General features: G+C 45.7%; 1 protein-coding gene and 1 pseudogene across 2 annotated transcripts in view; both read left to right on the top strand.

Moving 5' to 3' along the window:
- The first annotated feature begins 29,673 nt into the window (after positions 1-29,673).
- Positions 29,674-129,754, top strand: LOC147700392 (uncharacterized). Its single transcript, XM_086936313.1, has 4 exons — positions 29,674-29,836; positions 30,057-30,690; positions 52,520-53,355; positions 128,181-129,754. The coding sequence occupies exons 1-4, from the start codon at positions 29,674-29,676 to the stop codon at positions 129,734-129,736; spliced, it is 3,189 nt and encodes a 1,062-aa protein (XP_086792439.1). The 3' UTR covers positions 129,737-129,754.
- A 114,004-nt stretch (positions 129,755-243,758) lies between these two features.
- The window catches only part of LOC147700391 (uncharacterized), a 78,791-nt pseudogene continuing 63,813 nt past the window's right edge, over positions 243,759-258,736 (top strand). Inside the window, exon 1 of the transcript XR_015299421.1 lies at positions 243,759-243,936. The product of XR_015299421.1 is annotated as an uncharacterized LOC147700391 (transcript). The remainder of the gene's footprint in view (positions 243,937-258,736) is intronic.

Below are 258,736 nucleotides of genomic sequence, written 5' to 3'. Positions count from 1 at the left end.
GATTCAGTGCAGTGTTGGATAAGATCGTTAGTAGATAGGAAAGTGGCCAGTGAGTTCGCAGAGGAGTCTTGCGGTACTCCCCAGTGGAGATTGAAGTCACCCACGAAGGTCTGATTGTCACTTCGCGAGTATTGGTCGCTGATGAAGTCGGTGAGTTCATCCATAAACGAAGGCCCACTACGAGGCGGGCGGTAAATGACATGGAATCTGAGGGGTGAACGGTGTTGCAATTGAAGCTCAAGAGAAAGGCATTCAAAGGTTTTGGAGGAGCTGTTAGGAGAGGCCTTGAGTTGGAGGGTGTTTCTAAAGATGACTGCAACACCTCCCCCGTGTTGTCAGTTCTGTCATTCCTAAGTAAAGAGTAGCCTGTGGGTAATAGGAGATCAAATATAGAGTGAGATGTATCTTTGAACCAGGTCTCTGTGAGGAAGAGCATGTCAATATTATGAAGGGTGATGGTATCGGAGATTTCAAGTTTGTGTTTTACTGCAGATCTGCAGTTGTGAAGCATGCAGCGCAGCTCTGTCAAGACTGTTTTGGTGACGGGGGCACTAGGGCTCTGAAGGGTGATCGGGATATTGTACTTATGAGGGGGTGCTCGGGGGGGTTTAGGCGGATGCTTTGTTCTGACAGAGGTGATGATCGGAATGGCGTAGATAGTGGGGTTGCTAGGGTATGCCGGTTGAGGAGGGGTGGCGCTCAAGGGCTTGAGTGAGTTAACAGAGTTTCCCGACGATAGGTTAAGCTTGGCTGTACTGGGGTGAGGGGGCGAGGTGCATCTCGTGGGAAGTTGGGAAGGAGTAGCGGTGCAAGAAGGGGTGACAATCTTAGAGCATAAAAGTGAAATGGCAGCTGTAAGCTGGGAGATGGAGGTGATAAGAGAGCCTAGTGTGTTTTCCAGTGAGAATGGGGCAGAGCACGGAAGGTTGGGCTGGGGAAGGTTGGGTGGCTCTATTGAAACAAAGGGGGGTGGAGTGGGTGGTGGCAGGAAGGGAGAGGTGGCAGGAAAGGAGGCAGGAAAGGAGGTAATTTTGGGTGTGGGGTTCATAAGTGGGGAAGGGTGGTGGGTGAGAGCGGGAGTTAGTGAAATGGAGGTTAAGGGAGAGTTGTCTATGTTGGTGTTGCAAGAGGGAGAGGAATTAAGGACAAATTTAGGGGGAGAGGTGTGCGGAACTCGGCGGTTGGGTAGAATGAGAGGGGAGGCCTGTGTGGTGTCATGAGAATGTAGGAGGTTTGGGAGGAAAAGAGGTGAGGTGGTTGTGGAGGATCTGTCAGCTAGGAGAGGTGGCTGCGAGGGAACGGGCATCAGGCAGAGTGAGGGGTGTTGGGAGAAAGGGGAGTTGAAGAGAGGAAGTGGTTCTGCTGGGCCCGAGGGAGGGAAGTGGAAGGGGTTACCGGGCGGGGAAGGGGAGTAGTGCAGCATTCCTGGCGGAGTAGGAGGGAGGAGAGAGATGCGGTGGGATTGAGGAGAGGACGGGGTGAATAACGAGGGGAGGAGGGGGTAAGGGGGAGGGATGGAAGGGGTGAGGGGAGCATAAGGAAAGTACACTTGGGGAGAGGGACGGAGGAGAGGTGGGCTAAAAAAGGGGGTGATGGGAAGGAAGATGGGGGAGGAGAAGAGATTGGAGAAACGGGATGGTGCAGATGGGACGAGGAGCGTATTGGCTTGTGGTAAGGTTGAAGTGACGTGTGAAGGGATATACTGTGAGGGGGGAGGAATAGGAGGGGAGGTCACAAGGGAGGGGGGGGGAAGGGGCCGACCTGTGCTCCTCGAGGGAGCCGCCAATTGGAGTGAGGTGGGGTCTGCGGAGGAGAAAGGGAGTAATGGGTGGAGCTGGAAGGAGAGTGATGGGGGAATCCGGTTGCAGAGGAGGGGAGTAAGGAGGGGAAGAGGCAGTCAAAGAGCGAGAGGCAGTTGTCTGTGCCTTGGATCAGGACAGTACCGTTGTTATAGAGTGAGATAGTGAGGCTACCTTTGAAGCAAGCAGAGGGGGACATTTTTAGTTTTCTCCCATGGGGGATAGAGGAGGAGGAGGTGACGTTGAGGGAATAGTAAAAACTGTTGGACCAGGAGGGGATGTCATGAGTGAAGAAAATGAAATCATTTTTTAGCCTCCCAAAACGACTATTGTAAAATTGATCCAGAAAAAGGGAATCTGGGAAACGTTCAATAGTGTTATGTTTCCATCGTTTAGTTGCGGCTTTAGACAGGCTAGGAGGATAAATGATTTTGTAGCAATTAGTTCCAGCCTTAACTCGGGGGGTGGCCATGATGGTGAAAAGTGGCGAAGGAGTGTGGGGGGGATAAGAGGAAGGTGTTACTGGGAAAGCGGTGGAGAAGAGAAATAGAAGGGCATAAAGGGGGCACATAGTCCGGGCGTTAAGGTGAGGATATCAGAGCTAATGTGCCGTTTGGGACTAGCAAAGCCTAGGTGTGCAAACCAGCCTCAACATCTTAAGATTATCAGTAGAGGTGCTCAGGGCAGGGTGCGGAGAACATACTATATGCAAAGCGATTTCCAACACCAACAAATATCTACTGGCCTGGCGCCCTACAAGTCTTGCAGACTCCTAGTCCAGCTGGCCATTTCGGATGGGGACTCACATGCCCTAAAACCATAGTGTCAATAGGTGCAAGTGCACTTGATACACAATAGAAGCATACGGTATATACAGTGAATTACAAAGTACAAGGTGTAAGTGTAGGTATAGTACTGATAGTATATAAGGGCAGGATACAAAAAAAATATGAGGTAGCACACGATACAGTTTACACAATGTACAAAAATATACGTAAATATATGCTGCGGCCCCTTCACCTCTGACCTCCCATCTCTCCTGTGCAGCCTCTCCCCTCCCACGTCTCCTGTGCAGCCTCTCCCCCTCCCTCCTCTCCTGTGCAGCCCCTCCCCTCCCACCTCTCCTGTGCAGCCTCTCCCCCTCCCTCCTCTCCTGTGCAGCCTCTCCCCCTCCCTCCTCTCCTGTGCAGCCTCTCCCCTCCCACCTCTCCTGTGCAGCCTCTCCCCTCCCCTCTCCTGTGCAGCCCTTACCCTCCACACCTCTCCTGTGCAGCCCCTCCCCTTCCCACCTCTCCAGTGCAACCTCTCCCATCTCTCCTGTGCAGCCTCTCCCCCTCCCACCTCTCCTGTGCAGCCTCTCCCCCTCTCCTGTGCAGCCTCTCCCCTCCCCACCTCTCCTGTGCAGCCTCTCCCCTCCCCACCTCTCCTGTGCAGCCTCTCCCCTCCACCCCTCTCCTGTGCAGCCCCTCCCCTTCCCACCTATCCAGTGCAGCCCCTCCCCTTCCCACCTCTCCTGTGCAGCCCCTCCCCTTCCCACCTCTCCTGTGCAGCCCCTCCCCTTCCCACCTCTCCTGTGCAGCCTCTCCCCTTCCCCCCCTCTCCTGTGCAGCCTCTCCCCTTCCCACCTCTCCTGTGCAGCCTCTCCCCTTCCCCCCTCTCCTGTGCAGCCTCTCCCCTTCCCCCCCTCTCATGTGCAGCCTCTCCCACCTCTCCTGTGCAGCCTCTCCCTTTCCCACATCTCCTGTGCAGCCTCTCCCACCTCTCCTGTGCAGGCTGTCCTCCTCTCACCGTCCCACATCTCCTCCATAGCTGGCACGTTTTCAGATTTCTTATGTGTGACATTTTCATGGTTTTACTGCACTTACGAGTGACATTGCCTGCCAGATGTATGGAGCTTGGAGTGATGCTTTTGCTGTTTTGCAACCAAGCAGTACAATGCATGGAAACATAAATATCACAAATTGCATCCTGCTGAGGAATGAGTAGCTTTACATTCAGTTTCTCTCTGGCTAGATACAAAATCTATACAGTAATTGCTTAAACCAGTCGATGTTTCTTAATGTTAACATAAAAGACTGCATTTCCCCCCAATTTCTTTGAGTTATATACTTTATCATCTTTCATTTAGGAGTCTGCTTATTTTTAATTTAGTTACCTAAAGATGAAAGACCGACAAAAAAGTTTTAGAATATTATTTTCTGGTTTCTGTTTTTGTTGCGAGACCTAAGCTGCAATGGCTGCTTAACCCCATTTATTAGGTCTCGGCTGACGTTGGAGCGTGCATGCGTTCCTCGCCTCAAGACTTCTAGTGAACAAGTCACTTCGGAGAAGGGGACTTGAGCCCCGCCCCTCATTTCCATTGGGTTTTTCGTTGCCTCCTTTTTGCTTTTTGCTGGACTGGCTCACCTGATTAACGGCTGTCGTGAAGACTTTTCTTATCTGCTTGTTTATTTAACAATCAGATAAGAAAAGTCTTCACAACAGCTGTGAAGCAGGCACGGAGCTCAGAGGCTCACAGGGTCACGGGGAGGACAAGGCAATGGCGAGTGCTTGTTTTACTTTATGGTAACCAGCTTCAACTAGAGATCTCAGTCGTGCCCAGTTATGAACATCCATCTGCAGATGAGCACACCCAGACCCCGAGAAGGCACTCCTTGCACAGAGAGGCCAAGGATTGGATGATCATATCATGTGACTTACTGACATGCACCGTGAGACAGTTGAGCACACCCAGACCCCGAGAAGGCATTCCGTGCACAGAGAGGCCAAGGATTGGATGATCATGTCATGTGACCTACTGAAATGTACTGTGAGACACTCGTATTGTATTCAGCTTCAACTAAAGATCTAAGTTGTGCCCGGTTATGAAGATCCCTCCGCAGTTGAGCATACCCAGACCCGAGAAGGCACTCAGTGCACAAAGAGGCTAAGGATTGGATGATCATGTGACCTACTGACGTGCACAGTGAGATACTCTCGTTGTACAGAGAGGCCAAGGATTGGAGGATCATGTCATGTGACCTACTGACATGCACCGTGAGATACTCGCATTGTATTCAGCTTCAAGTAGAGATCTCACTTGTGCCTGGTTATGAACATCCATCCGCAGTTGAGCACACACCGTGAGACAGTTAAGCACACCCAGCCCCACGTCCTGGATCGGGGAGGGAGGAAGATGGCGGCAGGCTAACGCCGGCTGCGAGAGCACGTCCTGGACCTAGACTGCCGAGTGAGACAGTCGTGTCAGTGCCGGCAGCAGGGGCGAAACACAGGGAACTAAGCGGTGAGATAATGCGGGGACTTCTTGCATGAGAATACTAGCTTCGGTTTGACGGAGATATTTGTTTTTTTTTTCTTCGAGTGCCGCCGTGTGGAAACCCAGCGGCGCTAGGACCTGCGCACGCATGGGACGTCCCCGGGAGAGCTACTCGGAAGACGCGGTGTTACGGGCAGCTGCAGAGCAGCGCAGCGCCTGGTGTCTGGTGAATGTTTGGCATAGGACACGAGCAGCGGCGGCGAGGATCCACTGGAAGGGCAGCTGTAGAGGAAGGCTGAACACGGTGAGCGTAATCAGTTCTGAAAGGCAGAGAGGGGGGTCATTGAATTCCATTCCATTGAATGACGTTTTGGTATTTAAGGAAAGTGTGGAGTACTGGGAGCAGATCAGTGCAGTGATCAGTGCAGCGTCAGTGGTGGGGACCAAGGGTCAGGCTCCAGCAGAGTATAGGAGCCCCGAAGGAATGGACATTGGCACAGCATCAACTAAATTTACAGCGAGTGTCGAGGAGAGGGTGTGTATATTGCTGGGAAGTCAGGAACAGAAGGACCAGGAGAGCAGAAAAAAAAACGGAGGGGCAGGCTTAATATCGAAGCAGACTCCAGGGGTTGCTGCCCCCCCAGCTGCTAGGAATAGATACCTCCTGCGCTCCTTACACGATAAAGAGCTGCTACTCACTGGAAGCAAGGGACCAGGCTGCCCAGCCACATTAACCCCTTTAACCCCAAAACAGAAGAAAAGAGAAAAAAGTAAACTAGGGGATTGCAGAAAGCTGAAGAAAGGCAGTATTATTGCCAAGTCAACTAAACCCCCTCCTTCTTTGGTATCTTACTTCAAGATAATGGAGAAGACAGTCTCCAGCCCTACACTAAACACTGGATCCAGTTCAAAAGGAAGTGGTGGGGAAACAAAGCAAGCAGTACAAGCAGTACAAGCAAGCTCTGATGCAGGTACAGGACAGACCCCTTTGGCCTCCCCAGCCAATACATTGGGGGCCCCTTCACAATCAAATGTCGCGCTTCAGAACAAATATGCCCCTCTGATGTTAGACCCTGAGACTGACTTGGGAGACCTAGGGGAGACTCTGGATGAAGAACCCGAGCATGAGACAACACCCATAGCTATATCTCCTTCTATATCTGTACCTATATCGACATCTGTGCCCATGTCAGCATCAGCTTCAACATCAAACGAACCGCAGAAGGAAAATCAAAGCCTAGAGAGCCTCTTGTCTACTTTGAGGGAAGATCTCCTGGCAAGCTTGCTCCCTAAATTTGCAACATCAGAAGCTAACCAGAGTGAGATCGCTCGAAAATGCACAAGTTTGGAGAATAAAATGGACGAGATAGGCACTAGAACGGAAGCTCTAGAGGGAGAGGTCGCTACTCTCACAAAAGGCTATGAGGCGCACTCTAAGGCTATAACGGAATTGAAAGAGCAGAACAGGTCTCTGCAACTAGATTTGGAGCGACTAGAAATCCATTCCAGGAGAAACAATCTGAAGTTTCTAAAGGTTCCGGAGGGAATAGAGAATGGGGACGTGAAGACCCTAGTATGCAAACTACTGCGAGAAGGTGTATTGAAGGATAGACCAGACATCGAATTGGAAAAGGAAATCCAAAGAGCGCATAGAGATCCATTTCGGCAACATTCTGGTCGGAATGCACCAAGGAAAATCTTAGTAAACTTCCTAACATTCTCGGTGAAGGAGCTGATTCTGAGCAGGGCACTCGCAGATACATCATTGCAGATCGACTCAGTAAAATATTTAATCCGTTCAGATGTAGGCAAGGTAACAGCTCAGCGACAGTGGGAGTTAGGATCACGTATGCAGGAAATAAGAAGTTTCGGTGCTCAAGTCATGATGAAATTCCCAGCATCATTACGAGTTGTTTGGAACAACAAGACATATAACTTCATCTCCCCACAGGAAGTAGACCGCTTTCTAGAAGCAATGAAGGACCATCAAGAAGTTCAGCAAGCGCAAAGAGAGGCCCGTAGTTAAATATATGTAATATATGTGTAATTTATGTAAAAAACACATTGTGAAATAATAACATAAAGAAAAAGAAAACTTGTAGAAGGGTCAGCGAGTGAAAACTAAATAAAAAAAAAAAAAAATACATAGAACAAAAGAAGAAAACTCAAAAAAAAAAAAAAAAAAACTCTATTTCATCACTATTTTCTTTTTCTTTTGCACTGGAAAAAAAAAAAAAAAAACACAGTTATGAAGTGGAGACAGAGGCACTGACACAGATTATATAAACGCACTAAGATGAGGCAGGGACTAGGCCAGGGACATGGCTCTCAACGGCGATAAGATCGCCAAGGTTCAAGAGGGGGGGTTCCTCAAGGGAAGGGAGGGGGGGGAAGGGTCAAAAAGTATAAAAGAAAATTTTCCTCGTATATCAATGGTATCTAAAATAGCTTTAGAAATTATAGTTAAATCAAATAATGATGATAGTGACGAACATATGATTAATGGCGGGGGATAACTTAAAGTTCATAAGCTGGAATGTGAATGGGCTTAGAGAGGACAAAAAGCTGAAAAGAATCTGTGAGTTTCTGAGAAAATCAGATGCTCATATTATTATGCTAGAAGAAACACATCTAGACCAGAAAGAATGTAAAATTGCCTTCAAAAACCAAAGATGGATACAAGATCTCCTCTGCTCTAACCAAAGCAGCAAAATAAGGGGTGTAGCAATTATTGTTAGAGTGAATAGTGGGGTAAGGGTGCAAAAGTACGATACGGATGACACAGGAAGATGGTTGACTGCCTTCATAACTATAAACAACATAAGGCTGACTTGTGGGGTCTACTATGGTCCAAACCAGGACTGTCCAGATGCATTAATCAGCTTAAAAACCAGTTTGTTGGAGCAAGATACACCTATTATTTTAGGAGGAGATTTCAATTTAGTTTTTGATTCAAAACTTGACCGTACCTCTAAGGCCATTTCTTCTTCTCTACCTAAATCGAAGAGAGAGCTTAAAACCATCATGAAAGACTTTAGTCTCTTAGATGTATGGAGAATCAAAAACCAGAAAAGCAGAGATTACTCATTTTATAGCCACAGACATAAACATCATTCACGTATAGATTTTTTCTTAATTGATCAAGAACTCTTATCCAAAGTCACAACCACTTCTTATGTTCCAGCAATATTATCGGACCACTCACTAGTAACCCTATCTATAAAGATTCCACAGGGAGGGCAGGTCAGAAGGTGGACATTAGACAGATCATTATTACAACAGGAGGAAATAAGGGGAGACCTGAGGAGACAAATGGAGGAATACTTTGTGTTTAACAAGGCAACTGCTTCAGAACAAATAGTGTGGGAAGCCTTCAAGACCTACTTAAGGGGTTTTTTCACAACCACAATGATCAAGAGAAGTAAGAATAGGAAGGAAACAGAGAGGAACTCATTACAGGAGATTAAGCAAAAGGAGCAACAATTACAGAAGGCCTCACTCGAACAACATGCTAATATACACATCCTACAACAAGAATTAGAAAATCTGAAATCGAAATATCAGGCGAATCTCGATAAGATCATTAAAGAGAAATGGGATTCAAGTAAACTTAGCAACTTCTCATATGGGGAAAAATGTGGCCGCCTTCTTGCATGGAAGGCTAGGTCTGATAGAGCAAGAAATCAAATCAATGGCCTTAAAATGCAAAGTTCCGGTGATGTCTCCTTTGCTAATGAAGAAATATCGGAAGAGGCAAGAAGATACATGCAGACCTTATATTCTGAAACCAAGGATAAATTCAATCTGGTTGCTGATGGATGGTTGGAGGGGGTCAGACTTCCGCAGTGTCACGAGAATGACTTTGACTTTGTAAAATCTGAGATAAAAGAGGGGGAAGTTCTTAATCAGATGAAGAAGATGGCAAAAGGGAAAGCTGCGGGCCCGGATGGACTCCCTGTGGAGGTATATCAAACTGGTGCGGAGATAATCGTCCCTGTTCTCACCTCCTTGTTTAATAAAATATATTTGGCTGGTGAACCAATCCCAAAGACCTGGTTGGAGGCCTCAGTTGCTTTAATCTTGAAGCCAAATAAGGACCCCCTGACTATTGAATCATATAGGCCGATCTCCCTGCTGAACAGTGATTACAAAATTTTTGCAGGAGTATTGGCGGCAAGGCTGGCCAAAGTGATTAAAACTATTATACATGAGGATCAGAGGGGTTTCATGCCGGGTAGGCAGATTAACGAGCTGACTTTTCAGGTTATCACAGCAATAGACTATGCTATTGATAAGAAACTTCCGCTGACTATCGTTGCGATAGATGCCGCAAAGGCATTCGATCAGGTAAACTGGGATTATCTCTGGGATGTTCTGTCCGCATTCGGCTTACCTACTAACTTCATCGCCTCTATAAAAGCATTGTACCAGAACCCAAAGGCAAGGATTTTTGTAAATGGGACGCTTTCAGATTGGGTCCAAATATCAAGGGGCACTAGGCAGGGATGCCCCCTTTCCCCCCTATTGTTTAATTTATATATCGAGCCATTAGTGAATAAACTAAGGGCAGATCATTTAATAAAACCCTTTTCAATAAACGATCTGGATCTGAAATTTGCCCTATATGCAGATGACCTCTTAATGTTCACTTCTAATCCTGAGGTAGCAATACCTAGACTTTTTGAACATGCAGAAGCCTTTGGAAAGACCTCTGGTTATAGAATCAATAAGGATAAAACGGAAATCATGCAATGGAACCAGGAGGCAGCGCTGCCTGAAACAAAAATAAGGATGAGGTACCTTGGGATTCAGTTAGTCCAGGACATTACTCAGATATCGATAGTTAATCTTGACAAGGTATATAAGGAAGTCTGTGGTCAATTACAGCGTTGGTCCGGGCTCCCATTAAACATCTTCGGGAGGGTTAATCTTATAAAGATGATTATACTACCAAAGGTAACTTTCTTGTTTAATTCAATACCCTTATCCTTCGACACAAAGGCGGTGGGAAAACTACAAGGAAAAATAGGTTCATTCATTTGGAATTCCAAAATGCCCAGAATCTCGGCTAAAAAGTTAAGAAGACAATTAAAAATGGGAGGTCTGGCGCTACCTGACATCTTGCATTATGCCCATTCCTTCCACTTTAAAAATTTTAGAGTTATGGCAGGTAAGGCAGATACGTCTTTTTTGGGTCGTTTGTTTCAAGCAATACTGCATAGTATCCCCCAAGGCCACGAATACTTTTTATTTAAGTTTGGAGACCCCAGATTTTACAAAAAGGTTAGGCTAAAGGTTCTACTTACGGCTCTGAAGAATTGGGTTTTCTTTAGGAGAAAATTACAAATTCCATACTACGCCTCTCAGGCCCCAATATGGGACTCTCCAGGGACCCCAGAATGCCTTAGAGACCAATTGTCAACCCCTCTTAAATTAGCAGGGTTAATGCAGTGGAAAGATCTACAAAACGATCAGCAGCTATTGGGGTGGGACTCCTTCTCTAGATTGACGGGAGGAACCCTTACAAGATTTAAATATTACCAGCTGTCAAGCTGGTGGTCTACGGAAATATGGGATTGTGCATCTAACCCGAAATTTGATTTTGTAAATAGAAAGGGGCGTTGGGATAAAGAACTCGCTTTTTGGTATGAGACTTTGATGGAAAAAGAGGGAGTTACGGATCTGGAACTTCAAAATCTCTGGGGAAATGGTCTGGGGCTGGATAGCAACAAACTGGTAGACCTGTGGGGGGACTCTTTCAGTCTGGTGAACGGAATAGTAAAATCCGCTCCACTTAAACGAAACCATCTGTTTACACTGTACAGGGTGTATTTCTCCCCAAAAAGACTGACAAGGATCACAAACTTACAATATAGCTGCCCAAGGTGTAATTTGTTAGAGGCAGATGACATGCATATGTTCGTAGAATGTCCTAGCCTTAACTTGTTTTGGAAACAAATTGAGGGTTTTTTGATGGATGTACTAGGAACACAGATTGTGGTCTCTCCGGCAATGATTCTGTTTGGTCTGGGGACGGGTTATCAGCTTGCAAATCAGCAGACTAAATTTATTTTCTACGTGATGTTATTGGCTAGGCGAGAAATATGTAAAGCATGGAAATCTGAAGATGCTCCCACTTTCTCTGGTTGCTTAAGGTATATCATCTATATTAGTGAGTCTGATATAGCATGCGATGTTTCCTCTGAGTCTAAGATCTGGGAGCCCCTGGTGGCATGGCGGAACAGATGAGAGTATTCCGATGATTTCACCTGGGTACTGTTGGTGCTTAGTCCTCAACCAACCCGAGGGTCGCCAAGCTACAGAGGCTGAGGTGGATAAAGCAAACAGTAAATACTAGAAGGGAGTACCTTTTTCCGGCTCTCTCTGGCGTCAAATTTTGTGGTCGTAACATCGTAATGCCAGGGGGAGGGGAGAGGATCTCCGTCTAGAGCACCCAAATTGGTATATGAGGAATAAAAAAAAAAAAAAAAAAAAAAAAAAAAAGCACACCCAGCCCCGAGAAGGCACTGGGAGCACAGTATGCCCTGTGCAAAAGCTGCATGTAGCATTAAAAATGTACAGAAACACATTTGGAATAACAAGTGCTCTTAGAGAGTACAAGACGAAGTAAAACATGAAATGTGAAATGCAAACTGGCAAGTCTCGCTGCCAAGGCAGGAATGTAAATGTATTTGAGCTTATATAGCGCACAGCTACCCACAAAGGGTTTCCCGGCGCTTGCTTAGGGAACCCGTCCTGGTATTCCCCTGTGAGATAACCCCGGCAGGGTATCCACAAGGTGAAAGCCAGGCATCCCGCCGCGAGGGGCCGTTGTGGAGATTAAGCAAGCTATTGCCCAGAGTCGCAGAGTGTGAACCCGTGAGTCGAGAAGGCACCGGAGCGAGAATTATCGAGTCCGTGGAATTTTTGAGCCCAAGACCCGCCGAGGCGGGGAATTGAACCCTGGTCCAGGGCCGATGTCAGCTTCCGGGTCTGCCGCCTCTAACCCCTGAGCCACACTTCTCCGGGAACAGAGCCTGTTACGTAATAGGAACCACCCACTCTTACAGTGCTATTTGTATAATTTGTTTGGAGGGACAGGCATGAGACGGTGGGTTTAATATTTACTTTTGGCACTTTTTTCTTTACTATTGCATGCGTCTTGCGTGTCTTCAGGCGCGGTGTCTTGCATGTGTGATGCATTTTGTTTATTACTTTGATCGTGTTAGTATCCGCTTGATGCGCGGTATCTTATGTGTGGGCTGCATTTTGCTTGTGTCCCGATTCTCCCCCACCCCCTCTTGCTTTGAATAAAAACAAAAACGTTTGCACACCCAGACCCCGAGAAGGCACTCCATTTACAGAGAGGCCAAGAATTGGGTGATCAAGTCATGTGACCTACTGACATGCACCGAGAGACAGTTGAGCACACCTAGACCCCGAGAAGGCACTCCGTGCACAGTATGCCCTGTACAGGGATTAAAAATGCAATAGGTCTCGCCTTTGATTAAGTTAAAGCCATTTGCTTTGCTAATGGTATTGTATAGCAAAGCAAATAGCTTTAACTTAACAAAGGTGAGACCTATTGCATTTTAATGCTTGTACTTTATAGCTGCTGCAGATTTAAATTTCACCAGATAGTTGAGACTGACTTTAGTGGAGGGCATCTGATCAAAAAATGAACCTGCTTTTGAGTTGTTAAGTGGGAGAAAAAGGTAAGGCAGTATCAATAGAAAGTGTTTGCTTCTCTGTAGAATGTGCTCCTAGGCAGCTTTCTCTGCAGATGCCAGAATGAGGCTTCATATACCCAACTCCAACACACATAACTTGTACTCCTCAGCAGCTTCATCTCTCTTTGTGTTTCTTTCAGAATCTGTCATCCCGGGACAGATAAATCTGAAGCTGTTTTAGCAATGTTGAAAAGTTTGGTGAGCTGAGTATTTTTTTTAATGTGCAGCACTTGGCTATGCTGAGAACAGGAAACGTTTTTATTTCTTCCCTCCTATCACTTCGTGACCATGCAGGAGCAGCATTATATGTGTCACCTCCTGTTCACCTTCTCATAGGAACCCTCAGCCACTACCCACGGTTTAACATGTCACTGCCTGACTCTAAGGCCTCTGGTAGTGAAAGGACACCTAGTACAGAAGTGGGAGCCACTGACACAAACTGCCCATTCTCGAAGTACAAAGACATGAAGCAATCCGGTATCCTCCATTCCAGGGACCTGGACCGGAAGCTAAAAACAGAAGATGGCAAAACAAAATCTTGACAGAGAGAGCTGGTGCAAGCCCGATGGCGCAACTTGAGAAGGGCTTTAAGGTTAGCTGGGTTTTCTTCTACACCATACATACATTTAGTGAGTAAGAAGTCCTCCTCCGATAGTCGGGCGGCAGTGAGGAAAAATAAAACTGCTGCCTGCCATCTCGCTCAGTGCACTGGGGCCGGACCAATAAGGCATTGTGGACACAGTGCGGATGGCGTTTTGCTGGAAAACAACAAGAGGCAAGGTGCTGCCCCCAGATCCTCGTTTGAGGACACTGCTAGATCCTCGTGTCATGACGCTGTCGCCACCTGGATGAAGAACAGCTGCCTCAAGCTCAACTCAGAAAAGACCAAAGTCCTCATCATGGGCTCCACCTCCTCTGCCTGTGACGACTACTGGTGGCCTGCAGCACATGGAACCCCAGCACCCACTGAAACTCACAAAACTTCAGCATTATCCTGGACTCTTCGATCGACATGAACAACCAGATCAACACCATCTCATCAGCCTGATTCCACATGGTACACCTGCTCTGGTAGATCTTCAAGTGGATCCCCACCGAGTCCAGAAAGACGATCAACCACGCACTCATCAGCAGCAGAATCCACTACAGTACCAACATCACCCAGAAACTCCTCAGGAAACTGCAAAACATTCAGACGCCTCCGCTAGACTCATCATCAACATCCCACACCGCAGCCACATTATTGGCCACCTGAGAGGCCTACTCTGGATCCCTGTCAACAAAAATATCACCTTCAAGCTCCTCACACACGTCTACAAAACCCTACACTATATGGGACCTGCGTATCTCAACCACCGCCTCGCATTCCATGCACCCACGAGAGATCTGCACAACTGGACCTGGCTACCGTCCCACGTATCCGCAAGACCACCGCTGGAGGAAGAATCTTTTCTTACCTTGCAGCCTAGAACTGGCAAACCATCCCTCTCCACCTCAGGCAATCCCCGTCACTACCCGTGGTGGAGAAGTGTGGCTCAATGATTAGAGCAGAAGACCCTGATGCAGAGGTCTAGCCCGGGACCAGGGTTCAATTCCCCGCCTCGGCGGGTCTTGGGCTCAAAAATTCCACGGACCTAATAATTCTCGCCTCGGTGCCTATTTCAATCATGGTGTCCCACTCTGCAACTCTGGGCAATAGCTTGCTTAATCTCCACAACGGCCCCCACAACGCTAAGGATGCCTGGCCTCCACCTTGGGGGTGCCCAGGAGTGGACGCCTCACAGGGAAAGCCAGGATGGGTTCCACAGCGGTATTCGTACAAGCACCTTGAGACCCTTGCGGGTGAGTAGTGTGCTATACAAGTATCAATTAAAAAAACTACCTCAATTCAGGAGGGACCACAAGACCTGGCTCTTGGACTTAACCACAGGGCCGTCAACGGACCAGCAGCCCCCCACTCCTCCCCCAACATCTTGAAACCCTTGCGGTGAGTATTTGCGCTTTGCATGATTGATTGATTGATTGATTGATCCTGTATTAGTTATGTTTCCCACGCCTTGGCTCTGAGTCTACGGGATTCAGTGAAAGCAAGAGCAGAGGCAGGGCTCGGCTGAACCACATTGGCACAAAAGTGAAATAGTGTTGTTACTGCCTAATTGAGATACCAGCCACATTATTTTAAACAGCAGGCACATGAAGCGTGCATGCTCACTACTTAAATTCACAGTTCCTTATTGTGAAGCACCTGGCACAGGTGGTCAACAGCTCTAGTATTAAAATGCATGACTAAATCTTTTAGTGCGGTTATTCGGACACGTCACTAAAATGCATTAGTCTAACCCATCTTGTGTTGTACTTGGCAGGGCTGCTCCTCTTACCACCCCATCTCTCCTCGTATCACCATTTCTCCCCCTTGGTTCACATCTCAGCTCGGAGAGACCTTTCCTTTCAGCTTGATCCTACTGAGGAGGTGCCTAGAGAGCAGACAGTGAGGCCATCGGCTCTCTTCGGTGAGGAGAGGAGGTGTTGCTCTAGTCTGAGCAGCTGCTTGGGCCTCCCTTTTGCTCCGGTTTTCGCTGCCTCTTCCATCTTTACCCTAACTGTGCACAGAAACTCTCCTGCACAGAGAGCATAAGGTGCAGGCTCGGCCATATCTGTCTCTCAGTGGTATTTTAGTTCCACATATGTAATGCTTCATAACCCTGACAAGATGCCAAAGCTCATTTACAAAGGACATAACACATACATGCCAATAGGCCCGATTCAAACCAGAGACTCATGATTTTCGAAGTTAAAAATGGCTTTATTTTGGTGCTCTCCTGCCTGAAATTTCCTATGCTTCTATAGAAGTCAATGCAAGAAATACATTCTTCCAATTATTCTTTTGAAATCTCCCACTTTCCACTTCTAAAATGTTGGCATATATGATAATTCACTTTTCCGTGGATGTGATATGAATGGAAGAGCATCGAACCTATGTGAGTAGCTCTTTGATGCACGCGAGAACCAGCAGCACCTTCCTATAATGTTTGTAACTGCAGTGGATATGATGCAAAAATGTATACAGCAAAGTCTTTAAGCATGGGATTAGGAAAATGCTATCCATGCCGAGTTGTAAAAGGACAAAAGCCTTTTACCACTCCAGGCACTGAATTACAGCTTTGGCTGACTCATGTCATTTTACAGCTCAGCATGAATAGCACTCTGCTAATCCTATGCTTAAAGACTTTGCTGTATAAATGACAAAATGCTTTGTCCCATTCTAGGTCAGCATGTATGGCACTGTGCTAATCCTATGCTTAAAAACGTTGCTAGAAAAACGGACATTTGAGGTGAGCAGATTCAGAGTGTCACTGGTATTACAGCGTGCTCTAAATAAGAGCTGCTCCCCACCTACATTTAGGAAGTACCCATAGTTCTCTGCATCCTATTTTGTATAATTTATTTGTCACTCTAAGCCTGAAGGGGTATTGTTTTGACTTATGCTGGGTGCTCCGTAGTGTGGACAAAGCTATACCTCTCTGAAGAGCTCGAATGAGAGTGAAACACAGGTTGGGTTGCTTTTGTGCATTCCAGGTTGGCTTGTATATTATTTTACCTGTCCAAAGCTGTAATACTTTGTAAGGAGTGGTAAAAGGCTTTTGTCATTTTACAGCTCAGCATGAATAGCACTATGCTAATCCTATGCTTAAAGACTTAGATATAAATATATATGTATAAATGGCAAAAGGCTTTGTCCTTGTGTAGCTCAATGTGGATGGCACAGTGCTAATCCCATGCTTAACAATGTTGCTAGAAAAACAGACATTTGAGGTGAGCAGATTCAGAGTGTCGCTGGTTTTGCGGGGTGCTCTATATAGGAGCTGCTCTCCACCTAAATTTGGGAAGCGTCCAGAGTTCTCTGGTTCTTATTTACATAATTTATTTGGCACTCTAAGCCTGAAAGGGCACTGTTTTGAAGTATATTAAGCTTAAAACAAAATACTACATGCTAAAAATTGCAGGTACTGCTTTACTGGTGCAGCGACACTGTATCCTGGATGTACGGTCTACCTACCCCCTCTACTTCCCCTTATTGTAATGTAGGGCCTAATGTGGTAGGTCTCAGACTCAGGTGCTGCCACCCTCTGGTGTATTGTGCACTTGCAGCTTATAGTCCCAAGTGCGTTCTCACCACAAGCAAGTCCTTTTGGTCCTCTGCTGGACGTGGTCAGACTTCCAGCCCACATCCAGAATGCTTCCCTCAGAGAAGAAGACATGGTGGCTTTGAGTGCAGCAGCACTCTAGCTCTGGTCCAGTCCGTAGCTGCCATAGGGCCCCCCAAATGGGTCTGGCTGTCAGTAGGGTCCAGAGTCTTGGAAGTCTCCGATAGTCATTGGCCCTTTTCTCTTTTATGGTGGTGATTTGGGTGGGAGTTAGTCATGGGCGCCACTGTCAGTCCTCTTTAAGGCAGCAAGCCACTCTGACTCCACATTCTATGATGCCCATCTGCTTTATGCACAATGTTTACCTTACATTTGCAAAGTGCGCTTTGGTCACCTTTCAGGGTAGTGCCATTACTTTTACCATTGCGGAAGAGAAAGATGGTGCTCCGATCCGGGAGCAGCTGCGGCTCCTCCATTAGAGCGGAGGAGCATTGCCCCCTGCTGAAAGCACAACAGAGGTGACAAATAAAATGGTAATATGTGTATTACCAATGTATTTTTCACTGCTTCCAGCCCAAGCCGAGTGTCAGGTCAGGGTGGGGCATTTGCTACTGATTGGCAGCAGGGGAGGAGTGGTACCTTCTCCTGTTTAAAGTGAGCATGTCACTTGGGCCTGCTGTCTTGTAAGGACTAGCCTGAGATGCACATTTTAAACTTCTCCAACCCAAGCTCTCTTAGACAGCAGGGTGGAGAGCAGGCACGTGCCCCCAGTGCCGGAGGTAGCATGGAGCCAACCCACTCAATCAAATCCTGGCTTTTCTCTCGTGCTGCTTGCGATTATCATCAGCATGATTGCAGTGTCTGGATTGGTAGAGGAGAGTTAGTTCTGAAACCATGTGCTGCAGGAGGCACACAGAGGAATGGAGGAAGTGAGCTAGAGGGTAAGTAAGCATTTTCATTTTACGACCCACTGACAAGCACTGTGAGAAAATCGCACTTCGTTCAGCCTCCACTCCAGACCTGTCAGTGGTGGTTCATTATAAACACTGTTTATAATGAGTCATGATGGAGAGCTTTGGCATTGATTCTAAAGGCATTGCTGCTGATTTTCCAAATGCCTGTCACTGGGTTAAAATGATTCATTGTCTGCCCCTCCATTTTTGGATGTCTTCAGCCACCAATGTCCGGAAGTATGCCAACCACTCCCCTTCAAGTCTCTCTGGGAAGATGGGCTCATGCTCTGGGTTTAGTTGTCCCTGCTCGCCGTGTAGGCTTGGCACTGTCATTCCCCTTCTCTTCTGGCAAGGCAGATTTTAGTTGCTTCAAGGCAGGGAGACCGCTCTTCCTTCCACTTCGCACGACAAGTGATGTGCCTTTACCTCTGGGAAGCAACATGTCGGATTCAGCAGACATAGAATGCGTATTCGATCTTCAGAACCATTTTCAGTCAGTTCTCTTTTGAAGTGTACTTTCTAGGCCATCTCCCAGACTAAGCCTTTGTGCAGTATGATGCTCCTCACAGCGGGGTTGTCTTTAGGTTGGAACACCCACAACAGAAGGACAACGAGGTGTGAGTATCTGCATCTGGCTATCAACAGCCAAAAGTAACATTGATCAGGAAGAGAGAAAGAAAGATGGCCTCCTCAACGGGACCTTTAACAATGGACAACAGAGACTCTAGTGCCAGCCTTCACTCCCAAATGGCTGAGCTCAGGGAAGTTAATCAGCAGTTCCTTGCAAGCAGAAGAACTGAACTGAATTAAAAAAATAAGCTGTGGAGCCACTTTTCACACTCTGACATCTAGTTCTCCTCTCTCCAGCTTCAGGAATGTCAGCAATTTACATCCATATTTTGGAAAACAACCTTTCCATCTATACCTGCAGGTGACGAACCTGTGTGCTCTTGGCATTTGACATTTAAACATATTCCTCTTTTCCTGTTTTATTCAGAGATAGCAATTACTTAGCATCCGAAAAAACATTATTAGTGAGTGAAATAAAAAACGGAATTGAAGTCCAACACATTCCATTTTCCTCATGGGAAGATTGTCCTGAGTCTCTAGTCCTAAAATGTGATAAAGTGGGAAAGTCATGGACCTTAAAAAAATCAGTCCTCTGCTGCAGAAGTGGTACTCCTATTTAAAGACCAAAAGGGAAGGTGCACTAAACAAATGAAGAGGATGTCGAGTCTTGGAAAATTCTTCTTTATTTTTCAATTTCTTTTAGTAACAACGCGGCACACAGCCAACGCGTTTCGTTCCCCTGTGCCTGGGAACTTCGTCAAGAAAATCCAACGCTAGGCCACTTCCCAGCGAGATTTCTCAACGCAGGCGATCGTGGATAGTCTCTACCGCTCGCATTAAGAAACCTTCAGTTTGTGTTGTGGAGCTGCCGCTCAAGTAGAACTTCTACTCGAGTGGCAGAAAGAAGTAGCGCCTTCTTGCACTGTATGCAGTGCCGTTCGCACCATTTTACAGCGGGGGCAGACACCTGGCACTAAAAATCGGTGCGAGGTAACTCACTCTAACACTCGCAGAACTCCGTAGAGCTTGGAGGAGTTTTTTGTCACTACGCAGATTTCTGCTCCGTGAACTCCGCCGAGGCTTTTCTAAAATGAGTTCACAATAATATCTAGTAAAATGTCCACTCTTTTGCTTCAGGCTCAATAATCACTGTGCAATCGCTTTAAAAACAAACTGTTTAATTATTTACAAACATTCTTTGGTGTTTAGTTTTAGAGTAAATAACTGTTAGAAAACAATTTACAGAAGTTTCATTATTTGTATATTTTAATTCTATGTGTTAAAATTGAATCACAACATACACCTGTTATTGTTCAATGCATACATAAGTGCCTCCTCATGAACAAATGTATGTACAGAAACATTTCTGAAAAAAGTGAAAAGAAATTTGCCTCAAGTGAAAAATTGGATACTTGATATTTCATTTAAAAAAACAAAAACCTTAACATGTATATTGTTATCATGCAGGCTCCTTGATTAGCAGAGGGTTATGCTTAAATGATACCCTTAGATCTGATTGTGTTAGTGGATTCTTACATTTATTTACAAACTTTGTGAGCATTTTGTGTGTTCCGAAACTTACTAGTGCATAAATAGTAGTAATCAAAAGTTATTTATGAGGGATTGATTAAAAAGTCAATTCACAACTGCAAATAAGTCATTCCAATTCTAAAGTTACATTTGTAGGATTGTGGGATATTGTTCTGCATGATTATAACTTCCGAAATCTTGAAATGTGATGTTACGCTTATATTAGAATGTTAAATACATCCTGTCACAGTTGTTTGTGATTCATTCACCTTTTGGTCTTGCATGTTAATGACGCCTATAGTGCCTCATTTTAGCTTATCACATTTATAACCAAATTAATTTAATTACCCACCCATTGCCACTTAAAATGCAAGTGTATAAGCATTTTCATATGCTTGGGGAAAGACTAACATACCTGATAACGTCTGTCACATCACTGTACTTTCCTCTCCTTACCTGCCTGTCCTATTCATTGTTATTCATAATGCAGCATTTTAATGTCCCATTAAACCCCTCTCAAAGTACTTTCTCTATACCTAATACCTAATCTTTTACATTGTTCAACTATAGTATTGAAAAAAGACAACATAGTAATTGTCACACTCTTAAAATGGGGTATTGTTTGAGATCTCAAATGCTGCATACCAGTGCAGTGCTTTACCGTTCCATAGAATTTATCAGAATGTCCTTTATGATTTTCAGTATGTGCTAATGTTTCTAATGCCCATAGCCTTTTGATGGTGACAGATCACCTCTAGGAGTGCTTTACACCACTTAAGCAATTACTGTCTCACTTGGCAGAACAGGTATCCTGCAAGGTTTACAGTGTTAGCTGGCAACTGATTAACAGGGTTAAGAAAGGGCTGGAGCAGAGTGGCTCTAAGTCAGAGCAAAACTCTCAGCAGACTGGCTGCGACCCAGAAGTAAAGGCCAAGGAAATTCCAGTAGCACACAGGCAAAAATGTAATCAGTTTGAAATTCAGAAAGGAAAAGGGAGGATTGGAAGTTTCTTTGAAGACCAAGGTGATTACTTGTTATAGGTGTCGCAAGGAGAGGCAGTAGAGAAGAAATTGTCACTTGGAATACCCTGTGCTGGCTGCACCCCTTATAGCTAGTGTGTTGACTTGCTCCAGGCCTTGAAAACATTTTGGAGTTTATCCCTCTAGAAATTCGGAAAACCATTGTGCATGCTACCATTAATTCCAGACTGGACTATGCCAATATCCTCTGTCATGGTCGGCCATCCCACCTGCTTAAAACTGACTACAAACTGTACAAACTGCAACTGCCTGACTAATTATGGCTCTTCTCAAAACTGAAACCGCAAGTCCCCTACTGAAAAAGCTGCATTGGCTTACCATATCAAATGCATTATTTTTAAAGCCTTAGTTATCTCTGTTTGTGCCTTTCATTGCATAGTCCCCAAATACATCTGCAGTCCGCTACATCTCTACCAGCCTGGATGTGCCTTAAGAGCGGAACAAGCGCCATTGTTAAAATGCCTGCGTTTCCGCCTGAGTACGAGGGTTGACCACTCTTTTTCAGTTCTGGTCGCCAAGGCATGGAACTTGCTTTCTTTTGCTTTGCGGTGCCTTGAAAAGGAGAATTTGTTTAAATCTCAGTTGGAGACCTGACGCTTTGACCTGAACTAATCTCTTACTTTGGCTGTGGTTCCTGTCCTGTGTCTGAGTGCCTGGAAACCATGGGCAGATATGCACTGTATAAATGTTTTGAATGGTTGTGAATTTGGGAATCCAAGAGGGCTCTGTGGCACTCAACCTAGTAAAGAGAAAATGACTCTGAGGCTCTTAAGCATAACCACCCCATTGCCCTTGGGTTCAGTCATTAAGAGCTTCTGTTTGGCACTCTTTGCTTTGCCCACTGCTTAATCTGAGCCAGTGGTTTCCGGTGCTCTGCATTTAATTCTTGACACCTCCGCGTGTGACAGTCTGCCACATGGTGGTGCTATCTTCCTAATTCAGAGATGAACACAACAGTTGTTTATTTATTCAGAATGGATTGAAAATTACTAATACCTGCAGCGTAAGCCATCCTTATAGCTTGGGGCCTGGAATTGTCTGAATTGTCACACTTACAGGAGTTGCCTGCCTGCGATGCCATACCATGGACGCAGATCTGTTACACATGGTATGGAGCTGCCCACGTTTGAGGGAGTGTTGGGAATCTGTGGTAACCTCACTAAAAGGCATATCTTACTCTAGCGAAGATCAATAAATACAACAGCTCAGATGTTGCCTGCCCGCAATGCCATACCACGGATGCAGATCTGTTACACATGGTAGGGAGCTGCCCACGTTTGAGGGAGTATTGGGAATCTGTGGTAACCTCACTAAACTGCTACACAGAACGCACTGTACCCTTCTGCTGGGAAGCCTCTATCCTGCATCTTTATTGTAGAACTAACAACCAAAAAGAGACCTCCGATTTTATTGCTCTGGGGTTAATTGTGGCCAAACGGTTGATTACCAAAAGGTGGCGTTCCTCTGAGCCGTGTCACACTTGCTTGGAGGCGCTCATTACAGGTATGGGCAAAGGCAGAAAATGTTGCTCTGCATAGAGAAGAGGAGTGAAAAAGGGGTTAACCCTACAAACTCCAGGACCTGGGTCCGAATGTCAATATAGAAAACAGTGGTCCTGGTTAAGTTACAATTTATATGCAATGTTCAATATCTAACGCATCTAAATAACACCCACCATAGATTCATTTATCATACAGTAGAAATAGTATGTATACATTTAGACCAAGTGTATATTTTGTATGCATTTATTTATGCATAGTTCATATTGACGCAATATTACTTTTGCGAGCTTTGAGCTTATATCCAAGAACATGAATAACACATAAAAACTAAAATGCAATTATATAGTCATTACATTTCAATGTGCTCTCAGAAGAAAAGGAAGGGGAAATGTGCAAGTTGTGAGGGACCGGGTAAAGGTGGTGTGACTGGTTCAAGAACATCACGTAGAAATCAAGATGCCTTTACAATCATTATGTACATGGTTCCAAAAATGCATCTGACATAGGTTAAAATTCATTAATTTCTTTATATCCTATGTCGTGCTAGAGTAGCGCGGTCTACGTTTCGACCCCCAAAGAACGCTGTACGGGTGACTGTTGCCTCATGATGGGGTCTTCATCAGGACTGAGAGTTGTGAGAGCCTACAAAAATAATAAGGGAATCCATTACCTATTTAAAGTGGATTGGTGGGTGGGCTAAGTTCAGTTAGTATTTAGTAACGAATTACTTGGTATTTACATACATCATATGGACGGTAGGAATCTTTGCCGTCTGGGAGTGGGCCAGGTGGCGCTCCTGGGAAATCTGTAAGGAAATTAATGAAGACTGAAAATCAGTCACTAGCTAGCTAAGGCTGCTAGATAAAGAAAGGCTCATGGCTGAAAGGGGAACTTACTTGCGGAACTGCTCCTGAAAAATATAGGCAGGTTGCTCCAGGCTTACGTCCTGTTATTCTTTGTTATTAGGCGCGCTGTGTGGAAAGACATTCAAAGAATGAATACCCACACTGATGGTTGACTATTGTTCATTCACAAGAAAAGACAAATGGCAATTAACTGCCCTGGGAATACGATCAAGGGCGTTGGATTAATGAGAAACCTTGTTTAAAAACCAAATGATTACAGAGCGCCTGGACGCGCTGAGTACATATGAATTAAAAACGGGCCTCAGTCTAAGGAAATGACACGAAAGTGTCGTCTAGTATTTGAAAAAAGGAGTAAGCGATTTATTATCAGTCGTGCACGCTGGTATTTCAATAATCAGAGGCGGATGGCAGCATGACTTACTTGGAACGTGCCGTCCATGGTCCGACCTCTGGGGTTCTGAGCTGGAAATGAGCAACTCGCGGTGCAGCCGCTGGATGACAATCAAGTTGGAGGCTCGACTTCAAAGGGCCAATCATTACAGAGACAGGGCATGAAATGCCGGGCTTTTCTAACGCGTCCTGCGTGAGGGAGGGACTCTCTACAAAGAGCATTATGTAGAGCGAAGGGCGAAGGGGGAAAGTCTGCAAAGTGTCTTTTTTTATTAAAAGCGGTAGAAGTGCTACCGTGGTGATCACCCCTATTGACAAATGGGTGTATGCAAACCCGGGCTGATTTCAATGTGACTGCATTTGTAAATCAACTACAAATAATGCATTGGTTAATAACAGGAAGCAGGATTAACACAAATCGAAATTATACATGTGAAAACTATTGTTCATTGTTAAATGGCATTCAAAACACAGTTAAAATACCTCTCTTCCCATTATATGGTGTAAGCTAATGTTAATATTCTAAGTTGCCACTAAATGCTGGCCCAGTGTTAGCGGCCACTTTGAATTGTATCAATTTATCATATGCAGAGACAGAGTTTATGGCCATGGGGTCCCATAACGGAACATGGTTGGTTGCTCGGGATATTTTGACATTTGGCAGGAGGTCAGTCTGGGTTTAGTCCGGCCATTTGTGCATAGTTGGCATCCATTTCATTGAGTCCATGGCTCACCGTTTTAAATAGGTACATCCATTTACATTCTCTAATGTTCATTATAGAGTTCACATTCCCCCCACGTGGTCCCAGGGAGATTTTTTCCAGGACTAACCATCTCATTGATTCTGGGGTGTGGTTATGTTCCTTGAAGTGTTCCACAAGAGGTGCTCCAACTGTAGAGCATCGGATTCTGCTGGAGTGCTGAAAGATTCTATTCTTTACTTTCTGTTTGGTCTGGCCGACGTACATCAAATTGCAGGGGCACAGAATGGCGTAAATTACTCCACTTGTGTTACAATTCGTGAAAGATTTGAGATCTATGGTCAGATCGTTGTACATCAGTTGTTTGGTTTCCCAGCATGTGGGACATGCCTTGCATGTTGTACATTTGAAATGGCCCACCACATCGGGAAGGTTCCACATCCTTTGTATGGTAGGAGCTGCAGGGCTATCCAACATTGAACGTACTACATGGTCCTTGATGCTTTTAGCTTTTTTAAAGGCATGCATCGGAGGGTCCGGGCTGTCTAGAGTGTCTGCAATAAGGTTCCAATGTTGGTTCACTATTTTACGTATTGCATTGCTCTTAGTGCAAAATGTAGTCACACAGATCATCCGTGATTTTGAGAGGTTACGTATCTTAGGTGTCAAGAGGGATGATCGGTCTTGGTACCAAGCTCTTTTACGTGATCTTTTTACTAGACGTTGTGGATATCCCCTATCCACAAGACGGTTGATTAGATCGTCTGATTCCTTAAAAAAGTCTTCTTTGTAGGAACAATTCCTCCGGAGGCGGAGGAATTGACCAAATGGTAAATTGTCTCTCAGGGCCCTTGTATGGTGACTGGTATACCTCAAGAGTGAATTCCGCTCAGATGGTTTCCTGAAGAGGGTGGTATAAAGATGATCCTTGTCCACTTTGATGGTGATATCGAGGAAGTCGATAGACTCTGTACTTGACGTCATGGTGAACTTTATGTCTTCTGACTGGGTATTCAGCCATGCTAGAAATGCATGTAGGGAGCCTTCATCGCCTGTCCAAATCATCAGGACATCATCAATATATCGATGCCAGGTGGAGATCATATCACGGTAAGGGTTGGTTGCTGCCAATATACAGTCTTGTTCATACTCAGACATATACAGAATTGCCAGGTCCGGTGCAAATGCAGCACCCATAGCAACTCCCTTGCTCTGGATGAAGAATTTGCTTTGAAAGATGAAGAAGTTTTTGGTCATTGCAATTTCCAGTAGGTCCACTATAAATTCTGTAGGGACTGTGACCGGTTGTTCGCGTCTTTCAAGAACTCTCTTGATACAGTTTAATGCAGGTCTCTGAGGTATGCTGGTGTAGAGTGAAATAATATCCATCGTCACCAGAATTTGATTGGTCTTGTTGAAAGGTATTTGATCTATGAAATTAATCACTTGCATCGTATCTCTGAGGTAAGTTGGGGTGGACTCAGCAAGTGGCTTTAGAAAAACATCAACATATTTACATAGTGGTTCTAGAAGCGATCCGCATCCAGAAATGATAGGGCGTCCAGGTGGTTTGAGTGGGTCCTTGTGGACTTTAGGTAGTACATAAATTGTGGGTGTCCTTGGTTGTTCCACGTTGAGGTATAATAGTTCTTTGTGCGTAATAAACCCTAAGTCAAGGGCTTGTTTGGTAAGTGTTTGAATCTCCTTTCTGATTCCCGGGGTCGGGTCACCCATCACTGGTCTGTAGCTGATGCCATCCATCAGTTGGGAGTGGATTTCTGATTTGTAATCCTCTGTGTTGAGCATGACAATGGATCCCCCCTTGTCTGCTGGTTTGATTACTATGGACTTGTTATCCTTGAGGGAGTCCAACGCTGTCTTTTCACCTGCTGTGATGTTGTATTTCACATATGACTTTTCATGTAATACCTTAAGCACATCCCTCAAAACCACGCTTTCATAGGTCAGTATTTTGTGTGATACCGAAGCCATGCTTGGCATGAAGGTTGAGGGTGGTCGTAGATTAGTGAAGGCAGTAGCGGGTGCTATGGGTTTGTTAGCAAAGAAGTTTTTTAGTCTAAGTTTTCTGAAAAATCCAGTCAGTTCTGCTTGAATATTAAACCGATTTGGTTGTGATGTAGGTACAAATGATAGTCCCTTGCAGAGTATGTTTGATTCATTCTGTGTGAGTATATGACTGGAAAGGTTGATGATGGGGCTGGTGTTTGGATTAATCCTCGGCACTACCACCTGTAGGTCTTCCTCCTGGTGGTTCTCTCTCCGTGGTCCTCGGGTTGGAATCTCACCTGCTTGTTGGTTTGGTCTTGTTGCCTTCCACCATCCCAATTCTGCTGGTTCTGGCCTCTGTTCGAGCGTCCGCTCCATGCCCCACCTCTGCCTCTTCCTCTCGGTGGTCGCCATTGGGTATCTCCTAAAAAAGGCGATTGGGGTCAACTCATGTGTTGCTGGGGGGGTTGGTACCAAGCGGACGCTCGAACAGAGGCCACAAAATACTGACCTATGAAAGCGTGGTTTTGAGGGATGTGCTAGATAAAGAAAGGCTCATGACTAGCAGCCTTAGCTAGCTAGTGACTGATTTTCAGTCTTCATTAATTTCCTTACAGATTTCCCAGGAGCGCCACCTGGCCCACTCCCAGACGGCAAAGATTCCTACCGTCCATATGATGTATGTAAATACCAAGTAATTCGTTACTAAATACTAACTGAACTTAGCCCACCCACCAATCCACTTTAAATAGGTAATGGATTCCCTTATTATTTTTGTAGGCTCTCACAACTCTCAGTCCTGATGAAGACCCCATCATGAGGCAACAGTCACCCGTACAGCGTTCTTTGGGGGTCAAAACGTAGACCGCGCTACTCTAGCACGACATAGGATATAAAGAAATTAATGAATTTTAACCTATGTCAGATGCATTTTTGGAACCATGTACATAATGATTGTAAAGGCATCTTGATTTCTACGTGATGTTCTTGAACCAGTCACACCACCTTTACCCGGTCCCTCACAACTTGCACATTTCCCCTTCCTTTTCTTCTGAGAGCACATTGAAATGTAATGACTATATAATTGCATTTTAGTTTTTATGTGTTATTCATGTTCTTGGATATAAGCTCAAAGCTCGCAAAAGTAATATTGCGTCAATATGAACTATGCATAAATAAATGCATACAAAATATACACTTGGTCTAAATGTATACATACTATTTCTACTGTATGATAAATGAATCTATGGTGGGTGTTATTTAGATGCGTTAGATATTGAACATTGCATATAAATTGTAACTTAACCAGGACCACTGTTTTCTATACTGCATAGAGAAGATGCGCTGGGGTGGCGTGAAATACCAATCGTAGCACACTGGCACACAATACTGCAGGAACTTCACCCGCAACTGTGCCCGATATGCCTTAAAAACAGGAACTGTGCGTGCAATAATGTGACCTCTCACAAATATAACAAAAAAAGACACTTCTGAATGGTTTGCACTGTATATATACTAAGCACAACCTGCATGTCATGATACAGATACATTCTTATGCCTGTAACTGCCGGGATCAGGGAAGTGTTGTTCAATCTCACAAGAAGCGCAATGTTAAGTAAATTCACAACCCTTGTTACATTTTAGTTGTTCCCAACCTTAATATCCACCTCTCAAGTTAGCAACTCAAACAACGGTTCATTCACAGCCATGTAACAGACAAAATGTACAGTTGGCGACAGCTAGCATGCAACATGAAGCCATGTAATACGAATCATATCGTCTAAAGCTGTCAAAGAGTCTTACTTGAAGTTTTCCCAGATACTTCACTGGCGCAGAATGAAGACTGTTCCCAATGCCCTCCTAAGTCTTCCTGCACACTTCCGAAGAATATTTTAGGGAGTGTGAAAGAATTCCCCGGGGGAAAGGGGTTGGGGAAAGAGAAGAGACCGCCTCGTCTTCTTATACCTGGTGTCTTCTAACCGCTACTTCTAGCTTGCTTGATGTGCAGTTTTCGGCATATACACTGTAACACAAAATAACAACTACTTGGGATTAAACAGTGTTTTACAACTAGCTTTACATTTTACACAACCTCTTATAAATGCACCCTTAAGAGACTGAGATATTATCACTCTTCTCTTGCCTTTTGATGTGTTAAGAATATTTTCCTCTATTATTCAATTAGGAGCTTTATATTTCTCAAAAAAGCAATAACAGTTTTAGTACTTTCTAGGTTACTATTATCTGCCTATTTGTTTAGCTAGTGCTAATACTCTAAACAATTATATGCCCAGCAGAATACGGAAAGCAGGAGAACAAAATTAAACATAGATACAAAGTAACTATTTGATTGTCCTTAATGTTTTTTCCCTAAACGGTTACTAGCGTGACTGTAGATTTTCCTGTCAGGAAACAAGTACTCCAGGAATGCTTCAGGAAAGCTTTGCCAAATCCAGTAGACAACCCGGAGTTCTTTATCAAGCGGTGTTCAGACTCCCGGCGTCAAGCAATATGCCCCCGCCTAGACTACTTAAAGGACGCTGATTACAAGCACCATTCAAAGACTGAATCTCTTGAGGCAGAAGCCGGGAGCACGACCACTTATCATTTTTAAAACTTTGAGAGTCACTATTTGTGTTGTGTATTTTAAAAACTTCACTTACCTTCCCTCCACTCCGGACACTGAATCGAGGCTCAGGTACGCTCCTGACAAGCCCGCGCAGCGGATATTAGCGCTGCCGCGGAAGCAAAAACAAAAATCACTGCCGCCATTATCGGCGCACCCTCAGGCCACGCCCCTTTCCTGAGGCCACACCCCCCTCACTGCCCTTCATCTCCCATAAATCATGTGCATCTTTCGGACGCGCAGCAGACGAGCGCAGCGGGCGCGCCGTCTGCGCGCCCAAGGCAAGCCCATCTGCGCCCGTCCGCGCCAGTCCCGGGCCAAGGGCCAGCCATGATGCCGGCACCCACCTCGCACAGAGGCAGGTATGGACTAGGTCACAGCTAACAGAGCTAGGAAAAACAGCATGTACTCCCTGCTACTCCCTGCAACTCCCTGCAACCTCTCTCTGAGGAGCCTGCTCCCGTTTAAATGTCACTGCTGCCCTTTTTCCTTCTCCCCCCTACAAAGGGCCCCCATGACTCATCAGTCAGTCACCCCACACCCATAACAACATACTCCATGGGTTTACTGAACTGTCGCTCCTTACCATGCCACGCCAGTGACATTTGGCTACTGTTGTCCTCTATGTCCTGGAACCTACTATTCCTGACTGAAACCTGGATTAAAGATTCCTCCAACCCCAGTATCTCCCTAGCCTTGCCTCCGGGATACCGCCTTACAGGTATGAGCCGCGAAGGTCCCAAGACGGGAGGCGGAATAGCCGTAATCCTAGAGACTCACCTGACAATCACGTCGAGAAAAATCACGAATATAGGGCTCATAGAGGCACTTTATTTCTCCGTCCATCCGTTCTGACCTGATCTTCTCCAACTGCACAAATCTAAAAATCCTTCCTTCCACACCCTTGACATGGACTGACCATTTCCTCATTCCATTCGAAGTGTCGTCATTTCAACCTCCTAAAAAAGAAACAGCCATTAGAACACAAGGCAGAAAGTGGCACAAAATCTCATGTACGGCCTTAGAGCAACCGTATATCAACAGATGGGACTCACTCCCTGATGACCTTGAGGAAGCGACCCTCACCTTCAACCAAGACCTCTTGTCCACTATTGAGAAAGTTGCACCTCTGCAGAACATTACCTCCCGCAGATCTAAACCATCTGCCCCCTGGTTTACCCCGGAACTGAGGGAAAATAGAAGCAAATGCAAAAAACTGGAGCGTCTCTGGCGTCTGAACTATGATACAGCAACCAAAACTACCTATAGACAGGCCCTTAAAGAGTTCCACACACTCAAACGTAACACCATGAGCGTATACTTTGCAGAAAGCATTGCTAACAACAAAGATTCCACCAAAGCCCTCTTTAACATTGTTAAAGAGTTCACTAATCTCACTGCCCTGACCGCGCTCGTCACCCCCTCCCAAACACTTTGTGAAGACCTATCAAACTTTTTCGCGGAAAAAATCGCCAACATCACGGCAACAATCGCACAGAATCGAACAGCTACCATCTCAGAACCAGACACCACCTGCACTACAGCATTCACAGCATTTAAACCTTTCACCAAAGAGTACGCCCTAAACCTGTTTTTAAAATGCAAACAGGTTCACCACTGGACCCAGCCCCGGCACTGATCCTGAATGAGATCGCCCCACTAATCATCAACCCTCTGCTTGAAATATGGAACTCCTCCCTTCATTCAGGTACCGTCCCTTCCATCTGGAAACACGCACTGCTAATCCCCATTCAGAAAATAGCAGGTGTCGACCCAACATGTTTAAGCAACTACCGACCTATCTCACTCCTACCCAAGCCAGCCAAAGTCCTGGAGAAAGCGGTACAAGAACAGCTATCCAACTAACAAATTTGCTGTTCCACGACTCCCAGTCTGGATTCAGACCGGACTTCAGTACTGAGTCAGCCCTACTGGAAGTTTCGGAGTCGACCCGCGAGTGCACGGATAGAGGAGAGGAGGCCATGCTGGTCCTCCTCGACCTATCCGCAGCATTCAACACCATCTCCCATGAAACACTACTTATCGGCCTGCAAGAAGTGGGAGTTGGCGGTACTCCTCTTGCATGGGTCAAATCATTCCTCACGAACAGATTCCAACAAGTGATGCTGGGCTCCTTCCTTTCGACCAAGAAACCATTGACTTGGGGGGTGCCACAAGGTTCTACCCTTAGCCTGCTCCTTTTCAATGTATATCTGAAGCCATTGGCAAAAGTGGTAGAATCATGGGGTGTCAAAGTAACATGTTACGCTGACAACACTCAAAGACCACTCTGAGAGCTCCCTACACAACTTTCGCCACTGCATGATAAACATCGCCTCCTGGATGTCCTCTATTTTTTAAAGCTTAACACAGATAAGACGGAAGTCCTATTTTTTAACTAAAAATCCCCCATCTCTTCCAACCTCTGGTGGCCGTCGGAGTTAGACCCTCCCCCAGTACCGGTCCAAGCTGCACGCAATCTGGGCTTCCAATTTGATACTGCCCTCTCCTGCAAGACCCAAATTAACAAAGTCACAGCATCTTGTTTTGGAAAGCTCCGCATGATTAGAAAAATCATTCCTTTCCTAACACCAGACTCACGCAAGACAGTAGTCCGCGCTCTCATAACAGCCCATCTGGACTAGGCCAACAGTCTGTACGTCGGAGCCCCGGCGTATCTCATTCATCAGCTAAAGACAGTTCAGAACTCAGCGGCCAGGCTGATCTGCAACATCCCCTACCGACACTCCATCTCACCCCATCTGATTAAACTCCACTGACTCCCTGTGAGACTACGGATCCAGTTTAAGGCCCTGACTCTTGTCTTTAGAGCTCTTAATGGTTGAGGCCCTGCTTACCTGAGACACAGACTGAAGATCTCACAAGCAACCCGTAACCTCAGATCAAATCATCTCCGCCTTATGATTTGTCCCCGCTTTCGCCTTGCGCGAACAGGAGGAACGGCCTTTGCAGTAGCCACCTCCAGACTCTGGAATCACCTCCCAACAGAACTAAGATTCCTAACTTCCGAACCCCTGTTTCGAAAGAAACTAAAGACCTGGCTCTTCTCCCTGATCTAACCCTACCTCTCCCTCCTGAACACTTCTGAACCTCACGTGATACTGTCTTTAGCGCCGGGAGACCTCCGTTGGAGGTAGCTGTGCGCTCTACAAACTCCGAAATAAATAAAAATAAATAATACTGCAGCTGAGAACACAAAATGATAAACTCTCTCTAACTACTCTAAAACTAGCCACGTGCAAACGAAAGCACTGTTGTTCGCCTAACGGTCCCGAGTGTGGGCCTTATGCTGTGCTAGATTCCTCACGCTCACTGTATGGTCCAGACCAGGATAAGTGGTCTTGCACATGTAAGGTAATACTGAAGGATTCTAAATTGAAGTAGTCAGTTGATACAGGTGCCACACTGGAGCTAAATAGTGTGTTCCATGTAAACTGGCTTAAGGCATACCTTTTTGCAATGAGAAGAGGTCGAGAAAGTCGATGACCCACTTCCTGCCATATTTCATGTGATGAGAAGAATGGATCTGTTTAAGGAGTACAGCATACCCCAGAATCAATGCCTGAACAGCATACAGAATGTAGAGAGAGTCAGAGATGTTTCTTCCCTTATTTTTTGCTGCTTTATGGTGGCTACCTATATGTGTACATAATATAGATACAGAGGTTAAATTGCCTGGGAATGGATAGATTTACATGTGGTATCGGGTTCCCAAGGCCTACATGCTCCACGGAAATACCCACTTACACCAAAGAACTGTTGGCACGGAAACTGAAAAGTACAAAAGACAAGTTTATTAAGACCCCATGGGGTGGTGGTACATTCCTACAGCACCCTTCGGCAATGCAAGAAGTATCACACCGAACGTTGGCGTGATTCCGTCTTTTATACAATTTTACAGGTAATAAAAGGTAGGCGGTACAGGGTTACAGAGCTTTATGTACATATATGGTCATTTTTGGAGCACAGCCAAATCATGGGACGGGTTACAACTCCACTGGTCAGTTTGGCGGAACATTCCTGAGGGGTGACTGGTCAGTTGGAACTGCGCATGCACAGGCTTGACCGTTGCTAAAAATAGCCTGTTGCTGGACAAAGTCGAGTGGTCAGTGGTACGGACAACGGAATAAAGGGCATGCTGACCACGAGGCCGCTCATTCCCTAAAATGGCCGCCGTAACATACAAAATGGCGTTTTCTAATATGGCCAAGTTAAGGGGAATAACGTGTAGCAAAGCTAAGCGCTAACCCGGCCATTGTCAAATTACGACAGACGACCCTTTTAGCGTGTAGCTGAAGCTACCTCATAGTGGACGTAGTCGGGATACTCATCCTCGATATCAATTAACATTATTTGAGCTACTTCTTTATGAAGCATCATTTCATTTTGAGCAAGAGCTCGTCTGGATGGGATACAAGCTGATAAACACATGGAACATAAGGCAGGGCCACATTGTATACATAAACATACAAAGAACAGTATCCCGACAATGATACATAAAATCGTCAGCAGTTTCCAACCCCAAGCGGTAAGCATTGACCAGAACCACCCTGAAAGAGTCCAAGTGCCATTGTCCGGGTGTATTTCAGCAGCTATTTTGTGGAGCTTTGAGATGGCATCATAAACAGAAGGCGAATTATCAGGCACGTAAACACAACAGCTACTTCCGATGATTCTACATGCCCCCCCACGGTCAGCTAGAACCACATCTAGAACCATACGATTTTGGAGCGTAACAATTCTAGAAATCTGGAGTTCTTCTGTTATGTTCCCCAATGCAATAGCAGTATCATTGGCTACAGCCTCAACAACACGAGTCAGCCGTCGTATTTTCCGACTATTCAAGGCAGCCCCCACAAAGGAAAACAGTCCCAAATTAAAGTCTACATACTGTTGTAAAGCAGTATCGGTCTGGTCAATATCGTCCAAGACCACAGCACGTTTAACACGATTTAGTACAAAATCATGGTAGAGTACATAATCATTATGGTACATTGGCGAGGCAATGAATACAGGGGGCAATACAAAAGATACATAACATGTGCCTAACCATCCTAAAGGGAGCTGATGATAGCCTTTATTGCCACAGATAAAGTAAGTATTTCGAGATGCCACAAATGATATGCCATTCGGACTGTCAAATGTAAGTGTAGTGTTACATTCACTTTTCCCCACCGGGATTGTACCTTTATTACGAATGCAGAGATCTGCCTTGGTAGTGATAACATTAATAACATGTGAACTGGACATATTAATGTTCCTTTGATTACTGTAAACACGGGGTGCAGACACATTATCGGGGCGGTACTCTTCCCATTCAAATCGAGTACCCTCAGCTCGTGGATACCCATCCCGGTCATGGTAACAAACTTTGTTCAAACGGAAGAGCACCCCCCCTTTTGTTGGCCATCGTAAAGTGAATAGAAGAGTGTACCAGGCATTGCAGGAACCATTATGCGAAAATGGGAGTGGGATGAGTGGAGTGCCCCCTTTCTTCTGATGACCAGGCAACATCCCACACACCCAACAATTTGAAGTGTTCGTCATATTGTGAGTATGATGCAAAATCTGAATGAAGCTATTGTTCAAGTAAGTCTGTCGGTGCCGTTCTTCATGGTAGGGCAAAGTGAAGTGAAAATGTTCAGATGGAGCCGGGGTAGTCGTCAGCAAATGTTCATGTACAGGCACCACGAGTTCTACTACCCAGGCTATTACTGCTATCACTACAGTTGTCAATACGAACAAGATGGCACCAAGTATTCTTTTGTCTCGTGATGCAGAAGACGCCATAGTTCAAAGAGTTCACAATGTCTCAAATGTGAATACCTAAAAAAGAAAAATACGGTGCTGAACTCCGAGGTAGCCGTTGTTTTCTTCTCCGGGGTCAAGACGGGTGTCGCTACTCTTGGCAGAACTGATCCCCTCCCCTTGAGATTCCCGGCTTCCGTTTCACAAACCCCAGAGCGGTAACCAACCAGTCTCGAAAAACAAAAATCGTCTTCCTATCGTGGCCGCAGATCGTAACGCTGTCGTCCAGAAACAGTGTGGTCTGGGAAGGCTCCCTCGACTTCGGCCGATGTCACAGCTGGGCTCTTTTCTTTATCCAGAATCTCCTTGTAGTCGGTCAGCACAGTAGGATTCACCAGACCGGAGAGACACGGCGGCAGTGAGTTGAGTGCACCCACCGCTTTCTGTTTGTCACTCGCACAGCTGTTCGAGTTGCCAGGAGGACTTGCTCGGGGCCACGCCACCTCGGTTCCAAGCTATTCTCCCTCTCAAACGACTTCACCATCACAAAATCGCCAGGACGAAGATTGTGAGCCTCTCCAGTAGAATTGTCAGGGAGCGCTTCTCGAACCTGTTGATGAATAGAAAGCAAATCATTTGTTAATCGTGCCAAATAATCGTTCATCATTATGCAAGGCACATCATGTATCAATCGCGGCTTAGGCACTCCCCATATGTTCATAGGCCTTCCAAACACCACTTCATACGGTGTGAGGCCTGTTCGAGAGTGGGGCACTGATCTAAGAGAGAGCAATGCTAGCGGCAAGGCATCCGGCCACTTCAATGACGTGGACGCCACAATCTTAGCCAGTTTCAACTTCATCGTAGCATTGTACCGCTCGACAAGACCTGCTGACTGAGGGTGGAACACAGCATGAAACTTCTGCTGGATACGCAACCCCTTCAGTACATACTCCACAATTTTCCCAACGAAATGAGGCCCATTATCGCTCCACAAAAATTTGCAAACTCCAAATCGAGGGAAGTACTCCTTGAGCAACACCTTAGCTGTTGTCAAAGCTGTATTATCTTTCGTGGGGAAGGCCTCAACCCATTTGCTAAAGGCACACACCACCACTAAGACATACTTAAGGTTATTGCAGCGCTCAAGCTGGATGTAATCCATTTGGAGTACCTCGAATGGTGCAGAAGGTGGAACGAACCCTCCTTTCGGAGTATGAGTCCCTTTCGCAGGATTGTGCTGTAAACATATCAGACAGGTCTGCACTACTCTCTTGGCAGTATTGGCAATCTCAGGATGCTCCCAAACTCGTGTTAACAATCGAGTGATTGCAAGAGCTCCCACATGCGCTAATCCGTGTGTCATCTGAACCATCGCCTGCAAGTAAGCTGCAGGCAATTTCCATCTCTCCATGTCCTTGCTTCTCCAACAACCCTCATCATCTAGTACCCCTTCTGCTGCCCATGCCGCAAGTTCTGATTCAGTCGCTGATTTTTGGATATCTAGTATCTCCGCTCTAGCATCATACCATCGCTCAGCCTGTGATTTTGTTACATACATGGGGGAGTCAGTTCGGGACATAGCTGTTCGTCTTGCTATGCTGTCTGCAAAAGCATTTCCTTGACCCACTTTATCAGTGATCTTTTTATGGGCACTGCATTTAATTATCGCTACTTTCTTTGGACAAAGCAACGCGTTTAGGAGATCACGCACCAGTTCTCCGTGCATAATGTGTACTACATGAGAAGTCAAAAACCCACGTTCTCTCCAGAGTAGCCCGAAATCATGTGCTACTCCGAAGGCGTACCGGCTGTCTGTGCATATGTTCACACATAGGCCAGCACTCAGTTCGCAGGCTCTTGTCAAGGCTATCAGCTCTGCTGCTTGAGCCGATTTCTGTGGTATTCTAGCTGTTTCTACCACTGTCTTAAGTGTCGTGATCGCATATGCTGCGGAAGTCGTACTATCTGGCAGCCTCAAACACGATCCATCAACCCACAGTTCCCCATCCACATCTGGAAGTGGCATATCCTGTAAGTCGACACGACCCTTTGTCTGTTCCTCGGTCAGGAAAACACAATTGTGATGTTTTTCTTCCTGACCCTCCTCAACCGGATAGGGCAATAAAGTGGCAGGGTTCAGGGTAGCGCATCTTTTCAATGTAATGTGTGGCGCCAAAAGTGTGAGCTCATATCCTGTCAAACGTGCACTCGTGAGATACTGTGTTTTTGTTTGATTCAACAGGGCATCTACTGCGTGAGGAACTAACACCAACAATTTGTGCGATAAAACTATTCCCTCACTTTGTCGTATAGCTACCGCTGTTGCTGCAACTGCTCGAAAACACCCAGGTAACCCTCGTGCTACAGGGTCAAGAACCGCTGAAAAGTATGCACATGGCCTCTGCTTGTCCCCGTGTGCCTGCACTAACACTGATAACGCGCACCCATCTTTCTCGTGCACGTACAACGTGAAGATCTTTGTATAATCTGGTGTACCTAACACCGGTGCAGAGCAAAGGGCTTGTCTCAATTGATCAAAAGCATTTTGACATTCATCTGTCCATTCGAGGGGCATTGGTGTAGTTTTGGACAGTAATGCTAACAAAGGTTTTATAATGTGCGAAAACCCCATGATCCACTGTCTACAAAAGGACGTTAATCCTATAAAGGCACGCACATCTCTCTGAGTGCGGGGGACTGGTGTATCTAAAATCGCCTGAATTCGATCTGATGTTAATGCACGCCCCTCCTTAGACAAAAGATGACCAAGGTAGGTCACCTTGGGTCTACAGTATTGAAGCTTTTTCTTTGAAACCTTATGCTTGTTCTGAGCCAAAAAGGAAAGTAAGGCAAGCGTACTCTCCTCACATTGTGCATAAGTGTCTGCAGCCAACAAGAGGCCGTCAACATATTGAATAAGGGCTACTCCAGATTGCAATTGAAAAGAATCAAGCTGTCTTTTTAAAGCCTGGCTGTAGATACTAGGACTCTCAGTGTAACCTTGAGGAACACGACAAAATCTATACGATTTATTATTTAACGTAAAGCCAAATAAATATCTGCTATCAGGATGGATGGGGATGGAAAAGAACGCATTTTTCAGGTCGATGACACTAAATGTCGTCGCCGTCGGTGGAACCAATGTGAGCAATGTCGTGATGTCGGACACCACCGGATAGTGGGGAACGACAATTTTATTTATTTCTCTCAAATCAATAATAAATCGATAGATCTTGTCGTCAGTGTTTTTCTTAAGAATCGGAAGAATAGGGCTGTTGCAAACATTATAGGGAACTTCCTCCACTACTCCTGCAATGATCAAATCTTGAACAATGTGTGTCAGGGCAATTTCACCTTCCCTGGAAATCTTATACTGTGGTACACGTGGCAAAAGTACTCCCTCCTTTACAGTAATTCGAATAGGTGGAATAAGCATCTGTCCCACATCCGTATCTGAGATAGCCCATAACGTGTGAGGGAGAGAGGCTAACGCTTCACTTTCTTGTATAGTGCAGAATCTGTCTGAATCTGGATAATTGTCATTCAAAATAACTCGCACTCCCTCCGGAGCGCAACGTATCGTTGCTTGAAAATATTTAAGCAAATCAATGCCCAGAATGTTATCTGGGGTATGGGGTGACAACAAAAATTGACCAAAACTGAAAAATTTATCAAGACAAAGTGCAAGAGGCTTTGATAATGGGCTAGGAGAGGGTGTGCCATCAAACCCTATACATGTTATCACGTCGCCGGACAGGGGAGCCCTCGGAACCAAGTTTTTAGACAAAGCGCTACGAGTAGCTCCTGTGTCGACTAAAAACTGATCAGTAGAACCCAAAATGCCCGCTGATACATATGGACCTCTCTGATCTACTGGCACTTCAACTGATTCCGTACCCCATCCTACGCAGTCCTATGCATGCACATAATCCTGATGCTCCACATTCTCACCCTCCGATATCTGATACTGGTTTCGTCTATCAAATGTATTACGTTCATCCTGGCCACGGCCCCTCTCTTCAAACCTACCACGATCACTTCCGCCACCCCTCGCCCCCGAATAACTGTTCCTTGACCTTCCACCTCCTCGACCACGCTGACTACGTTGCTCACGAAGTACCGGACAATCGTCAGCCCAATGCCCAAACTCCTTACAATAGGCACATTGGTCCTCTGCTATATCCGTACGCCCGTACGATGCATTACCCCCTCCTCGCCTGCCTCTATCATTCCCTCTAGATTGCGTTCCACGAACCTGAGCCAACATTACCTTCGTTTTCAATTCCTTCGCTTTCTTATCAAGCCTTTCTTTAGCCTCCAATTCCTGCCGCTCATAATACTGAGCCATAGTTAACAAAGACGCAGGGGTCGCAGTGGTCCAAGAACTTTTGCTCGTTTTCAATCGCTTCGCAATCTCCGGTAGGAGATTAGCCACATACTTATCAACAAACAGATGCCTACCCGTATCGTCTGTTAATGATTGCCCACTATAATCATGAAATGCTTCTTCGAAGCGTGTAAAGAAATCAGATACCGATTCATCTGGCTTCTGTTTACATGAAGCCAACATAGTCCAATCGATCTTATTAGGAGGCACCAGAGTTTTTAATTTAGTCAAAATAGCCGTCGGGAGATCTAGAATCAAAGCACACGGTTTACATGCAGGTTCCCTTTGTGAGTCAGCCTGTTCTAAGTCCTTCCAAGTAGCCCCAAAAGTCGTTTGATCATTAGTTTTACGAATCAACCTCCACATATCAGGGGGAAGAATTAACCCAAAGAAGAGATCTATATCAACAAGAGTCATAACACAAGAGGAAATGGCCCCCTCCACCCCTTCATAGAACGCAGCCGGATTTTTACGAAGATTGGGCAGGGAGTTCTTTAATGCCATAACATCTGCTCTATTCCAAGGCGTATATACCCAATTATATATAAAGTACCCCTTTGCATCCTTCGATGCTTTATCGTCATCTGTACCCTCTCCCTTTGGGGGAACATACAAAGGTGCGGCTTCACGCATAGGCATAACATGCACTTTAGAATTCTTATCTGAACCCCGGAGAGGACACTCTTTGGACTCCTCCGTCGACCCCGGCACGGACTCTTTAGCATTTCCCCTTTCATCCCGCAGTCTGGTCGCCTCATCCCGCAGATGGAGTAGTCGTTTGAAAAGGTCATCAACATCTGAAAGAGCAAATAAACCTTTATCCAAATTCTCACAATAGACCGACACAGCTTTGGGTTCTAAGGTCTCCGAATATTTACGAAAGCGAGTAACAACTTCCTGTGCTAAAGTATTTAGGAAACACAGTAATTCTCGTTCTGACCACATTTTCCTTTCAGCTAAAACCGTTGCTACAGTTATATGATCCATGTTTAATTTCCTAGCAAGGCTACGCAAATCCGCGGCTTTTTCCGCAGATAACCTGACACTCGAGTTGTCCTTTCCATCCGACTTATCCCGACCTTCATCACCGGAATCCTCGGACGGAGCCGTAGGGTGGACATACGGAGGCGGAGAGCGATCTGGTAATGAAAAATCATCAATTTCGTTATTAAGGACAGGATAAAGCGGACGACGGATAGGAAATGGACCGGTCGTTTGCAAATTACGTTCCCGTGCCTCCCTCTCTTTCTTCTCCTGCGCCTCCTTTTCCTCAAGCTGTAAAGCCTTATCTCGAGCAGCCTTGCGCTGCTCTTTATCCGCCAAGGCAACCTCACGCTTCATACGCTCACGCACCGCTTTCTCCCACATTCGTACACAATCAAACATATTCTGTCTAGACCTGCGCTGAAACAAACATTGCTCCACAAACTGAACCTTTCGTAAATCAAACAACCCATGTAGTGGCCATTGCAGCTCTGGATCGGTTCTGGTATATTTATGCCATAATTTACTGTACAGTATAGGGGGAAGGCCGAATTTCACATACATCTCACGATTTGGAGTTCCTTCTGGGGGAGCCGGCTGTGATTCCGCTAACCTAATTGTGGTACCATTTCCAAGACAGCACATCCCTCGGAGTGTGCTTAAAACAGGCATGTTCAAAAAGTATCACGAAAGCGTGATACCATATAAATGGCACTTACAGTACTTCACACAAATGTGCCGCTCAGAGTACAAAACAAAATTAGAGAAACATCTCTACATGCCTGCCTATGTGAAGTGCACTACACATATAATTCAAAGTTCACAAAGTCAAAAATGTTAGCTAACTCAAATCATAGACACAATCATAGAACTTCAGTAAGCGTCCGGAGACTACCTTACCGATCACAAATCATAGAACTTCAGTAAGCGTCCGTAGACTACCTTACTGATCACAAGTCTTACCCAATTTCAAATATCCAGGTTCCAATTGCCAAGGTCTTTAATCGAATCAGCCAAACAGGCACTGCACAGCAACGCAGACGATCAGGATCTCAGTCGGAGACCGGCGCCACCTGGAAGGTCAGATCAGAAGGAAAGGAAGAAAACACCGTGGGTGCCAAGACTCGGGTCACTCAGTGGCAGCGTACGCGTCCATGGCGAGTTTCCAATCCTTCGTCACGACCTCTCCTTCGGGCATCCGAGTCACCGATGAGTCCCTTCGTGGTCTCCAATTTGTGGTATCGGGTTCCCAAGGCCTACATGCTCCACGGAAATACCCACTTACACCAAAGAACTGTTGGCACGGAAACTGAAAAGTACAAAAGACAAGTTTATTAAGACCCCATGGGGTGGTGGTACATTCCTACAGCACCCTTCGGCAATGCAAGAAGTATCACACCGAACGTTGGTGTGAGTCCGTCTTTTATACAATTTTATAGGTAATAAAAGGTAGGCGGTACAGGGTTACAGAGCTTTATGTACATATATGGTCATTTTTGGAGCACAGCCAACTCATGGGAGGGGTTACAACTCCACTGGTCAGTTTGGCGGAACATTCCTGAGGGGTGACTGGTCAGTTGGAACTGCGCATGCACAGGCTTGACCGTTGCTAAAAATAGCCCGTTGCTGGGCAAAGTCGAGTGGTCAGTGGTACGGACAACGGACTAAAGGGCATGCTGACCACGAGGCCGCTCATTCCCTAAAATGGCCGCCGTAACATACAAAATGGCGTTTTCTAATATGGCCAAGTTAAGGGGAATAACGTGTAGCAAAGCTAAGTGCTAACCCGGCCATTGTCAAATTACGACATACAGGATGTTGGAAATCAGAAATATATAAAAGTAGAGGTTTGTAAGATGTTGGTCTTGGGTGTGTCTCTCATAGCCTTTGAGCCTGTCCACTAATATTGGTGTTAAAGCAAAGATTTATAGACCAGTGCCTGTGTGGGGATTATAGGCTCACACAGAGGCTACCAAGACTGATGCACACCACCTGATTCACAGAGCTAGACAACTGCCTGGTTGCTACCTGCTTTTACAGTATCTTTGATGTGTCATGTAGCTATTGGGGGATTGCATTAGCATCTAGTTTCAAGGAGAAGACTGTAATCTCCTTTTCAGAGATATTGTACTAGTTTAGTTAGGGTCATGTGTTTTGGACTCAAGAATGCTTCTTCCATGTTTTGGTGCCGGTGAACTATGTTCTCTCATGACTGGAGAGTTCTTGGTGGCTTACCTGGTAAACTATGTCATTTTTGTCAAGTTGTGGGAGACTACCTGAAGCTCTTAGAACAGATGTTGGTCAAAATACAGGAAGCAAAACTAACAATAAAGGCAACCAAGTGCCACTTAAGGGATCCCTGTGCTGTCTACCTTGAGCGCCAGGGGCAACAGAAATAGCCACCCTTTGGATGCCAAGTTCCTCTCATTGTTGTAGAGGGAGGTCCCCACCACCTAGACTCTGGGACTGAGGGCATTTTTTAAAATTCACTGTTATTACAGGAACTTTGTAGCCAACTATGAAAAATTAGTTGCACCCGTGACAGCTCTGACATCCAAAAAGCTACCTAAGAAAGTGATTTGGAGTGCAGAATGACTGAAGGCTTTTGAGGACCTGAATCCAGCACTACCTATATACCTCTTGGCTGTGGTCAGACCTTTATTGTACAGACTGATGCCTTTGATAAGGGAGTTGAAGTGATACTGGCTGAACTTGGCATCTAGGATAGAGAGTGTCCAGTGGCCTTTATCAGCTGCAGTCTGCTTCTTAGGGATCAGAACTGTGTGGCCTTTGAAATTGAATGCTTTGTTGATGTCCTGGAGTCACAAAAATTGTGTTGGATAGTTCCTGGTAATATAGTGAATGTGGATGCACATTCAAGGTGCAAATGTTCTTAAAATGGATGACTCCTATATGAAAACAAATCCCTAATAAATACTAGACTTTAGTGGGTTGAAACGGCATACTTTAACAGTCGAGTATTCTAATCTCTCTCTCCCCAACTGGGATGAGGTAAGCATTGGAATCTGTGGGCCCACTAGGTCCCCACATGGACAGTGATTTCTGCTTGTCCTCACGGTTTGCAAAACTGGAAATTCTCCCTACAAAGTATATACATCCACACATTCATAAAGAATTTCCGCACCTTGAATTTGTTTCCAGATTCAGGTTATTACTAGGACCTACCCAAACCCCATTCTTGTGACTCCTGGTGAGTTGAGATTAATTCATGATGTTTGATTCAATTAAACATTTGTATATCAAAACAAACACATATTCTTATATCTTATCCTCTATCATACAGGCTGCACATTACTAGTCCTGATGAAAACCCATTTAGATGTTTTTAAGAAATACTTCTAACTGGGGTCAAAACGACAATGATCAATATGATATGCCCCATACTAGCAAGCAAACAAACCCCAAACCCCGTACTAGACCTGAGACCCGGCATAAAGCATCGAAAAACTAACTCAAGTAGCCAGACATTTGGAGATACCTTTAAGACGGGCAGTGTACTGATTAAATTGAGTTTTGTCATATTTAGCTTTGAGCAAGCACTTTGTTTTTATTGTTTGTCACGAAGCAGCCCTTTTGTATTGGTTTCATGTAACTTAGATATATTAAAAAACAATAAACCAATGAATTCAGACAAGTGTGTTGTGATCATTTATTGATATAAATTAATGAAATGAGTGATTGGAAATTGGTTAAAGAAATGATCATATAGCATTTATCTCAATAGAACCCATTGTTACATATTGTCGCAAACTCAGGTTCTGAGGGACACAGGGTCACCTTTTAGTGAATTAATGAACTCAGAGCTCAGTAGTCAACCAGCAACTCAGTCTGTAAATGTTTAGTAAGTTTTGAGCCCAGTGTTTACCTTTTCAAGAAAGGAAGTATTTGTAGCAGAAAACCACTCAGTGTGTCTGGCCGCTATCTAGGCCGGTGTTGAGCCTTTCCCCACTCCCTCACTGTTCTCTACTCCTGTCCAGACTCTTTCTTTCTGCTTCCTGGTGGCCCCTCGCTTTTTAGGGGAACATGCAGTAGTAGCATGAATAGATTTGTCACCACCAGATGACATGCACAAAGTCTCAGTTTAGTCTCTTACCACTCTTCAGTTGAATCAGTCCTCACAGGTCGGCCTTGCCTGCCATGGCCATTTGAGCATGCTTCCACACTCTGATGGAGTGGCAGCTCGATGGCTTAGTAGCTGAGCTCCGGCTGTGTCCTTCGGTGACTGGAGCTAGAAACTGCAGTCCTGATATGTTTTCTGTACCTTTGCAGAACATGGCCTGCAAAGGTGGTACTTTAAACCCTCAGCAGCAAAGACCAACTCAAAGTACCAACATGAGCTAAAGGACCCAGTGTTAGCTATACAATATGAATTGTTGTTACTATGAAGATAAACAAGAATGCCAAACGAGGCGCAAATTCTACCAATTGGGGTACCAATACTAGACCTTCGAACCTTGGATCCCTTGAGTGCAACAAAAGAAATGACTATCTTTAATCTGTCCAAGCACATGCTTTCATCTGCAGAAATGTCACTACTTAGCAAGGGCTCTCTTTTGTCATTACTGAAAAACCTGATTGGTGCACACTACACACTGCAATACTTCTATTCTTCAGAAAAATAAGACTCCACTTCTATTTTTCTACCAGAGTAGTCACTCGTAAAGTAAATGTAACAGGCCTATGCTCAAAATCCACCTACCAATCTGATGCCCCCAGAAATCTTAATTCTTGAACCCCTGGTACTACAAGATCTTGAAAAACTAAGACAATCTGTCACCACGGTTTCTGAGGTAACAGAGCAGCCATGTTTAGTGGTTGCCACAACTGTTCGCTCCCTGTTCAGGTTTTGGGGGCTAATAGTGGCACTAAGAGCTAGCTCAGTCATGATGTAATGAATCCTGCGGAGGTGCATAGAATCAGTCTGGCACCATCCTAAGTTTGTAATCCACAAACTTGCAGGACCTACTGATTAGTGGAAACTACACAACATAACCAACGCATTGCCTCTGTTGTGAGGATTCTTCCAGTGCCTGGTCTCGGCATCTACTACGCTGCCCATATCGAAACCGTCGCTTGTGCGAAGCTTCCCGACACAAAGCCCTCGTCGAATATAGCTCAGACGACTAATCGCATCGCAGCCTCACAGCTACATAGAATCAGAGCATCTCCTCGACTAAGTGATGCATCCTCTACACCAGAATTCACATTACAAGCCCTCACTGACGGGATCCTCAGCGATGATGCAGAACATCACATCGCAGCTTTACCCTCTTTGGAACCAACGCATTGCCTTGACTGTACGCTGCACCTTCAGCGGTGGACTGCATGACACTCTAAAAACCAGGATTTAATGTACTCTTTTTCAGTGAGTGGAACTGGGTCACTATATTCTGTCCGCGCTCCATCGCAGTCGGCCTGAATTTGTGAGAATGCCTTGGTCCAGGACCCCCAGATATCCACAGTTGGCGCTTTGTTCTTTTTGGCACTCTCTGGTTTCACTAATTGGATTTTTGTTGTTCTGAACTTGTTTTATTTATTGAAATTTACTCTATTTTTCTAAACTTTAGTGGGATTTTTGTGTGCAGTGTTTTCAATTTATTACTGTTTGAAGTGCTGCATAAATACTTTACACATTGCCTCTAAGTTAAGCCTGCCTGACAATCTACCAGAGGGGTTGAGCACATGTTATTTGGGGTTTGCTTGTGCCTCACCCTGACAAGGATTGTGGTTGCTGCTTGAGTAGGGTTACACCCCCACCCCCTTCAACCAGTAACAAAGTCCCGCCCCCTTTGCCGCGCTGTTCTTTTTACCATTATGAAGACAAATGTGGAACTGCCCATAGTATAGGTGACAATGATCCCGAATTACCTTACCCTCTCCAGTATAATTGTTTTGTGCTGTCACATCTGTAAAGGTGGGCTGTAGTATAGTACCAGCTTCACATTATTTTCTATACAAATTATTTCCCTAGTGCAATGCCTATAACATTATTCTCCCTCTATAATATATACTCTCCAATTGAGCCTCATCCATTGTTCCACTTCATAGGTGTGAGAAGCTGAATGCCTCCTTCTATAACAATGAGCTGCAGCACCTAGTAGTGCACCTGAAAGTAATGAAAACTCCTCTCTTCCCCAATGCCAAATTCATCCTTAACTAGTTGGAATGACTTAATCGCCCTTTTCTAAAAGAGCTCACTCGCAAACACACATCCTCCCTGTCTCCTTGCCAAGCAGGCGCAACCATCAAGGTCTCGGGGAGAAATTAATATTTCCCAACAATGGTGTGAAGGGCAGGGGACTGCAGATGAGTCCCTGTTCAGCAGTTATCGTATCTAATACCTTCAGAATGAATGCCGTCCCTGCAAAAATATATATGGAGCATCTCTCTCTGAGGTACGGGCAACCAAGCAACTTACCACAGGGACCTACCTCAGAATGTAGGATCTGTGTAGCACAATTCTTTTTGTTTCTCTGTATGGGACCATTCCGCCAAGAAACATATGTGGGATGCATGGTAGTATCTGAGCACTGGAATGACAAAGTCATGTTATGCTTCTTTCCTTGCCTGGTGTAGAGAGAGCATATATCCTGTAATGTCTGGGTATTGCTTCAGGAACAGTGAATGGTATTCTATGTACAAAGTACAATATTCTATGCAATGTATTCCTCCTGACTGCTGCTATTCCACTGCCTTGGATATATTATTGTTGCTCCAGTTTGACAGGTCCATTCTGGTTGCATGTATTTATCATTTGTTTTTGTTAAGGGTTTCTGGTATGGTTTTTGCACTCACTATCCCCTTATATTCTATGTCCTCACCAGCTCATATGAAAGGTCCCAGTCTTTGAATTACCTGCATTGTCTGGTCTAAAGCTGTAATGACCAGACCCACTGGCCAGGACAAGTTAACTTTGAATCTCAAGACAACCGGAAATTGCTTGAGATCCAATTTCAGAGTTGGTAAGGGTGCCTGCTGGCTAGTGAATGTAAAAAGCATTTCATCTGCAAAGGCGGTTATTGTAAATGCACCTTAACCTAATTTCACCACCCACATTTTGGGATTATCTCTTTTTCTTTGTAAAACGGATCTAAAGCTAGCTTGTATAATTGGCGTAGGGGGGCATTGGACAGCTTTATGTCGAGCTTTTCTCTATGCATGAGCCTACCATGGACTCATTCTCATTTTTAAGTTTCAGTATTTTGAATGCACCTCATTAGTAAATTTGTCTCTGTAACCTGTGGTTCTTAGCAACCTCTGTCAGGAAAGAACATTCAGCCCTGTAAAGTCCTTTCTCACCATCTATGACAGGTGGATCAACTCATTCCTGCTTCTCTGGGCAATATCAACAACACAAAAGAACTGTTTGATGTTATCACCTACATAAATCCAGATTGAATATTCACATGTCTGATCTAGTAATCCTGAGTCAGTGCCCCAGAATTCTACAGAAGAGCTTCCCATCTAGATTGAGCAGGAATATGTTTGGGAACCTTCCTCAGCTTATGTACATGGCTCAATCATGGATGACAGCAAAAATAATAATCATAAGCAGAGATGCCCTTCTAAAGATTTTACTCGTAAGTGGTGTGAGGATTCTCATTAGCGGTGCACCAAAGAGTCTATAGAATCTCGCTGAGAACCCATACAGTCCGGTGGAGTTTGGAGACTTGAGGTCCTGTAGAGCCGGCTGTGCCTTCTCTCTCATTAAGGGTGCTTTAACTTTCTCTTTGTCCACCTCTGAGGTCTTTGATAGGTGCATTTCAGCTGGTCACTGTGAAGTGTACCTCTTCCATTTTAAATAAGTCGGTAAAAAATCTATCAAAGCCACACTTCTAATCTAATATAATCTAAACATAGTAGTTCCACGCCTCACCTTTGCTATATACCAATGAGCTTGTTTGGCATCCAGCAATCTACTATTTTTATTTCCCTCACTATATTACTTAAAACATAGATGTCCTTCAAATAGTATGTCTTTTTCCATCGCTAAGGATTAAAGTTGCCCTAATACTTTCAAACCTTTTAATATACCTTTAATAGGAGTGTCTTATTATGATTGTCCTACACAACCTGCAATTCCTTCTTCATGGAATAATCCATTCCTCCCACATCCCAGCTAAGCTGCTTCTGCTGTAAAATGCCCTTGTGTCTAAGCTTCTTAGGCATCCTACACCTCTCCTGTGCTCGCTTCAGTATCATAATTATATTTAAGGTAATCAGTAACTCAAGTTGTAATGTTTGTGTACACCACTAGATCCTTTAGTAGTGTCTAATTTAGCCTCCATATCCCCTTTGACCTCAAAAGATATCCTTGCCTCCAGTCAAAGGTACTTGTAAGTGGACCATGTTCAAGTAATCTGAAGGGTCTCTACTGCTTCTTTTTATATAGGAGACATTTGTCTACTAGTAGTTGGTCTAATCTAACAAATCCAGATCCTTTAGCCATTTCTTTCTCTCTCCAAAAAAGAGTTCCCTAAATGCACTCCAGGGTATATTTAAATCACCCCACTTTATAATAAGACCGGTTGATTTTTGAAATATTTAATCTAAAGCCCCTTTTGAAATATCTCTCTGCTGACCTGTATTACGGACCTAAATAGTTGTGATAGCTAGCATCATTCCTCCGCGTGTACCATTTAGAAGGAATGAGCTCCGTACCGTATCCATGTACAAGGAGTGCACTGTGAACCCCAGATGTCTGAACAAAAGTATATCCACTGCTGTCTTCTATGGTACAGAGGAGAACTATTATTCTGGGAAGGCCAAGGACATCATTTAGTAAATATAAGAGTGTATTAGGTGAATCTTCTATAGGAGACCTGTATCTGCTGAGATTTGTGTCACCTCTCCCAAAATGCCAATCCTTTTAGCTAGGCTAGTAACTCCTCTTGCATAGGCGGTTATATTTAACATTGATAGAATGCCAAGGGCTATCCTCGGTTTGCCTTGTGGACATTGCTTCATATCCTTTACTCAGTATTTGTGGTTTGCAGAATCAATAAGCACCTGGACTGTTTAGAAACGTCTTCCCCACTGACTTCCCTGAGCTTGAATTGGAATTCCCCAAGAAACAGAATAAACCTTACTCCATTGCCACAGGACAAGAGTAGGCTCTGAGAAGTTTCTCTCCTGTACCTCCAACAACCTTTCTGCCCTCTTAAAAAGTATTCTTCCTGTTACGCTGTGTCATTTGTAGGTGATCCAACCACCGTTCTACTCAGCTTCAAACATTCTGATAGACAGTAATTTAGACCAGTATTTAATTGGCCACGCTATGGTCCTTCCTTCATAATCTTACCTCTACAATATCATGGAGCCCGGCATGCCCCATACCAACAAACTCTACTGGTTCAAGCCAAACCCTACCCCACTATCCCTCAATGTCAGTGCACAGTCTGTTACCACCATAGTCAACATTCAGAAGATCTCTTGTCACTTGAGTTTGTTTGGCCCACCTTGGAGACAGTGCTTACTCTTTCTGATTGTTAAATCGCCACTCTTCATTCAGCTAGTTTGGTTGGCCTCTTCTCATTTCCCTCATCTCGACTTCTGGCACAAAGGTTGACGTTATGACCGGATGCTCTGCTCTCATTCTCGTACCAGGTGTTTGGTTGCCTTCCTGCTCCACCACCAGGATCTCTTTCACTGATTTTGTGTACTACTACCGCTCCTTCCACATAAAATTTAGTTGACCCCCAATCTGTTCCCCTCCCCCCAACCACTTTTGTTGGTAGAAAGAATACAACTGGGTATGAGTCTTGCTGCTTCTGCAATGTCAAGTCTTCAAATAACTGTTATGAAGCTTCATTGAGTTACACTTCTCTCCCCCCTTGGACCTTCATCATGTCATCAAAATAATAAACATGCAATATAATTCCTGCAGGAAAAAGTTCTTATGATGCATCCTGTAAATCTATGTGCTCTCTCAATTTGAATTGCAAATCTCTCTTCCTTTTACAGAATGAATTGAAATCCTCTGGATATATGTTCTGATGTATCCATCCTCCTCTCCTTTAGGGACTCGTTTCATCCAGATATTATTGCTCCAGGCTGTGTTCTACAGTTCCTCTTGCTTCACCTCCTCGATCACATTTTGCTGTTCCAATAATATTAGTTGGTCTCGAAATTCCTCTTGGTCCATAGTGCATTAGTCCATTGTTTCTAGGAATGGACCCTTGCTCCCAATTCCAACATTTAATGTAATATTTTAGAGGTTCTGCTCCATCTCCTCTCTGCAGTCCCTGGTCTAATTTGTAACGTCTGTGTTGTATGTAGCTTTTGGTCACTGCTGTGTTGACATCATTCTCTTGGACATTATCCTGTTTTCCTTGGGCCTCCCCCAGCTATATATTGTTTTGAGGTCCCTTGTTTTTTCTTGACTCTCAAAGTTGCCATTATCATACTAGATGCTCCCAGATGCTGCATGAGCCACTTCTTCTCAGATGTCATACTTGTACAACGTATCAGGTGGAAGATTGGTTCTATACTTTATCCTCAGTATCTGCCACGACTATCAGTGTTCTTACCCCAGAACTGTCTCATGAGGAAAATGCTGATATGATGCAATATCCTTTTCCAGTATAGCACCCCTGTCCTGGGTCCTGTGGCATCCTCGGTCCTTCCTCAGGTGTGGGGCAGGTATTGTGATCTTTAGTAGTGCCCCTTCACCATTTCCCTTCTATCAGCACCTCAGTTGGGACCTAGCTTGGTCCCCTACACCTAGGCAACAGCCTCTGGTTCCTGTCAGTCACCTACACAGAAAACAGATAATCCTACAAAAACTATCAAGCTACCTTATCATAATACCATCTGCTATTAACACAGTGAAATGTGTCTGTCCTTCTACAGGTGCCTTGGGATGAAAAGCACCTCCTGGTCTTTGTCTAAGATAATGAAGGTACAGATACCATTAACTTTGAAATGATGTTCCCAATTTTATTTCAGTTTCTGGGGTTTGGTGTTGGACAAAACATTATTCTATTGTTGGTTTCTCTGACTGCCTTGTTGTATTTTGCTTTATTTTATTAATTACCTTTAGTGCTTTTCATACAAGTATTAATTAGCCTTTGCTAATATATAAATATGTTGAATTGGATATTTCTTTATTAATTGGCTCGCTGTGCCATAGAAATCAAGCTGTACCTCACTGATAGTGCCCAAAAAGGTCAAAACATTTTTGATGTTGCTTTTGTTCCTATTTACAGGTAACTTGGCCTGGCTAGATTTTTCGTATTTGAGGAGATCAATGCTGATTTACATAAGGGATAGTTCCATTCTTAAATGGCACAGTGAGCAAAACAGTGGTGTGAATTGCTGCCTAGTCCACGTGAAAGGGGCTTAAATAATACAGTCAATTAAAAGGCATGTCGTTATTACGTCTTTCGCATTTGTGTCCTTGTTGCACCTATACGTTTAGTAATTTCAGATCTTTTATATCCACAGAGAGCAGATTCATGAAAACAAAATAAGGTGAAGGGTAATGAAGGAAATACGCTAATACTGGAAATCTACTTGATAATCAAGAAGAGTCAGAAGTGACGCCAGACAGCAATTAAAAAAAGAACAACTCAGCAAGAGACACAGAATCCCGTATCTGAATAGACAAATCTTGCTTCAAACATCAAACTGTATCCAATGGCTTCAAGAAGCTGAGGACAATCATGACCCATAACAAACACACAAAATAAAATCACAGCAACAACACTGGTACGATGTATCCAATGTTATAAGACTCCAGATAGCACAATTCATCTGATAACCACCAAGCCCATGGTAAACCCTGTTTTGGCTGTGCTATTCACACCGCAGAAAGACAAACTGTTTATAAAACATGAATCAAGAAACATACAGCTTAAGCATCAAACAAAGAAGGGGCTGGCTACTTGTAAAGTTTACTACTATCCTATAGTGTATAGATATGGCAATGAAGATCATTGTTTGCGTGTGTCAATAATATTGATCCACATTGAAGATAAAAAACACCACAGTCATCAGCCAGTACACAGTAAAAAACTATTAAGGATCAATGTTTGTAAAATGTATTTTATTCAGTCCTCGCCTTTAAGGGATAATTATTAGACGCATAAGGTAAAGAAAGCACATGGAGTGAATTTGGAATCGCTTTATCCACTCATTACCCCTAAGGAGCCATCAGAAAACACACACAGGAAAAATCATGCTGGAGTAATGAATCTGAAAAAAGCTTTACTTATCAAAAGTGAATATCCATTGGTAATAACACACAATGGAAAAACCGTACCCCTGCAGTGAATGTGCAAAGAGCTTCAGTAAATCCTCTCATTTAAAGGTCCATGAGCGAACACATACAGGGGAAAAACCATACAGTTGTACTGAATGCGGAAAGAGCTTTGCTAATTCAGCCAACCTAAAGAGCCATCAACGAAGCCACACAGGGGAAAAGCCGTACACTTGTAGTGAATGTGGAAAGAGGTTTACTCACTCATCAAGCTTGAAATCCCACCAACGGACACACACAGGGGAAAAACCGTACATTTGTTCTGAATGTGGAAAGAGGTTTGCTTGGTTAGCCAACCTAAAGATCCATCAACAAGGACACACAGGGGAAGAACCATACAAATGTGAATGTGGAAAAAGCTTTAATCAGCCTGCACATCTAAATTCACATCGGCGATCACATACAGGCGAAAGACCTTACACATGTAGTGAATGTGGAAGGAGCTTTACTCACTTATCAAGCTTGAAATACCACCAACGAACGCACACAGGGGAAAACCCTCACAGTTGTACTGAATGTGGTCAGAGCTTTACTCACCCAGCCTACCTAAAGTCCCATTTACAAAGACACAAAGGGGGAAAACCATACACATGTAGTGAATGTGGAAAGAGTTTTGCTTCCTTAGGAAAACTAAAGATCCATCAGCGAACTCACACAGGAGAAAAACCATACACATGTAGTGAATGTGGAAAGAGCTTTACTCAGTTTGCAAACCTAACTGTACATCACCGAACACATACAGGGGAAAAACCTTATATTTGTAGTGAATGTGGAAAGAGCTTTAATCAGTCCGCGGTCTTTAAATGCCACCAACAGAATGCACACAGCTGAAAAGCTGTATAGTTGTACTGAATATGGAAAAAAGTGCCATCAGAGAATGCACATAGGGGAACTCTTTTAGTGATGTAGACATAACTTTATTAAATCAGTGCATTTAAGGAGCCACAAGCAAACATACATAGGGAAAACACCATATCCCCGCGGTGACTGTGGGAAGAACTTTGTCTCAGTGAAGCTAAAGATCTCAGCAAATTATTACTCTTTTGTAGTGAATCTATATTGAGTCATCAAAGTGAAATATACAACAAAAAACATACACAGGAATGAAATGATGTTCCTACAGTTAATGTGAATAGAACTTTATTAAATCAATGCAGATAAAGGTCCATCAGGGAAAACACACAGGAGAAAATGCATAAACCCTTAGTGAACATCAATTAGCAAACACAAACAGGGAAAATAAGTAAAACATGGAAATGTGTGTTTAATTAATTCCTGAACTCTAAGACACCACCTGCAAACCAACATGTAGTAATTCTAGGAAGAATGTCCGTAATATATTGTGCTTACCCATACTTTAGCAAACGCATACAGGGAAAGATCCTCTTGTAGTATATGTTGAAAGAGCTTCCTTGATTTTTCTGATACCAAAGTGTGCATTCGAGAGTACACACATGGAAAAGCCCATTGAAATGTAACGAATATGGACCAAGTTTCAGTCTTTCATCAGTCTTAAGTTCCCATCAACAAACCAAAGCACATTCAATAAAATCATTTAAGCTAGAGTAAATGTGAAATGGGTTTTATTTGCATCTATGCATGAAAAGGCAAAGAGCATGAACAAACTGCAAGTGTTATGATTTGTAATGTACCCCAATATAGATTTGGGTAGTCGCCAAACCTTTCACCTACATTAACCATACAATTATACTACATATCGTGTTTGTGCCGACCTTTTACCTAGTTAGGTGCTGCTTAAATGTTATGTGGCTTTCTCCGAAAACGAGCCTCATTTATTATGCATGGTGATTCTCAGAATCACAGCAGGACTACCGTCTTCTTCATAATAACTATGTATAAGGGTCATCCCTTTCGTCATTCTCGGCCGACATGACACAGCAAGGTAGCACCCCTGAGGGTACCCTTTGTGTATATAAACACCATATCTTCGCTGGGGCAGGCAGAGGAGAAAGACGTCCAATGCTGACACACTGACGTGAGACGCTGAGGTTCCTGCATGCAGACATCCCAGCACGTAGTGTCTGACATCCCTTGCAGGGTATCCATCTTGAGGCCAAGACAGGGTCCTTCCTTCTCTCACACCAGGTAATGGGGTTGGTTCTATCCTAGGGGGATTCTTGACTATACACATACATACATGCTAGGTGCATTTAGGTACATCTAGCTATGGTCTGCATCATAGGAGTACTCATTATTACTGTCATGTATTTATATGCCTGCATATATTCATTGTTTTAGCACTATGGTAGAAATCTACCATCCATTTACTCTGTTGGTGCTTATAAACATTTGTATCTGTTTCTGTCTTATGGTTGTTACAGCACACATATTTTACACCAGAATGACGCTGGTACAATAAATGCTTATTGAAAATGTCCCCACGCTTTATTCTGTGTATTACTCTGAGACAAAGTGAGCATGAGTGACTGAGCAAAAAGTACTGTACTGTTTCCACGATCCCTGAGGGGACAGGGTTGTCCTGTTCGATAGTTGCCAAAAACTATTTGCTCCTTGGTAAGAGGAGTTCATAGTGGCACTGTGAGCTAGCTGCTATACAGTCGAACATATCCGGTGGGGGTGTCTGGAATCAGTCTGGACACAACTCCCACAGTTTATGTTGTCTAAACATGCAGGTCCTATATCGGTTTATAGGAACTACACGACATGGCACCCAACATTGGTTTGTTTCTTATTTATCAGTCAAATCTGAGTAGTTCAGTCGTGCTTTCTCAGAGACCCCCTACTCACATCTACTCAGAGACCTCTGGAGTGGGGAAGTTAAAATTCCGCTGCAGCTGGATAGGCATATCCTATGTATTGGCTGTAGGTATATTTAGACTTTAAGGTTAATAGTTCCCTAGTGTGAATTAAACCGTATCTCAGTTTCCTTGAAACTCAACAATGTCAGAAGAAGACAACGCTGCAGCAGCATTACGTGCGAATGCAGCAGGGGAAGGAGACCAAGAAGGTGCTATAAACATTTCAGAAAATGTCAGAAATGCACTCACTTTAAACTAGCAGAGTTTGGAGTGTCAGTATTAGGGGGGACAGTATCATTTGTGATTGAGGCACACGTGTCAGGCAGAACAAAGGTATTCTATTCATGGGTTAAATTCCCACCGGCAGATGCATGCACAAATACATTTCATACTCACACTCCGGATGAAATACTGGAAGAATATTGTCCATATGAGGACATTGAAGTTCCGCTCACCTACCAGGAGCACATAAACTAGTTTAAAGGCACCCTCCCACACACAACAGATAAAGTAAGACTCGGTCTGCTCAGCAGAGACGGAGCAACTTGGCCGGTCCTAGAAGCTTACACACCACATCCAGACATTAATACAATGTTGGTAGCATATTTAAGTCCACTTCACAAAGAAATGATAAATATCTACAGAAATTTAACACAGTTCGTTTTGAGAACACTCACACTTCAACCTAAGAGGGTTACACGAGCAGGTCAACTACAAAGAACTGCAACTAAAATCACCCCACAAACACTGAACGTGATTATGGGAAGAATGCCAACTAAACGTGAGCAAATGCTATTTTGATAGCACAGAAAATAACACAGAGGCACTGTTCCCACACACAGGCCCTCAAGAAAAACACAGAATGCAAACAATCTGCTTGCCAATGGGGATATCTCCTCTGATAGAGGATTGTACCTCTTGGGGTACAGTTTTTGCTGCCATCTATACCAGAACTCATGGTACCTGTTCAATAGCAGTGATACCAGATGTATTGGGACAAATACAGAATGAGTATTGGGCAGAAGCTGCTCTAACCTTAGGGATGAAATTGTTAGGAAATTTTGCCCAGGTATTAACAAGTATGTTGGCTAACATAAAAGGGGAGGCAGCAGCAGTGGCAATACGCCAACGTTTGATGGATTTCACTCCTGTATAACAAGAGCGTGAATTACCAAAAATGATCGAAGATACATATACTGAATTAGATAGAGATAATTTGGGAGCTAGAGCAACAAACCCTCAACTCATTGGTGGTCCAGAAAAGGATAACATTAAACAAGCACCTGACTGCCAAAAAGAAATGGGATAGTAAAAAACAAAAGAATAGAGATAATAGATCACAATCTAGAGGTGGGCCTCCTCAACAGGAGCTCTCCGAAAGGTGGTATAACCTTAGAAATCATGATAACATTAAACAAGCACTGGTGTTGCCAATAGGTTTCGCATTTGGAAAGTTGGAGCTATTGGTTTTGTAAATGACATTTTATATTTATATATCGTTATTGGCATTGTCAATAACAATATATAAATATAAAATGTCATTTACAAAACCAATAGCTCCAACTTTCCAAATGTGAAACCTATTGGCAACGCCAGTGCTTGTTGGCATTGCAGGTTTGAGGAGAGCAGATAGTGATACAATAGTTGAGTACATATTCTAACTGAAATAATTGCCATCTGAACCCCTAGCAAAGCATCCAGACGTGATGGGGGAACTGACAAACAGCAGGGTGAGTGCGACGACAACACTGCACGGTGGCACGTCCACACAACTCGGGGAATGAAGACACCTCGCGCTGCCATGATGTACAGAAAGTAAATATTGGACGAGTTGTCGAAGAGCCTTCCTGAGGGGGTAGTGATAAGCGGTGTGAAAGTGGTAAGCTGATCCGGGGAAGCTCTTAACTAACTCCAGGAAGTGACAGGCGCCATTGCAAAGAGCCTGTGTTGTTATTTTTTATGTGAGGTGGTAATTGCCCTGCCAGTGTTGCCACAAGCCTCAAGGGGGTGCCTTCTGTGTTTGTTTGCAATTTAGGCAAAACAAACAGAATCACGGTGAATGGAGCGGGTGGGCGAGGGTGGGTTCGCAGTCAAAAAATGACAGCGAGGGGGGATGGGAGGAGATGAAGGTTGTGTAGCAAAGAGGGAAGATTTTATGCTGTCGGTATTTCAAATGTGCCAAAATCCCTCTCAGGCAACCAAGCGCTTTAGAGCGGGAGAAGTGTGGATGAATTTCTCGGAAAGAATGAGGGCAAGGGAGAAGAGAGAGCAAATGGAGAAGAGGGTATGTGGCTGGAGATATTATGCAAAGAAAGAAGAAATAACAGGAGCACGGAACCGATTACCACTCATTTTCACTATACGGGTACAAGGGAAGCCGGATGGGGGTGGGAGAGCCTGGTGGGGGGGTGGGAATGCGAGGCAAAACAAACAGAATCACCGTGAATGGAGCGGGTGGGCGAGGGTGGGTTCACAGTCAAGAAATGACAGCGAGGGGGGATGGGAGGAGATGAAGGTTGTGTAGCAAAGAGGGAAGATTTTATGCTGTCGGTATTTCAAAAGCGCCAAAATCCCTCTCAGGCAACCAAGCGCTTTAGAGCGGGAGAAGTGTGGATGAATTTCTCGGAAAGAATGAGGGCAAGGGAGAAGAGAGAGCAAAGGGAGAAGAGGGTATGTGGCTGGAGATATTATGCAAAGAAAGAAGAAATAACAGGAGCACGGAACCGATTACCACTCATTTTCACTACACGGGTACAAGGGAAGCCGGATGGGGGCGGGAGAGCCTGGTGGGGAGGCGGGAATGCGAGGCAAAACAAACAGAATCACCGTGAATGGAGCGGGTGGGCGAGGGTGGGTTCACAGTCAAGAAATGACAGCAAGGGGGGATGGGAGGAGATGAAGGTTGTGTAGCAAAGAGGGGAGATTTTATGCTGTCGGTATTTCAAAAGCGCCAAAATCCCTCTCAGGCAACCAAGCGCTTTAGAGCGGGAGAAGTGTGGATGAATTTCTCTGAAAGAATGAGGGCAAGGGAGAAGAGAGAGCAAAGGGAGAAGAGGGTATGTGGATGGAGATATTATGTAAAGAAAGAAGAAATAACAGGAGCACGGAACCGATTACCACTCATTTTCACTACACGGGTACAAGGGAAGCCGGATGGGGGCGGGAGAGCCTGGTGGGGGGGCGGGAATGCGAGCGAGGGGAGGAGAAGTGTGGCAGGCAGATGCGCGGAGGGAAGCCGGATGGGGGCGGGGGTTTCTGTGTTTTTGAGTGAATGCTATTTGCGGATTAGGGAGATGCGCGTGCTTGTGTCGTCACGTGACCCGCTTTTGTGGTCATGTGACTCACATGCACTGTGAGAAAACCCCAGTGGTTTCACGAGTCGATTGAGCACTTGAATTTTCGCCTATTACATTCGCAAGCGAATGATAATAGGCGAAACCTAAAAACCTGACAGGTATCAGGATACTAATACTCGTTCCTTTCAGGGTTCATTAAAAAACTCAGAGAGGAAAGGACAGTCAGAACACATATCATAAGAATGAACAAAGTCCAGAGATACACATCGTACTTTGGACTAGAATATCAAAAAAAGAAAACAAACCAACATTAAAACCTCAATTTAAAAAGAAAGTAGCTGGCCTTAAAATAAGAAATGCCCAGGCTGCTGAGTACTCAACTTCTCAATGGGAAATGGGCTCTGACTATGCTAGACAGCGCAGCAGAAGTAACCATAGCTTGCCAGAACCTGATGGAATTTCTGGTGACAGCGGCGTTGGCTTAACATATCACGGTGGAGACACCTGATACTAAGATAATTGTGCCACACCTGTTATACGAAATAACACTCCAAATGGAGGGATACAAACCCAGAAAAATGAAAGGACTCTTTTGGGAGAACCTGATTTATGGCTATGACCACTGTTCCCAGCAACGTGCGCGGGCGCGCGGTCTTTCACCCACAGCGCGCAGTGGCTTTGACGTGCGCACACAGAGCACACCCATCCGCCTAGAGGCAAGTATTCCTGTTGATCGCCGCGCCCTGTAGACGGGCGCCACGATCAACAGGAATACTTTAACAAAAAAAGACAATCTGCCCCCAGCTGCGCTGCATTAAGAAAGGGCATACTTGCTATTAACAAAAGGCCTGCAGCAAGCCTAAAAGCACGACCTGTGCTTTCACAATCACAGACGCAGACAGAGGCACAACACAGTCTAAAGTACAGTGAAGTTCTTGTAAGTACTTGTGACGCAAGCGGGCAGAAGGCAAATGAAATGGGCCCCTGCTGTTAATGAGCTCCGCTCTTTGCTGCCGGTGCGGTCATGAATCCTGCTAATTTGCGAGCGACCAACCCAGCTAGTCCCTCCATGGCCCGGACAGCAGCAATGTTATTATAACTCCCTGACTTCCTGGGGCGGCCAGAGTTGTTCATTCATTGCCCCAGACCACCGGGACCCCTGATTGTAATGTTGAGCAGCAGTCCCGAGCAAGCTTGATTAGGGCAGTCGGTCACCGTAGAATAGAGAGAAGCACGTATATATGCAGCTGCTCGCCACCTGGCCGCCACTGGAAATGTAATGTAAACTAGTACATTATACTAAACTAAGTATTTTATGGACAATGTATTTATGGAGCAAGGTAGTAGTTTATGCTCTTTCTCTGGACTGAGCATCTGGATCAAGACTTTGGGGTGCTGCGTGAAATTAGTGGGATACATATCTCTCTGTCCAAGACATCACACGCTGGTACAATTATTGGCATTTCTAAACGTATACCTACACGGGCAAATGTATATGCGGCATAAAAAATAGGGAAGAGGATGAGAATCCCCGATTCCTAATTAATGAATATCTCCATGTGCAGAAACCAAATAACATGATTCAATTAAATATATTAAACATCAAGAGACTAGCTGATCACCAAAATAAAACGTGCTCGAAAATTATCTGTGAAAACTATGTTTGAGAATATAGAAAACTCTGAAAGCCATGGACTGTAAAGGCATTTTACTGGCCTTTCCGATCTATACAAATAATAGAACATGTCTAAAATGGATGTATATGCCTTTTCATTTGGGAACAAGTATGATTTTTCTGTGACTAAATCCCGTAATTTCGAGTAAGTGTGTGCTAAGTACTGGAGTCAGTGAGGGGCGTACTATAAGAGTTGCTGTCGGTAATCAAGTTGCAACTCTGTTCTCCGCATGCCTTCTGACCTCCAAGTTCCACACACTCACACACGTCACACCCACACACAGACTTGCACGTAGCAGCCATCAGTGAAACACACACACATACACAACATGCACGGCACAGCACCTTTCACAGGCCGGCTGATGTAACATGATTTCTCTGTGCTGGTCGAAATGCTCACTTGAGACTGCTTACTAATGCCACTACACATGATCTATCATCTCCCACATAATTACTTACTAGCTCGAGGCGCGGTATGTGACCAAGTAAGTGTGCTGTACAGGGCCTGGAGCTGCCTTGCCCAAAATGCTAGGGGGTGTGCTCCTGTCTGACCCAGTCAGTTTTCACTTGACTTCACTCTGGCATGCCAACAGCCCAACCATGCTTTACATGAATGATAATAGGAAATTAAATTAAGTGCTTACAAGAGGCTTGTAGGTGTCTCCGGAAGGTAGTGCCTGTGTTTGTGAAGGTGGCTGATACCCAGATGTATACCCGTGGTACATGACTGCTAGCTAAACTGAAGTTGAAGTGTATTCAAAATACACAAATTATTGGAGCATTTCAATGGAAAATAGAGCAGGACGTTTATTTTGTATATTAACTAATTTGTGCTGAGCGGCCTCAAGTTGAACAGGCCATTCCTTGAGGAACTTCGAAACAACTGTCTAAATGTTGAGAGAGACTCGTTTGTAAAATTATAAACACTACAGCGCACTAGCTGTTAGCTATACCTGAGACTTCTCTGCGCCTCCAGGTGCTTTTCTGCAGCTGAAACATTTTTTGTTGCTCAAATTTTATTTCAATGTAATATATTTCCCTCTCTTCATTGCTTGATTTTGCTCCCTAAAAAGTGTCCCTCGTAGTCATTCAAATGTCACTCATAATTACATTGAAAATATGAAAATGTCACACATACTAATATAAAACCTTGGCAGCTATGCCTTTTGTTAATCTAGCGCGGCAGATTGCGTGCCTTTTTGAAAGTTTTCATGTTAATTGCAGCCCGTGTATTACCATGTCGGGCGCTGCAATTAACAGTAAACTTTGAAAAAGGCACGCAGTCTGCTGCACTCTATTACCAAAATGTATGCAGCAAGCCTAAAAGGACGATGTCTGCTTTCACAATCACTAATATATGTTAGTGAGTGTGAAAGCACACAGGGTGCTTCTGAACTCGCTGCATGCCTCATTCCAGTCACAAATATCTGAATTTCTCTTCCGATATTTGTCACATTTTTGTTATTTGATTATTGCAGTTTTATATTTCTCCAACTTAAGTGATTTACACAGGATCACAGGTTGGTGAACCACACTGAGACTCGAACCAGGTTCCCCAGGTCCAAAGTAGGCAACTCTTAGCCCTTATGCTGCATTCTCTTCACAAAAGGGCCCTTGTTTACATGTATGGCCAAAGGAACGTCGTCCTAAGAGAACAGAACAGAACAGAAGGACGAAATGACTGGTGAAAATTAAGATCAGATTGAAGGAATTTATTGACTGAAACTGTGACTAGTTAATCTGTATTAATTCAGCAGCTGTTGTATATTTAAATAAAAGAAGCCTTACCCGCTTTTTTCTGGGTAAGGGAAGTCCCCACTTACGTCAGACTGCCCCATACTCTACAAGTGAGAGTACACATCGGCTGTTACACCCTGCAGGGCCGTCCCACATGTGAGCATTTTTTTTACATTTCTTCTATACTATTTGGAGTTATTCAGCGCCTCGTGCGAGCATCTTCGTCTCTTCCGCTTCCTTTGATGCATGTTTATACTCTATTATCCATGAACCGTTCTCGGGGCACAAGGAGAGCACACCAGACTGTGCACACTTGGCCGAAAGGTGTGCACACAATTGTAAACCTGTGCCCCTGGCGAAGCATCTCTTAGAGTCACGGTGCCCACTTTTCATATTGTCATCATCACGGTTCTTGGCATGCATCCGTGTCGGCACCATGCACCACAGTTTGTCCATAGTCCATTTTCGGGACACAAGGAGGCACCATGCACCACAGCTTGTCATGCATCTCACCAACGAATTAAATGGCATTGAAGACGTACCATTTGTCTCAGGGGCAGAACTGGCAGCTTCTTTTCCATGATCAGTCTCTACCCTAATGTTGACCGAGTGTTTTTAGGTGTCGGACTCTTTGCGCTTTGTCCACCACTCAAATTAATTTCATATTTCCCAATACTAATTCCCCACTAATCCTGTTTGGGTTCCGGAGTAGCGTGCTACTCACAATCAAGCAGGAATCCCCATGTCAGAACCCGGTCACTTCACACCCACGTGCGGTCCGGTTCTTGACGCACATAGCCTTGGCTGCAGCACACAGAGACCTTACACTGCCGCACACAGAGGAAAAAATTAGAGGGAACATTGGCTATGACATCCTTTTGCCTGAAAAAGACTGGCCGCCTGAAATTGTTATGGATTGCCCAAAGGGGGAAACAGTAATTGTACCTGCTTTCTCTGACCTCTTTTCCAAATCACTACAATATTCGTACATGAAGCATTAGCTCCTGCATTATATTCCAATCATGTTGGGTGGGATGCTGAGTCACCTCACCATGTAATCCCAGTAAAAACTATACCAAGTCCACAGAGACAGTACCCAATAAAACAAGAAGCAAAAAGACCAAGTCAGGGAGGTCTTAGATCAACTTGAACACCAAGGTGTAATAGAGAATTGGACCTCTTCAATGAATAATCCTTTGTTTCCAGTAATAAAGCCAGATAATTCATATCGCCTAGTTTTAGACTACAGGCATTTGAACACATGCACAAGAACATTTGCAGCACAAAATGCACATAGTGCCACAATTAATGAATAACATTGTGCAGAAACAATACAAAACAACACTAGATATCTCAAATGGATTTTTTTTGCCAAAATATAGTTTCTGAAAGCAGATATTTGACAGCATTTTCCACCCTAAGCTCTCAACGTCAATTCTGTTGACTGCCCTAGGGGTATAAGATTAGCCCCAGGCTATTCTCAGCAAGAGTAACAGAGTTGCTTCAGAATTTTGATGAGGAGGCATTGTCCTATGTAGATGATATCTATCTGACGGACAATGAATTATTAGAGTGAACAACATAATTCTGGGGTTCGCCTCTGAGGGCTTCAAATTTAACTTTTAAATATCAAAAATTGCCCACCTGAATTTCCTATTTTTGGGATATGAGCTTTCAAGTGAAGGAAAAAGCCTTGCAGCTAACTTTTTAGAAAAGTCTGCTCCAACCTCCAAAGACTCTGAAAAACGTACAATCCATTTTAGTATTCCTAAATTTTGGGAGAACATACATTTTGCATTACGCAGAAAAAGTAAAACCTTTCTGCAATTTAATCAGACCTGATTTCTCTGTCCGACATTGGCTACAGGAACACACATATATCCTTTGTTCCGTACAAGCTGACATGATAGCTTCCAAACATCTACACACACGTGTAAATACCACAAATTTGGTGATCCGTGTAATCGCGGGTCAATCTGGGTACACTTACCTAACCTTCACTGAAGGCGAAACTGTACCAATATATGTGGGGACTTCATGAAGAATATGATCATCCACCTGGGACATGGCAGTAATTAGATCAAATTCATTCATGAGATCGTTCAGCGAAGTTCCCCGGTGGGTATGATCAAAATGGAAGCCTTCTAGTCTGTTGCAACCTATTAAACCGGTTACGGTATTTGCTGGGTTCCCACAAGGATGTACATTAAAATCCCCTGCAATGGCGATCTTAAGTGGAAGTCTCTCTATATGTTATCCCTATGAAAACTGCCTAGTTCAGCAATCTTACAATCCCCTTTTTGGTTAACAGCATTATAAAAATTCATCAAAGTTAATGATTCTTTCCCGTTTTTAACCGTCAGTATTTGAATATCATTATCACAAAAGGGAAATCTTTTAACAGAACATGTTAGTGCTAAGTCAATGTACACAGCCAGACCCCCTTTAGCTCTGCCGCTCCTGGACAGCTCGGCTGGCACAAAGAAACTTTTATACCCTTCTATGAATACATTATTTCCTACCAGCCATGTTTCTTGTAGGCAGATTACTGAAAAGGATTTTATAAAAGTCACCCAAATCGGATCATTGATTTTACCCGCTAAACCAGCAATGTTGCATGAAATTATATTGTGCCTCATTGCCATTGAATCTGCTGGGGCCAGGACTCCATCCCCTGTGGCTTTTCCAAGAGAAACAGCAAGGCTTGGCTCAGTATTATCCCCTACAACTGTTTTTGGATCAGGGTTAATGTTCTATTCACTTATTGGCATTTGTGTTTGTTCACAAGTCTGTGCGGGCAAGGCATTAGCTGAACCTTCGTGTGTCTGCAGGTCGTTGGCTGACATTAGGGGTCCTGAAAGCTCTTCGTTTTTTTTTATTTCCACAGAGATGTCATTCAGCAGTTGTTTTGAAGCAACCCGTGGGGCTAAATCATGGTCCAGAGATTCCTGCGCCTTATCCCTATTTACAACAATGTGTTGTGGATCTGGGAAGATATCTGTGGTTGATGTTAAGGTCTTTTCATAAAGTCAATCTACTCCCTCGAGGCCTTCCTGCTGATGGAAGGCATCAAATCGATTGAAAGTGGGTACCCTATACTGGGTGTCATAGTAATCATAGTGTCCACATCCAAAAGTATAGTTAGGGCGCGTAATGCCATGGGCCATTGAAAGGTTATTGTGATAAGTATAGTACCTAGATCTATGTGGGTACTGTTGGTGTGTGTTCCTTTGGGCCATGAGGGGTGGGGGATAAAAGTAGCTGAGATCTACTGTTTGGATCCTGCTTTCTAGATCACCTTCCCTCCAACCACTTTTTTTTTTTTAAATCTTTTTATTGAAATGTTTTACAATTATGTACAGGGCACGGCAATATTAATAGAAAAAACAAAATGCATCACATTGAGAGAAAACAGCAGATGAAGCAACGACAGAAATAATAGAGGAAGCTACATCCCGTTAGGGCAAAAGAGTAAAATAATTTGATCCATAATAATATTCCAAGTTCTATAACATAAGGCTAATCAAACAAAGTTACCCTTCTCTAATGTTTCCATAAAATCAATTATATCTCACACATTATTACTGACATAACAATTAATACCTCATATGTAATCCTGAATCGACCGAATTTCAAACAGATCTCAATTTTAAACTATTACACCGTCCTTCCATCGCGTAATAGGATCCCATATTAACTTGCCCAGCTTCCTCCCCCTTTTTCCTTTCCGTGCATAGATCTCTTTCTCCACATTGTATGTTGTTATTAATTTAGCCAACCATTTATGGAAGGTAGGTGGTATAGGGTCAATCCATGCCGAGGCTATGCATAATCTCATAACAGATATTGCTACAAATAAAAATTCCCTCCCACTAAATAATCGTACGTCTTCCAGATTAATTCCTAGTAATATAGTTCCGGGGGTTAACACAATTTCAGTTCCTAAAATATTATTTATGAAGCGTTCAATGTCTTTTTTTAGTAAATCTAGATGAGGACACGTTGCAAATACATGTTGTAAATCAGCATCAAAGCTTCCACACCTATAACACTTAATGCCCACTGTGCCTCCCCATTGTGCTATTTTAGCGGGCGTATAATAAAAAATAATATATCGTTTTATAATGTTGCGCCTGCAAGGGTGCTGAACATAACAAAGAATATCCCTTTTCTAGAGAGATACCAAAACTATCTCCACTTATATTAAGATTATCCTTCCATTTTTCGCCCCATTTTTGGTGGTCATCCTGTTTTGATTTTAGGAGTTCAGCATAAAGCCTTTTAATTGTGCAATCTTCTCCTCTTTGAATTAGTTCCATTGTTGGGTTACGACTGAACCCCAGAACACCTCCTTTTTTGTTCAAGAGGAAACTCCTAACTTGTAAGTATTTAAAGAATTGCCTGGTTTCAAGGTTAAATCTAGCTGGTAAATCTGAGAATTGAAGAAACCCCTGGTCCCCCTTTAGATCCTCTATAGTTCTGATTCCCCTGTTTTCCCACTCAGCAAATATAAGCCCCGAAAAAATATCCTGTGGAAAATTTGGGTTATTTGAGAGTCTGGTGTACACATTGTATTTCCCCAAACCTATACTTTTAGAAAAACTTTTCCAAATTTCATATGCTGCTATGAGCGTCTTAAACTTTGTCCTCTTGTAATAGCTAGCCTCTGTAAATTTCAACAAAACATTCTTCACTTCCATTCCCAAAGTTAGTCCATAAATTGCCAGTGTTCCAAATTTGCTCCACTCTTCTGATTCTTCCCCTCCCAGCATGCCAGTCATATTTTGTAGGGCAGCCGCCCAATAATAACATTTTAAGTCTGGAACTCCCCAGCCTCCCCTTTCTCTCGGAAGTGTCATGAATCTAAGAGCTCTTCTAGTTTTCCCCTTTGCCAGATAAATCTATTGAATATACACTCTAGTTTTTTAAATATTTTAACTTCAAATAATAAAGGTATTGCTCTAAATAAATATAACAATTTTGGGAGTATCAGCATTTTTATTATATTTGTCCGCCCCACTATTGACATATGCAAGTTGTCCCACCTATCCAGGTCTTTCTCTACTTTCTTAATCAGAGGAATAATATTTTTTTCTACTAACACGTCCATATCTGCCAAGATAATAACCCCTAAATATATGCCTTCCTGCGTCACTCGATTATCTATACAGGAAGTAAATGAGTTTTTTATTATCTGCGTTTTAGATGTATTTAATTTATACCCCGATATCTTTCCAAATTTCATCGCCTCAAATTCCAGATATTCTATGGATTCAGAGGGATTTGGAGTAATTACAGCAATATCATCTGCATATGCTAAGATTTTACATTGCCCGATGGGTGTTGTTAGGGGTACAATCATCTCAGAAGTCTCTATTCTACGGATTAATGGATCCATGTATATAGCAAACAATAGCGGTGAGCAAGGGCACCCCTGTCTAGTACCTCTTTTTATTTGAAATTGACCCGTGTTTCCACCATTCACCCGTAAAGTTGCTACCGGATTTAAATAAAGAGTCTGTAAGGCTTTAATAAATCCTTGTTTAATGCCTGTTCTTTCCAGAGCATACCAAAGATAGCCCCAGGAGACCCGATCAAATGCTTTTTCTGCATCAAGTAACATTACTGCCATCGGGTCTCCTGTGACTGAAGTAACATCGAATAAAGTTATTACTTTGCGTATATGGTGGGTAGTTCCTCTCCCTGGTATAAAACCGTGTTGGCAATTACTAACTATTTTATGAATAACTCTGGCAAGCCTTGATGCCAATGCCTTGGAGAACACTTTTACATCCGCATTCAGTAAAGTGATGGGTCTATAAGATCCTGGATCTTCCGGGTTTTTCCCTTTTTTTAATATTACTACCACCTCAGCACTCCCCCATGACTTGGGTGCTGATTTGCCCAGCTGTGCCAGTTGCATAACCTTCATTATCTCTTCTGCCAACAGGTCCCAAAACACTTTGTAAAACTCTATAGGAATTTGATCAGGGCCCGCTGCTTTACCAGAGGGCAGATTCCATATTGCCTCCTTAATTTCTTCTGTCTGCAAGACCCCCTCTAGACCCTCTGCTTCATCCTCCTCGATTGTATCTATAGGGATCTCTTGAAGATACTCCTTCATTTCCTCATTATCTCTATGAGAATCTCGCCCCTCTAATTCATCGTCGTACAACTTCTCATAGAAAGTCCTAAATACTTCCCTTATTTCATTCGAGTCAGAGTGCACCATACCCGATGTATCCCTAATTTCTCTAACTATTCCCACAGCTTCTTGTTGCCTTGTCCGAGTAGCCAAAATTCTCCCTACTGACTCACTCAGTTCATAACACTTCTCTCTTTTAGTATTGTAAATTTTCGCTGCTTTGCTAGCGATTTCGCCCTCTGCCTCGCCTTTTGCTTTCACTAATTCTGTCAAAGCCTTATCCATATCAGTCCCCGTCAAAACACAGTTTTCTAAATTCTCCTCTGCCTTAAGAACCTTCTCAGCTAGCTCTAAATTCCTCAGCTGTATTTGTTTCCTTTTATAAGAGTTATAACTCTTTGTTTGCCCCCGTACCCCAGCTTTGAAAGTATCCCAGACCACTCCCATTTCTGCTGTGTCCCTATTGAAAGTAAAAAAATCAATAATCCATTTATTCATATGTTCTAAGTGTTTATTATCTTTTAGCAGCTCTCTTTCGAAGGTCCAATTTGTATATTGTCTAGTGCTTATTTTTGTTTCCGTTGTAAGTACTAAGGGATTATGATCACTAAAGATCCGTGGCAGCCTTTCAATCTTTGAATTCAATATAGTGGTACTTGAAACAAAAAAATAATCTAATCTTGCACATGTTCCCTCCAACCACTAATGTAGTTTGCCACCCGCCGGTCTTTGAAATTTATTACGATGCAGTCACCTTCATAATTCTTTTTCCTCTGTCCCACCCAGTTTAATCTTCTAACATGTAGGATTTGTCCACTTAGAGAGGGGGGAATGGGCCTGTGTCTAGTTAGCCAATGACTAACCTTATTTTTTAATTCTAGATGACCTTCAAACTTCCCTACACCTAAAGTGGGTACTCCTATCATGACCACGGTAAAGGGGTGGGATTCCGGAGGTAAGTCAATACATGAAAACTTGCTAACTGGCACCGATCTTTTGGGTTGGTCCTGCTGACTATTACTGTTGTCGTTGTTTAGACCCTCGGCTGCCCACTCACTCTCACGCCCCCCTTCTATAGTTTCTGGTCCGGCCTTGCTAGGCAGCACAATTAGGGGAACCATCTCATCTGTACTCCCTCCTGTTATCACAAGGTAGACCTTGGAAGGCTCCTTGTGCCCCTTGTCTAATGGTTTCGGTAGCTGTGATTGTTTGGCCAATTTACATGGGCCTGATGTAGCTACAGGGGTATTCTTATTAATTAAAGGGCACAGCGGCTTGGCTTTGGTTTTATGATGGATCTGAGTTTGGGGAGTTTTGACGTGCTTCATCAAGATCTCGTTGTTTCGCAGATGAACTTCTTCCATCTTTTCTAATTTCTCGTCTATCGTTTTTACTCTTTGTAATAGAGGGAGCATAAGAGACTTCATTAGATGTTCTATTTTTAACATGAGAGTCTCCACGTTAAGCATGGGCGAATTTTGCGAATCTCGCGTTCGCGAATTTTGCGGATTTGCGAACTCGCAATCCGCAAAATCCGCGAGTTCTCGCGAATTGGCGGATTTTTTTTTTTTTTGTTCGCGCGGGTTTCTGCCAGTTCGCGAGGGTTTTGTACAATTTCGCAAACGCGAACTTACCTGTCGGGTTGCAAGTTTTGCGAACTTGTTGTTTCTACGTGTCCAGCCTGTTTGGGACACTCTACTTCATCACTGCCACTCTCTGTCACCACTGCCACTCTCTGACTACTCATGCCACCCTCTGGCCCACCCATGCCACCCTCTGTTTCATCACAGCACCCTCTGGTTGTCCAGTGTACATTATTGTGGCAAAGCAAAGCACACCTTCCCTGCCTCAAGTGACCTGAATTAATTTGGGGCTGATTAATGTGTCACAGAATATTTTTTTTAGCTGGCACCTGCTTCTTTAGTGCTTTCTGATTAGTGATCTTTTGCACTTGCTAAGTGCTTTCATTGTTGCAAAATTAGGTACAACACCTGCCCTGCCCCAACTGACAATAATGAATTAGGGGCTGATTAATGTGTCACTGCATTTGAACTTCCAGCCTGGCTCCTGCTTGTCTGCCTTAGCTGTAATTCAGGACCTTTGTGTAACTATTCTGAGGGTCAGAGCAGGGTCACATAATAGTTGCAAGTAGGCAACTGAACTCTGGAGGGGCCTCTCAGGAAGCACTACAGGAAATGGCTACTAATGATGAGCTTGATCTTTTGAACCTGGTAAGTAGTTTCAGTTTTGCTAAGATCGTATTTCTGCAATTTAGCGCTTATTCGCGGGGCGCGAAGTTGAACTGGGAAGCCGCGAACTCACGCGAACAGTGCGAGCAAGCCATAAAATCCGCTGCTCGCGGATTTGCGGATTTTGCGGGGAATTCGCGAATCTCGCGGATTGTGAATTTACCGAAAATCCGCAAAATCCGCGAGCGTAACGGATTTTCCGCCCATGCTTACTCCACATAAGTGTTGTTATCGGTTGCCCTGTTGATCAGGTTAGTATCAATATCAATAGTCTTGGGGCCAGTACTGCTCTCGGAAATTGTCAACTGACTTTGGGCTACTGATATGGAGGGTTTTACTATGATGTTAGAGTCTCTCTGTGCTGAGCTCACAGACCTTGCCTAAATTTACGCTTAACATATTTCAATTTTGCCCTAGGTTTAATTGCCACCCTCGCCCTTCTTCTAGATGTCAAAATACCTGCATTCCCTTTCCCTCGGGTACAATTGTTAGGAAAGTTGCTTTGTCCGATGGATCACAAGCAGCGTTAGAAGTACTGACATCCATCACTTCTGCTACCGCTAAGGCTTTAGTGTGAACAAGTGGGTGTGAAGAGTTCTGCGTTTGTCTGCATGTTGGGGGTCAAGGACAACCTGCTTACCCGGGTAACAAAATCAGATGGGGGGGGGTTTGGCATGATGGAGTTAGCTGCTTATTCTTTATATATGGAAAGCCTGCAAAAGATTCCATAAGAATAGAATCTTGAGAATATGCCGTGTGGGTAGATGAATTTGCGTTCATGTGCATGTCCTGGGTCGGCTTAGTGGAAAGGCACATACTTGGGGGTAATGAGAGGCGCCTCTCCGTGCTCTCTATCGCATTGACAACAACTCCTATGGTCATTTGGAGCATTCTGTCAATCGCTGTAAGACTTGGAAGAGGAGTGGTAACTTGAGGCTTTTTCCTTGAAGTAGAACGGGTCGACATTGGTGTACTTTTGCTCTTACTCATGATGGTGGTAATATATCTCGATACAGCTATAGGTGAACCCTTCTACAGGATACCGCTAAAAATTAATAAACAGGCAGTGGGATTGATTTGAATAAATTAGGAAAGCATATACCAGGTAACATGGATGTATATACAAAAGAAATATATAAAGAGTCACCTTTATCAATGTTCCAGGGGGCAAATTAGGACCAAGGGGGGTGGCCCAGTCCAGTCTCTTCAGGCCTCTGAGGGCCTATGAGAGCAAGCCCTTTGCCCGGGCTTAGCCCAGCGCTGCCCCGCGCGCTCCCAAGACGCGGGAAATGAGGCTTGGTTTTAAACGCCTCCTGGCGCTATGTGGCGTAATGCGACTCCCGGTCGCAGGGGCTGGTGGAAAGTTGAGTCTTTTGGCCCCCTCACGCTCTCCCCCACTCTGCGGCAGCACTCGAGATCTTAGAGGTGCGACGGCGGAGGGAGAGCGAGGTCAGAAGCAGGAGGCTGGGCAGTAACAGGCTGGTGGTGGTCTCGGCAGCAAGTAGGTAACAAAAGAACAAACGTCCCCACTCCGCCGCAAATGAGGCTTGGTTTTAAACGCCTCCTGGCGCTATGTGGCGTAATGCGACTCCCGGTCGCAGGGGCTGGTGGGAAGCGGAGTCTTTTGGCCCCCTCGTGCTCTCCCCCACTCTGCGGCAGCACTCGAGATCTTAGAAGTGCGGCGGCGGAGGGAGAGCGAGGTCAGGAGCAGGAGGCTGGGCAGTAACAGGCTGGTGGCGGTCTCAGCAGCAAGTAGGTAACAAAAGAACAAACGTCACTAACGCCCTGGTCACCAGCAGGCTCGACTACGTCAACGCACTCTACGTCGGAATAAACAAAACCCTCACCCGCAAGCTACAGATCATCCAGAACGCCGCCCACCGCAAGACTGGTCCTCGACCTGCCAAGACACTGCCACATCTCCCAGCACATGCGCACACTCCACTCCACCATTCAAAGCTAGAGTCACCTTCAAGATGCTCACCCACGCCCACAAGGCCCTCCACGACACCGAACCAGCATACCTGAACAGACCATATTGGGAGGCCGCTCCTTCAGCTTCCTTGCAGCCTGAGCCTGGAACGCCCTGCCGCTCCACCTCAGGCAGACAACATCGCTCCCCATCTTCGCAAGAAACCTCAAAACCTGGCTCTTCGACAGACCCCCTCCTTGATGGACTGGAGCCTGCTCACCCCCCCCCCCCTGCGTCTTGAAGCCCTTACGGGTGAGTAGTTGCGCTTAACAAACGCCTGATTGATTGATTGATTGAGTGATGGTTGCATGATTTACATTTGAGGTCCACTAACACTACTTATCACTGTGCTCCGAAGGTGCAGGGTGGTTGCCCAGTTCCCAGGCAACGGTACAGTAATTCATAGTGGAGGAGTGTGGCTCATTGGTTAGAGTGGCAGTCCCTGGTGCAGAGGCCTGGCCCGGGACCAGGGTTCAATTCCCGCCTCGGCTGATCTCAGCTGATCTTGGCGGATCTTGGGCTCATAATTCCTCGGACCTGATTTCTCACCTCGGTGCCTACTCTGAGCATGAGTCCCACGCTGCAATTCTGGGCAATAGCTTGCTTAGCCTCCACAACGGCCCCCTACAGCGCTAGGGATGCCTGGCTGCAGCCCGGGGATGCCCAGGAGTGGACGCCTCACAGGGAAAAAGCCAGGGCGGGTTCCCTGGCGGTATGAATACAGCGCCAGGACACACTGGATTCCAGGGTAACTGTGCGCTCTATAAATACGCCTACATTTACATTTACATAGCAGAGCACATCAGTTTTCCACCTCATATTCGAGACTTATCTGTAAATCAATAGCTGGCTAGCGCACGTCTGACTATATTTACTTGCTGCAATAGCCATGTCAAGTGCCATACATTTGTGTGGCAAACTTTAATGCCTGCAGTGATGCAAAAATGAAATGAACAAAAAGTGTTAGACTAACCAATACCTAGCAGTTGGCAGTGCTGATATCTTGAAACTGTAAGACAAAGATGACAAATACCCTGGCATTTCAGATATCCCAGGTACAGCAACTTGTGTCCAGTGAACCACATACAGTACATACTCAGGATGAAAATGGGAGCTTTTCTAATTGCATCTCACTCTGTTCAAGAGTTTTCACACACAGGGTCAAAGCACAAGAAAGCTGAGAGCAGCTGAGCTTGACATCGGCGCACCTGGCAACAGGGGCAGTCTGAGAAAAACCTGATAACCTATGGTGCACTTCCCCCATTGAATTTGTGAATACTTGATTGCTGCTTACCTTTAAACTATGCCCCTAAGCTGCTGACTGAAAGAGTACTAAGACAGTACCCATCCTTCTGTTGTAGTTACAGACCATGAAACTCTTGATACCTTCTCTCCCTCCTCTATCTCGATCCTTGCCTTTCATTTCTCCCTCTCTCCCATTGTTTTATCCTTCCACTACAGTTTCACTTCCCACCCTTCTCTTCTCATTGTACTCACCATCATCCTCCCTTAACTCTCTCTCATTTTCCCCTTCAATGGTTTTCACCCTTCTTTCATCTCATTCTCTTGATCCTTCCTTCCTTTGATCTTCTTCCTCTTGTCTCTTCTTTCCTCCCAGTCACTTTGATCATTTTGCTTCAGTAACACCCATTTCCTCCTTTCTCTCCCATATTTCTTATCTTCCTATTGTTTGTCTTTTTCTCGCCCCTCACCCTTTTTCATCTCTTTTCTAACCATTTTTCTGTCTCAGTTATTTTGTCTTTCTCGAAGCCTTTTCCTCCTCTTTTTTATCCTCCCTATCACAAATTCTTCCCCTCCTTTTGCCTCTGTTCCTACTTACCTGTCATACCCTCCCTTTGTTACTCCTTCTCCTTTCCCCTTCCATTTCTGCTTGTGTCCATCTCTCTATCCTCCAATCTCACCTATACCCCTTAAGTTTTGATTTCTTTCCCTCTCTCACCTCTCTCCTCCTTTTGTCTCCCTACTTTCCTCTCAGCCCTCCCCTTCTCCCATTGTCTCCCTCCTTCCCTCTCTCTCTCCTCTACCTCCTCCTGTTGTTTCTCTTCTTCCTTCTCATCCCTTTCCCTCAACCTTTTACAAATGTATACATACATAGTCTGCAGTGAAGGTCATGTGAAGTTCTAATGAAGAGCCTGTAATCTACAACATGTTCAAAACAGGATAGTATGGTGTGCACTGTGACTGTCCCTGAGACTTTAGTGCTAAAAGAATGAGAATAGCTAAAAGACAACTGCCAGGCGCGGCCCTGGCTGCGGCCAAGTCTGTGTTTCTGTGCCCTCCTTTACGTTTGTGGTTTATTTCTCAAAACCGCGAGGCATAATTTAAAACAGTTTTTTGACAGGCATAAGCTGTCAGCAATGTTGTGTGGGAGATTACTGCACTCGCCTCACCCTGTGAGGATAATACAAAATGGTGCTCGACAGCCTGTCTGCGCCCGAATCAGCTGAGACAGTGTGGCACTTAGGCAGCTGAGATGCCTCACGGTGTAACTTGTTCATGTTCCGGCCTCACACATCCTTCCTGTAGGGCTGGGTCGCAGGAGGATAAAACCACCATTTCTGGTGCTTGGCAGCAGTTTTAAGATGTTCTTGGTGTTTCTTGTTGCTCAAATGGGTGTAATTTCTGACATTTAAATGTTTCCTTCATCTTCATTGCTTGATTTTGCTCGCGAGAAAGTGTCATGCATTGCCATTGAAATGTCACTCATAGTTACATTGAAATTATTAAAATGTCACGCATAGCAATCTGAAACCTTGGCAGCTATGATTAATACCTCAGTGAGCCACGCAGCAGCCTCTCCGTGATCACAGTGCCAGTCTTTATTGTGACGTCTCGTTTCCAACCAGGTCCGGTCAAAGAGCAGTGGCATGATGAGGCGCCATGACCAATTGTGCACTGGCAGTTGTGCGCGTAGTGGCTGCCGCTCAAAGTAAAGAAACAAATTCATAACTACCTTGCAGTCCCACCCTGGCCCCGCGTACCCTACAAGTAACTTAACTTCCAGTCTAGCTTCCCTCTCAGGAAAAAGACATAGTGTGGCAGTTGTGACGATATGTCACGTGAACCCAGCGGCAGTGAATGCAACAGTAATCTAAGACTCAGCAGCACTGAGCACCCCCACCCCCTAGCCAGCCTGGCCTGCGCGTGCCTGCTAAATGTAACTTGAGGGCAGCACTGTACAGAGTAGTACGTGTCAGCCCATTGTCTGTCCAGTGCGTCTGCCCTGGTCAGCCAGGTGAAAGGCCTGATGCCAATTCACGCATCCCTAAGCGCAAGCAGAAGCGGACGGTGCTGTTAAAATTTAAACTGTCTCATCTGCAGCCATGATTGGGCAAATCATTACACACTCTTGTAACTGACCTCACACGAATCTGAGAATGCCAAATGGACAAGTGTATCTCGTACATTGTAGCCAGAGCGAGTTGACCCAGCCCCCAAGTCTACTGCACCAGCGTGAACGTGCTACCAGCGTTCGCTCAGTCTGTTAGTGCTAATTAATAGCAGCGCTCGGGCCTGGCTGAGGCGCTATAAATGCGTGACTGCACATTTCATTGCGGTGATGTGGACCACCACACTGAAATGCATTAGTCTAACGCCTGATGCGTGGTACTAGGCAGGGCTGATTAATAGTTTTAAAACTTAACAGTCTGACAGACGCTGAGCCTGTAGCTCTGCTCTCTAGGCCCAGGGCGGTGTAGCAGCGGACTAGGTAGCTCCATTCAGCTAACTCTTGATATATTTATTTATTTAATAAAGCACTGACTAGAATTTAAATATAATTTTGGACCCTCTCAGTGCTGCTCTGCTGTGGAGGAGATCGCGCTCACACAGACACCAGGCATGAGTGTTCTAAAGTCCTGATGTGCCCCTCCTGCCTCCAAAGCCCTGGCTCCCAGGCAGAGTTTCCCGTAGTCTGGACGGGCCTGTGATGCAAAGTATTCTTAACCTACCCTGGCTCCATGTGTGTTCCGGGAATGGTCTGGGCACTTGTGTCCGTCCAAGCGAACGCTGTGCTGTATTATCTTGAAAATTGCAAAAACAACAAGTGATGGACCGAATGTGGATCAATGTCACACATTCCCCCAGTCAAAAGATCTGGGCCAAAATCCATCGTTTTTTTGCACTCCACACCACCCTGGGTTAGACAATGGCGATATGCAAATCAGCTCTGACCCTGTTGCCCCATGGGAACAGTCCAGTCCGAACTACAAAAGCCATGTCCTTCCCAGAACGGAATCAAGCATCCGAGGACCGGACCGGTTTCGAGGTAACACCTCTCATCAGCCCGGCTAGCTTGACTCCAAGTGGTGTGGAGTGCCTGGGACCCACGTCTGGGCATCACCAGCGCACTTAGGGCGGCAATTGCAAAAACAACAAGTGATGGACCGAATGTGGATCAATGTCACACATTCCCCCAGTCAAAAGATCTGGGCCAAAATCCATAGTTTTTTTGCACTCCACACCACCCTGGGTTAGACAATGGCGATATGCAAATCAGCTCTGACCCTGTTGGCCCAAACGATGGATTTGGGCCCAGATCTTTGGACTGGGGTGAGTGTGTGACATTGATCCACATTCGGTCCATCACCTGTTGTGTTTGCATATTCCGCCCTAAGTGCGCTGGGGATGCCCTGACGTGGGTCCCAGGCACTCCACACCACTGGAGTCAAGCTAGCCGGGCTGATGAGAGGTGTTACCTCGAAACCGGTCCGGTCCTCGGATGCTTGATTCCGTTCTGGGAAGGACATGGCTTTTGTAGTTCGGACTGGACTGTTCCCATGGGGCACAGGGTCAGAGCTGATTTGCATATCGCCATTGTCTAACCTAGGGTGGTGTGGAGTGCAAAAAAACGATGGATTTGGGCCCAGATCTTTGGACTGGGGTGAGTGTGTGACATTGATCCACATTCGGTCCATCACCTGTTGTGTTTGCATATTCCGCCCTAAGTGCGCTGGGGATGCCCAGACGTGGGTCCCAGGCACTCCACACCACTGGAGTCAAGCTAGCCGGGCTGATGAGAGGTGTTACCTCGAAACCGGTCCGGTCCTCGGATGCTTGATTCCGTTCTGGGAAGGACATGGCTTTTGTAGTTCGGACTGGACTGTTCCCATGGGGCACAGGGTCAGAGCTGATTTGCATATCGCCATTGTCTAACCCAGGGTGGTGTGGAGTGCAAAAAAACGATGGATTTGGGCCCAGATCTTTGGACTGGGGTGAGTGTGTGACATTGATCCACATTCGGTCCATCACCTGTTGTGTTTGCATATTCCGCCCTAAGTGCGCTGGGGATGCCCAGACGTGGGTCCCAGGCACTCCACACCACTGGAGTCAAGCTAGCCGGGCTGATGAGAGGTGTTACCTCGAAACCGGTCCGGTCCTCGGATGCTTGATTCCGTTGTGGGAAGGACATGGCTTTTGTAGTTCGGACTGGACTGTTCCCATGGGGCACAGGGTCAGAGCTGATTTGCATATCGCCATTGTCTAACCCAGGGTGGTGTGGAGTGCAAAAAAACGATGGATTTGGGCCCAGATCTTTGGACTGGGGTGAGTGTGTGACATTGATCCACATTCGGTCCATCACCTGTTGTGTTTGCGTATTATCTTGAAAAGGCACAGCAGACCAGAGTCTGTGACTTATCCATTACCTGAACTGGTAGTTGTGAGCGAGGATTCTGCAGACTGTCAACTCTTTAATGCAGCTCTCAGCCCCCAAAGTCAAGAGAGGCCCAGCGACTGCTGCTGTCAGAGCAACACCAGCACCAGTTCGAGCGATTGGCAATTTAGCAAACCCCATAGTAGAGAAATTTGATTAGTGCACTGTCCAGAAGGGGCTCTCAATCCATGCTTAGAGCAAGACCACTGACTCATTGTCAGTGAAATTGCTCTCCCACCCTCGCAGCTTCACCATTAAGTGAGGTGCCCCTGCACTCTTGAGTGTTGGTGATCGAGGCCCTCCTCCACCCGCAGGTTTCCCTGCGCCTCATCCCTGGTGGTCCAGTGGACCTTTGTCTCCTTTCTTTCTTTCTGCTCCTTCACTCGTTTTTATCCCCTTTCTATCTTCCACCTTTCTGCACCTCTGCTCTTTTGCGCCTTATTTCTGCCCATTTTCCCTTTCTCACCCTCTGCTCCTTCACTCGTTTTCACTCGTTTTTCTACCCTTTCTATCTTTCACCTTTCTGCTCTTTTCTGCATCTCTGCTCTTTTGTGCCTTATTTAAGCTTATTTTCCCTTTTTTCTTTATCCCTTCTTTCCTCCCTTTACCTTTCCTCGCCGCTGCTGCCCCCGCGGCCCCTCCCCCCCCCAGCGCGACCGGCCCAATCCAGCTCCCCTCCCTGCTCCCGCCTCCCAGCTGTCCTGCCCTCCCCGACCCCTACTTAATGGCGGGCTGCGGGCGCGCCGCTCGTGTACCGAAGGCGCGTCAAAGGCAAGAACGTCTGTGCCCGTCTGCGACCCGTCCGCGACCAGCACCAGGAACCCTGGACCTCTGCCCCGCCAACGCTACGACCCAGCAGCACTCCACGCACTCAACCCAGGCTGCAACAACAACTGCAAGCTAGCATCACCAGCCGACACCCATGGACCCTTCAGCTGTCACAGCTGCCGGCACACCTGCAGTACCGCCAAGAACACGGATCCAGCACAACCCATCCACAAGAACACAACCGAACCGAAGACCCTGCAATGCATCCTCCTTAACGTCCGATCCCTCCACAAACACGCCACAGAAATCTGGGACCTCCTCGACAGCACCACCCCAGATGTAGCATTCTTCACCAACACCACCTCGGGACCGGACATCGCCATCGCCATCCCCATCCCCCAAGGATACAAGATCTCCAGGAAGGACCGCCCCACCCACCCATGAGGAGGAATCGCCATCGTCCACAAATCCAGCCTCCGCCTGAGCACACTCCCTGACGAGTCCACAAAACTGATGGAACACCTTCACTTCAAGATACTGGCCAGCCCCACCGCCACCCTCAGAGGAACCCTCATCTGCCGACCCCCTGGACCCCGCGGACCCTTCGCCAACTCCATCACGGACATTATCTCCCCGCAGGCCATCGCATCCACCAACTACACCCTGCTGGGAGACCTCAACTTCCACCTCGACAATCAACTGGACCCCAACACCACATGCCTCCTGGACAACCTCCACAACATTGGACTCCGCCAGATCGTGACCGAGCCCATGCACTCAGCAGGACACACCCTCGACCCCCTATTCACTACAGGAAACTCCATCACCTTCAGCCACACCACCGAACTCCCATGGACCGACCATCGTTGCGTCCACTTCACCTTCAGAATACCCACCATCCACAGACACCAGCACCTGCTTCCACAAAGAAACTGGACCAAAATCACCGATGACCAGCTCACCTCCTCACTCTACAACTCCACCCCAACCATCGCGGAAAACGACGACCCCTACACCGCAGCCCGAACCCTGCATAGATGGATCTCGGACAGCACCAACACCATAGCCCCCCTCAAGAAAAACAACAATACCTGTGTCAAGAAAGCCAGATGGTTTACCACCGAACTTCGAGAGTCCAGGCGCACATGCCCCCGCCTCGAAAAGACCTGGAGAAACACCAAATCCACAGAAGCCCACACCAACCCCCACCATCAACTCATCAGAGAAACGAGGAAAAAAGCGATTGAAGACAGAATCTCCACCCACGCACACAACAGCAAGGAACTCTTCAGCATCATCAAGGAGTTCGCCCAACCCACCAGCGAGTCTACCGACATCCCTCCCTCACAAGACCTCTGTGACAAACTCAGCATCTTTTTCCACCACAAAATCAAGAGCATCTACGACAACTTCGACGAAGACAACCAACACACTGAACCCTCACCAACCACCCCCGACACCCGGAAACCAGCGATTGATGACTGGACAGCCCTCACCACCAAAGACACACTGAAGACAATGAAGTCAATCCACTCAGGGGCCCCCACGGACCCCTGCCCCCACCACATCTTCAACAGAGCCGCCAACACCATCGCACCCATGCTCTGCCACACCATCAACCGCTCCCTGGCGACCGCCTCGTTCCCCGACGACTGGAAACACGCCGAGGTCAACCCCCTCCTGAAGAAACCCTCAGCAGACCCCACCGACCTCAAAAACTACAGACCCATCTCCCTGCTCCCGTTCCCAGCGAAAGTCATCGTGAAAGCCATCAACAGCCAACTCGCCACATTCATTGAAGAACACAACATCCTCGACTCCTCCCAATCCGGCTTCAGAAAAAACCACAGTACGGAAACTGCCCTCCTCGCTGCAACAGACGACATCCGCACCTTACTGGACAAAGGAGAAACAGTAGCCCTCATCCTCCCCGACCTATCAGCGGCGTTCGACACAGTCTCCCACCGCACCCTAATACGCAGACTCTACGATGCAGGAATCCAGGACAAGGCCCTCGACTGGATCTGCTCCTTCCTCTCCGGCAGGACGCAGCGGGTCAGACTCCCCCCTTTCCTCTCGGACCCCACACCTACCACCTGCGGAGTCCCCCAGGGCTCCTCCCTCAGCCCGACGCTCTTCAACGTCTACATGGCTCCGCTTGCCCCCATCGTCAGAACCTACGGACTCAGCATTGTGTCATACGCAGACGACACCCAGCTCATCCTCTCCCTATCCAATGAGCCCAACACCACCAGACGCAACTTTCGAGAAGGCATGGAAGCCGTCGCCAAATGGATGAAAAACAGCTGCCTACAACTAAACACCAACAAAACAGAAGTACTCATCATGGGCCCAAACCCCGACGCCTGGAGCGACACCTGGTGGCCCACCGCCCTCGGAAACCCGCCAACCCCCACAGACCACGCACGCAACCTGGGAATCATCCTGGACTCCGAGCTCAAAATGGACCGCCAGATCAACTCTGTCTCATCTTCCTGCTTCCACACCCTCCGCCTCCTTCGTAAGACCTTCAAATGGATCCCCCTCGAACACCGAAAGACAGTCACTCACGCACTGGTCACCAGCAGACTCGACTACGGTATAGCACTCTACGCCGGAATAAACAAAAACCTCATCTGCAAGCTACAGAACATCCAGAACGCCGCCGCAAGACTGGTCCTCAACCTGCCAAAACACTGCCACATCTCCCAGCACCTGCGCACACTCCACTGGCTCCCCGTCGAGGCGAGAATCACCTTTAAGATGCTCACCCACGCACACAAGGCCCTCCACGGCACCGGACCAGCATACCTGAACAGCCGACTCAAATTCCACGCACCCCAAAGGACCCTACGATCAGCCCAGCTTTCCTACGCCGTGGTCCCTCGCACCAGAAAGACCAGATCGGGAGGCCGTTCCTTCTCCTTCCTCGCGGCCAAAGCATGGAACGCCCTTCCGCTCCTCCTCAGACAGACAACATCGCTCCCCATCTTCGCAAGAAACCTCAAAACCTGGCTCTTCGACAGACCCCCTCCTTGATGGAATGGAACCTGCACCCCCCATACCCCCCCACCCTTAGTGCCTTGAGACCCTCACGGGTGAGCAGTCGTGCTTTAACAAACTCCTGATTGTTATTGTTAGTTATTGTTAGTGAGGTTTTATATCGCGCCTAATCACCTGCAGGTCTCTAAGCGCCTGGAAAGATGGTAACAGACAATAACTTAGCAAGATGGAAGCTGAGGTCATAGCTGGATTATACTGTGCTCATGCTTTTGCTGAACAGAAATGTTTTTAGGCTCTTCCTGAATCGTAGTAGATTCCCTTCCCGGCGCAGCACCTCCGGCAGCCTGTTCCATAGCTGAGGAACTAGCACTGAAAAGGCTCTCCCTCCCTTGGTCACTAACCTGTAGCGAGGACAGACCAGTAATTGGGAGTCTGAAGATCGAAGTGTTCTCATAGGGCAATAAAGTTGCAGACGATCTTTGATGTAGGTTGGGGCTTTGCCATAGATTGCCCTATGGGCCGTGCATAAGTTCTTAAATTCCACTCTTTCTTTAATGGGGAGCCAGTGCAAACTTTGTAGTAGGGGAGTGGCTTTAGATCTCCTCGGTAGCCTGAAGATCAGCCGGGCAGCGTCATTCATTATGACCTGAAGTCTACTGGTCAGAGTTTTAGGTAAGCCAAGGTAAAGGGCATTACCGTAATCAATTCTGGCGATGATGGTGGCCGCTACTATTGATCGCATCATGGATTGTGAGAGGACAGGAATTAACTTCCGCAGTTGCCGAATGATGTTTGTGCAACTTTCCACAACCGCAGAGATCTGAGGGGCCATTGACAGATCATCATCCAGCTTGATCCCCAGGCTCTTTACAAACGGACTTGGTTTTGGAGCAGGGCCTAACTCTGTGGGCCAATAGAGATCACACCAAGGTGAGGCAGTGGATGGAATCACTAGTACCTCAGTCTTGTCAGGGTTAATTTTTAGCAGGTTATCCGTCATCCATTGCACTGTGAACCGCAAGATGTTCTGAGCTTGGAGTTGTGCGGCCATAGTGTCATCGACACTTAACAGCAATTGCGTGTCGTCCGCGTAGTTAAAGACTTTACAGCCCATGGTGGCCAAAGAAGCAATCAATGGTTGCAGGTAGAAATTAAATAGAAGCGGGGACAGGGCGGACCCCTGTGGCACCCCGCACTCTAAAATCCCTATCCCAGATGTTTCGTCCCCCAGTTGTATCTTTTGGGTCCTTCCTGTAAGGAATGATTGCAACCATTGAAAGGCCAGGCCCTTAATCTCAAAGTCCTTCAGTCTTTCCAAGAGCAAGGCATGGCTGACAGTATCGAACGCCGCTGATAAGTCCAGCAAAATCAGGGCGCTCGGTTTCTTGCAGTCAGCCATGCCTCTTAGTTCATCCAACACCGAGAGCATCACCAACTCGGTGCTGTGATGAGCTCGGAAACCTGCTTGTCGCTCATGGAGTAGATGATGAGTTTCCAGATAGAGGGACAGGGACTTTAATACATGCTGCTCAATAAATTTTGAGAGAAAAGGCAGCTGGGAAATAGGTCTGTAATTCTTTAACACCGCAGGATCTGATCCAGACTTTTTCAATAGAGGTCTTACACGCGCCTCCTTAAGCTCAGCCGGTAGGTACCCCGTATCTAATGATCTATTGAGGAGGGAGATGATACATTCCTCCAACAAGGGGCGCGCAACACGGAAGATTTAATTTTACTCATCAGCTGTTCTAGAATCAATACATCCATCTCTGGAAACATTTCAAGGGAGCAGTCGGTCAAGATCTCAGGTGCTGATGTTATAGCAGTCCCCAATACCACCCCGTTCTTTATCTCCTGGATGATGATCTTCACCTTCTCTAAAAAGTAAGCCTGAAAGGTGTTACAATCAATAGGGGCCTTGGAGTTATCTGTTTTTTTGCTCAACTCTGCCAGTATTTTAAAGGTCTCTTTCTGAATATTCGCTGCCTTACTTAGGCGGGACTCAAAGTGGTCCGCTTAGCTTGATTGATTGATTGAGACTGATGCCAGCAGTTGGAGGAGTGATGTATACCTATGAAATGTTGCAGGCAGTACTTTAAATGAAAACATACAAAAAGTGCTGGTATTTATCCACAATACCTGTTTCCTCCTCCAAAGTGCCGCTGTTCTCTCATGAAATATTACAGCCTTGCTGAGAAGTGCAGATACTCGCCCTTTTAAATTAAAGTAGTCGAGGTACTCAGTACCCGACACCATCTGCCCAGTGACAGCAATAGTTTACAGGTAGAATTTCGGATTTAATTCCACTCTGGTAATGTTTATAAGCATGGAATGGCAAGTTTACACTGAGAGAGCTGTGCCAATTATGTGCAGTACTGTGGTGCAAGCAGGTGTGAAGTGTATGATGAGAGGAGATAATGCTAGTGTATGAGGGTGTTTTGTAGAGGAGAGTTGGGGTTTTGAAGGAGTATGTGCATGAGAGAAAGCCGAAGAAGGATGTGGTATTGCTTTTGGCACCTGTTTAGGAGGACTGCCCTTCCATTTCTGGTACTTTGCAGCAGTTTTAAGATAATCTTAGAGTTTTCTTGTTGCTCAAATGGGTGTAATTTCAGAAATTTATATATTTTCCTTGTCTCCTTTGCTTGATTTTGCTCGAGAGAAAGTGTCATTCATAGATGTCGAATGTCACTCATAATTACACTGAAATTCTGAAAATGTCACAAATAAGCAATCTGAAACATTAGCAGCTATGTGGTCTATCCGTCCGGTGATGCTTGCACTGCGGTGTGTGGCGCTCTTTTATCAAACGTCATTTTTTTCCACCTGGTTTTTTGCACATATTTCTGAATGCCCTCTTCACATCCTCCCCCATCCCACCTCTGCCCCCCAGGATCTGCGACCTGTGACATAGCTCACAAGTTTTCAGATTGCTTGTGTGTGATAGTTCCATGGTACCAGTGCTATTATGAGTGACACTTAGAGAGACATTTTCTTGTGAGTAAAACCAAGTAAAAAAAATGCATGGAAACATAAATATCAGAAATCACACCCTTTGGAGAAATGAAAATGCTGCCAGAGCTCAGAGGGATGCCCTGCTCAGGGCTTTCCTTTGGCTGCAGTGGGTTGGGTCCCTCGGCTCCATTAGGAGTCCTTGTGGTTCACATGGCACTTCTTTAGTCCTTTATTTCTTGCAGTTACCCTGAGACCGGGTATGATTTCCGGTTCCGGGTCAGTGGGGGCAGAGACAGCACAGGCACTGAATGAAGTCCTGTTCCAGCCTCTGCCTGCAGCTCATGCAGAGGAGGCAGGATCATTGTCGGACTTTGCATTTATTTTAATTTTCTGACTCTTGGAGACCTCACCCCCAGCCCCAGGGTTTTATCTGCCCCCGAGGGCAGAGGCTGAGCCTGTCTGCAGGTCTCTGTTCAGGTAAGAGTCGAGATCCTGGCAGGGATGCAAAAGATGCCCCAGCTTGTGTAAAATAAATAGACTTTGTAAGGCATTCATTTTACCTAAGGAGCACTCAGTATCTTTTTTGGAAACTTAATGCTCTGCAAAGATTTTTTATTCATTTTTATTCGATGTGATACAACTGTTGCTTATGTAGGTACGAAGAGTAGATAGGTGGAAAAAAAGACCTAAAAGCAATGTTCGAAGAAAATACCAAAGCACCAGTGGATAAATATGAGACAAGATTTGAATACAATTAGATTTCAGGATCTAGTGGAAGAAAGCGCAGTGGAAAGAGTAGATGACCCGTGCAGACATGGAATATTTCTGGATAAAACAAATTGGACCCCCCCTAGAACTGAGGAGATTCAATGATAGGATCGAATTAATATGCTTCTAATGATAAATGGTTAAGCAGGAAGCTGCAAGAGGATCTTCGTAACATGAGTAACTGAAAGGGAATTTTGTTTTTAAATTAAGAGTTAGTTGAGGAATAAATTGATAAAGAAACCTTGATAAATGTCAGTTAAAATGTTAAGAGGAGAAATCATTATGGGAACTATTTCGGAGTTATGTATAAACCCTATGGAGAATGTGGAGTTACATCACCAAACTACAATAGACACGGGGGACAATCACAAGTTCCATGTTGTATTATGTTTATTTCTAACGTAGTACAAAATACGGTTCACTAACCTACATGCAGAGCAAAACAGTAGTAAATGTACTCCAGTGCAGAGAGGGAGTAAGTCCAGCAGCACTTAAGACCAGCCACTGGTACTGCAACACCCTCCATAGAAGATTATGGAGGTTTGGACTTCCTACCCCCCAAAAAAAGCCATGGGAACTAGTGCTAAATTAACTTAGTTTAACTTTTTAAAAATATAAATAAAGAAATGTCATTTAATGTTAATCAGATATGAATAAATAGGATCCCATTATTGGTGTATTGGGAAATATGTTCCAGCCTTTTTTAAATGTATAAGACAATAATGGGATGGGAATAATAGATTGGGAAAACCCCACTCTGAACGGGGTCACTCATACCTCAGGTGGTGTCAATTAAGAACTTTGGAGGCTGGGACACGCTCTGCGTTTCAGCAATTGGGGATATTGTCGTACATAACTACATGAAATAATTAGCAATCCCTGCAGGAGGAATTTGGGTTCTACATTCCCAGTTCCTCTGCTACCTGCAACTGTATCACCTTACCAGGCTTGAGGAAATCCCTGTAGTTCATCCACTGGAGGTAGGACTTACCATGTTTGGATTTCAGCCCAAAACATCTTCCAAATGTAGAAAACCCTGGGAGACTGACTTTGTGCCCAAGGAGGGGTGGCGAACAGCTCTGAGATCATAGAGAAATGGCTATCTCTCTCCCCTTTAGCGGTTGCTCCATTGTATCTATCTATACTGCATATACTTTAAAAGGACAAGGCTTTAAAATGCAAAAGACTCATGTCCCACATGTTTGAGATGCCGGGATGAGTCTGAGAACTTTCTGTACAGGGTCTTAAAGGCTTCTGGGAGGCAATAGCAGGAGACAGAGTAACAACACCAGATTGTCCTCACCCCACAGCAGGCACTTCTAAATGTTTTTAGGTTATCTGGAAATAAGGCGACGCTGCTGTTTACTTGATGGTTGATGTAAGGCTTGACATTTGTGGAACATATCAGTGGAGAGGGTAACTTTTGGGCTCCTGGCCAGGCTGTGTCACACTGTTTAACCATAAGTGTTGTGGAAAAATGCCTGAATGTGTATGTTCACCGGGTTACATTAGAACCGTACATGTTACATATATGGGAAGAGCCACACTTTTAGAGCTCTCCAGAATTTGTGATGCTGTCAATCATCTTTATTCTTGCTATGAGAGAGTTCCATGCCTTAGTAGATTGAAATTTGAAAAGGTTTGCCCATTAAGAGTTTTATGAAGGAAGAGAAAGATAGGACCAGGCTAGAGCAAAGAAGTTTGGCTTCATGGTAGGTCAGACTTGTTTTGATGAACGACTTGTTGTTGATGTATGGATGGATGGCACAGTGAGCTACGAACATTGCTTTGAAGGGCTTACCACAATTCTGAGTAACCTTTTGGCTTTCCTTAGGCAACATTATAGATCAAGGATTTTATAAATAAATAAATGTTCTCACTGAACCTTTTTGATTTTCATTAAAACAAGGTATAGTAACAAGCAGAACATTCACAGTGAACCTTACATACTCCTTATTTAAGTAATGTCAATTATGTGTTTTAGTTTTCTACAGCAAAGACGAATGCACGATGTGAATACCTGTTGCACAATACTCTGCTGGATTTAGGTTATCACAAGTACAAACCCATTTGAGTCTAGTAAGAGTTAATATATGTGAATCACCTGACCGGCGTAGTGTAGTGTCTGGGTTTGTTATTGTAAAAACTCAATTCATAAGACTTACCTATCCCGATGCAGTTACCTAGGTTGTACTTCACATTCTGTGTGCCTCATTCTAAGTACCAAGGTAGGGTGGCTGCAGTGTGTCTAATTGGCTGTAATCTGTTACTACAAAAGCTACGTTTTGCAGACAGCAAGAAAAATATCCTCCATGACCTCTATCACTTTATACGTGCACTCCACAGGATGAAACTCTCTCTGCCATCGAGACTCTCCTTTAGAACAATCCTCCTGATTCCATTACGCCGTTATCCTTCATTGTCGCTTGTGCCAGACTGGCTATGAAGGAGAACTTTTTCCAGTTTGAGGAACAATTGTTCCTTCAAGTGTCTGGCACATCGATGGGGAGCATTTTTGCTCCTAGCCTGGCCTATTTGTATGTTTATGTGTTCGAACAGGAACACATTTTCAACATTAATAATCCATACAAAGACCACATACAGGTGTGTAAAAGATACATTGACAACGTCTTTATGTTTATGTTTAGGCGATTTTTATAGCGCGCAAATACCCTGGGGTGTCTCGGCGCTCACTTAACAGAACGATGGCTAAGGCAGATCTTAATGTGGGAATAACCAGGTTTTTGATTTCTTCCTAAAGCTAAGGAGCGTTTGGGCAGTTTTGATGGTGAGAGGGAGTGAATTCCAAAGTCTGGCTGTGGAGATCACAAAGCATCTGTCACCCCTGTTAGCTTTTTTTGTGTGTTGGATTTTGAGCAGATGAGCTGAGGATGAACGAAGGGTTCTTAGGTTTTCAAGCGGACAGAGGGCGTCCTTGAGAAACTGCGGGCCAGAGTTGTTAATTGCTTTATAGGCAATGCACAATGCCTTAAATTTTGTGCGGCTCCTGACTGGGAGCCAATGAAGCTGTTGGATATAAGGAGAGATGGAGGTGAACTTGGAGATGCCCAGTAAGCTTCTGGCTGCAGCATTCTGCACTAGCTGAAGCCTATTAAGAACTTTTTCCTGTGCATTAAGAAGGAGGGCGTTACAATAATCCGTTTTAGCGAAATCAAGAGTGCTGATCAATGTCTTACCAGCTGAAGTGGGAAGGTAGGGAAGGAGCTTCTTGATCTTCTTCAAAGTGAAGAAGGAGGTGGAGACTATGGAGTTGATATGATGATGAAAAATCAATCTGTCGTCAAATACGACTCCCAGGTTGCGAACCTTAGTAACAGGTTCTGGTGGAGGTCCCATTTCATTGGGCCACCATCGAGAGGACCAGGCAGGTTCCAGTTTCCCGAATGTCATGACCTCTGTCTTCGCAGAGTTTAATTTTAAGCAGTTTGATGACATCCAGGAACTGATGGCAAGCATTCCCTCTTGAAAGTTTGCTGCAACTGTCGGTCCATCATCATGCACAGATAGGACCAATTGAGTGTCGTCGGCATAGGTCGTAAGGCTAATGCCGTAGGACTTAATCACCCTCGCTAAGTCCAAAACATATATGTTAAACAGGGTCGGACTTAGCGAGGAGCCCTGTGGTACTCCGCACGGAAGAGAGAAGGTGTGGGAGAAGAAAGGGCCCAGCTTTACAGCCTGTGAACGGTTCGCCAGGAAGGAAGCGAGGAGTTCTTTGGCCTTGTTCTGGATGCCAATTGCTGAGACACGGTCGATCAGAGTGGCATGATCGACCGTGTCAAAAGCTGCAGATAGATCAAGCAGTATTAATACTGCCGCTTCTCCTTTGTCCAATGTCATTCTTATTTCATCTGCTGCTTTTATTAAAGCCGTTTCGGTTCCGTGTCCCTGCCTGAAACCAAATTGGGTCTCGTCCAGTAGGTTATTTTCATTGATAAATTTGGAAAGTTGTATGTTCATTACTCTTTCGAATATATTAGTTGGAAAGGGAAGACATGCAATGGGTCTGTAGCTGGAAGGGGAGGAAGGATCAAGGGTGGGTTTTTTCAGGAGTGGCTTGATGATGGCCTTTTTCCAGACGGAAGGGTATGAGCCGGTAGTGAACATAGTATTACAGATGTTCGTCAAAGCGGGGGAGATGGCGTCTGGGATGAGGTTGAGAATGGAAGGAGGACATGGATCCAAAGGTGATCCTGATTTAGTGCTGGAGATTAAGCGAGAGACTTGTTCCTCAGTGATTGGTTTGAAATTACAGAAGGCAGGAACATTGATAGTTGGAGATTGATTAGTTATGATGGTTGAGAAAGGTTTGTGAAGAAAGGCTGAGAAGATTGAAGTGACTTTGTCCTTAAAAAAATCTGCGAGGGAGTTGCAGAGGGATTGAGAGGTGTCAGGGGGGGGGGCAGGGGGGTTTGAGAGATGATTAACCACTTGAAACAGTTTTCTTGCGGAGTTTTGAGCCTGATTAATTTGGGAAGTGTAATAAATCGTTTTTTCAGAGGTGATGAGGTCTTTGTATTTGGAAAAGGCGCTTTTGTATGAGATTTTATCAGTAGGATTGTAGTACCTGCGCCAGTGTCTTTCCAGATTTCTGCAATGTTGTCTTTGAAGACGTAGGGATTCCGAGAACCATGGGGCAGAAGGAGATTTTCTATTGCGGTGAGAAATTTTAGGAGGGGCTAGCTTGGAACAAGCCATGTCCAAGATGTTGAGGTAGTTATTGGAGGCTAGTGACGGATCCGATTCCATAGTATTAATGCCATCGGTCAATATAGAGGCAAGATGAGAGATATCGATGTTTTTCCAGTCTCTTGATGAGATAGGAGAAGATGATCCGATTGGAGATGGAGGGGATTTGATTTTTATAGAAAAACAGACTGCTAAGTGGTCTGTCCAGGTAAGAGGGATAGGATAGGAAATCAGAATGTGAGGGTTGTTGCTAAATATCCCATCAAGGGTGTGACCTGCCTTGTGGGTGGGCTCAGTGACAATTTGATGAAATCCGGCTGCTAGAGATCATTGATTAGGGTGATGGTGTCGTTGTCGCTTGGAGATTCTAGGTGGAAATTAAAGTCTCCTAATATGGTGTATTGAGGAGCTCCAGCTGTAACTTCGATTAGGTTATTAAGGTTGTTAAGGAAGTTAGGTCTGGACCCAGGCGGGTGGTAGAGCAGCGTGCCTGCGAATGACTGGTTGCCAGAGAGGCTGATAGAGAAGGAAAAGGCTTCACAGTCTTTGTATTTAAGATCAGTGGTTTTGACTTTATAGCAGTTTCTATGAATGATGGCAATACCGCCACCCTTTCTTTTAATTCTGTCAAGTCTGTAAACACAGTAGTCTTCAGGGAGGGCTGCCTTGAAGTCCGGACTGGAGGAGTTGTCACCCCAAGTCTCGGTGATAAACTGTAAGTCGAGATTGTGAGACACAATGAACTCTAGGATTTCGAGTTTGTGTTTAGGGAGGGAGCGTACGTTGATGAGTGCTGCTAAAACCTGTTTGGGGGTATTAGCAGGGGGGGTGTTGAATGCAAGTAGGACATTTGTGAGGACCTATCATGGGGTCCGTGTATAACAAACGTGGTACGGAGTGCAATAGGTTAGCCGGAGGATTAAGTTCTTGCAGTTGAGAGGAGGTGTATTTGATCGAGGTAGGGGCTAGAGGGGTCCGAGGTACAAATAGGCCAGGGGGAATGGCCCTGGGCCCGGTCTCGGTGCGGACGAGTGCAGACGGGCTTGCCTTAGGCGCGCCTTCTGCGCGCAGATGGCGCGCCCGCTGCGCTCGTCCGCTGCGCGTCCGGTAAGTACACATGCTTTATAGGCGGCTGGGGGTGTTGGAAGGGGGCGTGGCCAGCAGTAGTGGGCGTATCCTGGGGAGTCCCAGGAATGGCGGCAAGAACGTAATCTTGAACCCGCGGCAGCGATAAATCCGCTGTGCGGGGGGTGCCTGCTGAGTGCTAAGAAACAATAAGTGCCCAGAGCGGGGGATCGGTAAGTTTAAAAAAGACAAATTTATGCAATTTTTAAAATCTGCGGGCTGTCGATTCTCCCGGCTTCCGCCTCAGGAGGTTGCTTTCAGTGTGCGGCGCTTGTATTTAGCGCGCGTTATGTAGCCTTGGCGAAGGGGGTGTGGCCAGAAGTAGTGGGCGTGTCCTGGGGAGTCCCAGGAATGGCGGCAAGAACGTAATCTTGAACCCGCGGCAGCGATAAATCCGCTGTGCGGGGGGTGCCTGCTGAGTGCTAAGAAACAATAAGTGCCCAGAGCGGGGGATCGGTAAGTTTAGAAAAGACAAATTTATGCAATTTTTAAAATCTGCGGGCTGTCGATTCTCCCGGCTTCCGCCTCAGGAGGTTGCTTTCAGTGTGCGGCGCTTGTATTCAGCGCGCGTTATGTAGCCTTGGCAAAGGGGGCGTGGCCAGCAGTAGTGGGCGTGTCCTGGGGAGTCCCAGGAATGGCGGCAAGAACTTAATCTTGAACCCGCGGCAGCGATAAATCCACTGTGCGGGGGGTGCCTGCTGAGTGCTAAGAAAAATAAGTGCCCAGAGCGGGGAATCGGTAAGTTTAAAAAAGACAAATTTATGCAATTTTTTAAATCTGCGGGCTGTCGATTCTCCTGGCTTCCGCCTCAGGAGGTTGCTTTCTTTGTAGTCTGGCGCAGCACATCGACATCTCTCATTGAGTTCAAGACATGGTTTAACAACTGTAATGCTACTTTGTGGACTTCCGCGCGGCATTTGATCTTGTAAGCAGGGAGCAACTATGGTCTACCTTGAAAGGCTATAAATTACATGCAGACCTGTTAGCCCTTATCCAGGCATTGCATACAGACAACTGGGCCTAGGTAGTCCTGGATGAGGAGGATGGATTATCCGGTAGGATCCAGATTGGAAATGGCCTAAGGGAGGGGTGCGTATTAGCCCCGTTGCTCTTTTCTCTGTTTATAGCGGACCTACCTCGGATTCTAAAAGAGGTTAGAGGGGCGAGTCCAAAGTTAGGGGGTAACCATATATCCTGTCTGCTTTATGCAGACGATCTGGTGATCATGGACCAGACGGAGATAGGCTTGCAGAGGAAACTAGATATGTTCCATAAATACTGCCTAAATAAAAAATTGGTAGTAAATATGGAAAAGACTAAAATCCAATGTTTCGGCAAAAGTAAGACCCGGTTCCCTTGTTATTTGGGTACGGAACTTCTTGAGAGGGTATCGGAATATAGATATTTGGGAGTATGGTTCACGAGTAACCTGATTTGGACCACCCATCTGGAAGCTTTAAAAATTAGGGCAACAGCTTCTATAAAGGGCTTAAAAAGGTTTAATAGCTTTTACGGAGACTTGTCAGATGGGCCGGTTATTAAAGCATATCTAGCAATGGTCCCCGCGCAATTCCTATATGGATCAGAGGTTCTCCTCCTCAGTGGAAAAAAAGGTTGGGATAAAGAGAAGGGTATGATCCTGAAAAGCTTATTCTCGTTACCTAAATCAGCTATGGTACTGGCAGCAAGATTGGAGATGGGAGTCACTTCCTTGGCAATTACAACCAGGATGGCACTAATACGGTTTTGGCAGCGTCTGGAGATAGGGGAGGCGCCCAGAAAAATATCACAGTGGTGTAGAGAGGAAATTACCTCCAGTGAGTTATCATGGGCTAAAGAAGTCGAACTCTCATTAAAGAACTAGATGCCCAGTTAGGACACACCAATATAGGCAAAAAAGAACTACGGTCATTGGGAGCGGATGTGTCCCGTACATGTGATCACGAGTACCTTCGGCAAAAAATATCAGTGTCCCATTTGATCCAAGTATGGACTTCAGAAGATCATCCCTACCCGTACTTGGATAGGTTGCCGAATCAGAAACTAAGAAGAGAGGTTTTAAAACTGAGAATGGGTGTAAACCCCTGTTATGTAAATACCAGGGTTGAAAAACCTCATGATTAATAGTAATGGCAATTGCACATGTACGTTAGGCTCCACCTGCGCTTTGGGGAAATACATGATTCGAGTTAGGGGGTTCCTCCAGAATACAGAGGTGTATGCTATCGAGATTGTACCTTAATGTATGTATTGTGTTTGGAAGGCCTAGTCAGATATGTTTTCTCATGTGCTTTTAACATCTCAGGAGGATACTGTTAGAAATAATGTTGTCTGGGTTATCCTTCGGGAAAAGACTGAATCGTAATTTTATAAATTTTAATTCGTTTTTTTATTAAGTTTTATAAATGTATAGTGTATACTTTTATGGTTGTAATAACTCAAATAAAGTTTTAATGACTGACTGAACTGTAATGCTTTCTTGAACTTCACCTGCGAATACAGTAAGACTCATTTACCCTTCTTGGATATTTTGATTTCACCCTTTGAGGAACGCCTTAGTACTGAACTATATAAAAACCTTTGGCCAAAAATTCCCTCTTACTGTATGGGAGTTTTCATCCTCAAGCTTTACGTGACAACTTGCCATTTGGACAGTTTTTACGTTAGAAAATAAATTGTTCATCTTCGGTTAAGTATCATGAACAGGCTTGCAATCTAACAAATCAACTACAAGAAAGACAGTACCCGAGAAGATTAGTGAAGAGGTCCGACAAACGGGCTTTTAACAATAATCGGGCAGCCCTACTGGAACCAAGCATTCCAAAAGAAGCAACCAGCAGGCTGACATGTGTCCACACTTTTTGTAAATTCTCCAACAAAATAAAGAAGAGCATTTTGTCTAATTGGAGAATTCTGAATATAGGCAGTGAAACACTACCACAACTGTTGTTTGCTTTTAAGGGCAGTAGCAACATCAGAGACCACTTGGTACATACTCATCCCCTTATGCGTAGCAAAGGAGTACAGAACACTCTATGGGGTTTATCCCCAGTACAAGGACATTTTCCGTGTGGGTCTTGCGCGGCTTGTCCTCACACTTCTATAACGACAGAAATTGTCATAGGAACTTCCAGACCATGGGTCCTTAACTGTCATACTAATTGTAACAGTGATAACCTGATGTATATGATCACCTGTCCATGCCCTCAGCGATATGTGGGGATGACTACACGACAAGCGAAAACCTGAATCCTTGAACATAAGAGCACTATCAGGTGCGGCAAGTCCTCAACAAAGCTGACTAACCACTTTTTGACAGTGAGGCACAGTCCAAGCGAGTTAGAGTGGACAGTGCTTGAAAAACCATTCATCCCGCCTCACATAACTGATATAACAGCGTTTCTGTTTAGACTTGAACAATGGTGGGTTCATAAATTACCGACGGACACTTCAGGCCTGAATTACGATATTTCTTGGCTTTTGCTGTAATAATCTGGTTTTATCCATTTTCAAGCTAGTTGTTGTTTACTATGTTGGAGTGCTTTTCCTGATGCTTTTCCTGATGCTCAGTTATATTGTAAACGGGAATGCCTTTTACGGGCCCTGACTCCCTTTTAGACACACATTAGTGTGGCTATGGAGATGTGCTTGTAATGGTTGACCAGGATTGCTCACTTTCAGAGTCTACTTGACCGCAATTGTATATTTATACACATTTCCTTGAAAGCTGTCCTAACAATACATTCATACTAGGAGATTTAGTCACAATGTTTATCCAATTATAGTTATGTACATAGTTTGCATAATATTGGAAGGGAGCGCCCTGCTTACTAGATGGTTCTGTGGGACATTAGAGCAGGCATATTTCAAATAGCGCTTTTGAATCTATAGCGCGGACACGTTTTCCAAACCGTACAAATGAACATCATGCGCATGCGAACTGGCTATATTAGAGCAGGAATGCGTTTACATAGTGCATTTACTTCTAGCACGGGTACGCTTTTCAAATACCTTAATTGACATTAGGCGCATGCGCTCATCATCGTTGTGATATGAGCTGACCTGCGCGAGCCTGTGAGTTTAGTGTCTGCGTACCATACATGCGCAATGGTCTCACTGGGATTGCTAGAGACCATGTGAGTGCAACATTGTGCGCTCATTGGCGGCTAGGTTGATGAGACGTGTCTTAACCACATCATTGCTATTCTATATTCCCGCTGTGTGCTGCAATTTTCAAAATCTCATTGTTTGTGACAAGGTCAACTCGTCATAAGCACAGGGCAGGTAAAACCCATGACGAGTTGACCTTGTCATGAGCATGGAAGGGGTTAAGAGGAGGCAGCTTCTGTGTCCTGGCACCTCCGGCCACAGGCTCTATTCCACGCCGGAGTACCGATGGATAGGTGAGCCCTTCTTTTCCCTCTTGATAATTTACATGTTGCTTGGCATTTTGGCCCGCCAGAAGACTTGCTTCTCGCTTTTGACTAATGTTGCTTGCTCAGAGAATGTGTCTACTTGTTTTGGGATTACATCGGAGTTCGTACTGCCTTAATGTGTATATAGTCCGTTGAGTTCGATGTTTAATTTGTGTTTACTTGAACTGGATCCTTCTTTTATGGGACCCACATTACCAATACTGTGGTCTGATTGTGCTACGACCTTCACATCGTTTTTCAGTGCTTTGCTTAACAATGAAGGTTAGTTGCCCTTGTTTTACATGTGATCCTGTGGCAATTCTTCTTCTTAATACAACCACAGTTGTATTTTTATACCTAGCTTTCATGAATGCTGAGTTATTGAGTGAGGAAGTGTTTGGTTTATATACTAGAACTGATACAGAATATTGTAGCTGTTGATTTTTTGGTTACTGAATTATAAGATCCTAGCCTACATAGTATGGTGGCTTAACCAGCCCTATGCTTTACTCCCTGATTGGGTCTCCTTCTTTTCCAGTTTGGCTCTGACCATATGTGCTTTTTCAGGGTATTGACACTTGGACAAACTCTTTTCATGTTGATAAGACACGTTTTGTTTAAAAACTGTTCTAATACCGTTATTTACAGAGCAGTGCGCTTTTCCTTAGCGGTTGCCAGGTAGAGGTGTGGTGACTTACCCAGTAATCACGGGTAAGTTTACCTGTTTTATTTTCTCTTTTTGTGACACACAACTAGTTTCTTGACCTACCTATGATCATTATATTAATGATGTCTTTCTGTTTGATTATAGACAATGTTCTTCAAAACAGGCACATTGTGAAATATTTTGTTCCTGTATCCTTTTCTGTTATATCACTCATATTTCTTGTAGCAGCATCATTGGTCCTGATGAAAGCCTTTTTTTTTATTATTATTATTTTTTTTAGTCCTCATCGCACCGTAAGCGTCTGCCATCGTAACATAAAAGACCCTATTGATCCTGAACGCCCTGGGTCCATGTTGCTGCATTTGCTTTCGGGCCCACCAGGCCAGCTTCTTTGTACGAGGCTTGGTGTAATCATCCGGCTGTCTTACACCAGTCAAAGTTCCTTGCCCCAGCAAACCAGTGGGGACCAGATGTTTCCTTCGCTTTTATCAAGCCTTGCCATGTTAAGTGCCGCCCGAACCCACTTCTCGTATAATGGAGGGGCCCGATCTTTCCATAATATACAAATTTCCCTTCGGCCAACAAGATCAAACAAAGAAATAGGCCCATTTGTGATCTGGATAGGTGATTTATAAGGGATGGGCTCAGGCCAAATATAACCAAGACTAGATCTAGAGTAATCCCTAGACCAAAAATTCCAGGCAAGGCCAGCTTTATATTCTGCCAATAGCCCCTTAACTGAGTACACTCGAAAAACATATGCAGATCATCTGCTGCTTTTATACCACATTTAGGGCAACGGGGGGTGGATCTGGAGCGAAGTTAGCGATTTTTTGGGGGGTATAGTACAACCTATTAATAGTGAAAAATAAATGGTTTTTCTTCAAAGAAGCAGACTTAACAAACTTATATAAATTGTTAATAGATAGAAAGTAAAACTCCGCAGAGCTATTCTTCAATATAGATGAATCCCAAACAAGATATGGTGGAGGAAGCTCAATATCCTCTCTATCTAGTAAGCCTCTATACCATATTCCAACCTCTTTTTTCATGGGAGCTGGGTTTTGGAGTTTTAACTCTACCTCATAGTTCCCACCTATGTTCGCCATTTCTGCCGCATACCATGAGCAAAGTTGTAGAAATTTAAAGCGAGAAAAGGAATCGCCAATCTTTGCTCTCAAAACCTCCCAGGGTAGAACTCTAACTATAGATATTATATCAGACCACATCCGGATACCAGCACGCTCTATTGGGACAGCCAAGCTATCTTTTAAGCAATTAGGGAGTCTAGGGGAGTCCCAGATAGGGGCGAAGTCTGAGTAATATTTTATCCCCCACCTTGCTTTAGATTTTGCCAAGTGTTAAGTGCAGATCTAATCACCTTTAGGCGTACTTTCTTGAAGAACTTGGGGCCCCGAACGTATATAGAAATCCAGTCCCCCCCCCTCCTGATTTTCCATGGCATTCAGGATCCTCCCCCAGTTATTATCAGTGGGGCTGGCCAGTAGACATCGAATATTTTTAAACTGAAATGTAAGACAGTAACAGGATATCTGGTAATGCTAAACCCCATCCTAATTAACCTTCTCTTTAACTTCTTCCACAATAGTCTGGAGGTTTTATTGGCCCAAATAAACCTTCCGATCTTGCTCTGGATTTTCCCAAGAAGTTTACCAGGGAAGTCGAGGGGGATGGCGATGAACAGATATGTTAGTTTAGGCAAAATTACCATTTTGACTATGTTCACTCGGCCATATATTGTGAGTGGAAGATTCCTCCACCTAAGGAATAGATGATCAATTTCCTTTAAGACTCTCCTCAAATTTATCAAAGGAATGTTTGCCAGGTCCTGCTCAATATTAATCCCCAGATATTTAAATCCAGAGCTGGCACTCCTTTCCCATCCTTCAACCCCCCCAACACATAATCTCCGTCTTTGAAGGATTAACTGCATACCCGGAGTATCCTGATGAAAGCCTAGCCTACTTATTGGCAATTAGGCTGAAACATGTTGACCGATTAGTCTTATTTCACCATCGCGGTTTGTAATTTAGACCGCTGGTGCACTGCTTTTTAATCCTGGCGAAGGCATTCTCATAGTAAAGATTTTTTGGCGTTCTTGAGCTAGTTTTAACCTCACTTTCCTCACAGTTTTGTTTTCTTTTGAGCTGCACCCTCGCTCACACTGTTAGCTCTTCATTTGTGGATTTAGAATATCCATTTCAGAACATACAAAAACATTCCTGAGCTCCTCCCTCTCAGAGAGGGGGTTGCAGCCCCCAGAGGAACTAGGTTTTTCCTCTGGGAGGAGAATCCCAAATGATGAAGCATATCACCTATGGCGAGTGAGGGATTTCGTCCTGAAAAGGGAACTGACCAAAATTAGTTCTGTTGGGTGTAGTCATTGGTTCTGTGTCACATTATAATTTTCATTTTGATTAAAACTGCTAGTAGTGGTCTTTTCCACACTTTTCAAATATCAATATAGACCTCAGGATTTTGTGTTGTTGATGATACCTCTATCACTTTGCCTTTCATCGGTCCTATCCTACTGTCAGTCTTCCGTCAGCATCAGGATTCCAATTTGTCAGTTCTACTAATGCGCATCGTAGCAATGCACCCACAGTCCCATAACTGTGGCGTTTGTGTTGTGCCTGGAGGGTTTGGATGAAACTGCAGTGACTCTGGTAACAAGCAGTAAACTCTTTATTACGTGTTAAACCTTTAGGTATATTGAGGTCCATGTATGAGGATTTCTCCTGTCTTTTTAATCTAGCACTCTTTTTTGTGCACTCCTGAACTGTGGGCCTGTCATAAGATACACTTTACATGAGCAACTGTTATAGTGCAATACAACAGAAAAGTCTCATTTATGAATTAAACTGGCGAGGAAGCAGTAGATGTATGATTTCAGAATGTCAAGGGTAATATTTTGGTTGTCCCTGCATGTATTTGAGAGTTTACTATTTTCGGTTATTTAAACGATCACAGAAGAAATGTAGGTGGTGGCAGTACAAATCATTGATAACCAAATGATGTCCACAAAGATGAGAGATGGTCTGGCCGAAATAAGATCTAAGATGTCTTCCTTGGTGAAAGTTGTTTTCTGCATTATTGCTGGAGATCGCTTTGCTTTAGGAATACAGCTTTAGGGCACAGAGGTCATCCAAAGTACACAGAAGTTACAATCGTATTAGTCACATTGTTATGTAACACTTTCAGCTAATCAACTTGTTTGTATACAATGTTGAAATGTCACAGTGGACACAGGCTTACAGAAACACACATACCACAAATAATTCCTGCAACAGTCACTACAAATGACAACAAGTATCAGGAAATTACTGTTAGTCACCACAATACATGGATTGTTCCCTTTCTCCATCATCAGAAGGAGAACAGCCATCCAGTGATCCACAAGCGTGCCTCATTGCTGAAACATACAAGCACTGTATACAAACACTTACCCACCTGAAATGGTACTGTCCTTTAAAATAGTTGCAGTGCGAGTACGTGAACACCAGTACTGTCCGTTCCCAAATTTACGCTGTTAGGATAAGTGTACTCACAATTTGCGTGTGAATCCAGTTTTGCAAAATGGTAATTTCCTCTACCGAACGTGTATCAAAAACTACTCACGGCGCACAAACACCAGCTTCTGCAAAAAGATTGTATGCCACCCCAAATGCCCCATCTCTAGAACACACCAAGTGCAAACACCAATTAATGGAAAGTGCACTTTTCGTACCAAAGCTAGTTTCAACAAGTAGCTGCATACCATACACAAACCAACTCATGCAGAAGGGTAGTGGCCTAACCATAGGAAAACTAGCCAGAACAGCAACTATGAAGACTAACTATGCAATGCTGAATGTACTCAAGCACATTATATCACTCCCACTACACACAGCAGTCCTTTCAATGTAGGCAAAAATATTAGCCTTAACCCCACTGACACTTGGCATGCGACTGCACAGCTCAGAATCCACAGCCAGATAACATTGAGATACCAAAATATGCAGTTTTAACCTTCTCAGGTTTAAAACCAATACACAGAATAGCAGAAATTCAAGCAAAAAGCACCCTCATGCTGAATAGAATATCAGAATTCTAGAAAAAAGCAACCAACTCCGTTTATCATCAGCGCTAGTAACACAGCTTCTAGCAAAATATTGCTATTAGTTCTAAACCACATATAAACATTAATACAAGAGTCTGTTTCTTTCTCTTCACCAACACAGGGATGGACTCAACCACCTTGTGTCAGGATTCTGCAGGCCTGGAGCCTTCTCCTCGCTAAACCTAAGACCAAGCCCACAGATAATGCTTTAAGCAAGCGTTACTCTAGGGTTAAAGCATCCCCAGTAACACGAGAAGGCTCCCAGCCTCACACAACTTAATTCTCTTCATCCAAATCTTCAGTGGTGTCTCACACAAATCGATCTGGCTGTCTCAACCTTCTATTGCAGCAGTGGCTTGCTTAGCTGAAGCTAGATTAGCACTGCAACTCTAGCATTAGCAAGCTAAATCCTCTAAGCCAAGTGTATATTTTCTCTCAAACACAAAATGTTCTCCTCAAGTTGCATGCAGCTGCAGGTCAATATATGGAAGCAGTGAGGCTGACTTGAGTGCCAAGTCCAAGAAATGCAGATAGTAAAACTGCCAGCAGGCACTCTCCATGCAGCATCCCTTCATTTATTTCTACAGATGGGGTAACTGTATAAACATACTCACAAGGGTTTGTAGCTCTGCTCCCAGCCTTACACAGTGGTGTGAGTAGTGTTAGGCGCTTGTAGGTACTAGTAGAATTTCTTATTTTTTCGTTAACGGGTAGGGCCAGGTTTTCTTCAACCTCTTATACTCACAAAATGTCTCTCCTCATTATTCTTGTAGATCTTTCATGATCGCTTCCAGAGTGGTGCTGGTACTTCCGGGTGGAATAATCGTGCCCCACAATAGAACACATATAAGGGAACAACCGGTAAGTATTCTAAGGAAGAAAATGTATATTTCTTTTTTCCCTTTCACCTCCTCTTTATTTTTTCTCATCTATGATTCCTTTCGCCTGTTTAGGAATTCTGATTTCTAGGAATGCTAAAGGTTTATATTCCATTTCCACAAATGTTATTTTGCCACTCTGAGACTCAGATAATATATCAAATGCTCGACAGCTGCTAGATGCTTCACTTATTAAGTCTACAGGCTGCCCACAAAGATGTTTGTCAATGTAATGCAATTCAACTTTTCAAAAACTGCACACCTAGAATAATATCTATGATCTAGTACATGCACTTTGTATAAAATAATTCTCTTTCAAATTGGAATATCAGCTGGTGAGATATGGCTCAAGGCACATGGTCTTTTAAAAAAAATCGGTTGGGGTGGGCAGTTCACTGCGCTCTGTTAGAGTACACTGAGTTTTGCAACTCTATGTTCCGCTTGGAGCGCGGAGTTTGACAAAAACTTAAACAACCACTGCGTAGCAGAGTTTACCTGCGCCAACACCTAGATTTAACAGTGTGAGTGTCTGTGCCATCTGACACCACCAGAAGGCGCTATAGGGAAACACTTGGTTGCATTCTGCTGTGTGTGTTATCCCTTTGGGGCTCAATTTTGTTGTTGGCTGCCGCCCAGTCGCTCTCCATATGGGACACATGTCTCTGTTGTAGTAGTGCTGATCCTGTGCAGCAACTCTCTGCTCTCAGCACGTCTCTCACCTCTGTGCTCACCTCTTCCACAGGTTCCTCTGGGTGTTTATCATATCATGTTAGGTTTAGGATCTCTTTTATTATTTATATTATAGTCAACAAGGTGCAACAATTAGCCCACCTACATCCAGGGGTCGGTGGGGTGGCATTAAGTAAAAACATAACATGAGAAGGAAAAATGGGTAGAAACAGGGGAGAACAGTTGGGTTAAGAAATGAGGAAGGGATGGTGTGTGTGTATTGACCACCTAGGAAAGGGCGGTACACCAGTCATATGATAGAGTAGGGTGAGGGAATGGGAGTGAGGCTGAGACAAGTTTCCATCTATCAACTTAGGTGGAGTTACAGTCAGGGTGGGTCAAACAGGGGACTAGTAAATATATTGGGCATGTTAGTTCTCAAAATTCGTCCGATAGATAACGGAAGCAGGGTCCCCTTGTCATATCAAACAAGGGTAATGTGTGTGTTCCCACTGCTGTTAACATCTCCAGTCCCAGCAGTTCTCATAATTTGTGGAGCCAGTCTAAGTGGGTTGGGATTGCTCCGGAGGCCCAGCGACAAATCAAAAGCTGTTTGGTGGCTCTCAGCGCACAGGTAATGGCGCGTCTTTTTGCTGATTTTTGTGGGTATTACAGCAAAGAAATGATGGATGGAATGCTGACAATGCAAACATTCTCCCCCAGTCGAAAGATCTGGGTTAAATCCATCGTTCTTTTGTCCACCGTGCCACCCCAATTTAGACCCAGCCATATGCAAATCAGTCTTTTCTGATCAGGATGCAGGCGATGATCTCCGTGGGGGGGGGGGGGGGGGGCTGGCGTGGCTTGCCTTCCAAGGCTCTGTGCACCCGCTCAACGGAAAAGAAATTGGAGAGACGTTTCAGCTTCAGTTGGTTCAAAATGAGGTCCTCCACAAACCAGTCCATCGAGGGCCCCTCTAGTCCCTACGGCACCCCGACTATGTGGATTATTCCGCTGAGCCCGTCCTTCCTGGTCCTCCAAGCGGGCATATATGTCGGCCTGGTTCTTTGTGAGCGGGGCTACCAGTTCCTCCAGTCTCTTCGTCTTCGCCTGGAGCCCACTAATTTCAGTTTCCGCCACCGTGACTTTTTCGGACATTTTCCGGAAATCCGCCCGCAGGAGGTTTACTTCCTCTGTCACGGAGTCCAGTTTTGGCTCCAGAGTACCTCGAAAGTCTCTGGTGGCCCTCATTATATCTTTCAGGGAAGGGTCAGGGCCCCCGTCGTCATGGTCGTCGTCCTGATAGCCACCAGTTGCACCCCTCTCCTGGGTCAATTCTACTGTATATTTTTCAATCTGGTTGGGTTGGCCCGGGGCCCTATTTCGACCCATGGTGCACCAGGAGCCAGAGTAGGGCTGGGCAACAGGAATCCAGGAAGCCCCACCGAAGTCTGTGCTCACTGCGGGTAGCTCCACGTCGCTCAGACCCAAGACGCTCCACCCGCCTCTGGGATCAGTTGTGCCAGTAGCACCCCTTGTGCCTCCAAGATTCCGACCTCCTGCACCTGCGGGGATGTTCTTTACAGATGCCAGCTCCTAGGGCCTACAACCACTCCTGCGTGCATTCCAGGTCCAAAGGGGCAGCACCGGAGCCACGGGCAGAGGCGCAAACGCAGAGTCCGTCCGGAGGCTCCGGGCACCAGGCCGAGATGGAGGCTCAATTACTGTCTGCACGCTGTTTCACCATCAATCATGCACCTCGCTGCTCGGGCCTCCGATCAGCACCTTCGACGCCCCATCCACAGGGCCCCTCGCACTGGCAAACCGCCGATGTCTGGCGGCGGCACCCCCCGCTGTATATGGCGGGTGCTCCCGCGCAGCAGCTTCCGTTTGGCGCTCGCCTCCCGATCCTCACCCGGGCCCTCACCGCACTGAAGTCTATGACGACCGCACAGCAGAGGCTCCCTCATCTGCTCCGACGGGCCGGACAAGCCACGCTATTGTGGAGAACCGCCGCTCAGAGCACTCGGACGGGCACCATGTTCTCACAAATCAGGCCAGGATCCGCCGAACCCCTGGCTGTCCCAGCGGGCGCTCGAGGTCGCTGAAGATCACAGTCACTGTCCACCGCCACACTCCCACGGCAGTGGGTGTCCTTCAAGGCCGCCTCGGTGCACGGATAGTATCGGATTTTCGGGGAATTGCTTAGGCGATTAGCGCAGCTCTCACACTACGCCACCATCTTCCCCGGCTGCAGGCCACGCCCCGTCTGTCACATTCTTGAACTTCTGATATTTACTGTCATTAGTAAGAGGCCGGGTGTGCTGTTTCCAGAATTGATATGTAATAATGTCTTTGAGTATTAACATATATCTATCTTTGCTCATGGTAGAAATGATTTGATCCACTGATATAGCGGCAGGTGTGCTTGACTTGACAATGAAATTAACATAGGCCTAAGCCGCTTTGGAAATGGTACCATGACTCTGTACTGGCACTCGTGAAAAGTAATCAGCGGGGATTTGGACTTTCCCCGGCCGGTGCACAATAGTGTAGTCCTATCCCTACAGTCGCAACCCCCACCTCTCGACGCAATGGGGCATCTTGGCTTTAAGATTGCCAAAGATTGTACGCAATGCTTGATGGTGGTGACCAGAGTAGAATGTTTTCCATATAGGAATATATAGAAATGTTAACAAGCCTAAACCACAGCTAGGCGTTTCTTTTTAGGTTGTGTATAGGCATGTCCAGTTTGTGACCAACTTCTGCTAGCATAATCCGCAATATGCCTTTGAGAATGTGTATGTCCACTATGTTGGGCTCGGATTGTGCCCAATCCTACTGGACTTGCACAAACAACAATTTCTGTATATAGCTTCAGATCAAAGTAGGACATTTTAATGGTGTTCTCAATTGCATGATTGTTTTTCCTGAAGCTTTGTTTGCATTCATCTGACCATTGAAATGAAGTATTTTGTTATGTTATGTCTCTCAATGGGGCCCTCGCTGTAGAAAAATCATGGCTGTATCTGGAGCAGTAACTGGCCATACCAAGCAAGGAGCGTAGCATAGTTACATCTTGTGGGGGACTGGTGGTCAATAAAGCCTGCAATTTAGCTGGATCTGGAGTCATTCCCCCTTCAGAGAAAATATGGCCAAAGAAGTTGAGTTTTGTTTTGTTGAACTCGCACTTCTCGGCATTCAATGTGAAACCAGGATCAGTAAGTAGACAGCACACTTGTGTAAGAGCTTTGCCATGTTCCTTTCGTGTGACCCCACAAACTGGTATATTAGCACTGTAGTTGAAAGCATGTGTGACAGGCTATATTATGCATCTAAGGACTTCTTGAAACAGTTCAGCAGCTGATGACACTCAAAACTTAATCGAAACCTAATTGTTTATATCTGAACAAACCAACGTGTAGAAAAGGTAGTCATTTACCTGCAATTTTCTTCCAGTTCCAATTGATGATACCCTTTGTTCAGATTCAAGGCAAGAAAATACTTTGGCACCATTCAGCTGTGTGATCATATCAGCAATGTGTGAACCTGGATGTCGTTCTTTTTCAATTGCTTGTTAGCTTGGCGCAAATAAACACAGATGTGCACAGCCCCTTCACTGTCCTTTTTGGGCATTACTACTATGGGCGAAACCCATGGTGTTGGAACTGTAGATCGCTCAATGATAACATACTTTAGGAGCATTTCAGCTTCCTGTAAATGAAATGCAATTTGACGATGTCTCTGAGCAACAGGACGAACATCCTGATTAATATGTTGTAGATAACAGATATTTAATGAATGTGTCCATCTGTAACGAAACTAGTGCTCATGTAAAGCGCTCGGATACCCGATGTCTTGGGTACAGTTCGCGCTATATTAAACTCTAACTATATATATATATATATAAATATATATATATATATATTCCAGAAGCTTGGCGAAGTTCATGCCTGCACCACCTCTCCGTGGCGGGCCTCGACGGGGTTTCGCCTCGCCCCGTTCAATCCAGATAAATTACCGTCATAAATCCTAAGTGCTATTTATTTGGCAACATCAAAACTCAACGCGTTTCGCAGCCTTCGTGACTCGTGAAAAAGCGGCGAAGGCTGCGAAACGCGTTGAGTTTTGATGTTGCCAAATAAATAGCACTTGAACAAAGCTGAACTGGGCCTCGACTCTCTGTCAAGGATTTATGACGGTAATTTATCTGGATATATATATATATATATATATATATATATATATATATTATAGTATATATATATTATAGTATATATATAGTTTTGGTGACAGCTGCTGGGTGTGCATCTTTAAGCTTTCGGGCCTTTGGAGTAAACTAATAATACGGCTGCCCTGCTGTGAAAGATTGCACCATCCCAACAATGGAAGGAGAGGCAGCGCGGCAACCAGGAACTGTGCCAATGCCGTGCAGCGCAGCAGCTGAGAGTTAATATACCGGAATGACATTTGGGGGCCCACTGGAGGGTGTTTTAATGCTTCGTTATTGCTCAAACAATGATTAATCACAAAAGGGACTCACTACAAGTAATGACTTTCTTTAAATCGGACTCAATGTCCCAGCATGCAAGTAGGCACTGAGCACGACCCACTGGGGGTAACTGCATGTATTTAAATTAACGAATTTGGAGCACCTGTGTGATTATGCAGAGCAGCCCAGGAAGAAGAGGCTGTGTCCTCGAAACGCGTAGGCTGAAGAAATGAAATTTTACTCGAAATGAAATCCCGGTCTCCTGAAGTGAATAAAGCCTGTTTTGGTGACAGCTGCTGGGTGTGCATCTTTAAGCTTTCGGGCCTTTGGAGTAAACAAATATATATATATATATATATATAGTCGCTCCTGAACAACACCAGGACGATGCACTCACAGGCGGGTGCCCCTCAAAGTGGAGGGGAAACATCCTCTAGGGCTGAATAGCAGCGAAGAACTGGCTATACATTTGGGGGAATGAGTATGGACCTTCAGGGCGGCTAAGCCATGAGGGCTACATGAGTTTGTTGGGTTCTTATGGTCTGCTGGGTTAAGAACTAGGGGATGGCAACACCCCTGATCATAAGCTATTGTACACACTGTAATTAATGTCTTGACTTATTGTATAAAATGTAAATATAATTTCTCTTGCTCTGCTCTAACCTCTTGTTCTTTTCTCCTTATTCTTTTCTTCTTCTTTGTCTTCTCTCTCTCTCTCCTTTGGTATTAGGATACTTTATTGGTCACTGTTGTACGCAGGGGGAGCAGCAGGATATGAGCGTATGCTCATCTAGGGCTTAATGGTGGTTGCTGTAATATATATGATTATATTGTATATACTGTATGGATTGCATATAGATGTGCCCATCCATGGGCTTAATCAGGTTCTGATATTATTTTGGAGGTTAATTTGATACTTTAAGATGGCGCTCATTTAACACTAGGATCTTGTTGATTTGTTCGAGTCCTTTTTTGCTTTCCATTTACCTTGTGTTCATAACTGTGACCAAGATGGCGCTTCGGTAAACATGAATGAAGGTTTACTACAGAAACGCGTCTGTTTATGGAGTGTCTGTTTGGTGTTGAAATAAACTAACCCAAACTGTTCCCCGCGAGTGCTTTTATGCCGTTTGGACATTGTCCCTTGGTACAGAGTTTGGAGCAGAGATATATATATATATTGTGGCTCAATGGCGCCGTAGCCTTGGCGCTTCACTTGCGGTGCAAATCACCACGGCCGAGCCAAGCCGTAAAATATTCATCCGAACCTTCTCACACCGAGAAGAATGGAGACTCACTCACAGACATGTTCAATTAAGTATTCTTTTATTCAGTAATCCACACGGGTCATCGTTTATTCAAACCAACGCGTTTCGGTGTCTTCCGACACCTTGATCACGGTCGGTTACACTCTAGATAACAATGTTTATACTTTTTTTTTTTCCAAAAACATACAACTCCCTGTATCCTCAGCCGAGGCTTTATGGGACATGTAGTTTTAAAGCATTATTCCACTATTATTTTATTCTTTGTCAATTCAAACAGTCCCTTCTTTGTGGTATTATCAATTCATACTGTTATATTTCATTCTTAATCATATTCTTATTAACATCTGATTAAACAATGGGTCATTTTTCATTACTAAAGTTACTCATGATTCTGTTTTTTCGGCCCTCCAGTGGGCATTCGGATTTCATACATTAAAGTTATAATAACCACTTCAATTAATCCTTTACAAAACAAATCTCACGATCATTTACGTTAATGGCTCGACTTGACCCATCCTCTATTTTTGTGTATCTAAAAGTTTTTTCTATGTACCAAATTAAAAAAGCAAAGAAAAGAAGGGGAAAAGAAAAGGGAAGGGATAAGGGAAAATTAAAAGGAAAATGCATTTCTAAAAATACCTTACTACAGGGGAATAAAAAAATCGTGATTAGACTATTGCATATTCTTATTCTTGGTACATTTCCATCAGTTTTTTGACCACATTTATACTTTTGCATTTGAGTAAATGGTCACTCACAATTTCCAATGTATATTAAAATTGTCTGTATACCGAGAGTTCCTTCAGTGAATAATTTTTAGCCAAGATGTACGTACATTTCCTCATCCTGATGTAAATCATGTGGGGCAAAGGTTCTGAGTGCTAGAATTCCATCGTGACTCACACTGTCGTAGTCTTTTTTCGCGGTTGCCATCTGGCACATGTTTTTCCACACTCTCCACACCATAAAATGTCAACAATTTCCAATTACTGTCATGCTTTTCCTCCATATGCTTTGCCACTGCGTTACGCCTGTCTTTTTTCACAGTTGCCCGAACATGTTCTAGGATTCGTTTTTTCACTTCACAGATCCTGCTCCCCACTTATCTTAATTGGCATGGGCATTCGATGATATTTACCACATATGGAGTCTTACAATTTATCAGTTGTCGTATGTGCCAAATTGTCTGTTTTATGCCAATTACCTCCTTTGTGTTCTTTGCAATTTGGCCTACCTTACAGTTTGAACACTTTACAAAACCTGTTGTTTTTAACCACTGTTTCTTTTTATTTTGTAGTTTAGTAGTGGCTCTGAACAAGTTTATCCTTCAGGTTTCCTCCTCTTCTATAGGTTATATTGGCATGCTGTCCCACAATTTCTGCCACAGTTTGATCTAATTTCAGAATTTTCCAATTCTTTTTCAGAATTTGTGTCAATTGACTTGACTCTTGTGAAAAGGTCGTAATGAACCTTATTGTTTGCCTTCAGTTTTTTGTGGTTTCACCTTTATTATTTCCTCTCGTGTTTTTTCCTTTGTTTTTTGCAAACCTGTTTCAATTATCTTGGCCGGATAACCTCTTCGTTTGAAATTTAAGGCCATTCTTTTACTGTGTTTATCCCATTCTCTCTCCTCCGAGCAGATCCTGCAAATTCTTACGAACTCTCCATATGGGATAGTTCAAATTAATGAACTTTGATGAAAGCTATTTGCGTGGAGTACAGAATTTGTTGATGTTTTTTTCCGGTGTAATGTGGTGTGGATCTGTCCTTGGCTGATATATATTTCTGTATCCAGAAAATTTACTCGATCTTTACTCATACAGTATGTGAATTTAAATCCTGCCTCCGTTGTGTTCAGTATTGAAAAGTAATCCATGAATTCTTGGTCATTGCCGTCCCAGATGATAAATAGGTCGTCAATGAAACGTAACCAGACTATGGTCTTTTCCATGCGTGTGTCATTATCCGGGTGCCAAGCACAGTGCTGCTCCCACCAGCCCATTGCTAGGCACGCGTACCCCGGACTGAATAAAAAACCCAATGCCGTTCCACGGGATTGACTGTATATTTCTTCTCCAAATAGGAATACATTATATGAGCCAGCATCAAATTATGTGGATCACTTCCGAATGCCATTTGTACAAAATTTGACTTCTTACATAAAAGACACCAGTGACATATTAAGACATCTACAAAACATTCCTTGGCAAGAATCCTACAGTTCAATCTCAATGGATGTGATTTCACTGTACACAAATATCAAAAATGAAATTGGAATCACAGCCTGTGGTTATTTTCTCAAGAAACGAAATATTCAATACATTAAACATAACCAGATGATCTTAGAGATGGTTAATCTTTGTTTATCACACAATGTATTCCTATTTGGAGAAGAAACATACAGTCAATGCAGTGGAAGTCATTTTTTTGTGTTATCCCCATTTTGTATAGGTGGAAGGTTGGCCTTTATTCCACTTGTCTAATATGGTATAGTAGAAATGTACAGCACAGTGGTCTGTCTAGTGAGGTTTGAGTGAACTTTTTAGCAGGAGGAAGTTGGGGGTGATACTGTGACTCGCTGTGCTTTGCAAAATGCAGGTTGTGTGAAATCATGCAATGTGCAGATTTATTTTAGTTTGTGCTAAGTTTAATGTTTATTCATGTTTCAGCTATTTAAGAGAATATTTTTGAAATAGTGGGTCATTTTGGTTGAAATTAGCTTATTGAAATGCTGACTTAAAGAAGTGTCATGCACTGGTGGGCAGTAGATAACATGAAAACAGCTGGTGTTATTAGTTTTGATGTTTACTAAGACCAATATCATGGCATATCTGAGTACAAAATAAATAATAACTACCAGCAAAATTTGCTAAATGTTCAGGTTCAGTTTTGTCTGAAACACAAAAATATTATTTTTCCTTCAACTTACAGTTAGTAAGCAGCACGCATGTGTATACCATCAATAGGTGCTGTTTCAGAAATGTCTTTAAGCCTGTGCAGAAGAAATGTCATTGAATTAGTAGATTTTTCCAAGTATAGCAGTGTGACAGCTGATTATTAACTGTGTTTGGAAGAGACAAGTAACCTTAAGATAATCTACCAGGTGTTACTGAAACCCTAGTCTATTTACAGTAAAAAGTATATTTGAGGATGGCAGCTTCTTTATTGTACAAACTAGATATTTCTGAGTTGTGAGCACCAACCCAACAGCATGTGTCTCTGGTGTAGTTCTTGATAGCAGGGTACAAAAAGGCACCTAATCCTCTACGATTTGTTTAACTTATGGAAATTCATGTAGTTGTTCTTGAAGATTGGAATCATAGTGATAGTAAGCTTAATATGTATACATTTTGAGGAAGCAAATTAATCTTTATGAGCCTTATGTACAAAGAATGCATTTGGTAAATGGGGTTGCAATTTATGCACATACCTTTATCGAATCCTTTTCTATTTTGCGAATCAAGCTATGTACTGATAGGTCGGTTTACAAAATACAGAATCATAGTGGGTCGTAATTGTACCTGCTTTATCAATATTCATGAAGCGGGTGGCATTCACAGTGATGGTGACCTGCTGGGGTCACCAGACCACCATCTCTGTTATTGCTTTTAAATGAAAAAGATATGTATATATTTTTTTAAATGCACCCCATTTTCCTTACAGCAAAATAGGATGTGTTTAAAAAATAAAATGAAAAGTCACACAAATCTTTTTTAGGAGTAGGCAGTGGTTCCATTGACCACCGTCTGCTCCTAAAAAACATTTGTGTCGGCATCAACAAAGTAGAAGGGCTTCCTTGGAGACCCCTTCCTGTTTGTGAATGGGTTACTACCTCCTTTGAGTTGGTGGTAAAATATTAATGTTTTTTGACCAGATTTTGGTTGCAAAACATGAATACATATCATAAGGAATCGGTATTCGGAAGGGACTCCCTAAACATGTCCCTTCTAAATGCGTTATTGTTTCCTAAACCCATTAAATGATTCAGAAAATCATTTCTGAATTATTGATTGGGTGTAGTGCATTTCCATATGTGTTTCAGATATCACATTTGTTAATTTTAAGGGTTTCGTACTGTAAAAATACTAAATTGAGAGGAGTCTTGTTCAGACAGTAAGTAAATCTGTTTTTCAATGTTTTTAAGCTTCTAGATAATACACAATTATTTTGTTTATTTTTTTCTTCCTACTTAAAGGGAAATGTTTGTAGTCAGACATATTACACATTTTAAACACAGGTATAGTCCTCTATATAATTGCACTACCACCCTTTACTTAACCCTGAGTGCCCTGCGTATCGATAGTATCAAGTTTTTATGTACATAAACTCATGAATATACTGTGCCCCTTTAAGAGCAGAGCAATGTGGTGAGGTGTCACGTCCTGCCTCATCTGCCCATCTGCCCCAAGTGTATTAGAATAGCTGAATGCTTTTTAGGTCCAGACCAAGGATTCCCCTAATGACCGGGTGTTCTCTATAGTCTTTTAAGGGTAGAAGGAGCTCATACTCTAGTAGGGGTTTCTATTGTTATTCGCAAGTAAGCAGACCTCGTCTACAATCTTTCAGCATACTTCGATCTTTGAAGTAAAGCATCAGAGGGTTAAGCCCACATTATAAGTGATGTTATTTCCTTGGAGTGTTAAATCTGGAGGGCACCGAATGCAAGCAACACAGTAATCTGGTGTCTCTGGCCCCCATAATTCCAGGCCTGGAGACATCAAACCCAGTTTCACCATATTCAGGTTTCCCCCACAGAAACTGATGTAGGGAAAGTGGCAGGGGTTGCAGGCTGGAACACAGCCTGGCTTCCACCGATCCACTACAGTGAGAGAATGCAATGCTGTCTTTTGGCTTCACTGAGCATCATCTCAGAGCCCCTTTGCCTCCCCTTTCCCTCTGCTGTCGTTTCTGCTTTCTCTGAGCAACTTAAAAATGGGAGCTGATTTGTCCTCAGAGCAGGCGTACACCATTAGAAAAGGATCTAGTGTTCCCAGATTTGAGTGGTTATTCCCCATTCAAGAGCAAATATCATAATTTCTGGATATTAGTGATAGGATACTGGGAAAGCAGAATCTGAATCTGAATCTGATTTATATCTCTGCACCACAATCCAACAAACTTCTTATGATGTTAGCAGCAAGTGTTGCCCTTTCAGACATGTGTCTTGTAGTCACTCACTCTACGAACAGTAGAAACACTCACATTTATTTCTGAAGTAAATAAGATGTGCCTCAGTAAATGTGTAAAGGGATACAAGCAATCACATTGTTGTGGGGGGCGCAAGTGAGCCCACGGCAAGATGGCAGCACTTTGGTGTATTTCTGCCGGCCAGGGAAAGAATCCGCCAAATATCTGCGTCATATTCAGCCATCGACTGCCCAAAAGGCAGGGTAAATGCTCCGCAACATGATTGCTGTGCATACAAAGAGCAGGGGAGATAGGCGCATACCCAGGAGGCCGCAGCAGCAAGACTGAGAACACTGCGCTCCTCTCTGAAAATGACGGACAGCAGCGGCCGAATGAACAACTGAACCTTCTGGAGGGAGGACGACAGAGGGGTGAGGTGCGGTGCTGCAAAACCAACCTGTGAACGGTGCCAAGGTCCTGGGAGGGCTAAACGTCTGCCCCTTGAAATTCGGAGATGGACGAACAGAATGGAAGATACGGCCGCGACATGCATGGGGGCTGGTGCGGGTGCTGTGTGTTGAGAGTCCCGGTGCAGGAGTGAGCGAAGTGCTGCCAGCCGCCGCACTTGTACCAGGAAAGAGCAGCTCTGGCGGGTGACGGCGGACGACCTGTACTGTGAGACGGGGAAGAAGGAGCCGAAGCTTTGAACAATCGTGGGCCAGGGAGAAGATCAAGGGAAGTGCGATAAAATCGCCGACCCGCCGAAGTCTGCCGATCATACATAAGGCATGGTTAAAACCGAACAGTGAGGTCCTGGGTCACAGGCATCTGGTGAGAATCGGTCCCCACTGTGCTTTAGCAAAGAACAAGGCAAGACAAAGAGGCCAAAGGGCCGGCATTGCACAGGTGCAGCAACACTCCAGCAGTGTGTGGTGCTCACAAACAGGCCCGAGGCGCCTCATCAGAGACCAGGACCAGACAAAGGAGCGCAGGGAGCAGCAATACCTCCATAGCGCATGCGCTAATAAAGCGGTGGTCTCTAACCCCCGCACTGCACGGCTGCGCTCGCTGCCAGCTTCTAAAGGGGTGAACCTCAAGCTGAGGCCCCCCTCTGTGAACCATAATATACAGTGTGCAATGGGTGAGCGGTGCAGGGAAAGGCTACAGAGTGCCCTGAAGTTGAGGGCCTTGGTATTGGTGTGTAACCCACTGTCCTAAGAAGCTGGGGCACAGGCACAGTGGTGCTCCACAATAAGCAGCAGCATACATATCGAACTGTGTAAATACAGGCCAAAGGGCAGCAGCAAGAAAAAGCAACTCCGTCCCTACCCCTGCGGTGCGAAAAGAGGAAGAGCACGACTCTAAGGCATCAGGTGACATAGACGATCGTACACGATGGGGAAAACAGATAAACAACAATCATGCCTCCCCTTCAAGGCAAGCAAGTAATCAAAAACCGTTCCCCAGGCATATTCAGACTCGGAGGAGGGTACGCCTTCGCAATCAAGCGACTCCCTGGAGACCACATAGCGAGCCATGTGGCAAAGTCTACAATCGATAGATGGGAAGATAGACGCTCTTAACTTACGAATGGACAGCATGGCCTCCAAGCTGGAGAAACAAGAAGGCAGGCTCAACACAGCGGAGCAGCGCATTTCATAAGCGGAAGACCATATCCAAGGCCTGGCCCAAAAATAGCAAAATATGGACAAGCTCCTAGCTGTGATACAAGCAAAGAACGAAGACCTGGAGGCGCGGTCGCACCGCAATAGCCTCTGTATAATTGGGATCCCTGAATCTACAAACACTGGTCGCCTAGAAAATTATGTAGAAGAAATGCTGCGTAATATTTTTGGAAGCGAAGAGTTATCTGCCGTTCTTATTGTGGAATGGGCACATATATCACTGCAGGCACAACCTCCCCAGAGCGCTGCCCCACCCGATTTTTGGCAAATTACTAAATCATAGAGACCGGGACGCGTTGCTGCGTATGTCATGAGAGAAAGGCTCTATCAAATTCGATGGGAATGAGATATCATTCTACCCCAACTTTACAGTTGCCATCCAGGGAGCCTGGCGAGAGTTTGGCCTAGCAAAAAATAAGCTGCAATTGTTGGGACTTAAATACACCAGGCTCTATCCAGCTCGATAACGAGTGGACTATAAGGGCCGACCTGTCCTACTTAATACGCCAAAAGCAGCAATGGAGGTCCTTAAAAAAGGGGGGAAACCACTAGCCAGGCCATCGAGTACTGAAACGGAGAAAACCCTGTTATGGGTCCAGATGGGCACGAATGAACTAGTGATAAAGATAAGTACTTTATGGGATAAATTGGATTAATAGGAACAACTCAGGAGGCATTTACACCCAATCAGAAATGAAGAGAAAATGTGATAAGGTATAACTAATGTTCACTGGGGTTATGGCCCTTAGCAAGACTTAGGCGCCATAAAAGAAACATGATGATTTGGCCGGATGGGCTAGAAGATGGTGGGCATGGTTGCAGGTGCAAGACCCCCGGCCCCTTTCATACCATAGAAGGGTAAAGTGCCCATTGCGCCCCCAACAAGGGTAAACCCCACCTATAGCGAATGTTTGTTTACTCCAGGCTTAATGGGCCGATGGTTAACATGTTTTCTGATCGCAAATTTATAGTTGTGGATTGGGTATGGCTTTGGCAAATTCCTAGAGCCAAAGTGGGTGGGGGGAGGGTTGTTATTGTTGTTAAAGTAGGGACCCCCGAGCACCTATATATCATGCTGTATCTAGTCTGAATGTACCACAACCCAGAGCACTGCCCCACCACACAGACTCTAACTCTGTGCTCTCTGTATGAACATTAGAACAAATGTGCTTAATCTAATCACGTGGAATGTACATGGGCTAAATAATCCCAAAAAAGTTAGGTTTTCGCGTAACTTGACAGGCACAAGTTAGATATTGCACCTATCCAGGAGACGCACCACACCCAGCAAGCGGAGGCACACATTGGCACACACAAAAATTGCGTCATACTTCTCCTATTCTATAGGAGTACTCATTCTAGTCCGCAAGGCTATCCCATTTACTTTGATACACAGTGAAGCAGACGACCAGGAGAGATACATTATTTGGCAGGGTAACTGCAGTGGTAAAATGCTAACACCCCGACCTGTTCACCACGATAGTTACTCAACTCTACAAATTACAATCCTCCACCATCATCTGGAGTGCGGACTATTTATTGACAACTCATAAAGTAAATAGCTGGACACACACTGTGAAACATCCGCCTAAAAACACTATCGGACCACTCCCCGGTGTTGTTGTCTTTGACTTTCCCGACTGACATCCCGCAGCCGTTTCCGTGGAGTCTACAAGCCTCGGCCCTCACTGATGCAGTCTTTAAAGATGGGATGAAAACAGCCATTATACAATATTTTAGTGAAAACAAGGGGTCGGTGGAGTCACTAGGGATACTCTGGGAGGCCTTTGAGGCCACGATTCGAGGCAAGTGCATAGGACTTAGGGTGGGGTCCCTCACCCTGGCCAGGGATAGAGAACAATTTGAAGAACTCTGGCAGCCATTCCAATCCCTGCTGCTTGCCGAATTCACAGAAATTACATGCCCACGTTACCTCAGACTACTGCGCCTTACCACGCCAGCATCCACAGACCCGCAAGACTCACGATACTGACCTGATCTCAACAACATGGAAACACAGTCTTCCTTCGAGTGGTCCATCTCATGCAACCGTTCCGGAGTGTAGTACCAGTATGTAGTGATTTTCGTGAGGGTTTCAGTGAGCCCCAAGTGGTACGCAGAATGACGTGCCCTGTAGGAGATCCCTCCCCACTCTTTGTGGCTGAGAGCCCTGCCCAGCTTCCTCTCCCAGTGCTCCGGCCCTGGTTGTGAACATGTGTGGGTGGTGTTTGGATCATTTTATAAATGTCAGAGATAAGTTTGACGTCGGACGTGCATGTTAACAGCCACCACTCATACGCTTTGAGGCGCCTGTCTGCGGTCTCCCGCACCTGCGGCTAGAGCGCCCAATGCCTCATCTGGATGTAGCGCATGCATTCGGATTCGGGGAAGCCGTATTCCTGCCTGAAGAGTGGAAAGGGGAGAACTCCATCCGGGCCGTATACGTGATATAAAATCCGGCAACCCGCCGGGTGCAAAAGCCCCTTTCTCCATACCTCGGGTGAAGTCTGGGTTGTCCACCAGTGGCGTCAGAGGGGAGGGAAACGTGGTCAGTTCCTGAGAGCTTCTGGTTGTATCCCAGACCTCCAACGGGACCCGAGTTACATGGGACGCGTAAAGGTTTGCAGGCCTGTATTGTTTCGGGAGGAAGGGGATTTCTCGTAGGGGACGTCCCGCCACCGCCTGGTCCTGGAAGAGCCAGTGCTTCTCTGACTCCCACCGACTCCACTCGACCAAGTAACGAAGTTGTGCCGCTTGGTAATATTTATGCAGATCTGGGATGCCTAGCCCTCCGGCTTCTGGTGCCATCATCGCAATCGCCCTCTTCAGCCGTGGCTTCCGGCCCTGCCAGATAAACTGGGCCAGGTCCGCCTGTGTCTGTCTAATCCATCCGGTGGGTGGTCGTAGTGGTAAAGCTCGATAGAGGGCCTGTGGCAAGATGGTCATTTTGACCGTGGCTATTCGTCCCAACCAGGAGAGAGGGAGATGCTTCCAGCGGCTTAGCTCCACTCTGATCCATTTGCGGAGGGTAGCGTAGTTCGCCGTCGTCATTCCGGCAAGCGTTGGACCAACTGAATCCCTAAATAGGGGACGGTTTCAGTCGCCCACTGAATGGAGAGGTGTCCCTGCAGGTAGGCTCTGGGGGAGGCGGAGAGAGGCAAGTCCAGTGTAGTGGACTTGTCCGCGTTCATTTTAAATCCTGCCACCACCGCGAAAGCGGCGAGTTCGGCAATGCAGGCCGGCAGCGCGGTGCGAGGATGCTCTAGAGAGATCAGTATGTCATCAGCATACAGACTGATGGTATGCACATCACCGCCGAACTTTATGCCGGTGGCCCTCCGATTTTGTCTTATTCTTTGAGCGAGTTGTTCCATGTATAAGGCGAAGAGCAGGGGAGACAACGGGCACCCCTGCCTCTTCCCTCTTTCAATCTCAAAACTGGTCGAACTATAGCCATTAACCCGCACTACTGCGGTGGGGGACTTGTAACAATTAAAGATCAGGGTACGGAACTTTTCCCCGATCCCGACCTTGGCAAGAACTAGTTCTAGATAGGGCCAGTGTACGCGGTCGAATGCTTTCTCGGCATCGACTGCCAACATCATTCGTTCCCCCGGTATATGTGAGGCTTTTTCGATCAAGTGGACCACCCGCTTGGTGTTGTCTACTGTCTGCCGTTCGGGAATAAATCCGGCCTGATCAGGGTTGATGAGGCCCGGGAGATAAGGGCCTAGCCGAGCCGCCAGGATGCCGGTATAAAGTTTAAGGTCGACACTAAGGAGTGATATAGGCCTGTAGGCCCCACATTTAGTTCTGCCTTTTCCCGGCTTCGGGATGACCGAAAGGGATGCCCGGAGGAGATCCGATGGGATAGCTCCAGGCTCCGCAAAGGTGTTAAAGAGGCGGGGGAGGATGGGGGCCAGCGTGGTGCAAAAGGTTTTATAAAAAATGGCGGAACAGCCGTCCGGGCCTGGCGCCTTCCCTGTCTTGAGCCGGGCGATAGCGGCAACCACTTCCTCAATTCGGATCTCCCTCTCTAGATATTCTGTTTGTACCGGGGCGAGGGAAGAGAGCTCGGCCGTGTCTAAATAACGTGCAGCTGCAATTACATTCGGGGGGCTGCCAGAGTACAGATCAGCATAGAAATTGTGGAAGGTCTCCGCTATCTGCGCGTCTCCCAGTGCCGTGGAGCCGTCCGGTCGGGATATCTCTTTGATATTCCGTTGTTGCTGTGCTACTTGCAGCCGGTTGGCTAGCAAGTGACCGCACCTGTCTCCCCCCGTGTAATAGGTGTATTTGAGGCGTAACACAGCGTATTCAGTGCGGTCCATATCTAGCGCCGATAGAAGCTGCAGCGTCACCTTGAGTTGTTTCCATATTCTGGGGAGCCCTGTCCGTTGGTGCATTTGTTCCAATTCGTGCACCCTTTGAGTGAGCTTGTCCCGTTTAATTTGTCTAGCCCGGTTCTCAGCGGAGGAGAGGGCGATAAACTCCCCCCGAAGCACTGCCTTCAAGGCGGCCCATTGAGTCGCGAGGGTGGTTTTTCGTTGGCATTGTGGGTCAAGTAGTCTTTAATAGCGGTCTGTATGTGTGTAACCACGTCCTTCCTATGTAGTAGGGCGTCACGAAGTCTCCACACCCTGGGTGGATGTGATGTAGGTGGCTGGGTCAGTGTAGTGTGACCGGGGCGTGATCCGATAGTGAAGTGACCCCAATGTTCGTGGATGTTGCAAGGGCGCACACCGGACTTGTGGCTAATAAATAGTCCAGTCGTGCGTATGTTTGGGCGCGTTGGAAAAGTAGGAATATACCGGCTGCCGTGGGTGGGTTAGGCGCCACAAGTCGTGTAGGTCGAGTTCCGTCAGTCTTTCTATGCAAGTGGGAGAGAGTGTCCCTGCCTGGTGGGAGCGTTGTCCTGACCTGTCCAGGACTGTGTCGAAAACCATGTTCATGTCCCCTCCCAATATGATATGTCTATCTAGTGTGGCTGTGATGTCAGTGAGCGCTGAATGGAGAAATCTGTCCTGGCCCTCATTAGGGCAGTACAAGGAGCCAATCGTGAATGTGAGGCCGCCTAAGGCGACGCGGTATGCCAGTAGCCTACCCCGCAATTCCGCACTCTTATGGAGGACTTCCCCTCTGAAGTGACGCGCCACCAGGATCCCTACTCCTGCAGTTTTAGTTTGGCTAGATGAGAAGTATTGACCAGGAAATTTGCGAGAGCGGAGTCTGTGGCAGTCTCGGGCCAGCAGGTGTGTCTCTTGAAGCAGATAGATGTCCGCTTGTGTGCTTTCTAGGTAGGACAGGACCGCCCTTCTCTTAACTGGGTTGTTAAGACCCCGTACATTAAGGGTCAATATCTTTAGGGTGGTGGGTGTCATGGTGTATGAGTCATTGAAGCTCGGCAGTGGCATCGGTCGGTTGACCTCTGGTATGTAAGGGGGTGGAAAAGTCCCCAGGTGGCGCCCATCGGTGTGGGCAGAAATGAGACCTTGAGCGAAAAGACGAAAAAAGGAGAGCACTGGACACCCCTCCCTCCCTACCCGTTCCCCCCCCTCCTGTCCCCTACCCCCACTTCCCCTCTCAAACTCCCTGCTGCGTCTCCCTCCTCCCTTTGCACGCAAATTCCCCTGTCCTCTTCCCCAACTTGCCCTATCCCCCCCACCTCCCCCCCATCTAGTCCCCAACTCAAAGTCCCAGCAGAACAACATTGTCCAAGTCATGTTAGGCCGTGTCATAGGGCAGTGGTAGAGTACTTACAGGGACGTGCAGCTAGGTCGCTTCCCGCCGCTCCCCCCACCTCCACCCGGACATTGCATTAACAAAGCTAAAGTGTTCTCCCCCCTTCGAGACGTTCATTCTGCGGATGCAGTGTCCCTGGTCACTTCATGGATTATCCATCTCCTTTTTAATGGTCTGTGCGTCTCCGGGGGGCCTCTGAGAAGCTTTCGTCAGCGTGGTATCGTCTGTCTGGTCAATGCCCAGCAAGGCGCATGTCTCTTGAAGGGATCGTAGCTGTCGCAGTGCTCCGTCCCACTTAAAGATGATGCGAAATGGGTGCCCCCATGCGTAGGGAACGTCTTTGCTCCTCAAAAAGTCTGTGGCAAGTTTGAAAGATTGGCGTTTCTGGAGCGTGATTGATGATAATTCTTGAAAAAGTGCTACCGGGCGGTCACGGAATCTCAGGGGTTGTTGTTTCCTGGCTTCCTTAAGAATTCGTTCCTTGAGGGGGAAATCTGGCAAGAAGGCCAAGATGTCAGGAGGGGGGCCCGATGCTTGGCGTGGCATCCCCACTCTGTGCGCTCTGTCAATTCTGATTTGGAAGTCTTCCGATTCCCCAAGAATCTCTCGGAAGAGGGCCTGCAGGTAGCCCGTGATGTCAGGCCCCTCGTCTTTCGATGGTACCCCCCTGATCCGTATGTTGTTCCGTCTCAACCTGTTCTCCAGGTCCTGCGCGTGGGCCTGGAGGTCGACGTGCTGCTCCTTCAAGCGCACCACCTCCTGTTGTAGCTGTTCCACTTGCTCACTGCGAGCTTGGTCCGCTTCTTCGACCGCGGCCACCCGCTCCCCCAAGCCGTCCACCTCCCTTCTGATCTTGCGAACTTCACAGCTACTTCTTGTTTCAAGGTGTGGAAGTCCTCCCGGAGGGAATTAAAGAGGCTTTCGAGAAAGGATTTGGTTATGAGCACTTCCCCTTCGGTTGAGTCAGAGGTCTGTTTAGGAGCGGTCGGTGATGTCTGACCCTTATCTCCTTTTGGTTGACTTTTGCTGAGCATCTCCGGGAGAGTGCGTTCTCCTTTCTTACGGAGGCCCGCCATTGGGCGTTGTTCGTGAGGCGCTGCTATGTAGTGGCGTTGGTGCCTCAATCAGGTTGTTGTGCGTGGCCGCCGCCGATATCTACCACCACTGATGTGCTCCGGGGGTGAGTCTTCTCTGCCTCTGCTAGTGGCGGGGGGCGAGCAGATGGGTCTCAGTGACTATAGGCGCCGGTCTCAAACCGTGAGGGGCCCCGCACGGGTAGACTCGACGGGGGCGCCCCTCCGGAGCCTCGCACCCTCTGCTTGTGCGCAGTGATTATCCCCAGAAGGGCAGGGGCCAACCTCCGGCCGCGAGATGGGCCCTCTCTCTTGATGTTGCCCCCCCTTGTTGCTCCTCACCTCTCGAGTTGTGGCCAGTTTATGGCTTGTAAATCCCTGCGTGTCCGGTTGAGGCCTTCCTTGTCGTGGTGTCGCTCCATGGAGGCTCTGCAGAAACTCAGCAGCTGGGGGGCGCGAAGACCAAACCTGCGGTGGACACTGCGGCCGCAGACGTTGGCTGTGCCCGCAGCCCCAGGGTCCGCGTGTGTAGCCCCCTAGTGCGTCTCTATTGGAGGCTTCCAATACATCCGGTGCGAGGCCTCCGTAGCTGTCCCTATACCTGGCCGAACCCCGGAGTGGGTGATTGCTGTGGGGTCTCGGTCCGACGGTAGCTGCAGCGCCCAGGGCCCCCGTCAGTATGTTGTGTGCGCGCCGGTGGTTCCGTCCGGCACGGGCCATTCCCTCTCCCGGCGCCCCGGTCCCGTTTTGGACTCGGAGGGCCGCGCCGCCTCCGGGCTGCGTCCGGCTCCCTCCCTCGATTGCTGTTCCTTCTGGGCGGCAGGGGTCACCGAGCTTCGCAGAAGGCCTCCGTGGCCGGGCTCAGACGGTGGCACCCCACTGTGCCCGTCCCAGGGTGTCTGCGGCAGCTTCGTCAGTTTCGGGTCGGTGCGGGCCCTCCCCTAGCAAGGTCCAGAGGAGTCTGGCAGCAGGTCGTGGTCTCGGCGCTGGGAAATGCTGTGGGGAGGCGTCTCGTGGGCCTCGATTTGTAGCTCCGGCGTCAGAGCTCCGCACTGCTTCCAGGCCGTCTTGTACGCCTGTTGCTGGTGTCGCTGATCTGGGGTGGCACGAACCACCGAGCTCCACCCGCGATGGTCGGCTTTACCAGCAAAGGCTCAGTTCGACCACTTAAAGCCTCTATCTCGTGGCGTCCGGGCACCAGGGCCTCAGGCACTCCGTCTCCAACCTCTAATGGCGCCACGCGGGAATCGCTCCCACCTCTCGGGTTGTTGCCGCCTTCGGTCCTCCGACAACCTGGGGGTTCTCTATTAGTTCCCCACCCCTACTATGTCGTTGCGGGGGGAGAAACGATGCTTTAGACGGTCCGGGCTTGGCTGTATCGGAGGAGCACTCGGGATCTGCGTCCGCTCACTCCGCCATCTTGGCCACGTCCCCCCACATGCATATTTAGATGATATAGTACGAGCGTGGCTATCGCCGGGGCAGAAGGAATACCTGGTAAAGCCAATAACTGTTGAACAGGTATGTGATGCAATCCACTCTTTGCCTAATGATAAATCACCTGGCAGTGATGGGATCCCCGGGAATTCTACAAAACATTCTCTGACTTACTAGGCCCTCACATATTAGAGATGTTCCAGGAGGCGTATGATTAACAATCACTCCCCTCTCTCTTCAGGAGACATTACTACTAACACTCATGAAACCCGGCAATTCCCCAGAGTGGTTAGACTCATATTGCCCATTGTCGCTTATAAATACAGACGTAAAGATTTTGACAAAGATTATAGCAACGCAACTTCAACCACTAATGCAGGCCTTGGTGCTTCCAGACCAAGCTGGTTTCATCCCCTTGAGATCTACCATGCACAACCTCTGGACACTATTCGCTGTCATGCACTATCTTAGTCCTACGATGCCGGCGGTGGCTGTATTTTTTAGTCGCCGCCAAGGCATTTGACTCTATACAGTGGCTCTACATGTTTACGGTACTCACCAGAATGGGCATGCCGCAAGATTTCCTGAAATGGATAAGGCTGCTGTACACAGGCCTGGTAGCCTGGGTTCGAGTAAATAGCATAATATCAGAACCAATAAACATAAGAAGGGGAACGAGGCAAGGTCCCCAATATTATTTGCCCTTGCATTAGAGCCCTTGGCCTGTATCATAATGCAACAACACTCGTCGGCAGCACTACGATTTCGCAAATGACCACTGGCGATATCGCTTTACGCAGACGATATGGTTCTTTATATGAGAGACCCGAGTGTGAATTTAGAACTCATCGTGAGAGAGTATATCAAATTTGAATGTCATTCCGGACTATCCATTAACTGGAACAAGCCCAGGGTTCCCCCTTACGGTGGCTACCACGCCTCATACAATAGAATTCCCTCTAAATTCGTGAGAGGAGCCTCTGAAATATCTAGGCATATGGATACATAGAGACCCCAAAATTGTGATCCAACAAAACTACGGCACTGCTATTACAAAACTTTGCAATCAAATAACGCGCTGGATCAGACTTCCCTTGTCACTCGCTGATAGACTGGCCATAATGAAGATGGTTATCCTACCCAAATTTGTATATCTATCTATTAAACATCCCCATCCCCCTCACGCCAGAATTTTTTAAGGCACTGCAAACCTGCATGAAATCTCTCGCCTGGGCAGGTAAACAACTCAGGATAACCTGGCAGCCGCTTACATGTCCACGCATGCAAGGAGGGTTTGATGCTCCGGATCTTCACGTTTACTACTTATGTGCACAAGCACACTTTGCTCATTACAGGCACCACCCCCAAAGATATATCGCACATACAGCCAAAGAAAATGACGATATACACCCGATTCCCTTAAATGCAATATTAACAAATGATAGCCCGGCAGCTTACTTTAAATTTGCGAGTCCGCTAGAATGCACGACCAGGGCATGGAAAATGCTCACATAAAGAGCAAATAAGACGCCAGTATACGCTGCCGGGCTCCCCCTACTGCATCACCCTTCCATATCAGTCACTAGAGAAACTGGAGCACTGACGTTGGTGAAAGAGGGCCGGCATAGAACTATGTGGGACACTTTCCCTGCGGGATCTTTTATCTTGCTAACTGAATTCTTCGGCAACAGGAGCTGTAATGTAATGCAGAAATTCATATACCACAGACTGAGATCGGCAATGAAAGCATTGCATTGTCCCTTGCTTCACTCAGGAACAACATGAACTGAGGGCCTTACAGACCTTATTAGTTGGTGCTGACAGGAAAAAACTGATCACTACATTATACAAGACCTTTCAGAAAGAGTGCAGGGACTAAGTGGATGTAGCCAGAGACTGATGAAATACTACCCCAGACATGACTCTATCAGATGCGAATTGGGAGTTCTGCTGCGGGATAACAGATAAACTCACCTCAAATAGTAATCTGAAAATCATCCATTTCAAATATTTGCAGCAAGCTTACTATACCCCCGCCCCTAGAAATTGCACAAATGCAGATTAAGCTCAGACTCGGCATGTAAGACGTGCCGGGCGGTAAACGCAGATTTCCTGCATCTAGCCTGGATCTGACCTTAAATAGAGCAACATTGGGCACAAATATCACAAATAATAACCAAAATGGTGGGAACTACAATTCCATGTTCTCCGGCTGTGTGTCTGTTGGGTCTCATTAAAAACAACCCCAAAGCACATTGTAAATTTGTAGCTGTGGCATTGGTATTGGCAAAGCGAAGAGTGTCCATGTGCAGAGGGGGAGGGGGAAGTTACCTAAACAGGCGGAGTGGTTGCGGGATTTGGCCTACTGCAAAGCGCAGCTTGAGACGTATGCAGAAGTACTACATACAGCATCACAACCCAAAGCTATCTAGGCACCATAATGTGATATATCTACTGACTGCAAATAGAGAGCACGAGAACAGTGCAGAATTCTTTTTTCAATGTGTGGGATGGGATATATTCAGGAAGTTAAACGTGGCACCAAACATATCATGTTTGTTTTCTCTGATAAGATGTATACAATATATTGGCGATATATGGGGTACGTTATAAGCTCTTTGTTTGTATTAATTCCATGAATTACCAGGAACTCCTCTTTTCTATGATTTAGACTGAGTGCTCAAACTGTAAACAACTAGCTGCATTATATGTACAATTAACTACCCACTGTAAAGTGCTTGTTTATGTATAGGAAAATGCCAAAACTAAAATATGTATATATTTTTTTTAAAGAATCACATTGTAATTAACGGTCATTTTTCTGTGTGGCCATTTTAATTGCACTTGATGAACCCAGAAACAAACGGTTTGTGCATTTGCGACCATAGAACTTCGGAAACCTTAAAATACAGTAGAATAAATTCACAAAATCACTAGAAAACAATAAACCAAATTGCAACACAAAATACAGGTTTGATTCAATAGCATTTGTCTGTAGTCAATAGCAGGTTTATATGATCTGAGTTTTAGATGTAGAACTTTAAGCTCCCAAGTTCTGGTGCACTGCTTATATATGTACAAATTTTATTACAGCTGTAGTGTGACATGAGAGATCAACTGTCTGTCGAGGCCTCTATTCAAGTTTAACACATATTTGCAAAGTGCAAACTTTCTGTCATTTCCAACAAAAATCTACAACGATACTTGGTAGCAAGAACGACATCTTGTTAATTTGATAATCAAATGTTTGTGAGTGTTAATGAAAAACATTGCAATTGCATGGATATATTTGAAATAAAAATTGAAGTATTAAACACTCAGTTATATAATTAAACTCTGTTGTGCTCCAGAGAGGTAACAGCATATCACACAGCATTTTGCATCACCTTCCCAGGTCCTCATTAAGTTTAGACTCATTTCTTGTGTGCTGCATGTGAATCTTCTTAGGTTGTGTTTAAGACTTAAGAATTAATTTATGCTGACAGCCTTGTATTTAGATTTATTTTATACATTACATTAATTGTTTTTAATACAGTGCTAGTATTTGCTAACATGTAGATGTGTTGAAGTGGAGATTTTAATAATAATTGCCTCACTGTGCCATAACATTCAATCAGAAACTCACTGACAAGGCCCAACAATGTCAAAACTATGCTGCTTTGTCTTTTGTTCCTTTTCAGAGGGAACATGGCCTGGTACTTTAAGCTAAACTCTTGCAATTGGGGGAGATAAATGGTGATTTGTATAAGGGGACGGTCCCGTTCCTTAATGGCATATTGAGCAAACTAATGAAGTGACTTGCGTTTAGTAATTAACAGTGGGTCACCCACTATAGTCCTAGTTTATACTTTATTAAGTGGCATAGAGTTATGATGTTTTTTGTGTCTGCATTCTAATGCAGCCTATACATTTAGTAATTTCAAATCTTTTACATCTTCAGAAAGTGGATGCATGAAGAATAATGAAGAAAATGCACTAATACGGGAAACCTAACAAATATTCAAGAGGAACTAGAAGTGATGTGCAACAGTAATTAAAAACTGAACAACAAAGTAGAAACAAGTATCATATGCCTAAACAGACAAATCCTGCAAGAAACATAAGGCTAAATTCAGTGGCTTCAAAAGGCTGTGGACAATCAAGTCACCAGATCCATAACATCCAGATAAAATATAATCACAGCACTTTTGCTGGCACAATGCATCCAATGTTATAAGACTCCAGACAGCACCATTCATCTGAAAACAACATGTTACAGTGCTGGTCCATCGTGAACCCTGCTTTGGCTGTGCTATACAAGCTATAGAAAAAGACCAAAGGCGTACAAAAGTGAATAGAGAATCATACAGCTGAAGTTTCAAATAAAGAAGGGACTGGCTACTTGTAAGGCAGAAAACTATCCTAGTGTGTATAGGCATGGCCAAGTGGCTCATTATTTGTTTGCATGTCTCATAAATACTGTTCCAAATTGAAGATAGAAATGTTACCAGATGAGCAGTGAGCTATCAATGAGGCTAAAGGTTTGCTGACCTATGCGAAAAATGTAAATGCATGCTTCAATTATTCGAGCAAACGTTCAACCTTACTGTCAAAAATTGAGATATATACAAAGGAAACATAACACATATCTAGTAAATACTTAAATATAATTAGAGTTTCCACCACCAAAATGGTCAGTCAGCGAGCGCATTAATGTGATGTACGCCCAAAATGTAACCGATCCATAGACAGAAAATGATATGCACACTGAAAAAAAAGCTTTAGTTTCTACTCATTACTAAAACAGCATCCGGGAACCTGCACAAGAGAAAACTCATAAACACAAAGTGAATGTTGAAAGAGTTTCTATTATACATCATAACTATGAGTCCAATCACAAACAAAATCAGAAGGAAAACCATACATGTTCAGTGCATGTGGTTGACCTTTAATCACTAATCTGTGCTATACTGTCATCAGCAAACACACAATACAATATCAGTCAGATATAATTAATGTAAAATGCATTTTAGTTCATAATTGGCATTATACAGTGATTATAAGAGACAGATATAAGATAAAGAAACACATTTAGTGAAAGTGGACTGAGCTTGAACCACTCATCATACCTAATACAACTAAGGAGCCTTCAGCAAACATGCAAGGGGTAAAATCCTATAGATACAATGTGTGAAGAAAAAGCTTTTCTTGTCAAAACTAAACATCCATCAGTGACCGCACACAATGGAAAAACCTTACCCACGTAGTGAATGTGCTAAGAGCTTCAGTACATCTGCATATTTATATGTCCATGAGCGGAAACATACAGGAGAAAACCCCTACAATTGCACTGACTGTGGAAAGTGTTTTGCTAGCTCACCCAACCTAAAGATTCATCAACAAAGACACAAAAGGGAAAAACCATACACATGTAGTGAATGTGGAAAGAGCTTTACTCAGCTTGTGAGCCTAAATATACATCAGCGAACACATACAGGGGTAAAACCTTACACATGCAGTGAATGTGGAAAGAGCTTCACTGTCTCAGGAACACTAAAGGGCCATCAACGAACACACACAGGGGAAAAACCATACAAATGCAGTGAATGTGGAAAGAGTTTTACTCTGTCGTCAGGCTTAAGGAGTCATCAGCAAGTGCACATGGCAGAAAAATCATACACTTGCAATGAATGTGCAAAAAGCTTTAATGGAATTTCGACACTAAAGAAGCATCAACAAACACACACAGGAGAAAAAACATACATTTGTCGTGAATGTGGAAAGAGCTTCATTCAAAAAGTGCAGCTAAAGATCCATCAGCTAACACATAAAAGGGAAAAACCATACACATGCAGCGCACGTGGCAGGAGCTTTGCTCACTTATCAGGCTTTAGCTACCACCAACGAGTGCACACAGGTATAAAACCATACAGTTGCACTGAATGTGGGAAGCGCTTTGCTCAAACAGCAGACTTAAAGGTCCACCAAAGAACACACAAAGAGGAAAAACCATACACCTGCAGTGAATGTGGAAAAAGCTTTATTCAGTCTGCACAGCTAAATGTGCATCTGCGATCACATACAGGGGAAAAACCTTACACATGCAGTGAATGTGGAAGGAATTTCACTGAGTCATCAGTTTTGAAATCCCACCAACGAATGCACACAGGTGAAAAACCGTACAGTTGCACTGAATGTGGAAAGATATTTGCTTACTTATCCAACTTAAAGGTCCATCAAAGAACACACACAGGGGAAAAACCGTACACATGCAGTGAATGTGGAAAAAGCTTTAAGCAATCTACACAGCTAAATGTACATCAGCGAATACATACAGGGGAAAAGCCGTACACATGCAGTGAATGTGGGAAGAGTTTTACTCAGTCATCAGGCTTGAAATCCCACCAACGAATGCACACAGGTGAAAAACCGTACAGTTGCACTGAATGTGGAAAGAGCTTTGCTTACTTAGCCAACTTAAAGATCCATCAAAGAACACACAACGGCGAAAAACCGTACACATGCAGTGAATGTGCAAAAAGCTTTATTCAGTCTCCAGAGTTAATTGTACATCAGCGATCACATACAGGGGAAAAACCCTACACATGCAGTGAATGTGGGAGGAGTTTTACTAACTTATCAGCCTTGAAATCCCACCAACGAATGCACACAGGTGAAAAACCATACAGTTGCACTGAATGTGGAAAGAGCTTTGCTCACTCAGCCAGTTTAAAGGTCCATCAACGAACACAAAAAGTGGAAAAACTCTACGCATGTAGTGAATATACCTAAATAGCCATCGGCAAACACACAGAGGGGAAAAATAAATCATAAATGTATTGAATGTGAAAAGAACTTTACTCAGTTAACACATCTAAAGACCCATGAACAGACACACGCAGAGGAAACACCATATATGTGGTGAATGTGGAAAGCGTTTACTGAGTTATCATATCTAAAGAAGCATGAGTGGAGATATGCAGCAGAGAAAACTGTAACCATGCAGTGACTATTGAAAGAGTTTTACTCATTCATCATCAATTGACCAAATCTTCTCCACGCTGCCAATTGGCATCTCCCTCCCAGTTCCTGTTTTGTGGTCCGACCACTTTTTACTGAATTTCTAGATCTTTCATTCTGATAGGCTAGCCTCTAATCCACAGGACCGCCCCCTATCAGATTTCACGGCCCTATCATCGTGTCTCCTCTGACATGCTCACACAAGCACTACACTCTCATCCGTGTACGCTGTCAGGCAACTTAGAGGCCGATCTTGACCTCCTACAGACTTGGTTTGGGGAGAGATTAGATGAACTTGCCCCGGTGATCACCGCTCATAAGTCCTTCTGTCGCGCGTCTGCCCCGTGGTTCATGGCTGCGTTGGCTGAGAAGCGGCGGTTCTGCAAGAAAGCCAAAAGGGAGTGGCGCCACAAGTATGATCTCAGCGCCAAGCTGATCTACAAAGAATCTATCAAATTATATCACTGTGATATTGCGCTGGAAAAGAAAGCCTATCTAGCCAGAAGAATCGATGCAGCCATGAACACTAGCAAAGAAATATTTTCCATTGTTAAGGAATTTATGTCTCCAACTTCGAGCACGCCTACCTGCTCTCTTTCCGAAGTGTGGGTCTCCCAACTAGCCAATTTCTTTGCTAACAAAATGAAGGCCATTCGGAAATCTTTTCTTCCTGGTGCAGCAAGAGTTTCCGTTCCTCTCCCATCCTTGTCTGTTGACGCTCCTACGCTTTCTACCTTTCCCGTCTTTTCTCTGTCTGCCTCATTGGATCTTTTGGCCAAACTTAAATCTGGCTCCCCCCTGGATCCTTGCCCGGCTAAATTTCTTGCTAAATCAGCTTCGGCAATTAACGCTTTGATCAATCCAGTGCTTAATCTTTCACTTAGCACTGGCATGGTTCCACCGGCTTTGAAGCAGGCTCTTATCCTGCCACTTTTGAAAAAGCCTAACCTGGACCCTCTGGTACACGCCAACTATGGGCCCATCTCTCTCCTGCCAGCTTTTGCCTAGGTCGTGGAGAAGCATGTCCATCATTCCCTCTCCAACTTCCTTGAGACCAACGATATTTTACATAACACCCAGTCTGGCTTCCGTTCCAACATGAGCACGGAGACGGCTCTGTTGGAAGTCACGGAGAACATCAAGGAGGTTTTGGATTCAGGGGGAAAGGCGATGTTGGTAATGCTGGATCTCTCGGCGGCCTTCGACACCGTCCCCCACAGCGGTCTCCTTTTAAGACTCAGGGAGATTGGGTTGCGGCGGACGGTGCTCAGCTGGTTTGAGTCCTTCCTGGTGGACCGTCGTCAAATGGTCTGGGCCCCTCCGCACTCTTTCATTATGCCGCCGTTGGAGGTGGTAGTGCCTCAGGGCTCTATCCTGAGCCCCACTCTTTTTAACATCTTTATGACCCCCTTGGCGGCACTGGCGGAGTCATTTGGTGCACAGATCGTTTCGTACACGGGCGACATCCAGCTCCTCTTCTCCTGTAAGAAGGGTGCCGACTTTGATGGAGGGAGTATTAAAGGTTGCCTTGAGGCTGTGTTCAAATGGTTCCAGCTTAACAGCCTGAGGTGCAACTCGGACAAGTCTGAGGTGCTCTTCTTCGGCTGTCTATCAGATCCTGATTGGAAGGCTTGGTGGCCTGGGGCCATGTTTCCACCTTCCGATGTTTCCACCTCGGCCAAGAATCTGGGAGTTTTAATTGATAGCAGTTTAACCTTGAAGCCTCAGATTCAGGGTCTAGTTGGTAAATGCTTCGGAATTCTCAAGATACTTAAAAAATTTCTGCCGCTGCTGTCCACTGGTCATAGAAAAATCACGGTGCAGGCGTTAATTGGATCACACTTGGACTATGCGAACGCGTTATATCTTGGACTCCCGGAGTATCTTTTATCGCGCCTCCAAATAGTCCAAAATTCTGCTGCACGCGCTATTTTTGGCCTTCATCGGAGATCCAGTGCTAAAGAACTTTCGAAAAAACTCCACTGGCTCCCGATCCGGAAGCGTATTGTGTTTAAAACGCTGACGCTGGCTTTTAAAGCCCTTCATGCTACGGGCACACATTACATAAGCAAGCGGCTGTGTTTCTATCACCCATCAAGAACACTGAGGTCAGCTTCGCTGGCCTTGGCTGCCGTTCCTGTGATCCAGCGAGCACGCATCGGAGGCCGGTCTTTCAAACACCAGGCACCACAATTGCGGAATTCCTTACCGGTTACTCTTAGAAAGACTGATACCTTGCTTGCTTTTAGGAAAGAACTGAAGTCCTGGCTTTTCATCCAATAGATTTGGTCGTGTCTTGCTCGCCCTGTTTTCCGCACCAAGTTAGAAGCGCCGGGACACTCCTCGGAGTAGCTGAGCGCTATATAAAACATGCATTAACATAACATAACATCAGTAAAGTGCCATCTGAGAAAGAACACAGGGAAAAAATACTCATTCAATGAATCCAGAAAGGGCTGTGTTAAATCACTGCACTTAAAGAGCCATCAGCAAACATACATTGGGGAAACACCTCAGACCTGCGCTGAAAGTGAGTTGAATCAGTGGTGCTAAAGAACCTTTAGCAAGGTTGAGGTAGTAATTTTATTCGATCAAATGAAAAATTGATCATTTACACGAATAAAAGCCATCATAATACAATATCAGATAACAGTTGGATTAAATTAGATAAAAACATCATGTACCCAATGGGAACAATTACAATTAGGAAGTAATAACAGTTCATTTCAATAAATACTGTTTTACTTATACTAAAATTAATTTGATAAAAACTTCAAACATTTCCGCCACGCATACAGAAGATACCTAGTTAGTCCAACCTGAAAACATCATTGACATACCGATGAAAACACTGAAGCAACTGGCATTAAGTCATCTAGAGTCACTGAGGCTGGCCGCTGAGTCTCTAAAACCCTCGGTCCTCCACGCTAATATGGTCCAGGCCACAGAAAGCATTCAGCCCTATTTAACACTACAAATTAGTTCCTATGAGAGAATGCTGCTGACAAGATTTAGGCTAGACCTCTTTTTCAGGCTAGTAGCCTTTTATGTAGGAAACAGGTGGGAACAAACCCTTCCTGTCTGTCCGTGTGATGAAAATTCAAAACAAACTAATTTACACACTATGTTGTTTTGTAAATTCCATCTTTCACATCGGAAAATATGGTTATTGCCATTGTTGAGGCAGTGGGGTTTGAGACAATGCCGTCCCGCAATGCTTCGCCTACAAATGTTGGAATCTGAATCTGTTTGTTATCATGTTAGGAATTTTTTAAAATGTGTCATAAGGCATAGAAAAAACCTGTAATAATACATCTTGGTTGCGGCCCTAGAAAATATAATGAATTAACAATCTTTAGCATTTTAAATGTATTGACCTGATTTGGATCACATTTTTGTATGTCATACGTAGATTTTATACATTTTAGATTGTATTTTCAAAAATGTTGCTTTTATGGTTTGCCAATGTGTTAAGCCGAATAAAGGAATTTATATATATATAGTTAGTGCAAATACAAGCCACCTGGTATTATCAGACATAAATATCCTAATGGCATCAGAGGGGCGAATACAAGATAAAATACGACAAACAGGGATGATCCATTTTTTCCGATAATCATTATATGACGTACAGAAAAAGAGAAATTGTTCTATGGTCCCTGGTTTGTCCAAACACAGAGGGCATGTACATGAAACAAGTGCATTAGCCCAATTACTTCTTCTAGTGTACAATGGTAAAATCCCATATCTGAACTGCAAATATATAGCTCTAGCCTGAAGGGGCTCAATATCATCTAAAAACTGTTCAAAGGTAAGTTCGCATTTGAAATTAAGAACATTTATTGTGAGCGAACCATTAGTACTATTTAACAAGAATTCATTGTCTATAAAAACCCAGAACCTTTTTTTAAAAAACGGAATAGTTGCCTTCTAGATACATACTTGATCATCCCATAGATAGCTCATATTGAGCTTGGTGAACCAATCCCTCAATTGTTTAAGCCATTTGATGTGCCCGTTTTTTTAATGTAAATCAAGCAGTTCGCCCATAGCACACCTTAATGGTACCTTCGTTCTACTCACCCAAATTCTTAACCAAAAGGTGAGCGCCCTTAAGATAGCATAATATCCTATGCATCTTAACCCTAAATCAGATCTAAGGGGTATTAGAGGAGTACATTCTGGGATGCTCACAATTGCCCTTATAAACTTATTTTCGGCCCTGGTCAACTCTTACATTATCCAGACCCCACAGCTCAGCCCCATAAAGGGCTGCTCCTAAGCCCTTTGCCTTATGAATTTCTAACATAGGGGCTAATGGCCTATAGGGGGAAGTTCTGATCTTACACAAAACTGCTCTATTGACGTGTTGGAGGGTCAAAGTATTCTTTCTAATCTGGTTTGACCAGGATACATCATCACTTATCCTGATACCCAAATAATCAAAGGCTTTAACCTTCTCCGGAGCCTGTGAGTCCAGAAACAAGGGCCCTGTACTTTTCTTATAACAGTTGAAAACCATGTATTTTGTTTTACTACGGTTTATCATTAAACCCCTGCTCTTGCTAGCCTTTTCAAATATATTTAACAAGTTTTGGGTGCCACTGGGAGTTTTTGCAATAAGTAGCGTGTCATCGGCAAATAATAAGCAAGGGATCTGTTGACCAGCCAATTTTGGGTGTCCCCACCACAGTTAAAAAGCTCCCCTATAATGCCATTTATAAAAAGGGTAAAAAGAGTAGGTGCCAGGACACCCCCCTGGCGTACTCCTTTCTGTAGAGATATTTTCCCAGAAAGGGCAGCATCATTACTCCATCTCACCCTTGCATAGGTTTCATGGTGCATGGGGATCAAGATGTTAACCAAATAAACCGGCATCCCCATGTCCCTCAGGGTAGCCCACAGTGTTCCCGATTTATAGAATTGAAAGCAGTCTTCAGGTCCACGAACACAACATACAGGTGGCCCCTGTTGATGGTGACCTCTTTCCAGATCACCATCATAAACCTGAGGACCTGGTCTGTTGTGCTCGTGGATTCCCTAAAACCTGCTTGGTGGTCCGACAGAATATTTACTTCATCCATCCAGTTTGAATTCGATTTAGGATTACTTTACCAAAAAATTTTGGGGAGACGTCAATTAGACTCATTTGGCTGTAATTCTCTGGTAACTCTTTGTCCCCCTTCTTATGGATAGGAATAATTTCTGCACCCAACCATGTGGGCGGGAGTGTACCTCCCTTAAGTATAGCATTGAAAACTACAGTCAGGACCGGGCCCCATACAACCGGCTCTGAACAAAAAAGATCACCTGGAAGTCTGTCCAGGCCAGAGGCCTTGCCCTTCTTTAACATCTTTAAAGCCAAAGTGGTTTCACTAACCTTGATCTCATTGAAATCCTATACAGAGTCTTTGGTGAACGATGGGCATAAAACGAGGCTTGTTGTTCCCTCAGAGTTTACAATAAGCTGTCCGTAATAGTCTTCCCATACCTGAGGCTGTAGGTGGGTGTCAGATTGAGCCACCTCCCCGGATTTATCTCTAGCTAAAAGGTCCCAAAAAGCTTTACTATTCTTTTGATGGAGGCCACTACCAAACGCCTCCATTTTTCAATTTCCCAATCTCTCTTGGCCTCCCTTTATGTTTTTTGATAGATTTTCCTGCACTTTCTTATGATAGAGGAAGAACTTCCCTTAACTGCTCTAATCAGGGTTGTTCTAGCCATTTTGCAGGCATTACTAAACCATGGGGCTGAAAATCTATTCAAATGCAAGTTGCCTAATGGCGTACAAAAATACCTCTTAATATAATGTTTCAGGTTCTCAAAGACCCTTAAAGGGTCATTTTTATTGCCATTTTCTGGATCTATGTTAACAATAGCTTCTGACACCTTTATGTAGATCTGAGCTAACACATCTTGTTCATCCAAAACATTTCCCCACTTAACTCTTCTTCCATCCTCACTTGCTATTACGGGGGGGGGGGGGGCGTTTATACTTAGAGGGGCCCAGGCAGTCAATCATATCACACATAGAAAGAGCGAGTGTGTTATGATCGCTGTCACTTCTTTCTAGGACTTTCATATCTTTAACATTAGTCCAGAGATCTAGATCTACCAAAATATCATCCAGTCTAGATTTAAATAGACCTCTCTTAAAAGTATAAGATGCGTCTCTATCTGAATCTGGTCTCCCATTACATGCACGCAACCCGTGATTAATGACAAATGATGAGATCTGTTCTACAGCCTTAGAGCATTTTTTAAAGCAGGGGATATTTAGACTCGCTATCCCTCTTGCTTCATAATCAGATGCTGTCAGATCCTGTATGTAGTTTACCGGTTCAAAAGAAATATTAAAATCACCGGCCACCATCAGGTAGTATTGCCCCATGGAAGCTTCTAGGTGGTTTAACAACGTTATTATTGTGTTTGAGGGTCTATGGGGGCTACTAAAACGATGATAAATATTAAAGATCTTCAGAGGAGTTTTCCCATTAGGGAAGCACACTTCCAGGCCTAATAATTCATCTGATGTAATGTCAAGAACCTGAAAACTGCCAACCAAAAAGTTCTTTACCCATATCAGAAGACCACCAGCAGCTCGACCTAGCGCTCCCTTTTTTAGCCTGGTCTATAATTTTTTTTCACCGCCCACGTTTCCTGTAAGATACATATATGGAATTTCTCCATGAAAATACACCAGTCTAAATCTTTCAGTTTTGATTGAATACCAGCCACGTTCCATGAGAGAGTTTCCAAAGTTTGCATAGGATTAGCCACCTCCTCAGTGATATCCCTCCACTAACAGAATCTACATGGTATTCATCTGAGTGACTAGTGTCAGTTAAGATCAAAGGGTAATCAACAGGTGGCACTGCACCCCCAACTAAGACCACACCAATTGGTGCCCCAGCGGAGTCCAAAGTTATACCAGGTGCAGATAGAAGTCAATCCTGGGTGTCCAAGCCTTAGAACGAATAAGCTCTGCCAACCCTTTTTAGCAAGGTGATATTGGAGGAAAAAGCAAACCTTTGTAGTGTATGTGGCAAACCTTTATTAAATCATCAAAATGAAAGATACAACCACAAACAGGAGTGGATTGATGTTCCTACAGTAAATATGGAAAGAGTTTATCAAATCATTGCAGATAACGGTCCACAAGTAAAAGCATGCAGGAGAAACAATCATCAACCAGTAATGAATGTCTAAGTAGTTTTACTCTCTGATTAAACTTAAATTGCCATTAGCAAATACAAACAAAGGAAAAGTACAGCATGGAAGGTTCTTTCATTCATTCTTGAACTCTAATGTACCATCTCAAAACCCACTCATGTAATTTGAAGAGGAACTCCCCTGATTCATTATGTTTGATGTTACTTCAGCCAACACATAAAGTTAAAAATGCTCTTCTAGTGTATGTGGAACGTTTCCATGATAATTGTGCATGAGGGAATACACACATTAAAAGTTCATAAACGGTAAACAAATATGGAGCAAGTATCAGTCTTTCGTCAGGCATAAGTTGTCATCCACAAACAAAAGTACATACAAGTAATTAATATAAAACACACCAATTGTGGAACAGGATTTATTTGCATCTATGCATGGAAAGGCACAAAGGCTGTGTAAACATTAATGAAGAGGGCACTGGTTCCAGCGAATGATCTTTCTTGGAGAGGACAAATAGCATGAAATACAAGGTTATACAAAAAGACTTTGGTAAAATATGGAGTAACACAACTTCATCATCACAAATTAATTTCTGTTAGGTGCTATACAGCTTATAGACTCCTGGACAGACATCTGTACAAGAGCCCTATGGCCTCTAGATTATTGTTATGTTTGGGCACACCAGTACTAAAAACAATACTTGTAGGTCACTTAAGAACTTAGGGATGGAGCATATGATAAGGTTCAGGCTACACAGAAGAGTCTTTGCAGTACATTGTTGACCACCAGTGAACACACACCCATCTGGAGATGAGGGTGTTACATATTTACAACATATTCTAGGAATGTCGTAGACAAAGAAAAGGGTTTGCATTTATGGACAGGAAGACGTGGCGCTCATGCGTGTATGATTAGTGAGTAAATCTGTAAATACAAATGTATCACGGTGCAAAATAGGTCAGGGGAAACAAACCCAAAGCAAACAACCCCTGCACTGGTATAGGGGACCAATACCAAACATATAAGAATAGAGTCCTGTGCACACGTTTTGTAGAAGAGTGGGTTCTGGTGTCAGAATCCCACCGTAAAGACAATGTTCATTTAAATAAATGAGGGTCAAACTCCAGGTTTTGAATGTGATAAAGATTTATCATTCAATCTTGATCAGTACAATAGATAGTCGCCAGCCGACACGTGTTTCGTCACACCGTGTACTTGATGTGACTCCTCAGGGCTGTCAATTCTCTTGTATTGAAAAGGAATCGCACGGCGGAGAGAAAATCCGGCTGCGTGCGCAGTATGGGAATATGGCGATGGCCGTTCCCTGCTCGGGGTAGAAGAGTCGATTAATGACGGATACGTCCCGATTCACAGGCAGGGACCTGTATTCTGGATTAGATGGCCGCACGGATATGTGCAGAGATGTGGTCGGTCGTGGCTCCAGGTAATGGAACCTTCAAAGATGAAGGCCTCCATTTCATTCTCTTCTGATAGGTAGACTTGGCCTCTGTCAGTCTAAATTTATTTTGCCTTACTGGTCAGCCCACATGTGGCCCACCATTATTCCCATGTTCCTAGCTCGTTCTCCCCTATCGGAGTAAAGGAATTTCTGCTTTATTTATAGAGCATTTACAACAGGGACAAGGAAGATGAAAAGCACTTGCCTGCGCAAGAATGTGAAGCCAAGATGGGTGGCCTAGCCCAGCCTCTTCCAGTCGATGATGGGCGAAGACAGGCCCACCTTTGGCCCAGACTTTGCCCAGGAAAAGCCAGTGCAGTGGGAATGGGATCATTGCTTTATAGCCCGTGATTGTCTCTTGGCTCTACCCCACTCCTGCAACAGAGATGTATCCTGCGACTTGCAGTCCCTCAGTGTTGCTCCAGGCACCCCGTGCATCAAACCCTGGAGTCAAAAGTTCTAGGCAAAACAAAGTATGCCTTTCCAGTGAAAAGTGTGGCTGAACCATAACTACACAGTGGTGACTACTTCTATGGTTTATGCCATAGAATGTTTTCATGTGCATTGGTTTTAATGAAAGTTATTTAAGCTAACTGAGATCACAGGTTAATTTTAAGCATTAAGATACACCTACATTGAAGAGGCATCTTGCCTATAAGAAGAGTTGCCTCCCTGTGTAAAGTAATTGTAAAATGCAGTTTATTAATTGTGTTTATATCATGCCAGTTTTGCTGTCCTGTGATGATAAACTAGAATTCAACTTTTGTTCTGTAGTAATAAATATGCAAATATATTAGTATAGTTGCTCCAGTTAATGTATTATTGGGTCACATTTATTTTCACTGCCATGGATATTTTCACTGAAAAGAGAGGTTAACATGATGTTTTAGTTGGGTATGGTATTTAAAATATTACCTTCAGTAAAAATAAAAACCTCAGAAATTTACTGCAAAGAACAAAGGTTAATGTGATGTTCTAATTAGGTGTTAAACTAACACAAAACTCAACATTTCAAAATAACAAAATTAACTGCAATTCGCCGGCTATAGTGTACTGAGCTAACTATAACATGCTCCTCCACAATACACTGCTTGTGACTTCACATACTAAATCAAATTAAAAGTGCGGAGGTGTGGTGCAGCAGCCAGGGCCTCTGACTTCGGAGCACAGAGTTCACGGTTCGATCGCCGGCTCCGGCAGCAGCTCAGCTCAGCACCATGTGACTCTGGGCAATAGCTCACCTTATTTCCACGACGGCCCCCAGCGCCTTGAGACCCGTAAGGGTGAGTAGTTTGCACTTTACAAATACGGATTTACATTTTTTTTAAATCACTTGTGACATGTCAGATTAAATCATATATCTTATTACAATACAATACTTACAACTTTAACCTTTGGTCGTTTCAATGGATTTGTAGAAGTTTTTTTATAGCATATTCACCCAACTCTCCTGCTTAGTACAGCATTTGGGCATGTGCACTACTGGGTTTGCTACAGGGCCTGACCTATGTGGAGGCCTGCACCCGACCCCACGTGGGTAGCCAATGTCTTTGCAGATCCCCACCCCAAATTCTTCTTTATTTATGTGTTTTCTTCACAGTACTTCTGTAGGACTGCAGCACAACTTTCAAAGTCAAGGTCCCAGTGGCCAGTGCAAGCTTCACTCGATAAAGCCGGAACAGTTCCTTGGGGTCATAGGGGTGGCGCTTGTGCTGTGGTACCGCTGGATCACCACAGTATTTCACTGTATGCCTGTGCTGAGTCCCTTGAAATTACCATGATGCCCAAATTATGGAAACATTTTGATGCCCAAATTATGGAAACATTTTTTTTTTACTTGGCCCGGGGGTAGGAGAATGCCCCTCTTGGTCATCCAAAAGTGACAGGGTATCCCTACTGCATACCCCAAAAGTAATATGCAAAGAAGTACTGGTGTTTTATAGTATACTAATTTATATTATACACTAGTCTTCTACACATAAGTGGAGTTAGAATTATCATTATTATTATAACCAATTGAAAAAATGAATGTACACTAATACAAAGCTTTAATAAGACTAAATTCAATCTCATTACATATCCTTATCTATTCTGTTCCCTGTCTATATTATGATTAACTAGTTTACAGCCAGTTCACATTTGTTGTAATTTTTGATGACTCATATAATGGCCACTGCATACCTTTGTTATGCGACTTGTTCTGAAGTTGTTATTCAAAATTTCAGCATCCCTCAGTCAATTGGTTCATCTATGCACCACTTGCTTCAATCATCAAAATATTTATGACTTTATTATGTATTAATTTCTATGAAGCAAGGAGGCCTGAATTTATGTTCAGCTCTTAATTGTTATATGAATCTGGTAAACAGTGCTGCTGTTTAGAATGTAAAAAGCATACAGAAACAATTGCTGCTATCTCGATCTTCTTCCTCTGAGGCAGATCATGAAAGGGAAAACAGTGCTGTGCAGGAAAGAATCCTTTGTTTGTTAAAATGGCATCAACTAAAGGTTTGAAGTGCTAGAATCACCATCTTCCTAGCTTTCAGGAACAATCAGCGCTGTAAAATAAAAATAAAAATATTACCACAGTTTTTGCACTTTTCTAAGTGCGAATAAATTGTCTTTATATTTGTAGTTTATGGTGTAAATAGGTGATAAACCTGTGGATGATTCTGGAAAGCTATACATTCGTGAAAACTAGATGAAGATTCTGAATTTAGCAAGGGATAATTTGTGTAGATTGCTCATGGTTTTTCCAAAGAAACTAATTATTGAAATATATAACAATGAAAGTAAGTAGGAAAAAATAACAGTTGGTGACAACGTTTTCATCTGTAAATTTGTTGTACTGATAGTTCAGTTACAAAAATAATATCCCCCAACACTTGTTGTCCTAGGTATATCTCTGCCCTGATTTCCAGGTTGGTGAACGGACTACTTTCTATTATGACGGTGCCTATCAATGAGTTAAAAGTTTGATGGATGGCCTCATCAAACATGACAGCCGCCTTTCAAACTTTGTATTTGTTTTTGTGTCTTCAAAAACAAAATCTGAAAATGGGATTTTATTTTTGAAAATCATAAACTAATAAACCCCTTTGCCATGGGAGTTTTCTATTTTTGATGTTGAGGTCATTTAAAAAAAAATTCTGTTCCTTTCCGCGAGAATTTTCACAATGCTAAAGAATAGTAATAACTGTCCATTTAACGGCTGACTTTAAATTGGGCAGTTGGTGGAATAACCCAACCTCTGACAAAATTACTCTATCGAGCTGTTGGAAGCGTGTGTAAGGGACCGAGTCGGAGTAGACTTAGTCGCTGACATACTTAAGGTGCGCACGATTGTACAGGCTGGCAGACCTTCAGTTTGGCAGATAGGGTAGTCTGGCGCAATGGAACATCCTCTCGGCCAAACCCTAAATTAACTCCTATCTGTCTTCAAGAAGTCTGTAATGCATCCCTTACAAGGGTTTGGATTTGTAGGTAATTTTCCTGATTTGCCTCAAATTCTTCATAAATATATTCAGTATCACATTTTACAAATCAGAAGTGAGATTGACTTGATTTGGAGAATATGAAAAAAAAATGTTTCGAATAATGAGTACTGTAGATTTGATTTGACAGTTTAATACAGCATAGGTCATCTCCTCTTGGATTATCTGCTTTTTTTAAAGAGAGATGTAGGAAAGTAGGATCTGCTTTCATGGTGACCCCAACTTGTTGCTGGTGTCAGTATGCTTTTGACTAGTCTGATTGGGATACTTTTTAATCAGGACCTCATTCACTGTGCTTCCTCACTACATTGACCATGGTAAGTAATTATGTACTTCCACAATTGGCTAATGGTGTACTCTTTTAAGTCCCTAGTATATGGTACTGAGATACCCACGGCATCGGTACACCTGGGGTTTCCCATGGGCTGCAGCATGTATTGTGCCACCCTTGGGAGACCACTTACACTGTGACTACGGGCCTGCCATTGCAGCCTGTGTGAATTGACAGATATAAGTTTCCTTATATCTGTGGTCACTAGACTTAAAACCTATAGGTCAACCCTATGGCAGACTCTTCAGTCCTGAGGGCAGGGTGCTTGGTTATAAGTGTGAGGGTGCCCCTGCATGAGCAGGACACCCCTACAAACCACAGAGTTGATTCTCCAGGGTTTGTAAGTGCGGTCAGCCATTTAAGTGGCCAATACAAGCTGTCTAATTATATAGTGGCTGCACCAACCCCAATTATGTTTGGTATCAAACCTGTTGGAATCATACCCCAACACTGATTCTAGTGTTGGAAGTGTGATCCCATGTACTGGGGGCTCCCTTGGAGTAGCCCCATGTACTACCGGCAACAGCCTTTCAGGGTCTGACAGCAAGCTAGAGGTGCTGCTGACCACAGAAACAATTCTGCCATTCTACTGCTGAGGCAAACTCGAGCAGTGGAAGGTAGAACAATCGTTTTCCTGTCACATGGAGGTATGACAACCTGCCAGACAGGACTTTGTGTATTGGGCAGGGGTGGGGGCATTTCCCTGCTTTGAAGGGCACATTTGGTTCATGGAACATTGGCTCCCACTATGGCACAAAACTGGACAAAGGACATGGGAGTATCCTACCCTCTATCCAGCCCCTCCTATGGGAGGCAGCCCTGAGTCATTCTAACCCTTTCCCTAGGGTATTTAAGGGCTTACCTGTGGGTGGCTCATCATATTCATCATGGGACAAGACTCAAGCCTGAAACAACATCACTTTTCGACCGTCATGACACTTGGACTTTGCCTGGAACCGAGACTGCATCAAGGAAGACTCCTGCTCCTCCTGGTCTCGCTAGTCTTCTTTGTCGTCTGTGTCTGTGCTTCTTCAAGGATCTGTGTGGGCATCAAGGACACCAGAAGAAATCTCACTTGGAGTAAAGGAGTCACTCAACTGCATCTGTAGGCCCCGCAACGAAGCTGACAATCTGCTGCTCCCGACGTCCTACGGACTTTGATAGGCCCAGCAACACAGGTGGTGGTTCTGCCACTCCCTCAAGGCATGACCTGTCCTCTGCAATTTTGAGGCCAGTATCCCTCGTCGACTTGCTGTTGCCAAGGCTTGTTGGTTCTGCATCCAGAGATCTTTGAGCTACAAGAAGCTCCAACATCTCTTCCTACCAAGTACAGTTTAGTCACCACATCCTCTGCCCAGCGACCTTCCTTTTTGGTGAGCTGCTCAAGTTCCTCTGCAACCCCGGTCTTCTCCTGCTTCAGTGGGCTTCCCTGCTTGCTCGGGGCCTGCTCTGACTCTCCTGCTTGTGGTTAGTATCTTGGACCTTGTTGGTCCCAATATTGCTTCTTTTTTCCTTGCCAGTTGCGGCTAGCAAAGCTTGTTGGTGTTCCTGTCAGACCCCGACCACTTGGTCATTGACATCCGACATGGGACTGCTTGTGCAAGGCTCCTGATCTTGCTTAGCGTTGCCTGGTCCTCACAACTGCAGTGACAAGGTCACTGTCAACTCATCTGAATCATCCGACATCAGTGGGCATTGCTCGTCTGTGCCTCCTGGTCATTCCTGAGTAGCACAGACTCGGTCCTCTCTGCTTGCAGGTTCTTCACTTCCAGAATCCACCCTTGGATTCCATTGGACTTCTTTACCTTCTTCTCCAGAGGCACTTTCTTCCAAGTCTTCTATTGTCGTCTATGGAGGTTTCCAATGTCCCTTCTCCCCTATGCACCTGGCTTCCCTGGTGTAGGTAACCTGGTCTCCGGGGCATCCACGGATGGGGCGGCTCTCCAACCTTCCGTCCTACAAGGGAATTCTTCAGGTCCTCTTGGAAGGGTCCTTCTCCTGCAAAACTGCAACAGTGACTTCTCCATTGACTTTCTTTGGACACACGGCTCAGTTCCCACTCTGCACACAGCCTCCATGGGGCTCCTGGGTACTTACCTTGGGTGGTTCCTTGTTTCCCCTGCTCCTTGGGACTAAGTCCCGTCCTCTCCTGCAGTTTGCATTCCACTTTCTTAATATACGGTTTGGCCTCTCCCTGGAGACCACTGTACTTTGTGCTACTTACCTTATTGCAATTGAAGTATTGTGTATTTGTGTTCATATCTCAGGGTAGGAGATATATACCATCAATCAATCAATCAATCTTTCAATCAATCAGGGGTTCATAAAGCATGGCTACACACCCGTGAGGGTGTCATGGTGCGGAGGAGGGAGGGGGTCTGCTGATCCGTCTGGGTGTAGAGATTCAGTCAAAGAGCCAGGTCTTGAGGTTTTTCCTGAACTGTGTCAATGCTTTGGATTGCCGAGGTGGAGGGGCAGGGTGTTCCAGATCTTGGCGGTGAGGTAGGAGAAGGATCTTCATCCTGTTTTGGTCTTGTGGATCTGTGTGACAGAGGCCAGTGGAGTTGTCGGAGGTGTTGTGTCATGTGGTTACGGCAGGGGATATTGAGGACCAGTCTGGCTGTGGTGTTTTGTCATTTCCTGAGCAGTTTCTGGGTGGCGCACGCGTAGATTGTGTTGCTGTTCTCCAGTCTACTGGTGGTGAGTGCATAGGTGACCATCTTTCTGGATTCTGTGAGGAGCCATCTGAAGGTCTTTTGAAGTAGTCAGAGCGTGTGGAAGCAGAAGAGGATACTGAGTTGAATTGGTGGTTCATTGAGAGCGAAGAGTCCAGGATGATGGCAAGGTTGCTTGCTCGGTCTGTAGGGGTGGGCGGGGTTCCTAGTGCGGGGGGCCAGCAGGACTCATCCCAGGCTGAGGTGGTGGGTCCCAAGATGAGTGATTTGGATTTGTCCACGTTGAGCTTGAGACAGCTGTCTTACATCCAGGAGGCAAATTCCTTCATTCCATTGTGAAAGTTGGTTCTGGCGGTTGTGTGTTTGTTTGTTAGGGAGATGATCCGCTGGGTGGAGTAGGAGACAATGTACTTAGGACGATGGCTGCGAGGGGGGCTATATAAATGTTGAAAAGGGTGGGGCTCAGGGAGGAGCCCTGGGGCACTCCGCAGCTGATCTCTGTAGGTTCTCAGAGGAACAGGGGTAGTCTGACTTCCTCAGTTTGGCCATTCAGCAAGGAGTGGATCCAGTCCAGTGCCTTGTTGCGGATGCCAGTGTTATGGAGTCACATGATGAGGGTGCTGTCGGAGACTGTGTCGGAAGCGGCCGAGAGGTCCAGTAGGATGAGGGCTGCAGTTTCTCCCCGGTCGAGGAGGGAGCAGATTCCATTGGTGGCGGCGAGGAGTGCTGTCTCAGTGCGGTTGCTTCGAAAGCCAGAATGGGAGGTGTGTGGTTCTCTTCGATGAACTCGAAGAGTTGGACGTTGATGGACTCCTCCATGGCCTGGGATGGGAAGGGGAGGAGGGAGATGGGTCTGAAGTTCTTGAGGTCCTTCAGGTCGGTGGACACCAATGTGTTAGTGAGTGTTGTGTAATAAATAGACATATTTATATATATACACTGTGTGGTTCTTTTTCATTTAACCTACACTACATGATTAAACTGACATAACAAGCTACGTAATACTCCTTCAAGACAAGCCACTTTTGAGACCTTTCTGTGGTTATCAAAGACACTAAAATAACCATAAGGTTGCCTGGATTAGTGCAAGGTGCATCACTGAAATAAGTGTGCACCATTTACTATGCCAGCCTCCTACAAGAGGAAAACATCCATCTATCTTTAGGAAATATCAAACTCAAATCGATCAGAATTGCTAGTCACTTTATTTAAATTTAAATTCCTAGATTTTGTAATTTCTTTGGGCAGTTTTATTAAACTAGAAAAGTACTGTTGTCCCTTAATGCCAGAGTTTGTAAAATAGATTTAATTTATATGGTTTGTTTCTAATATTAAGTTATATGTTGTAGTTAGTGGTAAGCCATTTGGGTATTGCAATGTTTGTCCCCATTAAGATTTGACTAAGAAATATTCTTTTATACATTTTTGGTAATATTCATTGCTTTATATTCCTATAAGATTATATCTCGGAAATGAATAAAAGCAGAAGTAAAGGAGATGGTGGTGCAGCCACTTAGAACACAACATTCACCAACTTCCATAGAAGAGAAACAACCATTTACCAGACAGCTTTTCTAAGAAAAAAATTACGGATGATTCAATCAGTCAATCAGAGTACTTGTAAAGCGCGCTACTCACCCGCAAGGGTTTCAAGGTGCTGAGGGAAGGGGGTGCCGCTACTGCTCGAAGAGCCAGGTCTTGAGGAGTCTTCTGAAGGCGAGTAGGTCTTGGGTCTGCCGTAGGTGGGTAGGGAGGGTGTTCCAGGTCTTGGCGGCGAGGTAGAAGAAGGATCTGCCACCGGAGGTCGTTCATTGGATGCGGGGGACAGCGGCGAGGGAGAGGCTGGCGGAGCGGAGCTGGCGGGTGGGGGTGTAGAAGCTGAGTCTGCTGTTCAGGTAGGCTGGTCCGGCGTTGTGGAGTGCTTTGTGTGCGTGGGTGAGGAGCTTGAAGGTGATCATCTTGTCAACGGGGAGCCATTGTAGGTCTCTCAGGTAGGGGGTGATGTGGCTGCGGCGGGGGACGTTGAGGATCAGTCGGGCGGTGGCGTTTTGGATTCCTGCGTAGAGTGCGTTACCATAGTCCAGTCTGCTGCTGACGAGGGCCTGTGTCATTGTTCTTCTTGTTTCAGTCGGGATCCACTTGTAGATCCTGCGGAGCGTGCGGAGGGTGTTGTAGCAGAAGGAGGAGACTGCGTTGACCAGCTTGGACATGGAGAGGGAAGAGTCGAGGATGAATCCTAGCTTGCGTGCATAGTCGGTGGGTGTCGGTGCTGTTCCCAGTGTGGTCGGCCACCAGGAGTCGTCCCAGGCTGAGGGGGTGGGCCCGACGATGAGGACCTCCGTCTTGTCTGAGTTCAGTTTCAGACGGCTGCTCCTCATCCAGTCGGCGATGGCCTTCATTCCCTTGTGGAGGTTTATTTTGGTGGTCCTTGGTGAGGGAGAGGATGAGCTGGGTGTCGTCGGCGTAGGAGATGATGTTAAGGTCGTGATGGCGGGCCACTTGTGCGAGGGGGGCCATGTAGACATTGAACAGCGTCGGGCTGAGGGATGAACCCTGGGGGACGCCGCAGATGATGTCGGTGGCTTCGGATCCGAAAGGTGGGAGGCGGACGCTCTGTGTTCTGCCGGAGAGGAAGGACGTGGTCCAGTCATGGACCTTCTCTTGGATTCTGGCTTCTTGGAGGCGTGTCTTTAGAGTGTGATGGCAGACCGTGTCAAAGGCGGCTGACAGGTCCAGGAGGATGAGGGCTGATGTTTTGCCATTGTCTAGTTGGCGCCTGATGTCATCTGTGGCGACAATGAGGGCTGTCTTGGTGCTGTGGTTTCATCTGAATCCGGACTGCGACGGGTCCAAGATGTTGTTGTCTTCGAGGTGGCGGGCCAATTGCATGTTGACGATTTTCTCGATGACCGTCACCAGGAACGGGAGCAGGGAGATGGGCCGGAAGTTCTTGAGGTACTTGGGGTCCGCCTTGGGCTTCTTGAGGAGGGCGTTGATTTCGGCGTGCTTCCAGCTTTCCGGGAATGTTGCTCTTTCGAGGGAGATGTTGATGACCTTCTGTAGTTGGGGTGCGATGGCTGCGTCTGCTTTGTTGAATACGTGGTGTGGGCACGGGTCTGACGGAGCCCTGAGTGGACAGAGTTCATGACCTTGCGTGTCTTGTCGTCGTTGACGTTGGACCAGGAGGTCAGGCTTTTGGTGCTGGTGGTGTTCACAGGGGAGGTGGAGTCTGGCGTAGTCGGGATGGTCGTGGTGTTGAAGCTGTCGTGGATGTCAGCGATCTTGCGGTGGAAGAAGATGGCCAGTGAGTCGCACAGTTCTTGTGAGGGCGGGATGTTGTTGGCGCTGGGGTTGGAGAGTTCTTTTACGATGCTGAAGCGCTCTTTGCTGTTGTGTGCGTTGTTATCCACGCAGTCTTTGAAGTAGGATCTCTTGGCTAATCTGATTGTGGTTCTGAAAATTCTGGACTTGGGTGTCCGAGGTACTGAACCACCGGATTCGTGTCAGAAAACATCGTCGCATCATGACGTTTTTGGTACCAGCAGACCGGAAATGGCTTAAAAACTATACCTAAGCATTTGCGTCATGATCGAGTGACGAAATCACCCTGGAATCTTAGTTTTCGTCTTGAACCCTCGGGTTCCATTTTGTGAGCGGCATCCATTTAGTGATTGCCCTTACGTAGTCAAATGGCTAAGGCTCAATTTGATCTAAAAAGACACTGCTGACTCCTCTGTGACCTGGGCGAGCTGACTCCACTGCCTCAAGCCAAACCTGTTCGGGCAGTTCCTTTCCCAGTGGCCGAATGAGATTAGTATCAAGGCGCAACATGTCGTAAACCGCTCATCACATACAAGCTATGCTTAATCTCGCACACACCTGTCCCTGTTTCTTCTTTATGATCTGTTTTACAAGGAGGAGGTGCCCGTTTTTATTAGGGGTCCGTCGATATCTGATGGAAGTTCTGGGCCTTGCCGTGTAATTTATCATAGACTGGACAAACTAAAATGTGGGCTTGTCATCATGACTCTGCTTTTTCTTTGTAGTAAAAATATGTGTATGATCCACTGTAAAATAAGGAATGTTTGCCTGAAGCTTATTTTCGTGTATAAAAAGAGAAGGCTGACTTTGTAAATTCGAGCAGTCTCCTGAGAACATACATGCCATTGTACTTCTAGGATACCTGTTACTGGTTGCAGCCAATAAATACGATCTTTGATGTCACCTAGAAGACTCTGTGTTTCTGTGGTCCGAAACAGGAAGGACTCGAGGTCTTTGGGTGTTCTCCCTGGCACCGCCGGGTCCACAAAAACCTGGTTCCTCAGTTGGCGCCCAACTCGGGGCGGTATCAAGCGGTACCGGTCCAAGCCAGAGATTCGTGAGGAGCTTCGTGTGAAGATTCCGGAGGACGGCCAACCACTTCAGCGACCCCTGTATGTCGACGTGGTCCGAAGGTCTTTGCTGCGAGGTTCCCCGCGTCCCGACGGCTACGAAGGACTGCTGCCCTGACTATCGCCCTGTTTTGGACCCTTGACAATTGATAGAGCGAAACGATAGACGAGTCTTCTGGTGACGTCATCGATCATCGATACTTCAGTTAAGTATAAGTGGAGCATCTCCCAGTCCTTATTTTGGTTCTTAGTTTGGTATCCCTCGGGATCGCTTTGATTTGGAACTTGCAAGTGCCAAAGCCGAAGGACTCGTGTATTCACGAGGTTATCGTATTCGATAATCCTTTGAAGTTTGAAGCTAGACTAGAGAGTGAGAATGCCTGGTCTTAGCAGACTTGGAAATTTGTTTTGTCTTGGTTGTAGTAAGGACTCCCGATTGGAGGACTCGTGTCCGGTTCCTCCGATTGGAACTCCAACATATGAGCTCTATGTGAAGCATGGCGTAGGCCCTATCACATATAATAAAGTATGGATCCAATACACCAGAAACGATGGTGTTTCAAAATGGCCCCAATATGGTAGTTTTGACACAGAAATTTTAGATAATCTAGAGGTGAAACTTTTTAAGAAGAAAGCCCGGCCGGCGATGTTTGACTCCTTTCGCCTATGGCGCAAAGAAGCAAAACAAAAAGAAATGAAATTAGCAAAGAAAAATAAATGAGGTATGTCACTGGTACAAGCTGCCGTTGCGTTCAGGGATAATGAGGAAGCGCAAGAGAATGAACAAACGCTTAGAAGTAGGAAGTTAGCTGTAGATAAATGCTACCCAGTTCTGCCACGTAAAGGACGAGGATCAAAAGAAGAACTTGATAAGGATCCTTTAATCTCTCATTTACTGAGTTCACCACCTCCTTATGCGCAGAGTGCTACAGCACCACAGCAACCTTTGGTTGTACAACCTCCCATTGTTGGACCACAGGTTCTACCACAATCACCAGCTCCTCTTCAGCTGGTTCCTACTCCTCCGGCGCAGCCCTCTCAAGGGCTGCCGCCTTTGCTACCTACTCCATCTGTTTTCCCTACGACTTCGCCTACTGCTCCAACTTCTTATCCTAATACTCCCTCTGCTACTGCCTCCACCTCTGTTTTACACCAGCCTGTCTTTTCTGGCGTTTCTGCCTTTCCGTCAGTTTCTCCTTCTGTTCGGCAGAGAGTGGCAAACACTGTCACTGGTCTTTTCTCACCTTTCTTTGGGTCGCCTAATACGACCCCTAACACAGAACGAAGACAGTTGCGGAGTCAACTGCCTGATTATCAAGAGAGAGAAGTACTGAATGATTTAGCACGTAAATGGGTTATCAATACTGTAAGATATGACGTTCAGTCCGTCATGGAAGTCTTCCGTCAGTGGGAAGCATCTAAGCAGAGATATGTTTTTGAACAAATGTGTGTATTTCTCTGTGAAGATTTGGAGGGAAATGATCCGGAACACGACATGCCTGAATTATACCGTCTGCGGTTCAAGTTCTCGGAGGGCATGATTGTGGGCGCCGATGTTGAACAAGTGGTTGCGACATTATTATCCTATAGGAGTAAGGGGAGCAATTCTCGATCACTATCTGAGCATGACACGCCAGGTAGGAAAAAGGCGCGACAGTATCCCATGAGAGAGGTTCCCCCAGTTTGGAGGGAAGGTGACGCAAATGCAAATCCAGCCATTCCGCCGCATTTTCAGCGCTTGTGGGTACATGTTCCTTGGAAGAGATCTGAGGTTTTGGCTCTCAAACAGACATTGCCTGATCCCGGTAAAAATCCTGCAGGGTATTATAAGGAGTTATCACAGACCGCAAGCTCCTGCATCATGAATTTAGCCGATATAGACATGTTGTTTGGAAATGTTGTTCCACAGCCTTTATGGGGAAAGATTCGTCATGCAGATCATGATCAAGAGCTAGGCGACACATGGGTTAATATTGCTGCTGCTGATGCTAGACAAGTTGGTGGTGCTAAGCCCGAGCCTTTAGTAGCAGAGCTTCCTGATAGGATTATTGCGTATATGAAGACTTTAATGCCCGAATTGCGTGTGAATTGGGACAAGTTGTCAGCATGCAAACAAAAGAAAGATGAGACTGTGTCTGACTTCTTCACGAGGTTCGAGGAGACTTTTGTAGATCATAGTGGTCAGGATATGGCTACTGAGGGTGGCCAGAGATTGTTTGTTGACAAATTCATACATAATTCGCTTCCTGAACTATGTAATAAGTTGAAGGATTCTGAGAGTGCTTGGGCTGTTTCCACATCAGCACAGATTCTAGCTACGTCCCAGTACTATGAGAATAGACGCAAAGATGAGTTAGAGAAAGCGGATAAAAAGACTAAGGAATTGAAAACTAAAGTCCTTCTGCAGCAAGCTTATCCACCTCGTACTACTAGTTAGCGCGATTATCAGCAACCCCAGCAGTATTCGAGAAATTCGCAAAGGAACAAGTCTTCTCAACATTGTTTACCGTATGGACCGAATCAGTGTGCGTATTGCAAAGAAGAGGGTCATTTCAAGAGTAGTTGTCTGGTTTTGTTACGACGTATGAATGGTGCTTCTGGTGCAAGAGGTCGAGGTGTTCAACAGGCTCCTAGAGGTAGGGGCCGTGGAAATTTCCCCCAGATTGCTCCTTCTTTCCCGCCTCAGAATTCTATGAATAGTTTTGACCAGCAGAATAACACGTTTTCTAGGACAGCTCAGTACTATGCTGATGACTACTACGCAGAAAATGAGAATATGGAGGGTAATGATTACTAGGACAGCCATGGACAAAGAGAGGGAGTTGTTTCAGTTCCAGTAGATCAGAATGGACCTTATGTTGAGGTGACTACATCAGGTGTGTCAGAGCCTTTTCTGTTGGATACTGGTGCTACAAAGAGCTCTATTATGCACTCAAAACTCCCTGACGCACCTTTGTCTGGCGAAATGAACGTTTCAGTAGGTTTTTCTGGCGCCCCGGTTAGGAACCCAATCTCTAGTCCTATGTCCCTTTCTGTTGGGCCATGTGAATTAGAAGCACCCCTTATTCTTACAACAGGTTGTGGTGAAAACTTGTTGGGATTGGATCTGTTAAAGAGATTATATGCGACTTTGTACTGTTCTCCTTCGGGAGTACAGCTTACACTGGGTAAGAAAGTGGTTTCTCCAATGTATTTTTCAAGGGAAAAGCTTCCAACAGAATTGTCTTCCCTTCCAGATATACTTTGGGCTACTGGCTCTAATGATGTGGGTCTTTTGGAAATAGCGCCATATGTTATAACATTGAAAGCCAATGTTAGAATGCCACGTATTCCCCAATACAAGATCTCTAGCGAAGGTGAAAAGGCGTTGTTAGCAATCATTTATGATCTGATCGAGAAAGATGTAATTGAAGAGACAACAGGCAACATTTGTAATAGTCCTGTTCTGCCGGTGTTAAAGCGTACTGATCCTTCCCAACCACCTGTTTATAGGTTCGTGATTGATCTTAGAGAAGTGAATAAGATTGTTGTGCCACCGTTTCCAGTTGTTCCCGATATCACTGCCCTATTGACTATGATACCAGCTTCAGCGACTTGGTTCTCAGTGATTGACTTGAAGAATGCTTTCTTCAGCATCCCGATTGCCGAGGAGAGCAGAGATATTTTTGGCTTCAGTTTAGGAGGCCGAAGTTTCCGCTTCAAACGTGCTCCTCAGGGCTACTGTGAAAGTCCATCAATATACAGTCAGGCTTTGAAAACGCAGCTTGATACGAATATTTTACCTGACGGTGCTACCCTTATTCAGTACGTCGGTGATTTGCTGGTCGCTGCAGATACTGAGGAGATTTGCAAACAAGCCAATTTGTCATTGTTGCGTCATTTGTGTGAGTTGCACCACAAAGTCTCTCTTTCAAAGTTGCAATATTGTCGACAAGAAGTGACCTACTTAGGTCACCTCTTATCGAAGGAGGGAAGGAAACTGACCCCAGAAAGAATTCAGGCAATTGCAAAATTGAGTGTCCCAAAGACACAGAGAGAAGTGCGTGCTTTCTTGGGCATTACATCATATTGCAGGCAATGGATACCGAATTTTTCCTTGTTGGCCAAACCTTTGGTGGCATTAACTTGTAAAGGTACACCGAAACCCATTCCGTGGTCTGAAGAGTGTCCGAAAAGTTTTTCCGAATTACGTGATGCATTGTGTTCGACTCCTGTGTTGGGTACCCCCGACTACAGTAAGCCTTTTACATTGTATGTCCATGAGAAAGAAGGTTCTGCATTATCAGTTCTGACACAGTCTTTTGGGGACAAACAGCATCCATGCGCGTATTTTTCGGCGACTTTAGATCCGGTAGCTAAGGCATTGCCAAGTTGCTTGAGAGCCACTGCGGCAGCAGCTGTTTCTATTCGACAGTCTGCTGGGTTAGTAATGAATAATATGTTAATTGTCATGGTCCCACATGCAGTAGACATTTTGTTAAACAGAACAAGGACACAGCACTTAACTAGTGCTCGATTGTCAAGTTATGAGCTGACACTGTTTGCGAGTCATGTACACATAAAGAGGTGCGATACTCTAAACCCAACCACATTATTGCCCATTTCAGTAGAGACAAATGAGGTCGAAGAACATGACTGCTGTCTTAGGACAGAAGAAGAGACAAAAGGGAGAATAGACCTTAGGGACACTCCTTTTCCTGAATGTGATGGTACTTTATGGGTTGATGGTTCGTGTTTCAAGTTGCCGAATGGTGATACGACTGCAGCATATGCTGTGACAACTTTGCATACGATTGTTGAAGCTGCACGTATCCCCCACAATTCAGCGCAAGCAGCAGAATTGATTGCTCTTACAAGAGCGTGTGTGTTGACGAAAGGAAAGTGAGTGAATGTGTACACGGACAGCCAGTATGCCTTTGGTGTGGCTCACAGTTTTGGACGATTGTGGAAAGAACGTGGGTTCCTAACGTCGCATGGTGCTAAGATCCAGCATGGTCAGTTAGTGAATGAGCTTCTCGAGTCGCTGACCTTGCCATTACAAGTTGCGATTGTGAAATGCAGTGCACACAAAAAGGTCACTGATGATGTTGGTCGTGGAAACGCGTTTGCGGATGAAGTTGCAAAAGAAACTGCAAGGAATGTAAAGAGTCGAATGTATGTTGCAGGTCCTGCAAGATGGATTGGCGACGTTGGTATGTGTGAAGATACGATTGAAAGTGTGAAGTCTATTCAAGCTGAAGCCACAGAGAAAGAGGTGAATGAATGGAGAGAAAGTAAGGGTAAATTGGATGCGAATGGTTGTTGGGTTGAATTGTCAGAACACCAGAGATGGTTGTTACCCAATGCGTATGTGCTTGCAGTGGTGACAATGGCTCATGAAATGGCTCATATCAGCGTGAAAGAGATCTGTAAGTTGCTAGCTCCAGTATGGCAAAATGCTGGGATCCCTAAATGTGCAGAGAATGTGGTCAAGAATTGTATGGTGTGTCTGAAATACAATCCTGGTAGGGGAACCCCAACTCCAGCTGGTCATTTTTCGCCTCCAACGTATCCGTTCGAGGTTTTGCAGCTAGATTTCATCCACATGGAAAGGTGCAACAATCTGAAATACGTACTTGTTGTTGGCTGTGCCTTTTCCAGGTGGGTGGAAGCATATCCCCTTAAGGACAACACTGCCTTATCCACAGCTAAAGCCCTTGTCAAGGAATTCTTCCCCAGATTCGGAATGCCTAGAATAGTTTGGAGTGATAATGGGAGTGAATTTGTGGGTCGAGTGATGAAGAAAGTGTGTGAGGGGCTAGGCATACAACAGAAGTTCCTCGCTGTAAATCACCCCCAATCAGCTGGATTAGTAGAGTGCTATAATGGCACGCTAAAACTGAAACTGGCCAAGATTCAAGCAAGCACAGGCCTTAAATGGCCTGACGCCCTGCCCTTGGCACTCCTATCAACAAGAATGACTGTTCACTCTAGAGTGGGACTTAGTCCACATGAAATTGTGTTCGGCCGCCCGGCCAACATATGGGGAGTGCCAGGGCCCACCAGGTTTAGCGAAATAGAACACCCTGTACTGCTTGACTATCTGTATGAATTGATGGCTAAATTGCGTGTTTTACACCAACAGGTCAACGACATTCTACCTCAGGCCTCTGAAGCTCCAGGGCATCCGATCGATCCTGGATCCTGGGTGCTGGTTAAGAATTTCCAGCGAACAAAGAATGACCAGCCCCGGTGGACCGGCCCTCATCTAGTTCTTCTCTCGACCAGATCTGCCGTTCGAGTAGAAGGAAAGAAACATTGGGTCCACGGCAATCATTGTAAGAGGGTCCCACTGCCTCTTCCGTATGACCAGTGGGTCCAGGAGGGAATCGCTGACTCAGAAACTGAGACCGTACCTCGCTTTCTACCTTTTAGCGATGCACGTATAAAAGGAATAACTTCTGAAAAGGAAAGCGACAACATTTTGCAAGAAGCTGTGCCTCCGTCAATTCGATTGAACACTACAGAGCCTGAACTCTTATTTCAAGACCGGACAGCACCTGGTAGAAACCGTTACAATTTGAGGCCAAGAACTATGACTATGGACAAATACATTTATTTTTACTTTTTATTGTGCAGCTCTCTCATCCAAGAAACGTGCTCATTTTGTTTTTTCGAACCGCCATCCGGTCGACAGTTCTGGCTGGTTCAAGGGAGCTACCCTGGAGTGACAGAAGCACTCTTCAGCAGAAACAACCTACCACCGCGGGCAGCAAATTAGAGAGGATGGAGTTTTCTGAGATGGAGAGACCTGCCAAACGAATGAACTTTAAAGATAAAATGTGTACATTAATGTCAAAGAAGAGATCGTTGATATGTTGTATTTTTATGTTGCTTGGTGTCATGATATTTTTAATAGGATATGTTTCATACACCTTTCAAGTTTCATTTGCACCCACTACACAGCCCATACCTCCTCCTACTGTTTCCTCGCACTCTTTTCACCCCCTGCCCGAACATGAGTCCTCTAGGAGATTAGAATTTATAAATAACTCATTCGTTCAGCTCTTACACCAACACCAGTTTGTAATGAACACGACAAATTGTTGGGTGTGTGACTCATGCCACACACGACAGATAAAGGTATCCCATATTTTGTCTTGCCATTTAGCTACTATGGCTCTTTATGGGCATTTCAAACAGTGTTCATGTTTGCCATCGAACCATATCCCCCACGTTCCACGGGAAGGAATTATAGCAACAAAGCGTTAGTAGCAGGAATTGCAAATATGAGCAGAACAATCAACTCATACAGAATGATTCCTAAGGATGAGTTGCAAGCTTACGTTAGATGGAATGTAACAAAATATGGAATTGCTTTGAGTGAGAACCAGCGAGCAAAGAAATCCTCCCCAATTTGGATAGTACCCCATCAGGGTCAACTATGTCTGCAGGGAAATGGCAAAAACCCCAGAGCTCAGTTAGGGAAGAGTGTCTGTACCGAAACATATGTCTTCTCGTCTCAGACCTCCCCTTCATTCTTAGCAGCTAAGGGTACCTACTTCATCTTGATAGAGCATATACCTGGCTGCCCCCTGACTTTTCGGGCACATGTTTCATCTCGTTCCTGTTGCCACCCACCTACACGGCCGCAGCAGATTACCATAGGACAAGGACAGTTAGGGGTGTTGTGAGTGAAGACGACACTGCGGAACAGGAATTTGGGGATTTTGCAAAAGGTTTTCTGCCGTTTTGGGGGCCTATGGTGAACAGCAGGAACATTCGCCAATTGACGAGGGTAGTTGACTCCACCGTGATTGAAACGGCCGGTGCCCTTAGTAACTTGACTGCGGAGCTCCAGTCGGACCGCCTAATGACTCTTCAGAACAGGGTTGCCCTAGACGTCATACTTGCAGACCGAGGTGGGGTATGTAAAGTGATCCAATCAAGTTGCTGCATCTTCATCCCAGATAACGCTCCGATAGTATACCAGGCCATCTCCAAAGTGCATAGGATCTCTGAATCCATTCACGTGGATAAAGGGGACTGGTCCTTGATGGGGTGGTTCTGGGAACTGATATCTGCCTGGGGATGGAAGATTCTGATAGTCATTGGGATGATCTTAGCCATCCTTTTCCTGTTCTGTCTGTGCGTGCAGTGTGCTCCTGCAATATGTGGCCTCTGTGCTATATCATGTGTAAGGAAACCTGTATCAAGAGATGAACTAAGTAATAGGATGATGCTACAGCAACATCTCAATGACTTCATAAATATAGACCTGGACTCAGATTAGCGTGAGTATAGATTATTGCCTATGTAAGGGCAAAAGGAGGGGTTGTGGTTCTGAAAATTCTGGACTTGGGTGTCCGTGGTACTGAACCACCAGACTCGTGTCAGAAAACTTTGTCGCATCATGACGATGTTGGTACCAGCAGACCGGAATGGCTTAAAAACTATACCTAAGCATTTGCGTCATGATCGAGTGACGAAATCACCCTGGAATCTTAGTTTTCGTCTTGAACCCTCGGGTTCCATTTTGTGAGCGGCATCCATTTCTTGATTGCCCTTACATAGTCAAATGGCTAAGGCTGAATTCGATCTAAAAAGACACTGCTGACTCCTCTGTGACCTGGGCGAGCTGACTCCACTGCCTCAAGCCAAACCTGTTCGGGCAGTTCCTTTCCCAGTGGCGAATGAGATTAGTATCAAGGCGCAACATGTCGCAAACCGCTCATCACATACAAGCTATGCTTAATCTCGCACACACCTGTCCCTGTTTCTTCTTTATGATCTGTTTTACAAGGAGGAGGTGCCCGTTTTTTTTAGGGGTCCGTCGATATCTGATGGAAGTTCTGGGCCTTGCCGTGTAATTTATCATAGACTGGACAAACTAAAATGTGGGCTTGTCATCATGACTCTGCTTTTTCTTTGTAGTAAAAATATGTGTATGATCCACTGTAAAATAAGGACTTTTTGCTTGAAGCTTATTTTCGTGTATAAATAGAGAAGGCTGACTTTGTAAATTCGAGCAGTCTCCTGAGAACATACATGCCATTGTACTTCTAGGATACCTGTTACTGGTTGCAGCCAATAAATACGATCTTTGATTTCACCTAGAAGACTCTGTGTTTCTGTGGTCCGAAACAGGAAGGACTCGAGGTCTTTGGGTGTTCTCCCTGGCACCGCCGGGTCCACAAAAACCCGGTACCTCATGATGAGGTGGTGATGTCTGCGGGGGGCGTCCTTGTGGCCTGCGTGGTTGTCCGGTGTGCGTTTGAGGAGCCATTTCTTCTCCAGTTTCCGGCATGCACGTTTGCTCGTCGGTAAGCCAGGTGGCTCTCTTGCTGGCGTGGCTGTTGGAGGGTTTCTTGAGTGAGGCGAGGGTGTTGGCGCAGATGATTGTGAAGTTACCTCCACAAATCACTAAGGAGAAAAGGGGTTATAAAAATAACAACATACACAAAACAGAGCATGCTGTTAAATTATACTGTAAATTCATAATCTGAATACGCAGAGCATTGCAGTGAACCATGGTAAAATGATTAAATCATGTTACAAAACAAACTATGCTCCAAAAGGTTCTGAAAAAATGTAACTACATTTCACAATCAATTTCTAAACACATATACCACATACCATAGAAAAGCACACATTTGCAGGAAACAGGACAGGTAGATCAAAACCAAATACTTGCATGATGAACAAGCACATTACCCAACTCCACAAAGACACCAGAGAAAAAAAGCAATCTAACAACATACAAAGTCTACTGTGGCACAATAAAACAAAACAAAATCTGAACATACAAAACAAACAAAAACATTTGCACCGCACATCTAATCAAAGAGAATGAGAGGGACAAATAAGTACTTCTCACAACTAAAAGCAAGTTGAAAATGAACCAGGAGGCCGCAAGGAGACTAAACCTTTCTGTGGTGGAAGACACAGGCGGGAAGCAGGTGGTAGAAGGTGACAAAAAGAATGGAGAGAGAGAGAACAGGCAGCCAGGGGTATGAATATCAATAGTTACAGAGGCGACGAAATGCAAGGGAGAAGTGCAGTATGCAAATGTAAAAGCGATACTGAAGGCACTCGAAAAACAATATGCAATGTCATTGTTAAGCCATAATTTATGTACAACAGGCGCACTGGAGATACACACAAAAATGTAGAACTGTCGGAGAATGAAACTCCGACCCCGTGCACTGACCTGAAGTGTTGGGGGAGTATAAATGAAGAACCCTCAGAGAATCGAACTCTGACCCAGTGCGCAGAATTGAACTGCTTGGGGGAACATAAAGGTAAAACCATACGAGGCTAGCACCTAAAGGTACAAGCATTTGAACCTAAAACCATCCCTTCCGGACTGAAACCGGCAGGGCAAACAGGAAAATTACAGGACCCGAAGCCATAAGATGCACAGGAAAAGCGGCTGTAATGCGTAACCGATATATACACAAGAAGCTGACAGTGGCATCCGACAAGAAAGGGCCAACTCGTGACCACACAACGATAGAGGGTTTCAATCGTGACCAGAGATAGTGCCGCAGGGGGTCAGTCGCTCACCCAGAGCCAGCCCAAAAGGGTCCTCCACACACCCATGTAGCAGAGACCAAGGAAATGCAAGGGAAAAACAAAAAATTCCTTGTCTTACCAGAGGTCTGCAATAGGCGGAGGTGGGACCCCAGGAGCCGCTCTTGGATGTGCACCTGATCCACCGCAGAAGGGAGGTACGATGGACGTGGTCGCCAGCTGATAAAGGGGAGCCGAAGCCCCTTTTGGGTGTGGTCACGTCAATAGTGAGTCACAGGCCACCGGCACGACACTTTACTGAGAAACAAGGAACAATGAGATGAACTGACGAAAAAATCATGTGAAGTGGCACGTTTATTATTAATGCACAAGTGGACCAATAAATGCGTGTTTTTAGCAAAGCAATAAATGCATATCATTTCATACCATTACGTAAAAAGCTATTTAAGAAAACCCAACTTCACTCTGTCTGGAGCAAGTGCTGGATGACAAAATGCTGATAAATGTTGCAAGACACGCTGCAATGAGTATTTTTTTAAAAGGCATAATTGAAAACGGCTAGATATCCACAGTCATAGAGTACGTTTGTCATAAAATGCTAGTGCCTAGAAGCAAGCCTTCCTGATGAGAACTATAAGGCAGGCTGAAGTGTGGATCTGTTAAAAATCACATTTGAATTCGCTATAGACTCAGAAAGACACAATATGCATTCTATGAAAATACAGGGAACTTGAGACAAGCCTTCCTGAAGAGAAGTATTTATGCAGGTTAAGCATTTTTAAAGAGACCCAGAATGTGAGGAGCCAGCATTATTAAAGAGGCACAATTGAAAATACTTAAGGAATGGAAAGACATATTTCTCTAAAAATTCAGTGCCAAGAGACATCTAACTAGGGAGACTGGTCAAACAGGATCTAGTTAGTTAAAGAGACCTTAAATGCAAGGAATTGGGTGTGGATCAAAAAATATCGAGAATAGTCAGAGATTTAAAAAGGCAAAGACATTATTTAGCTTGGGAGGACACCTGATTGAGTAGGCTTGTCCAAATCAGATAAACGGCCGGCCGGAGAACTCACTCTCATAAGGGATACACCAGTAAGTTCTGGCTTCCAATTTGACATGCTGGGTCTAATATACCTGGAAAAACGGAACAAAGGTTCTAGTCTGACGTCTTTGATGATGCATTTTTGGTTTAAGGTGGCTAACCGCAGGTCCAAGAACACAGAACCTGTCAAGTGGTTTGATCGATGGTTGGCCATGGTTGACCCCAAGATATAAACAAATGGTCATGGTTGATCACAGAATATAAACAAATGGTCAGGTTTTGACCACAAGATATAAACAAAAAGTCATCTGATCACGAACATCTCTCTAAAAAAAGTAGATGTGGGAGTGAAACTTGGGTCGTGTGCTAAATATCACACTCCTTAACACTCGTTCCCTCCAGAAACATAATTTGGAGGTATTTAGTTTACTGGAAGATGGGGAACTGGATACAGAGACGTGGCTAGAGGACTCCTCTATGCCAGATCTTATAGCATCTCTGCCAGCGCAATTTTCGGCGCTTCATCTAAACAGAGCGGATATCAGGAGAGGGGGTGGGGTGGCCCTTCTATATAGTTCGCACCTACAGGGTGAAAGACTTCTAGCCGAAAATATGGGTGGCGCTGAGGTGCTGAGTGTTAGACTCAAGTTGGGGCCAGACTGCATAGTTATTCTTTTAGTTTATCGCCCTCCATGGGCCTCGTCGGATTTTCCTGATTCATTCCTGAGATTGGCTCAAGATATGCGCTCAAGATATGTTAAGGTGATCATCATGGGTGATTTCAATTATCACTGGGAGAAAGCACCAAAGGAAGGGCAGGCTCTTCAGATTCATGAGGCACTGACATCTCTGCAGTTTGTCCAATCAGTGCAGGGTCCAACTTACGTCAAGGGTCACACCCTGGACCTGATATGGACTACACTTCCTGCACAGGATACGGTGGTGGCCCAGCCATGTGTTTGGTCTGATCACTTTTTGGTGAGAGGTGAGTTCCCGCTGGACAAACAAATAATGAAGCCTAGGGTAGGATGGAAGGCGGTCAGGAAATGGAAAAATAATAATGAAGATAAAGTATTAGACCATCTACGAACTCATCCATCTCCCAACACCAAGACAGAAAACCCTGAGGTCCTCTGTAAAGAATTATTAGACAAACTTAGAAAGACTATGGACCACGTGGCACCTATACGTAGATTGAATATAACGAGCAGGGGACATGGGGCCCCTTGGTACAACGAGCTCCTTAGGGAAAGGAAACGAGGACTTTGGAAATTAGAAAGAGCCTGGCGGAAGCATTATGATTCCAACTCACGGAGCCAGTATATACAGGCACTCGCTCAATATAAACAGGCGATTATAGCCAGGAAAACAGAGTTCTTTGAGGAGAGAATAACTACAGGTAATCAGTTGGGGGGGGGAGAGAGAGATAGGATCCTTTCAAACTCCTGTTAAATTGCTTTTCATCAATGGGGGAAAGGATCACTTGTCCTGCGAAAAACTTAGGTCCTCCTGGTGGAGGGTGCACACGAATGAACTGACCCAGTGATTACGCACGCACGTGTGATAATAGCGGGGACACCTCATATACCGCTAACGTAAGCAAGCAAGAAAAAAACACACGTGTATGAGGGTCATTTTATTGGGAGACACCCAGTTACCAACCTGCAGACCTAAGTTTTTCGCAGGACAAGTGATCCTTTCCCCCATTGATGAAAAGAGAGAATAACTACTGCAAATAACCCCCAGAAAGAAATCTTTAAAGTCCTCACAGAACTCAGGAAAAACAAAGAACAAACTTTGGAGTTCATTCAAGAGGACTGCCAAAAATTTCAAGATATCTTTGTCAACAAAATCTCCGACTTAGTAGCTGAAATTGGCACAACCCCTGAGTTTGACTGTCCCTTGCTGGATATACCTGACAGGACATCGGTGACTAGTCTGTTAACAGCCTTTTCCTTGATTACGAAGGAAAGGCTGCCAGCTCTTCTGAGTCAGGTTAAATCAGGCTCCTCGGCAGACCCGTGTCCACCAGAGGTGTTTAAACTGGCACTGCCAGGTATAGAGGACGAAATGTTGAATTTACTAAATACTTCGTTACAAACAGGCCAAGTCCCGTCTTTTTTTAAGGAAGCTCGGCTGATTCCCCTGCTGAAAAAAGCTGGGGCGGATGTGAAATGCCTAAAAAATTTCAGGCCCATATCTCAGCTGCCGTTTCTGACGAAGGTGGTAGAGCAACACGTACTCACTATCCTGTCGGAACATCTGGAAAATAACAACTTATTTGAGCCAAACCAAGCTGGGTTCCGTGCGAATCACAGCACGGAACTCGTTATGCTGTCTATTCAGGATGATTTGAGGAACAGGGCAGATAAGAAAACTCCAAGCGCCCTGGTGCTGTTAGACCTCTCCGCGGCATTTGATACCGTCTGTCATAAACAACTATTGTCGCGGATGATGGATTTCGGCATCGAGGGCACAGCACACGCATGGCTTTCTTCCTTTCTTGAAGGGAGGTTCCAGAGAGTACAGCTCGGTGATCTCCTTTCCACCAATACATCGATCGCCTGCGGAGTGCCACAAGGGTCTGCCCTGTCGCCCTTACTCTTTAACATCTATTTACAACCCCTGATCAGACTGCTTAACCAGATGGACTGCTATGTATATAACTATGCGGATGACACCCAATTAGTGATCCAACTCGATCAGGGTCCGGGTGGCCTCGTAAGACTGCAGAACATCCTGAAGCACACAGCCAACTGGATGTCCAGGAATTCATAAAAAATCAATCCGGATAAGACCGAGGTACTGCCAATCACCATCGCAGGGAACCCATGGATTGAGGATTTCTGGCCTAGAGAATTAGGGTCACCTCCAGAACCAGCTATTGTGGTCAAGAGTTTGGGCATCCAGGTGGACGGCAGGCTGTCTATGCAAAAACAAGTGAGGACGGTGGTAGGGACCTGCGTTGGCCTCCTTCGACAACTGAGGAAAGTTTCACCTTTGCTGTCCTTTTCTACTCTGAGGCGAGCGGTCTCTGCCACGATCTTGGCCAGGCTTGACTATGGCAATTCGCTATATATAGGACTGCCACAAAAACTTTTGCGTAAGCTGCAGGTTGTCATGAACGACGCTGCCAGGCTTATCTTTAAAAAACCTAGGAATACGCATGCATCTCCCCTTATGCAAGAACTGCACTGGTTGCCGGTTAAGCAAAGGGTGATGTTTAAAGGATTGTGCATAGTTCACAAAGCCCTGTACGGAAAGGCTCCAATGTACATGAAATCTCGCCTCATCCCCTATAGTCCAGCACGGACACTTCGATCTGCTGACGCCTCTCTTCTTATTCAACCACGGTGCAGATTGGCCACAGTAGGTGGACGTGCCTTTTCATATCTGCTCCCAACAGCCTGGAATAAGCTGCCAATCAAATTACGGAAGGAGACTAATTTGTTGGCCTTCCGAAAGAAACTAAAAACAGTGCTTTTCCAGCAAGCATGGGGTAATCTGTAATCTTTTTTATGAACAGTTATCCTCCACAGTACTCGATGTTTGGACCCTGATAAAGCGCTTAGAGACCCCCGGGTTATAACGCGCTATATAAATCGAAATAAATAAAATAAATAAATAAATAAATAAAGTCATTGTGGTTTTAATTTGAGCAAGCTATTTTTCAAAATAATGAAGCAAGATGTGAAATTCTGTACCAGCTGACTTGGTGTACGTGCAAGTGTGGGGTGTCTTGAAATGGTGCTTGTGAAAGGCTACTGTACTTTTCCAGGGTTGCTCAAGGTACCTCGCTGTGTCCAACACATCAGAAATGCACATTTAAATTTATTTAGGTCCAGTGGATTATGTTAACATGAGGCGTGGCCTTTGGCCTTTGGCTGGCCTTTGGCTTGGGCCTATAAACCCAAAATTCAGGGAATCTGTGGGATTTCATTTGTTGATTATACATGGCATAAAGTGTGGGAATCTAGGCATATTTTCAGATTCTCTCTAGTGGGGCCATATAGGACCTTCATGCTACCAAGGTCAATAAAAAATGCTCTTTTTGGTAATCAGATGGTAGAACGTGATCCAGACCCTTCATCACCACGCTCTACACCACTTCACCCTACGCCACTCCACTCTACCCTGCATCACTCCACTCTATGCCACTTCACTCTACTCTGAAACAATCTACTCTGTGCCTCTGCAATCTACACTACACTACTCTACTCCACTCTTGTCACTCTACTCTATGCCACTCCACTGTAAACCACTGAACTCTATGCTACTGCCCTCTATGCCAATACACTGTACAAAACTGCACTTTACATCACCGCACTGAATGTCACTGCACTGTACTCTGCACTACTGTACTATATGCCACCTTACTCCAATTATCTCTTCACCACTGCACTTTATGACGCTCTACTCTGCTACAGTGCACTTTCTGCTACTGAACTCTCTGCTACTCTACTCTGCACTACTGCACTGCCAATGAACCTTATACTGCATCATGCCACTCCACTCTGCACCACTCTATGCCACTGCACTCTACCCTTTGCCACTCTACTCTACACCCTATGCCACTCTACTCTGCACAGCTACAATCTGAACCACTGCACTCTACTATGCAGCACTCTAATCTGTGCCACTGCGTTCTATGCCGCTCTACTCTACACCACTGCACTGTCACTACCCTCTGCAACACTCTACGCCAATGCACACTTCCCCAGTCCACTCTACTCAACACCAGTCCACACCATTGCACTCTTCTTTATGCCACTGCACTCTACTCTGCACTACTGTACTCAATTCCTCTGTACTCTATGCAATGCTACTCACACCACTCTATGCCACTGTACTCTACATCATGCTGCACCACTGCAATCTACAACACTCTACTCTGCAACACTGCACTCTATGCCACTGAACTCTACACCACTCTACTCTGCATTACAGCATTCTATGCCAATGCACTCTACTCCTCTGCACTCACTCTATGCCACTGCACTCTACAGCACTATATTCTACTCTGCACCACACTATGCCAGTCTACTCTGCACCTCTCTAATGCACTGCACTCTGTGCCACTCCACTCTGCACCACTCTACTTTGTGCCACTTTACGGCACTGCACTCAGCGCTACTCTACTCTGCACCCCTGCAATCTACATAACTGTACTCTGCACCACTGCACTCTACCCAAATGCACTCTATGCCACTGCATTGTACTAGGCCTGAATTCTTCACCACTGCACTCTTTACCACTAAATTGCGCAACACTCTATGCCAGTGCACTCTACACCCGTCCTCTCCACTATATCCACTGTAAACCACTCTATGCGATCCACTGTAGGAAGCTAGCACTCTATATAGTGCACTAAAACGAAGTACACTGTGCAGAGTGTCCAGTGAGTTCCTTCTTGGTTTACAGAGGCAAAAGTAGATAATACTAACGCTTTATTTGTGGCAGTGTGGGCGAGCAGTTAGGCTTATCGGAGGGTAGTGCTAAGCCTTTGTTTTACTCAAAGAGGCAATAGACGAGACACACTCGAATAAATCAAAGACCAATTTATAAATAATATCAATTTTTATGTAATTTGTAAGACCAAGAACTTCAATTTACAGTAAGTACTTTCATAGGTACGATTTTTAAGAATTTGGAAAATATATTACCTTTCTGTGCAATTCCGCACCATTGAAGTCAATGGAGGGAAGCAGACAAATACATATAAAATCAGGCAATGCTTTCAAAAAGTTCACCTCGTTTTGGGTCCATAACAGGACCAGGTCCAATGTTCCAACAGCAGAAGATCGTGAGCGTTCCGGATTCAGCCGGGAGCAGGGTGCTGAGGGTGATTGTAGCTGGTGCGCAATGACGAAGGGTGCCACTTGGAAAGGCACTGCACATGAGGACTTAAAGGTAAATAAGGAGGGCTCCACTAGGGAGAGGAGGTAACCAGGGTCTCAGGACCATGGGAGCACAGCTAGTTCATCATTACTGGGGCTGGTTGGGCCGAGTGCAGAACTGGTAGGTCAGTCGGGCGACGTGCATCGATATTTCCTCATGGTCAGGATCAGGCAGCTTGGAGAGACAATTGCTAAACAGCTGGGAAGCTCAAGGATGTGGGTCTCAGGGGTTTCGATGCCTCTCAACAGATGCTTGCTTCTGGTAGGATGCAGCTCCAGCAGGCCTGGTGTCTCCAGACTTGGTGAGGAGACAGATCTGTCCCTCCAGAGCTATTGTACCTCATTTGGTGGGGTTGCTGCTTTGGAGAGCAGCAAGTTGATAAAGTTCAGATAGAAACTATGGCCTGGAACGATATCAATGATGTAGAGCTAGGTAAACTTCTAAAAGCTACAGCTCGCAACTTTTCCCAAACAGTTGAGGAGGCTACAACAGCCTACACGGAATGGATAGAGGCTGCCTCTAACAAGCTAGCACCGGTAAAAATGTGGTCTCCCAGGCGGGCTACACCATCAGCCTCATGGTATACCGTTGAATTGAGAAAGCTAAAACTTAATTGTAAAAACGACTGGAATGAGCCTGCAGGAAAGGCTATACTGAGACCAATAAAGAATTGTATAAATCGAGTCTTATGGTCTATAAGAAATCACTCCTTGACACCAAAAGGTCGTTCTTTGCGGAGCAGATTTGCAAGCCAAAATCCTCCTCTAAAGAATTGTTCAAAAGCACCCTCCCTTTTTGTTGTTTGTCCTGTGTTGGGCTCTCATTGTTTATTGCAGTGTTTCGCACCCTGGGCCTTTCCTGACATGACAGTAAGTTGCTTGCGTGCCTCCCTGCTAATGCCCCGATCGCATATCTCCCCTGTACACCGATCTAGGGTGTCTGCCCCCTCCCCTGGTGTGGGCCGCTTGCTGTTGCCTGCCTCCTCCCCTAGTCTTTATTTGCGCTGCGTCCCTTTGTGGGGTCTGCTGCTTGCGCTGCGTGGTATGGTGTTCATTATTGCATCCCTATGACTGATGTAGTATGGTGGTCCTGGAATATCCGGGGCTTGATTGATCATCGCAAGGCCCGCTTGATCCACGCACATTTACAGCGCCACAAAGGGGATTTGTGTCTTTTGCAAGAGACGCACCTGTTGCCGGGGACCGTTTCCAGGCTCCACTCTAGGTACTGGGGGGAATCCCATTCTGCCACTTATTCCCGGGGCGTCTCTATTTTGATACGACGGGGCCTCCCTTGGCGGACTGAAAGGGTGATCCTTGATCCGGACGGCAGATATGTGATCCTTCCTGGCTTACTATTGGCTCAAAGTGTTACTATTGCCGCGGGCTATGGCCCCAATAGTGACGACGCGGACTTCTTCTACCACGTTTGGCATCTTATCTCCTCTTGCGGTCCCGCGGCGATCCTATGGGGCGGAAACTTTAATGTCACCCTATCTGTGAATTTGGACCGGTCGGGTTGCACTACACCACACCCGTGCTGCGGCAGTCCTTTCATCTATTCTGATCGATAATGCGCTATACAATGCTTGGCTATTCTAACGTCCGGGAGGGCACTTGCTTTACTGGCGCGCGGGGCTGCTGGTCTCGTATTGACTTTTGGCTGACCTCCCGAGATGTCCTTTCTTGGCTCTCTGACGTACGGCGCATGGTACGCGCCTTTTCTGAACATGCGCCAGTCCAGCTCCGTTTTCGGCCTCATTTTCCACGACGTGCCTTTACGTGGCGCCTTCCCCCTAACGCTCTCCGGGACTTGGTCTTCTGTGCAGAAATCCAGACCGCGATCACCAACTACTTTGAACTCAACATGGGCTCGGTAGAGTAATCCGTGGTGAGTGTATTTCTAAACAGGCTGGTGTCCTTCGATCTATTTGTGCCACCCTGGCAAAGCTGGAGGGGTAAATAAAGGAACTGGACGCTGCCCAGGCCGTGAACCCCAGCCCCGAGACAGTGGCAACACTGTGTCAGAAACACACAGAATTTACAGAGAAGGCGGGCGTGAATTGTCCTTCTTAGGCAAGGAGGGCCGGGCGTGCCGTTTTGGGAAGGGTGATCGCCCGGGGCGTACTCTTGCTAATCTTCTTCGTCCACCACGTGCCGCTTCCTATGTCACGGCCTTGAGTGATGGCGGCCCGGACAGGACTACCTCCCCGGAGGACATAAAGTCCAGCTTTCCCGACTTCTACTCACACCTCTACTCCGCTGGCGCTCCTCGGCCACGGGAGGACTGTGATCATTATTTCGACTCCATTACACTGGTCTGGTTGGAGGACTACCATGAAAATTCCTGGATGAACCGTTCTCCAGAAAAGAAATTCTGGCAGCCATCAATAGTTTACTAGGAGAAAAGGCCCCTGGTTTAGATGGCCTGCCTGCCTCCTTCTACAAAATCTTTGCTGACCTCCTGGAACCACATCTAGCTGCAATGTATAATGATTCGTTCTACACCGGCTCTTTTCCGCCTACCCTGCACGAGGCGCTCATAACCCTGCTTCTTAAGCCTGATAAGCCTCCTGACTGTCGCGACTCCTGCCGCCCTCTTTCTCTTATAAACATTGACAGCAAAATCTTTGCTAAATTGTTCGCTTCCCGCCTCCTCTTACTTATGCCCACCATTGCCCTCCCCCGATCAATCAGGTTTTATCCCCGGAAGGGCGACATCGCACAACCTCCGTACAATCTTTTTAGTACTACATCAAAAATTATCCCAATCTGCCGGCCGTAGCTGCCCTGCTGGACGCCATGAAGGCGTTTGACACGCTGGAGTGGCCCTTCTTATTTTACAGCCTGCCGCGCATGGGCTTCAGTGAACATTTTATGCGCAATGTTAGACTCCTTTATACTAACCCCTCGGCACGCATCTGCATCAATGGCCAAGTCTCTGACCCTATTACCATCGACGAGGGACGCGTCAAGTGTGTCCGCTATAGCCCATGCTTTTTGCTATAGCAATGGAGCCCTTGGCCGCCAGGTTGCGGCATCACCATACCCACAGGGGTATTGGTGTTTCATTCCGTTCCCTGCTGGTTTCAATGTACGTGGACAACATTGTGCTTTACGTCTGTCATCCCCAGGAGAACCTTAGCCCCCTTGTCCGCGAGATCCTCCGGTTTGGTGGGTTGTCAGGCATCTAGGTGACCTTGAGTAAGTATGTTCTTTTCCCATTGACTGACGCCACGGTGCCCTTCTTATCTGACTTTCCTTTTGTGTGGGCTTCCGGCACCAGGCGTTATCTGGGCATCTGGCTAAGTCGAGATCTGGATGAATTGTGGAGATCTAACTTTGGCCGTGCGGTAGACTGGCTGGAAACCAGGATTCCATCATAGATCCGGCTTCCGCTATATCTGGCGGGTCGTATCGCAATCGCCAAGATGGTTGTTCTTCCAAAATTCTTCTATCTGTTTCTCAATATCCCTATTCCCCTTACTTCTAATTTTTTCGTAGATTACGCTCCTTAATAATCTCATTGGTCTGGGCCGGTAAACAGCCAAGAGTAGCTTACGATATCCTCATTCTACTCATGTCCGCTAGCGGGATGGGTGCTCCTGACTTTATGCCCTGTGCGCCAAGGCAAGTTTTCTGCATTTTTGGATTCACCCCTCCCCTTATCAGCCTCACGTCGTCGTTGAGAAGGACATGGCTTATCTTTGGTCACTGTTAACAGCTTTGTTTGTGCACGTGGTGCACCCTCAGGACGAGGTTGACACGGTCGCTATACTCCGATGGGCCTTGTCTGGACTGTGTCGGGTGTCTGACTTCCCCCTGCTTTCAGCAAACTCCATGCCCATAGTAAATCACCCGAACTTTCCTTCACTTCAGGCCTCCAGCATGTCCAAGAGGGTGGAGCGTCTGGGCCTGATAAAGGTGAAAGACCTCTATCCGGAGAACACCTTCTATAAGCTCCCTGACTCCTTGGGCCGCAGGACACGCTCCTGTTTTACCAGCTTTGCACCACGTGCCGAAAGCTGCATCCCACTTTTCCTCAACCCACACCTAACATGCCAGCTCTAGATCTTATCTATACCTTCCCGTCCTGCACAAATTAGTCACTAAATTATACGCCCTCACCCTTGTGTCTACCCCCATCTCCTCTGATTGTGCTCGGGAGGCATGGAGTGCTGATCTCGGCATCGTCATCTTGCCAGCCGACTGGCTCTATTGCTGTAATCAGACTAAGAAGCTATCCCCAAATTACTGGCTTTGTTTGATTCATTTTAAGTACTTGCATAGGCTTTACCGCACCCCGGTGCAGCTCCATAGGCTCGGGCTCGCTCCTGTGGATGGTTGTGTGCGCTGTGCGGCTCCTGCGGCGGATTTTTCTCATCTTTCTTGTCTCTGTCCCAGGGTCTCAGAGTTCTGCGGGCAGTGTGTTCGGCCATTTCCGACATCACTGGCGCCGCTGTGCGTCCGGATCCATCTCTGTGCCTACTTGGTTTTGTCAAGTTCTGTCCTGACGACTTCCGCCGCTTGATTGCGATGCTGCTGGTCCTTGCTAGGCATAGGGTGGCTATGTGGTGGGGTCGCAGGCCGGCTCGCAAGGTTGAGAGTTGGCTAGAGGATGCTTCCCAGTGCCAGACTCTCATGTCGGAGTTCTGGGATCTAATGCCTGCTAGGCCCTGCCCTGTTGACATCTGGGGCCCTTTGATTACCTACCTTCTTTCCCGTTCTCACTTCAGTGGCGCTGCCTCTCCCGCGCTCCCCGCCGGCCTCAGGTCCGCGGCGGCAGCCGGTGCTGGTCAGTGAATGCCTCTCCCCCCTGCAGTGGGAGCTCTCTCCCCTTACTCCTCAGTCATACATTGCCTACAATGCTCTGTCTGTGCTTTCCGTTGTGGGGGGATCTTGTTGTGATAGCGTTGTGATACTCTTCTCATGATTATTGACTTTGTTGATTCCTAACGCCTATGTGTAATAGAACGCTGGTCCTGCTTTCTCCCTTTATATTGCACTGCGATGCTGCATGATGTACTGTGTATTAGCCAAACTCACTGTCCCGATCCTCCTAAAATTCACAGTACCCCCTGAACTATGCGAAACGTTAGCTAGATTTTTTTACCAAAAAGTGGAAGTGATTTTTCCCTCTTTTGGAGGATTTATCTACAGAGAATAACCAGGCATCAGTAATGGCCACGCTTAAGAGATGTAAAACAATCTCAATATTGGATATCTTCATGTCACTGGAGACACAAGAGTCTATCAAACCCTTGATGTCGATTCGCTCGGGATCCCCTTTGGACCCGTGCCCCGCCTTTGTGAGCAAACTGGCCATGGCGATTATTGGGACAGCCCTCACCCCTTTTATTAATGCTATTCTTAACACTGGGCAGTTTCCTAAAAGATGGAAAATTGCTTCCATCCTTCTATTACTAAAAAAACAAAATCTAGATCCAAGTAACTATAGGCCTATCTCAGGCATTCCTTTTCCAGCAAAGATGCTAGAAAAAGCTGCAAACATCCAACTGAGCAAATTTCTTCAGACATACAGCAAACTTGACCCAACTCAATATGAGTTTCCTGCTGGCCATAGTACAGAGCTGGCAATGAGCAAATCAACAGCGGAGGTTGGAGAGGTCTTGGATCAGGGAGGCGCCGCAATACTAATTATGTTGGATCTCTCTGCAGACTTTGATACAGTTCATCATGAGATATTGATGGACCGTATGTCAGAAGCAGGGGTTCAAGACCCTGCCTGGAATCTTTTCAAATCCTTTCTTAACGATCAGATTCAAACAGTCAATCGGTATACTAACAAATCTAAACCTTTCTCTTTACCATGTGGAGTCCCACAGCAGTCTGCCCTAAGCCCCACACTTTTTAATGTGTATGTGTCCTCCCTGGCCATTTTAATAAGATCTTACGGGTTTCAATTGACGTCTTATGCCGACGATACACAAATTGTGTTATCTCCCAAACGTGGCCAGGAAGTCAAAACAGGTATCAGATGCCACGACTGTATGAAAGCCATTGCGGGTTAATGTCATTGAATTGCCTGAAATTAAACTCATTAAAGACAGAGGTCATTATATTTGGGAACAACATGGACCTCTGGATACCTTTCTAGTGGGCAGAAGAACTAGGTACTCTCCCAGTTCCTGCTGGGAAAGTGAAGAACCTAGTAAGCATGGGCGAATTTTGCGAATCTCGCGTTCGCGAATTTTGCGGATTTGCGAACTCGCAATTCGCAAAATCCGCGAATTCTCGCGAATTTGCGGATTTTTTTTTGTGTTCGCGCGGGTTTCTGCCAGTTCGCGAGGGTTTTGTACAATTTCGCAAACGCGAACTTACCTGTCGGGTCGCAAGTTTTGCGAACTTGTTGTTTCTACGTGTCCAGCCTGTTTGGGACACTCTTCTTCCTCACTGCCACTCTCTGTCACCACTGCCACTCTCTGACTACTCATGCCACCCTCTGGCCCACCCATGCCACCCTCTGTTTCATCACAGCACCCTCTGGTTGTCCAGTCAGTGTACATTATTGTGGCAAAGCAAAGCACACCTTCCCTGCCTCAAGTGACCTGAATTAATTTGGGGCTGATTAATGTGTCACAGAATATTTTTTTAGCTGGCACCTGCTTCCTTAGTGCTTCCTGATTAGTGATCTTTTGCACTTGCTAAGTGCTTTCATTGTTGCAAAATTAGTTACAACACCTGCCCTGCCCCAACTGACAATAATGAATTAGGGGCTGATTAATGGATTTGAACTTCCAGCCTGGCTCCTGCTTGTCTCCCTTAGCTGTAATTCAGGACCCTTGTGAACAGCAGCTGCGTATCGTCAGCGTAGGAGATAGGTATAAACCCGAAGGACCTCGTCATGTTGGCCAAAGAGGAGACATATACGTTAAACAACGTAGGGCTGAGACAGGAGCCCTGCGGGACTCCTCTGATGATACTGGCAGAAGTGGAGCTAAAAGAGCCCATATTCACCTTCTGAGTATGTTCTGAGAGAAAGCTGGTGAACCACGCCAAGGCAGAACTGTCAATGCCTATCTCCTTTAATCTGGTGAGGAGAATGGCGTGGGATATGGTGTCGAATGCTGCGGATAAGTCCAACAGCACCAACACCACTGACAGCCCTCTGTCCAGGGACAGGCGTATGGCATCCGTGACGGAGAGAAGGGCAGTCTCGGTACTGTGCCTAGGCCTGAACCCGGACTGAGAATGGTCTAGACTGCCGGTCTGCTCAATGAAGCTGGAGAGGTGGTGATTAACGTGCTTCTCCGTTAATTTGCCGATGAACGGCAGAAGGGAGATTGGCCTCAGATTGGTCATGTCCGACCAGGGGATGGTGGTGTTTTTCCTGATAGGCTTGACCATGGCCTCCTTCCACTCCCGGGGGACCAATCCCTCCGACAGGGAGCGGTTGATCACCGTCAGAATGGAGGGGCTGAGGACACTCCCAATAAGGTGCATGACACGGGCAGGTACAGGATCCACTGGGCTACCTGATTTAATAGTCCCAATCAGGGAGTTGACTTGGTCCAAGGTTATCTCGGGGATGAACGATAGCGTAGCTGGAGCAACGCAGGCTATTCCAGATTGGAGACTGGAAGAGGAGTCGTATTCATCCGCGGATAGGCTTGATTGGGAAATATTCCGATAAATGGCATCAATTTTATCGGAAAAAAAACCAGCAGTGTCATCGCACAGTTTTTGGGTCAGCACTTCTGGGCTGTCGCAAGCGACGGGCTTGGTGAATGTGCAGAGAACCTGGTACAGCAGTTTGGAGTCGTTGCCAGCCTCAGAGAGTTGGAAGATAATATTTGTTACCTAGAACTGTAAGTAATCACCAGGGCCACAGAACAGGAAATTGGGGAGGGGGGCCGGAATCGGACACTGGCTATTTACTGTAGATGACCTGCCAATCAATAAAGATTTTTTTGAGTGGGGGTTCTAATACTAAAACTCTACAGACTTTTCCTAAACTATACTCTAACAGATCTTTCCTTTTGAAATTATCTAAAAAATTATTTCCTACCTGCGTTCTACAGAAATTGAGCTTTGCATCCTGGAAGTCGACGGTGGTGTGGGTTATCCTCTGTTCACAAGTTGTTGTCTTGTAGAATGTTGATAAATGATTACGGCGAAAAATCTTTCTGAATGGCTTCTTCCTGTGTATATAAAACTATCTATTACTCTTCATTCTTATTTAAAAAGATCACCATGCAAAACTTTCTCTTTTCTTAAAAAAATAAAAGATTCCCTCTCTAAAACCCTCTTACTTACTGAATCGCAAGTTGTCTCTGGAATCACCACACAAATCTGTACTTTAAAAGGAGGATATGAATACACTACAGAAAACACTTTTAAATAGAGCTTCTATACTTTTCTAAAGTTCACTTTTAAACATATCTAAAATTCACTTCAAGAGTCTTCAAGTAGTCCTTAAATTGTTTGTATTTTGCTTGCTTGAAGATTCCCTTTTCTTAAAGGTTCCAAAAATTGTTCCGTAATTTTGTTAAACTTTAAACACCTTGGCTATGTTGCGTTCTGCGTAAGAGATGGGTCTAAACGCTAGGTTCCTCATTATGTTAGCCAAGGGATTAACATAAATGTCAAAGAGGGTGGGGCTCAAACAGGCTCAAACAGGAGCCCAGCGCTACTCCCTTGGTAACATTTGTGGTTTTAGATCTAAGGGTGCCTAATGTGACTGTCTGGGTTCTGCCTGTTAGAAAGTTGGCCAGCCATTTTAGTGCAGCCCCCTGTACGCCAATGTCCTGAAGTCTCTCCAGTAGGATATGGTGCGAGATGGTGTCAAATGCCGCCGATAGGTCAAGCAGCACCAAGAGTGCCACCTGACCTTTGTTCAGGGCCATTTTGATGTTATCCGTAACCTCTATCAAGGCAGACTCGGTACTGTGCTTGGCCTGGAAACCTGACTGGGAGACATCCGGGCATTGCCAGTTTTCAACAAATTCTGACAGATGCCTGTTTATATGTTTTTCAAGTAGCTTGCTCTGAAGGAGGAGCAGTGAGATGGGACGATGATTGGACAGTTCGGCAGTGACGACCTTAAGTTTTTTACTAATGGGAACAATTTGAGCTGCTTACCAGCCTGGGGAAAGTCTGCCAGCCTTCAAGAAGCTATTGCGAATGGAGCATAAGGGTGTGGCTAGTTGTTTAGATAGTCTGGAAGAAATCTTAGCAGGAATTACATCTAGGGGGGATCCGGATTTAACTCAGGTAAGGAGAGATTCAACCTCTACTGGAGTGAGTGAGGGAAAGCATTGAAGATGAGAGATGCTAGTGTGTGGGGTAGGGTATACTGTATTAGGGAAAGATGGAATGCCAATGGATATGATGATTTCTTGATAAATGGCTTCCACTTTCTCGGTTAGAAAGGAGGATATTGTCGCACAGCGACTGTGAGGGAGTCTCTGCAGTGTCGCATGCCTTGGGGTTTGTATAGGTCTTCAAGGTCTGGTAAAGGGTCATGAAATTGTTCCCCGCGAGCTCTAGCTGATTAGCGATATGTAACTTGCGTGCGGGTTTAAGAATCTTTAGGATAAAAGGACAGTGCAGCTAAGTATCTCTCTCTGTCTTCTACGGTGTGTGAGTGCCGCCATTTCCGTTTTTTACATTTACTCTTTTCAGTTCGAGGGAAGGAATATACAAAAGAAACATTTGAACAGGCTTCAGATAGTGCAGAATGCTTCTGCTAGGCTGCTGACGGGGACACATGTTTTCCTCAGTAAAAAAGGGTCTTAGACATCTACACTGGCTCCCTGTAAGACATCGGGCGCAGTTTAAGGTCCTCTGCACAGTTTTTAAGGCCCTAAATGGGTCTGGCCCTGAATACTTGAACCAAAGGCTCAATTGGTACATTCCTGGAAGGACTCTACTAAATGAGCTAGCTGGGGCGGCAGGAGCTTTATTACAAGTGCCGCAAAAAATTGGAACAATCTACCCTTTCACTTGAGGAATGCTATCGATCTCCTTACCTTTAGGAAAGGGTTGAAAAGCTGCTTGTTTCTGGAATAGTCTCTTCCAACTACAAGGAACCTATTAGGCAGTGCTCAGCGCCAGGACACCTTAGGGTAACAGTTGAGCATTTAAAAATTCCAATAACATACCATAAACAGGACTTAGATTGATCGGTACCAGCAGTGTACAGGGAAGTGATTCCTTCACTGCAAGGGAGGTTCTCTGTGATTTCTCAAAGGCTGGAGAAGCTCCAGGATTCTCAAAGTCTTCACAGCCACAGTACAAGACTGCACAACCTCAATTGTTGAGCTCTTGAGGCAGCAGGTTTGGTTTGGTGCCAATTTTTCTGCAGCAGGGATTAAACCCAGAACTTTTGACTGGGTGTGAGTGTTTGATTGATTCAGATGCTCCGTCCATCACCACCCCCTTTTGTACCGCGTTTGGCCGCCATAAGTGTTGCAGGGTATACTCAGACGTGAGTCCCTTGCTCACTTTGCCACTGGATTCAAGCAAGCCGGGCTGCAGACGGCTGGAATGCCAGAAACCGGTCCTCGGAAGCTTGTTTCCAGTCCAGGGAAGACATGGCTTGGCAGTTCGAGCTGGACTGTTCCCATGAGGCACAGGGTCAGACTGATTTGCATATAGTCATGTCTGAACTGGGGTGGCAGAGTGGGCTAAAGAACGGTGATGGATTAAACCCAGATCTTTTGACTGGGTGTGAGTGTCTGATTGATTCAGATGCTCCGTCCATCACCACCCCCTTTTGTACCGCTTTTGGCCACCATAAGTGTGGCAGGGTATACTCAGACGTGAGTCCCTTGCTCACTTTGCCACTGGATTCAAGCAAGCCATGCTGAAGACGGCTGGAATGCCAGAAACCGGTCCTCGGAAGCTTGTTTCCGGTTCAGGGACATGGCTTGGCAGTTCGGGCTGGACTGTTCCCATGAGGCACAGGGTAAGACTAATTTGCATATAGCCATGTCTGAACTGGGGTGGCAGAGTGGGCTAAAGAACGGTGATGGATTAAACCCAAATCTTTTGACTGGGTGTGAGTGTTTGATTGATTCAGATGCTCCATCCATCACCACCCCCTTTTGTACCGTAGTTCTGGGGCAGCAGCTCTTCTTTGTCTGTATCTTCTGCTTGTCTGTTGAATCTAATTTTCAAGGTGTAGGGACGCCATCTAAATACAAATGTTAGGGGCATTACAAGTAGTAGCCAATGGGCTATCTACCTTTAGGGTGTCTACACCCTCTGAGTGACCCCTTCCTTTGGGAAGGGCCACTACCCTAGCCCCAATATCTTTTTTCTCACCATCTCAAGATGTTGGATTTTCAGGAGATGGGTCTACATTGCCTGCCACACTTTAGGGGTGGTGCTTGCTGAATTGGGACACTCCTCCTCATGTAACTGATTTTCACACCAGTCCTCCTACCAAATGTGGCATCCTTCACTATCTGGGGAAGCTTGATCCGCACTTCAAAGGCGGCATCACCTTCGAAGTAAGTATGGGTGAAATTTGCGCATTCGCGGTACGCGAATTCGTGCGAATACGTACTCGCGGTCTACAAAATTTGCGAATCTGTGCAAATTTGCAGATTTTTTATTTGTGTGTGTTTGCGGTTTTTTTTTTTAAGTGCAGCTACCGCAAAGTTACCCATGCGGTCATACATGGGCTCTGTCATCTTGTTTTCAGTGTTCGCGTCGTGTATTTCCGTTTCCGGGCGCTAGTTGCATGCTCGCGTTGGGCATTTCCTACGTGCTGGGCGCAATTACGTGATTGCGTCTCTTTTTGCGTGCTTGCGGGGAAAATATCGCGCAAACTTACCCACGTGGTCGCAATTGGCGCGGCCATCTTGTTTTTCATTCATTGCTATGGTTCTGGGCATGCTTTTTCTATCCTGCTTTAATCTTTGCAATCCTTTGTTTGTTTGAACTTTTTTTTAATTTTTTTTACTCATTATCTATCCCTCTCTTTTTCTATATCTATATTTTGTGTTTTTTTAAACTTTTTGTTACTTTAATAACTACTTTTTTGTTTAGCTCTCTCTTTCCTTTTACTTGCTCTTTTTGCCTATTCTTTTCTTCTTTCACCCAGGACCATGGCAAAGGGAGCCGGCAAGCCTAAAGGGAAGGGTCCCGCCCCCCGTAGCCGGCTCCCTTGCGGACGCTTAAGGGGGGGGGGATGTAATTGCCCAGGAGATATTTAGCACAGTGGAGGTGGCCGCACTGGTTTTCTTCGTCCAGCGCCACCTCCCCTAGACCGTCGCGGCAGGCCCGGTATCGGGTACAGGCTCCGGGAGCGTCGCCAGCTATGGGGGAAGGTGTGCCGGGCCATGTATCGGGAGTCTGGGGTCCAACGCACCTACAACAAGGTGACGCACCGGTGGTCCGACATCCTGGATCGGGAACACGACCTGCTCGACCTGCTTAGCGTGGAGATCCCTGGGCTTGGTGAGTAGTAGTAACTATTTAATCACTGCATTGTTTTCTCCTGCTCTGTGTTACGATATTGCAAATATTTGTTTGTTTCCGAAGAGCAAGAATGCTGCTGATTACATTGCAGGTAAATTATGTTTCAAAAGCTTCTGTGGTTGCAGGTGCTCGCCTGTTATCTGGCGGTGCTACTATGCTTACTTGTTTTCAATTTTGTGCTCATTTGGCCTGGGCGATTATGTATGAGTGTACTCTACAGAAGTGCGTAATGCTAGACACTAGAGATTACATTGCAGGTAAATTATGTTTCAAAAGCTTCTGTGATTGCAGGTGCTCGCCTGCTCACTGGCGGTGCTACTATGCTTACTTGTTTTCAATTTTGTGCTCATTTGGCCTGAGTGATTATGTAAGAGTGTACTTTACAGACCTGCGTAATGCAAGACACTAGAGACTCAAATCCAGTCCTTCCTTTGTACTCCTGCCACTAAGAAGAGATAGTGGTGGTGGATTGATAGGTTAAGTATATTATGACTCGTTATTTACTATTTAGTAGTAAACTTTTTAGTGGTCCGCAATCATGACGGGGTCTGTCACTTCGCGTGCTGCGAATTTCTGCCTGCCAGTCCTAGTAGAACCTTTTTGTAGTTGGTTTAGTGAGTTACATATCTTTCCAACTAGACGGTCTGTGAATCCAGCAATACTAATATCCTAGTAGACCACATCAGATAAGTCAATACATTTAGTGCAATTGTTGTCTATGTCACCGAAATAATTTGTTATTGTTTATTTTAAATGTTTGATTTGGTTGCCAATAATCATCCTTGTTTGTGTCTTTCATGTTGTACATCGGCTCCCCCCAGGGGCAAGAGGACAGAGGAGGAGGAGGTAGCAGTGCCGGCCGAGCAGGAACAACAGGAAGGCCAGGATAGGTCAGCCGGGGGCTTTTCTGCTGGCCCCAGTAAGTTTTCCTGGTAATATAATTAATTATACTTTTATACTTCCCTATCTTTTACAGCACCTATTTATTCCAAACGTTCCTCATAATTCTATTTTTTCCTAAATCGTCTTTGATCTTTTTGTAGACTGTTTCTAAGTTCTTATCCTGCCTTTACTATGACTGTCTGTGTTACTACTAGATTATTATTGTCTGTCTGTGTAGCTAGCTAAGCTGGCACAGTTGGCAAAAGGTGTTAAACAAAACTCCTATTCAGCAATAGCTTTAGGCACTGAGTGCAGTCCTCTGGGTTGTCCATAATGTCTATTGCAGTCTTCTAAATGTTTATGCTTTGACAATTCCCAACAATAAAATGTCAATGGCCACCAAGAATAAGATACTGGTTTACTTTTTGATTGGATAGTAGGACATACTACTACTGTTGCAGGGACTATTCTGCACATACAGAACTATGGACAAGAAATAGGGCATTGGTGATAATAGGCGCAGTTAGACTTTCAACATACCTTGGTCATAGCGGAAGTTGAACCCCCAATCTCCTTACTGACTAGCTAGTGTGTCAGAGTCCTTATTTAGCTCCCGAATGCAGCGATGATCCCCAATGATTATACAACCCAGAACATAAGACTACAGAGTCAGAGTCCCGACCTCTCAGAATCACGGACTCATGCTTGCAAATTGCAAACCCTTTTGCTCACTCACTCATGACCAAAAACCACAGAGTCTATGTAAGTTTTAAAGCTTTAATAAAAGTAAAACAACTAGCTCTGTGTGTACTCTGTAAAAATTTAAATTGTGCATTATATAAAAACATTTATGAAAATCAACTTATATAAGATAAACGGTGAACAACAAAAAAGTGGCTGATTTCACACATTAATTGTGGGAGAGCCCTCACCTGTTTGGAACTTAAAGTCTTGGTGGGGATGAATCGTTGACGATTCCGACTAATCATGATCTTGCTCTTGTTCGTGGAAGGGAAGCTTCCGTCTGTTAGGAGAAAAATGGTGCATGTTAAAAAGCAAGCATTCATCAGTTGTGCCAAAAAGTGTAGCATCACATGTTATGGCTAAGCATAAATAAAAAACACCCTTCCCTGAAGAAAGGGAAATTTTTAGTTTAGACTAGAGAGTCACAAGTTATTAAATTCGTTATGTAGTTATGTAGTACTAGTAACATTTTTTTATTCCTAGACGGGAGTGGTGTATATGGCATCTTAAAATATTAAATGTATTTTCTAGGCGTAACACCATCAGCACAGCCATCCACCAATGTCGGGCCAGAGTGAATATGGGCACTCCAGGGGCGGATCAGGTGCCACAGCCAGCAGGAAATGCTATGGGGGATGCCACGATAGTGGCAGGCAGTGGTAAGCTATTATATTCCTTACTTATTGAGATTGCAGAGTGGGTTCTCTGCAAGGGTGAATGTGTTATACAGTACAAGTACACTTTACTGTTAAGAAGACTTACAAATTTAGAACTAAGTTTTTGTCAACCAGGTAGAAGACAGTCACCCTTGACTTCTCATTAGCAATAGCATTAGCGGCGGGAGTTGACCAGTAAACAATGGCCTCCTCTAAATTTGACTTCAACTCAGCTGTGAAAGTTTTATCGAGAAGCCAAGTCAGATCAGAGATTTACTTGATGAATGGGATGAACGAAAAGGGAAAGAAGGGTGTAAGGAAGAACGAGCAAGTTAAAATTAATGACTGGCAAAGACTGATATGTGTTTTTGAATGCTGCCCGAGGTGGCTGTGAATCTAATGCATGACCGGTTGAAGGCGGAAGCAAGGATGGGTGGAAGGAGAAAAAAAAGAGGACTGCCTGGGTGGGTGAAACAGAAACTGTATGTGTGCGCAATATATCCTTTGGTTCAAATTCAAATGCAAGTTGAACATGGATGCATGGCTGGCGGTTTACAAAATAAAATAAAAAGGTTGTTTTTCGGTGAGAAAAAGTAAGGTTTGTCCAGTTGAGACATTATGAAGAGTGATTGACATTTACTTTGAATGGATGGATGCCTGGATGGTATCCTCCTCATCGATAGCATAGGTGTATGTAGACAGAGTTGACGGTCACTAGATGAAGAGTGTTACTTTGAAGAGCATGTAACACCCCACCTCCGTGCCAGAGTAGCAAAGCAGAGGAAAGAAGTTGTAATTTTTCAGAATACTACCATGACTAGTAACAGTAGTTTGCAAGCACAGCATATATCCAGTGAGTACGGGGACCACTCACTACCTCTGTTAAAATTTTGTTTTACAACTCTGTCATTGACATTGATGTGTGGCCTATCGGTGTTCAGTCAATCAAAAACAAAGCACCTAAAGTCATCCCATATGTAAGCAAATTTCCTGTGAAGGGATAGATGATCATATTATCTTCTTCATTTTCCTTTTGTAGTCGTCAGGGGCAGGCCAGGTGAAAGTAAAATTAATTGAGCAGTAGCCATTGTAACAGAGTAGGACCAGTGCCACCCATAATAGAAAAGTAAGAGCTTCACCACCTGCATGTACTGGAGGAGTGTGGCTTAATGGTTAGAGCGGCAGACCCTGATGCAGAGTTCTGGCCCGAGACCAGGGTTCAATTCCCGCCTCGGCGGGTCTTGGGCTCAATTTCCTCGGACCTGACAATTCTCGCCTCAGTGCCTATTCTAATCATGGGCCCCACGCTGCACCTCTGGGCAATAGCTTGCTTAACCTCCACACCGGCCCCAACAGCGCTAGGATGCCTGGCTTCATCCTGGGGGTGCCCAGGAGTGGACACTTTACGGGGAAAGCCAGGAAGGGTTCCACAGCGGTATGAGTAATAGCGCCAGGAAACCGCTTGGTGGCAGTGCGCTCTACAAATACCTTGACATTTACATTTACATTTACTGGACTGGTAACAGTAACGCAAGTTTGTGTCATCATGGCTTGCGTCTGTTTTTCTCGGGTGCAAGTTGACTGCACTGGCATTATGCCGGCTTCCACAAGTTTACGTACCAATTTCGCTAAACAAGAGAGAAGAAGAAGACTGGTGTACTGTCTGAATCTAATGTAGTGAGTCCATATAGTGCTAGTAGAATTCCTGAAACTCCCACAAATTTTATAGCAGAGGCCGACGAAGTGGGAGGTTAGATAGATACATGCCACAAATGTTATGTACTGTTCTTGCATGTTGCTAGTGCTACTGTGACACAACTTTCTGCTGAATTATTTTGTGTTAATCTTAAAGAGCATTGGTTACATTATGTTTTTCTTTCTTCATATAGATACTCCTTCTAAACTAACTAGGAAGGAGTTGGCTAGACGTGCCCGGCAACGGAAGCTGGAGGCAATTGTCGCGGAATATCGGTGGCTGGTGGCCCAGGAGGAGGAGGACATGCAGTCTCAGTCAACAACAACGTCCACGACAGCTGCATCCTCCTCCGCTGCCCCTGGGTCATACAGTCAGCGCAAACCTCCAGCAGTACGGAGCCGTGGTCCGGCAGCCACCAGCCACCGCTGAGCAGCAAAAACAACAGCTGTCCTCACAGTACCTGCAAGTGCAAGGGTCATGTGCACCGCTTGACCCTGAGAGTGTCCCGACTTGAGCAGGAGGTGGCGAGGCAGAAAGCCCTGCACAAGGTCCTCCGGAGAGAGCTGCGTGACCACCTGGCCAAAGGACACTGCCGGCGGAGGAAGATAGACTGTCCCTTGCCCCTTTTTTAAAGACTTTTGGGGATGGGAATTGGGCATTGGGGTTTTTGGACTTTTGGGGACTGATTTGATTCATGAACATTGGTTGGGGTTAGGGAGGGGGGTGGGTCGGGTCTTCTTGTGGGATAGTTTATTTTTGTTAGGGCTCCAATCATTATTTATTTCTCTAATTAAACATAGCATACACGTTTTTTTACTGTTTTGTGGGGGAGGCGGGGGGTTAACTGTACGATTGTTTTCCTGAAACTTAACTGGGTGGTTGATTCAAATTGTCTAATCGCTCAAATTTGTACAAAGGTGCCACTGACAGAGTTAGTGAATTCAATTATCCTACTACTTTACTAGTACTACCATCCATCTCTCCTCTCCTCCTACTCCATTATTCTTCCTCCCCAAAATGCTTATCTTACCTGTGACTCGTGTTTGAGAATAGGGCTAGGCACAGGGCCGGTTGCATGGCAAATGGCGATTAAGGTTGACTATGGAATGCTGGACAGATGAAATGTCATCGTTGTGGTGGTAGTAGTAGTGGTAGTGTTACACACTGGCAGTAGTAGCATATAAAAAAAAGGAAATGAAACATTGTGTGGCCTGAGCGTAGCATTAGAACAGTACTATAGATAGTACAGTACACAAGAACAGTGCAATAAATTGTAGCCTAAGGAATGCTAAGGTATTCAAAATATAAGTACAAGTTGTGTGGAGTATGGCTACTACAAGAAATAGTACTGAAGGTGAAGGACACAGCAGCGTAAGCATTTGATTCGTCATGTGTAGGAGGAGGACGTTGTTGATGATCAATCCACTTGATGGCGCACATTAAATTCTGATTTGATTTGCAAATACTCATGGTGAGTGTGTGTCAAGTAGAATAAGAATAAGAATATATCCTCGGACTCCTTCACCAGCCTTGAGATTGATTTTTTGTTGCTTTAACCTTATCCTCCCCAGCAAGTGTGTTGAATTATTGTTGTCATTTAGTTACACCTCAATGAAAACCACACAGCCCGGGGAAAGAGGGTTAGGGTTTGAAAATTGGATGGGAATGGGGTTTTTTGGGAAAGTTTTGTGGAGAGAGGGGAAAAAACACAGCATGGACAAACAACAAATAAAGAAAAACAAATCTTTCGATACGAAGATATCCATCAATCTTTTAAGGGACATAAAGGAAGTGCACTACTGCATGCATGAAGTTGTTTGCTAAATGGATGGTTAGGTTACTGAAAAGTAGTACTTACTACAACTTACTAACTATGAAGAAACAATTTGACAGTACAGGGCTGCAGTAATTACGCAATTCACTTGCCTATCTGCCCTCAGAGAGAATAAACACTTATTAGTACATTAAATTAGTTTTATAAATAGCAAAGAAACGTATCAAATAGCTGGAGGGATGAATTTCAAGCAGAGAGTAAACAAACTCCTCCATTCCATCTGGCGCTCCGTCGATCAATCTTGGTGACCAGACAGACACACTGTCCACTGCCTGCCTGGCGGATGCGGAATTGCGGATCGCTAATGGTAAGCCTTAGTTAATAGATTTTACCATCGCACAGGGTAAAAGCTGGCCAGTAATTGTTGATAGAAAAACAGGAAGTGATATTAAAAAACACCACGGAGAAAAAAATATAAGGTACGATGTGTAGAGCAAAAATAACACTTTCAGTTTCAGAGGCGACAGTATTACATACAAGCATCATTTCTAAAGTGCGTACTCTGAGTCTCTTTTTCAAGGACAGTAATTAGCACACAGCAGGCCAGGGCCATGCAGACAGTCAAGGCAGGCACCACTGAGTGAAGCAACCTGATGTAGCATACCTCTTTGACACAGACAGACAAAGCATATCTAATTGTATGCAGCAAGGCACATAGCTGCAATTTTACATGAACTGCTGCCTGGACTCTGGCATAACAACACTACACTGGCTCGACCACTCCATACCACCACGAGACAGACATGTAATTCTGCTGTAGTTGTTGTTGACTGGTTTACCTGTTTGCCACTCACGAAATGGCCATAGTTCTTCCGTAAACCGGTGATGATGATCCATCCATCCCAGTGAGTGACTGTAAAGAAAAAAGATATTATGTAACTTTGATCATCAAGACTCATCATCATCATGGTATATTGGCAAACTCAATGTTGTTCATGCAGTCGCAGTATACACACACAGTGAGTCCAAGGACATTTTTCATATTAAAAAATGCAACATAGTGGCCCCTGCAGTAGAAGTAAAATTTGAATTAAACAAGGTAAAAAAACAGAGTAGACGAGTTACATTTAGTGTTTAAAAGATTAAATAATAATAGAAGACATATGATTCATTTCATGCACAACAAACAAACAGCAATTGCTTTCATCAGAGCCAGACAGCCAGCACTGTCCACTGCATGCCATCTCATTATTCATTACCTGTTCCACTTTTTGTCCGCATCTTGTTCTTAAAGTGACGGCCCACAGGGCAGCCTCTTGTGTCAATTTCAGAAGTAACTGTCAGCAATCAGCATATAGTCAGTAATTCCAGTCCCACTTCTTTTGAGGGGACTCGTCTACAAAGCGACAGTTTCTTCATTCTGCGTAATCCAGCCTTCTGCTTTGAGGGAAATGGATAGGGGGATTCTGGAGGAGGAGGATAGAGGAGCATGACTGAGTTGTGAACTTGTGAACTTCAGGATAGCAGACAGCGGCACCTTCAATAAGGCAATATGACGAAGACAGTGCTGCTGATGGATGTGTTGTGATTAGAGTTTTGTTGTGGAAAAGTTGCATAACAAAGAAAGACACACAGGAGTAAAAGTGAATAAAAAGTCAGGACGAAAAAAAAGGAAGTCAATTTCAGGCCTAAGTGTCAGGAAAGTAGAGCTCGTCCTCAAACTCTGTGAATTGAGATGGGAGTAGGTCAGCTAACTTCCGTCACTTAAGTCGGTGTCCACTTCTTCCTGCGTGGATTCATGTATTTTGTAATCTGGTGGTATGAAGTGCTGATTCATCTTGATCATTGTTAACCTCTCCACATTTTTGGGCAAGAGGCGGGTCCTTTTTGAAGTTACAATGGCACCAGCAGCACTGAAAACACGTTCAGAAGACACGCTTGTGAGTGGGCAAGACAAATAATTTAGAGCCAGCTTGGTGATCAGTGGCCATTGACCCCTTTTCCCATACCAATACAGAAATGGGTTGTGATCAATGTGACCTCTGTTCGGTCATCCAGAAAGGCCTGCACCATCCACTCAAGGTCATCCAAGGGTGGTGAACTTTGCGTACCATATGAGGCCTTTGCATCTACACTGGAATAAGCAAACCCTTGATGAGTTATCCAATCCGCTTCCGATAATATTATGGCTGGGCCTGGTGCAGGTGAAGATGATGATACGGTTGCTGGTGTCGGTAACGGCTGTTAGGGAAAGTGACTGCCTCCGGCCACAGAAGTGGACCTTGACGCCGGATGGCCTGCTGATTCAGTAGTACTTCTGCCGGTTCCTTCAATTTCCTGCCGCTCTTTTTTTATGAACTGAGTGGCTGACAGAGCTAGCCAATGTTTGTACTTTGAAACATCTGCTTCTTAAAAAAGGAATGAAAGCTTTGCTGGCCAGTGTCTTTTTGTACCGTGGATCCGGAATCGTGGCACAAGTGTAATGTTTTTCTGTATGTATTTTTTTAAGTTTTTCATTGTCAACTAGGCGGGTTAATAAGCTCTCCACCAACTGATATGCGTCTTGCTTGTCAGTATCATCTTTGAACTTTGAATACACCCCCTTCAGTTGGTGCTCTAGCATGCGCAACAATGGGATAGCTTTGCCCAAAGTACAGTCCTCCCTGCTGACTTCACGCATGAAGACCTCCAAAGCACGAAGCATGTCTGTCAGGATTTTAACTAGGTACCATTCCTCCAACTCTAGCCTCATGTCTTTCATAGAAGAACCCCATGGAAAGACATACTCATTGATTACCAAGCACTGCTCAGACAGACGCTCAAGCATGTAGAAGGTTGAGTTCCAACGTGTTACCACCTCCTGGATGAGTCCTCTGACTGGCACTCTACGGCCACGTTGAATGATCCTCAGCTGCTTCCAGGCCTTAAACGAATGGCTGAAATGTGTGCAGATTCTTCGGCAGGTGGTCAGTAACTTGCTGACTTTGTTTTCTTTTTTCAAGAAATCTAGAACAACAATGTTAATACTGTGCGCCAAACACGGCACTCTGAAATAGCCACCATCATTCATGACCCTAACTATATTACTGCCATTATCCATGGAAACATAATCAATCATGCGCTTTCTTGGATGCAGACATTCAAATACCTTACTGTTAAACTCCTCCAAAATGTTTACTGCATTATGAGATTTCTCCACGGCAAACATGGCTACTGTTGCATGTTTCCGACTAGCTTGAAAAATGGTGTCAGTGTCAACACCTGCAGACATCTTGTCTCTAACCCCTGCAAAAGAGACCCAGTGTGCAGTGATGCACATGTAATCAAGGGCTTGGCAACTGGTCCACATGTCTGTTGTCAGGTGGATCATGTGAACAGCACCTTTCTGCAAAGCTGCCCCAATCACCTATTATTAAATTATTATTCTATTAAAAATATTTATACAGCGCACTATCACCGTCGGTTTCTTGGCGCTCTTGATAAAGATAGCGGAGATCCAGGGGGGGGATTAATCGTATGCAGCTTGAAAGAGCAGAGTTTTTAGAAGAGTACGGAAGCTATCGTACTTAGAACAAAGACGGAGAGATAGGGGTAGGGAGTTCCAAGTAGAGGGAGCCAAAACAGAGAAGCTCAGGCCTCCGTGCCTTTTTCTTTTAAATCTGGGGACCTCGAGAAGGTTCAAAGATGCAGAGCGCAGAGCTCTGGCAGGAATATGACGGGACAGAGCTGATGAGATGAACTTAGGGGCTGCGTCTTCTAGGGCCTTAAAGGTGGTACATGCCAGTTTAAAAATACACCGTTTTGAGACAGGGAGCCAATGTAAACTGCGGAGTAGGGGGGTGACGTGTTGGTGTCTGGGCTGGCAGAAGATCAAGCGGGCAGCTTGGTTCTGCACCAACTGAAGTCGGTGAAGGTGACATGCGGGAATTCCTGCGTACAAGATATTGGCGTAGTCAAGCCTGGAGGTGATGAGGGCAATGGCTACTTGGGTCAGGGCTTCTTTGTTCAGAAACCTATTGATCTTGCGAATACGCCTGAGATGGAAGAAGCAGGCAGAAGTTACCGCGTTGATGTGGGGTCTCATAGAGAGATCTTGGGAGATGGTCACCCCCAGGCTTTTGACAGAGCTCACGGGAGTAGGTGCCGTCCCCAGAGATGTTGGCCAAAAGGAAGCGTTCCATGGGTGATTGGGGCCACCCACCAAGACGAGCTCAGTTTTGGTGGGGTTTAGTTTTAAGTGACTATGGTACATCCACTCAGCTATGGTTAGCATAGTGGACTGGAAGTTAGTGCAAGAGGAGGGGAGGGAGTCGACAGGGAAAATTAACTGCAGATCATCAGCATAATTGTAAATTGTGACCGGGAAGTTGCGGAGAGTGACAAGCAGTGGTTGGAGATATAAATTAAAAAGAAGAGGGGATAGTGCCGAGCCTTGTGGGACACCACAGTGAAGGGGAGAATAGGGCGCAGAGAAGGTGGAAAGGTGGACGGACTGTGAGCGCTGGTGTAAGAAGGATTTAAGCCAGTCAAGGGCCACTCCTGGCGTTGGCGACACGGTCGATCAAGATGGTGTGATCGACCGTGTCGATTGCCGCAGAGAGATCCAATAGGACAAGGGCTTGGGCGATGTTCTTGTCAGCTCCTTTCCTGAGGGTGTCCATGACTGCCACTATGACCACCTCGGTGGAATGGAGGGGTCTAAATCCAGCTTGTTGAGGGTCTAGAAACAGTGATTGTTCTATGAAGGAGCTCAGACAGCGGGTCACATAAGTTTCCAGAATCTTGCCTAGGTAGGGGAGGAGGGAAATGGGTCTGCCCTGCCTCCAGCACATCTTGATATAGTGCTGGAACCGCAACTCTGGCAAAATAGGACCGGCTAGGAACCTTCCATCTAGGGCAGACTGTTGCCACAAATTCTCAAAAACCCACCCCTTCCACGAAAGAAAAAGGGAGAAGGTCCAGCGCTAACATTTTAGCCAGCATTGCATTATAAAGACGTGCCGCTGGGTGGTTGTGTTAAATGGCGCCTCCGACCAAAACACGCTTTTAATGGTGGTCTGGACTGTTTTCATATGTGATGAGGAGGATCCAGACCTATTCAACCCAGTTAGGCTCATTGATGTACTTTTTCCCATTGGTGTCTCTACCAGACTACTGTGCCTCCTTGATGTTGTTGGGGGTAGAGGAGGGTGTGTTCGCTACCACTGCAGTGCTGCTGCCAGGGGTACTGTGTGTACCAGAAAAAATGTCTCTCGATTGTTCACCTCGCCACTGCACGATCAGCTCCTCTTCGTCATCAGATGCAATATGAAATGAAATGAAATGAATTTGTACTTGTAAAGCGCACTTATACCCCAACCGGGGTTTCCTGGCGCTGTAAGCATACCGCTGTGGAACCCTTCCTGGCTTTTCCTTGTGAAATGCCCAACTCAAGGGCACCCCCAAGGTGAAGCCAGGCATCCCAGTGCTGTTGTGGCCTTTGTGGAGATTAAGCAAGCCATTGCCCAGAGAATTATCATGTCCGAGGAAATTGAGCCCAAGACCCGCCGAGGCGGGAATTGAACCCTGGTCCGGGCCAAACCTCTGCATCATGGTCTGCCGCTCTAACCATTGAGTCACACTTCTCCACACATTTGGATTTGTACTTTTGGCTTTCCGGATATTACTTAGGTGCGCCTCCCACTGTATAATGTGGTGTTTTTTGAGATGACCTCTCTAGCCTCCAGTACCATAGTTGGTACCAAGCTTACCCCGACTAACTACTTGAACAAATGACTAGGTTTTCCGCCTTTTTGCCAATACTAAAGAAGTCCCAAACTGGGGACTGGAGATGTCTGGTGGTGGTGGAGGTGCTACTTTCAATGCCAGATGAAGTGGAGGATGGGTGTGGCTAAATTTGACTCTGTTGTGGACTTACAGCACCACTACTTGAGCTAATGGAAGTCGAGCTGGATGGAGGTCCCTGCCGGCCCTTCTGACGAGAAAATATAGAAGCTGTAGGTCGTGTTGGTGTAGTAGTTACCTGTGTTGGGGGTGGTACCAGTGCCACGCCGCCCACATCCTGCTAAGCAGCAGTTAGGGATAGGGTCAAAATGTCTGTCTGCTGCATGCCCGCTGGGGCTGGAGTGACAACTGTGATGACTGGGTCGTCATCGTCAGACTGTTCATCAGCAGCAGAATACACCACTTCTACTTGTTGTTCGTCGTCATCACCCATAAGTGAAAGCCTTGCGGGAACCTTCCTTTTAGGCGTATCTACCTTTGTCGGCTCATGGCGTGCCTCCCTCTCAAACTGCATTGGTGGGTTACAATCAAGATCTAGATCATCAGAAGGAAGGGGGCTTGAAGAAGAACTTCTACAAGCCCTCCTTGACCTTTTTCTTGCTGGGGATCTGGAAGACAATGCCAATGGATCATCAGGAGGAGTGGCTTGCTCGGATGATATTTCTGCTTGAATCTCGATTTTCTGATGTGCCCCTACTTCTGGAGGAACAAGCATTGTGGGCAGTTGTGCCTCTCCATGCGCCTCTCCTTGAACCTCTACTTGCGCCTCTCCTTGCGCCACTCCTTGCGCCACTTGCTTCTTCTGCTCCTTCTTACTGGCAGTGGCACTGGCAACTTTCTTGGTAGAGGAGCTACGGCCACCTTTCTTTGGGCCCATAGTCTTCAGATGTCAGAATAGCAGGCCGCAGTTGCACGAGTTGCAGAGTTGTCTGTGGCCACAAGTGACATCACAAGCATTATGCTGCACACACCGCAGCAGGTCTTCTTCCTGGCACTGATGATGAACGATGAGGATGATTCGTGGTTCTCTTTGTGCACCTAAAAGCAAAGGAAGCCAGAGGAACATCAGTTAAATAAATGTTGCATATGTTGTGCTTCAATTAATATTTGCAACTAGGCATTCATTATTATTACAACACACCCAAAAACGGAAAGACCAAAAATAAAAATTGCAATTATATCTAATCAAAAATGGATGTTTACATTAATAGAAGAGAGACCACACAGAGAGAGTTGTTTCATGCACCACTGAGTACCCATGGGCATAATGGATGAAAGCAGGGCAGACTGGGTGCAGGCCTATGGCACAAAGCACACTGCCTGGCTTCAAAATGGCCCCTTGACCCCCACCCACATGGCCAGGCCCTGCCTGGACCAGGCCTCAAAATTGCCCGTACCCACATGGACAGGACCCAACACCACCCCAAGAAATTGAAATACACACAAAAATCACAACAATCCTATGCCATCTATGCCCTAAATGATGTTTAAATTCAAGAGACCCCACAGAAAGCCTTGATCCATGCACCACTGAGTACCCCTGGGCATAATGGATGAAAGCAGGGCAGACTGGGTGCAGGCCTATGGCACAAAGCACACTGCCTGGCTTCAAAATGGCCCCTCGGCCCCCACCCACATGGCCAGGCCCTGCCTGGACCAGGCCTCAAAATGGCCCCCACCCACATGGCCAGGCCCCAACAACACCCCAAAAAATCAAATAAAAATACACACTAAAATCACCACAATCCAATGCCATCCATGCCCTAAATGATGTTTAAATTCAAGACACCCCACAGAAAGCCTTGGTCCATGCACCACTGAGTATCCCTGGGCATAATGGATGATCGCAGGGCAGACTGGGTGCAGGCCTATGGCACAAAGCACACTGCCTGGCTTCAAAATGGCCCCTTGACCCTTACCCACATGGCCAGGCCCTGCCTGGACCAGGCCTCAAAATGTACCCCACCCACATGGTCAGGCCCCAACACCACCCCAAAAAAATAAAAAAACACACAAAAATCACCACAATCCAAAGCCATCTGTGCTCTAAATGATGTTTAAATTCAAGACACCCCACAGAAAGCCTTGGTCCATGCACCACTGAGTACCCCTGGGCAAAATGGATGAAAGCAGGGCAGACTGGGTGCAGACCTATGGCTCAAAGCACACTGCCTCGCTTCAAAATGGCCCCTTGACCCCCCCCCCCAACCACATGGTCAGGCCCTGCCTGGACCAGGCCTCAAAATGGCCCCCACTCACATAGCCAGGCCCCAACAACACCCCAGAAAATCGAAAAACACACAAAAATTACCTCAATCCAATGCCATCTATGCCCTAAATGATGTTTAAATTTAAGAGACCCCACAAAAAGCCTTGATCCATGCACCACTGAGTACCCCTGGGCATAATGGATGAAAGCAGAGCAGACTGGGTGCAGGCCTATGTCACAAAGCACACAGCCTGGCTTCAAAATGGCCCCTTGACCCCCACCCACATGGCCAGGCCCTGCCTGGACCAGGCCTCAAAATGGCCCCCACCCACATGGCCAGGCCCCAACAACACCCCAAACAATCGAAATACACACAAAAATCACCACAACCCAATGCCATCCATGCCCTAAATGATGTTTAAATTCAAGACAACCCACAGAATGCCTTGGTCCATGCACCACTGAGTACCTCTGGGCATAATGGATGAAAGCAGGGCAGACTGGGTGCAGGCCTATGGCACAAAGCACACTGCCTGGCTTTAAAATGGCCCCTTGACCCCTACCCACATGGCCAGGCCCTGCCTGGACCAGGCCTCCAAATGGCCCCCACCCACATGGCCAGGCCCCAACACGCCAACACCACCCCAAAAAATCAAAAAACACACAAAAATCACCACAACAATCCAATGCCATCCATGCCCTAAATGATGTTTAAATTCAAGACACCCCACAGAAAGACTTGGTCCATGCACCACTGACTACCCCTGGGCCTACTGGCTAGTGTGGCTTTACACGCACCCCAAAATAAAAAATAAAAATCCACATATAACAGTGAGCTATTCAATTCCATGACATAAATGATATTTAAGTTCAACAAAACTCACAGAAACGGTTGTATCATGCACCCATGACTAACCCTGGGCCTACTGGATACTGTGCCTACCCACAATATATGTTTTTTTAAGTTGCGAAAAAGTTTAAAAATTGTAGTTCGAGCAACTGCAATGCCCCAAACAAACAACACCAACTTACTTGTAAAATCTCAAATCCAAAACTACTCGTGGTCGAAAAGTCTCGTGCGGTCACACAACCAGATCCAAAATGGCGCAGCACAGCGAATGCAACCGGAAGGAAAAACAACTCGGCGAACTCAGAACCCCGGTAAGTCAACGCCGCGCGTGCGAGATTGTATTTTTGAAGCGCAACCAAACAAAAAAATCCGCCAGCTTGCAAATTTCGAATTTTATGACAATTTGGCGCGATTCGCGGACCGCGAAATTGCCAAAAGTTAGCAAATTCCGCAAGCGGAACGGATTTTCAGCCCACACTTACTCTGAAGCGTCTTTCTCTGGGAGGCCATTCCTGCCTGGAGGAGGTGTGAAGCAGCTCCGCCCTGAGCAGGCTTTTATTCTCGCCTCTGAGAGCACTGGCCCTCACCCCACGAGGTCAGAAACATGTCTGGTGGCGACAAACTGGCTATTACTAGTCATAGACCACACCAGAGCTTAATAGATTTTATGGGACCCTCTAAAGGGTCTCCAATGTGCCGTTATTAATAAATCCAACACTGGCATCAGTAAACATTTATTAAGACAAGATGTTTGGTACCAAACATCTTAGGGTACAGTGAGGCCATCCTGGAGCTAGGAAACTCGTAAAGACAAGTATCCAGCCCATGTACTCTCTATGGCTTACCTGTGCACTTACAATATCCAAGAATGGTCCAGATATTGCAGGATAATATCTGCTCATGAAGATATGTCCACACATGGGGTATAGTGCACCCTGCCTTAGAGCTGTCAGGGCTGCAGTAGGGGTGGCTTACCAATACCTCAAGCAGTGTATGGAGGCATGGCTGTGTGCCATGTCAACTCTTTGGTTTTTGTCTGCACCAAGACACGCAGCCTGCAATGGCAGTGTGCCTGATCTTGGTGAGGGGTACCCGGGTTGTGACAATTTGTGCTGCAGCCCGAGGGGACCCTTTTCAGTCCCAGTGTCCTAGGTACCAGGGGTACTATTTACTAGGGACTTAAAGGGGTGGCTGAAGTTGTGCCAATCGTGGTAGAGTTTCAGGAAAGAGATCCGGCACTGGGAACCTGGTTAGAAATGCACAAAACTCTTTGCCACTCCACTGTACAACAATCTACTTCACTATGCCATTCCACTCTGCGCCACTCCACGCCACTCTCTTTTATGCAACTAACTTTTAGCCATGCTGAACGGCAGCCACGCTGGTGTACAATTCGGCTAAAACACATTGGAAAAGCCAATAGCTCTTGCATAGCCGATACTGATTGGCTTTGCCAATGCTTGCTCATAAAATCAAATATTAGACTGAAAATTAGCTCATTGCTGTTGCTGTTTGTACTTTGTGTCTTGCGCCTGTTGTAGTAGCCCAGTGCAAGTAGCAGTGTACGCTTGGGGATGAGAGGAGAGCAGGTAGGTCTGATCTGAAAGCCAAAGACATCCACGGCAAAAATATTCACATCAGCATCATTCTGCACGGAAGAGGCTTGACTTTCTTCCCAAGGTCTTGTGAAGTTCTCCCCCTAGAAATATCTGAATTCTTACAGCATATTTGTTGTCAAACAAAGTGGCTTAAAAGCCTTATTTTTTACTGTCACTACCATTTCTTATTACCAGCAAGTCATCTGTACAACTATGGCAAAAGTCTGCACCCAACACAAAACACAGAGGAAGAAGTGCTGTACTAATACATTTCACCCACCGGCAAGAAAGAGAATGAAACACTCCTTGCTAGGGCACTGTGTTTCAGGCAACACAGTGCCCAGGATGCTTACTGTTCTCAAAAGCATATTGTCCCAGTGAGCAAACCACTCACACCAGTTCCTAATGTGCCCTTACATACATGCAGTCATACTAAGGCACATCCAGACACACATGCAGCAGAGACAGACCAGTTTGCAGAGATCTTGCTGTTTGTGGTGTCTTGGGCTGACTGGTTATGCTTTATTAGATTATGCTGAAGAGAAATTAGTGATGTATGTTTATAGGATGGTATGATGTAGGCTGTGGAATCGTAGCTGATTTCCTGGGCCCTTTATATCTATGTCCATGGGCTCCTGATCTACAATTAATTCTTAAAATTTAAACTACTCTACTGGCTAAATAAAGCACATGTCTTCACAGATTGGCAGTGAGTTGGAGTTGGGCCTGTACAAAAATTGGACCCATTCAGGTCTTATTTTACTTGATGTTTGTTTAGGCACAGGGATCAATTAAAATATCATTGCTGGACCCGCGGTACTGGGGTATCAATTTCAGCATTAGAAAATTCCCGATACTGGAACAGCGGGATTTGTGTTGTTCATCTCTCGTTGGGATCTGTTTATATTTTATTGCCATTGGGAATTGGCAGAGCTCGGTTGACGCACGTGCAAGGATGCTCTAGTGATCAGCTCAACCAGCACAAGCAAGGACGCGCTCAGCTATTTAAAGGCACAAGCAGGGTAATCAATTGTCAGTGTATCTAATGCTCTGATTATGGTATTTCTTACCTTGTCTTGGTGGTATCATCAGTGCATGGCATGAGACACACGTCTCTCAGCATGACAGCCTCAGCAATACCGGACACAGGTGAAATTCTATGTCTGACTGGAGGCGAGGATTATGCATTACTTTCTTCACTTTTTTTTAACAGCACGTTCAAAGATAAAGTAAAGATACACAGCAACAGAACTACAACTCCCATGAACCATAGGGAGTGACCATGGTCACCAATGGTCCAATCAGTTAACAGTCTGTGAGTCTATATATTCCAGACCTGGCTGTAGTCCTTCTTCTTTCTTCACTTCTTCTCGTCAGTTAAGTCGCTTTCATTCCTTTTCCTGACTAGTTGGGATAAAAGGTTTATTGTGCTTTATCTGGTGTGCAGTTTTCTTTTGTGGGTACTTTTGGGACTGTTTTGTGCGAACACTCTTTCAGCAGCGTCACCCGACTGTCTTTTTTTTTTTACGTGCGATAGGCATTTTTCCGAACGCGTCTCCTGATACCGCACGGATGTGCTAGGTGGCTTGATTTTGAGCTCATTCCTTCACGCCGCAGAGCAGATTATCAGCTCTAATGCGGTCGCATCACTCTGAGGGGAAGAGAGCGGCTCCTCCGCTCAGTGCCTGCTTCCCTCCCAATCGTAGCCTGACACCGCGTTATGCAGTGAGAGTTGAGGGGCTTAGCCTACTTGATTATTACTGAGGTTCATTAGTGTAAACACTGTTGTATGGTTTTACTTAACTCAGAGCACTGGCGAAGGGGCTCCCCTTAATAAATCTCACAGGGCAGGTTCTGCTCTCACCCTCTTATCAATGCAGACCATGATCATGACTACTCGCCGTCACTTGCCTCTGAGGAGGAATGCCCCCCCCAGCGGTGACTTCCTGCAGAGGTGGAGAACCTCCTCTCCAACACTATTTCACAGGTGCTTGCCCCTCTGCAGGAGAGCGTCACCTAACTGTCAGCTCAGGTCTTCTGGGCACGGAGATGCTGGGGGATGAGGGGAGATGGGCCTAGGGGAGTAATTTTGGTTCCCACACGCAAGGCTGGAAGTGTGATGCAGGCTTTAGCCGTCTGACTAAAGTCTTCCATAAGTATGCTGCGTGCTGAAAGAAGCACCCTACCGGGTAAGCCATACCCGGGGCAATGGGCGACAATGTCGCAATGGACTTTGACCCCGAGGAGGGGTTGCCCGACTTGTGGGAGGGTGACATGGAGGACAAAGATGCATCATCTGATGAAGCCCAGGACTCGGGCAGATTTTGATGCCCGCACTCGGCCAACTCAGATTCATACGAGGGGGACCCTGCCCTTACTGATATGTTCAATCCAGAGGGCATTTATCAACCGCGCTCCACGGAGTAGGTCCCTGAGAGCAAGGACGTGTGATCTGCCTCCAAGTGGAGTGTGCCAGACCATCACTAGGGAATAAGGTCACAGCGACCCCTGAGATTAAACCCAAGCTTTATGCCTTTCTTGCCAGGTATATGAGGAATCCCAAAAAGGGGATCGACCGATCCTGGAGGGCATGCCAGGACAAACTTTTGGACGTGGTGGGACCCCTAACAAAGATTATCGAACTTGGGGAGTAAGCAAAATAGTCAGGGAAGCCTCTCCCCATGAACGATGTAGCAGGTTGGACACAACTGCACCCTCTCTGTGGAACATTCCCCCCTATTAAAGATTCATCCCAAACTGGGGGAGCTTTCAGCTTCTGAGGCAGGTCCTCTAGCTCAGGGCACTCTCTTCGGCAAACCTTTTGTCAAGGCGTTATGGAGTTTTGTCTCAACGTTCACAGCCCTTAACAAAGGCCCTGACGTCCATGAATAAGATTTTTACAGCGTAGGTTTTTGGAGGGGCTGGAAGAGGCAAGGGTCGCTCCTCCAGTTGCCAGCCCTACCAAGGCCCTAACAAAGCCCCGGCCAGAATAAACAATGGCTGGCAGGATGGCTGGTAGGGAACCTTCTACCCCTCCCGTGGTGGCGGAAGAGGAAAGAATAACCGAGCTCTGGGAGGGGATCACAACAACAATGGATACAATGGTAAGCCCCATTCTGTTATCACCTCTTCGTTTGTGGTGGAGACTGCAACTGTTTACTCACAAATGGGCACAGATCACGGTGGACCCATGGGTGCTCGTGACCATGCAAGGGTACTTCATAGAGTTCTACAGGACTCCAGTGCAGGCAGTAAAGTCCCGCCCACTGTCCTTTTCCACTCAGGATGCGTACCTTATAGATCCAGAAGTTCAGGACCTGCTGGCCAAGAGAGGAAAAGGCACTTCTGATGTACTCCCCAGGGGCTTCCTAGCAACCTGTTTTTGGTAGAGAAGAAAGACAATTGCTTCAGCCCCGTCATCAACCTCAGGTCCTTCAATGAGTGGCTGGTCTATCACCACTTGAAGATGGTCTCGATCTCAAGGATGTCTACCTGACGGGCCCCATCGTTCCTCCTCTTTGACGGTCCAATTCGCATAGTAGGGGCAAATCTTCAAATTTTGGACTCTCCCATTCGGCCTGTCATCAGCACCCTGGTGCTTTACAAAACATCTCAAACCAGTGGTTAAGAATCTCCAGGTACTGGGCATCAGGTTAATCATCTATTTGGATGACATCCTTCTGATGGACCAATCAAAAGATCTCCTGATGGCTCACCTGAACACCACCATATCTGTACTGCAGAACTTAGGGTTCATTATCAACCAACAGAAGCCGGACCTGACCCAACAGTGGAGCTTGATATTTTTAGGTTTTTGCATAGACTTCAGAGCAGCGTCCCTGAGCATACCGGACCAGAAGATATCCAAACTCAAGAAAGAAGTGAGGAAAGTTCTCTGAAGGGACAGAATGTCTTTGCGTCAACTAGCCAGGAGTGTTGGCTTATTATCGTCATCGATACAGGCCATCATCCCGGGACCGTTCCACTACAGAGCCATGCAGAAACTGAAGGTGGCTCACCTTCGGAGGGGACCCATGTACTGCAAGCTGGTGTCGCTGACTCCCGAGGCCAGGACGGAGATCCAGTGGTGGATCGACCACTTGGAAGCATGGAATGAACGTGCGATTTTTAGCTCCCGCCCGGATCTGTCACTATTCACTCCCTGCATTCTTGTGCCCACCACCAGGTGGCTGAATTGTGGGGTTTTTCAGTGTTCTAATATGCTTCCAGACACTCTCTTGCATGGATATCCTGACTTCTAGGCATTTGGACACCATCCATTCCCCATCCATGCCAGGTTTTGTGGAAGCCAGTCTGCTCATGCTGCAAACTGCATTACCTATAATCCCCTGCTCACTGCTTTGTCTCCACCCCTGCAGGCCAAGAATGGGTGGAGGAATTCAGCTCACCTGTGGCTGGCTGCTGCTAGTCTGCTCACACCTGATGCATGTGATTACTGTGAGCACTTCTACGCCTCAGCTCACTTCAGTCCAGTGATGGTCATTGTAGCTGTTATCCGGTGAGACCAGTCCTTGTTCCTGAGCTTTTGCTATTCCTTGGTTTCTGAGCTATAGCCATTTATTTCTTGTGCCTGAATTAGCACTGCCTGCAGTGCTACCTTGTTTCCTGACCTATAGTTAGTCTTTCTTCCTGGGTTTCAGATATTTCTTGTTCCTGATTTGCACTGCTTGCAGTGCTCTCTTCACTCCTTGTTTCCTGACCTGTAGCTATTTCCTGGTTCCTTGAAACACTATGTTAGGGTCTAGTATGCAGGTAGCAAGGTACATGAAAAGTTAAAGCCTTATTGCGTGACAGAGATTTACTTAGTTCACTGAGTTTTCACTTTGGCGACGGCCCCTAACTCTCATATGAGGCCGTCTCACCTATGAGCCAATGCTTGGCTTACTGTTCTTGACTACTGACCACGCCCCCTCCTTGTGTCGAGTTCCTGGTTTCTGAGGAAGAGTTTCTTGCTTGCTACCTTAGTTTCCCTGTTCGTGCTTCTTCTGGACAACTTCCTGGGAACCCTGCTTTTGTCAGTGGCCTCATGGTGGTGCTGTGGTGACGAAGCACCTGCTGTCCGTGTGCTGCGTTGCTGCTTTTTCTTTGTGGACTGTGCCACTTCTCGCCGGACCCGCTGCGCGGGTCCCGCATCGCCGTCTGGCCCCAGGAGAACTGCGGGGGAACTCGTGCAGCAGTAAAGGGCGCTGGTAAGGCTTGCAGGGCTGCGAGCAGTGTGCTCAGGGACTCCATATCCCAGGAGTCCCTGATAGCCCGGCAGTGACCACCTGGGCCGCTCTCCCTGCAAGCCCCGCCCCCTCACCTACGGACTTAAAAGTGTCTGTTTCCATCATCCTCGTGGGACTCTCTGACGAAGCACTTGCTGTCCGTGTGCTGCGTTGCTGCTTTTTTTTTCGTGGACTGTGCCACTTCTCGCCGGACCTGCTGCGCGGGTCCCGCATCGCCGTCTGGCCCCAGGAGAACTGCGGGGGAACTCGTGCAGCAGTAAAGGGCGCTGGTAAGGCTTGCAGGGCTGCGAGCTGTGTGGTCAGGGACTCCATATCCCAGGAGTCCCTGATAGCCCGGCAGTGACCACCTGGGCCGCTCTCCCTGCAAGCCCTGCCCCCTCAGCAATCACACTCCCTATATATCAACGCTTGTTCTACCGCAGCGCGGGAGCGCGCGGGAGAAGCCCGGGACAAGGGCGGGACCGTCTGTGGCCGTCCGGGGCCGAAGGAGGCCGGGCTGGGCCCACGCTCTGATATTTTTCTTTTCGGACCGCCTAAGGTACTGTGTTAAACGCATAATTGCGTGGCTATTGTAAACTTCTGTTATCGAACCGAGCAGCCTAGTCTTGTAGCATTTTGTACCCCTCACTCTTCTCTTGGTTACCAGACGGGGGTCAGTGTGACGAGGGTTTATTCTTGAGCCCCTACTGAATCGCCCAGGAACGCGGATTAGTAGGAGGGGTTTACGCTACAGATTAGGACCAGATCTCTTCTACATGGTCCTTAGCAGATTTTTCCTGATTGATTTTGTTTTGTAAGTGATCCAATTGAACTTAACTCGGAAAGAGCGTAGGCTACACTGGACACTATCCCATATTTGATCCCAAATGTATAATTGTCTTGTCTAGGACTTTGAATTTACTTGAGCACGACATTGTTTATGTGGTTTAGTACTGTTTAACTTGTTGTTTTGTAATATCTTCGGCCTGTCCTCATTACCTTCCCATTTAATTATATAGTTCTTGACTTTTTGACACCTTTTTTATTGGTAAACATGTCTAAAAAAATGGCCCCTGTTACCCCAGCACCACTTAAAACCTTAGATTCTTTCCTAGTCCAAGTCGTTAAGAAAATAAATAACGAAAGAAGGGAATCGTTAGGTTTGAGCCAATCCCCAATTTTGCTCCCACCAAGTCCTGATTCTAACGCACATACGCCTAGTACACCATTACATGATCCTACAATCCATATAATAGATACTAATTCACAAGACATTGGTCTAGATGATGGAAATCCCGATCTGTCAGTCGATCAGTCGGCAAATGTAGTGTCTGACTCTGAGCAACAGCAAAACACTGTTGCTTCACCCTTAGCGTCTAACACCCGGCCTATGAGAAATTGTAGGAAAGCCCAAGTAAAACGGGGGGGGAAACATCTAGGAAGGAATAAGATCGCCTCACCCCCGAGACATAAAGGGAAAAAAGTGGTGTGTGAAGATGCCGATGAGTTCAAACAAATCATTGATGATGACCTATTTAATAGGATCTCGGACATGATAGATATTAAAATTAAGACCATCACCAAGCCACTTATTGGGAAGATAGATAAATTAACATCAGAAGTTAAAAAAATGGGTGGGTTGCAAAGTAAGTTGGTCAATGACTTGGAGAATCTAGCCACTCACGTCATTAAACCAGTAGTTATTGTGGAAGAGGACCCGGGTGCTGAAATAGTACCTATGGAAGCTCAACAACAGCCCATCTCGGATAGCCAACTACTACCACCGGTACCCACCCAGGATGTACCAAGAGAGCCCCCTACTTCGCAATCTGCGGCGCCAGCCCCATTGCATTTAGGGGACGATTCTTCCCATTTTATTATGGAAGCTTCACCATTAGTCTTGGTATTGGTGAATGTCCCTGTCTTATCCCAGAACCAAAAAGAATCTGCGCAAGGGTTAAAAGATAAAGCTTTATACTGGCTTACCAATAATATGCGCATGGCAGACCAGGGTGCAGACCAGCTTGCAGGGGAAATTGTTAGGACAAGGAGGGTATCTTGGATTGGGAACAAGATTAAGAAGCTTAAAGGGGACTGCGTAATAATAAATTTTGCTAGCGCAGAAGTACTCCCTAACATTCTCGCCAATATCCTCCCACCTCAACGCAGAACCGGATCTATAGTCCCACTCACTCTGAAATTCTTTTACAATGAGACACAGATGGCGTCTTCTGCTAATATTCTCAGGCCCAGAAGGAATGCCAGAATTGCTCACTGGGGTGGGGAAACTAGACCTAGACCTAATAATGATAGTTTTCACCCTATGTCCAGTTATGGGCCAGGGCATCATAACGTTCTTAACGGGCCAATGGCCAGAACGCCAGGGTTATTTTGTCCCAATATAAATAGGTGGGGCGCAAATACCCCGGGCTTTGATAATAGAGGCCAGGGATTTGGGTGTATGACCAGGCAGGGTAATGATCACCTCTTGATGCGACCCAATACTCCCCAGCCTATGTGGAATTTAGCAACAAATGGTTGGGGTCAGGCGCCTACTCCCTTTGATTGGGGACTTGGAAATGGGAATAGATATGGAGTCTTGTCAGGCCTAAATGACTGCGACTGACATATAGAGGCTATAAACCAGGGGGATGAGGCCACAGTCCAAGAACTGGCCCAGATTAGCCCACGTACCAATGGCTCAGTAGTCAACGAGCCTACTCCTCAGTCAGGGCAGGAAGTAAGAATTTCATTTGGGCATGACCTCCCAATATCCTTGTCACCCTTGTCTGATAATAGCCCGACCCAGGGCCAGGGCAGTACTAACCAATATAACCTACTGACCGCGGGATTCAATGATGTAACCCAAACCCCGCGAGAGCCAGAAGTGGCATTGGCGCGGCATCCGGAAACCAAGACATCTATAGACTCCTGCAGACTAATAAGCTGGAACATAGCAGGTCTAAACTGTAACCGCCAGGATAAATCCTGGTTAAGTTTTGTTCTAGGCCACCACATAATCGCACTTCAGGAAACGTGGGACACTTCTGACAATCAGTGGTGGGATGGGTTGATTAGCTTTACCAAAGCAGCTGTTCATAGTCGCATGGGGAGGGCCAAGGGAGGCCTCTTATTTCTGTTCTCTTTAGATTTAAAGGGTAGTTTTAGGCAGATTAGTACCGATTCTCCCAATATTTTGTTGGTCGAAAGAGTGATTAAAAACTCTAGTAGGACTATTTATATAAATTTCTATAATTCAGGGAATAGTGACTACAGAGGCCGCAACATTACTGATGTAGACAAAATTTTAAATTCAAATTTGGTCAGTCAGAATAACACGTTTGCTACAGACTATATTTTATTAGGTGATTTTAATATTCATCCGTGCAACCTAAATTGTAGGAGAAGTAGCATTGAAGGGGTTGAAGGACCTGAAGGATCCCACTTTGAACATTCTACTGAGGGAGAGGAGCTGGAGGACTTTCTTGCAAACTTTGATTTATTTGAACCAGACGGTGGCTCTAGATTGCCGACCTTCACTGGCATCCCTCATGGTACAATCATAGACTATATATTCGTATCCCCAGTCATTCTTAATCGGGTTATTGTCTATCATACTATTCAATCACATTTTAGTGACCATAATCCGGTAAAATTAGAAGTGGCTTGGGGAGGTAATATGGGCCCACGACCATCGAATGTAACTGCCCATCTTTTGAGGACTACTGATCAAGGTAGACGCTTGAAATGGGCAAAGGTGGTCCCGGGAAAATTTTACGCCGAAAACTTCTCTAAGATTAAGGGGCTGGTCGAGGTTTGCAATAATCCTTGCGCACAGGATCAAGAAATTGTAGAGGCATTCGAGGCAATATGCGGGCACGTGTCACAGGACCTTTTAGTTAAGACAAAAAAAGGAAACATAGGAAATAAGCGCTGGTTCGACTCAGCTTGCTCAAAGGCACATAGATTATTACTGGAAGCCCTAAAAAACACTCCCAGGGCAAAAGATGAGATCACCAGACTCAGGAAAACTTATAAATTAGCAATCAAAAAGCGAAAGGATACCATTAAACAAGAAGCATGGGAGGGCCTCCTTTCAGCGGCAGTCCTGAAGGACAGTAAAAAATTCTGGGACATCATTAAACAGCTCTTTTTCTCAGATGATAAGAACGATCCCATGGACTGTGTTATTCCTGACGAGAAATGGCTAGCTCATTTTAAAAATGTCTATGGGGACACTGTTGATGCAACTAGAGATGCCCTGTTGACAGGCCCAGTTATCCGCCCTATTATTTTTAACCGAGTTGAGGTGGAAAAAGCCATTACGTCTACTACAAAGCACAAGGCACCTGGCCCTGACGGCGTGCCAGCCGACTTTTTTATGTATTCCCCAAAATTGTGGGCTGAGGTCTTGACGAATGTGTTCAACGCAGTTAATGGGAACCCTGTACCTGCATCTTGGAATACTTCCACTATAGTTCCTATTTTTAAAAAAGGCCAGCGGGATGATCCAGGTTGTTACAGGCCTATATCCCTCCTGGATTCGTCGGTAAAAATTTTAGGCAGAGTTCTTTTGTCTAGGTTGAGGGAAAATGTTGAGGGCTGTGGTGGATTGTCTGAAATCCAATATGGATTTAGGGAAAGAAAGGGGACTATAGAACAGTGTGTCAATCTACATCTGCTCATCTCCAAATACACTGTAGCCAAGGAGGGGTCCTTGTATCTTGCATTCATGGACCTCTCCTCGGCGTTCGACCTAGTTAATAGGATGAAGCTATGGTCTACTCTGCGGGAGATGGGTATTGACGAGGCATTGGTCGCCTTCATGGCTTCCCTGCATCAAGAACTTTTCGCAAGTATACGAGTGACTAATGAGGGTAGGAGCACTGACCGCTTTAGATCACTAAGGGGTGTGCGGCAGGGCTGTATTTTAGCTCCCTTGCTTTTTTCCATTTATATCATTGGCCTGGGCGTGTACCTAGGGGGGCAGGAAGCTGATGTCCCGCGTGTAGGAGCTACAAAAATTCCAGCGCTCCTATACGCGGATGACGCTGTGCTGATCGCCCGCACAGGAGTTGGTTTACAGCACCTATTGAACGCCTTTGGTTCATTTATGGAACAGCTAGATCTTAAAATAAATGTAGCCAAGTCACACACAATGGTGGTAGGACTAGAGTGCCGTAGGAAGAGAAGCAAAACATTTACATGCAGGGGGGACATGGTCTCTAGGGTATCCACATTTCCATATTTAGGTATTCTGTTTGACCAGAAAGGGACTTGGGGTCCACAGGTTAGAGCTAAGAGGTTGGCTGTTATTCGATCATCATCAGCACTTCTGAGCTTTGCTGGTAGGCTTGGGGCTAGGCCTATGGAAGCCATACTAAAAATTTACATTAGTAAACCTGTGGCCATTGCGTTATATGGTTCCGCATTGTGGGGATATGCAAATGTGGAACCAATCCAGAGAGCTGAGAACAGATTTATTAGAACCCTACTCTCTGTTCCCCAGTCAACCCCAACGTACTCTATCCACAAAGAGGTTGGTTTACAGTTTCTTGCTGATAAGCTGAGTATGGCCCCTTTGATTCTTTGGTTAAAAATGTGGATGAATGAAGAACTCCCACTTAATCATAAGATCATGTCTGATGTTATATCCCTTGACAAATCCAATAAGATTCCTTGGTTGGCCTATTTGGCCAGGGCTTTTTTAGAACTAGGCCGCCCGGAGCTTTTTAACACACCAGAGAGCATTAGGTTCCAAGATCTTGACCTTGTAAAAAAGGCTTTCATGGGAAGGAAAGATGCATGCCGTGAAGAATGTGAATTATCAAAACCGACAGTAAGAGATCATTGTTTGTTGACCAGCTCGCCATCACTAGCACCTTACCTTGGTTATGTCACTATCCCCTTCCACAGGTTCCTCCTAATTAAATTTAGATTTAATTTGTTGCATTTTTATCTAGGTTCTTTTAATAACTGGCAGAGGCCTGAACTAGCGCCGCCCTGTAGCTGTGACCAGTTTTCTGTACAAGATACAATGCATTTTGTTATGTTTTGCGGGTTGTACCTAGAGCCAAGGAAAAAATTCTTGGTGCCAATCCTTAAAGAAGCTGGCTTCACACAGGTGAGACCGGCCCTGCTCTTCTTACAATTACTACCTAATCCCCACATTACTTTTTGTGTTGCTAAATTTCTGGTAGCGGCTTCAAGGGCGAAATCCCTCTGTCAGAATTAGCTATTTATGCCAAATAACCTTTTTTTAATCTCTTTAACCATCGTCATAAATCTTAAAATATTGTCGTTTGTATATAATATTGTGTGTATCATGGAAAATGCTGTATGAAATGTATTTTATTATTCCCTCTTTGTATGGTTTTTAAATAAGCCGAATAAAGATATTTTGACTGACTGACTGAGTTCACTACGCCGTTTCTCTCCATTCCCCACCCGGAGCAGTCCAGCGCACCACGCCGCTTCTCTCCCCTGCCTGACAGCGTGTGCATGCTGCTCCGCTCCATTTTCCCTCAGGAGCCGGTCAGCGCGCCACGCTGTTCAGTTGATTTGTTTCCCTGCTTGTTGTGGAAGCGCTGCTGTCCCACTCCATTCCCAGTTCGGAGCCAGCCAGGGCCCCACATTTTGCATTGCCCTTTTTTCTATTATAGACACACAGCTCTTCAATTACAAAATTGGAGTAGTTTGCCTGTCTTTTGGTTACCTCACATTTACTTTAGGGTGTGATTAGCACCTCTTCCTACACACCTAGATATCCCCCGGGTAACCTTGTATGAATGTGGTTGTGAGTGCATTGTCAACGTCCCTGAAGTGTCCCTGCATCCAGCAGTCTTCTCCAACTTCTCTTCAGAAAAGTTGGGACATTCTACGACCTGTGAAATTTCTTGACATACTGGGACATTCACACTGGTAAGTGAACTATCATGATAGAAACTGACATGCATTAACGCTCAAGATTTGTTAGTGGTTTGTTTCTAGTAAAACCCGTTTGTATTCTTATTTTTTTAGCACAATGTATGTCCAGTTGCATCTCATCAATGTTACCTGTTGTCACATCTGGGGAAGAGTGGTGGTCACTCTTTGGTTTATTCCCCTCACTTTTGACATACACTTCCGTGTGAGTGAGTTTCTATACCTCCACCTGGAATGGAGGTTTAACAGTGTTGGGACCAGCATCTTCACTCCTGTGGATTCATCTGTGGATCAAGTGGGTGTTTGCTTTCGCATGTCAGAAAGCCAAGCCCAAGGATAATTTTCACCTGAGCAAAGATGAATCAGGAAGGGGCTAGCGCCTCTCTAGATTCCTCCTTACACAATGCCTTACAGAGTCCCTCAGTAGAGGAACTTGCAGTAGCATTGTTAGATTTACAATCAGAGTTAGGGAGGTTAAGATCTGAAAACCAGAGGTTACATACAGAATTAATGCAATTAAAGACAAAAGACTCTTTATACACCAGAAGCCCAGGGACTTTTCCAAAGAGTCGAAAGAGTTACATTCAGCCCGCACATTTTACTGTATTGTATTGTATTGTATTGTATGTGGTTTTTGTATAGCGCATGCTGTCACCTTGCGGGTATCCTGGCGCTTTTTGATTTAAACCATCAACCTCAGATGTAAAGGAAGTGATCACAGAGATACACTAGCAGGTCGGAAAGAGCCAGGTTTTCAGACTACCTCTGCAGCTCATGAGGGACTCACTCCGTCTGATACTCAATGGAAGTTCACTCCAGAGGTGCGCCGCAACCACCCGGAAGGCCCTGCCCCCCCAGCCTGGACCTCTTAAATCTTGGGACTTCCAGCAGGCCAGCTCCCGCCGAGTGGAGCTGTCTCTGTGGCTGGTACCAGGAGAAACAGCCCTGCAATGAGACTGGGCCTAAGTCGTGTGTCGCTTTGAATACCAGGCACAAAGATTTAAACAGTACCCTCTCTTTGACCGGCAGCCAGTGCAGGTCCCGTAAGGTCTGAGCTGATGAGGCACTTCGATTCCTCTTTAGGGCCAGTTTGGCCGCAGCTGACTGTACTCTCTTCAGCCCGTCAATAACAAACTGGGGAGCCCCCAAATACAGGGAGTTACAATAGTCCAGCCTGCTCAGCACAATGCGTCTCACCACCAGTGAGCACTTATCACCTGGAAGGATCGGGAGAAGTCGACGCAGCATCCGTAACAGACCGAAGCACAGGCCGGCTGTCTTGTTGGCCTGTGACTCCATTTGTAGGTTTCTGTCGAGCAGGACCCCTAGATTTCTTAATGTGTCAGACGGGGGCACTGACTCTTCCTCCGGAGTAAGCCTGAACTCCCTCAGTAGGTGCTCGTTAGCCCTGCTGGGGCGCAGTACAGCACCTCTGTTTTTTCCCCGTTGAACAGCAGGGAGTTCTTCCGGAGCCAGCTGGCTGTATGTCGCATGCATTCTTGGAATGTGTCCATCGAGACTGCATGTCTCCCTTCCAGGGAAAAGGCCAGCTGTGTATCATCTGCATAATTAACCACCTCTACCCCAAATGATTTAATGAGGGGGGCGAGAGGTTGCAGATATACATTAAACAGGATGGGGCTAATGGCTGACCCCTGTGGGAACCCGTGAGCTACTGGCGTCTTGTGGGCGGAAAAGGGTGCCAGTGTAACCACCTGCTGTCACCCTGTAAGATAGGACCGCAGCCACTGTAGTGCGCATCCCTGCACCCCCATCCTCTCCAGTCTTCCTAGCAGGAAAGTGTGATTTACTGTGTCGAATGCGGCCGACATATCGAGAAGCACCAACACCGTGACATTCCCGTTGTCGGCCCGCATTCTCAGTTTGTCCAGCATCAGGGTCAGTGCGGACTCCGTCCCGTGTGCTGGGCGGAATCCAAACTGATCTTGATCCAACAGCTGGTTTTCCTCCAGGAAGCCGGATAGTGACCCACCCACTGCCCGTTCTAGGATCTTGATCGGGAAGGGCAGCAAGGAGATGGGTCTGAAGCTTTTCGCTTTGGCGGGGTCTAAGGAGGTTTTTTTTAACAGGGGTGTCACCTCCGCCTGCTTCCAGCCATCTGGGACCGATCCCTCCTCGAGGGACTGGTTACAAATGCGTTGCAGCCAGGGAAGGGTTGGAAGGCCATATGTCTTCCAGATTTTTACCGGCAAAGGGTCTTCCGGTGAACCCGAGGAAACACTATGTGCCAGATTGTTAAAAACGCAATCATTAAGGTCTGGGAACCATTCCAGGGTAGCTGACTGGTATGGATTCCCTTCCGCCTTTTGTGGTGAGAGGTTGTGGTCACTAAGCTCGTGACCTTGGAATCTGTCAACAATCTTTGCCACTTTTTCTGTAAAGTGACACGCTATTTTGTTGCACAGATCCTGTGACGCTATTATCTTGTTGCCAAGACAGGCTGGGGTGGAAAGCTCCCTGACTATTTTAAACAACGCTTTCGTGCTGTTGGGGGCTTGTAGGATGGAGTTAGCGTAGAAATCTGCTTTACACTCCAGGATCAGTTTCTTATATTTACCCTGTACCAATTTTAGTTCTTGTTTGTCCACCTCTAGATACTTCGTACGCCACTTCCTTTCTGCCTTTTTACATACGCGTCTCAGCATTTTCAGCTCGTCAGTGTACCATGGGGTGGATGGTTTCTTCCTACTTTTTATTCTTTTAATTGGGATCAGCCTGTCAAGAGCCCCTGTAACAAATTTGGGGTAGGCTTTGTAATTCTCCTCTACCGTGTCCTGAGTATCGAACAGGTCAGCCCTGGGAGGGGACAGGTGGGCATCTATTCCGCCAAGCTTTGCCCACTCCCTACCTGCTCGAAATGCCGCTAAGTGTTTGGTGGAGCCCGATATCCCTCCTAACTTAATTTTGAACCGGATTAGGTAGTGGTCCGTCCAGCTTTGCAGTGTAATATCAAGTATGTCAATATCTAGAGGGTTGGCAAAGAGGAGGTCAAGGATATGACCACCCTGGTGGATCGTTGAATTTACCAATTGTACCAGGTTCAAATTGTTGCAGGTATCTTTCAGGTCTCTCAGATGGTGTTCCAGCGAGCCATTATCCCACAGATTGAAGTCTCCCAAGATCACCATTCTGGAATGAGTTAATGCAAGGCTCACCACTACATCCAGAAAAGCCTTAGAGGATGTGACACTTCCTGGGGGTATGTTAACAAGTTTCCTCCCTGCCCCTGTATCGTGAGACCCATGGTTTCAATCCCCGCAACATCCTCAACCTGCAAGGCGGAGCAGTTCAGTTCCTCCTTGAAGATTACGCCAACCCCCCCTCCTCTGCCCTTCCCTCTTGTGGTATGAAGGATATTATATCCTGAAGGGCAGGCGAACCCTAATTCTACCCCGGTATCAGCGCTGATCCAGGTTTCAGTTAGGAACAGGGCATCCAACCGCAAATCTTCTATCAGGGAAGCTACTTCCGTGTGGTGTTTTATGAGCGAGCGTGTATTAAGTAGCCCACATGCCAGTTCAATTTTCCTGTTATGCAGGGGAGTGGGCCGCGAGGCACTAGGCAAACCTCCCCTCTTACCTAATTCCAGGAGATCCTCCCTTGAATGCGTCAGTATCCCTGCCCCTGAGGGTTGACGGGCAGCATGGCTGGCCCTGAGCCCGTCCGGGACGCGGACGGGCGCAGACGGGCTTACCTCTGGCGAGCCTCCGGCGCACGCGCTGCACGCAGGAGCTGCCCGCTTGCATTTCCCGCCTTAAGTAGCTCTGGACTGAGGGCCTGGCCACTAGAGCGCTCACCAAAATGGTGCCCGTCAAGTGTCCCGTCCTCCCCCAAGATGACAACCAGCAATGCAAAAGTGCAGGGGGCTCCCGCTCTAGCAGCGTAGGAAGAAGTGCAAAGATCGTATTTTTATGGTGCAAGAAAGTGGCGGTGACTAAGCAAAGCTCTAGTTTAGTTACGCAAGAAGACAGCAACGTACCTCCTGTTCATTTCACGGTTCATACGCCCAATCCAGTCCCTTTAGCTATGCCAGAGCGATTCAATGGAGACAGTTCCAAATTTAACGTCTTCATGAATCAATGTCAGTTACAGTTTCTATGTAAGGCAACATAATTTCCAGATGACGCAGCTAAAGTAGCCTTCGTTATATCTTATAATGCAGCGGATTGGGCTGTCCCATTGGTAGAAAACAATGACCCTTTATTGTATGATTTTACATTGTTTCAGGAAAAGATGAAGAGTCTTTTTTCTAAACATACATTTATGCAGGCTAGTGATAATGCCTTTCTCAATCTTAGACAAGGATCCAAGGACCTACTTAGATACATTACTAACTTTAATGGGCTGGTAGCAGAGACGCATTGGCCTGAAGATAAAAGAACTTCCCTGTTTTATCGTGGGTTATGTGATGAACTTAAAGATTTGTTATCACAAATAGTGGATCCTCCTGCTTTCATCGATTTGACTGTCAAGTTAGACCACAGACTCCATGAAAGGAAAGGAGAAAAATCTTGCTTTAATCCCTCCAAGTATCTGATGCTAAGAACAGAAAAGAAAGAATCAAAAGACACCAAAGATACGTCGGAGCCTATGCAGATAGGAGGGGTGAGTCTATCCATGGAAGAAAAAGATAAGAGAAGAAAGAACAATCTTTGTTTGTATTGTGGGAAAGGAGGGCATTATGCTCGTGAATGTCCAGTAAGACCTCGCTCCGTGACAAAGAATATAGCAAGTAGTCAGATTTCCACTAAGCATGGGCTGAAAATTCGTTCAGCTGGCGGAATTTGCAAATTTTCCGCAATTTCGTGATTAGCGAATCTCGCGAAATTGCGCTAAAATCCACGAATCAGCGTGACGAATTTTCAGCCAAGCACTTACAGGGTTACAGCAGCAGGTGCAAAAGTTGAAGCTAATTTTTTGTAACCTTTTACAAAAGGGTTACAAAGAAATTAACTTCAACTTGGGCACCTGCTGCTGTAAGCCTCTATATGCTTCCTGGCGCCTCGCTGCCTACTTGCAACTATTCTCTGACCCTGCTCTGACCCTTGAAGCAGGGTCAGAGAATAGTTACAAGTAGACAATGAGGCGCCTGTCACGAAAATTAAACCTCAACAGGGAGCACTGACAGATATAAAACAAGCATTTGCAATACAATAGGTCTCGCATTAGGAAAGTTTGAGCTATTGGTCTTGTAAATGACAATTTTTTTTATTTATGTGTTTGTTTTGAAAATAGCTAAATTAATAGCTTTGTCATTTACAATGCCAATAGTTATAACTTTCGCAAATGTGACACCTGTAGCATTTGTAATGCAACATGTTTTTTATTTACGTGACTTAGATGTATTGATATTACAAATTACAATGGCTTTTAATTTTTTTAAATAATTAAATAAAAGGTATTTTAATTTATAATGGCAATAGCTTAAACTTTTGTAAATAACTTTTGTGAAGATTATGTTCAGTGTATTTTATTGTGACGAAAATCCAAGAACAGAAGTGAAATATTAACATCTTTTTGTGACATTTGTAATAAAGCTTGAAACATTGAGAGAACATATTTGAACCAGTTGTTGTTGAATGGTTGCGCAGATTGATGCTGGGGTGGCGCTGAGTGGTGCTGTGGTGGTGCTGAGTGATGCTGTGGTGGTGCTGAGTGATGCTGTGGTGGTGCTGTGGTGGTGCTGTGGTGGTGCTGAGTGATAATGTGGTGGCGCTGAGTGATGCTGTGGTGGTGCTGAGTGATGCTGTGGGGGCGCTGAGTGGTGCTGTGGTGCTGCTGAGTGGTGCTGTGGTGCTGCTCAGTGGTGCTGTGGTGGTGCTGAGTGATGCTGTGGTGGTGCTGAGTGGTGCTGTGGTGGTGCTGAGTGATGCTGTGGTGGTGCTGAGTGATGCTGTGGTGGTGCTGAGTGATAATGTGGTGGTGCTGAGTGATAATGTGGTGGTCCTGAGTGATGCTGTGGTGGTGGTGAGTGTTGCTGTGGTGGTGCTGAGTGATAATGGGGTGGTGCTGAGTGATAATGTGGTAGTGCTGAGTGATGCTGGGGTAGCGCTGAGTGATGATGTGGTGATGCAGAGGGCAGAAAGGCACAAAAAGCCATCTAACAAAGGGCAGAAGGGCAGAAAAACAAGGGAAAAACTAGTCTGACAGAGGGTAGAAGGGCACAAAAAACCAGCCTAACAAGAGGACAGAAGGGCAGAAAAACAATGAAAAAACGAGTCTAACAGAGGGCAGAAGGGCACAAAAAACGAGTCTAACAGGGGGCAGAAAGGCACAAAAACGACTCTAACAGAGGGCAGAAGGGCACAAAAAACGAGTCTAACAGAGGGAAGAAGGGCAGAAAAACAAGGGAATAACAGAGGGCAGAAGGGCACAAAAAACGAGTCTAACAGAGGGCTGAAGTGCAGAAAAACAAGGGTAAAATGAGTCGAACAGAGGGCAAAAGGGCAGAAAAACAAGGGAAAACGAGTCTAACAGAGGGCAGAAGGGCAGAAAAACAAGGGAAAAACAAGTCTAACAAAGGGCAGAAGGGCACAAAAAACGAGTCTAACAGGGGACCGAATGAATCCCACCCTGCGTGTTTGTCCACGAAGATGCCACCGTGTTGTGCAATACCTCTACTCAACTGGAGTACTTTCTACTGTCTAATCAGTAAGTGCTCCCTCGTTGGCTAAATGTATAGGGGCAGATTTACAATAACTGGCGCATCCCCAGGGATGCGGCAGTCATTGTGCGCCGCTGCTCCGCCACCCATGGTCCGCCGCATTTACAATGCAGCGCACCATGTGGCAAAAACGGCACAGATGCGTCACGCATCTATGCCGTAAAAGCAGAGCATTGCCGGAGCTGCATCGCAAGAGTGATGCAGCTCCAGCAATGCTCTGGGGGGCCCTATCTCACCAATGCTGCCTCAAGCCTTGCGCCTGCTTCAAGCAGGCGCAGGGTTTTGACGCAGCATTGGCCTAAGATTTCACTCAGACACTTTTAGGAGGCGTTCCTGCGCAGGAACACCCTCCCCGGCGCCAGAACGCCTCCTGATGGCGCAGGGCTTTACAACGTGACGCATCTCTCAGATGCGTCACGTTGTTAATACCCAGCACCATGGCGCATCTTTTGTGCTGCCGCTGCGTCACAAAAGTGACACAACTGCGGCGCAAAAGAGACGCAAGCGGCTTGTAAATCTGCCCCATAGTGCTTTTACTACACTGTAGCTGCGTAAAGGGCCAGAAGATGTGTATTCAGTGACCATGTGTGCCTGTGCCTGTGTTACAGGCACACATGGTCACTGGAGACACATCTTCTGGCCCTTTACGCAGCTGCAGTGTAGTAAAAGCACTATACATTTACCCAATGAGGGAGCACTTACTGGATTAGCCAGTAGAAAGTACTCCAGGGCAAATCGCAAAAAAATCTGCGATTTCGCGGGAAAATTTGTGGATTTTTTTTTGCGATTTCGCTGGCAAATCCGCGGACCGCGAATTCGCAAATTTCGCCCATGCTTAATTTCCACTCATGTGGAGGAAAACTAGAAAGCTTGAAGAAGGTAGAGACCAATTCTTCAAGTGTAGTCCTCCCTAAGGTCTCAAATACAAAACAAATTGTTGCCCTGGTACCCAAGCACTTTTCCTTGTCTGTCACTTTGATTGCATCTCCTCAGTGTCGAAAGACTATGTCTATTTTATTGGATTCTGGAACCACAGGAAATTTCCTGGATATCCAATTGGCCAGAGAAGCTGGCATTCCTTTTTCATTAAAACCCCATCCCGAACCGGTGAGAGCGGCAGACGGATCGGAACCATCTTCTGGGTCAATCACATATCAAACCCCACAGATTGTGATGGTGTGTGGTAACCGGCATTCGGAATTCATCACTTTTGATCTTATAGACACTCCCAATTTCTGTGCCATATTAGGGGATCCGTGGTTGCAGGTACACAATCCCCACATAGATTGGGTTTCTCGAACAGTAATGTTAAAATCTCATCATTGCATGCTACACTGTTACCAAGAAGCCAGTGACTGGAACAGTTCACTTTGTTGTGCTGTACATATGGTATCAGCAACTTCTTGCGTTCCTGCGCTTTATGAAGAGTACCAGTCTGTCTTTGATGAAGTCAAAGCCACCGCGTTACCTCCTCACAGAAGCTACGACTGTCGCATCAACTTGATACCCAGAGCAGAATTACCTGTTAGTCGCATTTATGCTTTAACTGCACCTGAAACAGAATACTTGCAGAAATACATTGAGGAAATGTTGGAAAAGGGTTTTATCCAGCACTCCACGTCACCTGCGTCATCACCCATTTTTTTATTCCGAAGCTAGAAGGAGGTCTACACTCTTGTTTGGATTATCGCGCACTCAACAAGGTCACTATAAAGAACAAATATCCCCTCCCACTTATTTCAGTTCTTTAAGATCAGGTCAGAGGGGCCAAGATCTTTACCAAGATAGACCTTAGGGGAGCCTACCATCTCATCCGCATTAAGCAGGGAGATGAATGGAAAACTGCTTTCCGTACCAAGTTTGGGCTCTTTGAGTACTGCGTGATGCCGTTTGGCCTCTGTAATGCTCCAGCTGCATTCCAGTTCTTTGTTAACGACATCTTAAGAGAATACCTTGACATCTTTGTAATCGTCTATATTGATGATATCTTGATTTACTCCCAGACAGAACAAGAGTACATCATTCACATCAAGAACATTTTGAAGAAATTGAAGGAAAACCAACTGTTTGCCAAACTTGACAAGAGTACATTCCATACTACCAAGGTGGATTTTCTCGGATTTGTGATATCTCCAGAAGGGGTACACATGGATCCAAAAATGATAGAAGCATTGATTAATTGGCCTAGTCCCTGTTCAGTGAAAGAGATACAATCCTTTATAGGATTTGCTAATTTTTACCGAAGATTCATAGATCATTTTTCTGACTTATTGAGACCCATAACTCGACTTTTACGCAAAGGTGTTTCGTTTGAATGGTCTAAGGAAGCAGAACAAGCCTTTTGTATATTAAAAGAACGATTTACTACTGCTCCAGTCATCAAGCATGCTTACAATATACTGCCCTATTATGTAGAAGCAGACACCTCTCAATATGCAGTGGGGGGAGTTCTTTCACAGCGAGATAAAGACTCAGGTTGTTTGCATCCTGTTGCATACTTCTCTAAAACCCTATCGCCTGCTGAACAAAACTACACGATAGGAGAAAGAGAATTATTAGCCATCAAACCTGCCTTTCAGGAATGGAGACACTATTTGTTAGGATCTCCCCATGTGGTTACCATCTATTCAGACCATAGAAACCTACAGTTCTTTCGGTCAGCCAGAGCACTCACTCCCCGACAGATGAGATGGGTTTCCTTTTTTAGTGAATAGGATCTCGTAAGTACTTATCGTCCTGGGACCTCAGCATGGCAAAGCTGATGCACTATCTCGACTTGGTCAAGAGAAATCTGCTACACTTGATGTTTATCCCCCTATTATTTCTGACAATAAAATTATAAGGGTAGAAAGTCATGGAAATACCGCTCCCTTTGAGTTTATAGATCACGTGGATCCACGGCGCGATCGTGCACCGGGACGTTCTTCCTAGTTCCATCGTGAACGTAAGGAGCCCTATTACAGGCTACTGTGCTCCGCAGCGGAAGCCGCCATTCCAATTGTAGGGCTAATTGCCGGATGCTGCCAACTAGACCATACCCAGGAGCCCCATCCTTGGCTACCTTGCTCGTAACACGAGCCTTCTCCAATTCTCCATCCTGCTCGGCAACGAATTCTCGATACCTTTAGGTCACATGCCCCTTGAAGGTGATTGCGCCCAGATCAGCCCCACCACATACCAATCGGATGATATTCCTCACTGGTTACCTTACAACCAGGGTGCAAGGTGCCAGACCAACCATCTTACTGCACCAGCCTGAACATCCCCGCCCTCCACAGACGACAGGTGGATAGCGCGCCTGACCTCCATATTCTCCGCGCTCAAGCCTTAAAATTCAGGCAGGCAATGATTGTCCTGATGATGATCCATTATTTTTAACTGGATCGAAACGCCGTCGACATAATATGTGGTTTAAGCACTAGTTCACTACTATGTGCCTAAAATCATGTGTTTCCCACATATGTGAAGCAAATACACTGTAAATACTGCTTTTTTGCTCCCGTTCCCTCATATGCCTGAAACACCTTATATGTATGTATTGTCTAAATGTATGTGTAGCACTGTGGATGCAGGACTGTGTCCCACTGTTCCATTGTTTTCGCCAGAATCAATATATTTAATTATTGAATACATTCTAAAGTCCGGCTGGACTTTTTGTTCATTATAGTGCATATTGTGGCCTATAATTATTGCGATTGTTAATTTCCTTGTCAAGGACCTTTGTTTCTTTATTAACTGATACCCCAGGTCCTTGCTTACCTAGAGGGTTACCTTGTCTTTAGTAATTCTTTGTCTTCCCTGGCACCAGTCATTGCCAGAGTCCCTGACACATGCCAGTGTCCCAGACTGAGTGGTAGAATCGGATGCCAGTTGGTTGGTGAGTCAGATGCGGCTGGTCCTCCATGGGAGGATGAATGATGGAAGAGGAGCTCTCCCTTTACATTAATTGTCTCGAACTTCTGGTGGGATTGTTTGATATTCGATCACTTACAAGAGACAGTGTATTATGCTGTGTGCTCCTAAGGATGGACAACACGACAGCGGTGCAGTACATCTACCGGCTGGGTGGTATCCGCTCTCGACAATGGCGGAACTGGCTAAGGACTTGTGCCACTTCTGCCTCCAGTAGATTTCAGTAACAGCGTTGTATCTTCTGAGGAGGGTTAACTATGTGGTGGACTGGGACTCCATGTATATAGGGGAGGCCAGTGACTGGAGACTCGACCCGAAGGCTTTTCAGGCACTGACGGCACTTAGGGGTCTGTGCCAGGTAGACCTGTTCGCCTCTGGATGGAACACACAGCTTGCCATTCTACGTCAGCTGGAGAGCAGATCCGGGGGCAGAGGCGGTAGATGCCTTCATCTAGGTATGGTCAAAGGAAAAGGCCTATGCCTTCCCTCCCTTTCTCTTCATCTAGCGAGTGGCAGCACAAGTCAGGCCCCAGAGAGCCTTGTTGATTCTGGTCACTCCGATATGGCAATCACAAGAATGGTTCCCTTGTCTCCTGGAGCTAGCCTGGGGGACACTGGTATGTCTACCATCGTTCACTGAGATGCTGATGGATCCACTGGGCCATCCACACCCCCTGGTTCTCCAGGGCCATCTTCATCTCATGGCATGGGGGATTTCAGGTGACGTCAGACTTTCGCAGGAAGCTGAATTCCTTATACAGCACGCATGGGCTCAAGGGACCATCAAGAGGTATAGATCTGCTTGCAGGAGTTGGGTTCGTTGGTGTGTGAAGAGACTCTCGGATCCCTTGGGCACCAACGTTACCAACATAGTAAACTTTTTAGCAGAACTTTTCCAGGAGGGTCTGATATATTGTATCATCAACTCCTTCAGGTCAGCTATTTCAGTGGACCATACACCGGTGAATAATGTTCCAGTAGGGGAACACGTCAAGGGTATCAGGAGTTTCCATCCTCTCTAAACCCGCTACGCAGGTCTTTAGGACGTCAACTTGGTCCTACACTTGTTTTCATCTTGGCAGGACAACCAATACCTTTTCTAGGAAGGAAATATCAGCAAAGCTGGCAATGTTGTTCTGCCTCATGTCTTGCAAGAGAGCTTCTGATGTGCGGTCATTAGATCTGTCTGCTAAACGTTTTACCTTGGAGGGGTTACAGTCAACGTTTCAAGGATAACAAAGATGAGTACCAGGTCGGTATCCTATCCAGCTTTGCCAGAGGCCCTTAAGGTGTGTGGTCAGGTGCCTGAAGGTCTACGAAGACATGACAATGGAGGTTCGACCTCGAGGGGAACAGCAGCTGTTGATTGCCATTTAAAAACCTACTCTCTAACTATTGCCAGGTGGGTGAGATAGGTCATGGCAGAGGCCGGCATTGATACCAGTGCAGTGCCAAAGAAACAGTGGTCCGGACGCTCATCCTGTACCATTTGGACTATGCCAATGCCCTACTGATTGGAAGCCCGGGCTACCTTATTCAGAAATTGCAGGTTGTTCAAAATTCAATGGCCAGACTGCTCTTTGGACTGACATCCAGGCACAGTGTGCGCCTTCATTAGGGTTCCTTGCACTGGCTTCCAGTTGACTCGCGGTTGAATTTTAAGATGCTAACCATCGCTCATAGGGCCCTCCATGGGCTTGGTCCCATCTATTTGCAGAGGAGGTTTGCTTTTTACACACCAGGAAGACAGCTGCGCTCGTCCGCCCAGAGGCTGTTACAGACCCCTAGGTTCAACCGCCAAAGACTGGGTGGTGTCTCGTTTGTACGAAAAGCCAGTTTGACTTGGAAAAAGTTGCTCTGGGCTCTCAGGTGTATCCAGGACTCACTGCTTTTTAAGAAAAAAACTGAAAACTTTGCTTTTCTAGTTTCTGCTTTGTGCTCATTTTGGTCCTTTCCTTCTGTTAGCGCCGGGGCACAATTTCCGAGAGCTGTGCGCTGTACAAATTCAATATAACATAACATAACACAGCAGTGAGTTTGGGGCTGATTCAAGTAGGGAAGCTATGGCTTCCAAGGCTGTCCATGTAGGTGGTAGACTGAAAGATCATGAATGCAGCAGATTGGTCCTCCTTCCTCTTTCAAAAGGTTCTACTGTCAAGCAATCTATGACGCAGCCGCACTGGTGGGAAGTAAGCTTTAAAAATGCATAATCCTTGCCTCCGGTCCTGACACAGAACCAAACATTTCTTAGTTAGCATCAAAGACCCCCCCCCCCAGCATGATATATCTATGGTGCCCTCCCTGGGGGGGACTTTTGGGTTATCTCTACATTTATTCTGAAAGTTAGAGAACTGGATCCTGTGAGTAACAGGAAAGTACTTTGGGAATATATGTTATCAGCATTTTGTTATGTATTGTGGTTCTAGAAAGATTGTTTTCAACTTGACCGACAGACATGTTGTGTAGAATATTATCTAGTGGTGGTATGGGAGCACCTAATGTGTCAGACCTGCAATGATTGTCATATCATATTTTCTCCTCATAATAGTTGCTGACTCTTGGCCTGTTATGCCATTAGGGGTAGACAATACGTTATGTGAGAGATTATTAACGTTCTTTCCATATCCTCTTAGAGAGGAAGATTTGCACGGAAGCTGTAATATCAAAGGAAATATTTAATAACCTCACATGAGGGAGACTGCGTCATAAAGTACCCTCAGGCCGCTGTATGAGACAGTCTAAGTAGTACAGAGAAAAGGGGCCTTATAGATGCATTTGCTACATAGTTAGCATAAAACCAAGGGGAGGTCCTGGGACATACAAACAGGGTTATTGACTAATATGGGTATACAAAATTTGCTTGCTCAACAAAGTGGGAGGGGGGACATTTCTCCTTTCATCAGTAAGAATAGCCTGACAGTTCTACAATAGGAGCAGGTGCATTCTGGCAGCTAGGCCTTTCTGAGCATGTGCAAGGCTCTGGAAGAGGGAGAAAGCACATGGCGAGCACATGGCTAACTAAAATAGCTGCCAAGTACAAAATGGCTTTTAGCTCATGCTAACAGCGATTCATGCAATCTTTAACACTACAGCTACTGCAATAAATAGGACAATACTGAACCAGGACAATTTTGCTGTTCAGTATGTTTGACGTATATCCATTGTAGGTATATAGAGTTCACCACATCTGTCACGGCTTATTAGCCATATGGTACCGGCGCCACAACTACCAAAAGTGCAATTCCTCACAGGTCGGCACCTATTTATTTATCACGTTTTTTGTGTTTCTAAACATCCCTGAGCTCCTCCCTCGAAGTGAGGGGGTTGTAGCCCGCATGAAAACTAGGTCTCTCACGTGAGGATGCACCCCTGTTGAAGCATGACACCTCACGTTTCACTCCCACACAATTCAATCGCTCATATCTGTAGGTCTAAATATAGCACGCTATATTGTGAATTACATCTATAGCTCTTGATACACTCAAAACATCCACAAACTCCCCTTTCCTTTTGAAAGGGTTGTAGCCCTTAGTGCCACCAGTGTGACACTAGGAGGTAACCCAGATGATGAAGCATGTCACTATTGGTGAGTGATGGGAATCCGTCCTTTTTAAAAGGACTTTTTTCTTTTGTAGCCTGCTAGAGTTGGAGAGGTCAGTGGTCACACTCTTTCAGGTCTCTTGTGGTTAAAATTGACTTTTGAGACCAGTGGATATAGGTGTTTTGTATCTGACTTATATTTGGGGAGTATATCCACGTTAGGTCTTAAAATATTCCCTTAGACCCTGTATAAATTTGGAGTTTTTGTTGACAACAGAAGTTAGCCTGAGCAGGTTGAGAGTGATGCAATTAACCTACCTGGCAGAAGACGACAGGTGATGCCAGCAGGCTGGGTGTGTCAGTGACAGGGAATAAGACCTGAGAGGAACAACCAAGTGGAGACTGGCCTGGCAGTGAAGCATAGCGCCCCAACAACAACACTATCAGAGAAAGCAAGTCTCTGTATTCACAGCCGGAGTGGGGCTCCCTGACACAATCAGAGAGGTGAAAACCAGCGGTGTTGTTACAGAATCCGGGCATTGGAAGAGGGAGTACCAATGGCACGAGACAAAGACTCTAAAACGCAGAAACAGGGGAAGCTGGACAAATTTGCTAAACCCCTGTAGGGGACAGATCCCCCCACACTGGCCACCATGGATGCTCCCGACAATAATGTTCTTCTTCAGGTAATTCGCTCCTCTAGGGAGGTGCTAGAGGGTAAAATTGACAACATTAAAGTAGACCTCAACCTGCTTCGTCAGGATCTACGGAATGTCTCAGAAAAAGTCACGTAGGCAGAACAAAGAATATCAGAAGGGGAGGATGCTACACATACACTCGGGAAGGAAGTCACAGAGAGAGTGGATGATGCTGAAAACAGGGCAAGGAAGAACAACCTCTGCTTTGTTGGCTTTCCGGAGAACACTGAGGGGACGGATGCCGGTGCCTTGGATACTAGATTCTCTCCCAGACGTACACTTCTCGCCATGCTTCATCATTAAGAGGGTGCATCGTATTCCAGGGGCTCAGCCTCCAGTAGAGGCGACGCCAAGACCGCTGATAGCGAAATTCCTCAACTACCAGGACCGTGACATCGTCCTACAAGGAATCCGAAAGAAAGGGGCAATCCGGCCAAATAACACCAAAATCATGGTGTTCCCAGACTATTCGCGTGAAGTCCAGAAACAGTGCAAAAAGTTTGACTCGGTCAAAGACAAGCTGAGGCAGATGCAAATCACCTACATGCTCCTCTTCCCGGCCAAGCTTAAGGTGATATACCATGCTAAGTCAATCTTCTTTACTACACCGAGGAGGCCTGGCACTGGATAGAGGAACGTCCTATGCTAGGACCCACCGGGAAGGCACCGATCAGACGCAGTAATAGACGCCGGATACAGAGGCTTGAATGGATAGAAAGAGAGGTGTCACAAAGAGGACACAACAGGACAAGACGGTATGGCACCAGGGTGGCTGCAGGCCGGACACCAAGAGCCTCAGACGGTGAGGGCACTTCACGGAGAGACCTGCCTCGTGAGCAACCAGTAAGGGAAGAAGCAGCTCAGCAGAGGTCGACAGATTGTACAGACCAGGATTTTACTATGGAGGAGGAACCTCCCCTTATGCAGAACATTAATCTCCTTGAGAACCTAGGGGAGACAGACATGACAACTGGCGCAGAAACACAAACAAGACAAGAAGACGTTACGGAATGATGAGCAGTGTTGGGCACAGAGAACTGAATGTGCAGTAAGCAGACTGAAGGGCTCTCAAGCCTCCCCACGTGTGCATTTCCTTTCCTTCTTTTGGTGTATTTGAGAGCACTTTGAATCGTTCCCCTTTGTGTTTTCCTCCATTCCCCCTCCTCCCCCCTTCTTTTTCCCCTTTTTCCATCTGTTTTTCCCTTCCCTTGCTTTTAGTTGATCGTTGAGCCCTTATTTTGTTTTCCATACAGTTTGAATTTTTGTCAGGTGTGATTTTGCTTTTTTGTACTGGTTTGTTTTTTGGATCAGCCCCTGCCTTGAAAACAGTCTGAGTCGCGCATTTGAGACTTTGGTTGTCTGAGGGTGTGAAGGAGGCGCACAGTTTTTTCTCAGAGGGGCGGATGAAGGGAGCTTGAGGGCTTAACAGTTGAGGTGGGGTGGGCGATGGACCTCTCCTGAGACAAATGACATAGTTGGTCATGTTGACCCAAGGGAGAGTCAATTGGGTGAGGGATGAGTGAGGGAGGATGATTGGGGGGATGGGGACGGGAGTCACCACAGTTCTGTGGAAAAAAGCAGGAATGTATCAGTTGCAACCACTCAGCGAAAAGGAGATGAAGGGAGATACAGAGCGGAGGGAGAAACAAGGTTCACTGAGATTTCGTTTTTGAGGTTTACTGTACGCTGGATTGAGGCTGTACGCTGCGAACCGCCTAAACCGTACGCCGCGTACTCCTCTCTACCAATCCCGTACCGCGAGATGCGTGAGCATCGGTATGACCTCGGGTTATCGCACGGTAAGAAGCGAACAGGAGCACTAGGAAGCGTACAATTCGCTCCCATCTTTACCAAAGGAGCTGAAATCCTGGACTAGATGCCTCTGATGGGAAGCCTGAGATCATACATCTTATTTTCCCAGAAATCTTTGGACAGGGCGTGATTTCTTGCTATTTTATTTTTTCTTTGAGAGAACTAACTAATGGAACCCATTTTTTCTTTTGATTACTCTCGGTCAACAACTTTTAACTGAGCCACCATTTTGTTGCTCTCCCCTGCCCATTTGAGTTATAGACACTGTGAAAGGACTATCATCACCTACACTAATTCGGCGGCCATATTTAAAGTAGCCCAAAATCACTTTTTATCACTTAAACTTTAATCCCACAACCCTGCACATCTGCAAATGTTAGCCCTGCTCCCTTATACCCACTTATAGCCTCTCTTTACCATTCCTCACCCCATTTTTTTCACCTTAATATACCCCCCTTTCCACTAGTTGTTCACACTCTATGTTATACCTATTTATCTGTGATTTTATCACCACCCCCTACTAGAGTGCCCTGTGATACGCACACTACTCTCTACTTGGTTACTTTGTGCACTTTACAAATTTATGCTTGGATTGTTATTTCACTATTGTTCACTTTGTGCACTTTATTAATTTATGTTTGGATTTATTATTTCACTGTTGTTCTTTCTCAAATCTGCACTGCATATCTTTCATCGCCTTTAATTCTTTTATTTTATAACTGTTTATTATTATTAGTCCTTCCTCCGCTTAAGTATTTTATTTTGATCATGTTCTCTTAATTTATATCTCATTCCTTTCAATTTCAATTCTGTATATTTAAGCGGCTGTTCTTGATGATATGTCCCTCTCTCCCCTGCACTCTATCTTAGTATATATTATGCCCTGCTATCTATAATAATGACTCCCTCTTTCCACTTACTTCCCTTTCTCTTCTTTCCTTGTTTTTATTCCGCCTTTTAATTGTTCTTCTCCCCAATCAATTACACTACTTAATTTTATTTACTTTACCTTTACCGCCTCCCGCAATTATATCACCCATCCCACTGATTCTCTATTCTGAATTACCCTCCTACCTATACCCCTTCTATACTAGTTACCTTCACTATTTTATACTTCCTCTATCTCCAGCCCCCTCCGGGCTAACAGCTATCCAATTATACTCAGTTTACAATGTTTTATATTTGCACTTCTTTTTATATCATTTGGTTATGTTATTTTATTGTGACGCTTTTTACTTTATTTCAATGTTAACATGACTGTTCATTATGCTATACTCCTTCTTCTGTTATATATTCTGTTATATTGTATACTTTGATTCTCCTCTGTTTAGTCCACCCTAACTGCCGATCATTGTAATCTGTCTCACGATACCGTACTGAGTGCTCTCCATGTTTAATCCTTCTATCACTTTGCCTTTGTTCTCAATGTGTTTCCTTATGTTACTAGGTGTAGATCACATTTATACACCTACTGTAAAATTGGTACAGGTTATTGTCCAACTCCTTCCCCTACTATACAACCCTATCTACTAATTTCTCTGGGCTAACCCTCCTTCACCTTGAACTGTTATGTATACACTTACGTCAACACCTCACACATTGAACTTATGGTTACATCCTCACTTGTTGAAATGTTATTTCCTATGACTACTTTACTCCCTCACCTTTTTGTGATTAAGTTAAACTCCACCCACTCAACTCTCTAGATGAATCAGCTTTGATCTCACTTATTTTACCCCCCTCTTCCCTTAGCACCATTTTCCATACTCCCTTAGAAGACCAGTGCGTACTTACTCCAGTGCGCTTTCTCTTCCCCCCCTTCTTTTCTCTAAACCATGCCTCCACTCACTCTTCTACCTTCAATCTCAACCCCTAACATCTCCAAATTTGGCCCTACCTCTTGGTCTATCATCTACCCACCCCGTCTCTCTAAACATGGTAAAAAAAAACTCAAACACAAACTTATCTATCTCCACCCTGAAACTTTATTCGCTGATCACCATAACAGCCTTAACTCTTCACTTGTCACCAACTTCATCTTCTTCACTAAACGCCCTTCTAAATGGAAAAGCATATTCCTAGGTCACTTCTTGATCTCCAATTCACGCAACATCCCCTATGGTTTTAAACTCTCCACCACACCATCTTCTTCTTTTCCTGGCGAAATAGATATCTCCATCTTCAAACCGGGAACCATACTTATCCAAGCATCTGAAAAGCACCTCGAAATCTTTGAACAACACTTTAACACCTTACCACAAACCCTCACAGAACCCTTGAATCCTGCCTGCTATAACCCTCTTCCCCTTGACTCACCTCCCCCCCTCTCATTCCCGTCACTAATATCTTGTCTCTCCGACCAATCCCACCTTCTAATGCCTGCAACACCCCTCATTTCTCTCTCCCCCTATTGTTTCCTCCTGATTCCCCCTTCCTCTCCCACTTCCAATAATCAACATATTAGCACCTCATGATCATCCCTTACCTCCACTCAATCCCCGAACACTGCCCTCTTACCCCATCTAACCCTAGATTCATCACCCCCCACTTCATCCTCTTCCTTCTTACCTCACCTCTATGACCTACCCCTACCAGCGCCTTCATCTCCCTTCATTTCTCTCTCCCCCCCATCGCTCCCTCCCAATTCTACCTCTCCCTCACCTACTCCCAATGAACAACACTTTAGCGCTGCACCCCAATTGCCCACTCCATCCCCCTCCCTCTTACCTTGTTCCTCCGACCGTACCCAACTTTTATTGCTTACATCCCCCTTCATTTCTCCCTCCCCCCCATCGCTCCTTCCTGATTCTCCCCTTCCCTCTCCAGTGTCCAATAAACAACAAATTAGCAGTCTATCCCAAACCATCACACAATCCTTGAACACTGCCCTCTCACCCCTTCTACACCTAGTTTCATCACCCCCATCTCATCTCCGTCCCTCACCCCTTCCCCACGACCCTCCCCAACTCATATCACCTTCATCTACCCTCTCTTCTCCCACCCCCTTATCCCCTCTCCCCAACTCGCTATGCTCTGCTACACACGCCTCCCATTTCTACCCCCCCCACATTCCCTCTCCTTGCAACACTTCTTACACGCTAACAACGTTACCTCCTACATCCACCTCTCCATCTACACTCACTTCTCCCCCCTTATCACCTCGTCCTCATTCGCTACGCTCCATTGCACATGCCTCTCCTTTCAACCTCCCCCCAACATCCCCCATCCTTGCAATACTTCTTACATCCAAACAACATTACCTCCTACATCCCCATCTTACCCCCTGATCTCCCCCGATTCAAAATTCACACACAACTCCCTCCCCCCCTTGCTTTACACCTCTTCCTCCACACTTTATTCCCCCACCAAACAACCCTAACTCGACGAACAGTCCAATAAGCCCAGACCCTCCGCACCCATCAACTCACTCTTTAACTCCCCCTACCATTGACCTTATGCTTTTGTCCCTCATCTTAGAACTTTTCTCTCTTAGAAGCGATATCTCACTCCTTTCTAAAACTATCTACTCACACACTGACTCCCTCCTTAGCACACCCACATACTGTCAGCCTAACCCTATCACCAACAGAATCACTCCTTCTACTAACAACCACACAACCTGCACATTACCCAATCAACCCTCACAAGTCGCGAACCCATATAACACCAACATGTCCAACCAACCACAACGTGGCACTCAACCAACAACCTCTGAAGTTAAAAGTTCCTCTAACCTAACTATCTCTCCATCTCTATCCTCCAAAGCTAATTCCTCGAACTTAAATATTTCTCCACCTCCACCATCATCCAATTTACCCTCTAGTCATAAATCTTCCATCTCATTTCTCTTAGGAACTAGAAGACTCCCCCCTCCGCCCTCCTCCCCTAGACCACCCCAACAAGATCTATCCCCCCCTGCCCCCCTCCCAATCGCCTGATCCCACTCCCCTATGTTACACGTTGACTAACTGCTGATCCCCCTCCTGCCCTACACATCTGTCTACTATTCCAGTTCTTTTAGGAACAAGCAAACTCTCCCTGCCTCCTTCCTCCCCTAGACCACCCCAACTACTCACACCTATCCATACTTGTCCCCCAATCCTTACCATTACATTGCTTTCCTAACCGAAACATGGCTCACCTCGCACTCCACTCCCATCCTCGACACACTCCCATCCTCGACATGCTTATCCCCCCTGGTTATTCTATCATTAGAAAAGACAGAATCGATCAAACAGGCGGTGGTCTCACCATAATTTTTATAGCTGAACTTAACATCTCACTTGTCAATCTACATTACCCTTCATCCTTTGAATACCTTTGCGCCGATCTCATCATACCTGACTCCTCCACTACCCGGTTACACGCTATCTACCACCCCCCCTGGAAACAACATACCCTTTACGGAAGAGTTGACTGATCTTATCATACAATTGTCACTCTCACATTCTAAAAATCTCTTCCTCGGTGATTACAACATCCATCGGAACAATAGTGTTGATCCTTCTGTCATCCTACTTAACGATACCATGGACATCACCAATATGTCCCAACTCTGCCATACTCCCACACATAACAAAGGTGCCACCCTTGATGCTATTATAACGAACAAAGATCTAGCCTTCCTCTCTAATATTCTTCCTGTAGATTGGTCTGACCACTACCTTATCCTTTTCACCATGACTAAATCCATTACTCGCCCCACCCCCAGCAGCATACTATCCAAGAAATCCACCGCAACCTTCACCTTATTCCTCCTGGGGAATTGGAAACCGCAATTAAGGCTCACTAAGCTCTACCCCCTCTCTATGACAGCACCACTGACCTTACCAACCATTATAACAATTCTATTCTTGAAACCCTCGACCAAATTGCCCCAATCAAACTTAAACAACAAAAAAACATTCCTCCTAAGTCTTGGTTCAATTCCGAACTTAACAATGAAAGACGGTCCCTTAGACATTCTGAACGGATCTGGAGAACTCATCCTAGCGTGGACAATCTGGCTATCCTTAGAACCGCTAGATCCCAGTACAAAAAACAAAATTTTTAACGAAAAAGCCTCCTTCCTACGTTCTCAACTAGATCAGGCCAGAAACCGCCCTCGAGAACTCTTCAACATTGTAAAAAAACAAACCTCCACTGGCCCTCCTAAAATATTAGCCTCCATTGACAAATGCGAAGAAATAGCCAGCTTCTTTACGAACAAAATCAACATGATTGAACTTTCCTTCTCCTCCCTCCCACCCTCACTCCAACCCTCCACCATCCTAGACACCCTCCCCAACACTCATAACTCTCCTTCGACCACCTTTTCTACACCGCTCGATACCTCTGTTCCCCTCCCTGCTCTACTCCAACAGTATACCCCTCCAATAACAAACCCCACTGCTAAAAACAATGCCTCTTGGGGCAATTTCAGTCCTGTTACAGAATCTATGATCACTTATATCATTGTCAAACTAAAACCCTCTGCCCACTCCAAAGATCCTCTCCCTGCCCTCCTGGTTCAAAAACTTAAATCTACCATTGCCCCCATATGGACTAAAATTATCAACTCCTCTCTTTCCACTGGATGTGTCCCTGCCTCCCTTCAACTTGGTCAAGTCTTGCCTATTCACAAAAACACCACAGCTGACCCCAATGATCCTAACAACCTTTGTCCAATCTCTAACCTTCCATTCCTATCCAAAGCCCTTGAAAAATGTGTCCTATTACAACTTGAGAAACATATCGTCTCCTTCAACCTCCTTGATGTCTTCCAGTCCTGCTTTAGAAAGGGATGCAGTACAGAAACTGATGTGCTTAATATCATTGATGACATTCATCGGTCCCTTGACAAAGGAGAATCCTCAGTACTAATCCTTCTAGACCTCTCAGCTACATTTGATACCGTCCACCACCCCACCCTTCTCAGCACTCTCAAAGATCGATTCGGTTTGGAAGGCACCGTTTACAAATGGTTCTCCTCATTCCTACAAAATAGATCTCAACAAATCAAGCTTAGCCATTTCCTCTCTAAACCTCAACCTGTCTCACTCGGTGTCCCTCAAGGAATCTTCCTCTCCCCTGCCCTATTCAATTTGTTCATGGAACCGCTCACCCTCAAACATTTTAATATCAACTACCACCTCTATGCTGACGACACCCAATTTTACTACAAGATCAAATCTCACAAAGACATCCTTCACCTCAATGAAACCCTGGAAAAAATCCAAACCTGGTTCCATCTGAACCATCTCAAACTGAACCCCCAAAAAACTGCAATCATAATTTTCTCCCCCAAAAATAATTCTCTTCCCATTCAACTTTGGTTAAATGACATCAAAGCTCTAAACTGCCCTCTCTACACCTCTAATTCTGTCAAATCCCTAGGCATCAGTATTGACCAGAATCTTAATCTCATCCCACACATTAAAAATGCATCCAAAAGCGCGCTTTTCACCCTTCTCCACCTCAAGAAACTTAAATCTTGTATTCCTGCAGAAGATTTCAAACTTGTTGTCCAATCGCTGGTCCTCGCCAGGATTGACTATGGCAACGCCACTTTGGCTGGCACCCCTAAAATCCATCTTGCTCCAATTAAATCTGTCCTCAATCTAGCTGCGAGACTCATCTCTGATCGTAGATAATTTGATCACATCTCCCCCGCCCTCAAAAATCTCAAGTGGCTCCCAATAGAAGGTAGATCCACCTACAAGATTGCCTGCATCACTCACAAAGCTCTCCACCAAAACACCCCTTCCTACCTTGCAACAAAACTACACAAAGCAGGTTGCTCTAGATCCCTGAGGAGCACTAACTTCCTTGTCCTCATCCCACCTAGACTAAAATGTCAGAAGACCCAATCCCGTGTGTTCTCTGGTAACGCTCCCACTATCTGGAACTCTCTCCCAAAAGAATATCCGGTGCAACCCCTCCTACCCTCTCTTCAAAAAAGAACTAAAAATACTTCTTCTCAACAAATATTGGGGTAACTAATGTTACTGACACTGTACATGTTCCAAGTATTGGGATTTCTAATGTTAATGACTCCTTACTAGTTCACTCCCCTCTCCTCTATTATGCACTCCTCCTAACTCCCCCTCTCTATACCCTCATACCCTTACTCCCCCTCTCTTCACCCCCTCTCTCTCTCCTAACTTTCATTTTTCCTATTTCAATCTTAATCTCTATCTCTATTCTCTCTGCCCCTTTAGACATGCTCGCTACACTATCATTTGTAACTCGTTCTCGCTTAAATTTTTAGTTTATTTCATTTTTTGTTTTTCACCTGCCTTGTAAAGTGCTCTGATACTCTCGGGTCCAGTAGCGCTATATAAAACCATTGAAATAAATAAATAAATAAATAAATCTAATCAGACCCCATAATCAGTTTTATAAATGAATCTCAACAGGATGTTCTTTCTACTCAGGCGCCCACAAGGCCTTTTCCAGACTGGACTACATATTCACCATGGCAGGGGAAATAATGGAAGTACAAAAGATTGAATACTTAGCAAGAGGTCTCTCAGACCACTCCCCTTTATGGCTGACAACCGGGGCTCGGACACAACACCAAACTAGAGAATGGAATTGAACTCGTGGGAACTAAGAGACCCACAGGGGGCTCAGGAGATTAGAATAGACAGTGAGCTATACTTCTGGGAAAATGTGGTGTCAGTGGATTCCGACATAATTTTGTAGGATGCTTATAAAGCAGTCCTCCGGGACACAGCCCAAAATATTATAGCACATAAGAAACATAAGGAAAGGGAGGAGGTAGCAAGAATTGAAGCACAGCTCCTGCAGACCGAATCGCAAGCCACCACAGTTGATAACCTCCCCCAGTTGAGAAGGCTGAAGCTCCTGCAGCAAGAGTACCTTGCATTAGCCCAAAGGGATGTGCAACATGCAATACAGGCCATGCATAGGCGACTGTACAATGCAAGTGATAAAACAGGTAGACTGCACGCGTGGCTCAGCAAAAAGGAGCTGAAAAGCAGATGGGTAGCCCAAATACAGATGGATGATGGACAGGTCCACGTAATTTCTGAAGCAATTGAGCACGCCTTTGCAGGATATTAAGAGGCCTTCTATGCGAAACGACCCCTAGCAGACTCTGAGCAGATTCACACATATTTACAATTTATACAGCTCCCATGGCTAGAGTCCAGTGAATCACAAACACTGGAGGCAAAGTTGACGAAAGAAGAAATTGTAGAAGCCATAGGCCAGATGAAACCAGAGAAAACCTATGGTCCAAATGGGCTCCCACCGGAATTTTTAAACAGCATGGGGCACTTTTTAGTACGCATCTTCTGCAGATGAACTTAGAGGCGCAAAAACTGGGTCCTCTCACAATTGTGGCGATACCCAAAGAAGGGCGACCGCCACAGTGATGTGGTTCGAATCGGCCCATCTCCTTCATAAAGATGGAGACTAAGATTTTGGACAGAATTCTGGCCAATAGACTCACTCAGGTCTTAGCGGGACTTGTACACAGGGACCAGTCGGCCTTTATGCCTAAGAGATCGACTAGACTTAACCTTAGACAAGTCTCTAACTAGTTGGAGACTGTGCAAAATAGAACTGACCCACATCTCTTATTGTCCCTAGACGCTGAGACAGCATTTGACACAGTCCACTGGCCGTTTCTCATGGCAGTATTGGATAGGCTGGGATTTGGTCATGAGTTCAGGAGGTGGAAAGTCGTTCTATATGAAGGACCATTGGCAAGGGTCAGAGTCAACAGGGTTACGTCTCGGAAATTCTCACTAGTAAGGGGCACCAGATAGGGTTGTCACCTGTCTCCTCTGCTTTTCGCAATGGTTCTAGAACCCCTTGCATGTGTCATTTGAGCACATCTGAACATGCCGCAATTCTTCTTGAAGCAGGTTCGCACACCCACATTATAGGCGGGAACTTCAATGATGTGATGGACCCCACATGGGATCACACAACAGTCCCACTGGGGGGCCCCAGGGAAACCCCACTCAAGAGATTTACTGATACGCTGACACTTACTGACCTGTGGCGCAGGCAACACACCCTGAAAAAAGCATATTCTTTCTACTCGCCCACAAGGCCTTTTCCAGACTGGACTACATATTCACCATGGCAGGGGAAATAAGGGAAGTACAAAAGATTGAATACTTAGCAAGAGGTCTCTCAGACCACTCCCCTTTATGGCTGACAACCGGGGCTCGGACACAACACCAAACTAGAGAATGGAATTGAACTCGTGGGAACTAAGAGACCCACAGGTGGCTCAGGAGATTAGAATAGACACTGAGCTATACTTCTGGGAAAATGTGGTGTCAGTGGATTCTGACATAATTTTGTAGGATGCTTATAAAGCAGTCCTCCGGGACACAGCCCAAAATATTATAGCACATAAGAAACATAAGGAGAGGGAGGAGGTAGCAAGAATTGAAGCACAGCTCCTGCATACCGAATCGCAAGCCACCACAGTTGATAACCCCTCCCAGTTGAGAAGGCTGAAGCTCCGGCAGCAAGAGTACCTTGCATTAGCCAAAAGCGATGTGCAACATGCAATACAGGCCATGCATAGGCGACTGTACAATGCAAGTGATAAAACAGGTAGACTGCACGCGTGGCTCAGCAAAAAGGAGCTGAAAAGCAGATGGGTAGCCCAAATACAGATGGACGATGGACAGGTTCACGTAATTTCTGAAGCAATTGTGCACGCCTTTGCAGGATATTACGAGGCCTTCTATGCGAAACGACCCCTAGCAGACTCTGAGCAGATTCACACATATTTACAATTTATACAGCTCCCATGGCTAGAGTCCAGGGACTCACAAACATTGGAGGCAAAGTTGACGAAAGAAGAAATTGTAGAAGCCATAGGCCAGATGAAACCAGAGAATGCCTATGGTCCAAATGGGCTCCCACCGGAATTTTTAAACAGCATGGGGCACTTTTTAGTACGCATCTTCTGCAGATGAACTTAGAGGCGCAAAAACTGGGTCCTCTCACAATTGTGGCGATACCCAAAGAAGGGCGACCGCCACAGCGATGTGGTTCGAATCGGCCCATCTCCTTCATAAAGATGGAGACTAAGATTTTGGACAGAATTCTGGCCAATAGACTCACTCAGGTCTTAGCGGGACTTGTACACAGGAACCAGTCGGCCTTTATGCCTAAGAGATCGACTAGACTTAACCTTAGACAAGTCTCTAACTAGTTGGAGACTGTGCAAAATAGAACTGACCCACATCTCATATTGTCCCTAGACGCTGAGACAGCATTTGACACAGTCCACTGGCCGTTTCTCATGGCAGTATTGGATAGGCTGGGATTTGGTCATGAGTTCAGGAGGTGGAAAGCCGTTCTGTATGAAGGACCATTGGCGAGGGTCAGAGTCAACAGGGTTACGTCTCGGAAATTCTCAATAGTAAGGGGCACCAGATAGGGTTGTCACCTGTCTCCTCTGCTTTTCGCAATGGTTCTAGAACCCCTTGCATGTGTCATTTGAGCACATCTGAACATAACTGATTTTTGAGTGAGTGACAACAATGACCTCGATTAACGTATTTCTTTGTATGCCGATGACATACTACTGTATTTCACAAGCCCCGAACGACGCATGCGCTAATATTATGACAAGCTGCAAGGAACATGGCAAGCATGCGGGGTACAGATTTAATTGGGAAAAATCATGTATTTATCCGGCAGGACAGGATGATGAGAATGCTATCTACCCCAGCCAACTACAGGTCGCACCCACTGGGATAAATATTTAGGTATTCACCTTACGCTGGATAAGCCCCTGGCGTTGGAGCGGAACCTTTATAAGGCGCTAGGGGAATTCTGATTAGACGGGATCGAGGGGCTACACTACCTCTGACGCTGCTTGGAAGAGCGGCGCTTTTCAAAATGATAACACTACCAACATTTTTATATGTTTTGCAAAATACCTATCACCCAATCTCAGAAGAGGTGTTCACTAAGATTGATGATATTCTGAGAAAGTTCCTCTGGGGAGGGAAACCCCCTAGGGTAGCATTGGGAAAGCTACAATGCAATCAATACAGCGGCGGCATTTCCCTGCCAGACCTTCAGGCCTATTACTGGGCAGCCCATTTGATAGTAGTGAACGAATGGACATTCGGAAAAAGGGACCACTCCACATACGCGCTTGAACATACACAGTTCAACAAAAGGCCATACTCACATTATCTTTATGGAGGCAAGGGAATCGCAAAAAATGTTGCCGGCAACCCAAATTGTGATAATGGCATGGAAGAAAACAGAGAGACGCATGGGATGGGATGGCCGGGTGACCAAGGAAACCCCGCTCTGGGTGGCAGCACAACTCAAGGAATTTGCCAAGCTGACAGGTTTTCAGAAATGGAATTTGGTGGGCATTTCTCAGCTCAAAGACATAGTATATCGTAAGGAGCTGGTGACGTTCTCGCTCCTCCAGACGGAGTACGACATAAACAAAACACAATATTTTAAATACTTGCAATTGAAACATGCTTGGTGGGCACAAAATATTGAAATGGAGGGCCTCCCAGAATATGCCCGGCTAGAAGGACAGCTCTTGATGGATGAAATTGGGGGAAAGGCAGTGTCCTGGACCTATAGGACATTTATGAACAACACACCAGACCCTTTGCGAAAACTGAGATCACACTGGGAGGCGGATCTGGGGGACATAGACGAATGAGCCTGGGAAATGGCTTTGATGTATCCTAGGGAAGTAGCTATTAGATCAAGACTTCGATTGATTCAATTCAAGTATTTACACAGAATGTATTATGACAGAGCTCGATTGCATAGGATAGGTAGAGCGGAATCACCCAACTGTCTGAAATGTAAGACCATGGAAGGGACCTTTTTTCATACTGTCTGGGGGTGCACACGTGTACAGATATATTGGGGCACACTGCTGAAGGAGTTGAAACTTATATTGCAGGAATCAATACCCCCAGATCCCATGTTTATTTTGCTAGGCATACTTACTGAGATTGATCTCCCCCGAGTGAAACTGACGTTGCTCCTGCTGGGCTTGGTAGTTGCCAAAAGAGACTTGGCAAGGGCATGGGGTGTCACGTCTAATCCAACGCTAGAAGAATGGCGAAGGGGTATGGACATGCATATGCTGGGAGAGAAATTAAACTATAAAGCAAGGGGGTGCCCGAAAAAATTATTGAAAATATGGAAGCCATGGTTAACTTATTATGGTCTTACACTCTCGGACTCACAGTAAATTGGAGGGGAGGGAGGATACATGAGGGGAGAGGGAGGGAAAGGGGATCCCGTTGACAGGAGCTATCTTGGTATCATTGACTAGCAATGGGACAATATTGTCGAACTCCGCTCTGATTGTAATGAAAAAAGAAATGAGATGCTTTGAATATCTGATGTGTTTTTGTAATCTAACTAAGAAAATACAAATAATATATATTCTGAAAAAAACAAGGCAGGGCAAAAGCAGATTTTGTGCCTGATTTAGATTTCGTCGGGCGGGTTTCTCAGTCACAATGGTGATGGCTATCCCATAGACAAAAATATAAATCCCATAATATCCTATGGAATTTTATTTCGCCGGACAGGTTATCCGCCAACGCTGTAATGGAGTAACCAGTCTGCCAAAATCTAAATCAGGCCCTATGCCCAATATTAATTCCACATGCTAGTGGCATCTTTTACTACAGTATTATTTCCAGCTGTCACAGAATTCATTCAGAGGAAACAAACAAAATTGCAGCAAATTAGGTTATGTTTCAAGCCCAAAGAAACTAATGTGTTCAAATATTCCTGGGGAAGCCTCATTGCGTATTACAGGGCTACCATTCTTTACTTCTATTTCTTCGTAATCTTCCTTAAGTCCATTTTTATTTACCTTGCCCTCACCAGCTTTTTAATTTGATGTTGTGGTACTTGATTTTCCCAATTGTTAGTTGCAGGTGCTACAATGCATTCCTTAAATAGTCTAACCGGGGGTTAGCTCCAGTGATAGCTAGTGATCTTGGTACTTGGTGGGTCATAATACTTGCCAGGAATTCATCCCATTTTTTTTCAAAATTTGCCTTTTGCTGTTCCCTATATGTTACAAATTATCTCCAAGGTGCAAACACCAGCATTTTGTCATGGGCATCCCTTATGATAAGAACTGCATACAATTTGCAGGACTAGAATTTTGCCATTGATACTGCCCATGCAGAATTTTATCATGGCTTGCTTCACCCAGCCAGACACCAGTGGGCCATAGTTGCATTCCTTGAGGCCCAGAAGCATCTCCAGTATGCCAGCACCAGCATTTTACCATAGATGTTCCCATATGTTAAATATTACTTTAACTACTTCAGGGTCTGCATTTTGCTGTAGGGCCCTCCCTTATGCCAGTAATTACTTCCAATGTCTTAGAGCCGGCATTTTGACTTTGATATCCCCATGCTAAGAATTTCCTCCAGTATGCCAGTGCCAGTATTTTTTTTTATGGGTGCCCCTATATCAAGAATTACTTCTGTGCCCCTATATCAAGAATTACTTCTATGTGCACTCTCTTATGCCACAAATTCCCTTAAATAGGCCAGTAGCGGCATGTTATCTCCAGTGCCTTCATAAGCTCAGAGTGTACCTCAAGTTCAAACCCATGCGCACAAACATAAAACTTGCAAACACACTCCTACTCGCACTCTCATTTATACTCATTCCCTCGCTTTCCTTCTTACTCAGTCTAACCCACTCACACTCTCACTTACTCATTCTCACTCCCACTCACTGTCGCTCATACACAAACATACATTCACTAGTACTCGTTCTCACTTTTGAACACATTTAGACACACTCTCGGTCTCTCTGATGTAGAGGTGTTCCCTTTTAATACAGAGGATTCAGTAGGTCCCTCAGGTATATGGGTCCTAGTGCCCATATATTTGTTGAAAATAATTTTTATTGTGTTTCAGACAGAACATTAAACAAGAACAACCCTCGTGTCTACCAAAACAAAAGGCTTGTGGCCACAAATGTACATAATTTCTCATTTTTACAATTTCGGACTGCTGTTTACTGAAACAAATCTTCAGTTCCTCTGTAGGACTGCATCTCCCTGTCACCGAGCACCAAGTCCTAGTCAGATACCCCTCCCCACTTTCCTCGACCCTCCGTTGGCAAGCTAACCTCACCTTTCCTCATATTTCCTTCAGTTCCATCCATTGGTCCCAAATTCTTTTGAACTTACAGGGACATCCCTGAGCCTGGTAAGTTTGCCTTTCCGCTCTCATGCTCCAGTCCATACCTTCCTCCCATTCTAGCTGAGCCGGCAAGGCCTTCGCTTTCCAATATTTGAGGAGGTAACGACAAACGAGAAGTGTGGCTCAATGGTTAGAGCGGCAGACCCTGATGCAGAGGTCTAGCCCGGGACCAGGGTTCAATTCCCCGCCTCGGCGGGTCTTGGGCTCAAAATTCCACGGACCTGATAATTCTCGCCTCGGTGCCTATTCCAATCATGGAGTCCCACTCTGCAACTCTGGGCAATAGCTTGCTTAATCTCCACAACGTCCCCCACAACGCTAAAGATGCCTGCCTCCACCTTGGGGGTGCCCAGGAGTGGACGCCTCACAGGGAAAGCCAGGATGGGTTCCACAGCGGTATTTGTACAAGCGCCTTGAGACCCTTGGGGGTGAGTAGTGCGCTATACAAGTATCAATTTACATTTTTTTTTACATCAGGGCTAGATTACTGAAACTCAGTGCATAACTATCTAAAGATTGTCTCCCCCCCACTCCCCCCACAAATGCCGAGGGCGATCAGTTGTGGTGTAAGCTCTATCCCCTGGTCCAGTGTGTCTGTGCGCCAATCCGCTCCCAATGCTCCTGTATCTCCGGGCTGTCCCATAGTGTGTGAATCAGAGTACCCCTCTTCCACAGGCAGGGCAGGCAAAGGTCATCCAACACCCTGCCCATCTGAAGCATGTGTGTTTGCGTGTAATATGCCCTGTGAAATGTTTTAAGCTGGATCAGTTGGAAACCTGCCCTCTTTGCCACCACTCGGGTATCTGCATGCCTGGCTCCAGTCGTCGTTTTCAAGTCTGCCAAGGTCCATCTCTTATTTTACCCTCAGTGTGCCCATATATTTGAATAGCACAATAAATACAGTGCTTTCCTGGAGAGCCCTCTGGGACACAGTTGTTAAAAGCAACATGCAGATGGGTATTATTGAGTTTTTCATTATCAACATGAGCTTGATGTAAAGTTCACCATAATCTGGGAGACATTTAAGGTCTACATTAGAGGTTACACAATGAGAGAATAGGTACTCAGTATGTGGGTAGCTAGAGAAGAATGAGAAAGCATTAGCGGACCGGGAAAGGAAATATGAGATTGACCATGGCCCCAAAATACTCATAAATGAGTTGCTGCTCATGAGCAGATAATTAGCAGATAGGGAGAGCCACTATCTGGCCAGGGATGCGCTGACTCGCAGTTACAAAGAAAGGAAAAGTCCAGGAAACCCTTTCATAGCTGTCGAAGAAAGGTCATCAGCACATTATTCGCTCAATAAAACTTTCCCCTGGGGAAATGTTGTAATAGTGCAGGAGTTTCCGTTCTATTATGAGGACATGTACATGACAGGGGCGGCTCTAGGTTCATGGTGGCCCTGGGCAGGGAGCGTAGGTAGGGGGCCCCGGAAGAGGGGGTCCGGGTGTGGCGGAGCGCGGAGGCCAGTGAAGAGGGGGGGGGGGGGTCATGGTGTTTAGAAGTTGTATAGAGCCAGAGGCCACCAAATCCCTGCCAGGGGCCCCCACACAAATATGTATCCATCCTCAGAGGATTATTATATTAAGGATATATATTGGTGTGGTGGCCCCTGGGATTTGGTGGCCCTGTGCAGGTGCACAGCTTGCACATGCCTAAGGCCGGCCCTGTACATGAGTAGGATAACTCCTGATCATTCCCACATGGACCAAGACTTGGAGATAACCTTGATAAGGATTGAGGGGAGGCCAGGAGCAGGTTGATGCACAGGAAATCATACTGGCCATCAGCGGCTTTTTGGGAGAATAGGCCCCTGAATTAAACGATGTTACTGTAGAATTCTGTAAGGCATTAAAATAAATTCTTGTTCTGCAGTTAGCTGACCTGTAACAAGAATTATTAGAACCAGAGGGTTTCTCCTCACTGCTAGACAACTATGGACGATACCTGAAAACCTAAGTAGGCAGGTTGAATAGTGGATGGGTTTGCCACTATTAATGTTTGTCAGGGTTGCTTTGATTAAAATGTTTGTATTGGCCAGATGTATCTAGCTATGCAACAACATTCCATCCCACTTGGTAAATCCTTGTTTGTTAAGCTGACGTTCCTGTTGTCCTGGCTGATTTGGGAAGGATGAAGTCTTAAGAGTTAACTGGGGGTGGCTCAAAATGCCATATGATAAAGGGGGGTTTGCAGTGCCTGACTTAGAGAGATACCATCATGCATCACAGTCCTGCTAAGCAGCATCCTGGGTTTATCCACAGTGCTGTACGGCCAATCTTCTGATACAGGATGACCAGGAAGAAGTGGGACACTTAAAAACCAGTGTTGCATTTAAGCTACCTAAATCAATGCTGCTAATACAAACTGTTGCCTGTTGCAGTGGGTATACTCCCTGGTCATCCCACTCCTTAACAATCCTGCCAACACTGGATAAGAGTGCTAAATCGGCTATAGAAGGCTGGCTCAGTGAGGCTGAGGAAGCCTCACCAAGTCAGGTGAGGCTGGGGACGCTGTACATATACAAAACAATGCATTTATAACACTAGAACAATTTTAAGAAGCCAGGGAGATGACTGCCATAGACATGTTTTATTATCTCAACTGTGGCATGCTGTGTCAGCAAGCTGGCCCTCTTTCCCCAACAAACCTACAGAGTTTTTCCCACACACGCAAATGATCACGAATCCTGGAGGTAGAGGTAGGCTTTATAAACTGTATTGTTTATGCACCGAATATTGTGTTAGCTACAGCAATTACAAGGCCATTGAAACATGGGAATTGGATCTTGGGAGCATAGTAGACAAAGTGTAGAAAATTCTAATCTGCTCAAGCTAAACCAGTGAACTATGGGCACAAACTGCTTCATTTAAAATTTCTGAATAGACTATACCGCTCTCGGTTTCTTACACAGAATAGACCCTGACAGGCCTTCTCATTGTGTGCGCTGCATGAACAATAAAGCTGCTGTTTTTCACTTGGCATGGGAATGTCTGCTGATTGGATCATATTGATCAAATGAATTGCAGTCCATAATGAAGATAGTAGGCACACAGGTGGATTCTTTCATTAGGCTTTTGGGATATGTTAAAAACGTTCCCCAAATCAATGAAGAGATTGGTGAATCTTCCAACCTAGTGTAGACTGCTCCGGTTTCGGATGAAAAGGCCTACCCCAAAGTAGGGGATTTGCTATTGGCTAAAGAATGCTGCTACCAGAGGGAAGACAGTGGTAGAATATGTGTCGATGCTGGTTCCACAGGCACAACTAAGGGATATCTGGGGCCCACTCAGAGCCTGCTTAGCGCTCCAGTCTGAGGGAAATGTTGACAGTGAGCGATGTCGATGTACATGGGTCAATCATGCCCTAACTGTCGACCTAAGGATCTATAGTAAAAATAATCAGTGAACTAATGACTTACACACTAAATATGGTATTTTTTAAATCTGTACTTGAATACAGCAGCATTGAGCGAGTCACTTGTATTGCACAGATCTGGCATGCCATGTCATAGTATATGCAATATTGATAGAGGCGGTCCATTGTCTCCCAAGTGTCTGAATTATTGTAATCCTACAGCCCCCGGTGTGCTCATACCTGTTTTTCTTGTCTTTAATTAAAATCAAATAAATAAATATTTGTTTGAAAACACTTTCCCCTTCTGACTCAACTTTCAAGTCCTGGATCACCACTCTCATTCCCAGATCCAATGCCGTCTATCCATGTCTCTCCTTTTCCCTTCTCCCTCCCTCGTCCCCTCTTCAGAGTCCGGGTTCTGCAGCTGAAATACCGCAGGGGCTCAGGACAGACACATAGCTCCCTCCCTGACATACACAGGGGTGAGTGTTGGGGGGCTTTGGACAGAGACACATCTCCTTCCCTGACATACACAGGGGTGAGTGTTGGGGGCTCAGTACAGACACACATCTCCCTCCCTGACATAAACAGGAGTGAGTGTTGGGGGCTCAGGACAGACACACATCTCCCATCCCTGACATACACAGGGGTGAGTGTTCGGGGCTCAGGACAGACACACATCTCCCTCCCCTGATATACACAGGGGTGAGTGTTGGGGGCTCAAGACAGACACACATCTCTTTTCCCTGACATACACAGGGGTGAGTCTGGGGGCTGAGGACAGACATACATCTCCCTCCCCTGACATACACATGGGTGAGTGTTAGGGGCTTAGGACAGACATACATCTCCTTCCCCCAGACATACACAGACAGGGAGGGGTGAGTGTTAGGGGCTCAGGACAGACACACATCTCCTTCCCCCTGACATACACAGGGGTGAGTGTTGGGGGCTCAGGACAGACACACATCTCTTTCCCCCTGACATACACAGGGTGAGTGTTGGGGGCTCAGTACAGACACATCTCTTTTCCCTGACATACACAGGGGTGCAGACATGCCAACCCTCCCGATTCAGGCGTGAGACTACCGATTTGAAGGCTAGTCTCCCGCCTCCCGATTCGTACAAGCAAAAACCCGATTCCTCGTGGGTTTCAGCTGACAGGGCTTGCTATTGTGTAAAGTGCTAATTCTTCCAACAAAGAGTGGCGAGGCAGGGGCTCTCGAAGGGGTGAAAAACATACGAAGCGTCATTTACTTGGAAATCGTCTTTTAAAAACCTGCGAAGTACTTGGGGGGGTGGGGGGGGGGCTGTTTCAGCCCGGGCAGCCACAGGGGGGTGGGGTGTGCATGCACTACCAACAATCTGCCAGGCCAGTGCCCAACACTTACATCGCCCTCTCTCTGCCTGCCATTATGCTCCATGCTTCTGAAAGGTAAGAAAAAAACGTGCATTTAAGTTTCAAATGTCCGATCCTGCAGCAGCACACTTCCAAAGCCCATACATGCCAGTAACCCGATTCAAAGCCCCATTCTCCCGATTAGTTTTTTTAAATCTCCCACTTTGCTCTCCTGAAATGTTGGCATGTATGGGGGTGAGTGTTGGGGGTGTTAACCTCTCCCCCCTCATCCTCTCCTCTGGGGGGTTCTGTCTCTTCTCCTCCTTCGGCCGCAGCTGGTTTCTGCCTCGGGGCTGCTCAGGGTCACTGCAGCCAGAGCTACTGCTGAGTCCGTTGTCTCTTTCAGTTACTCTCAGCTCCAGACCGGAAGGCTCGTGATTTCCTTTTCCGGTCAGCGTGGGCGAAGACTGCACCAGCAGTGAATGCAGTCACTTCCGGCCTCTTCCTCGGCTCCAGCAGCTGTAAGGGCGGAAGGATCCTCGGTCTGTGCGGTGACGTTCACCCTTTGACCCCGGACGTCACCCCCGGCCTCGTGCTGTCATCTTCACCGTCCCAGGTTCTGAGGCTCTGAGCAGGTGTCTGCGCAGGTAGAGTCTACAGACCCCCCCCCCCCGCACCCCCGCTTCAGACAACCTGAACTCTGCACCTCCCCCCCCCCCCCACGGAGGAGGACCCTTCACCCCCCCCTTCAAGCCATGACCCCTCCCGGGCTGCGGCACCTCTCCCTCCGCCCCCTCCTTGGTCCTAATCTCGGCCCTGTGAGCCCCTCCCTCTCCTTTTGGACTCTGAGGAGGTGTCTGGGGGCGGAGAGTGAGGCCCACAACCTCTCGGGTGGAGGGAAGGGGCTGCTGAAGTCTGAAGAGCTGCCTGGGCCTCAGTCCTGCTTCAGCTGCTGCGGGATCTTCTATCCTGGCCCTCCAAGCCCTGCCAAGTACCACGCATCAGGGGGCATAGCTGCCAAGTACCACGCATCAGAGGTGATAGCTGCCAAGTACCACGCATCAGTGGTGATAGCTGCCAAGTACCACGCATCAGTGGTGATAGCTGCCAAGTACCACGCATCAGGGGTCATAGCTGCCAAGTACCACGCATCAGGGGTCATAGCTGCTAATTTTTCTGCTTACTTATGTCTGACCTTTCAGTGTTCGTGCTGTGCTTATGTGTAACATGTTAACATCCTAGGTATGATATTATGATTGACACTTACTTAATTGTGAGCGGAACAAAGCAATTATTGTCATGTAATAAGACTATAGAAATGACTTCCGTTTGTGCTTCGTAGTGGTCTTGAGTGGACATTAAACAATTGAAACGCTCTTGAGGTGATTAAGTGAGGTTTATCAGAGCTGAGGGCTTTGCTAGAATAAATGAAAGGCTGGAGTGGATCAGCAGCAGCCTAGCTCAGTTGTGGGAGGGATGCCTGCACTAACAGGCCAGCCCACAGCAACGGGTCAGAGGGGCAGGAAGGGGCTCTCTGGATACAGGGGTGGGTGGGGGCTCTCTGGATATAGGGGTGGGTGGGGGCTTTCTGGATACAGGTGCAGGTGGGGGCTCTCTGGATATAGACGCTGACAAGTGCTGTGTGTGCTCCAGGCTCACTGCAGACCCTGAGAGTACAGTGCTCTTTCTCTTCAGACTCAGCAGCAGCAGGGCAGATGGCACAGTGCACATCCTGAAGATGATGCACATTCAGCAGTGTGCGCATTCGAAACGCCTTCCAGCCTGGTGCACCAATCCAGGATGCGGGGCCACCATTACCATGAATATTCTTTGTAATTAAGAGACCCCGCAGCTGATAGGAGGGTCTCATTAGGTACCCTGCTGTGATGCAGGGATTTATTTATCCAAAAAGGTTTAGTTTAACCCACCTTGCGTGGTACTTGGTAGAACTGGGGGTTGGACTAACACATTTTCAATCAATCAATCACAGACATTTATAGAGCGCGCTACATACCCGTGGGGTCTCAAGGCGCTGGGGGGGGGGGGGGGGGGGGGTGCCGCTACTGCTCGAACAGCCAGGTCTTCAGCTTCTTCCTGAAGGAGAGGTGGTCTTGGGTCAGGCGCAGGTCGGTCGGGAGGGAGTTCCAGGTCTTGGCGGCCAGGTAGGAGAAGGACCTTCCTCCTGTAGTCGCTCTTCGGATGCGGGGGACGTCGGCGAGGGCTGGTTGGCTGATCGGAGGTGGCGTTTGGGAGCGTAGAAGTTGACTCGGCTGTTGAGGTAGCTCGGGCCTTGGTCGTGTAGGGCTTTGTGTGCGTGGGTGAGGAGGCGGAAGGTGATTCTTTTGTTGACGGGGAGCCAGTGAAGGTCTCTCAGATGTCCGGAGATGTGGCTGGTTCGTGGGATGTCGAGGATGAGTCTGGCTGAGGCGTTCTGGATCCGCTGGAGTCTCTTCTGGAGCTTGGCGGTGGTACCGGCGTAGAGGGCGTTGCCGTAGTCCAGTCGGCTGGTGACGAGGGCCTGGGTGACGGTCTTCCTGGTCTCGGTGGGGATCCACCAGAAGATCTTTCGTAGCATGCGGAGGATGTTGAAGCATGCCGATGAGACGTTGTTGACTTGCCTGGTCATGGAGAGGGAGGAGTCCAGGATGAAGCCCAGGTTGCGTGCATGGTCTGTCGGTTTGGGTGCGGTGCCCAGGGCGGGAGGCCACCAGGAGTCGTCCCAGGCGGAGGGTGAGGAGCCCAGGATGAGGACCTCCGTCTTGTCCGAGTTCAGTTTCAGGCGGCTGGTCGTCATCCACTCGGCTACCTCTTTCATCCCTTCGTGCAGGTTGGCCCTGGCGGCGGCGGGGTCGTTGGTCAGGGAGAGGATCAGCTGGGTGTCGTCGGCGTAGGAGATTATGTTGAGGTTGTGCTGGCGTGCGATGGCCGCGAGGGGGCTCATGTAGACGTTGAAGAGGGTGGGGCTCAGAGAGGATCCTTGAGGGACGCCGCAGATGACTTCGGTGGCCTCTGACTTGTACGGTGATAGACGGACTCTCTGTGTTCTTCCGTCGAGGAAGGAGATGATCCATTCCAGCGCCTTGTCCTGGAATCCGACATTGCTGAGGCGCTGTGCTAGGGTGCGGTGGCAGACAGTGTCGAAAGCCGCGGAGAGGTCTAGGAGGATGAGGGCCGCTGTTTCTCCGTTGTCCATCAGGGCTCGGATGTCATCGGTGGCGGCGATGAGGGCGGTCTCGGTGCTGTGATTGGCTCGGAAGCCGGACTGCGAGGGGTCGAGGGATCCATTCGTCTCGAGGAAGGCGGCCATCTGCTTGTTGACGGTCTTCTCGATGACTTTGGCTGGAAACGGGAGGAGCGAGATGGGGCGGTAGTTCTTGAGTTCGGTGGGGTCCGCTGTGGGTTTCTTGAGAAGAGCGCTGAGTTCGGCGTGCTTCCAGCTCTCAGGGAAGGTGGCGGTGTCGAAGGATGTGTTGATGATGTCTCGCAGGTGGGGTGCGATGACAGCGTCGGCCTTGTTGAAGATGTGGTGAGGGCAGGGGTCAGTCGGTGATCCGGAGTGGATGGAGTTCATCGTGCGGATGGTGTCTTCGGTGCTGATCGGGGTCCAGGCGTGGAGGGTGGTGGTGCGGGGTGGTTGTTCGGTCTTGGTGTTCGTTGGTTGGTTGTTGAAGCTGTTGTGTATGTCTGCGATCTTGTTGTGGAAGTATGAAGCGAGGGAGTTGCAGAGGTCTTGCGATGGGGTGATGTCGTTGTTTCCTGCGCTGGGGTTGGAGAGCTCTTTCACGATGTTGAAGAGTTCCTTGCAGTTGTGTGCGTTGTTGTCCAACCTGTCCTTGAACGCAGTTTTCTTGGCGGCGCGGATCAGCTGGTGGTGCTTCCGGGTGGCCAGCTTGAAGGTGGTCCTGTTGTCTGGTGTAGGATCCCTTTTCCAGACTTTCTCGAGGGCTCGGCAGTTCTTTTTGGAGCTCTTGAGTTCGTCGGTGAACCACGGGGCTTTCTTGCTGCCGGATCTGCTGGGCGGGGTTCTCAGCGGGGCGACTTCGTCCGCGCAGTTGCTGATCCACCTCGTGAGGTTGTCGGCGGCCTGGCTGGGGTTCGCTGAGCTGGCGGGAGGGTGCTGGCTCAGGGAAGCGGCGAGCTGGTCTGCTGTGATCTTGTTCCAGCTTCTGCCGGCGGTCTGATTCTGGTGGTGGTGGGTCGTCGTTCTCTTGAAGGAGAAGTGGACGCAGCTGTGGTCCGTCCATTGAAGCTCTGTGGCGTGGCTGAAGTTGATGTCTGTGCTGGCGGAGAAGACTGCGTCGAGTGTGTGTCCGGCGAGGTGGGTGGGGGTGGACACCAGCTGCTTGAGTCCAAGATTGGCGAGGTTGTCGAGCAGGGTGCTGGTGTTGTGGTCGTTGTTGTTAGTGTTGGTTTCACTGCACTGACATGCCCTGTTCGCTCATTTTAAGGCTAGCGCATTGACCACCTGTGTGATGTTCTTGACAACCACCTGTGTGATGTTCTTGACAACTTGGAGCTGTGCTATGAGCATGCGCGCTGCATGTTCCTGTTGTTTGAAAATAATACTGTGGCTTCTGGTATCTCAATCTGGCACTGGCAGCAACAACACTGTACTTTACTTTTGTGCCTCGGCTGGGCTGGGCTCTCACTCCATCTTCGCCTCCACTGTACGACGTGGCCTCCGAGCCGGGGCGTGGTAAATAAAAAGTAATACAAGACCGAGCAGTGCCCTTGCATGTAGGATCAGGGGTGGCACCTTGGCTGTTGGTTTTTGGCAAGGTGCCTTCCCCTCTGTGGCTATAGTGTCTTGTTAGCCTCCTGGCAGCACCCAGTGCAGAGAGGGATGGTGGACGGCAGTTCTGTTATTTCCATACTGCCGCCCCCCACCCCCAACCAACCGAGAAGAGCGTGTTATTCACCAACAAACCATAGCTGACTTTAAAGCCCCTCTGAAATTGCGCTCTCCCACATTTACTACTTAGTAGCAATATCACAAATGTGGAGATCTCCTGATAGAAAAGATAGGCACTCTGGAGGATGAGTACTCCACTCCTAGGTTTGTGAATAGCATTTTGTAGTACTTTAGTACAATTATACTAGTACTACTAAACATACTACAAAATGCAGTTTGTACTTGGGTCGAATAATGGAGTTTGTCTCTGTGAGCCCCAAAACCTTTGCCGGTGGGAACATTTGCTTGAAGGGAAAACAAATCACCCTCAATATTCAATAAAAGTATACATTTTCAAATCTTACAAATATCTAGTGCTTATCAACCTCTGCGTGCCTCTTTTCAACATGGTCAAATTGGTATACTGCTGATTGGCATATTTAGCATATCTGTAGGGCCCTAGTATATGAAACCCATAGTGTACCAAGGGCTTCAAGTTGAATGTCACTAATAGGCTACAGAACTCATTGTGTAAACCACTACAGAGACAGCATAAAGCATGTCTCCACGCCTAACACTGTGGTCTGGATGTGGAGTTTTAAATTGTCAATTCGACCTGCCAAAATAAACACTTTTTTAACAGGATTGAACCTTCCTTTTAAGTATTAATAAGCCATGAAACTGAGATGGGGGGAGTCAGTGGTCTTAGGGCTAGCATTGTAGACGGTGGAACTGAGGAAACATGTTTGCGTTTTAGATATGAAAATACATATGGTTATTAAATCAAAAAATAGGATTCTGTGAATTCTGACATTCTATTAGAGACCATTTTTAGGTGTTGCGCCTAGCGTTGCAGTGCGAGATATTTAGTAAGGGAAAAACAGGGTTTGGGTAGCTGACCTAGGAATCGCACACACTCGTTCTTTTCCTTTTGTGCTACCCGATTGGCCTTTGCATGTGTCTTTTTTTTATAAAAGACTGCGCCCAATTGGCCAAAGGCAGGAGAATTGCTCCGCCCATGGCCTATTGGTGTCTATTACACGCTTGGTGTGCGTAATAGACACCAATAGGCCATGTGGTTTCAATTATCGTGCCCAGACACAGGAGCGATAATTGAAAGCACATGGCTCGCAGTGGCACGGGGCACCACTCACAGGCATCTTTGTTTTTCAAGAGGCAGTGAAAGTGAACGCTTTCCCTGCCGCTTGTTTGATTAGGAAAAGAAATACTGCAGTAATAAAAATCCCATGGAGAGCGACTGTCTCCAAAATAACAGCAGGTCTGAGGTGGTTGCTAGTTGTGACAGCGCTAGTTCAATGTGTTTTAAAGTGTGTAGCATGCATCTCCTGCGTAGTTTGGTTTCTCAGGGTCCCGGTGGCTCAGCATTGGTATTCAGGGTGCAGCCTACACCCAGCGCTGTCATGAATGCAACATAAATCTTACAAAAGATGAAACTCGTTTCCCTATTATCTTTACTAAGTTTAAAGTAGCAGAAGAAAGTATTTCTGATATTTAAAATGAAACTTTAAGAGGCTGAATGATGTACAAGGCTACACATTTCCTTACGGCAGAGGCCTTCAAACTTTTGTAGGTTGAGCCCCCCCCCCCCAGCTGAAATTTTTAGATGTTGGGCCCCCCACCACCTGACAGAAATTCCTGGACTCGACCGCCACGCGCACATTCCGGGCATATTCAGCGAATAACATTCAATACAATAAGAGTGTTTAGTAAACTGCCGGTTTGGGAGTGGGTGTGGTGAAATGACAGAGGCTTATTGCACAGCTCAAAACACCACTTTCCAAAATAAAATGTGTGCAAATTGTTTTTACTAGGATGCTTTGTTTTACACATGACATGGATTAATAATAACACCACCAACATAAATGTGACAGGTGTGCCTGTATTTCAGAGACGGTCAATCTGTGGATGGATTTTTGCTTCTGCCATCCTCAGGTTGTGCTCCACATCCAGTCTTGAACGGTACTTAGTCTTTAATACCGCAAGTGCTGAGAACCCAATCTCACATAAATAGGACGAGCTGAAAGGCAAGAGAGTTTTGATAGCAGCTTCTCCCAAAGTGAGGGTTGAGTAGTGTGCTCGTGTGACTGCAGGGTGAGGTACAGGGTGAACAGCGCAAGTGCATTGTGAGTGCAGAGTGATCACTGTGAGTGGAGGGTAAGTAGGTGAATGGTGTGAGAACAAGGTGATCAGTGGGAATACAGGGTGAGCGGGTGAATGGTGTGAGTGCATGGTGATCAGTGTGAGCACATTGTGATCGCTGAGTGCAGAGTGATGACTGAGTGCAGGGTAAGTGGGTGAATGATGTGAGTGCATCGGGATCAGTGTGAGTGCTGGGTGAGAGTGAAGGGTGAGAATGAGGAGTGAGTGGTCTGAATGCAGGGTGCATTCCCAGACACTTGAAGTAACTCTTCTAGAGCTGCATGAATGATCCATGACTGATAATAAACGGGAACAAAGATTGAAAAATCACATTATAAATGAATCAACTAAAAGAAGGGGGGACCGGGAGCTCGTTAACATTACAAATGAATACATACTTCTTATTTATGACCATATATAGAAATTTGCAAGCTGTTTAAACAACACATGGCTGGCTGGCATTTTGCGCGCCTGCCTGTGTAATTTTAAAAGAAACTTTCAGGGACGTTTTAAGGATTTTGGAGCCTGTGGGCCAAATGTATTTTCAGGGTCCCTGTTCGGACCAGCTTTGATTTTATGATCCAGTCTCATCTCTTTCATGCCTTCTTTGGTCAAATACTAAATGTGTGTACATTGGATATTCAGGGATAGTGATGTGTGTTTTCAGTATGTAACACAACGGCAGTTCACTAATATTAATGCAAATAATCTGTCACACCCTACTATTTCTCATATGTGAGGTCATGTATTGATCTAAAATATACTTTTTAAATGGATGAGTCCTTGCCTCCCACTGCAACTGAAGCCGTCAGCTCTGTAATTAACCCCTTCCTGGGACAGTTAACAAGACAAAAGTACAGGTACCTCGTGCCTCATCAATCTCCCCTCCCTCCCCCTTCCACACACTTACATCTAGCCATGCATAAGGCATCTCGGACAGGAAAGTTTACCCAGATCACAAATATCTTGCATGAACCACATCTAAACTGCACTCCCACTTTCCAGCGCTACATCTTGAAATAGATAGTGTAGAAATAAATGCCTCTGAGATATGAAGGTTTTGTGAAGGCACACTGGCTTTAGAATACTTATACATACGTCACGGTAATAAAGCATTATTATATTGTACTGTAGCGTGAGCCCTGCTCCTGCCTAGGCATTTGAGTTCAGTGTGGCCAGTGTCCACCAAGCGGTGCTCGACCAGCCTCGGCGTCTGTCCACCCATGCGCTCTGGCTGGTTCCAGTCGGCTCCGTTTCTGCTCCCAGGATTGTAAACCGAGGCCGCTGTCGGTCTGTTTCCGCCGTACAAGGAGCAGAGTCTTCTGGTGAGAGGAGGCCAAAGCGGAGACACGGCAGACTGGAGCAAGGGTCCCGGGCATGGCCATCCCCACAGCTTTCCTACCGAAGCTGCTGAGTGAGGTGACTGCCCATGAGTTAAGCCATATAGTGCCAAAAGTGGTCTTTTTAGGGTTCAGGGTAGGGCCTGCTTGTCGCAAGGTATGCAGGCCCTATTCTAAATGATAGTGTGTCTCAGTCAGGACTGTGAATGGCTATGTCGTCTAAGTATGCAACTGTGTACTTGTGCTGTGTTCGTAAAAGGACATCCATAAGTCTTTAAAAGGTGGCGGGAACACCATGAAGGCAAAATGGCAGGACCTGAAACTGATAGAGTCGGGTGGGGATGGAAATGCAATCTTTTCCTGTGCTTCTGGAGAAAGGGGTATCCGCCAGTACACTTTTGTGAGGTCAATTGTGAACATCACTGTAGCGTCTCCTGACCTTTCTATAAGTTTGTCCACATGGGGCATGAGGTAGGAATCAAACCGTGAGATAGAATTCAACGAATGGAAGTCGAAACAAATCGAAGACTTAATCTGGTTTGGGTACAAGAACAACTGGAGAGCACCAAGCGCTCTGGGAAGGCTCAATGATATCGCCATCAACATGGCATCTACCTCCTGCTCTACTGCCTGTCTCCTAGCAACCCGAATATGACAGGGTGTTTGTTTTACTACTCTTGACCCCTCAGTGATGATATTGTGTTCTACCAAAGAGGTGCGACCAGAGTTACCCGACAGTAGGTTAGGATGTTTGTTCAATAGAGCATTTAGTTGCTTCTGCTCAACTGTTAGGTTGTCTCCCATCTTAATCAGTCCCTCTGTAATATCCACCAGGGGCTGGAGTGGAATGTCTAATGGTTTGTTGACATTGACGTGATTTATAGCGATACTGATGTCTATGGATCTAGATAGGTGTTCTTCCCAGGCTTTTAGAAGGTTCACATAGTAGACCTGCCCCACCCGTCCTCTGTGTGGGATGGAAACCCTATACTCACTTGAGGGAATTTATCTAGAGTTTGATAGGGGCCCTGTCATGTCACTAGTAAAAAAAAAATTCAGTACTTGGAAGCAACATTAATACCTTATCTCCCACAGAGAATCTGTTCTGCAGCCATATCAAGAAGAGCACTGGTTTTCTCCTGAATAGTAGCTCAATTGGAGGAAACCATGTTGACCTCTGTTCATGCGTACGGATGGCGAGCAGCACTAAGGGTAACTTCCGGACCCAATCCCTCTCCGACTTATGGATAGCTTTCCTTAGCATAGTTTTAATGGTTTTGTTGTATAGCTCCACCAGGCTGTCTGTTTGAGGGAGATAAACTGAAGTCCGAATCTGTCCAATGCCCAGCAAACTACATATCTGTTTAATCAGGCGAGACATAAAGGTGGGGTCCTGGTCAGTTAGGATTTCCTAGGGAAACCCCACATGAGAGAAAAAAGAAATGGTGACTTGGGCTAATGACTCAGTAGCCCTGGTCAAGGTTTTGGCTTCCAGATACCGTGTTGCCTCCTCCACCAATGCTAAGATTTATTGGTGTCCAACGAGTAGATAGGGGTCAACGGGCCTACAAAATCCATACCCACCCGCTGAAAGGGTACTTCAATTATAGGGAGAGTTTGGAGAGTGGCACGGGGAAGTGAAGGGGGGGTTGACAAATAGACATATGGGACACGGTCCACAAAACGTAGCCACCTCCTGCTATACCACAGTCCAATAGAACTTCCCCAGCAGATACTTCAGGGTGTTTTCTTGCCCATAATGACTACCCTTGTCTGACAATGAGCTAGATGTATCAGCTGGTCACGAAACGCCACTGGTACCAATACTTGTTCTCTTGTATGTACACTGTTTCAAGTTATCCTATATAACAAGACTTTTTTATACAAAAGAATGGATCTACCTTTTTTGGATCATCTTCCTGCGCTTGTTCACAGGCATACATCAATGAACTATAATCCTTCTGGGCTATCCGAAAACTCCATCCCGGCGTCTGTAACCCATCTGATGATGTATTGTGTTGTATTGTAATTGCATTTAAATAGCGCTTACTACCCCTGAAGAGGCGTCAAAGCACTTTCGGCGAGTAGCACGCTACTCTGGAACCCATAAAGAATTAGTGTTGAGTTAGTATAGTGAAATATGAAAATCATTTGAGTGGTGGATAGGTTACTCAGTAATTTGGATTCAAAGGGATAATGTAAAAGCACAAGCGGTTGTTGGACAGGAAAATAAACAAGAGTCGGTCCGTTCCCTTCTTTTCTCATTACAGGATTTTATTATTTTGAGAAGCTTCTTTGACCCATCCCACCATGGGGTTTGGATTTGTTAGGTTGGATAGGTACTAGTGAAACCTAGGCAAATCTGTAACTAGTAACACTTTTTCGGGAAGAGATAGAACTATCCCTACCTTTCGCAGTTTGGGTTCACGGTCGATCTCAAATAAAACTTCTGCAAGGAAGTACGTTTTTCTATCGCCATGCACACAGGTGACCTGTATAAACTATCCTTCTTGTATCTGGGTGTTGGGTGTCATCTCTTTGCTAACCACAGTATCGGGACAGCCCGTGTCTAACAGGTCGATTATAGGTTTGCCATTTAAATGGACTTTTTTCTGAACTTCTCTGTGACCTCCCTGGTGACTAATATATGACCATCGGGTATAACCCACCTCCATGGGCTCACTAGCATGGACACATGAGGGATAGTGGAAGCATTGTGGACCCTGTACTTTCCCGCTTCCGCCACTACTTGGTTTTGGCTGTATTTTAGGAGGGGCTGTGGTTCTACTTTCTGTTGCCGGAATTGCTCACCGGGTTGGGGTGATAGGTGTTAGTATGGCGAGTGAGGGCGGATGTGCTCTGAATTCATGGGAATGGTGGTAGGTGCAGGATCAACAGCCAATGTCACAGTGATGTTTAGGTGTTGTTTTACCCAGGCCCCAGTGTTGCTAGGCAAAGCCTCCAGATATTGCTCGAGATACACTTTCTCAGTAAGTTCTTCTACAGAGGTAGTGGAGGGTTGAAGCCACCAGTTCCCCAAGTCCCTTATTCTGTAGTACAGAACCTGAGGGTTGTTCCCTGCAGTCCATCTTTTGTTTAAAAAAAAAAGTCTCCTGTAGTATTCCTGGTCACATCCCAATCTTTCTAAAATAGCTCTCTTGATATCCACGTAGGGTGTGACTCCTGATAGATTGGCTGTCTGGGAGGCGGCCTGTAATTCTCCAGACGACAAGGGGCCTGTATTCTGGCCCCATCTCTCCTGAGGTCAGGTTGCAGTAGAGGTTACTCTTTCAAAGTTTACAAAAAAATTGTTAGGATTATCGCCTTCCAGAAACATTTGTAAGATTGTGCCCGGCACATTGGGGTGTGCACTGGCACTCTATATTGCATTGATTAGCCTTAAAAGCGCTGTCTTGTACCTGTTGGTTGGAGGTTTGGAGGGCTGCTTGTACCCTTAATGCTTTTTAGAAAGCAGTGCATTCTTTTTATGCTGTTTTGTTTCTGCTGTTCAAAAATCAATTGTAAGTAGACCGGCCCTTCAGACAGTTGTGTGACCATTACCTCCCTAGAAATGGGTTGTGTCATTTTGGCTCTATGCAAAAACCAATAGGGGAAAGGATCACTTGTCCTGCATAACCTAGGTATGCATTTTTTTGACGTGTCCTAATTAAAAAACCCTCATACACGTGTCTTAAGAATGGTGTGGGCGGTATATCTTGTTTCTCCGCCTATTGAACACGTGTCTGCAACATCATCGGGTTAGTGATTATGCAACCTCCACCCGGAGGAATACCCCTGGTTAAGACAGTAGTGATCAGTGATGTGTTATAAGGGTAAAATCTATAAAAATCACGTACAGCCAGAGTGTGATTTTAATAATTCTAGATTCGAGATAGAAGTAAAAGTATTTGGCATGCGTTTCAAAGAGTATTTAGGACTCTCACGCACTATTTTGAGCTAGTATACTTAAAAAGGTCGACATGTTTCAGCCCTTGTTTGCACATGTGTGTCAGGTGGGCTTTCTTCAGGACCAGTGTACAGTGTGATCAGAGATCGTGGGTGTCTCCGCAAGTGAAGTCCTAGAAAGAGAATTTCTTTGCAAGGAGCAACGTGAAAGAAAAATATGTATTAATCTTAGTCTTGGTAAGGTCTTGTAAGTACCTGTGAATACAAGAAACAAGAAGGTAGGGGAGGAGGAAGGGAGGGGTTTAAGGACACATATAGGAAAGCTTTTTCCTTATAGGTTACAGCAACTGGAAAATGGCAATACTTTGTCAAACCACGCAGCCATAAAATGGCGAAGGTTCACTCTCTCACTCTATTTTTCATAAGGGCAAAATGTCTCTGCTTATTCTATTAGATGCCTCAAGTCTGTATCGAAACATTAATAATACTGGCGAAACAATTTGTTTGACACAGTTCATGGTGGTATAAGCGGGAATGTGTTACGAAAAAGGGGTCCTCAATACACCAATACATCCATTTGCATCCTTTCAATGTGAGTGAAAAAGCTCACTGTGCCCCTCCATTCTCAGTTGATTACAAAAATGGAAAACGTTCGTGATATTTTAATTCACACTCACTCACTCTCTCTCGCAATGCTGATGGTAATATTGGCAGTAAACATGGGTTTAAATTCATGTGGCTTAAGGCTCCCTGTACGATTTCATTTGGCCAGAGTAATGTCGCGCCATTAATGCAGATTTGTTTTTACTACCGAATTCAGCTGCCGATATTCAAAAATGCCCCCCCACGTACCTTACGTGGTTCAATTTGATGCCTCAACGGGTCCGAGGGATTGAGCGAGGCCTGCTAATAAAGTTTTGAAAAAGTAGCATGTTTAGTAAATAAACTAATTCTTCACAGTTTTGTTGCTGGCGTGATGGATCCTCCAGTACCTGCGGTCTCGTGGTGAGCACGACTTGTGCTGACTCTTCCTCTTCAAAACCCGGATGTTTGGTGCTACTTGCGGGTGATACTGGTTCGGAATGGAAACTGAAGAAAGACTATGAGTCCCTATCCCCCCTTGCCCCCCCCCCCCCCCCCCCTCCTCAAGCGCCTTGAGACCCTCTGGGTATGTAGTGCGCTATATAAATTTTGACTTGACTTGACTTGACTAAGGTTTTTTTCAGAAGCTCGATTAAGTTATTTAAAAAATTTAATAAAAAAGGGGGGACAGAATATTTTATTTTTCAAGTGATTTTAAAAAACCCGTTTTAATTAAACAAGGGATATGATTGATTTTGTGGTGTGAATGCAAGCGCCAAACTCGTTTTAGCGAACGTGGCTCGGTTTTAGGAGATGGATGGTCCTTGTTAATATGTATAGATCATATTAGTTGTTGACTCTATTGAGGGCATTTGCTGTTTATATTTCCCATCTGGGTCGAATATATCTAGTTTTATATGACTGTGGCCAATCAAAGGGGGGGGGGGACATTAGATGTAACTGTTCCACTTAATTAAACACATTCATCATTCAATTTTGAGAAATTCATCAGTTGTCTTTGGAGAAGTCCATCTATTATTCAGGCTCAGCCAAGGAATGTGGTCATTGAGTCCTTGTGTGTCCATTTTTAATCTATGCACCCATCTTTGCTCCTTCTCAAACAGGATTTTTTCTGCGTTGTTGTTTTTTACCATGAGTGTTTCCAGAACCATCCATTGTAGGTCTGCAATTGTGTGACCTGCCTCTATGTAGTGGTTACTCATTTTTGTGGTGCATTTCCCGTATTGGACATTACTTCTATGTTCACATATTCTTTTCTTCACTTTCCGGCACGTCATGCCGATGTAGCGCATGGTGCACGGACAGGTGATCATGTAGATCACGTGGCTGGTGTTACAATTTGTATGATTTCTCATTGTCCAATTCAGGTTAGGCAGTAGTTGTATAGTTTTTACAGTGCTTGTGAGGGTGCAAACAGAACAATTTTCACATGGGAAATGCCCTCTGACCGGGGCGTGGTCCCATAACGCAGGATTTTTTGGCTCTAGACACAATATCTTGCTTCTGACACCACTGTGGCCACGTCGTTTTTTTTTACGCCCCCTTACCTTGCACCTTCAATGATTGACGCAGTCTCCAGGTACGTTCTCTTTCTTTCAGTATTTTTATTCAGTTTATTTCTGTTTAGTCAATAGTCCAAACTATACTAAGGAGAGTGTATATTAGGTGCAAAGGTCGCTGGGTGTCTCTGGAGAAAATATCAAAAGGACAGAAGTCAGTCTCTTATAGTGGCCAGAACCAGTGCTTTATTTCCAGCGTGCCTGTCACGACCCCCTTGGTTTTTTAATGCACGACACTTAATGGTTGGTGTTCCCCAATTCTTTAATGATCTCACTCAGCAGAGCACCCTCCCACCCACCACCTCCAAAAGGTGAAAAAACAGGTGTTAGGAACTTACCTGAGGCCACAACACTCCTGGACTCAGTCATGTTGCTCCTAGTGCGGTTTTCTTCCTCTTGGACAATGATGCCACACAGCCACATCAGAGCCTCTGATAACGTTGGCTTCTCGGGCAGATACCCCTTGCTCTGCTTTTTCGTTGTCGTCCTAGTTGGCTTTGGGTCGGTCTGCTTCGTGTCCTCTTCCTTGTTGCCTCCGTCAGCATTCTCCTCCTCGTGTCCTCTGTCGGCATTCTCGTTTCCCTCAGGAACCTCTGTCGCCCCACCATTACCTACTTTGCCTCTTAAATGTATAAAGTCCTGCGTCAGCCTCACAAGACCATTATGAATTTCTAGAGCAGAACAATCATATCCGGTCGGGAAGAATGCCGCAGTCATCCTGGAAGTCCCGGGGTGAACCCCGACCTGATCACACTGTGCTTGTGTAAAGTACTTTAACACATTGGGGTCAAGTTTGCACTATATAAAAGCTGCAACAAAAACAAAAGTCAGAGGACGGACAAAGGTATCTGGCCTCCTAGCTCATTTATTGTGCTGTGTGGGGGCACGGCAATGGGAGGGAGGGGGAATAAGCAAATACAGACAACAGGAGGGAGTAGATGACCGAACCAGCTACAAAATGATGCACTCTGTGGAGTGGCTCCACAAA

Source organism: Lissotriton vulgaris, chromosome 8, assembly GCF_964263255.1.
Source record: "Lissotriton vulgaris chromosome 8, aLisVul1.2, whole genome shotgun sequence".
NCBI classification, from domain to species: Eukaryota; Metazoa; Chordata; class Amphibia; order Caudata; family Salamandridae; genus Lissotriton; species Lissotriton vulgaris.
The sequence above is the reverse complement of the archived record's forward strand: the minus strand, read 5'-3'. Positions and strand labels throughout refer to the sequence as shown.

What these genes read in the sequence shown, in the direction of transcription:
- LOC147700392 (XM_086936313.1), top strand. Translation starts at nt 29,674, where the DNA reads ATGGGTTTACTGAACTGTCGCTCCTTACCATGCCACGCCAGTGACATT. An exon ending in TTTAAACCTTTCACCAAAGA is followed by an intron (nt 30,691 to 52,519) that starts GTACGCCCTAAA and finishes CCATTGGTAATA; the next exon opens with ACACACAATGGAAAAACCGT. An exon ending in CTTTAAATGCCACCAACAGA is followed by an intron (nt 53,356 to 128,180) that starts ATGCACACAGCT and finishes TCCATCAGTGAC; the next exon opens with CGCACACAATGGAAAAACCT.